At 33.1% G+C, this 288,358-nt stretch overlaps 1 protein-coding gene across 2 annotated transcripts; it reads right to left on the reverse strand.

Annotated features, from left to right (window-relative positions):
- Window positions 1–78,384: 78,384 nt before the first annotated feature.
- Window positions 78,385–234,947, reverse strand: LOC129226010 (zinc finger homeobox protein 3-like). 2 transcript variants are annotated; one of them, XM_054860584.1, is made up of 3 exons: window positions 234,871–234,947; window positions 89,567–93,015; window positions 78,385–87,048 (listed from the first exon to the last, which is right to left on the reverse strand). In XM_054860584.1, exons 2-3 carry the CDS (start codon window positions 92,964–92,966, stop codon window positions 80,342–80,344), a joined length of 10,107 nt encoding a protein of 3,368 aa, XP_054716559.1. In that variant the 5' UTR covers window positions 92,967–93,015; window positions 234,871–234,947; the 3' UTR covers window positions 78,385–80,341. The 2 variants fall into 2 exon arrangements, with proteins under 2 accessions (XP_054716559.1, XP_054716560.1); XM_054860585.1 differs by lacking the exon at window positions 234,871–234,947 and adding an exon at window positions 183,049–183,109.
- Window positions 234,948–288,358: the final 53,411 nt, after the last annotated feature.

The following is a 288,358-nucleotide window of genomic DNA, read 5'->3' on the forward strand; positions in this document are numbered from 1 at the left end:
ATCAAATTTCACTTTAACATTTTTTTTTTTTTTACAAAATCTAGATTAAATGTACAAATTGAAAACCTGTCAAACATATAGATATGTCGAGCTGATTCTTAAAACTTATTCGCTGATTTAGTGAAAGTCATTGGAAATCACATTGGAATCCAAACTCTGTGTTATCGTACTTCATTTCAATAATTAAAAAAATAGAACTTATATTTCTTAAAAATCTAGATTAAATATATGAAATCGATAACTTAGCTGATACAGATATGTCGAAATGAAGCTTTATACTTAGTTGTTGTTGCCGACACTGAAGACGAGAAGTTTTCCTTAAAACTGAATTTATTCACCAACTTAATGCAATAAGACGCGAAAAAGCAATGATTGAAACATTTCAAATTAGATTTTTTCATAAAATTTGTCATATCTCTCTTGAAATAGCCTACGGGAATAAAGTAATAATAGAAAAAGTGGATTCAATGCTAATATAATAAGACAATGGCGAAATTTCATTTAGTTCTTATGTGTTTTGCAAAAAGGATCGCTGAAGCGATACTATCAATGTGAAATGATTATGAGCGAGGCATTATCACTGAAGAGAATGGAGTAATTTATTTTGAAAAACTCTGAAAGTGATATTGTATTTCTTATCATTTGAGCCGTTCTTAAATAAAGCATTAAGAAAAATATTAAAAATTTCTTTAATTTTATTCAGATGTGTATTTTTTTTTTAAACGGATTTGCTAATTTTTCTATAATTTTTTGAACTCGTTCAATGCTTGGAAAAGTTGACTAATTACAATAAAATATTCATACAGTGCGAACACTTTTAGTTTAGAATTACATTTTAAAAATCTGAAAAAAATAATAGAAAAAAAAGGCAGCTTTCAAAAATTATAAGCACACTTTTTTTTCTGATATCACAATTAATTAAATTCATTTTTTTCATTGTATCAGGAAGATTACAATATTTATGCAGAAGAAGGTTTTTCATTTTTAGTTTATCTCGTAATTTTAGACAAAGTTAATAGCAATTTATAGTTCAATAAAGATCTAGAATAGGATTACCAACAAATGGGAGCATTTTTTGTTGTATAAAGCATCTAAAATTACCGATGATTTTATTACGTATATTAGTCTTAAGTGGTATGAATTGCTTTAAAATTAAGCCTAAGCATTTTTGCAATGAAAACAAAACAAACTAGGTGCAAAACACGACGCCTAATTTTCGTATCCAAACTCGGTCTGATAGCGGAAAGAAATTTGCAAAAATCTTGCAAACCAGCTTTTCTTAAATTCCGTTCCTTGGTACTTTAGAGTTCCGTAGAGATTGTTCAAGGTTTCCTCGAGACTTGCGATATTTCGTAAGATTGAAATTACTCACATAAAAAGTTGATGAAAATGAGGTTTGGTTGAAGTTTTAAGTCAGTATTTTTTGAATGAAAAGTAGAAAAACAATCAAAAGGAATTTTGGATTAAATACTCATTTATTGTCAAAGAACGACATTCTGATTTTGTCATTACAAGATACTTTTAACTTTGTGTCAAAAAAAAAAAAAAAATATCGCAATAGTACACTTAATTCTAAACCTGACATGAGAATTTTACTTTCAAGTGTAAAGCCTAATGTAAACTTTTGAAGACTTTGTAAGCATTTAAAGAGTTTTTATTAAAATTGCATCTTAATTACTTTTAAAATGCTACATTTAAACCATACTACCATAGAAATACCAGGGGTTCCAAGAAAAAAGTGGACCCTAAAAAGGGTTCCACTTACTAACGAAATTACGAAACGTTGTTGTAAACAAATCGGCACATCAAAACAAAATAGCTAAGTTCTTCGATGAGTAATGCTTCACCGTGTTATCAAAAAATAACGCACTAGCTGGAATGTCTTCCATTTGTTACCTTAAAGCGGATACTTGATGCCCTTGAGGTGATACATTCCAATGAAAGTAACAACAATAAAAGTTAATTCATTTTCAACAAGCGTGTTTTCTTTTAATAAAGAGCGACCACAAAAGTGGAGGAAGGGGAACGGACAAAGTCCGAAATTCGCCTCCCACTGCTCAGCATAATGGCTTATAAAGCGGTGGAGGCGGCGTCAGCAACAATGCAAGAAAACTTTTTTTTTTCATCCTTATTTTTTATTTTAAAAAAACGAAAACAACAAATCAAGGAGGTGAGTGCGTTGACACCAAAAGCGTCGAATCCAGAGCGATCTCTAAACGAGATAGATCACCTCCAACTCTCGGGGGTTGGTCGCCTAAGTTGGCGAATCCTTCTGATCGGGATCCGGCTTTTACGTGGTGCAAGGAGTTCGTTCCATTAGAATCCTCTTGATAATGATCCCTGTCCATTTGGTGCTTGCTCCGTACGCGAACTTACGTGTTATATGAGTTATTCTTTTTCTCCCTGTGGTTAATGTTTCTCTGATAATTGAAGGGTTCGTTTGAGTCTCGGTTTATTACTGTTGCAATGGAGAGTGGTGTAGTTCCTCAGGTATGGGTTTCAATCTGATCTGCCACGACACGTTTCGGTGTTCGTCCAGCGTTGAAAGACGCCAACAGGGACAATTTATTGTGACCGTCATTTTTACCTCATCAAAGAAAAATATATTAGCGAATTTACGTGTTACATGTGTTATTTTTTTTATTATTTTGCTCCTTGTATTTAATGTTTCTCTGATAATTGAAGGGTTTGTTTGAATCTCGGCTTATTTCCGTTGCAGAGAATGGCGTAGTACCTCAGGTATGGGTTTCAATCTGATCTGCCGCTACAGCTTTCGGTGTTTATTTAGCTGATGCCAGCGCCGAAAGACGCCAATAAGGACAGTTTATTTGTACCCTCATTTTCACTTCATCAAAAAAATATGTAATCTCAAATTTATATGTTATATGCGTTATTCTTTTGTTCCTACTGGTAATATTTCTCTGATAATTGAAGGATTCGTTTGAATCTCGACTCATTACTGCTGCAAAGGAAAGTGAAGTAGCTCCTCAGGTATGGGTTGCAATCGGATCTGCCACGACAGTTGCGGAGTCTGAGTCAGAGTCAGAGAAATTTTTAAATTCCAAAAGTCAGAGTCGGCGTCGGAGTCGATCATTTTCCCTTAGAGTTCTTAACTCTGCTAGGGCAGATGAATAAGAGTCGGTCGGAGTTGGACCGAATTTGGAGTTAAGGAATCGCTATAAAATTTTATGAGTTGAGTCAGAGTCGATCATTTTCCCTTCGAGTCCTTAACTTTGCTAGAGCTGAGAGTAAGAGTCGAAGTTGGACTGATTTTGGGGCAAAGGAGTCGGAGTAAGGGAAAACTTTCAAATTCCAAAAGTCAGAGTTAGAGTCGATCATTTTCCATTCGAGTCTTTGACTCCTTCGGGGCTGCAAAGTAGGAATCGAAGTCGGGGAGTCGAAGTCGATCGAATTTCGGATTAAAGGATTTAAAACATTCTAAACTTCAGGAGTCGGAGTCGGAATCGGGTTCGGATATTTTCCCTACGACTCTGTAGCCCTTCATCCAGCTAAAGCCAACGTGAAATAAAATCAGTGGGGACAATTTATTTGGACCCTCATTTTCATCACATTGGAAAAAAAATAGGGAAAAAAATGTTAAAAAGTATATTTTAATTATTTTTCAGCTTGATCCAAAATCTGGTCTGTCATGAACTGCAATTACATTTGAAAACATTTTTAAATATGCAAAAAAATGAGAATTCAAATATCTAAACATAGTGCTAGATTAACTTCCCTTTCAAAGAAGTGTGACACACACTTGAATTTCAAAGCATTTCACAAGATAACTTGAGTCAAGTTGAATCTAACTAGTGTAAAAAATAATTTAATTACTGAAATGTAATGCAAAAAAAAAATCGTTTTTTATCAGTTATATTGTTTTGGAATTTTTTTTTAAATGCCGTAAAGTTTTCACTTGTGGTGTGAGTTTACACATGGGTTTTGCCTATCAAAATTTACTTAGAAATTTACTGAAAATCAAAAACAGCTAAAATTATAAAAAAAATTCGAAAAAAATGTTTTCCTTCGACAGGAGGATTACTAACAGTTATTGTTGATGAGTATGGATTTTAAGATAAAATCATTTTAAAAATTTGATCCTTTACTGATTTAATCATCAGTAAAGACATTTTAGAACACAACAGGTGATACTCTGTCCCATTTAGATCAATTATTTGAAACTTTTTTGAAAAGTTTTTCAGTCCAATTAAAGTGAGTCTTAAAATGTGTGCACACATCTGGAAAAGTTTTTGTGTTTTGCAAGTGACAGGCGCCATGTTTGCTCATTGCGCAGTTGCTTAAGTTAACTTTGAACCGACAGTTCACGCGTTTCGTTTTTGTAACCAGTGTTATTTACTAGGTAGAAGAAAACAACTGCAGCGGAAAATTTACTTCTTGTTAATGAATAGATATAGATGGAAAGTATTTAAATAATTCATCTTAATTTTAAGTTTTTTAGAAAATTGTACAAATTTTTAAGAGTTCAAGTTCTAATAAAGTGAAACATAAAATGTGTATACACATTTTGCCAAATCTTCTTGTTTTGAAAGTGACTCGCGCCATGTTTGTTCTCTGCGCAGTTGCATCAGTTAACTCTGAACCGACAGTTCACGCGTTTCCTTTTTGTAACCTGTGTTATTTACTAGGTAGAAGAAAACAAGTGCAGCGGAAAATTTACTTTTTATTACCATCATTTTCTTTCTCATCCGGGTATTAATGCGATATCTAGAGTGGTCAGTGCTGCAAAATTGCTTTGGCTAGAAAAACAAGTTCCTTATTGAACTGGTGTCATTAGACATAGAAAGTTACGGAATTGGCTGTTTATTGCGATGATTAAGGTACTTGGTCTCTTAAGCAGGGTGCTTAATGGTGTATGTGTCTTTTAATTTAGAAACTTTTTTTAACTTCAAATAACAATCATGCCATTAGCAATGACTTTTTGTTCTTTTTAGAGAGGATATTGCACATTATTTAAAGGCACATTTATTTCCTTTTTCTCAATTCAAAAAATTACAATCATAGTCTTATTAAAATTTAAAAACGTGCGAAAAAAAATGTTCGAAAATTCTTTTTTTCGATGAAATAATTTTATGAGTTCTCTAGTTTTGCATCTTTACTACGATTTGCAGATCACTATGTTGTGTAGATTTTATTCTTTGCTATTACTACCGTATTTTTAACTCTGGCTTTTATTAACAATGATGTTTATAAGAATATACAGCACAAATGCATAAAAATATAATTTACATTACTATTTGAGCTGAAAATCATTAAACAAAAAATAATAAAAAGGGGGTCGTTGCAAAACGAAAAAACACGATGATCATTGCTGTTTGTCTCCATTACTAGAACTGTATTTTAATACCGTTTGCACTTTTTTTCCTAATGAGGATTGTTAAACAATTTTGCTTATAAAGATCAAATTAAATAAAACCTAAAGCTTGTGTCTTATTTTAATGTTTCGTAGAGAAGAGCACAATTCTCAACAAAGTTTCAAGTGAAAAAATAGTTTTGATCATGAATACTTTCCGAAAATTTAAACTGATTTGCATTGAGCAAAAATTAATGTTCGATAATTCTGGGATGCAATTTCCTTTAAGAATTATAAATAGCTCAAACTTAATTTTTATAGACTGGAAACTAAAGTTTTGAGAGTTCTTCGATGCTTCTCGTTTAGAACTTTTAAATGATCACACAAAATTTTCAAGCAATGAAAAATTAGTTTTTGGGTAATTCTTCGATGCAATCTCATTAAAGAATTTTAAATAGATCACACACAATCATATAAAATGATAACACTTTCCAATTCATTTTCATCGCTTTCGTATTCAGTCTCAAACATAAAACTAATTCAGTTCTTTCCGGCAATAAAAATCAACATCTAAACTCGTTGACAGTTTCCTGACTGAATTTTAATTACTTGTGTACATAGATTTCAAAAAAAATAAATAAATAAATAAAAGGCAAATCACTTAGCGAATTATCTCCATTTAAACGCTCAAATTTTCCTAAACAATACGCGTAGTTGAAAACGAAGAAAACTTTCAAAACTTAAGAAACGGAGCTCCGAATTCATCCACCAACTACTAAACACAAATCCACAGTGACGCGTTTCCCCTTGTAAGTGTCTGACCGTGTTTAAGAATTCCTTTAAAATATCTTCGAACAATCAACTTTGCCGGAGTAAATTTTTTCCCCGATACTTAAAAACCTTATCGACAATGAATTTTTCCTCCGAAAATTCTCCCAATCACTAACACACTTTTATAGCATTACCGTTACCGGCTAAGCTGTAATCCTGTTATACCACTAAAAAGCACGAACTGAAGCCATCCGCCTGTAAAATCAAAAGTTGTCATTTAAAAATGGCGACGAAGTGACACAAGAAAGTACATACAGTTTTTTTTTTTTTTCGTCTCCGCTCTTCTTTTCTTTGTATTTTCATTCGTCGGATACTTCACCTAGAGCATTGCATGGATTTATTTAAAGCTTGTGTGTTGAGAAGGTGAAATATTACGTTTTTGTAACGCGATTTGCATGTCTAAATGCATTGTACGTGTGAGCTTAAATATGCGATCGATGTAAACTGAATTTTCGGGACTCCTGTAGAACCTCTGTAGTTTTATCCTGAATAGAAATAAATCAATTGATGCCAGATTTTTTATTTTTTTTTCTTTATCATTCTTTCGCTTCTTATGCTTTCAGTTCGGGGCTACATTGATTTTTTTTTTTTTTTTTTTTTTTGAATGAAATGTTAGAATGAGCCAGGAGGTAAATTCGGCTTGTCCTTAAAGATGCAAAACATGGATCGCTTAACTGACTTGCTTTATTTAGAAAAAGAATGCGGTTCATAATTTTATCCGATAACACTTTCAAAAAATATTTTAACATTTTAGTTTGAACTTTTTACATTGTAAGTATTTATAGTGATCATTAGGGTATTTAATCAATACTCAGTCAGTTAACACACTAATGAAATATCAATTTATGGAATCGAATTACTTTATAGAATTTAAGAAACAGTAGTTTATTAAACGTTAAATACTTCGGATTTGAAGTTTTTACATTGCAAGTATTTAAAGTGATCGTTAAAGTATTTAATCAGTACTCTGTCAGACACTACACTTATGAGGCATTAATTTATGGAATCGTGTTACTTTACAGAATTTACGAAACAGAAGTTCATTAAACGTTAAATACTTCAGGAAGTATTTACGTTTAGCGGAAGTTAACGCAACGTATTTTATTCAGATCTTTTAGGAAAGTGATCTCAATGTTATCTTTTACTGAAAAATCGTTGATAATATCTAAAGCAGGCCCGTCATTTGAATATTTTCCGGTGGGGGGGGGGGGTGGCAAAGGGTTTATATTCAACTCATTTCTTTGAAAAAAAAAACATCCATATACATGCAAAATGCATACTTACATTAAGTTTGTAAAATCCAGGGCGGTCAATTGACCCCCCTCAACTGATCACCCAAATGACGAGCCTGCTCTAAAGTGTAGTTTACATTACTCAATAAATTCGTAGCGTGAAAATATTCACTCTTATCTGATTTCATATTTGGTAATGTAGTTTTGAATATTTTCATGACGTGTTTCCATGATTTTTTTTTTTTCGTGAGAGAGGGCGAGGGGTCCAAAGAAAATGTCCTCAAAGCAGTTTTACATTATATTCGTCCCCTTTTTAGGCAATATTCGCTGGACATCTTCAGATAGCAATTAATACAGATGTTTAACGTTAACTGTGAGCATTTTTTCATTTGAGTAGCAAATTTATAAAATCAAATTGAAACCAAGATTTCCACGGCAGATAATACAAATGTTGACTTTTAAATAGCTTGAAATGTTTTGTTGACATAACTGTTCTAGAGTTATTGAACAAAACATACTTAAAATGTAAATAAAGCAAGATTAATCATTCTCTCAGTTGCCAAATGAAGTGCCAAGTTTATATATTATGATGCAATACGTTTAGTTTTACAAGAATACTGGGTTTTTAATGTGAACAATTACTGGTTTTACCATTCTTGTTTCATCAAGGTTGTCAAATTTTCGTCCCATAAAAGCGTCAACTCAACCAACAGCTTCAACTGCTGCATCATAAATTATTTTCCTCCAAATGAATTCCTCGAAAAAGGAGTATCTTGGAAAAAGCCATCAACTATTAAAGCTTCCTCTCTTCCTTTATTTACGCACAATGATATAAAATATGGTAAATGATTTATCCGGAGCCAATTAGGCCCCATACACCTCCTACTACTACATCCAGGTGGTCTACCCCAGGAAACATCTTCATCATTTTGATTCCGCCGTAAAATGATAAGTAAATAGCAGTAGCGATATCAAATTATGTTCTTTTGGGTAAGTTCTGCAGTGTCTACGTCCATCCATGAATTCCAAGAAGATCGCCCTTTGTCCCTTGTTCTTTAATGGAAGCAAAGGCGTTCTCAACACGAGATGACACCGCGTTCAGCTTTTTTTCTTCTTCTTTCTCCTTACTGCTACACTGACGGTGCGAAACGCCATAATTCAGTCATTTATTTCTGGTAATTTTCAAGATCTGTTTGTTTATTCTGTGGGGTCCCCATCTTGCCGTTCCCATTGTCCCGCGCTTCGCTAGACAGCCATAAACACCTCAGCCCTAATATGAGAGAGGTTTTAGTAATTTTTTATTTTTTATTTTTTACTCAAATGGAAAAAAGCTTCTAAACCGACTGTCCTAACGGACAAATGTTACGTTAAGGTAAAGATGGTGCATTACAATTCGATAACTGTTTTTGGTTTTATAACAAAATTACGTTATTTCGCTGTGATCATGTGTTGCCACAATAATACTCAATTGAAAAAAGAAAAAAATAACTTTTTGGCACTAAAAAAGTTGTTTATTTTCCTTGGGCAGTCATTTTATACATATTTTCATTTCCATCATCAATAAGTAATTATTAATGGTTATTTAGATTTGCTAGCAATCATGAATTGAATAGTTCCATTTCTGACAAATTCAGAATTTCCAAGAAAGCAGAATTCTCACCAGTTTCAAAGATGGTACCCAACTATAAAATGGAAATCTACTTCATTTTAAAGAAACAACTCTTTTTTTTCTTTAGGGGCGGTAACTTGCTGTTATATATCCAAAGGAGTATTACGGCAATTATTATAATCTTCTGCCTGCATCTAGTAATTCTGATTCTGTATTTTAAAACGATAATTTTATATTACTATTATTATTATTATTATTATTATTTATAAGTTTTTAAAAAATGTTTGAAATTGTACGCGCATTTAAGTTGAAACAGCTTAATGAAACAACAAACAGGTCTACTGATTTGATATAACTTGTCGAAATTATTTTTAAGTTACTTCAGAAATTAAAAATGTTCAACTTCGCGTAAATTGGTACAGTTGAAACAAATGCATATTTGCTATATTTTTGTTACCAATAATGTTATAAAATTAAACATGTTGTGAAGTATTTCTTTGAGCAAATATTGTATCCAAAGTAACCACTTATCTGTAATCGATTGACTGAAATTTTAGTTTCAATATAAACTAGTAAAATTATATGAGAAAAGAGTACACAATGAGAAAAAAAATCCTTAAAAACTCTTATTTGAAACTCAAAAATTAATCCATGCATCTAGACTTAATATTTCCAAGCTACTGTTTGTTTTCCTTAGCCGAGACCTTGCGCCGATTTGCGCATGCGTCAGGTCTGCTCTGATTTTTTCAAAATGGGGTAGGGAACCCCGGAAATAAAAGGTGGAAAAGTAACGTGTTCAGCAGTTCTTCCATAATGTAGCGGAGATAGCAAGTGCGAGCGGAAAGTGCCCATCCTCAACCTATCGCCCCTTTTTGAAATGGAATCGGTCCTCTGTGGTAGTCTTTGCTTACGAGAACGGACAGTAGTTAACTTATATGATCTCTTAAATTCAACAAAATAAAAACAAGCTGAATTTGTTTTAAAATTTCCAAACAAAAAATGATTTTAAACTGAATATCTCTCTTAAGAAAACAGTTAATTAAGAACAAAACCAAAAACTTCTTCTGCCCAACAATATTACTGTTGCAATAACCGCTAAAAATCGCCTTTTAATAAACCGCTATAATTACGCAAATACCCTCCCTTCACCCTTTCCCAACCCTTAATGATTTTTCCAATGGTTTCTCTCGACTTCCATTTGTCATACTTTAAAGAAACATCTAGATACAATGTATCCCAAAAAGTGTAATAATTCCTTAGCTAAGGCACAGCCTTCATCATGGCCGAGATTTCTTCCTGATCACCTCGTTATAAGAGGTAGCTCACTTCTCCCCACCCTTGTTAGGCTCTGCTGATAATACCCTGCGTTTTTTTCCTCTCCCTTTTTATAAGAACAAAGGCAGATGATATAATACTGCTATGGTAATTTTTCTGTCGGTTCTTAGCTGATCGATAAAGAGTCTCCCGTTGGAGTAATTTGGCGGGTATTCGGGTTTCCTAAGGGAAGTTACGTAAGATGAAGCAGTCTTCCGCCGTAATTTCGTGTACTTTTTACTCACAGATTTTCCCCTTTGCAACTGATAAAGAACGAGCTGATGTGTGCATCACATAACTTCCTTTTACTCCAATTTAATTTCATTTCCCCATCATTGGCAATTTTAATGTGATTCAATTGTTTACTCTTTAAATATCACCAACAGTGACCAAATTAAAATCAAATTTAAAATTTAAAAAAATCGCCAAATGTTTCGCCAAGTTGGCTACAAAACTTGGTGACCTAAAGACTGGCGAGATATCGCCAAGTGTCCGACAAATTATAACACCACTTGAGTTTACATCGAAATAAACAATGATTTCCCCCAAAAAAGGGGCAAAAGACCCCCTTAGAAACATCCGAATGCAACCAAAACTAAAGGTGCACAACTAGGTCCCACTTGGAGTCTACGTACCAAATTTCAACTTTCTAGGACATATCGTTTTTGAGTTATGCGAGATACATACACATATACGCATATACGCACATACATACGTACATACGGACGTCGCCAGAAATTTCGTCGTAATTAACTCAGGGGTCGTCAAAATGGATATTTTGTGTGTCTGTAGGTTCCTGGGCATATATCCACGTGTGGTCGGGTCGAAAAAAAAAAAAAAAAACTCAACATTCATCCGGGGGTGAGAAAAATGGAAATTAAGGCCGATTTTTGAGTGAAAATTTTTTCGCGAATACAATTCTTCCTTTTTTGTAAAAGGAAGTAAAAATACTACAAACTATGTGGTCACTTCCTGATTTGGAGACTTTGACTTTGATTAAGTGTTACTTTGTCGTGTAAGATTTTGGCCGGATTCAATACGTTAAATAAAACCTAAAGCTTCTCGTATTTTAGTGTTTCGTCGAGAATCGCTTAATTTTTGGTAAACTTTCAAACAAAAGGTTAGTTTTGATCATGAATAATTTCAGCAAATTTAAACTGATTTGCATGGATTCTCTACTAAATGAACTCTAATAAATAAAGAAAGATTTTACATAAATTCTCTATCAAAAGTATAGGACAGCAATGGAAAAATATATATATCAGCGGCCTGCTTTATAAAACACAGTAGCAGGTGTGCATTTAAGGGTTTTCAATTTTTTCGAAGTTATTTGCAGTTTAACAAGTTTATTTAATTTTCTAACTGCAGTTAGGAACTCTTTTGTAATAAAAACTCTTTTGTAATAAAATAAGATGAAGCAGCCTTTTACCGTAATTTCGTTTACTTTTCACTCATAGATTGCTCCCTTTGTGACTGATAAGGAAAAATTCAACAACAAACTATGTGGTCACTTCCTGATTTGTAGACTTTGACTTTGATTAAATACCCCTTTCTTGAGTAGAATTTTAACGAGATTTGGGCGAAAATACTTTTCTACCAAATATAATAAGATTTTACTCATGATCTATATCAAATGTATAAAAATCGGAGATATCACTTCAAAACTTGAGTCCTACTTGTTTTCGTGCTTTCTAAACACTGTGTAGAGTGGGGGGGGGGAACAAAAGGAATATGTAAAATATTAAATTTTAATGGGTTTTTTCCTACTTCAAAATGTCAGACACTCTAAATGATAAAAATAAAAATAATATTTATCTCGTCTTTCCCTGCAAACCCTATCTATATCTCTGCTTATAAACATAGGACATCAATGGGGAAAAAACAATAGAAAAACACCTTATTCTGAAAAACTAGCGAAAGTGCACGCTAGTGTCTTTAACACAAGTGTAAAAAGTGTCTTATTTACAACTTTTTTTTTTCGCATATCGTATCACAAAATGAAACTGCAAAAACTTAGAAAATGCCGCTTTATATTGATTTTTTTTTTGCTAGTTACATGTTTACAACTATTAATAGTTCCAAATTCGCTTTAAAGCATTTAACACATGCATATAAAATTATACAAGAATGTTCTTATGCAGTAGATTTTTCTCTTGGTAGAACACGATAAAAACAAGATTTTGAAAAAAAAGCTCGAAAAGTGCACAGATACTTGTTATTTCCATGTAAAACGTCTCAAGAATACATTTCCAAGAGAAGATGGAAAATATATAAAATTTTAGAATTATAAAACTCCTTTCCTAATTCCAAAAAATAAAATCCTAGTTAATAATGGCAAGCATAAAAAATAAAAATTCTCATACCTCATATCAGGTAACATTTCAATCAAGTTGATTTTGAACAAATTTTCCAATTATCCACCGCATTAACTATTAAAATTATTTTCCATTTTCTTCAAGATGAACAGCTAATAACATTACCCGAGGAAGTTTATCCAGTAACTCATATCTGAAGGCATCTTCTATCTCCTGAAAATCCAATTACGTGTTGATACATATTGCTCAAGGAATTATGGAGAATAGACATGCAAACGTTACTGTAATAAAGCTAATGGCTTTCTGATGCAGATACTGAAAATTATGTGGGCTAATGTCGAGATCACGTTTCACCCTTTCTTACATAAAGGAGTTTGAATTAAGCCCATACGAATCGGTAAATATTTTATCTCACCTCAAGGCAAACGCAGGGATGCTTTCGAAATTCTTCTGTAATTGAGAATTCACGAAATCTGAATTGGAGTTATAATAAATCGCGTTCCTTGTGAATGTTTTATTGCAGATTACTTTGTTAAGAAACGATGTTTTCGAGTTGAGTTTGTCAAATACACTTTTTCATTCTCTTTTGTGACATTGCGTGGATAAAAAAATTCCTAGTACGCCGATTAAAAATCTATATTTTTAATAAAGACATGGTTGTGGAGATAATTTTGAAGAAAAACTTCTTCTTTGCATAATTTTTGAAATGAATTTGTAGTTTGCTCTTATAAATTGTTAAACACTTTCCTTTACCCATGGTAATCCTCATATAGATGGTAGCCAATACACTGAAACTAGCTTCATAGCATGATAATTTGCTAATATTTTTTAGCAATGATTGACATTCAGGGAAATGCTTTATTTTGACAAGGTTGAACTGGATCGTATGGTAACACTATAATTTTAGGAGAATGAAGAAACAGAAAAGTGGTCAACAATAAACGCTGCCAACTGGAATTTATGGTTAATCCACTGGAGTTAGGGTTAAAATTTCAACTGTTAAAATATCACCAAACAGGCAATTGCTTCATTTAAATGTAGAACCAATTTTCACCCGTCATACCTACTGACAATTTTCTAATTTTAGATAATAGCTGTTTCAAATTTATAGAAGTTTGATGTTTTTGTTGTTGTCTGAAATCTGAAATTGCAGCAACAAAAAATGAATGGAAGATGTAAAAGGAACCAGAAGGCAACCTAAAATAGTCTTAGAGTTAGCAGAACATTTTGAATACTTGCACTCACTAGATTGTAGCAAATCGATGCTGAAAAGACAGTATCTAAGACAGACACAGAGGGAGATTCGTGATAGAAATATCGACAATATTTAGCATTGGCACAATGAATATTTAGATTAACATCGCCAATACTGTCAAACAGACACTGGACTTACATTTCAACAAATAAATGGCAGCAAAAAATATGCGTATACCGTCAGTTATTCGTTAATTTCTGACGTTTATTTAGTTCGCATTGAAGATAACACTAGTTTTCCACCAAAAACGGGTAAAGAATTCTTTGGATCATCCCATTAAGACCAAATAAGAATTCTCACACTGGTACCCTGTACCGTTTACATATCTTATATGCGAATTTTGAACAATCTGCAGCCAATGCTTTTGAGTTATACGATATGCATACGTACGTACATATGCACAGACAGACGCCATGACAAAACTCGTTACCTTGAACTCGGAGACGGTCAGAATGAAAAATTGCCCCAACGCTCCCGTGTACATATGTACGTAAACATGTACATACGAACGTGTCGATAATAAACCAGTCATTTAGCCGTAATTGAAAAGATAATTTAGGTTTAAATTTGAGTAAAAATGTTCAAAGAGTACAATGAAGTAAAAACATTCTATAAAATTAAATAGGAAGTAAAATTAGTTTTTTTTCGCGTTCGGGGCAACGGATCGGTTTCAAATTAAAAAAACAAAATCTACTGTTGAGACAGTGTTGGCGAATCCTTGAAATCTACAAAACAAAACACGTTTTGCTATCAGAACGAAAGACAACGAAAACTACCAAAAACATTTTGTGCAAGATCCCTTCTAGAGTTGAGTAGCCGGTGGATGGAATATGAGGAATTGAAAATGGCAAGTGAGTGGAGTAGTAACTTCCAAACGATCAAGGTGAACAAGGCGGGAAGATATACTTTAATGCACAATTGTTCGCTTTTAAGCGGAATATTTTTGACTGCCTTGGGGATCAATGAAACTTCTAGGATTACATTTTCAGTGTTAGTGTCTGCCATTTTAAGTTATTTCTGGAAGATTGAATTAACTATTTTCCTGAGCTAATTATTCGATTAGCAATTCATTTCGCAATTGCTTTTCTCCTAAAAGTGCGTTAGCAATTTATTGTAAAAGATTTTCAATGCCTTTATTTTATTTGAAAGAGTTTTAATTTGCGAAGACACAAACATATATGTTTTTAAATAGTGCTGGGAATTAGCAAATGTACTCTTTTGATGAGGTGATATTTTATAACAGGCAAAATTATTGCCAAATATATTTAAAATTAATTTGGAACCTTGTTTATGTGTGCTACATCTGCGGCAATTTTCTGTTTATTTAAATACGAAAAATGTGAAGGCCTAATAGAGGATGTGTCTAATTATGCAAAAAGAACAACTTATTGTAAGAGACAATTTTCCATACGTCATGTTTGCTTCAGTTTATTGCTTTGAAATACAAATTTAAAAGAAAAATATAGTCTGATTTTCATCGTCATGCTTAGAAATTGTCTGCGTTATGCGTGCATTTATTTTTTGCAAGTTTTATTTCAAGCAACGGGAACTAAATTCTAGCTGAATGCTCAACAGTTACTAAAACTGATAAAGTTTAAAATGATAGGGTACTATAAGCAAAATGTCTGTATGTTTAAAATTGAAAACTGTAATTGATTAAAGTAAATTTAATTACAATTTAATTAATTGCAGAAAGTTTGATTTTTGTGTTATGAAAGATAAAAATGTAAAGAGGTTTTATGGAAAATTATGACAACATTGCATTTTATTTGTTAATTTGGTTCTATTCAGAAAACTGATTTCTAATTTATTGAAAAACATATGCAAGCAGTGTTTTTCCCCGCTTATAATTTCGTCTAATTCGTTTCTGATAGTGGGAAAAACAGGAAAAATAACAGATAAAATTATGATGCTATTTCAAAGCTTTTTGTTCATCAACCAAGTTTTAAAAGGCTAAATAATTTAGAATGTAGAAATTGTTAACAACATTTTTTGCTGTAAACTTTCTAATTACTATTTTCATGAAAATGATTTCGATTTTGAATCATTAAAATCATTCTTTAATTAAATTTGTTTACCAATCAGTAAAGAGTGCGTTAAAAAATAAATTTATTAAAGTCGTTTCTTTTTTAGTTTTCTTTTAAATGCCAGATAGTACTGTAAGCGGTTTGTTCAACATCAGTTATTCGTTAGAGTACTTCTCAATTTTAAAAAAGAATATAAAAACTGGAGGATAGGCAACAAATTAAAAAAAGTCAATTTTTCAAATAAATCGAAAATAATCCTATACAATATCATCACGCATTTATCCTTTACTCAAAGAATGATAGATCAACTAATATATTGCAACAATAATGTAAAACATCTCTTTTGCAAGAAATTTTGTACTCTATGATAAAAATCTGAAAGTCAATTAGTATATTTTAGGTCGTTTTAATAATCAATTCGTTAAAAAACCAAAAATGTATCAAGACGTTTTAACTCTGCCAGAGTTTTTACTACTTTTCTTTTAAAAGTCATTAACTTAGATGATGTTTTTTATCTCTCCTCCGATAGGTCAAATCTTGAGAAATTGTACGTTAATGCAGGCCGTAATTCCAAGGTTACCCACCATCAAATGGTCATCCCGAAGTTCATTCCGATCGCTGAGGCGTTAAATAAAACCATTTTTCTAGCCAATCATTGGCCGCGATCACCCATGGGTGAATAAATAATTTCATGCAATTGGTGGGCTACACGGATCATTGCAATGAAAAACGGAGAAAATATGGAAACTTAGCACTTCCTCCCGATTAGAATCGAAATTTTTAAGTGACTGACATCTCGAATATTAGGCTTGTTGATTGCTTCGGGCTAATGCTCTTGGAGTCGAGAACACTGATCAAATCTTGGGCTTCCAAAAGTTGAAATTCGCTTATCCGGCCTTCGTTTATCCGGATCATATTTGTAGCGTTTTTTGAAAGCTTTATATTCACATTTGTAATGAATTTAAATCATGATAGCTGAACTATAATTGCACCGAATATGCACTTTTTATTTTAATTAAATGTGCAATAGGGTGGTCCAAAATTTTTTTGCGAGCCAGGCCACCCCCTTTTTTTAGACTTACTAATAGAATTATGCTGTAAAAGTTTTAGCTTTTTACTAAAATTTTAAGAGGGAGCTCAATGACCCCTTAATTTAATAGAAATGGCTACGTGTTTAGAAACATTTAATTTCCGCAGCTGTTTTTTGGTTAAAAATTGTTTTAATGAAATGTACATGCATAATTCTAGTGTATAATGCAATATGTAGCATTGTTTTTTCAGTTCAGTGTATTTTTTTAACCCCCTTCCCCATACGTATGAAGTTTGGGGGAGGGGGTTGAGCACCCTCTTTCAGTTGAAATAGGAAGCTAAAATTCCTCCAGTAAATTACTATCCACAAGTTTAAAAAAATTGAGGGGTGTTCAGTTATCTAGGAGAAACTTTTTTTTTTTACATGCATGTTTGAACCACCCTAATGTGCAACTCCTACAAAGATTGTGCAATAACTTGCAACAATCTAACAAACATGTGGCATACTTGGAGCGTCAGTCCGATACCACAGCAGTTGAACAATAAATGATAAAAAGCATGCGTGAAACCATCTTATGCAGTTTTGTTAAAAATAATTTTTTCTGTTGTAATAAAAGGTACGTCTGCATATTTAAGAATGAGTTTTCCGTACTACCGGATTATCCAGATGTTCTTTTATCCGGATAGCCTCAGGTAGCAGTTAGTCCGGAAAACGCAAGGTGCTACTATACTTCATAATATTTCATTAACTGTTCAACTCGAAGTTCATCAGAATGGGATGTAATTAAGGTTTAATTATATATTATGGCCTCAATGCAACACAGGAAACCAACTTGCAGCATAGATTCTGTAGTATTCGATTTTTGAGAGTTTAATAGGCATTCTGATTTCATATCTGAAGTTATTTTTTCCTATTCCACGTACAGTTTTTTTTTTCTATGCCGTATGTGAATGTAATCACTTTCCGCGTCAAAGCGCGTATCACGGGACGATCTTCTGCTCTCCTATTGATTGACATAAACTTTTCTAAAATAAAATAAAGTGTGTACCATGTGTTTCCAAAATTTTATTTTTATTATTTGTGACAATTTTTAATTTATTTTATTCTTTTGGCGAAAATTAAACGATCAATGAATAATGTTAATTCTGCTCTCATCATTAACACAAAAGGTTTTTTTTTTTCTATCGTGCATTCAAAACGTAATGATTATTTCTTGTCTTATTTTCCTTCTTTCTTTTTGTCCTATTTTTTTTTCCAAAAATGACATTTATTTTGATGACGAATATTTTGTGAATTGGTCGCTTTCATTCCCATATAGCTCAAAAATCTGAAGAGGTACACTAAAATTGAGATCATTTTTACACTCCGAGATAAAGAAAAAAGTCGCAGTTCTAAAAAGTTAGATTTCTTATGGAATTGGTATTTATTGTCTTTACTGTTACTGTATATTTCATTCCTCCAAAATAAATGTATCTCCTCTAAACAATTTCAAGGAGAAATATCACACCTTAAGAAAAATTGATAGCTGTATCTGTGATGGTAGCAGCAAATAACAGAGATTATTGAAACCCAACCAAGGAACTCGCTGCTATCAATGATTCATAAAAAAAATTTCAATTTTACTATTCCACCATATATACAAATTAAATTTAATAAAGATTTATTTTCCTCAAAAATATTTACGATTCATGAGTGGCATAATTTCCTATTAGCTTCGGACATATTCCTTGAAAAAAAAATCTGTAAAAGATAATCGAAAAGTCATTTCGAAATTATTACCATAATGCTTATCACCGAAGTGCCATCGACCAAGTCAAGTCCGCATTAAATTGTGAGCTCTTCTATTGTTCGATCGCTCTTGCATAGCCAATGATCTCGTTTGGTAAGCATTACATTTTAATATTTTGTTATGTTTTTAAATAGAAAATGTTGAACATTCTAAATTTTAAAAAATGTCAAAATAGTATATGTTTTTTTACCCTGCCTTCTTCCATTTCATTCTTTAAAAGTTAGACTTTTTATGAAATTGGTATGATTATGATCTTTACTGTTTTTGTATATTTCATTCCTCCATAATAAATATAACTTCTCTAAAAAATGTCAAGGAGAAATTTCACATCTTGAGAAAATCACTAGCTGTACCTATGATGGTAGCAACAAATAAGAGAGAATATCGAAACCTCAACTATGGAATTCGCTATTTCAATGATTCATAACATTCTTTCAAACTTACCATTTCAACTTGCAAACTATTTTAATTTGATAAAAATTTATTTTTATGATATTTACTATTCTCAAAGCCTCAAATTATTCATAAGTAGCAGAGAAAAAGCGATTAACTCTCTTTTGTGATAACTTTCTATTAGCTTCGGACGTATTCCTTGAAAGAGGAGTCTGTCAAAAGATAATTGAAAAGTCATTTCAAAATTATTACCATAATGCTTATCACCGAAGTGCCATCGACCCAGTCAAATTCGTCTGCATTAAATTGTGGGCTCTTTTATTGTTCGCTCGCTCTTGCATAGCCAATGATCTCGTTTGGTAAATCAAGGTCGCCGACCCTTACAATGAAATTCTAACACCTTTAGCTATACCGGAAATTGTATGACGTACCTGGTTTAGTAGCGGCCGGCACGTTACCTCCATTGTTTGCGACTTCAATAAGTGCTCCGGTGCAATGAATTCTTTTGTCGTGTTTTAGTTCTGAATTTGAGAAAAATGGCGACGCAATTTGGATGAAATTGCTCATTATGGAGATATCAAAGAATAAATTACATCTGTTAGCTCCACCTTTCCGGGGAATGGACTTTGTCGAGGCTTAAATAATTCCGGAAAACAATATAGTTCGTAATTTACACTGACTGAATGTCTACAACTCTTTAACATTTTTACTATTATTATTGTTGTTGTTTTCCTCGTAATTATTACAGGAGCTCAACTGTAACACAACCTTTTCAAGTGCTGTTTAGTTGAGTTGTAATTCTTCGTTTTTCATTCTTAAATTTTTTCGATCAGAAATGTATTACGAGTTTGAGCAATATAAATTTTATTTAACCTTTTTTTTAAATTATATTCCCTGTTTTTAGTTTAAGGGTCTTGAAACATTTAAACAAAAAAAAACTTGCAATTAGTTAAAAAGAGTACTGCTAGAGGGAGATTTTGGTGGTCACAATTATTGGTTTTCGGCTACATTGCCAATCATAGCATTTGGATAAATACAACTGTAATGAAAAAAAACACACATTAAAATCCCTGTTTTTCACAAAATTTCCTCCCCCCTTACCAGGAAAAAATTCCGGGCGCAATAGTGTTGCTTGGTAATTATACAAATGATAAAAAGTTATTCTTACCAATTTAAAACCGTGTTTTTCTGTTCTACAAATATAAACAAATGAATAAATAAAAAGGAAAAAGACAAGCTGAATTGACTGTTTTTTTTTTTTTTTTTTTTGGAACATAAGAAGGGTTGAAAAACAGGAGCTACGTCAAATATTGTGGAAAAGCAAGAAAAGTACAAAAACAAAAGTTTTTTTTTTTCCAAAAATTATTAAAATGACATTACTTGTTAGCAATGTTATTTTACCTTCATTTATCATGTAAAATGTAAAAATACTACTTACTATTTTTTGAAGTGTGGGAAAAGAGTCATGAGTAAGAACAAACGATACAAAGACTATGCTCAAGGTGGTTAATCTGTTACAGAAAGTCACAAAAAAAAAATCTCTACAATCTTGTTTCAGAAAGAATTCCACTATAATAACACAATCATAATTAAAATATATCCCTGTATATCAATACTTTATTATTATAAAATAAAGCAAACATAAATATGCAGCTCTTGAAAGAAAAATCTTATTTTCCATTCCTTGTATGACAAAATTAGAATTGAAGTTTCTTATGAGATATGAAACGAAAAGAAATTTATCGTTAGGTAGTGAAAGTAAAGGTTACAATTTGCTCTCAACATTACATTTGAATTTCGGAATCTGACGATTTAAGAAAAATCCAATTATCTATCTATTTGCTTAAGAGCTATCCTATCCGTTCATGGGAATGTTCTCAAAATTGCTTTATTTTATGTCATTTGAACAAGCTATCTTTTTGAATCTTTAAGAAGCGTGTACACGTAAAACCAACGCGAAGATATTTTCGCTACTATCTTGAATTATGTTTATTCAGGAATATGTGTCGTCAGAAGTTTATTAAAAGTAACTCAATTTCGATAAGGTAAATAAAAAATGAGGAATCTAATTTTCATAAGGGATATGTTTTAGCGATTAGCGATGATCAAAATATGAAATCATGGTAAACGAGGTGTAGTAAAGAAATAATGCTCGTACTTTTCCTTATTTTTTCTTCTTCGGGTAAAAATAAAGAGTTTCGCAAATTTTGTATTTGTTTTTAATATACGTAATTCAATTAAATTATAATTGTTTAATTAAGAAATCCGATGAAATTAATTTAGTCTGACAGAAAAAAAAACGTGATAAATAAAACAAACAAAAAAGAAAGAAAATTATAAAATTGGGCGGGAAAAAAGTGAACAAAAAAAAAGTGTGTGATTGCTCGCACACACGTTTTGAGAATAAAAGGAAATAAAATAATTTTTTTTCCTTTTGTCAATCATTTGCAAATACACTGTAATACTTACGGTGTTTTTATTATTTTTAGAAAACATTAACTACTTGTTTCACAAGGGTTAATTTGTAGCAAGAAGAAATGGATTTTTCTTTTAAAATTAATTTTTAACGAGCAATTGCTCAAATAAACAAATTGCTTATGTTTAACGAATAAATCTTTACTACTAATAAAGCTGAAAGTCTCTCTGTCAGGATCTCTCTCTGTCTGTCAGGATCTCTGTGACGCGCATAGCGCCTAGACCATTCGGCCGATTTTCATAATATTTGGCACAGAATTAGTTCGTAGCATGGGGGTGTGCACCTAGAAGCGATTTTTCGAAAATTCGATTTTATTCTTTTTCTATTCCAATTTTAAGAACATTTCCCCGAGCAAAATTATCATAAGATGGACGAGTAAATTACAAAGTTACCATAACGTGGAACCGTAACATGGGCAAGCCAATTGGCGAGAAATACATCATACATTATTTGTAAATATACAGGCGAACCAAAAGATCTTTTAATTTTCTACTACGAGCAAAGCCGTGCGGGTGCCACCAGTAATACATAAAACTCAAAAACACTTACAGACTCTCAAAAAAAAAAACCTTTGAACCTTTGTTTACAGTTAAAATGAATGCAGTAATATGTAACAATAAAAAATTTAAAACCGTAGAAAGAAGTTCCTTATTGATTTAATTACTTATTTGTTCGAAGATAAAAAAAAATTGGTTTTGTAAACAAAGTTAACATTTGTTCATGCCCAAAATTATGGCAGAGTCTTTGAAAGCGTACTTTCAATTATGAAGTTTAGTAAGTGATAAGCTGTAAGTTTTAAAATAAGATGGTCGGTGTTATGTGGCATGCAACAGTAAACTCGCTTCCCATTGGTTGTTTTCAACAATAATTTCTTTACTTTTTTACAGGTTTTGTTTTTCTGTTTTGAAATCTTTTAGCTGCATCCATTAAAATAATTTGTACTAAACCATTGTCAAGAAAGAAAGCAAAAAATGATTCATTTAGTCTCGAAAATAAGTAAACAAGAGGTGGAAAATATTCGAAGCATGTCGAAAACAAATCAAGTTTCAAGAAAGTTTGTGCATTGCTTTATTTAAAAATACCTCCGTATACTCTTTCTTATTGCGCAAGAAAAAAAGAATTAAGCGTAGAAAGTGAAATCAAGACAATTGGACACGTGGTGAAAAAATTCCTTAAAAACATCCCGTTCCGCATGAGCACACCGGAATCACACAAGCGAGTAAAAGATTTGTATAATAATATAAAAGGTTTAGAAGAAATAACAGAAATAATGTACGGATAAAAATACTTGCAAAAAAGAAACTTGATCGCACAGCACAGGTGATAGAAAGCAAAGCATTCTTTGAATTATCTTTCGACAAATTATTGGTTTTCTGGTAGTGGCAACAAAAAAAAAAAAAAAAAAGAGCAGTTCAGAGAATTGTAATAAGTTTGTCTTTTCTTAGTACTGGACATACTTTTTCTTAGCACGTGCAGTGCTATGCAAAGTGGGAAATCAAAAATATCTGTCGTCTATTCTTTGGTGGAAGCAAATGTATACCTACACTCCTACGAAAGGTGAAAAGGAGCAGAAAATAATAGGATTTAGCGCTCTTCCTTTCTATATAAAAAAGAGAATATCGGTTTTTATTTAGTCGTTTGCATATTTGTTTTTATTTCTCGTTCCTTAGAATCAGCAGTGTCTGTGGTAGTGTTGATTCTTAACATCATAATCCGAAGGATGTTGTTCTTATTTTCAAGAGCTATTCCAAAACTCAAAATGTTGGAATTTGTGCTAGTGTGTCTGGTTAGATTTTCTCTAAGAAACCAGTCATTACAAAATTCCAGCTTTTTACCTCACATGTTACAAGAAAAAAAAAGATTGGAAGAATATTTTGTTGCAAATATATTATTTTAGTCATAAGCACTAGAGTAAATCATTAAATCATTACGAATTATAATATTCAACAGATTAAATGAAGAATCACTTTTGGTGCTGTTGCTGTCAATGTGGAAACATCAATTCCCGTGAGTTATTTCCTTTTCGTTTTATTTATTCGTTTTTTATTTATTTATTTTTACTCATTTATTTAGTTAATTAATTAATTAATTTATTTTATTTATTTTATTTTTATTTTCTTTTTGGATGTGTTTTTATTGAAAAAAAAAGTCACTTTAACGTTTTTCTTGCCCCCTTAAAAATAGAAGATTTGCTATTGTTATAGAAATGTTTGTTTTTGGTTTATGGATTTTTTTTTATTTTTTAACTTCGATGTGTTTTTGCAATTGCTAATTGTAGACATATCCATGCATTGGTTGGGGGGAAAAATAAAAACTGTAAAAAAGTCAGCAAAAAAAAAAAGCTCTTATACGTTTAAATCAATTACATAAGTTAATTTCAGAAAAGAATTAAAAAAAATTCAATCATGCTGTTTTGGTTGCTGGTGTGCTCTAAGTTGTGAGTTAGGAATGAACGAAATACTTTGTAACTTTCGCTTTCTTTTAACATGTCTGATAAAATGATAAACAATAGAAGATATATTTCCCGAAAATGAAGTCTAGGAGTTAAACTAATTCAAGAAGATCTGAGAAAAAAAACGTACTTAACTATTTTCTACATCCCTGCTACCAAAGAATTCTTTCTTGAATAATCTTTTGAATAAGAAATGAATAAATACTTTGTGCAACATAATAATTGGAAAACATCGTTACAAATGTACTTATTTGTAATAAATTGCAGATACGTGTTTCGTATTTTCATTGAACAGTGTAAGTCATCCGACAAAAGCCACACAAGTTATTGCTAATTTTTTATCGGATGACTTTACATTCAGAAGCTCACACTTTTATACATTGAAAAAGGGTTCTTTGAAATCTCGAAACACGTGTCTGCAATTCATTGCAAATTCGTGCATTTATACCGTTGTCCCTAATCTTTCGAATAGGATTTTACCTTGATCTTTTTTAACATCATTTTAAGTAACGCTTGTCCATAGTTATCTAATGCCTTCAATAGCCATGAGCAATACATAATAATCGTTAAACTATATCATTGTTAAAAAAATATGGCAGAGAAGAAACTGTGCCCCAAGTTTTGTCACAAGAGACAGATGACCTAAATTAGCCATCTCTTCCCCCTTCTTCAACGGTGTATCCAATCAACTATCATCAATTTTTCTTCCTTCGTTAGAGCCATGGAGGAGGGAGAATATGCTTATTCTTCATCACTACTTCCCCCACTTTCCCCACTCGTTGCAGGCTGACCAAAGAATGACCAAGAGAAAGAAAGCCTGCTTCTGGGGGGGGGGGGGGAGAGCCCTTAACCAATGAGGCGCAAAGATCTTCCCTTCCCGGCGGTTTCAGCCGACGATATAAAAAATGACGAAAAATCCCATTGCCCAGTGGGAAAAAAAAGATTTTTTTTCTTTTTTTTTACTTTTTATTGGATGCTGTTGTTCTTTTGGTGGGAAGTGCGGGGGTTGCTATCATAATCGAGTTGCCATGACAACGATATGACGGGGTGTTCCATCATTTCCCCCGGATTATGATTCATCACGTGACGCATTATCCTGAGAAGGGGGGATACTGAATGGACATTGTGTTGGAGTCCGATGGAATTCGAATATTCATGTTTACACGAAAAAAAAAGTTCTAAAAGGGGGAATAGAAAAGCAGCAAGACATAAAATGCGCTTTGTCAACAGAACTTGACTGATTCATTACTCGATGTATTAAGGAGTCAAACTTTCTAAATATGTGTTCTGAAAATTTCACTTCTCATTGACTGGGTACAAGTATCCACCAACTTAACTATACAAGAAATCTAAAATACCCATAGAATCTACATAGAAAAGAAAAAAAGTACGGAAATTTTTGCTAAAAATTTAAAATGGCACTTTTTTTCTTTTTTCAATGTAGAGCTAATTGGGAACGTACATAGCGATAAATTTAAAACTTTGGAAAAATTTGTTTAAATCTTTTTTTTTTAATTGTTTTGTTCACGTATATTACGGCAAAGATGTTTTGTTTGTTTATACGTAGTTCCACTTCATTTTACTAAACTTTTAAGAGCAACAGTAGCAATTGATGTGTGTACAATTGCTGGGCGGAATTTGATTATGCTACTTGAATGTATGGAATAATGTATATTTTATTACATTAAAATCACAAACTTTTAAAAGAGCATCGATCGGACAGAGCATGTAAAAACAAAATCTTCACTAGACTCATAATGGCACATATTAAATTTTTGGTACATCTCTGTTATAATTAGTTCACTTGACGTACTTTAATTTTGACGGTTATTTTTCATTTTATTTATTTACGCCATGCTTGGTAAAGTTATACAGAAACTAGTACTTATTTTGTGATGCGGTACATTACTTTGTTTTTAATGAATTTCCAAGCAAAACTCGCCAATAAACCAGATTGAAAATTCGATTAAAATGGATAATAATTTATCAAACATTTAATTTCAGCCATTAGGGAAAGAAAGCCATTAAATAACATGAAAAAAAAATCATTAAAATGATCTGTGAATTAAATAAAACATTTTAAGGTCCAATAAAATGTAAAATGATGGACCATATAAATATATTAAGTTATTAAATAACAACAAACGTTCCATTGAAACGTAAAACTAAAGCACGAGAATGAAACATAGTGGCGACGCAAACGATATTTTTCTTTCTTCACTTAGTTAAAAAGTAAACAAGTCAAAAAGCGCTACGAAAAGGAACGTAGTACTTATAAAGCGAAGAATTTGAAAGAATCATAAATATCGATAAAGTAGTGAAAGTTGTAGTTTCATTTAATCGTATTTTGCAAAAAAATAAATGTTTTTTCATACTGTTCATCGGTCAATAATTAATTCTTGTTAGCACAGCTCATTAAATTTAAACCGTAGTTACATGTTGATTCTGCATTGAAACTGATAAATATCGAATCTACTAATGTGAACTCCAATTTTCCGAACTCTTACTATCCGAATGGCTTTCAGAACTTTTGAAAAAAAAAAAAAAAAAAAACATGAAGCGATTTGCAAAATAATGATTTTGCCTACTCGCTGTTACTTCCGTAAAACTAGTTAAAAAGTTTACTTTTACCGAGCTATTGAGCAAGCAATAACTATCATTAGAAGTGTGGTGCGTACATACTGTAATAATGTACAGCAGTTGTAAGTACGCTTAACAAAAGTAAAAGTATTGCCTTTTAGTTTAAATAATTAAAAGCTCTCTTTTTTTAAAAAATGTTTTTCCCTCCTCCTTTTTTCAACATACATTCAGTTTCAACATAGCTATTTAAAATAGACCCTTTTTCGGGAGAAATCCAATTACTCGAATTTTTTACTATCCGAATGACTTGTTTTACAGAACAGCAGTAGTATTAAAATTACACCCGCGTTTTCATATATCAGTCAACATTGTAGTATTTTACAAGGCTCGTTCGAGCTCAGAAAGAAATACGAGTCGTACCCAGTCGTAGAAGGTAAAAGATATTATTCATTTAGAAGGTAGACACACATGGGGATTTAGACTACATTACACCTCTTTTTCCATTCTCTTTCATGTTGAGTTTGAAAGTATTGTAATAGCCTTTTTGTCTCCGAAGTAAAAAGACCTTTTTATAGCATTTTATGCTCTTTTCCCCCTACTTCTTCCCTTTTAGCAATGGTATGAAAAGTGGTTCTCTTCCCCCTCTTGGATTGTAAAGACGTCGGTGTTTGTTTTTTTTTTTTTTTCATTTTCTACTTTTATTTATTTATTTATTTATTTATTTTTGAATCAGTTACTTATTTGGTTTAAAGACATTTTCCCCACATTTTTCGTAACTGATCCATGGAAAGTGCTGAAAAAATGCTTAGTTTCTAAAAAAACTGTATTTAAAATTAATAATTCCGCTAAAAAAATTACAAATTATATCTGTAGTTTACAGAAGTGATACAAGTCATTTTTGAGCAATCACGATTGCTTATTGTTCTCACTTGACTGTTTTGATGTCCTTTGATATTATTTTCCCACCGCCACTCTCCGCAGCATCACCGTCGACCGGGTCCTCACGATGCTGCTCCTATAGCGAAAGCCGTCTCCAGGTTGCACCCATGTCCTACACACACGCGCATACATACACAACTACCCACACATTCATGCCTGCACACAGACACAAACACATATGCGTACACACAAATACACATACCCCGCCCCCACGTACACAAACACAAACACATACGCGTACACACAAATATACATACCCCGCCCCCACGCACACAAACACATTCATATACACAACTATCCACACACGTATGCCAGCACACAGACACAAACACATATGCCTACACACACACATACCCCCTACACACAAACACACATACCCCCGCACACAAACACACATACCCCCACACACAAACACACACGCCTACATACACACTCGTGATTGCGAAAAACATAATTTGAATTCCAGATGTCAAAATTCAAATTTTTTTTAAAATTGTTGTCATATTTTCTTTTAAATTTATTTCAAAAGTCATTTTTTTCAAAGTCATTTTTTTAAAATTGTTGATACGAATTCTTATGCAAATCATTCTAACCATTCGGCATGATTATCAATGAAAACATTTAAGTCATTGCATATTTTTAGCATTACTTTACAGTTTTTGTGAAATTTAAATTTGGAATTTATTGAAATTTTTCCTAAACTATATATTTTCTTCAAAATTTGTGCTTTATTTACGTTGATTTTTCACTTTAATCATATTGTAGCGCAAAGATTATATGATGATTTTTCATTTATGTAATGTATTTTTTCCTTCAACGCGTAGATTTTCAAAGTGAAAAACTAATATTAGAGTAATGTAATATATCATTTATAATGCAGGAAAAATAAGGTGTTTTTTTCCCAATTTCTCGTTTTGTTTTTCTCATTTATTTTACGTTAGTACCCGACGTTTTGCTGTAAATTGTATCGTTTAAAAAAATCAAAAGAATGAAAAACGTATCGCCACAGACCAATGTTCATGAGCGAATTAAATTAAAAAATATATATATATATTAAGAGTTTATGAGTTTTTAACCGACGTTTTGCTGTAAATTGTATCGTTTAAAAAAATCAAAAGAATGAAAAAAGTGTTCGTATCGCCACAGACCAATGTTCATGAGCGAATTAAATTAAAAAATATATATATATATTAAGAGTTTATGACTAACAGAAGAAATTTCTTTGGAATTTGCGGGAGGGAAAAAAACTTGATCTTTGTTATTGCTAGAAAGAAAATCGTAAGAGTTTTTTTTCCTTTCCTTCCTGCGTTTCAAAGAGATTGTTATTGATTTTGTTATTCGTAATGAAACCTACAAATTTGCTGTAATTTTTTCGCTAAAACTGGAAGTTTTTTTTTTTCATGAAACGTTCCCAATATTGCTTGATTTTCATCAGAAGTTTCAAGACCTAAATTCTATTTAAAAAAAAAAAATTGTTAACATTTAGCAAATTCAATGATGTTATTTGAATCGTGTTTGTTCTAGAAACATTTTTACTTCAACTAGTTAAATTATTGCTTTTAAAATAGCTTAGTGTGTGTATGAGCGATGGCACTTTGTTTTTACTTTGATATGTGATTTCCATGGAATAACTTTGAAAATTTAAATAATTATTAAATTTGGTTCAAAATTTAATAATTTCAAAGAGTTACTCGAATTGTATTCTAAAAACATTTCAGTCGCAACTGGTTAAATTATTGCTTCAAAATATCTTTCTATAAATATGAAAAATTTTGTTTTCGATTTGATATCTGATTTCCATGGGATAACTCTGAAAAACTACAAAAAGTTTAAATTCGTAATCGAATACGTATTCTTCATAGAACCAGTTTGTGCTAGAAATAGAACTGGATCCTTGTTAAAAGGCAATTTACTAGAGCATTGAACGCAATGTTCTATTATGTTAAGTCCCCAACACTGAAAATGGAAGACAATTCACTTTCATTGTCTCTAACCACAATTACCCCAGAAACTAATTATTGTCCTAAGCTCACGTCACACTACATGTTTCCCACATAACCTGAGGCCATGTCCACTTTGGTCCAACAAGAGCCCTCTTCAAAGACAAAAGCATGCAGTGGAGACAAAAGAAATGCGTGATATAACTAAATTATTGTTTGAGCCTACAACATTGCTCGCATTTCTCGTAAATTTTCCGTAGTCATCATTTCCCTCTAAGCCGTCGTTTAAGTATTTTGTAAAATATTGCTATCAGAAATTTAATCTGCTATATAATGCATTTAATTTTATATTTTGATCATTTTTATTTACATTTAACCTTAAGAAAAATGATTTTTCCCTTTACGCATCTATTATGAGTTGATCTCTTCAATGTCTTTGAAATAGAAACATTTATTTGGTCGTGGGCTGGTAAAGGGCAGTATCTGCACAAATGAACTTTTCAGGTACAGTGAAACCTATGTAAGTTTACCACTCGTGGTGCACTACTTTAGTGGTAAACTTAAACAGGTGGTCAACTTACAGAGGTTGATTTATATGATAAGGGCTCATTCCGTGCATGAAAAAAGCGGTCAACTTAGACAGGTGGTCAACTTACAAGGGTGGTGGTCAACTTCACAGGTTTTACTGTAATTTGGAGAAATGCGTTTAGAATTCCATACTAAAAATATAGGGAAATGCTGAAATTTGAAGTTCTTTCTCTTGCTTTATTTTCAGTAGAATCCAAACAAGCAAAATTGTTTGTTTTTTCTTTTTTTTTAAAGTTAAAGTACAATAAATGACAAAAATTCAAAAAAAAAAAAAAACTGAAAAACTTGCTGATACTGCCCTTTACCTTCCCACGGCCTTATTGTTCAATCCGTTTGTTGCAGATTTGACTTACTAAAATATTTTCACTTTATTCCCGGCGTTTAAAACATTGGCTTTTAATTATCATTATATTTGAATCTAAGCAGCCATCATGTATCATAACATTAAGTGCCAACTTTTAAAAAGTTTTTTGTTTGTAGCGGCAGTGACATATTTGCTCATATATTTTCACGCTATTCTCGGTATTAAAACTTTGGCTTTTAATTGTTATTACACTTGAATAAAAGGAACCATTATGTATCATAATATGAAAGATTTTTACCTTTGAAAAATAATGATTTGTACTTGTTGCGGGTGTGATAGATTTACTCATATATTTGCACTTTGTTCCCGGGATTTAAAATTTTGGCTTTCAATTATGATACATTCGAATAAAATAAACCATCATGTATCACAATAAGTAGTATCAACTTTCTAAGAAAGATTTTTATATTTGAAAAATAATGATTTGTACTTCTTGCGGGTGTAACCGTGCTGTCACGCCCGCAACACGAACAAATCATTATTTTCCAAGTACAAGAAAACTTCTTACAAAGTTGATATTTCATATTAGGATACATACTGGTTTCTTTTATTAGCATATATGAGCATTAAAAGCCAATGATTAAAATTCCGGAAATAAGTGCAAATATATGGGTGAAAACGCCTCGTTTTTACTTCCTTTTACAAAAAAGGAAGTATTGTATTCGCGAAAAAAAATTTCACTCAAAAATCGGCCTTAACTTCCATTTTGCTCACCCCCGAATGAATATTGAGTTTATTTTTCAACCCGACCACACGTGGATATATGTCTAGGAACGTAAAGACACCCGAAATATCCATTTTGACGATCCCCGAGTTAATTACAACGAGTTTTCTCGTGACGTCTGTATGTACGTATGCATGTGCCCATGTGTGTATGTGTGTATGTATGTCGCATAACTCAACAACGGAATGTCCTAGAAAGTTGAAATTTGGTACTTAGACTCCTACTGGGGTCTAGTTGTGCATCTTCTGTTTTGGTTGCATTCAGGTGTTTCTAAAGGGGTCTTTTGTCCCTTTTTGGGGGGAAATCATTATTAATTTCGATGTAAACACAAGTGGTGTCATAATTTGGCGGACACTTGGTGATATATCGCCAGTCTTTTGGTCGCCAAGTTTTCTCACCAACTTGGCGACAAATTTAGCGATTTTTTTAAATTTTTTATTTATTTATTTTTTTTTTTAAATCTGGTTTCAATCTGGTCACTGTTGGTGATATTTAGAGAGTAAACTATTGAATTGCATTAAAACTTCCAATAATGAGAAAATGGCATTAAATTGGAGTAAAAGGAAGTCATGTGATGCACACATCAGCTCGTTGTAAATGAATTACGCAATAGCCCTTACAATAGCACGCAATCTTAAGTGGAAAATATCCCGATAATTTACCAGAAAGCGTCCTCTTGGGCAGAACCGTTTATGGATCTTTTTGAAATAACTCTAAGTAATTAACTGTTGTAATCCATCATCTTCGATCAAAAGAACTCAGACAAGAACTTTTAAACCCTATCTAAGCATTCATCACCAGCTCTTTAATTTCCACGTTGTATTTGGAGCTGTCTCAACGTTGATGTTGACTTAGGTATAACAGCAAGAAGAAAAAGGAAGAAATATATAGAGTTCATAGCGTTTGTTCGCACTTCTAATTCCAATTATTCGTACTCTATTGTGAAATAAAGATGTGTTGATCACGAGAGACGTCATTTTGCTACATCCGTTTTAAAAAGATTCTTGTGATATTCGTGTGAGGAAAATTACAAAAGCTGATTGAGTTTGAAAATTTTTTTGAGCCACATCCGTGAGAAAAGGGAAAAGTAGTTGGAAAAAAAATTAGATGAAAAAGAAAAAAAGTTTGAAATGCTCTTGTGAAGTTCCTTGCTGGTAAGATTAGTTTTCATTATTTCGAACAGTCATCTAAGCAAGTCTTAAAGCATGGTTGTGCCATTGTGCCAAACAAGAAACATGTTTTTGAAAAACAAAACTTTTTTTCGCGAATCAGAAATCACGCTGTTCTTTAATCGGTGGGATATTCATTTGGGATGGGAGGTGGGGGGGGGGAGGTCAAATGCATCCCCTCTGGCTTTGATAAACCAATGTATTTACTTGTAAGTGAACGGGGTTTTTGTTGTTTTAGGTAAATTTACATTTTGCACTAAGTACGCACTCTTTGTCCCTCCTCCCCCTCTTTGAAAAGTTTGAAATGACCGACGTGTCTTCTATACAAGCTTGGAGAAATTTATTCAATCGTACCATCACAAATTTCAATTTAAATAGATATTTCAACAAATACAGTTCATTTACAACAAATACAGTTGTTTTGTCAAATGCATCCAACCTGGCTTTGATAAACCAATGAATTTACTTATAGGTGAACGGGTTTTTTGTTGTTTTAGGTAAATTTATATTTTGCATTAAGTACACACTCTTTGTCCCCCCCCCCCCTTTGAAAAGTTCAAAATGACGGACGTGTTTTTTATACAAGCTTAGAGAAATTTATTCAATCCTACCATCACAAATTTTAATTTAATTTATAGAATTAAATTTAAATAAAATATTTCAACAAATACAGTTGATTCACCAAAAAACTTACAAATTTATTTAATAATAAGAAAAGAAATTTTTATTAAAAAAATAATAAAAGCACATATTTGGCCTATCTACAAAACGGAGGAAACACAAGAGTTCATTTGCATTAAATGTCACTTTTATACCGTTATTCATCCTGAATTTCAACTTTAAAAAATACCAAAAACTATTTTCATAGTTGTTTTTATTTTCTGCCATGAATGACAAGTTTAATCGTAATCGATGTTCTAATAAATTAAGGCTAGAAGGGAAAAAAAATGAAAATAGAGTCTTTTGCATAGAATATCTTGAAATGATAGACAGCAAACAAATTTAAATATCGACAAAATTTTGAAAGAAAAATAATCATCAAGCTCTTTCCTCTTGGCAAAGAAAAAATCTTAAAGAAATTATGCTGACATTGTTTCACAGTACTTACGGGAAAAAAAAGCATATACATTATTTTAAGAATGATTGCAAAAATGTATGGGTCGCGGTAAAAAGTGGGAAGAAATTATTTATTTCTTTATTTAAAAAATAAGTTTCCCTTTTTTTCGCTTTCAATTTCTTTTAGAGTTTCAGAAAAACGATCTTACAAACACGGTTCATTAGAAATAAGGTTTTTGATCATCAGATCCAAACTAGATCATTAAATTCTCTAGCAGCAAAAAAAAAGATGCAAAAAATATTCATGGTATAAAAAGGGGAAGACGAAGAAAAGGTAAAAAAAAAAAGAAAGAAAGAACGGTGTGCGATTCCGGTAAAGCTCTTGGAGTGATCGAAGTAAAAGTTGAAGTTTATTAACCAAACTTGTCGGATAATCACTCCAGGTTAAAATAAAAAATTGCAACAAGAAGTAATACTATCGAATTTGAGTGTTCTAAGCGGTGGGATTTTGAGATCTTTTGCACTATCATTTAAGTTTCTGTTTTTCTTTTTTTAATCCTATGCAAGAAAATGGAGTTCACTTTCTTTCCTGTTTCATTTTTTAAAAAAAAATTGCGAAAACTATCTCCTGCCATTTGTTTCAATTTGAGGAAAAGCTATGTTTCATAAGTCCGATCGAAAGTTTTCTTTTCCCATTTGTTTACCTTTTTTATATTTATTATTTTCATCAGTCACTTTTTTCTTTTTTTTTTGAGCACAGGTCGTTTTTCAGAAAACTTATTAGTGCAATTTTTCAGTTTATTGATGTGATTAATTGTACCGGTTTTTACTTAAATTTTACATCTAAACGGAAAAAACCATTCTTTGATATTTAAAATACACCACCAGCTCAGTTATTCCATCCTAGGACTGCAGTTTCGTACTTTTTAGCAATCATCAGCCCGGAATAGGAATCACATGAGCTGGTGGCGAAAATCCTCTTAAGGGAGCCAAGAGATATATACAAATATTCTTTGATATATTTATTGACTTCCCCCACCCCTTTTCTGTCTTCCTTTTTATGTCAATTGCATTATTCTTAATGGTATGAATATATAGTTCGTCAAAAGGGATACATGACTTAAAAATAAATATTTGATTTTATCAATCAAAAATATTTTTGCATAAAAAAAGAAGGAGGGAGCGGAAATCGCTAATTGTATACAAAGAAATGTAAGACTTTTAAAAAGAAAGTCTGTAACTTTTCAACGCTATCTTCCCCCTCCCCCATATAAAGAAAAAAAAATTTCCTAAGAATTTTTATTACCTTGGTTACCAGAACAGAAAAAAATGTTGAATTATAAACAGCAAAACAATAGAACATAATTAAAAAAAAATGTCTATATTCCATTATAATAGGCTAGCGTATAAAATAATCAATACCAAGCAAACAAATGTCAGGTTTCAAAAGATTTTTTTTCTGTTACAGTTAATGGAAAAGCGCGATAATGAAGGGTTAGAAAACATTTGTACAGACAACTTTTTTCAATGATACTTCCTTTTTTCATTCTTAATGCATCGGTTATTATTTACTTTTTTTAGAACAGCTGTGAATGACTGCAGTGTGACAGACTCAAGTGTGGTTATTAGATGTATTTCGGATAGATTTCGGGGACATTTTCTTCGAAAAATTATCTATTCAGTGGGACGATTTCAAAATGACGCATTTGTAGTGAAAATTTCATTTATGGTTCATAAATAAGTTAGTTACTTATTTATTTTCCGTTTTGTTTTATTCTATTTACTTTTACCTAACTTTATTTTACTATCAAAAAAGTATAACTTGTGCGGAAATACACAAACTTATGTAAATGAAATTTCGCTCTATTAAAAAAAAAATAGTATTGATTGGTTCGTAAGGTTAGCTAAAAATGTTTTTCAAAGGGAAATATTCGTTTCGGATGCTGAATTTATCATATTATTGCAGTAGAACTAATAAACAAATTTTTTTAGTCTAAACAAATATATATATATGTATATATAACTAACAAAACATATAAGAAGGGTTTTTTTTTTTTTTTTTTTTTTCAACGCAAATAAATTAGAAATTAGTTTTTTGATTCAAATATTAAAATACATTTTGTTGAAAATACTTAACTTTCTAAACTCGTTTTGGAATTTACGGGTACTTTCTTTTGCATAATTTTAAAAAATAATTTTATTAGTTTCTTACTCTTGTATATCATTTTTAATTAGAACTTAACTTGCGTTAAGTTCTAATTAAAAATGATGAATTATCACCGGAGCTCAACTACTGTGCTTCTTTTTAAGTTTAGGTGAATGTTTACATATTAGGCTAAATTCAGGTTTTTTTAAGCAGTAAAACAAGTTTTTAAGACCATAGGCCTCCCACACTCTTTCTGTTTGAAATTAAAGTTTATAATACGTTTTCATTTCTTTTTCTTCATTCGCATGTTGAATTAATACTTTATTACTCAAGCTCCCATACAGCAAGCAAACATACATCAATACGCAATTTCAATAAACAATGCAAGAAAATTCTTTTTTTTAATCTTTTCTTTCTTTTAAATGTATTAAATGTGTTATTCTTAGAATTTTTTTCAAAAGAAAAGAAAAAGAAAGAAACAAAAACCATACAGAGAAAAAAAAACTATTTTAACTTTCATAAACATAAAACATAATCTCTGAATTGAAACAATGAACCATCGCTTTTTATCTTATTTGTTTCACTTATTTACTTATTATTAATGGAAATTACTTTTTTTCTTCAGCATTATATTGTTGCTTGATCGCATCTTTCTGCGCAGTATTATTTCTTGATCGTATTTCTGAGTTTTGAAGAAAAAAAAAATAAGAATTTAAAAAATATCAAGATTAGTTAACTCAAAGGGAACAAAAAAAAAATATTTTAATTAAAAATAACTATGTTCTAAGACATGGACTTTCAAAATTTTAAAAGAAGTAGATGTATTTATCTACGTAAAAAATACCTTTAAGGAAGAAACACTTGGGTTTTAGGAATTAAAAAGCTATTACGGTTAAAATCCTCTAATTAAAAACGTGACATTTATCTTCCCACTCAAACAAGTTAGTAATTAAAGGCTGCTTTAAAAAATTAAGTCCTCCACCGTGGCAACACAACCTGATCGAAGAAGTGTCCTTGAATCACCAAAAGAAGCAACCCGTGAATTAGGGACTATAGCTGTCTTCGGTGGGTTCATTAATTCATTAGAGCGACAGAAAGAACTCCAAACTTTGCCCAATTTACGAGCTCCGGTGTTAATGAGGTCAATTAAGACGGCGTACTGCTGCAGGCAATTAATGGAGCCAGTTCCTCACCATTTTTATTTACTTTTTCTTTATCCCATCTTCCTGCACTTTGTTTCACACTGTTGTTCTTTCCCTTCTTCTTACAATGAGAATTAATTAATTAAGGCTGTTTATTAGTTCTGTGAATTTGACTTCATAACCTAGCTCGTTAATTCTAATTTAATTTTTGTCTCTTGTCAAGTTATTTTTCATTATAATTATTTTTGTTATCCTTTTCTTCGGCTTTCGCATTCATTTTTCCGTGTTCTCGTTATGAGTTTTTCTTGTGGTATTATATGAAAGTCATAAAGTAACCACCAGTGCGCTATGATTGCTTAAACTAATTATAATTTTAATTTAAAGCATCACATAAAACCCTTTTTCCGAGAGGCTTTGAAAACATGTTTGAATTATTTATACCTTGGATACTATACACATTTTTTTTTCAGGTGTTTTTACTAAATGATTCATGATGTAAATTTGATTTCATAATAATATTAATTGTTACTTGTTATTTATCGTCTGCATTTATTTAATGCTCAAAACGTACTATCAATTACTTTCACTTTTACTTTGTTGTTACTCCTTCCCTTTTCTTCAATGATGTATTAATACGTGAGTTGCTTTGTTATACGTATGTTCCTGATGTAATTGAATAGTGTGTGTTTGTCAAGAATGTGTCACATTATTATCCCAGGAATTGAGACTGTACAAATGTACGAAATTTACAGTCAAGAGGAAAGGTTTTTATACTTTAAAATAAAAAAAAACTCAGTAAAAGAAAGTCATTTCGTCGAGAAATATTTCAGTAATTTAACATAACGTCTTTTTATTTCACGCCATTCATGCACTTAAATTCTTCAAAGTAATTGATTATAGTTGTACATTGAAACCCCGATTTTACGTTTCTCAAGGAACTTGGTAAAAAAACGTAAAATATGGGAAATACTTAACAGCAAAACTGGTGATGGGACCCGATAAAAAAAAAGCGTAAAATGCGAGGAAAACGTAGATTTGGGAGGCGTAAAATCACGTTTCACTGTATTTCATTTTATAACTTATTTAAAAGGATATATGTTTTAAAAGGTATCAGAGAGTCATGCTGAAACGTCTATTACAAGAGTAGCAGTTGAAATCCGTACATACTGAACTCAAAGTAGATGATGAATTTATTAAAATACATTATAAAATACACACATATTTTATATCATTTAATACTTTTCCAAGCAAGAGCTGAGCAGAAGAAAAGCAATTATTCATCAATCTTAACTCAAAACAAAATGGAATATCCTTTATAACAATGATATCATCTTTTCCAGCATTGTTCCACGAGGCATTATTTCCCGTATTTTTTTAGCTCTTTGTTCAGGAAGATATTAAGCAATCTCCAACAACAATAATCCCGACTTTTGAGGTAGAAACGAATCCTCCATTCAGAAACTGGGAAATTTCTTGTGTCACAAGTTGATATCGTGTTTCATCCGACTGGCCATGGAGGTTATGGAAAATGGACCGCAGAGGTTTAAATGACAAGTCTTAGTGTCACAATTACTGGATCGGTTTATAACTTTAGATTCAGGGACAATTTACTGCATGAATTTCTTTTCAAGTGAAGTATTGTGCGTTACGCGAATATAAAAGATGTAGGCTGGATATGAATGGAAGATAATTTATTGTTTCTTTGCTCTTATAAAACGCTGTTCAGAACTGATTCGGAGTTTATTTTTGATATAACTTTTTCGTTATGAGTGCTACAGTCGCTTGATAAATTGTTTACTTCCTAAAGTGGTGAAAACGGAAATCTTTATGTCGCCTCCATGTAATGGAAAATTAAAAGAAAATTTAATTAATTAACTTTTAATTACATAGAGGAATATGTAAAATTATATTTTAAATTTTACGTTTCAATTTTTATTTAAAATTTAAAATTTAAATTAATATTACAATTTTATTTCAAATTAATTTAAGTTAAAATGTTAAATTAAGGCTTTATGCTAAAATGGAACTTTTGTTGCTTTTTAACAATGATGTAGTTATTTGAAGGAATTTTTTAGTTTAATGGAACTTTTAACGTTGTTTCCTTGGTTGGCGGATTGTTTTAAAGGAACTTTTCATATCATTTTATTATATGATTCTTCATTTGGCGGATCATTTTATTTTAGTCGCTCAATTTTAATCGTTGTTTTTCATTTTAATTTAGCTCTTAGCCTTGTTTCGTCTGAGAGTCCATTTGAAAACAAAAATACGAATGAACAAGTAGAGTTCCTCTGTAACTTTGAACTGACATGGCGACAAAAAAAAAAAAAAAGAAAAGAAAAGAAAAGAAAAAGAAAGAAAGAAAAGAAAGAGAGAAAAACGGTTGGCAGCGTTAAAAAATGTGCCAGCTGTAGCAACAAAAAAATAACCATTTTTTAAAATTCCATTTCTAACCAGCGCTTCATATAGAACCATATTAAAACATATAAAACTTAAAAATAATTGGCAATATTAAAAATGTGCCAAGTGTTGCAAAGGAAAATAACCATTTTTTAAAGTTGCACATGTAACCAGTGCTTCATATAGAACAACATTAAAACATAAAAACTTACATCATGCATTATTTTAGATTTCTTAAAATAAATGTTTTTTTTAAAGTAAAGAAACATTTTCACAATACACAAATATTACCTTTGAAAATATCCATTTAAATTATTAAAATAAATAGTTTATTATTTGTCCGGAATTAACTCTAATTCCTGAAAAAAAAAAGATTGAAAAAAATATTCTTAAATATATTTGAAATATATTTTGATTAAGACTAATATTTTCGTTAACATGTGGTAGTTTATGTAAATTAAAAGAAAAAAAAATGTTTTTAAATATATTTCTGTTATCATTAAGCTACAAAGATTCTCCGACGATACAATTCGGCATCATATAAAAATATTCGAGATATTTAAATCGCTAAAATTCAAAATTTATTATTTGTCTAGAACTAACTGTAGTTCCTAAAATACATATTTCTTTCGATAAAAAATTTCAGTAAGATGGATGTTATAGTTAGAATGTGGTAGTTTGTGTGATTTTTATTTATTATTTTTTTTTTTTTTTTGGATTTTTGTGTTATCATTAGCTATGATGATTATCCGACGATGCAATTCGACATCATCTGAAGCTATTGACGCGTTTGTCGTTTTCACGCAGTTCGGATTTTCATCATTATTTTCCACTTTCATTCTTTATTTTTTAACAGCCTAAGCATGGTCTTGCCACTACGAGCCACCGAAGATAATCGGAATTAAACTCATCCACGAAGCGGAAAACTCCATTAGTCAAATGTTTTTCTGCCAAATCCGGCGTATATACGCCAAAATAGAGTAATTTTACCTAGCGATTCAAACGACGGGTGGAGCGAAAAAAATAAATAATAATAAAGTAAGATTCTCAGCAGTGCCAAATCGAACTCCTTCGTTCGGACCTGATGCATAACTTCTCTTTGGATAGGTCCACAAGATTATTGGCCGTGACATTGAGAAAAAACGTGCCAATATGGTTCGATGATTTCCCAATATTCATACTCGAAGTCAGCACGCGCCTTTTAAAATTTCACAAAAATACTTTCAAGTCTCAAAAACATACTAGATTTTATTTATTGTGCCAGAGTTTAGCCTTTAAAATTAATTCATTATCGTCTGCATTACATTTTATTTTATCGTCTGCGATGAGCGTGCGTCTATCGTTATCGTAGCAATAATAGACGCAGACGATAAGTTAAAATGTAGTGCAGACGACAATAAACTAATTTTAAAGGCTAAACTCTGGCACAATAAATAAATTGTCATTAGTATTTGAGACTGACCGATTTATAAACGAATGATGCAACATGTGCTTATTTCAAAGACTGATTCAATAATAATAATAATAATAATAATAATAATAATAATAATAATAATAATAATAATAATAATAATAATAATAATAATAATAATAATAATAATAATAATAATAATAATAATAATAATAATAACATCTTCCGTGTAAATTCTAATTATTGGTTTATCTATATGCACGATCGTACTTAATGAATATTCATTTCATAATAATAATAAATGAATACTAGATAAGTCTTTTCCGAACAGAATACAAACATATAAATATTGCTGAGGTGTATATAAATGAATTTATTACTTAATACGCTTAACGGAAAATGCTTAATCGAATAACGATATTAAAGGACAAATAGGTATTTAGAATATTGAACTTTTTCATCGTTTTCACTCACACCATGCTCACAGTGCGGTGAAAACTTATCTTTTTCATGAACAATTATTTTTTTTTATTTATTTATTTAAATTTATTTATTGATTTATTTTTAATTTAAATTATTTAATTTATTTTATTCTTAATTTTACTCCGTTTGTGTTTTGTTTCATTTATTTATTTAGTTTGTGTGTGTGTGTGTACGTATGTCATTGAAAATCAGAACTTTTCTAATAAAATAATAATAATGATAATAATAATTCAAAATAAATAAATAAATAATAAAATAAATAAATAAATAAATAAAGCTAAAAAATAAAAAAGAAAAAGGGCGGTTGACACTTTTTTGTGTGTGAGGGATGGGGGGAATTTGCGCCATTGAACTTGGAGGGGGGACACTCGTTCCCATGTACATACTTTTTTAAACGATATTGCTACACTGAATCGATTTTTCAAATATTTACGGCAAATGCAAATATCAACAAAACTCATGCTCTAAATAATTCTTATCAAAGCACTGCCAAACAGTCGAACAATGAATCAAGTTTTGGAAACTGATCGCGCATTGTGTTTTCCAATCAACAATTAAGCCGAATTAAGAGCTGCGAAAATCGTCAAAGCGAACGCGCCCGAAAGCGACCGTGCAAATTGTTAAACAGTTTCCAGATAGGAGGAAACAGTTAACACAACCGATTGTGCACAATTGCTCCGACGACGCCCTTGGGAACGGAACAGAAACGATCGGGCAGCATCCTTAAAGGCCAAAAGTGGTTAAGGGAGATTAAGTCGCCGCCAGATGGATTTCGTCCTTTCTGTAAAAGGGTTACGAGAGAAAGTTTCGCGGAGAAAATCTCGGTGACACTTAATTCGGCGGGAAAATAGGCTGCCGGCTTCTAATGGGTTAAATGTACTGTTGGCGACTTGGCGACGGCTTGCTTACGGCACACTGAATGACGGCCGATTAAGACGAATGTCGTCTTAAAACGCTGAAGGAAGGAGAGCTCAATGGAGGAGAGAATTTGGCGTTGATTGGTGGCCGAAATTGGTGAAGGGGTGGATTTTATTGTTCCGATTCATTGGGAAGTATCTTTTTGGGAGTTTTCCCTCGGCCAAATGAATTTTAGCTTTGAATTATTGAAATGAGCCCCGAACTTCGGTTGAAATTTTTATGAAATCTGCTTTTGTAGGGGGAAAAAAGGAGGTATTTGAGAAAAATCAGAGAACTAATAAAAGTTTTTAAGAAAAAAAATTAAGGAGGTTGAAAAAAAGGTTAGAAAGTTTTATTTGAAAAAAACTCAGCTCGAATAATTATAGATTAACTCATTGTGCCATAGATGCAATTTTCCATTTGGCGAAACGATTGACACTCAAAGAGAATAGAAAAAGAAGAAATGACGAACCCGCTTTCTTGAAGGAAAAAAGTAACAGATTTCATTCAGGCAAAATAGATTAATTATTTAACACTACTGGGTCTAAAATCAATTGCTGAAAATCTCACTATCTTAATATTCGTTCTCAAAATAATGCTTTACTGTTCTTGCATGAGTATACGAGGAAAGTTTGAAAATATTACAGTAGAAATTAAAAAAATATTAATTCTCAGCTTAGTTCAGTGGACTGATCTTGTTTCTTATTATCACATTATGAAGGTTCCTCATAACTACAACAGTTCTGTCAATAACAATATAACAACAAATTTCCCCAACGTTGAACGATGTCCGACTTTAAGCAACCAAGAACCCTCAAATTCACCCTCCCCTCCCCGCCCCCACTCCACCCTCTATACACCTTGCTTACAGATGACTATTGCAGTCAAGATTTCACAATTGCACAGTAATTACTGACACCCCTTTAACGGAATTTTAGTCGCAATAACTGTCATGGTCATTCTGTTAACCAAGAAGCTTTAGAGCAGCAATAGTAGCCACCGGTATCCATTCAGTAAAAATGACGACAAATTAAAAGCCTATCAAGACCACTATTTATTTAATTGAAATTTTACAAGCGCACTAACGCAATTGGCGTCTTACATATCAGAAACCAGCAAAGATAGTTTTTACCAACATTCTATCAACCCAAGATTTTCCTTATTTCAATAATTGTCGCATACGCTATGAACCAATAATGTCTAATAATTGTCATCATTATTACTTGTTGAATAGGAATCTCTTTAGCTAGAATATTTCTTACCGATTTTCTACTGTTACAATAATTGTCACCGACAATCTATTTACCAATTCCCACAATCGTTGCCAACAAATGTCGTAAATATATCGTCTGCTCTGCTGTACATTTACCTTCTACCAATTTATTACTATTTGCAATGTTTATATTTCTTTGCTTTATTAGTTAAAACTATCGTCGGCACTATTTATTGTTTTTCTTTTTGGAATGGCAACGCTAAAAGAAAATAGATAAAACAGTTGGCATGTTTGGGAGGAGTGTGAATGTTGTTTTTTAGCACATTGATGGCGGAGAAAGAAATTTAATTTTTTATTTAAATACGTAAATAAGTCTGTTTTCATAAAAATGTCGTATTTGCGTAAATTCATTTTTTTTATTCCACACTCATTTTTTACCTTAAAATTACATTTCAGCAGTCGCCGTTATCTAGAGAAGTTGCAATTACCTCTACGCCGACACGTGATTATGTCTGACCTTGTTTATCCCAAGCCCAACCATCTGCATACCCATTAGTATCAGCTAATACTCGGAGATGGCCAACTAGTAATAAACAAATGCGGAATCTTAAGTACAGAGAGAGTTTCCTAAAGCAGCCACCTTCAGTTCCATTAGCCAAGCCTCCCCGTAATTTGGCTCTTAATGAAGCAGTACAGCCAACACTTTGTTCGGCTCCCAATCACGCGTGAAGTTCCACAGCTTTTGTTTTTGAGCTTCTTCGCTTCTTCACGATCACCCACGATTCTTTTTGTACTCCGTTTTTTCTTTCCTCCTGTTTTTTTGTTCTTTATTCAACTGAGAGGATGTGCGTGATCGGATGATGGTTTTTCTCCTTTTCCTATCTTGTCCATGTTGTAACGTCGATTTTTTTTCTATTCTTTTTTTACGCTCGAGCTTCTTCTTCTTTTTTTTTTTTTTTATTGTTTATTTCCAGTCGCAGGTAAAGTGATAAGGGAGCTCAGATAGTTGATTAGAAGAACTCATTAACCAAACGAGAAAGACTTTCGTTTCAAGAAGTCTCATTGTTGAGGCTCTCATTAAAGGCGCTTAGCATTCTATTGGCGATTGTGACTTGAGCTTTGTGGGCGGATTCTTTATGTATCTCTAAGAAAACTCGTATTTGTTTTGCTTTTTTTTTCTTTTTCTTCTTTTGTCGGTACACAGAAGGTCATTAACGGTTAAAATGCAGTAAATAAAGCTAATTACTTTCAGTATGTTTATTTTATCTTCAACTACTATGAAGCTAACAAAAAAAGATTCTGTTGAAGACTGGTGTTTTTTTTTTCTTCAATATATATTTGAGTTTTACGAGTAGTAAAAAGTATGCAAATTCTGAAAAACTCAGAATACTATTAAAAAAAATCAACTAAATAAATGCACAACCATTGTGTTTCTGCTATTTGTAAATTTATAGTCCGCTGTGTTGTACACTTATTTTATATCAATTATTGTTTTCGGGAATGTTTTATATTTGTTTGCATTATGAATTTTCATTATTGTCTGTGTAAGTATTGCTTTTTGAAAAGGCAACGCTAAACGAAAATAGGTAGAACGCTTGGAATATTTTGGAGGAGTCTGAATGTTGTTTTTGTTTTGCCCTTTGTTGGCGGGAAAAAATATTTTGTCCTTTATGTAAACAAGCAATTAAAAGTCTTGTCTTTAAAAATGGAAGAATTTGATTTTATTCACGTAAGAGAAGAAAGTTTTTTATTTTAAAACTCCAAACACAGTTAAAAAGAAGAACACGTCCATTACATTTTTTATTGATTTTATATGGGTACGAAAAGCGTTTGCTCGAAATACAAAATGACTTGCTAATACACGTTTGAGCATGCAACTTATTTTGAATTGCAACTAGATCAGAATCAATTGATATAACACTACTTACAAATGATAAAAATTTCTGTAATATTTGCATTTTAAGCACTGATACAATGTAATTCATTACGAAAAAAAGCTAAATCTAATATCTGGGCACAAAGAGAGGGTCTAGGACAATTGTCATCAAAATATAAGTCTCTATAAGGCAATTTTAGGCTATATTCGGTCTCTTAATGAAAGCGGGTGAATCTTGGTTCTGAAGACTACCCACTGGATCTATGCTTATATAGAAGAAAACATCTTAAAATTGTTCGATGCTCAGAATATATATTATAGAACGGGCTTAGATACGGTAGAGCCCCTACATATACCAGGCCGAACTGTCCGCCATTTTGGAACAAAAGTCGAAGAAATATTACTAGGCTAGATGTGTTTTCGCTTCCTTTCAGCTTCATTTTATGTTAGCGTAATGCATTCGTTTTTGTCCCGAATCGTTATTAGAACTACAGAGTGACATATTTTGAAAAATAAACAAACCAACAAAACATCAAGAAATCGAAAACATTTCAATTGGTGAAATATTACATATATTATTATTATTCGATTATCTGCATGATTAATTAACTTGCTAATTAATTATGAAACTAGTATTACTTTACATTATTAATGCTGTTAGTAGTATTAGTGTAACTATATATTTTTATGTGCTAATACTATCTACTTGAATTTCCAATAAAGTGAATTAGTCCTATTTTTAGCAGCATTGCATTTTTGGATCTTAGCAATTAATTTATCAACTGATTTAAAAATGTAACAGTTGTATAAAAAATATTAAAAAAAACATATTTCTTCAAACTAAATTACTCCATAGCAATAAAAATAGCACCGAGAATTTACATAACAATGTTTACTGCTTTCGCACTGTCGAGTTATAGCTTCGGATTTCCAGCAAATCGTCAATAAAATTGATTTTTTATCATGGGTTATTAATTTTGAAATTTAAAGAAACAAAATCCCTTCTGTGAGCTATTAGAACAGTACATTGAGGCACATTCATTTATTTTTACGATCTTAACATTCTTTCTTGCGTCTTTTAATAATTCATCCTATGGCAATGGCTCAAGAACAGACGGTCACTTTGATCCAAAATGGCGGATGCGTCGGCTCCCTAGTTATAGGGGCCTTAAGATACGGCTATGACGCTATGAAATATTTTAAAAGAATCGAATGGAGTTCAAAAATTTACGAGTTGAAACATATCGACGAGAGAGGTATCTAATGAAACACGAAACTTCAAAAACTGCAACAGATATTTAATGATTATTTATTCCATTTTTTACACTTAACCACTCGTCTTGCACCGATTTGAGGGGGTGAAGGAGCAACTTCGTGCTAACTTCGGTTCCGCATCCAAAGAATAAAAAAACCGAAAGTGTTCTGACATTTAGTATCGCTTCAGATCATTTATCTTTATTGTGTGTATTTATACCAGGCATACCTCCGACCTTTGCTGTCGTAGATTTTTCCATTGGGGGCCCTGAATCAGGGCCCCAGGGCCACTCGTAAGTGTTGGGGATGCCTCGTGACTTTATCGTGCGTAGAATACTTTTGTTGTTTTGGCAGAAGACAAGGCCTTGCTCGTGAGCAATTAAACTTCAGGTGCTTTTTGATCTGTTTTCGAAAGACATGAAAGCTGTTATTTAAGAGCTACTTCAACGGGGATAATCTTTTGGCGAAGAATATGCTGCGTTGAGTGAAATTTGCTACATTCTTTATCATAAAACTTGCGTGAGTTGAAAAATTCAAGATGGGATCCTTGTACAAGGAAACAGTTTGGATAAACCGATTTCTGAACTTTTCAATGCAGTTAATTGTTTAGAAATATGGTACGCTCACATAATCCTTGAAAACTTACCATCTAATGTGTCTACGTTGCAGAGCAACGTACATTATATTTTGTATCAGCGTATTTGATATTCTTCTGCGCTTTTTTTTTGGCAATTTAATTTATTTATCGTTATTTCAAACTAAAAATTTGGTATTTGGCGACATTCGGCAACTTTATTTTCTAAAATATAGGGTATTTATAGATGTATGCAATCGTTGTTGGATTTTTTTTTTTTTAAATCGCCGTCAAACCAAGTGACGTACAGTTAACGGAAAAGTACCGATTTCTGATGTTAGGATAATGACTAGCAAATGAATGCATGAAAGGATTCTCAAAAACCCTTGCACTGGTTCAACCAGAGCCCTATTCAACGGAAGAGAGAATTTATTTCTAACACAGTATGCATATTAGCATACTAAGATTTTCGATTGTGCTTAAAGCTTATGTGTTCTCCGTAGAGTTTCGCCTTCAAGTTACAGATACCAAAATAAGATTCCGAAAGTAAAATTAGTATATGAAATAACATAAAGGATCTTACTATTATTACTGTCAATCGTATATATATATATATATATATATATATATATATATATATATATATATATATATATATATATATATATATATATATATATATATATATATATATATATATGTTACCGTTAAAGCATGAGATTCGTTAATTTATAGAATACCTAGTTATTTCATTGAATAACTGATCGTGTCCGTTAAAGTATAAAACTCTTCTATTTCATGGTTTAATCAGATATTTCATAGAATAACGATCTGCAGCCCGTTAAAGTATAAAATAATCTATATCATATACCTTGCACGACAAATATATTTACCTTCCATCCCATTTATAAGCTGCATAAATTAGATAAAATGCTTGTTTTTCATTTTAATTGTCTATCATTAGCTTATTTATGGAATACCTAGTTATTTCATAGAATAACTAGGTATTCTATAAAATAACTGCATTATATACTTTCACAGTAACATATATATATATATATATATATATATATATATATATATATATATATATATATATATATATATATATATATATATATATATATATATATATATATATATATATATATATATATATATATAATGTAAGAATTATTGCGGAAATGACTAGTTGGGAAGCGATATATCTATCTCTAATCTTAGCATAGCTCCTCCATCATTTTATTTTAAATTACTCATTATGCAGAGGCGCCAAAACTGAGTACCGTGTAATCATACAACTAAACAACTTAGAGTTCCGAGAAAAATTCTAATCTTCCAAGTGCGCCATGTCTTAAAAAAGTTTGGGAATTATTGTTATATTTTTCAACTATCTGGGATTTAGGCAGCAAAAACATCAAGAAATTTACCGTGTAATTAGTCCATGCTTTTACACAATCTAATCAAAATTGCGTGAACTTTTTTTGACTCCAAAGAGACGCAATGTTCAATGTATATTTTTGAAGATCAAAAACATAAAAATATTTGTTGCTTGAGGAAACGAAACCAAATCGTAGAACTCTGCAATTAAAATTTTTGCAATATTTAATTCTTATTGCTTTTTGATGCACCGTAATTGTCCACATATGTCATAACCTTCCAGCAATCCATCATTTCCCATGCCCCTTACTAAACATCGAAAAGATTAATTGCCACAAAATCATACCTTCATTGGAAAAAAATCCGAATCTGTCAAAGTGGATTTAATAACTGAAGCAGGGAGCAAACCTCATGCAGAAAAAAGTGATAGAAAAGAACAAGGATGAGAGACAGAGAGAGATAGAAGGAAAGAGGAAGAGAGCGTCGCGGGCAAAGTGCAACATCTGTCGAATCGAAAACCGCCTTCTGACCGGGTCGCGCGTGCCGCTGTTGCACTAGCCTCAGGCCAGAGCGCTGCTTTGATACAAACAAAGACAAGGCATTAACTATGTTACGATCTTCCCTTTCGCCCGCAGATTTTCACTTTCAGCCTACTGTTTGGAATTAATTCACGATGGACACTGCAATGATGCAGAAATATTCCGCCATTCTAAAAATCGTTTCTTTTTATTGTATTCATTTCGCTTATAAGGGGGTTTTCAAGGCGTGAAAATACTCCTTCTCATCTTTTAGAGGAGTGAAGTAAATGAAAACTTAAAGACAAAACGATGTCCTTTCACCCCCGGATTTTCACTTTCAACTACTGTTCAAAAGTCATGATGGACATTAGGACATTGCAACGATGCAAAAATTTTCCACCATTCTAAAAACCAAAATTTTGCACTTTCCTTTTATTGTATTCATTTCTCCCATAAGGTTTTTTTTCAAGGCGTGAAAATACTCCTTGTCGTCTTTTAGAGGTGTGAAATAAATATAAACTTAAAGACAAAACCATGTTATGATCTTTCCTTTCGCCCACGGTTTTTTCACTTTCAACTACTATTTAAAAGTCATGATAGACACTGCAACGATGCAAAAAAAAAAAAAAAAAAAAAAAAAACACCACTCCAAGAATTGGAATGCTACACTTTCTTCTTATTTTATTAATTTCTCCTACAGCTAGGTTGTTTTTCAAGGCGTGAAAATACTCCTTGATATTTTTTAAGCAGTGAAATATAAAAAAACTTGATGACAAAATTATTTTATGATCTTTCCTTTCGCCCGCAGATTTTTTTTTAATGTTAGCCTACTGATTGGTATTCAAGGCGGACACTGCAGTGGTGCAGAAATTTTTCGCCGTTCTAAAAATCAAAACGTGGCACTTTCTTTTACTGTATTCATTTCTCTTAAAGCTAGGTTGTTTTTCAAGGCGTGAAAATACTCCTTGACATTTTTTAGAGCAGTGAAATTCATTCTGAAAGAGGAAAATATACGAAAACTTAAAGACAAGTCTGAAACGGTTGTCCCTTTCGCCCGCAGATTTTTACTTTCAGCCTATTGTTTGAAATTCACGATGGACACTGCAGGACGATGCAGAAATTTTTTGGTTTTCTAAAACTCGGAATGTTGCACTTTCTTTTGTTTTATTCAATTTTCTTATAGCTAGGTTATTTTTCAAGGCGTAAAAATACTCCTTGTCAGTTTACAGGAGTGAAATATCCGGAAACTTGAAGACGATGCTATCTTTCCTTTCCCCCGCAGATTTTCACTTTCAACCTACTGTTTGGAAATTCACGATGGACACTGCAACGATGCAAAAATTTTCCGCCATCCTTAAAATCGGAATATTGCTCTTTCTTTTGTTTTTTTTTTATTTTTCTTATAGCTAAGTTATTTTTCAAGGCGTGAAAACACTCCTTAACATTTTAGAGAAGTGAGATATTCGGAAACTTATATCGATGCGAACTTCCTTTTTTGCCAGCAGATTTTCATTCTCAGCCTACTGTTTGAAATTCACGATGGATATCGCAACGATGCAGAAATTTTCAGCCATTTTAAGAAACGGAATGTTGCACCTTTTTTTTTTTTTTTTTTGCATGTTTCTTATAGCTTGGTTATTTTTCAAGGTGTGAAAATACTCCTTCACATTTTACAGGAGTGAAATATTCGGAAACTTAAAGACTATGCGATCTTTCTCTTCGCCCACAGATTTTCCCTCTCGGACTACTGTTTGGAGTTCATGATCGACTTGGACACAGCAACGATGCAGAAATTTTTCGGTATTCTAAAAATCGGAATATTGCACTTCGTTTTGTTTTATTAGATTTTCTTATAGCTGGATTTTTTTCAAGGCGTAAAAATACTCCTTGACAGTTTAGAGGAATAAAATATTCGGAAACTTGAAGACGATGCGATCTTCCCTTTCGCCCGCAGATTCTTATTCTCAGTCTACTGTTTGGAATTCACGATAAACACTGCAACGATGCAGAAATTTTCCGGCATTCTAAAAATCGGAATGTTGCACTTTCTTTCGTTTTATTCATTTTTCTTATAACTAGGTTGTTTTATAAGACGTGAAAATGCTTCTTGACATTTTTAAAAGAATGGAATTTTGTTGAGGGTTGAATTATACAAAAATTTAAAAACAATCCTAATATGTTACGTTCTTCCTTTTCGCCGCACGTTTTCACTCTCAGCATATTGTTTGGAATTTATGATGGGCACTGCAACGATGCAAAAAAATTTCGGCATTCTAAAAACCAGAAGATTGCACTTTCCTGCAACTATCGTTTTATAGATAACTAGTGGTACACACAAGGCTTTGCCCGTAATAGAAAAATTGAAAAGTCTTTTGATTCGCCTGTATATTTACAAATAGGGTATGGTGAATTTTCTCGCCATTTGGCTTGTACCCATGTTACGGTTCCACGTTATGATAATTTCGTATCTCGCCAATTGGCTTGTGCCCATGTTACGGTTCCACGTTATGATAATTTCGTATCTCGCCAATTGGCTTGTGCCCATGTTACGGTTCCACGTTATGATAATTTCGTATCTCGCCAATTGGCTTGGGCCCATGTTGCAATTCCACGTTACGATAATTTCGTAATTTACTCGTCCATCTTATGATAATTTTGTTCTTAAAATTGGAATAGAAAAAGAACCACATCGAATTTTCGAAAAATCGCTTCAAGGTGCACACCCCCATGCTACAAACTAATTCTGTGCTAAGTTTCATGAAAATTTGGCCGAACGGTCTAGGCGCTATGTGAGTCACAGAGATCCTGACAGACAGACAGAGATCCGGACAGAGAGAGATCCTGACAGACAGAGAGACTTTCAGCTTTATTATTAATAAAGAATACTAGCTGCTACCAAGCACAGGAGCTTCTGGTTAATTTAGGCACTTTTAGGTCTCAAATCCGAAGGATGAAAATCTTCCAACGAAGACATTTTTCACGGGATTTGCAATAAACTTAAAACCGATACAATCTGGTAATTATTTCGAGTAGAAAGAACCATTTTACGCCATTTTTGGATTCTAAAATTATAATTGTAGCTGTTGGGTACTTTTTAAGTTCAAAAACCCTCCTACGACCCTTCCCGGATGCTAAAGTACCTACGCACCAAATCTGGCCAAAAAACCCTACTTAAACTATGGATTTATATAAGGAGCATACGCACACATATATTCTGTTTTATTTATACGGATTGCTGCAGACCCGTTAATTTTGTTTGACTGGAATGTTTTTTCCCCCCAAAATATCAAAGAGTACCAATAATTAATTCAAACGTTGTGCTATAAGCTCAATCCAATCCACATAGCAATGTTTCTTAAAATATATTTTTTATTTTGTAGCTCAACAGAATTGAAGAATTGCACAACCCATTTTTCTCATTTCAGCCATATCAGAACCAATCAAATATAAATGAAAAAGGAACACTTGATCTCACGAAAAAAAAAAAGGTCATAAAAGAAGACACGAGCCGCACCCTTAGAGCTCTACTCGTCTGCGCATGCGCATATTTCTGACGGAACGCAACAAAACTGATGATATCCTTTCAATTGTGCCTCGTCCTTTGAAGGCATGTCACAGCAACACTCGTAAATTTTTTAGAACAAAAAACGATGTCTGCATTGTTTTCCTAACTTGACGCTTTTTTATGGAATAAAAACTGAAATAAATGAATGAATAGAGGGGGTGTTGGTCGTTTGATGACCGTTTTAGTGGAAAAGGTATTAAACTTTAAAAATATTCCTCTAAACAGCCTTTAGTGGCATTGTTCGGGTTCTTCCTTAGTCACGCAATTTTTGCTCTTCAATGTCGTTTTCTGCGTATAATTCCGAAATTCGATTCCTTACCTCGAAAGAATATTTCTCTAATTATTTATTGACGTATGATACTAAGACATTTTAAGAGCAGAAAATATCACTACTTTTCCCGGGAGTAATGTAGAATTTTTTACTTGATGCACCGATTCAAAGTAGACAGTTCTCAGAATGATAACTATTTTAACCTTTAAATCCATCGTGTTGCCATTTGGCAACGCTCTCAATTTAGTCTTCTAAAATACCATAAGAACAAAACGTAACTCTAGTAGCCAATAACTAAGAAAATAGTCGCTGAAGATGCTCTTGAATCAATTTTGAACTAGTAGATACATCATTCTGGTGGAAAACTAAAAAAAAAAAAATTTTTCCGGCATTCGCAAACGTAGACCTTTTTTTCCCCTTAGTTTAGTGCGTTTGAAAATACTTACTTTTAATTCTATGACAAATACAGTTTCAGAACTAGTACTTAAATATTGAGGCATTCCTACAATTTTTATCAATGTTTTGGTACATTTGATGGTAAACTGTTTGTTGTTGTTTTTTTTTTTTCAGTTAAAGCCCAATGTTGCCAGAAGTCATTCCTACAATTTTTATCAATGTTTTATTAAATTTGTTGTAAAATTATTTGTTGTTTTTTCAGTTAAAGCCGAATGTTGCCACAAGTGGTTGTTGGCACAAGGCATTCCTACAATTTTTAACAATGTTTTAGTACATTTGTTGGTAAATTATTTGATGTTTTTTTAGTTAATGCCCAATGTTGCCACAAGTGGTTGTTTAACAAGGAACCATATCTAAATTAAACGATGAGGCTTTAAAGTATTTTGCTCATAATTTTAACACAAGTTAAAAGCCAAACAACGTATTTTAAAGTTTCTTAAAAACCATGCATTAAAAGGATAAACGATAGTTTTCTCAGTATGCTTTTCATACAGAAGTCGTAAAATTCACTCCATCAATTATCCAACTTAAAAACGTGACACAACATTCTTCTGAAGCTATTCCAAAAAGCTTTGAATATGATGTTTTTGCAATACCCCGTTCATGATTGTTTTAACTAGATATATAAAAATTAAACCCGTACCGCATTCATAGATGTCCAAAGCCTTGATTGGAAAATGTGATTATATTCAAGTGCTATCAGTGGATTGTGTTTTTTAAGTACAGCAACTTAGCACTTGAAGTCAAAAATTAACATTTAAGAAAAATGTATTTCGTATTATTCCATTTAGAACATACTTTAGCGGGAGACTTGGGAAATTCCTCACTAATATCCGTGTGAGACCCCGAAAGTACTTAATTCTTTTTTCGTAAAAGAAGGAAAATTTTCCAGGCATCGTTAACCGCTTTCTTTTCCCAATAGAAACTCATTACATTCCCAACACAAAGTCCGAGAAATTATAGCTGTGCCCTCATCACGTGGGCACGAAAGCATCGACTGCTGCTGCCAAACCTCGTTAGGCAAGCGGCTCCGATTTAAAAGAGAAATGGTATTAAAAATAAATGTGAAAAGCCACAAACAGAAAAACACAAATTACCACCATGGCCAAAAATCCACGAGTAGATCATAAAGCTTTTCTCTTAATGTAATAAGCGAAGAGCATGTAAAAAAAAAAAGCTCCGATGATACTTGGAAGAGCATGAAAAAGAACTTGCCTTCTCAAAACCAAGGAGGCGGTCTCTATGGCTTATGGGTCCATTTTTACACTTCGTGCCGCTTACATCCGGGACCCTGTGCCTAATAACGGGTCCGGCACACAAGCGTTACTGACCCGCCCTCCCCCGCGATGCCCTATCTACCAATTATTATCGGCTCTCCGATGAGCTATGGGACGGGTTGAGGAATCTCTTATTAGGCATTGGAAGGGTGGATATGGCGCAGGACACGCTCGGTTTCTTTTTCTGGAGTTGTTTGAACTGCTGTAATTTGCCGCTTTGGAGGAACAATGACCAGCTTTTTAGAAGTTGAGAGACTTTAATTAAGCAGGCACGAAACTGGAGAAAAAAAAGGAAGTTTCATGTAGACTGTGTTTTCACTCCCTAGGTGATGACAATGGGTACACTCCCAGTCTGACACCTAGAGCATTGCCAGAATCCGTTTGGCACTTTTTACATCATATTCTTAGAAAGGAAGAAAAAGGATATATTTCGGAAAGTGAATGAATAGCTTGTTGCGGATCATTAATACATCTATTGATACTCAGTTAAAATAAAAATATTAGTAAAAACTCCCATAACAATGAAGAGATGTATTGCAGTTGTTCAAGAATTAAAAAATTAGGAATTCTCAAACATCTTGAAAAACTAATCAGTACTTGCAGAGATACACAACTTATTTTTAATTACAATAATAATAATCTGCTGTATGCCTGTACACATTCATAAACAATGAATAAACTGTAATATTAAAATAAAGTGTAATGATTAAATCTGTTGCTATGAAAGAGATAGAAAAATAATCAGTCGATAAATTGAAGTAAGTTTAATAAGTAAATACGAATTATTTATTAATTTATTTTTAAGCTTTTATTTTTGATCGAGTCGATCTTCAAAACAATTATATATTATTTAAATTTTTAGAGAATTTCTAATACAATATTTAATTTTCTTGAAAAAAGCAAAAATTGGATATTTATACCTAAGTTTTGTAATTCAGAAAAATAAACCTTTTTAGAAATCTAAACTGAGAACTAAATAAATTTGAATAACCCGTGTGTTAGGTACCATGTACATAATGCATGGAATAGTTAGGATAATTATGGCGACCAAAATTGATCTAAGCAATTTTTCTTTAAAAGAATATCTTATTATCGTGAGTGATATTTGTTAAATTTATTTATTTATATTTATTCATTTCTTTATTTTTATTACTTTGTCCCATTTTTATCAGTTTCATTAAGCAAAATATAAATTTTTTAGTTATTTTCGTATCACTCTTGCCTCTTTTTTAATTTTTTTTTCTCTGATGTAACGAATAAGTTATTTAAACTAATAAATTTAGTTAAAAGTATTTTAAAAAGGGTTTAATTATGCTACCTTTATTCCTCATAAATTTGATATCTAAATTCAATAATACTTTTAAAAATAAAAAGGCAGTATGTAAACACAATAAACATACTGTGTTTATTTACAACACTAGGAGCAATAATTTTTCTTTTTCGCTAAACACATTAATGTGGCCCTCTGAAAGCATAAAAATATCTCAAGCACAAATGATTCACTTTAGTATTTTCAATGCAATCAAATTTGCATATTGGGCGATGTTCTCATTTTCATACAAACGTTGTAAGAACTAGTTGTCACCGGTTCTAGCGAAATATTTGTTTCCCGCTCAAAAGATTATAAGTGGCAATTTCATTTTTCGGATGGTAATAAAAATGAAATGCAGCTTTTGACACAAAGAATTTCATAAATTTTTATGAAAATAGTTTTACTTGCTGGTTTAAGTTATGGGCTTGTATTATATTTCATTTGTACTTCTCAATGCTGATTGTGAACCATGTGATATTGCAACTAATAACAATAATGATAGTAAAAGTTATCAGAATATTATGATAAAAATTAATTATGTTAACAATAATAACAACTATAATAACATTCTGAATAATAACAAAAACAATAACAATTTTAACAAAAAATAATAATAATAACAGTAATAATAGATTCATTAATAACAATATGAATAATAATACTATGATAAAAAATAATAATCTTAACAATAATAAAAAGTATAATAATAATCTTATAATAAAAATAACAACAACAATAATAATCTTTGCAATATTAATATTCATAATAATATTAATGATAATAATAGATATCAGAATAATATGATAAAAATTAATTACCTTGACAATAATAACAACTATAATAACATTCTAAATGATAATAAAAAAAACAATAATAATTTTAATAATAATAATAATAGATTCATTAGTAACAATACTATGTTAAAGAAATAATAATCTTAACAATAATAACAAGTATAATAATAATCTTAGTAAAAATAACAACAATAATAATCTTTGCAATAATAACATCCATAATTATTCTAATTCTAATAATAATAATAGTAGTAATACAGTAACAATAATTATTCTTCACTTTGCTAAATTTAACTAACTGCGGTGGATAATTTCTAGGTATTTATTGATATAACATACTACCCGAAGGCCGTAAGTTTTTCATTTATGCTTCTGCAGTTGGTTAAACGCAAATAGTCAGGGTAATGGATACCCGGCTAATTTAAGTAGCCCAAAGAATTACATGAAATTTTTCACTTATATCGTCTCTAGTTTGAGAAATTCATTGGGTTTGTAGGATGAATACCTCTCTGATTTAAGTTACCATAAGGGTTACATGAAGTTTTTCATTTATGCTTCTGTAGTTGGTGAAACGCAAATGGTCAGTAAGATGCATACCCGTCTGATTTAAGTTACCCAAAAGGTTACATGAAATGGATATCCGTCTGGTTTAAGTTTCCCGAAGGATTACATGAAGTTTTTCTTTTATGCCGTTTGTAATTTCTGAAATGCAAATGATCAGTAGGATGAACACCCGTCTGATTTAAGTTACCCGAAGGATTACATGAAGCTTTTCTTCAGTAGTTTGTGGAAGATGGATATTCGTCTGATTTAGTAAACAGGCATTCCCCACAATATGGCATCGCATCTCACATCTCTTAAATATTACCTCCCGTGCTGAAGATTAGAAACTTATCATTAAGCAAACTAGCTTAATGGCGCAACCTGCCAGAAATGACACGCTTAAGAGCAAGGCGCCGCTTCTCTTAGATAAGCATCACCCTACTAAGTTCGTGAGCGCCATTTCTCTCACTCTCACTAAACTCGTGAATTGTGGCACGAACTGCCAGGAGAAAACAACATGGAAATCCTTTTTTTCCACTTGGGGCTTTGATGTATTTCGAAGATTCTAAGCCCCGATGACACAAAAGAGGTCGTGAAATTTAATCATCATTTGCGAACTCTGCTTAGTCTAAGCAAATGGAAAAAAAACGAACTGAGCACGATTCGCAAATGGAGAAGGATGCAAACTGAGCTTGAAAATTAGTTTGGGCAAACAAAGTATGTACCGTATGTCTTTCTGATTATTTATCCAGTCCCGCATTTGCAATCTTCTGTGAAATATTGTTCATTGACTCCCACTTTCTGAAATTATGGAGGGTCAGTATTCACTTTTTCGCGTGATATTGCACGTTATTTACTGAAGCAAGGGTTTACAATATAAGAAATATTGAGAAAAGATGTCTTTCATTTTACTCCTGCTTGTGCTGCCATAACTCACGTCAGATCAGAATCGGCGTTGGGAAAGCTCCATCTCGAAGTGGTTAAGAAAGATTCAATTTGAAAGATTTGGGTGATGGTGTGTTTTTGTAGAAAAATTCAAAAATAATGTTGCTGTATCCTCTTAAACTGATACATATGTACTTGCGGTCGTACCGAAAAAACTACTCAACATTCATTCGAGGGTGATTTAACTGGATATTTAGGATGGAATTTGAGTTTTTTTTTTTTTTTTTTTCCACGAATACATTTTCCCCTGCATTTCGTATAAGGGAGTAAAAATATTGAGTGTGTCTTGTTGAATTGTTTTGTGTCATTAATTCTTTCATGCGTTATTTTCGTTGTTTAAAAAATAAATAAATATTTCTACCAAAGATTTTAGTGTTTGGAAGTCTCGTATTATTCAATTCATCACTGTTTTTTTTCTTACATAATCCATAATTTTTCAAATGAACAGCGCTTAACTCATCACAATATTTACAACTTTATCTGAGATTCTATTAAAAGAAACAACAAATAAGAATTTTTCTTTGTCGTAGTGAGATGCCATATCAAGGATTAGTTTATGTAACGTGCATTATATATGCAATTTATCTCGTGAAAACACGACTCAATTGAATCGTGGAGAAATAATTATAACTTATTATAAGCAAGAGTTAGATTCCAAAAATGAAGAAACTAGCAAAAAATTTATTCTGTCTTCGAAATTGTATTTGTTTTTTGTAATGAAAGTTAACTTTTTTTGCGATTAGGTTAAGGTCATCTTAGGCCTTATGAAATTCATGCAAGCAGCTTTTCAATTGCTCTATCAGCAAACCTACTACGTTTCTTCGAACGTGTAACGGACCCGATATGTTTGAACTGTCTAAGAGTCTGTAACAGGTTCGGACAGGGCTCTTCCATTGCCTCTTCGCTTGAGGTATTCAATGAAGCTCTGAAAATATCCGAAATTAGGGTTTACATTAAAAGTGAGACTGAAAGTTCACGATTGGTTGGCGACAATGTCCTTGAAGATGATCTATCTAGCCGAGTTCAACAACAAAGGACAGGCTCAATGATTTTTCGTTTCTTTTACTTTTGTCTTTCTTTCTTTTCTTAACTCTTTTTACCGAGGCTTTCGGAATGCAGTTAAAAGTTCAAATTTGCCTGACTTCTCGAAGAAACTTATAATCTGACATCGTTTGAGCGTGCAATGGCGCGTTAAGTGCAATAAACCTGACTAGTCTCCGCCAATAGGAATAAAGATCGAGCTGGGTGTGGATATTGTCACCAAAAACGGGAGAAAAAGACGCTGCAGATTTTGATGTCCTTCTTATTGATTGCTGAATGAGTTCTTTTGTCGCGTAATATGATTAGGTTTCGTATGTCATGAAGAAAATTTGAACACAAAAATAAGTCAATAAAGTTAAAGAATCAAATTAGGGGTCAACCACAATTGATTTCACGTTTTCAAAGGGAGGAGGGCTTGTGAAATTGTGGCAGGTAGGAGGGGGGTAAAAAAAAGTGTGGCATCATGATTTTTTTAATAACAATATATTTGTGTAATATAGCGTGACATGTGATTAAGGGACGGAAAAAAATTAAATTTGAAAAATGTGACATCATTCGTTGACAACCCCCAGGGTTCGCCTAAACATATCAGTTGATATATATCAGGATATATATCACGACATATATCCGATATTTATTTTGAAAATATCATGATACTTTGATATTTTCAATATTTGTTTTTTTAACTACGGTATTTTCAATATAAAAATTATATTAATCACAGTAACATTGCCCATAACGTTTTATTTATTATTAAAAATAAATAAAACGTTATGTACTATATTTTTATGATGTATTAATACATCATTAATATAACAAAATAAAATAATAATCCTTCTTAACTTGTATTTTATATTCATAAAATTATTAGTAATGTAACAATTTTAATTCATATCAAAAGTACCTTATTAAATATTTAACATTGGTCAGAAAAAAAAAGAAACTGTTTTATGATTAATGCATATTTTTTATTTCTGAATCATATAAGTATTTAAAAGAAGCTAAGAGAAGAAAAGTAAGTAAAATAGCTAATGCTAAATTAACTCCATTAAAATTGATTAAAATGTAAAATGAAATATTACATGTAAATAATGAAAGAAACATTAATTTTAAGTTTACATATTGTAATAATAATATAAGAAAATAAAGAGTGATTAGAGGATGTATTTACTATTTTGAAAACTTTTATAAAATTTTATTTTATCTTGTAACGTTTACCTTTCAACTTATTGTTTCGAAGTGTCAACTACTACTTGCAGTGTCAAATATTGCAGGGTTTTACCTTATGTTTCAGAGTCATAGCGATATTCTTATCCTTAACCTCAGAATACTTTGCTTGTGAAAATAAATATTAAAAACAGGACATATATCTATATACAATTAGGGTTTCTATTTCCAGTATCTCGATTGCTTCTAAATAGTGATCAAAAACAAGCGCGTCAAAAAAAGAAGCAACTATTCCACGGACAGTCCAAATCGAAGATCGTGGCACGTGTGAGGAGGAGGGAAAGTGCCGGACATCGATTGCCGGACCGTCGAGCGTTTGAAGCATGGAGTGGACAAACACAATTAGACCACTGGCGGCCGCAATCACGTCCTCAGCAGTCGCCTAATCGTTTGTCTTGTCTCTACCCGTTAAAAGGATTGAGCCTCTACCGAAGAAGACATTTAATACCGCCAGCGGAGTCTATGTTTCTTTCGCCTGTTCTATCTTCTTTTTTCAATCGCAGTAATATTTTTAATGTTGAAATGTAACTGGTAAAATAAATCCACGTGTTTGAAAAGTAGCGTACGTAATAATTTCATAGTTTTAAATCGATTGAAATATTTTCTTTGCTGTTGTTACAATGCTTAGGCGAATATTGTAGTTCTCAGCGGTCGCCTAATCGTTTGTCGAGCAAAGGATTGAGCCTCATACTGTCAGCGAAGTCTATGTTTTCTTTTCGTCTGTTCTATTTTCACCACAGTAATATTTTTACTGTTATAATGTAACTGGTGAAATCAAAGTATTTGAAAAGTTACGTATCTAATAGGTACATACTTTTGAATTGACTGATTTTTTTTTTTTTTTTTGCTGTTGTTATGCTTAGAAGAAAGTTGTAAGTTCTCAGCAGTCGCCTAACCGTTTGTCTTCTCTTTACCTGTTAGCCTCTACCGAATAAGACATTTACTACCACCAGCGAAGTCTATGTTTCCTTCGTCTGTTGTATATTATTTTTTTTAAACCACGGTAATATTTTTAAACATAACTGCTGAAATCAAAGGGTGTGGAAATGGGAGATACCTCATAGTTTTAAATCGATTGAAAAACTTTCTTCAGTGTTGTTTGAAAATTTTGGTTTTCAGCAATCGCCTAATCGTTTGTCTTGTCTCTACCCAGAAAAAAACATTGATCCTCTAATCTCTACCGAAGAAGACATTTAATACCGCCAGCAAAGTATGTTTCTTTCGCCTGTTCTATCTTGTTTTCTTTACGACAGTAGCACTTTTACTGTTGTAACGTAACTGGTGAAATCAACGTGTTCGGAAAGTTGCGCACTTAATAGTGTCAAAGTTTTAAATCAATTGAAATTTGTTCTTTGTTGTTCTAAAAAACCTCGGAGGAAGTTGTCAGTTCTTACTTAAAGATCACTCAAAAATAAGCCGTCTCTCATTAAAATATAAAAATCAAACATTCTGAAATAAATTTTAATAGAAATATTTTTTTTTTTTTAAAAAATGAATCAAACACGTAAATCAAAAGTGTCTTTCTGATCACATAATTTGGAATCAGCAAATCTAATAAAATGTGAAAATGGTTGCAGCATATTTGATTTCGTTCCGGATTATTAAAGACATAAATCCAGTTCACTACACAGTTTCCACTGTGCCAAATATTTATTGCGTAAACTTTCCTACAAGTCTAAAAATTTCAGTATCATACATACCGAGATATTTTTAACGCCTTTACAGGGGTATTTCACGCATTCGAAATCAGAAGTATGCCTCAAAAACTTAGCCAAGCATATTTTAACTCCCTCGTATTTAAATAAAAATTAAGCATCATGGAAAAAAGAAGCAATGGGGTCGTTTCCAAAATTTTAGAAGTATTTTTTTCTGAAAGAGCATGCTTAAAAACATAGGATCTGACCATTTTTAAATAATTTATTTAGATTTAATATTTTTAAAAAATTACTTAAATTGTTGCGATTTCATTGTTTACACTTATGTCGAGTACATCACACGTGATGAAATGCCATTCAGTGTTGCCATTTACAGAACAAAATGTTTAATTCGCATCTTTACTCACGTGTATTGGCAACGGTATGGTTGATAGCAAGCGTAAAGCGCAATTTTAATTCGCTGCTTGATTATCATAAAGTGGAAACGTAGTAGAAAGATGCCCCAAATTGCATCATTTGTGATGTCATAACGACCACGCCTGGTTTGAAAAATCGGAAATTTTAAAAAATTAATTTAAAAAAACTGCTGGGAAAATGAAAGTATTTTCTGGGTCCATGTAATTTTTTTTGCTCATTCTATCCATTTCAATGACTAAAAGTAGTACTTTTGACTGAAGGAAACCACCCCATTGTATTTTATAAAATAGTACATCATTTGAATGTAATTTTTAAAATAAATTTCAAACGTTCTAAATGCTAGAGAGATAAATAATACACATCTTTTCTTTCCTCATACTTCATTTCGTAAGTTAAGTTTTGTCATGCGATTGATCAGTATTATTATGATCTTTCTGTTTTCATACTTTAACTGCTCAAAAGTAATTTTCACTCGAGTAAAAATTATCAAGAAATATTTTCTCCACCTTGAAAAAAAAAACCTAGCTAATCCACACACAATTCAAGACAGTTTGAACTTCCAAGAAATCCACATGGTGATTTGAGTAACAATATCTCCAGCATTTCTCTTTGATTAAGGGAATGACAAAGCCCCCTCTCTCCAAGCTCTTCTCCCATTACAATGAAGGGGGGGGGGACCGAATTCTCTCCAAGCTGCGTCCACTGACTAATTTCTAGAGTACGCGATGATCTTGCCATATCCCCATTCTGGAAAGCGCCATTAATATGCATAACAATACCACCCAACACGGCCATTACTAGAGGACTTCGGACAATTCATGTCCTCTGGTGAGTCAGACATCCAGAAATATAAATCCCCCACCCAATCTCTTATCTGAAGGAAAAACCCCAACTCTCCTCATTAAGGCATTCACACGTGTGGAGGACTGTCCGAGTCCGAATCTTCTCTCTTTTTAGCATCCAATATACAAATCACGGAGGATTGAGGAGGGGAGGATAGGGAATATAAGGACTGGCTATTTCCTGAGTCCCTCTATCAGCTTTTTTCCCGCTTATTTTTGCCTTGTCTGGCTGTTCCATCATGCCAGGCTTCATTTGTTGGAGGAAGCGAGACATACCATAAATAACTGATTGAGTCGATTGCCATTAGAGTGGTGCAGGGGTAACTCTGCAGGAATAAGGAAGGATATTTAATGCCCAGTAGGGATTACACTTGATTGAGATGGACATCTTCCCCATTTGGGGTGCTAAAATTTTGTGCTGAATATATCCAAGGGTGCAAGTGTAATATAAGCTTACTTTTGCACCGAATGACGTAATTTAACTCTTAATATTTATGTGATACTGCGATATTGATGAATGTCACATGAAAATTAAAAGTCATTCTTAAAAAAAAAAAAAACTCAGAATTGTACTATGAGAAAAAAAATGGTACTCAATTGTTTACAGAGAACTAAAATCAATTATCTGATTTCAAACAGAACTTGTATTGTTTTACTTAAAAAGGGGTCATATTCAAACAGGATATTGGAAGGGTCACTTCCAAATTTTTCGAATGAACTCCCGATCTCAACATTTTTACCACTCGCAGAAGTTGAAGCACTTCATTTCTGCTTCATGTGCTTCACTGAAGCACATGAGTGAAGTGCATGTTACTTTTGTGCTTCATCTTTACTAATAATAAAGCTCAGTCCCTCTGTCTGGATGTCTGTAGAATGTCTGGATGTCTGTACTATGTCTGGATCTCTAGACCGTTCGGCCGATTTTTATGAAATTTGCCACAAAGTTATTTTGTAACATGGGAGTGTGCACCTCGAAAGGGATTTTTCGAAAATTCGATTTTGTTCTTTTTCTATTTCAATTTTAAGAACATTTTCCGGAGCAAAATTATCATAAGATGGATGAGTAAATTACGAAATTATCATGACGTGGAATGGGAGAGCGAATGAACATAGCCAATTGGCGAGAAATTCGTCATCCATTATTTGTAAATATACAGGCGAACCGAATGACCTTTTAATTTTCAACTACGGGCAAAGCCGTGCGGGTACCATTAGTGTTTAATAAATTAAAAAGTTCAGTTTAACAACTCTCTATATTAGCGCCGCATCAATTCAGCTTGCTTGTTATTTTTAACAGATAAGTTTCCGTAGCTGGAATCACGAATTTCAATATCGTTATGACCTAAGTAAAGTGTGATGACAGTACATTTCTATGATACATGTTCGTTTCATACACATATCAGTTAAAGTATTTTACAGCATTCAAGGAATGTTTCATTAGGATTTAATTTTTTCCCTTAATTTTTTTTTCTATTCCTTATTAATAAATTCTCCCTTATTTAAAAAAAAATCGAAATGCATATCAACGAAGAAACATTCAAAATGGTTAGCAACATTGTTTTGTTGAATTTCAGGATAGATAAAGTTTTGATTTAAGGAATTCCATTTTTTTTTTTAAAGAAAAAGAAACCAAAACTACATCTAAAATACAATTAAAATCCAACGTTTATCTAAATTTAAATTACATAATTTCAGTTTTTAATTAACGCAAATAAAAAATAAAAAAAACTTCCTTGATCATACCGATTTTTAAAGCAAACGTACTCCTTAAAAAATGTCTTCATTAGCTTCCAATTATTCTTTGCGCTCTAAAAAACTTACTTATCATTTTTTTATTAAAAAATTAAATAAATTTGATTAACGATAGATAAAATTGCTCATATCATAATTTTCCTAATTAAATTCCAAATGCATTAAGGAAAATAGTCAAATTCACGAAATTAATATACAAATTAATTAAATGAAGGATAAAAAATACAATATTCATCACACAAAATTTGATATGGTCAACATTGTTTTATCATTTCAAAAAACGCAAAGCTAGTCGAAACTCATATACATTTTTCACCACACTATCAAAATATGACAAAGTATCTAATCGTGTTCAAAACTTAAACATAAACGAAATAACAGGCTGTATACCCATCTTTATCACAACTAAAATATCCCCAAATTATTCGCATTACAGTTTTCAGCTACAAAAACAGGTCCCGCCCAAGCTATTTTGCCAATTTTATGACAAATATCCCTCCTTGAAAGACCTACTTATTTCACGTGGTGATTGTCCTATTAGTTGACGAAAAAGGATATATATACATATAAGCATAAATATAATAACTAGCCTAAAGAATGATGCTATCTTGTTCAACTAAGATTAAAATCATTATTTTTTGGGTGGACTTACACAATGCCACGTATGAAAAAAATATTTAGATATTAAATCGAGATTTCAGGAGTTTTCTCTTTTAGATAGGTATTAGGATTCATTAAATATGAAAAAGTTTTTATACATGTAGGGAGAAAACGCAAGGAGGTATTGAAACAAACATTAAGTAAGTAATGGTCATTGACCACTATCAATCAAAAGTCACTCCCATTCGCTTGGACTTTAAGCACAGGTGATGAAAGAAGGGGAAAAGCAGCCATTTTCTTAACTCAATTTATTTTTCACCTTTAGATGGAGAAAAAATTATGATGGTGGATTACTGGGACATTAGATGTTATTATCCGTGGTGATAGCGATAGGTTTGTTTATAAATTTTAAATGGAAGATGGAGGGTCAGGATTGCTTATGTTTTATGTGTCGTGAGTCTTTTTTTTTTTTTTTAATGACGCCTCGAGGAAGACGAATGTGAATCGGATTCATGGAGATAAAATTGTTCATGTCAGGAGGATTGAAGTTTGCAGCTTTAAATTGGCATTGAAATTATGTATATTTTAATAAAAACTTGTGGGGAGTAAACATGGGTACTTTTAGAACGTGATTGTCAACAGTTTCAAATTTGTACTGAACTTTTGTGTTCAAATTTGTATTGAACTCTTAATAAAAACAAGTTGGTAGTAAACATACGTATTTCAAGAGCTTGATTTCCATCAGCTTCAAATTTGTATTAAACATAAGTACGTCTCTTTCTGAAAATTTGCTGGGAGTAAAGATGCATATTTTTTTAAACTGGATTGTTACCAGCTTCAAATTTATATTAAACTTAGGTACGTCTCTTAAGGGAAATTAGTTGGGAGTGAAGATGCGTATTTTTAGAACTTGATTGTTACCAGCTTTAAATTTGTATTGAACTTATGTACGTCTTTTAATAAAAATTTGTTGCGAGTAAAGATGAGTATTTTTAGAATTTGATTGTTACCAGTTTCAAATTTGTTTTGAACTTATGTACATCCATTAATGGAAATGTGTTGGGAGTAAATAAGCGTACTTTTAGAACACTGTATTGGCTCTAGCTTTAATTGAATATACGCCTTAGAGAATACGCCTTAGAGATTTTTAAAAACATTGAAAAACCTTAGGAGCCAAAAAAAAAATTTCCGCCACGCAAATTATTTATCATAGAAAAATTCTGCGCAACATGATTTCTGAAAGTAATGCTTATGCGAGTTTTTTAACAAAAATATTTTGGTGGAAAACATAAGTATTTTTTGAAGACTTTCTCAGAAGGGTTAATTCTATGTATTTGTCCTTTAGCTATTTCTTAATACCTAAATCTTAGCTATAAGGCACCTTTTTTCGAAAAATGTTCCAACATACTTCCAAGACTAACAGGAATACCGATTGAATTTAAAATCTTTTCAGGTACGATACAATTTGAAATTTAAATCTTGAAAAGCGAACGAAGGCAAAAAATAAATAAATAAGTAAATAAATCACAAAATATTTTGGAAAATCTTTTCGGTGTATTTATTATTAAAACACGCGATATTACACTTTTGCAGCACTTTTTAAAAAATGTAATTTTCAAAAACATGCTAAATCAAAGTGTAATACGTATTTTACATGCATATTTAATTTGATTTTTAAATTACCTTCTAAAATACAATCCAGCAAGAACTCATTAAATAATTCACTTAAAACTTTTGCTTGTAAATGACATTTACTTCTGAAGAATTTTGGAAAAGCATCTCGAAAAAAAAAATTAATATACTTAAAAGCATACTTAAAAATGGATGTAACTATGTTTCTTTAATTTTGTTTTTATTAAAAGCAAATGAAATATTTTGCCTACGTAAAGAATTATTTCTTTTAAATGAATTTTTGAAGATTTCTATTTCTTCAAGAAACTTTTTTTCCTAATTTTTCGCCATTTCTCAGATAAAGGCATACGGATAAGGGAGAAAATTGAAAGTAAAACGAAAGAAAATATTAATAAAGTAGAAGTAAATGGAAACTCTTATAGAATTCTAACCTCTTCTAAAACAGAGAATGAGTTTCTGTCGATTTTCTAATTAACGATTTAAAAACTCATTTCCCTTTTACGAACTTTTTTTGTATTTTTTTTTTTTTTTTTTTGAAATCATTTCACTTCACTTTCAGCTATTTCTCTGATCGGGATTTTTTTAATTAAAAAAGGATAAAAAGTATAATATGAACCTCTTTTAAATGACACAACCAGAAAAGCAATACAATCGAAAAAATCAACTGATGAAGTTTAAAAACGCAAGAAAGAGGAGGAAATATATTTTTTACTCTTCTTTATTTTTACTTTATTCCCTTCCGCTAAGCGCTGTCTTTATTATTTTTTCCCTCCTCTGAAGAAAGTTCTATTTTGTGGGGATGAAAAAAAGGGAAAAAAAATCATCGCATATGCAGCCTGGAGATTAATTATAAAGCGTGACAGTGTAGCGCTTTTCCCTGCAGTAGTCCCCACATTTATAAATGGAAGCTTCCAAGATTAAGGTTTTTAAGGCTTCAAACAAAATATATATCTTGAAATAAAAGATGAATAAAAAAAGAACGTAGGGAAAATTTCTCTTTTCTACTCTTCTTTTTTTCTCCGATGCTTATGATTGTGCGCCCGGTTTTTGATGATTGTCGGGTTTTGTGGGCAAGTTTTGAAGTCCATTATATAGACCATTAGAGGAACTGCTGATGAAGTGTGTAGAATGCAAGAAAGCTGCAGGAGGGCTGCTTCTATCCATCCATTCCGCATCCCTTTTTAAGAAATCCCCCCCCCCTTTTATAGAAAGAAATAGACGTCGATGTTCAATGTGCACCTCCACGCCCCAGTCCAAAAAAAAAAAAAATGGTGTTGAGGTGCACAGCTTCTTCTGTCCTTTCCAAAAGATGAAAAATCTTGTCTTGCAGTTATAGCACTTGTCTGTGTTCTGTTCCGTCTTGGATGTATTACCGGGGAGACGAAAATGAAAAAGCAGTTTTTCCTCATATCCACCAATGCACTTGCTGTGGAATCATTGATTTCGTATTCACGTAGTCGGCGCACCCCCCCCCCCCCTCCAGCTCTTTAAGCGTGAAGCACTGGAAGAAATAACAACAGCGGCTGGTTAAGGTGCGATAACGATTCACACACACTAGTAGTACGCTTTTTGCTCCGAATAAGCCCCTCGTCCAATACCTGATGAATGAATTCCGGGGTATTACGTTTCCGGAAAAATGTTGAGGTGTAAAGAGCCCGCTACGCTTTTCACGACGGCCATTCGCGCCTTGTTGTAAAGATGCTTTGGAGGTTGTTTAAAAAGAATAATAAAGAGCAAAATGTTTCTAATATCTGTGCTTCGCAGGGAATGATCAATACTACTTGTTCTACAAAATTCTGACATGTCCAAAGTAAGGTGACCAGATTTCAGGAGTGCCCATCCCCCCTTTTCCAAGTTCAGTGGCGTTTATTCCCCCCCCCCTCCATTTTTCTCCACCCTCTTTCCTTTTTTTTATATTTTAGCTCTCCTTTTTAAAAATTGATTCATTTTTTTTAAATATTTTTTATCTATTTATTATTTTTTTTAGTATTATCCTTACATTATAAGAAAACTTCTGTGCTCCGCCAACCACATTCAGACACACAGAGAGGCACAAAACCTAAATAAATAAATAAAACATAAATAGAATAAAATAAAATAAGTAACTTAAATTAAAAATCATTCAATAAAAAATGTAAATAAATAAATTTTTAAAAAATTTAAAATTCCCCCCAAAAATTTAGATGGCGCAACTTGTGCCATAATCAGGGGCGTAGCTAAGGGGGGGGTTTTGGGGACAACCCCCCCCCCCCGAAAAGTTAGTCTCAAAAAAAAGAGAAAAAGAAGAGAGAAGAGAAAGAAAAAAAAAAGAAGAAAAGGAAAAAATTCCAAGCGATTATACATATATATATATATATATATATATATATATATATAAAATATATACAATAATATATATATATATATATATAAGAAGTAACCCCCCCCCCCGAAAGTCGGGTCTAGCTACGCCACTGGCCATAATCCCCCCTTGTGGCACCCCTGCAAGATTTCAAAGTTAGAGTCGTAATCTTACCTTTGAAAAAATATATTTTAAACTATCTTCCCAATTATTTTGATCCAGTTACCTTATAATAATCAGTAATGCAACGTTAAGTAGCAGAAGTTTCAGCACAAAGGTATTTATTTGTTAACCAGTTACCTTATGTTTTTTTGAATCATGAATATTTCTAAGAATATCTTTTTTTAAACTTTCTTATAAAATTCCATGCAATTTTCATCAAAATTTATTTTGAAGATTAGCCTACACCTCAAAGTGTCTGTTTTAAGTTGTAACCTATCTCCTCTAAAAATTTGTTAATAATGCTAAACACTCGCTCAATTGCAGTATTAGTATCACTATCCAGTAACACTACTTTTTTGGACAATGCGGGATAAATGCTATGGACTCGGGATAAAAATACGAGTTGGGAAAAATCGGAACAGAAGCTGAAATTTTGGGACAGTCCCTGGAAATTCAGGAAGCATGGACACCTTGCCAAAACTCACATGAAGAAAAAAATGGTATGCAAATAAAAAATTTGAATGAGAACACAAAAATGGGTATGAAGGACTTTGCAGAAGACACAAACCAATTATTGCAAATTATTTACAATTTGTTTTAATATTAATATTGACTAGTTTTTAGTTAGAATTTGATGAATAAATAAACATGCAACAAAAATAATGAATATAAAATGTTGTCTTGTTATTGAAGCATACAAGATTCATTTTAATCCAAAAGTAAAATGAAAATTTAAAAAATAATAACGATTAATACTCTTTGGTCCCACTTTAGAGTTTTAATTATAAGAGAGTCGGTAGATTAACGCTTGACTTTCTAGGGCAATAAAATGTGGATTAAACGTGGAATTTTTAATAATCAAACAATTAGTGTTCCCGGTAGATATGATATTTATTCGGCATTTTGTTAAGTGATACAACACTATAAGAACATTTGTTTCTTCAAGAATGTGTATGCTTGGAAGTAATAGCAAAACTCTAATTCTAAAACTGATGTAGAGCTAAGTATGAGATATTCCTTTTGGAAAGTGATTAATGTGCAATGATTTACCAGAAGCCTTTGTCAAAAAAAAAAAAAAAAAAGAACTCAAAACATTTCTTAGGCTAACGTTTACCTGACCCTAGGTCAAATACCAGACTAGAACACTGAAAAGGTTTTGTATTAAGCATTATCCTTGAGGTGGTGAATGAAAGAAAGAGGTACGTAAACAATTGTCTCTGCTTTTCATTGATGCCTTCAATTTAAACATAAAAAAAACACGATAGGAATATGAGATTTGCCTGAGAAACGTTTGCAAATGTACTGCGTTGAATCCTTAATTCTAAATTCAGAGCGACATAAAAGTATGCCAAATGATAAATTAAAACTTAACTTTACAAGACATAAAACTAACGATCACAAAATATATATATATAATCAAATACTTCTTCAAAATCTCCAGATTCACATAGACGAAGGCAAAGATTACTTGAAGCCAGCATATTGCATTAGGATGGAGCTTCTAAAGCATTATAAGACGAACAATACTTTATCTTAAGCTCGCAAGGAATAGACCTAATACAAATAGAAACTTGATAGTAAAATTTCCATAGGGATAAAAGCAGATTCTCAAGGTTTTGCAAGTTTTAAAAAAGCTGTCTCCTCCTGACAGGCATTTAATACCTTCCCCATTAAATAGTGCATTCAATAATAGCAATGCACGCTCCAGGATCCACGCACGCCACGGAGTGCCTACTAAATAGAGTTAAAAGGCACTTTTAACTCAGGGATAGGCAAATTGATGCACTTAGTGAGAGGAAAACAAGATTACCTTTGAAGTTTTAGAAGAAGGGGGGAAAATAATAATAACTGGCTAGAATATTCGTGGAGAGGAAAAAAAAGAAGTCCGTTTTTCTATCCTTTTTAGAGGGCAAAATTGAAATTATGCGTAGCTTTAAAGGAGCGCGAAAATGAAAGCACTCAAAGCAAGCACTGAGAAAAAATGGAGAAAAAAAGTGAGAAAACTTTCGCGAAATCCGAAACTCAATCTAGAGTAGTGGAACTTTTTCATTGCTGTGGATCGGCGGATGAATTTTAATCGAAAGACAATCCTCCTGCGGCGGATCCAGGGCAGTTTCCTGTTTCTGGGATCACCAAGAGGCGCTGTTTTCCCCATTTTCAGCTGAGCATTAAAGGCTAATCTTTCTAGGCATTGACTGGCAAAAAGCTAAATATTTAATAGAGTTGTCAATGTCGGAGCACGGAACCTACTCGTTGAGGCCGGATGTTTATTTGCCACGATCATGGAAAAACCTTAACGCAACAAAGATAGTAGCCATTGCGTGGATACGATACCTTAGTAAAAAATTACCTACATAAGGACGGGAATTTTTCAAAAGACAGAAAACGAGTTTTGTCACTTGTATGTCTATTGTATGCATTGTACAGTGTAGATTCATTGCGTTGGTACAATACCTAAGTAAAAATTTATCTCACAAGGCTAAAAGTTTTTCAAAAAAAAAAAAAAATGGATAAAGGCTTTTGCATTAGCAGGGGTGGAAAATCAAAATTAATTTTTTGTTTCAGTAAAAATGCCAATTTTGTATCAAAATGAGCAATTTTGTATCAGTTGAACTCACAATTAAAAAATGCACTATTTACTACCAGTGCCATTACTAGAGTCAAGAAGAGACAAGTACTAGGCTTAAATATTTTGAATAAAATATGAGTTTAAATATTTTGCAATTTTTATTTTTCAAAAAAAAAAAAATCTAATAAATTTATTGCCGAAGAATAAGTACAAAAAGACTTCATCAACACCTTTCGTATTTCATTGCTATTGCAATAGTTCAATTGGCTATTTTCCTTATTCGTGAATGCCAACCATAGTGATATTAACGACTTATAAAGTATGGCTTTTTATACTTAAAGTGTCTCAATATGAATTAATTATTCAATGTCAGTTGAGAGCTACCAAAAAGATAAGCGATCAGAAATCTAATTACATGAAATGAAGAAGAAACAGGTGTATGAGGATAAAACAAATGTTAATACACCTATGAAAGGAGAGCTACGTATGTTAATTTAAAAGATAAATGACCAGAAAAGTAATTACATCAAATGAAGAAATAAGTAATAAGAATAAAACAAATGTTGATGTAACAATGTCGCTGCCATGAGTTACGCAGAAATAAGCGAATTTATTACAGTCAGAATGAAAAAGTTAAATAAAATGAGTAAATTTTGTCAAATAGCAAATTTTTATAAATTTTTGGAAAGTTTGCTTTTACACGATTTATCCCATCTCATAATGAACAAACTAAATTTTAAAAATTATTTACGCCTTAAATGGTACCAACTGCAGCCACTTCAAAATTAGAGTTAAGACATAAGTACAAATCAAAGAAAAGTAAGACTTTAAAGAAGTATTTTAATTACGACTTACTCAGTTCAAACATTGAGGACAGATTACAAAATTTAACCAGGAAGCCAAGGAATATTATAAAATAAAACAAGAATGTACACCTTAAATTGTCCCAAACGCAGAAAACGAAGTGCAGACATAAATCAGAGAAAAGTTATGCATTCAACAGAAAATCTTTTAAATACGCCTTTTTCAATACAAACATTGAGCGTAAATTATGAAATTCACCGAAGAGCAAGTTGAAAGTTGAAGATAAAACCAAAAGTATCAATATAAATCCGTTAAAAGTTATACATTAAAGTACAACTCTTTTAATTAACGACCTTCTCAGTTCAAACATTGAGAGTAAATTAAAAAAAAAGCGAAAAGTCAATTGAAAATTTAAGACTTTATTTAAAAAAAAATTTTTTGTTATAAATATAACAAAAGTGTTGTTAGGTGTACAAATATTAGAAAAAAGTTGTCAATTAAACGAAATTTCTTTTCATTTTGACGTTCTAAATTCAATTATTGATGGCAAATTATAAAATCTAACCAAAAAGTCAAGAAATATAATGTCAACAAAGATTTGATTACCCACGTTCATGCGCAAAATTAAACTAATGCAAACAAAATAGAACGAATAGTTTATATATAAATGCCCCCTCTCTCCATGCCCTAATTCAACCTCCTGAAAGTTAAAGTTAAAACAAAAAGTGCAGGAACAAATCCGAGAAAAGTAATACATTAAACGAAAACTCCTTTTAATTACGACTTTCTCAATCCAAACATTGGGGGTAAATTATAAAATTAACCTGTAAACTCAAGAAATATTATCCCTTCAAAGAGTTTATTCCCACAATTCCGCATCCATTCGCAAAATTAAAATTACTTCATCTGAGCAAACAGCGAAAAGCGACGGCGAAAAGAAGAAAAAGAAAACACATTGTTAATACGTGTTCTCTAATCTCCAGAAAACCGCCAGTTTGCCTTTTCATGGATGCAACTGAACAAACAGGGGACGGATTCTTGAAATTTCCCCAGCTTACTAGGCATTTCCGTTAAAAATTATAATTGATTTCTGTCTGGGAAAGGTGGGAAGGAGGGAATTCTAGGGATTTTAATCACTAAGGGAAAAAACTCTATGGACAGTAATGTATCACGATGGATAAATTTAAAGGGTAAGAATGGAATTTAAATTAAATAACATCAACTTGAAAGTGTGATTGCAATTTTTATTGAATTACATTTCCTTTAACAATTCCTCTTAGGTCAGCACGGCAGTCCACAAAATAATTAGCTTACAGCAGACATTCGTAAAATTAAGGTTCGTAGTACACAATCTTAAATTTAAACATACGTGAAACGTATATGATGCAGCTAAACGATTCTTATAGCTTTTATGTTAATGCGTCTATTCTTTTTAACAAAACGCAGTAATCTTTTGCAGCTAATTTTCCTCTCTCTTGATAACACACACATTATGCAGAAACTTTTTCTTCGTAGGTACGCCATCTGGAGCATTTTTAACTTTGGCGATTATTTTTCACTATATTCTATGGAACCATGGTTGGTCAAATTACATAAAAACTAGTATTTGGCGATATCATACGCTATTTTATCTTTTTCATAAACTTTAAGCAAGCCAAAAAAGACTAAGAGTTTCGTTAAAGTTTAAAATAAAATGCAACATAAATTAAATGAAACGATTAAAATGTAAAATAACTATAATCCATCAATTAAAAAAAAAAAAAAAACAAAAAAAAACAAGCCATTAAATAATGTGAAAAGTTCGAACAAAACTCTCCACTAAAAGTTTCATCAAAATGTAAAATTATCAGCAAAAATTTAAATTGAAACATTAAGAAAAATGAAAAATTTTATTAAAATGTAAAATAAAAAAAGAGCAAACAAGGCGGTAACGTAATGTAATTTTTCTATTTTGCCAAGGTAGAAAGTAAACAAGTCGCCAAGTCAAGTGAAGTACCCATATATATATTTCTAACTTCATTTTTCAACCGTTAAATCATTTATACAAAAAAAAAAAAAAAAAAGTGAGCAAACATAACTGTATTCAAAAAAACTTACTCAGCAAATTTGTCAACTAAAATCTACAATATCTTAGATGTATCAATGTCTGCAACAAAATTTTTAAACACCAACAGTCGAAAAAAAAAGCTTTCTTTTAACGAGTCTTTTATCAAAGCTGGGGACAAGAAACAACCCGCAAATGCCTAATTAATTAAGTACAGAGCAAAACCTCGTTTTCTTCAATTAAAACCACCTTGACCAAATCCGAAAATGAGTCACTGACAAACGGATACACAAGAATAGAAATGGCTCTGAATTTCAGATTTATTATTATCTTTTTGAAACAAATTATCCACTATTGGCAACACATTTACCCCAAAGTGAATAAAAAAAAATATTTAAATGAGCCAACACACACAACTAAATATATCAACTAAAACCTACAATATTTTAACTTTCAACAATTTTCGCAACAAAACTCCAATAGCCAAATGTTGCAACAAAAAAAGCTTTCTTTTTACGTATCTGTTATCAAAGCAAGAGACACGAAATACCCCGCAAATGCGTACTTAATTAGGCACAGAGTAATACCTCGTTTCCTTCAATTAAAACCGCCTTAACCAAACCCGAAAATGCGTCATTGACAGACAGATACACGAGATAGGAATAGAAATGGCTCTTACCGAGGCTCTGAATGTCAGATTTTATTGCTGTGGCCCGGCCTAATGATTTTATGCGCGCTTTTAATTTATGCCCTCAGACATGAAAGGTCGGGACTATTCGCCCACATTCAATTCTTCGTAAGACTGCAAACTGCTTCTTAACATCGTTCTTTTTCATTTTTCGAAATATCATGAATGAATTAATTTGGAGGGAAATATTGTACTTGTCTATAACTTTTTGGAGGATAATCATATCGTGGGGGGGGGGGATAAATGCTACGACTAGGTAACCACAATTCGATTTTTTTTTCTTCATGAATTTTTGAGAATGTGAAGATTTGATTGAAATGCCATTCAATATCGTTCATAAATTTTATTCAATTAGAACTTTTTCTTTCCAAACAAAAGTTTTTGACAAAAGTAAAACATTCAATTTTGCCTAATTTGTAGTTACATAGCTGCAGCCAGCCAGAAATGTATTTAAACTTTCCGTAGAATGGGCAGTATTAGTAGGATTTTAGTGGGAGAAATAACTATGGCACTGATGTGCAGGATTTATGTTTCCTCTAATTATGATATCGCTAGAAAAACTTGTGAAAGAGTATTTGAAATTTTTATCGTTCACAAATTTACACCCATTAATTGCTGATAATTTTTTTTTAATTATTAACACATGGTTTGGTTAAAAGATGAAAACTAATACATCTGTTATCTGGAAAACATAATCAGAAAACATGTTACTTTAGAAGTTTGTGTCGTAACTTTTATAAATTAGTTTTAAACAGGGTGTCTGTTCCAAAACAATTCCAGGTTTTTAATTGTTCGGGTTTTTAAGAAACATTAATAAAAATAGTCAAAATATTTATATTGATCTATACTAATATTTTTATATTATTTTAATTGATTATTAAAATATTATTCTATTTATATATTAATGTTACTCTATTTGACTTTCTGATTTTTTTAAGCAAGTTTATAGCATTTAAACACAACACTCACCAAGAAAAGTTGTCATAAAAGTATATGAAAATCACATTGCAAGCAACTTAGAAAAGGAACGATTTTAACGCATTTAACGAACTCAAAAAAAAAAAAAAAAAAATTTGAATTAAAAAAAAAGCAAAAAAAAAAAGCAATGAAAAAATTACATCTTTCCCTAAGGAATTAAAATAAATTCCGGACGTTTTTCAGGAATCAAAATTTTTTCTGACTTTTCCAGGTTATCCAGCTAGGTAGACACCCTGTCTGATAATGTAAATAACAAATTAAAACATAAAATGCAACATATTATGCACCTCTGCATTGCAAAACAATAGATTAATTAACATATACAGACATTCAGTTTGATATAAAACATTCACTGTACTTACCTTCAATAGACGGGCATAATCAGAATGCAAAATGTATACCTATCTTATTCACTACTTTGAAACGAAAATCCAATCACAATATCTTTAAAATGTCATTCAATAAACGAAATTCATATGTTTGACTATGAAATGTCTATCCTCATTTAAAAATTTCAGAAAAATATGAAGAGAATTGGAGAAATGGAAGAAAAACTTGTCTAAAAGGACGCAGGAAATTAATGAAGACAATAATGAGACCAATATATGCGAAATCAAACTTCTGTCAATGCAATACAAGTAGCCGGCTATTTTTCATAATCCATTTGAGCAGCTGCAACACAATATTTAAATATTGTTCGCTGATTCTAAGGGATGAAATTGGAAACCAATATCAAGGTATTATTTCTCAATAATGCTTTTAAAATATCCTATTGCTCTATAAAAACTAAACTAAGTCACTGTAGTTTGAATTTTTAAGCCATTTAGTGTGTTTATTTGAAGGGAAAGCTATGGGAATAAAATAGATTTAGCCTTCAAAGGTTTGAAAAAATTAAAAAATGGTTGATTATGATAGCAAAAATGTTGAAAAAGAAAATTATTATTATTGTTATTTTTAATTGAAATGTGTAGATTAAAAGGCTGAATTCTATTTTGTAAATATGAAATATAAAACACTGTTGTAATATTGTGATTCAACTCACTCCGAAAGTGTCAAAAAACTAGTTGCTCTTACCACAGAAAAGATCCTAAGTATTCATAAAATGGATGAAACGTAATTATATTTGGCGAGTCAGCTTTTAGTCAAATTGTTTTAATATTAACTGTAACAGATGCAAAACTGTTTTAATTGTGTTTAACTGTTTAGTTTTTACTTCTTTTTATTTCAAAATATTTCTCCTCTATGCCTGGTTAACTAAATATAAATTAAAGGATCCTTTATTTATTATATTCATTATATATTTTTTCAAATGATTTTTAATAATATTTTAGTTATATTTCACGGTTTAAAATTTTTCTGAACAAATTCGAGGTTTTACTGAAAGGATTTGGGTACGGTTTTACACCTCATAACCAAAAGGAATACACTTAATTAAAATTTTGAAGTGAATTTTTCCACAGCATTAGCATCGAAATAAATGTTTGTAATTTTAAACCAATACTGAGGAAACAAAAGAAGTTTTGGTTCTCAAATTTGTTTTGATTATGTTCTGCTAACAAAGAAAAATTTACCTTTTTACACTCAAGTTGGTAGATAAAACTACTATATGCAATATTTTTTAAATTATGAGTTGTTTCTATAATGCATTTTGTTTTAGGTAATAAAAGTACACATTTTACAAAATGACAATCACTAAACATGCAAACTAAAACTCCCACTACATAAAACAAGGAAAAAAATAAAGAAATAAAAACACAACTAAAAATATTTTTCATAATGATGGCGGTTTTATTTTACACAGCTCAAGTTTTGAACTATCATTACAAGACTTAGTGCAAACATAAAAAATGCATTTGCGTCATCTTTCACATATGTACAAACAAAATTAATAAAAATGTCTCAATACATAAACAACAGGGCTAAAGATACAAAAGAGTTTACCAGCATATAAACCGTTTATAATTTAAATATCTACAATGTTCAAAAGTGCACTTTTACATAAAATCTATTAAAAAGAAAAAAAGAAACAATAAATTAACAACATGCTCGAAAGACAGAATAATCATGCTGATACAGCAGTCATGCATATAAATTTTAAAAAGCAAAAATAGCTTATTTAGAGCTAAGGCACTAGCTCAGGTAGCATACTCGTTTCACAAAAGTTTTGAAATGGTTGTCGACTTTGTACGACCATTTTAAAACGTTTATGAAACGTTTAAAAATGGTTGTCAACGTTGTGGCGACCATTTTAAACCGATTGCGAAACGTTCAAAAATGGTTGCCAATTTTATGACGATCATTTTAAAACGTTTAACCGTGGAGTGTGCCACCTAGGAGGATTAAAGTACCATAAATTTAAGGGAGAATCACAAGAACATTCAAACATGTACAATAATAAATAACATTTTTTGTATTCAACTTGAAAACATCATTTGATCAATCTGCTATCGGAAAACAAGCTATTCCATATGTGCCGCGTTTTAATTTTAAAACTAAATGCGTTTTAATTGGTTTTCTCTAATCACAAAAATATTAGGCGAAATATTGAAAACAAAACTTCACTGATAAGATTTCACTATAGCATTCAATATACAAAATATTTTGATTGTTTTGTGAGTGTATAACCATTTAAGGACGATCTTTGCTTATGGGAACAAAAACAGATTGCTTCTCGAAGAAACTATATACACAAACAATTCATAAATGCTTGAATTTTGCATTAAAAATGCATCTTTAGAACATTTTATTAAAAATTATTCATACTCGAAATGTATTTTTAATTAGGTTACAACGATAGATGCAACTTAGACTCGTTAGAATAACTTGAACTTAAAATTCATTTGAAACATAAAACATTTTAGGTATATCTCATTTTATTTTACACTTGAGTTGATGATAAAGGCACTTTGTGATGAATTTTATAACGGTACCAATAAATACTTTTATTTTTAATAGTTTTTTAAAAAAAATTATTTACTTTAGATGTATAAAATATTTCTCTTGGGGTTAAATTTTCAAGGAAAAAAAAAAGTTAATTCAGGAAGATTTCAATGTAATTTTTCGTCGATTAAAACACTTTGATCAAGATAAACAGGAAAACAACAGGGCAAATAAGAGTATTTGCACTTAGAAGAAAGAGAGATAAGTGTTTAAAATGGTGGAGTTTAGAGCAGCAAAAAATGCTTTGGATAAGTTTAGAAGTCTGCGAGAGATGCATAAAAGCAATTTTTTTTTTCGTTTGGAAATGCTTTAAAAGAAGAAGTGCATGTAAGTAGAATATGAAGGAAAGAATTGTAAGAAGAATGCCAACAAAGAAATGCAAAAAGAGCAGCAGACGAATTAATTAGATGAACAGCCTAGCAGTGCGTAGACAAATTGCGAAAGTTGGAAGAAAAAATGATAAATAAATCTACTAATATATACTATCACGCTTTTTCTCCCATTCCAGAATGAAAGAAAAAAGTGAAGTGAAAAAAAGCACGTGAATTGCTGTTTGTATTCAACCCTGCATGAAAAAATGGCTAATAAATTACTAACACAATGATGAATTACATGTACATGGTATGGAATTGCATCGTATAAGCACGAAAATAATTGCTAAAATCTGAGTTTCAACCAAACTCAGAAAACGATGAAATGGTAAGAGTTCCACATCCCTAGAAAAGAGCAAATGAGTCCACTTTGCACAACTACAGCTACACAACATCACAGTAAAGGGGCTTAAAGAGGTTGGGGATCTGGTCATAGTTTGTTCCTACCTGGATACATGCCTGGGTGGAAGAATGCACCCGATAGTCCAGCATAGTAGCCCGGAAATCCAGCATACATGTAAGGAAGCAAACCCCCCGCTTCTGTAGTGGGCATTGGGAAGTCTGTCATGTTTCCGACTCGCTGAGATGGTGGAAGGGCGTTAGTCGCACTGTTGCTGGTGGTGCTCCCGTTCATGACATCGGAAACGTCCTTCTTGTCCTCTTTCCGTTGCTGACCTTGACTGGCTGCAAACGTCGCTGGGCTCTGTCGCTGTAGGTCCGAAGAAGTCTTTAGATCGGGGCTCTCCGAAGCACTGTTATTGCATTTGTTGGACAGAGGTGCTGATTTAGCATCGGTCTTGGTTGACTGTGCAGTGATCGAGGACATGGAAGAAGTCGGTGGAGATCCTGCGGCATTGAGGCCAATCATGTTGGTTGGGCCATTGCTCGAATTTGGGAAACCAGGCAAGCCCATGGGCACTGACATTCCCGGCATTTGTTGCAGTCCCATCATGTGTAGCTGTTGCATCAGACTAGGTTGGTTCGTTCCAGGAGACGCATTTAGGTCTGTGTCTTCTGGATGCATACTATGCTGAGAATGGACAAGTTGATTCAGCATGTTGTTGGGTGTGACAGGCGACTGATCCAGCCTGTCGATGTTATCTTGACCTTCTGTCAGCTTTTTTATTTTCGTAATGTGCGCTTTTAAATTTTCGAGATGACGTCTAGAAAACAAGTGATCTTGCATACTTGTATTCGAAAACTTGATGTTGTACTTAATTTTGCAGATGGAGCACTCTTCGGGACCCTTAGGCATATCCATCTCATGACCAAAGGCTTTCATAAAAGCTAACTTCGCTTTTTTCTCCTTTGCTCTAGCATTTTGAAACCATACTTGCACAACTCTCTTTGGTAAGCCTATGTCTCGGCCTAGGGTTTCGCATTCTGCCATTGAGGGAGTTTTGTAATCTGCAAATATCGACTTCATCACCTTCAGCTGTATGGTGGACATCTGTGTCCGAAACCTTTTACTGCCGCCGGAACCCTGATGACCAGAACTCGACGGCGATGTAGGGTTGCTTCCATGTGAAATGTCCATATGATCTTCGAAATCCATATTTTCAGTGGATTCAGAATGCGTTTCAGATCTTGCATCATCGCAGCTCATGTAACTCCTATTCATGGCGTCTTCAGAACTCTTATCACTCAGGTTCGTTGGAGCACCATCACTGCTTTTCTCACCATCAATGGTGACTTTCACAGGTTTACTCAGATCCAAAGGAGTATCTCCTACCTGTCCCGGAGGCTTATCTTCAGATGGTTTCGGCTGCTTCATACTGAGGTCAGCGACTGGACTGGTGTTTCCTTCTTTATTTGCACTGCTTAACTCATCCAAATATTTTTTCAAAGAATCTTCATAATACTTCTTCATGGAACTTTGAACAGATTCCAAATTTTGAGTCGTAAAACTAGCAGTGGAACCTGCAGTAGTAGTACAAGACGAAAAGGATGGATATAAATTATTTTTAACATCTTCTGAAGCATTTGATGCTGAGGGCGTTTCTGGGTTAGAATCGATTTCACCATCTGGCAAAGAATCTATATTGATGTCACCTCTAGTATACTGATCGGCGTGCCTAGTTGCTAAATGAGACTCCAATGCAGATCGAGCTTTGAATAAAGCCCTACAAAATGGACAACGCTTGTGAATTACTTGCTGATGAGCTCTAAACTGTCCCTTTCTTTCCCTGGCTCTAGTATTTTGAAACCACACTTGCACGACCCGTTTTTTCAGGCCAACTTCCCTGGCTATGTTCTCTAGCATTTTTCTGCTGGGATTACTCTCTATTTGATATTTCTGGTATAAATAATCCAATTGCTCAGGTAAAATTGTTGTTCGAAGGCGTTTGTCTTTCGGTTGATCTCCTAAATCTTTCATTTCTTCTTCCTCAGACAACTTTCTTTTCAGTGGTGGCGTAGGTGGTTGTTGGGCCTCATACTGTAGAATTCCAAAAGAGGAGTTAGGAGAATAGTTAGGAAACAGATTGGGGTTCATGATATGCACTATTTGGTGTTCCCTCCACAGATCGAAACGTGGGAACGATAAACTACATTTATCACAACGATACGTTCCATTTTGTCCGAATTTGTCAGGCGTCCTATTAGTGATCGAGGATGTATCAGAAACACTACTACCTTGAGATTTTTCATCCATGATTGCAGTTGCGGCTTTCATTTGAACAGCGATGGGGTTCTCGTCTTTGAAACAAGAACTTTTTTGATGTTTAATAAGCTCGTAGTATCGCTGGAAAACTTGCAAGCATTTTTTGCATTGATAATTGAGACCCGGAGTTCTCTGAAATTTTCCAGCGCTATCATCATCTGTATTGATGGGTGGCTGGTTCTCGTACACTTTACGAGCTTTCTGTCTAGCGTTCTGGAACCACACCACAATCACTCTAGGACTGAGGCTTAATAATTTAGACAAATACTCCAGATCGTCATCTTTTGGATATGCATTAGACTCGAAAAACTCTTGGAGTACTTTAATTTGGTAATCAGTGAATCGTGTTCGGTTCGCTCGTTTACCACTACCAGTGCCACCACCAACTGAACTTGAACCACAGTACGAGGGACTGTTGAAACCCCGCGGAGAATCTGATGTGGGAGGAGATGCGGATGCGTTAGGAATGATAGGGCCCGTCATGGATGTAATTGAACTGAAATTGATGGACGGCTGAGGTGAAGAAGAAGAGGATTCAGAATGCATAATGTGGAGATCTTTAGGACTGTCATCCTTATTTGTATTCATCATGTCGATTGGTGTTGAATGAGTCAATGAATGTGACAATACTGATGATGTAGATACTGGCAACATGGGCAAAGGAACTTCAGCTTTAGGTGTCGAAATTTTTTCTTCGATAACATGAGAATGATAGTCGTTTGGTTCATGCTTATCTTTGTCCTCTTGGGAAGAATCGGTGTCATCTGCTATACTGCGCCCATCTTCACTTTGATTTGTTGAATCAGCATCTATTTTTGATAAGAAATCATTACGATTAATGGGTATAACTTTAGCTTCACCAGTTTTTTCATATTCTTCTAGATTTAGGAAGGTAGAGGGAGGATTGTTAAAGTTGTAAGGAGAATCTTTATTTCTTTGCCTTTCTTTAAACAATGTATTTCTAAACCAGTGTTTAATGACTTTAAGTGGCAAGCCAGATTTTTCTGACATTTCTATAAGCTGCTCTTCTGTTGGTGAGTTATTAATATCGAAATAGGTTCTTAATATTTTTAACTGTTCATCGTTAATTCTTGTTCTAGCTCTTTTCTGTTGTTGTGCCTGTGCTGCTGCTGCAGCAGCTGCAGCTGCAGATTGCTGCTGCTGATGTTGCAACATTTTTTGCTGAGCTGCGAAATAATTTGATTCTACGCCACCAGACATCATAGGATGATTAAATGCAGATGCCATAAGTGGATCCATAGTGGGCGGTAAAAGCACCGGAATCAAAGGTGGGTGAAGATTCATAGCAGCAGCAGCAGCAAAAGGCATATTAAGGTTCATTCCCATAGGAAGTCCCATGCCTAATCCCATGCTCATGATGAATTGGTTTAACTGCAACTGAGCTGCCATTTGGTTAGCTGTTACAGAAGCGGGCACATCGCTGATCTGCGAGGATGCGCTTGAAGCTGGTGGAGTTGTGGAACTTAACTGTGGATTTGTGGAACTAATTGATGAGGGAGTTGGACACAGGGGTGTTTCACAGTTTATGTTTGGCGTTGGTGGATTGGTATCAGTCAAATTATCTTCACACGTCTGTAACTGCAATTGATCTGCATTTCTGTTATCATAATCTTGACGAAAAATATCTGCAAACTTTTCTAAAAATTCAAATGGTACTATTTCTTTGTGAATTTCTTCCCGGTGAGTTTTTAAAACCCAAATGCTGGTGAATTCTTTCGTACAGATGTGACATACTGATCTATTAATTTCTGGTAAGTCAGGTTTCGTATCTTTAATTTCATCTTCTGATTTCGACACAATATCAGTCTTTTCATTCGGTTCTTCACTTTTAACTTCAGGTTTACTTAAATCTAGAGTCTTATTAACATTTTCTTTCAAGCAATTTTCTTCGGATTCTTTCTTTTCGCTTTTCCTGCGCCTTTGGTTATTTTCATTAAATTGCATGACAACATCAAATCCAAAACTCTCTATTAAATGCTTATACACTAATGGCCGTGGTCGAGGAAACGGACATCGTGGTCTAATAGGTAACTGGTTTGCCAGTTGATTGATTTGAGGACTAAGTTGAGGTGGAGTTGTATTGTTCGTAACGTCAGCAAGAGGTTGGAACGAAAGTGCTGCTTTTTGCAGATCATCTTTTTCGTTTGAGCTCGCGAGACGACCCGAAAGTTGCTGATTGTTTGGAAAAGGTGTGGGAGGTGGAGGAGGCTGAGACGTAGCTGAGGATGTCATGGAGCTGGATTTCACAGAATTTGCTTGTGAAGCAGGTGGATTGAAAAAACAACATAGCTGTTGATGTTGGAGTAAGGAATCATGAGTCGTGAAAATCGCGTTGCACCTAGAGCAGTTAACCAGAGCTTGAGTAGACACCTGAGACGGAAGTAGGACGGGGGGCTGAGGAACAGGAGGCGTCAGACCAAGAGTTTGCGCCATTGATGCTGCCGCATCAGTCGACAAGTGGAGCTGAGGAGAGGCACTGGTGATAGTAGCAACCGCAGACGAAGCTGGGAAGCTTAGAGGAACTTGTGTCAGATCTGGGATCTTTGGAGCTTGGACAGAAGAAGGAACACTTGCGGACGTGCCCGACACCTGCGAGGTCTGAGGCAGCATTAAAGAGGAACTTTCAGAAGTCATAGTTGGTTGCTGAATCACTATTTGCGAAAGTTGTTCATTTGATTGCTCCGATCGTTCGATCAAGGGAGCTGTGAGATCAATCTGTCCAGTCATAGCTAACTCATGAAGTTTGGATGCACGAGTTTGATGAAGTACAGATCTTACGTGAATATCCAAGGTGGAGCCTTGACTGTAAGCTACTTTACATATATTGCACTTAAACGGCTTTTTCTCACTGTCGTTAACTACTGAAGAGTTAGAAGAGGAACACACACTAGGGCTGCTACTAGTTGCAGTGAAACCTGCTGTACTAATAGCAGAAGAACTATTAGCTGCTGAGATGGAAGTAGTTGTAACGTTGTTATTCTCTTTCATACTCAGTTTAACTTTATGAAGATGAGAAACAGAATTATAATGAACTAAAAGTATGTTTTTCTGAGTAAAAGATTCCATACATATATCACATTTAAATGGTCTATTAGGATCAAGATACTTCTCCATTGGATAACTCATTTTTTCACCTTTGCGATGCAAAAGAGTTTTGTTATGACTGGTCAGATAACTTTGTCTCGTAAATGCAACTTTGCACCGATGGCATTTGTATTTTCGGTTTGGATCATTGTAGCTGTCTTCTGCCATGCTTTGACTATTGATATAGTCCTCAAGAACATCTTGATTATTACCAGTACCCTCCAACATAATTTGCTCTCCAGCTTCCAAATGGTCACAGTCCGTTTCGTGAGATGGTGAACTTTCCTTATCAGCCCCAACGTCCATTAAGTCGTCCATGATTTCCATATCTTCTCGGATACTTTCTTTCTTCAGCAATTCTGTGGTTTGGGGATCTAAAACACCGCCACCTGCACTAGACAACAGCGGATTATTTGCTAGACTAGCTTTGTACTGCTCTAGTTGGTCTTTAGTCATATCGGTGTGAGTAGTTTCCACATGCTTCTGAAGCGCTATTACTGATCGGAAACTACGACCACATAATACACACTTCGTTGCAGCACGAATCATGTGGTATTGCGAATGTAGTTGTAGCTTCTCCAGAGTTTTGAAAGCTAGACTACATTGATTGCAGCGATATTTGTATACATGCCTGTCTGATACAGCCAGCAGTGGTTTCTTAGAGTGGGTCTCCTTAAAATGCAACTGCACAGCATTGATTGTTTTAAAGTATTGCAAGCATCCTTTCTTCCAGCATTGATACTCTAAGCCAGTTGGTGTGGGTTTCAAGTCCATATGACCGAACTCATTTTGATGGGTAAAGAGATCATCAACATTCAAGAAACTTTTATTACAGAATGAGCAGGTGGTATCATCTACAAGATCTTCGAGACTACGCTCCTTCGAATCAGGAGAAGTCTTACCATCAGGTTCTGGCGTTTCTCGCTTAGAAACAACTGGATCTTCTGACTTAGTTTTAGGTTGTTGACTACCAGTTTTGTTCTCGATGTCAGACATATCAACCATAAGTAAGAGTCTCTGAACACCTTCTTTTGTCACATTATGTATTTCCATTAAATGCGATTCCAATGCACCGATATCTTTACAACCTTCCTGACACAGAGGACAAGGAATAGTATTTGTTTGTGGCAGATGTTGAGAGACAACATGCATTTGAATTCGTACTTCTGTGTTGCTGGTGTAGTTGCAAAATGGACAGCGATGAGTGGGTTCTTGATTCGAAGCACTTTCCGAGGGGCTGTTTGGCTTTGACTGTTCTAATAAAGCTTTTTTCAATCTGGAATCGCTGGATTTGTCTTCAGATTTGGGAGAAATTGGTTTGTCATCAGATTTAGGTGCTTCGTCTTCGCTGAAATCAACCATCGGAGTATCTAAAGGGAAAAAACGAAATCATAAGTATGATGTGCGTATTTTGCACATTCTAGATTATGTAAAACAGAAACAGATTAATGTCACTTTTCATTCCATGCTCTACTTAAAACAATTGTCAGGAAAAAAAAAATAATAATAAGTATTTTTCTCCCTCATAATTCACAGTATATATACTTTTTAAGAAAATACCACTAACATTTTCGCCAACAATTAAACTACTGTTTGAAATTGCGAAGTTGTAACATAATTACATAATAAGACAACAGCAATGGCCCATAGATTACTAAATAAATGCAAAGCAACAGGTGTTCTGTGAATACTAAGTTAATAAAAATAAAATCGACGCATCGTATATTCACTAAATGTAAATAGTATTAGCTTAATTGCTAGAATAAGAAATATAAAAGAAAGAAAAAATGTCTCAATAAAAATTTGACATAAAAATGACAGTGCATTTGATTTACATCAAGTGGTTAAATTCAAAGACCTAATTGCATAATTAAACAAATAAGTTTTTCTAAGTAAATGATTAAGGAAATAACTTAATCTTTTTCAAGTTGTATGCTTTAAAGTTACAAAAATAAAAGTTATTTGAGCACTTATTTGAAAATTGATTTTAAATAGTGTAGGAAAACATTGTGGTCAAGATGTGAAATATTACTGTAAAAAAAAAGTGTGAAGCAGGATTTTTTAGTACAATTTTAGTGTATTTGCATTCTTAGTATTTGTATAGTTATAAGAACTAGAACCAGACGTTTAAAATTAATTTTTTACAATCTGCAATACACTTAGCAAGCGCATTGCTTTCCTTCTTTTTTAATAACAAAGATAGAGATTTAAAGAAAACGCAGGAAAAAGAAACAAGCTCGAACATGCAGTTTAAGCTAGAGCTTATTCATTTTTAATTACCTGTCTTCCTCATAATTGAAGTATGTATACTCATTTTCAGTAAATATTAGCAGACATGGGACTCATTAATAACTGCTTCAACTATTTTAGGAATTATATAAATGTTGGTACAAAGTGGTTCATTGATATTTGTTTCTTTTTTTGAACACATTTATAAAAAGAAAATAGCATCCAAATGTGATGTAACTATTAATTTTCAATATCATCAAAACATTTGTATGCTTTATTGATGCTGAGTACTTCTAGTGTAGTAGTATGATGTTGAGTACTTCTAGATTTCAAAAAATATTTTTTGTATGCTTACTTTACATTGAATGAAAATGAATATATATTTTACACTTATTTGTTTTCAATTACTTATTTTCTGTTTTTAACAGTTGTAACCATTTCTAACAGGCATTGAAATTATGGGGTTCATTAAAATCTGCTTAAATCAAAACAAAAATTTGTATAAAATTTGGTATTTCTATACGATTAGCACGTAAACTAAAATAATTTAGTTTCATTGTTCTCAACTGCTGTAAGTGAGTACTCGGAGCTTTTCCATCATGGCTTAATTTTGCCTAAAGAGCTTAATTTTGAATTTTAAGCAGAATATTTAGAAACAGTCCCCCCCCCCACTCCATTTTCTTCTTTTTTTTCCTGAAAATCATAGAAAGTGTTACAGTAATGACAAGGAATACAACACAGATACTAAAATATAAACCTGAAAGCAAAAAAACGTCTTTAAAATGCCTCGTACTATATGATTTTATAAAACAAGTCAACAATTAACTTAGGTGTTTTACTAATTAATGTCTTACACATTTTAACCAAGTTACTTTCTCTTCAGTTATTTTGTTACGCACTGCTAATTAATGAGATTGAAGAATTCTGTTGGGCCTTTGCACGGAAAAGGGTCATTTTGTCCCGCACGTGACACTTCATATATTTCAATAAATATAATACTTCAAAATATAAAGGAACATTTTTTTTTCTGCTTAACAAATTACTAATTTATGCGTGAATTCTTTCGCAAAAAATGTCGACATTACCCTTTAAAATAATAACTTTTTAATAAAATATATGAACCGTCATGTGCGGGACAAAGGCGACTTTTACGTGGAATGGTCCTATTACAATTTGTCTCTGCTACTTTCAAATAAAAATAACACATAAAGTTCGCTTTAATTCTAAGATTTTTTTTTTTTTTACTTTCTCTTTTTTTCCCAGCAGTATAACTTTTTTTATATTAAAAAGACGAAAAAAATGTTTAACATTAAGTCCTTAGAGTCCTCAAAAAACAGGCCAAAACTGAACTGCACACCGTAGAGCAGAGTAGAAATTTTATTTAAAAACCTTTCTTTAAAAGAAGCAATGCTTTTATTACACTTGGAAAGGACTTCAAGAAAAATTTTTGGCAGGAATGTACAAAACAGATTAAAATTTCTTCAAATTTTGTGTCAATAATTGTTGTAGTTCTTAAAAAACTTTAAAAATAAACAAAGAAAACTTAACATTTTATCGATATGATTTTCAAGAAATAAAAAGTTTAAAAAGAAAAAACAATACTATGCTAAAAATATACAAAACACTCACATAACGACACAAAACAGCAGAGATACTCACCCACATCAGCATCAAAGATGATTTTCTCATTCCCTTTAAGCTCCTTCACGAGCACATAATCTCTCACGTCTTCATCTACATCTCTTCCTTCTGTTCTTAGCTGCATTTGCCTGAAATTCTCATGCCGAAGATGCCTAATGGAATGAACATGCTGAATCAAGTTGAACTTCGCTTTCGTTGAAAAATTGCACAATCTGCAGTGGAAGTAATGAGCTTCAGCTTTCAATGAATTGACTCCTATTTGTAGATGTGCAAATATTCTCCCATTCGCTTCATGACGTGGGTTGGCATTGTGTAGTTGCAATTTGTGAATGCTGTTCGTGTAGTAATCGCAAGCATTGCAACGTACTTGAACTGGATTACTGACATTTGCATACTTTAGCTTCCACTCTGTACTCGCACCACCTTCTTTCACATGATTCACATGCTGTAGTCGTTGCAGATGTTTATCTGTTTTACAATGAAGCTGGAAATTAGCCTTTAGATTTGTTTTATAAGTACACAGTTTGCAGATATATGTTCCGGCTACAACCATCAAAACTTCTTCCTCACGCTGGCGCGTGCGATCTAATTGAGCATGTTGGTTGAGAGCCTCGATGCTATCGGCTGAATACACGTGACACACGCAACACTGGAATAATTTTCCATTCTCATCATAAGGTACATCGGGCCTCAGAGATGGATCGGGATGGTCTATATCTAGGGTAGGAGGAACACTGAGATTAAGAGGTGCCCCTATGGAACTTTTTCCAGTTGCTGCTGCTGCTGCCGCCGCAGCAGCAGCCATAGCTCTTTGTTGCTGCTGCTGTGTAGCCATCATTAGCAAGGCATGGTTGTAAGCCATATCTGCAAGTGCTGCTTCCGGCTGAAGTTGAGAGTCACATGGCAGTAAGAGTCCAGGATGGAAGTTGAACATAGGATCCATAGCCTGAGCTTGAACCTGTGCTTGCGCTTGTGCTTGTTGGAAAGCGGAAATTTGCTGCATGTGTTTCACGTTTTGCTGCAAAACCATCATGTTATGATTGTGTTTTTCACTTGTCATGTGAATTCTCAAATTTCGAGCCACATTTGTCTCATAATTGCATACATCACATCGCCATGTTGCCTTTGGTTTGTTGGTAGTGACAGGTTTTTTAACTGCCACCTCCACAGCTGGAGGTGTAGGCATAGGTGGTGGAGCTGCCAAAGTTTGCTGAGGTATAACATGTTCAGGTTGTAGTGTACCATTCTGTAACTCTTGTACGTTGTTAATATGCTTATCAGATTGCATATGTATACTGAGATTGCCTTTTGTCGTAGTAGAGTAGTTGCAAACCTCACAGCGATAAGGTTTGTAACCGCATGTATACGTTTCCCCACGAGCTAATCTAGGATGAGACTGGTTAGTGAGGCAATAAATGCAACTCATGTCATTTTCCGGATGTTTCTCTTTCATATGTATTTCCAAAGTCTCTTGGTATTTGTAATGCCAGTTACACTTTGGACATTTCAGAGTTTTACAAGAGTTCCTTGAATGCATCATAGTCATGTGACCGCCCAGAGATCGAGACGAACCTAATATAAGGTCGCACTTGGGACATTCCACGCCATTCGTCCGTCCGTCAGGATGTTGTGGACATATGCAAACAGGACTGCTAGTCGTTGGCGATGGAGAAGGAACTGTAGATAGCAAAGGGCTCTGTGCAGGATTGTTCTTAGGAGAAACCCTGGACATTCCAGGAGACATGCTTTCGTGGCTGCCAGCGCTTGTGGGCCTGTCCAAAGAACTCATCGATCCAGCCGATGGTAAAGTAGGATGAGGACTGAAATCGAAAGGATTTAGTCGTAGATCTTGGTCTTCCTGCAGGTCGTTATTTTGACCGTTATAGCAAGGAGTTTTGCGCTCCCTAGGTGACACGGAAGAAACAGAGTCCGCCTCTGCAGCTGCTGTAGCAGCTTTTGCAAGCTTTTCAATCGTCACCAAGTCTTGAAACTCTGGTGCTAAGGCCTCATCGCTTTCAGCGGTCAACAAGGAACTAGTCAGGGATGGCGTCGATCTCATAGCTGCTTTCGAGACACTTGGTTTTATCTCGGAAAGCGCTGCTACAGGACTGGAAACTGCCGAAACCAAAGTCGTGATAGCCGAGGAACCATATCCCCCAGCCACTGCACTGGACACAGCATTCAAGAGATTAGTCATGGGGTCCGTGGACCCGAAGGAACTGGTACATGAGCTCTGCAATGACTGGGCATATATGTTACCACTTTGGCTCCCCATACTGTTCTGAGAAACAGAACTAGGAATAGGTTCTAGGAATGATAAGAGTGGTTCTTTCTCTTTCCCGACACCCTGTATGATTGCCGAAGTGTTCTTTTGAGACATAATATTTTTCTCCTCCTCATTCAAATTTATATTATGTTCACCCATGGCGTGAGCCACAAATGATTTTGCGTAACCAAAAGAAAGTTTGCAGAGAAAACACATTAATATAGGTTTTATCGGTACAGAAGAATAGTCTACCATAGGAAAGTTAGCATTGTTGACGTGGGACGGCCTCTTTTGCGAACCGTCCTCGTCCAGTTTGCTAGATGTAGTAGTAACTGCGGTCTCACAGGCAACGTTGCGCACTGTGAAGACCCTAAAACTGTGCATAACAGGGATATCAGGAACTTTATTTTTTTCTTGAAGGAAACTGTAAGCCTGTCCATACAGGGCGCTGTACAGCGCAGGATTTCTAGCGATATGCAGAGCATTCACCATGTGTGGGATGAGCTGAGAAGATACAGGAACTCGAGCAGCCGCCTCTTCGGCCGCTTTCGCCAACATCACTTCACTGCATCCCTCGTCATCGCTGATCTCGGAGTCGGCCCCCTGCGTTTCCAGGATGAAGGCCGATCCGTCTGGATTGTACACGATCTTTCCCGTGAAGTTCTCCACGTCGCTAGTCGAGCTGTTGGACAACTCGTTGCAGAACAAATTGCTGCTGTTGGAGGTTGTAGCCCCGACTCCCGCGGAAGGGTAGTGCGAGGTAGGAACAGAACAAGGTCTACTGTTGCCGCCACCTTCTAGGGAGGTGGTCGTCGTCGAACAACTCAGTCCCGCGTGCGGCGACGCCCCACACACGTGTTCCAGGTAGTGGTTTGTAGTGTGGAACTCCCGCCCGCAGGAATCGCATTTCTTGGTGAACTTCGGGCAAGGAGTCCTTGAGGAACTTGATGGACGTTCAGGAACCCTCGTTTGCTGCTGGAGGTCGGCAACAACCTCTTGTCCTTCCTCCGGCGTCATTTCGCCTGCACCTACCACCTGAAGACGGTGGTGCTGCTTCTGGAACAGTTGGTCCGCTGAGGAGCCCTGCTGAGTAGACTCCTGCTTGATGTGCTGCTGCTGGCCGGTGTCCACGTTAGGAACATCTGTATCCATGCTGTTTCATCGATATATGCTATGTCATGGTCGTGAGTCCCATCCACCACTGCAAGGAAGAAGAAGAAACGTCAATGAACAATACAAAATACGAATATACATACATAAAGCACAAAGTCATAATGAATAATTTTGATTTTTGAATTTCTTAATTTGAGCAATATTTTCCACATTTGATTCTAAAACAAGAAGAAGATATAATGAATGGTTTTTTAAATGGTTTAGTTTTACTCTTGGTCAAATCAAAACATCATACACGCATCTGTCTTATCCAACTATGAAAGAAGGTACCTACTTATAGAAGACACTCCAGAAGAAGCTAACAGTAATTCCTGATGTTTTGGAACATCAAGTATACTACAGAATATATTGCTACAGAACATATAAAATTATTCTCTAAAAACTGAGATTTTCTCATTTGGAAAAATTCAGCTTTAAAGTGAGCAGACACTAGGAAGTAAAAATATGTTTGAAATTAAAAATAGAAATCTGTTCAAGCTTTTTATTCAAAAGAAACATGTCACATACTATTTTAAAATTCAGTGTAACCACTACTGTCAACAAGTTGCTTTACGAATACCTTAATCACTCATTCTATATCATGAAAACACCTTCCAAAACCTGGATGAAATCTTTTACGAAGAAACATCTCCAAGAAGTTTTAAGATTCACACCGATTTTTTCACTTTTGGCTTGAAGCGAAAAGAAATAAGAGAACATGCGAGAAAAAAAATGACAACAAGCAGGCAACTAGAGGAGGGGAAAAAAAACCTACTGAAAAGAGCGCGGTACGATCTTCGTGGACAAAAGCGCGTAGTTAGTTGTAATTGCATCAAAATGACTTGAGTTATCATCCACCCTCTAATGGTCTACTCGCTAAACCAGTTTACCGGTGCTGATGATATTCAGTCATCCGGTTCGTGGCAAAAAAGAGCCGACCAACGAGATCAGCTTGCTTGCCACCCTCAGTTAGCAATTTTGGAAGTCTAACGAGCAATGCGTGCAATTGTAAGCAAAAACCAATAAACCGCAGCGCCTCATATAAATGACACGTGAAGATCAAACCGCGGCATTTGAGCTTTTTTGTGGGTAGCAACTGTATCAAGCAAATCAACGAATTGGTAGTTTATATCAGTATACATTTAATAACAACTCTATCAAGCAAAATAACGAATTGATGATTTATACCGGTATGCATTTAAAAAAGAGGTATTCCTGAACTAAACATCTTTCTGAAATAACTCAGTGCTGTTAGATAAATACAACGACATATTAAAATTACATCAAAAAAAAAAAAAAAAAAAAAAAAGCGTAACATTTAACAATGAAAACATCTTTATTCTGTTCAATCTGGTTGAGTTTGACGACAACTTAACGTTTAAACACGTGCAAATAGCCGAATATAGGTTATTTAACACAGCCCAAAATATTCCGACTCATAGAATAAAATTTATTTGAATGATTTTATTTCACACATGAACAAACACCATTGTATCAGAAGAAGGTTCAAGGGGAAAAACAGCAAGCAACAAGAAGTTTATCCACAAGTATTCGATCCTACTATCTCGTTTACAAACATTAATTTCGTCGCATTAGCACCATCTCTCTTAACACTCTATAGAACTTTTAGCTTAGAATACTAAAGAAGTTCCCAAAACTTTTTTTTCTTTCTTCATTAAGTTGTGAATACCACCAACAAAAAAGGTTTTTCAGTAAACCAGCAATTGAACTGACGGAGTTTCACAGAACAGACAAAATGACTTAACACATTAGAGATTGCAAAAAGAATTCAAGATGAATTCAAGAGCAATATGCTTTTAGAGCCTCGTTCTTCCAAGAACACCGGATGCCAACCGGAACGTTTGCGTAAATTGTCGCGTCAAATTTTCCTGGGAAAAAAAAAACGAAAAACGCGTAACTTGCGTTAGCCAACAAAATTCATGCAAATTGCAGGAGCCGGAGTTCAGGGCCTTTTTAAGTAGATTCTTAATATTCAACTGACAAGGGTGCTTGCGATAATTTATGGGTCTTCTGCTCGAGAAAAACACGCCAAGCTCATGTAAAAATTCATCATAAAGCCAATTTTGAATTCGGATTGTTCTGAGTGCTTCAATGCCGTAAGTGGAAACAATAAATGACATTCTCAAAAGATAGAACACGTTTTTAAAATTACCATTAATATTCTACGAGTGTTAATATATTGATTTCTGAAACTTCGCCATCGTTTTTATAACTTTCAGGCAAAATGCAATTGTTAATCGACTTTTTCCAAAACCCAGCAAGTTTTTATGAAAACTGTATCTGCGCACGTGAAACCCCGATTTTACGTTTCTCAAGGGACTGTGTTTAAAAAGTGTAAAATATGGGAAAACGCAAAATACGGAAAACACATACAGTATAACTTCGATTCAACGATTTCCTCAATTTAATGATACATTTCACTGGTCAGGTTTGACTGTATTGAGTGCCTGTACTCCTCTATTCAACGGTATCCTTGATTAAACAATATTTTTTTACAGCCCTTTGACAATCGTTAAATCGAGGTTATTCAAAATTGATGATGGGCCCCGATGAAAAAACGGTAAATGCGGGGAAAACGTATTTTTGGGGGACGCAAAATTAGGGTTTCACATTTATTTACTTTTTGCAAATTGGAATACTTAAAAAAAAATTTTTTATCTCCTGTTATTTTTTGTTTCCAAAGTTTATAGTTTTCATGGTAAACAGTTATGAAAGGTATCCCGGTACTTCAAGTACAAGATCATCCGAATAGAAATTGAGAAATTTTGCTTCATAGAAAATGTGAAATCTTATCACATGTCCCAAATACACACACACTAACAAACAAACAAAAACAAAGAAATATACAAATAATTCTCGAATATTCTTCATCGTGCTGCTTTCTCCCGATAGCGGCAGATAAGGCTGTTTAAATGTTTTCGGTTCCATAGCCAAACTGCTAGACCCAGTAACTATTTCGTGAAACCTGCTATAATTCAAATCATTTACAGATTTCTCTACTTATTTATATCTTAGTGGCATTAAAACCATTTACAGGGAGGCGTCAAACATAAAGCCCTCGAAAAGAAACCAGCTCAGGAGAAAAAAACGAAAAGTTCTCTCTCCTTTTGCTTTAAAGAAAAGCATCCCATTCAACGTTGACAAATTTCACTGCAAGCGCGTGTGTAGAGGAAACAACATCCCGAAAACATCCCCATCTTTGAAAAGAGACGACGAAGAAGAGATACTGAGGAGGGAATTTCATGCATGACTTTCGATCCTAATTGTGTCGGCTAATAGGGATGAAAGCATGGCGATGGAGTGGCTCGGATAGAAGATGCGCGCGCGCCATCCATCAACGTGATGAAGCTTCCAGGAGGAGTTTTTATTTCTCTCCTCCGCGCTATCCAGAGACCTTTAATGCAGCTGGAAGGAAGGGCTATTTTATTTCTCCTGACAACTGCGCACACTAATAATTATGTAAGGTAACACAGTTACGCACAAAATGTTCCTAAACATTCTATGTGTATTTTAATTTAATCCATTTAATTATTTACATACTGAATGTTTTTTTCCCAGACTTGCATGGGCGCCCATATATAAAATTTTAAGGGGGGGGGGGGGCTCAGATATTTTCCCCATGGAAATCGATTTTAATACAGATTAGAGTTCGACGAGAAATTTGACCTTTTTAATAATTTGTTCATTAATAGCTAGAAAAGAAATATTTTTACATTTTTGAAAAATATATAAATAAATAAATAATAATAATAAAAACGTGCGAAAAGCAAGATGGATAGAATTTCTAGGGGGGGGGGCTTGAGCCCGCACTTGCCCCCCTATATGCTCGCCCATGCAGACCTTAGCAGAAACTTTTAGCTTTCAAGAGGATTTATTACTTCTCCTCTGCGTTATCCAGAGACCTTTAATGCAGCTGGAAGGAAGGGTATTTTATTTCTCCTGACAAATGCGCACACTAATAATTATGTTTTGTAACGCAGTTACGCACAAAATTTACCAAAACATTCTACACTGTGTATTTTAATTTAACATATTTCATTAATAATTTATTTACTGAATAATTTTTTTCCGGACTAGTGCCTCCAATGAAGTTTCTAGCTTCGCGGATTTTTTATTCCTCCTCTGCGCTATCCAGAGAACTCTAATGCAGCTGGAAGCAGAGTTCGCCGATATATATCAGTCGATATATATCATGATATATATCACGATATATATCCGATATTTATTTTGAAAATTTCATGATATTTTGATATTTCCGATATTTATTTTTTAAACTACGGTATTTTCAATATAAAAATTATATTAATCATAGCAATATTGTTCATTTATTATTAAAAATAACCAAAAAGTTATGCACTGTATTTTTGTGATGTATTAATGCATCACTAATACAACAAAGAAAAATTACATTATTTTTAAATTTTATATTCATTATTATTTTTCGTAATTATTATTAGTAATGCCTAATTAAATTAATATTAAACGTTGGTTAGGAAAAAAAGAAAATGTCTTATGACTGTGCACCAAATAATCCTTTTTTTCTGAATCATATAACTGTGAAAGAAGCTAACAGATGAAAAATGAGTAAAACAGCTAATGCTAAATTAACTTTATCAAAATTGACAAAAATGTAAAATGAAATATTAGTTGTAAATAAGGAGAGAAACCTTGATTTTAAGTCTACATATTGTAGTAATAGTTTAAGAAAATAAAGAGTAATTTGAGGACGCATTTACTATTTTGAAGTGTTTAGTTTGTTAGTTTGTGCTGATTGAAAATATCGGATTATATCAAAATATCCGATACATATCAAAATATCGGATATTTTCAAAAATATCATGATATTTTCAAACCCTGGCTGGAAGGTAGGGGCATTTTACTTCCCCTAACAAATGCACTAAAAATTATGTTTTGTAACACAGTTAATGTACAAAATATACCTAAACATCCTATACCGAGTATTTTAATTTAATCTACTTAATTAATTATTTATATATTCAATAATTTTTTCCTAGACTTGTGCCTTCCAGAGCTTCCAGGAGGATTTTTTATTCCTCCTCTGCGCTACCCAGAAAGCAGCTGGAAGGAAAAAAAGGTGTATTTTATTTCTCCTAATAAATGTGCACACTAATAATAAATTATGTCTTGTAGTAGCTTGCACAAAATTGACTGAAACATTCTGCACCATGTATTTTAATTTAGTTCCATTAAATTATTTATTTAATAAATACTTTTTCCCCAGTCTTGTGCCTTAGAAGAAGCTTCCAGGAGTGTTTTTTTGTTATTATTATTTTCTCCTCTGCGCTATCCAGAGACCTTTGAAGAAGGGGTCTTTTTTATTTCTCCTAATAAATGCGCACACTAATAATAATAATATTCAGTAACATAGCTATGCACATTATTTATAAAAACGTTCTACAACGTGTTTTCAATTTAGTCCATTTGTTTAATTTTTAATTTAGTGAATATTTTTTTTCCAAAGCATTTGCTTCAGATGAAACTTCAAGAAGGATTTTTTATTTCTCCTCTGCGCTATCCAAATGCTTTCAATGCAGCTGGAAGGAAGGGATATTTTATTTCTCCTAATAAATTCAAGCACTAATAAAAATATTCAGTTACATAATTTTTTTCAATAAAAAATTATCAAAGTATAATATGACATATTTTTAACAAAACGAATATTACGTGTGAAGGAGTAGTGCTTTAATGTTTTGAAGAAAAATAAATGTTTTTTTTTTTTTAATGATATTTCAGCTCGTCGGAGCATTTGTTGATGAATTGCGAATTATATTTGGGTTTTCCCACCCGCCCAATACAATTATTGAACCAAGAAACTTTACTGCAAAATTAACTAGTATGATTTAGTGTTTAAAAAATAAATTTCATTCATTCTAATTTTAAACAACTGACAAAAAAAAAAAAAAAAAAAAAAAAAGAAGAAGAAGAAGGTAATCTTTACAGAAGTATTTCCTGGTAAAATATTCATTTTTCAAAATTTCTTGTCAGTTACTTTTACAGCGTCACAACAAATGATTGTAATGAGGTACAGTGAAATCCCGTTACAACGATCCGCAATTTTTTTTCGTTGCAACGAAAACTACGTTGTAATGAAATTCAAGCAATAAAATAGAAAATACATCCAGATTTCAAATTTATTTCGTTGAAACAAATATTTTGCTGAATTGGAATTCGCTGTAACAGGACTACAACGTATTTTAAACTACTTTAAACGTTACGGAATTCAAGGCATTCTTGGACCAAAATGTCGGACAGGTGGGTCTACCCCATTTCGGCTCTACCATGAGTTCGTAAGGATCGAGCAGCATGAAAGGGCTTTTCCGCGTCCACCTTTCTACAACTAGATAGCGTGCAACAAGTGTCTGGTAATCACGATGTGACAGTGGCACACACAGATAACGCTTTGCCGTAGGCAAGGTCACACACCAGCATCGCCGCCGCACAGACACGGGTCACTGACCAAGCAGGGTTGTTGGTTGTAGACGAATACAGACAAAAAGCGAGCAACATCTCAAAACGCTATTGTTCTGTAGAATCCGAAGCAGTTAGCATAGGAATAGTGAAAATTTCCAACTGTATGTCGATGACAGATGAGACAGACTTGAAAATATGCCCCAACAGCGATTCACATCGCAGGAAATGGTTGGTCTTATTCCAAAACTGTTAGGAGCAATAAAGATTTTCAGCAGGATGAGTGAGAGGGTTGAATAAAAGCGAAACGGAGGTTGCTGTTACTGGAAATGAGAAATACATCAATGTTCGGCAAATTTCAAAAAGCAGTCAGGAACAATGAAAAAATTTATGTGAATGACAGAGCGTGAATATGCATCTCAACGAAGGTTCTTATTACTGGAAATGAGAAATATTAACGTTTACCCAGTTTCAAAAACAGCAAGGAACATTTCAAATTTTTACCTGTATGATAGAGCGTTGAATATAAGCGATCACGGAAATTACCATCATTGTAAATGAGAAACAGGCAGTAAACCTGTTTTGTATTGGTAAAACATTGAGGCTTGGCCAATGTAAAACACAGTTTGAAGCAGAAAAACTGGATGATAGAGAGTTGAACATACACTACCAAGGAGGTTGCTATTACTGGAAATGAGAAACATTAATGTTTGGCCAATTTCAAAAACAGGAGCGATGAAGTTGGGCGATAGAGTGTTGAACATGCGAGACCCTGGCGGTTGCTCTCTTTAGAAGAGATATAGTAATGTTTGGCTAACTTCAAAAAATCTTAGTCGAAATAAAAGTTTGCAGCTAGAAGATAGAGAGTTGAATATGTGCGACAATAGAGATTGCTATTATAAGAAGATAGAAATATCACTACTTGGCAGTGGCGTACCCAGGGGGTGGGCTGATAGGGCTACAGCCCCCCCCCCCCGAAATTTTCAAAATTAATTATCAAAATTATAATAAAGAACAAGTTTTTTTTTTATGATGTATTTTTGAAATCTTACATTCGTATTGATATCAGAAAAGCGATACATGAACTTTTCTTAGCTACCAGTTCATAAGTATCCCCCCCCCAGCTCAAAGACTTTCGAGCTAAGCCCCCCCCCCCCCGAACTGATTTGTCTGCGTACGTCGCTGCTACTTGGTTAGTTTCAAAAACTATAAGGAAAAAGAAAATTTTTCGAATGACTAGAAGATACTTGAATATGAACACGAATCGTGATTTCTATCAATGGACGAAGATGCTTAGTCATTTTCAGAAGCAGTTATTAATAATAGAAACTTAGTGATAGCATCTGAGTTAGATTTTAAAACATTTGGTAGCAGAGAATGTTATCACTTGCGAAGGTATCAATGGTTAGAATAAATTACATGAATATCGGATAAAATAGTGCTTAATATAAGGATTCTATTTATTTATTTATTTTTTTTTAAGCTCTGGCATAAGGTTGAAACGAGTAATATAACGACAACATTTTATTAAAAACAAAGGAAGTTTATTATTGGAAACTTTTCTCAATTTAGTTTCTTGAAGAAACTTTGTATCAATATAGGAAACAAGGTTACAACGAGAACGCTTTATCAATTTTTGAATCAAATAGTGTAAATGATTGCTGCAATTAAAACCTTACTGCATTCAAGTAAAATATTAAATATAAAACTTCCGATGCCATACCGAGGTACTTACTGTATGTACCATTATTACGAATGTCAAATAGCTTAAAGTTATTGTGACAGGAGCATAAATTCTTATTTGTAAAACATCCAAAGAAATCAAGGAACAAAGCTTTTTGCAAGACATGGGGGTATCTAAAAACAAGGATTGAGAGGGAGGGGATTCTTAAAAAATAAAACAATACAGTTTGATAAATAGTAAAAATAGTTTGATAAGTCGTAAAAATAGAATTAAAAGTTCACTGGCCATCTTCAAGTCTGCAACGGTCCACAACGTGTCATAAGCTTCAGAAGGGGGAACTGTGAATTTTAAACGGTAGCCAGTATCGCCACTGAATCAAAAGCTGGTCAGGGTAAAAAATATACGCTTGAAGTGTTTGGTCTGGTGGAGAAACAATTAAATGATAATTCCGTGTCGTCCATATTCATCCGGATGAAGGGGGTAAGGATGTCCCGCACGCACTTCCGGCGCTTCAATTCATCAGTGGTTCGTGGCCTTCGTGGATTGTTGTTGGTAATAGCATCAGGACTGTGTCCAAAGCGCGACGCATCAGTGGGAGATGGAAAGGCGATTATACCATGAGATTGGGCTGCTTTGCGCGATTAATGGGAAGATTCCCAAGAAGAACGGATTGAAAAATTAATTGAGATTCCGGACGGTGATGATCATAGACTAACTAGGAATATTAATGTAAAAATGTAAAAACTCAATACGACCATTCCGCCATAGGTGGGAAATAATTTGACGATGTCTTTAAATTTTAAGCGACTTTCAAGACAGTGGCGGTTTACTATGTCCCAATTGCGAGCGGCCCTCCAACCACAGGAGCTTCAAAGGGGATACAAAAACGCGCATGATAAATGTTTTGCACAGTTCTGTGACAGTGTGATAGATAAAGCCCCCCCCCCCCCAAATGCATTGTGACGAACCCCCGAACTTTTAAATTCGCCACTGTCTCAAGAACTTGTTTTTCAATTTTACTGAAGACATTCTCAAGAAGAATGGACTGAACATTTTTTTGAGATTCTGGACGAAGATGGTCACAGATTATCTGGGAATATTAATTAAAAACTCAATGCGCCCATTCCGCCACAAGTAGGAAAAACACTTAACGATTTTTCTTTAAAATTTTACAAACAGATTCACGAGAAGAAATTGTTCCTTAAGTTTCAATAGAGAGAGTCTGAAGAAGATCGGATTGATAATTAATTTTAGCCTTAGACGACTACGATCACAGACTAGCAAGAAATAAAAATGTAAAAACTCAATACGTCCTTTCCACCACACGTAGGAAATAACTTATCGATGTTTTAAATTTGAATGAAGAAATTTTCAGGGATAACTTGAGATTGCCTAGAATTAAGTTTTAGAGACTTAATTTTCAAAAAAAAAAAAAAAAAAAAAAATGCCGGGAGAGAGCTTTGACCCGCTATTTATCTCCAAATATTATACTTACTACTCCCTTCCTCTTCCGGTTTGTGTGCACACATTTCAAATCCGAATCCACAAGCTGGACCCATCAACGCCAAATGAAAAAAAAAAGGTTAATGTGTGCACACCCGCTACCAAGCTCTCTACTGCTGACGTAAGATCAGTCCAAAAAAAAAAAAAAAAATGAAAGGTTTATCTGTGCACAAAAATCAAAAATATCCACCATCAAACTCCTTTTTTACCTCTGACGCAAGATCAATCAAAAAAAAAAAGAAAAAAATGGTTTATTTATGCACAAATATATCCACTTCCAAGTTTCTTGCCGCTGACAAAAGGTCAATTGACGAAAAAAAAGAGAACAAAATTTCACCTGTGCACAAACATGTCCGCCGAAAGCTCCTTGCCATTGACTTAGGACAATTGAAAAAAAATCAATTTTCCATCAGTGGACAAATATATCCACTGCAAAGCTCCTGGCCGTTGATCTAAGGTCAATCGCAAAAAAAAAAAAAAGGAAATAGTCCATCGGTGCACAAACATATTCGCTACGAAGTCTTTCGCCGCTAACAGAAGGTCAATAGAAAAAAAGAAAAAAAAGGTTCATGTGTGCACAAATATGTCCGCCACCACAGCTCTTCAACTTCACCTGAACTGTTTACGGAGCGAGCAGTAGCGAAGGAGAAACACGTTTCATTTCTCGCGCGCGAGCAGCAGAAGGAGTTTCCCACCTTTTATGGTCAAGTAATTATGATAGACAGATAAAGCTCTCTTCCGCTCATTACACGCTTCGGACACCCTCGATCCACGGTATTGTTCCTAGCTGCCCATGCGTCCCTCATCTCACTTTAATTAGTCACATCGGTGACCTTCAAATGACTAAAAACCTGCCTCCCCCCCCCTCGTGTCTTCCTGTCTAGCAGAGGGAGAAACACGAATGGCTCATTCCCTCCATTTTTCCACGGGAATCGCCCTATTAGAGCTCTTTTTTACCGGTAAATAAGTACTCGAAATGATTTTTCCCAAGGAATACAACGGGTTTTAGTCGATTATGCATAATTGTAGGAGATGAGGAAATTCTTATCGCTCGGTGGACGTGATATGAAAGTTGTCTGGCAGCCATTTGGACAACGTAACGGATTTAGCCACTGGTAAGGCTTCTGGGCAGCCTAATTAGAAGATTATTCACACAAATTAACCTTGATGATATTCTGAATCACTTTCTGCAATTTAAATTAACGTCTTTTGCATTACAAACTTTTTGATTTTGAAGATCTGTAGGAATTTCTTTGTAAAATATAATTGTAGGAGACAAGGGAATCTTATCTATGGTGGACGTGATATGAAAGTTGTCTGGCAGCCATTTGGACAACGAAACGGATTGAGTAAGACTTCAGGACACATAATTAGAAGATTATTCACACAAATTGACCTTGATAGGGTTCAGTATCATCTTCTACAATTTTAATTAACGTCTTGTGGATTAGAACCTTTTTGATTTTGAAGAACAGTAGGAATTTATTTTGTAAAACGTAATTGTAGGAGAGAAGGTAAAATATAATTGTAGGAGACAAGGGAAATCTTATCCCTGGTGGACGTGATATGAGAGTTTTCTGGCAGCCATTTGGACAACTTAACTGATTGAGTCACTGGTGAGAATCGAGTAGACTATCATGTTGCCCAATTAGAAGATAATTCACACAAGTTAACAATGATAGGATTCAGTACCACTTTCTACAGTTTCAATTCACGTCTTTTGCAACTGAAACTTTTTAATTTCAAAGATCTGTAAGAATTTATTTTGTAAAAATATAACTACAGGACAGGAGGACAATCTTATCTCCGACGGACGAAGAATCTAACTGCAAGCAGCTATTTGGACAACATAACGGATTGAACGACCGTTAAGACTTTTATGCTGTTCAATTACAAGATTATTAATACAAATTAACATTGATTGGGTTCAGTATCATTTTCTGCGAAGGAAAAATACAAATAAACGTTACTTGTACCAAAAATGTTTTTGATTTTAAATAACTAATAACAAATTTAAATAACGAATTTGATTATAACTAATTTATAAGTGCAATACTGCATTTACAACATCTAAATCCATTCTAAAACATACAACGATTGATTACAAATGGCGTAGAATTTTATGGATACAAGCCGAAAGCTTCAAAAGTTCTTTCAAAATCTGGAATCTTTAAAAAAAGAAAAAGAAAAAGAAGAAGATGAAGAAGAAATTGAAAGAAAGAAAAAGAGACTCTTTCAACGAACCATTAAAATTAAAAGTTTTTGCGAACTTTCTGGGTGAATAATATTATCAAATGTAAGAACATTCATTGAATAAGTTCTATGCAGTAGAAAGTTTATTTTTCTACGTGCAGAAATGTTTTTCTATTGAACTCAATATAGAAAGATTGAACTGTGTTTATCAATTTACCACGCAAATAAACCCACTCAAACAATATGAAAGGATGTTAATGCCTATCTTTCTATAAATAGTTCGCATGATAAAACAGAGCTTGAAACATTAACAAATGGGATTAATTTCATTTTGGCTGAACTATTGGCAAATTAAACGTAATGGCCATTTTAGAAAAATAAAAGCAGTTAAAGTCACAAATGTTATTATACGGAAGTTTGTGAATTGCAATGCGTGTCCCATCAATTACTTTTGACTTGAAGTCACATTCAAATTGAGAAGATTCTGGAAAAGTGAAACAGCTTTGCCTTTGGTCATTTACACATTTGACAGTCTGATCCCAACCTACTGTCATTCATAACAAAATAGTAAGCAAACAATGGAAAAAAAAAACCCTCCCTGCTTTGAAATTTGTAATTACGAATGCAGAATAGCTTAGAATAAAGATGTTGTTTTCGTTTAGCCACTGTTTAGTTTTTGAATAGTTTAACGACCTGCAGGGCGTATGCATTTCAAACTTCCTTTTGTCTGAGACTGCTCAATTGTTTGAAAAATAGTCGAATTCTATTAAAGTGGGAAATTGAAAATGGCAAAGGGTATGTGACATGTGTGCGTAAGCTTTTAAACTAAGCTGAGAGAGAGAAAATAAATAAACGATTTTTTAAATGCAAAGAAAATTCACCATTCCCATTCGCAGCAAAAAATTAGACAATTTAAATGAGAAATCGTAATTAATTTTTCGTTCTTGAAAGGAGTCAAAACAAAATAAGATCGACTTTACTTTATAGTCTTTAAATAAAAATATCATTGTGTGCAAAATAAAGCAGAATCAATTTATCCTCAGAAATTTCCAGCTGGCAGTCGCGACTGTTTTTGAACCATTAAATCACGAAAAGCTCCAAATTAACCACCCTGAATATTAAAATGGCATTCAAAGTTCATTCACTCAGACTATCGTCAAATTGGACAATAAATCTCAAATTTGGAAATTCACAATATTAAGAGTTTGGAGATCAGAGTCTTGAATCTTCAACTAATAATCCAACTTACGGGAGAAATAAAATAAATAAAGATCTGAAGAAAATCCGAACTTTTCTTCAATACTTGATCAATTGAATAGCGAAATTCAAAACTCGCCAACCCTACCCTGCCTTAGCTTACCACCTATTTGTTGAGCTCTTTTAATTCATGTAAAATTCGAAAGTCGGGGCATATTTGAAACGGGCCAGAATTTAATCTAATCACCAACTTATCAGTTGAAGACTTGATTTGAGCCTTGAATTTTCAACTGAAAATCCAATGTAGGTGAAGAGTAATTAATGAAGATATCTTACGGGGTTTCTAAACTTTCCTCCTAAACTTAAACTGAAAAGCCCGCAGCTCAATCAAAGCACAAAAAAATAAAAAATAAAATAAAATAAAAATAAATAAATAAAAGTAAAAAATAAATAAATAAATAAAATAAAATAATAATAAATAAATTCAGTAAATTGATCAGTTGAATACCTAGCTTACGAGTTAAATACCCAGCTGAGCCTTGAATCTTTAACTGATAATACAATCTAGTTGAGAAATAATTAATGAAATGATCTTACGAGAACCTCTAAAACTTTCCTGCTGCACTTGATGAATTGAATAGGCTGACAGTTCAATCAGAACGCAAAAATAAAATCAGTAAATTTATCAATCGAATATCTAACCTACGAGTTGAAGATCCAGCTGAGCCTCGAATCTTCAACTGATAATCCAATGTAGGCGAGGAATAATTAATGAAGAGATCTTAAGAGGATCTCCAAATGTTCTTCCTACATTTGATGAAAGTTGAATAGCCTGACAGTTCAATCAGAACGCGAAAAATTAATTCAGTAAATTATCAGTTGAATATCTAACCTAAGAGTTGAAGATCTAGACACCTGATGAAAACTGAATAGCCTGACAGTTCAATCAGAACATGAAAAAATTAATTCAGTAAATTTATTAGTTGGATATCTAACCTAGGAGTAGAAGATCTAGCTGAGCCTCGAATCTTCAACTGATAATCCAATGTAGGAGAGGAATAATTAATGAAGATATCTTAAATTTTCCTCCTACACTTGATGAAAATTCAATATCCTGAAGCTTCAATCAGAACACGAAAAATAAATCCAGTAAATTACGCACAAAAACTACAAACGAATAAAGAAATATAAATATATAAACAAAAAAAGCGTGACGTTTGTGTAAAAATGAGACATCTATTTCCTTTTAGGGAGGAAATTACCAGCACGAAAATTGCTTCATTTGTACATTCTGGTCGTGTTACCGGGGTCCGAACAAAAAGAAAAGATCTCGCTACATATGCAGAGATGTACACGCAGCAACCAAATTGACGCCTCTTCCCACCCCACCTCGTACAACAATGGTTCTGATGCCTCCACACTAAAGTTTTCTTACCACGTCTTCTCCATTTCCCTTAATATAATCTATAAAACACACACTACTTTACAATGTGCGCTGAAGAGATGGCTCCGGGCCGAGATGGATTTGTTGTCTTTCTTATTTTCGGTGCGCAAAGTAGCTTTAGAACATAACTTTATTTTCCAGGAAAGTGGGGTGGTGGTGTGAATGGAACGTAATGGGCTTGTTCCCAATCTTGCGAAAACCCTTTTTACACGCGAAACAAATAAGGTGCTACCCCCCACTCACACACAACGCATGTTTCCTAAAGATATCAAGTCCTAAAAACAGGGGAAATTTCCGGGGAAAAAAATGTCATTTTGGGAAGACTGGATGCACTGTGGGCTTTCCCGTTATTCGTCGAAATTCGGGAAATCTTTTAAAATGGAAGGTTGTTTACAATTTGTTACCGGTGAAATTTAGTTTCTTTACCATATCATGTAATGAATGCTTTTTGGCCATTTATATTATCAAGCGAGGAAAACTAAAAGAGATTTGAATATTGGAGCTAGAGAAGGGAAGAATAGGAAATAGTAAGTGTATAAAACCTTACACATCAACTTTATTTTAGACTCAAAATACATTATACATTTTCGCTTTTATTGGAATCAATACTTTTATACACAATTCAACGCGAGAAAAAATTTCACTTCAAGAAATTTTATTTGATCAGTTTACTTTTTTTTTTTTTTTTTTTTTTGAGTTATCTCCTGTAAATCGGGGGGCAGGGGAGAAGTGATTTTTGACACTAATAATAAGAATACTTTAATTACCGAAGAAACTAATTATTTTGTCAGTTCTCCTATTACTACAAAGTTATTATTTATTTTAATGTAATAATTCATTTGTTGCAGGGTGTGGGGTGTATACTAAAAGGCAAAATTAGGGAAATTCTTCAGTCGCCAGTAGCCATTAATAACAATTTTAGCAGCCGCCACTTTTTTGAAACAATGAACACTTATTTTTTTATTCAAAGAGTTTTAAACGATACAGTATATTTTTAAATTATTGAAGTCAATAATTTCTAAAACATTAATTGATGCAAGTAATATATGTTTAATAAATTAGGTCATAACGAATACATGCTGAGTATGACAGGATTTTTTTAAACAAATTTCTTAATGCCATTTGTACATTTCGAGGTCATTTTTTTATTTTTTGAGGTGGCAATTGATAATGATTAATGAATCGCCATTTCCCCCCCCCCCATAAATCACCTTGTGGCCATTATCGACCCTAATTTTTCAATTTAGATCCGATTAAAGCTTATAACTCATATCCTTACAAAAACAGTTTATTGATTGTGTTCCATTTTTAGAAGCATTACTTTCGTATGGCTAATTTAAAACCACTAAGCCTGAAACGGACACCTTCAAACTATACTTCAAAAACCGTTACTCAAGTGGTTTACCTCCATGCTTTTTTTTTTCTTCTTCCACACATTCGCGTAAGAATCCATCGTGAACAATTGTAGAAATGAGCCATATTGCACCGGTATCATAACAATGGAAGACCCAATTAAAGCACGGCATCCAACAAGAAAAGGGAATATATAACATTCCAAATACAATAATGCTCCCCTAGACGAAAACAAATCCCAATTACGAACACCGCGTTCGAAAGCTTTATTACGAGATTTAAAGCTTCCAAAACTTCGTTCTTGATTACTAAATACAAAGAATTCGAACGGGAAGAATAAAGGGGGTGGATGTGGAGATAAAAAAAATGAGATCTATCTCTGGCTTAATGAATAGTCGCAGCAACTTTTTCCTTGCTAATGAGGGAGAGGTGGTCTTGCTTTATTCTTTTTCTGCATACTCAGTTATGGGCTTATTTTTCCTGAATAACATCCCTACGGAAGGGATAGGGAAAAGTCACTGTGTTATCCTAATGAGGGTACACGGACGACAGAGGGATTGGTGCAAAAATAATGAATATGAGGGGTGGAAGAGATTTTTTTTGTCTTGTTGTCGGTCTTACTTTTAGCACAATTTTTTCTTTCTGTCTTGTTTGCGGTATAGTACAGTCAGTTCTAGCGAGAGAGAATAAAAATAGTTTTAGTATAGTAAAATTAGTACGATTTGGTACGACATCAAATTAAATATTTATTCAAAAGAAAATATTAAGTAAAATAGTAATTGAAAATTAGTATGGTTTAGTATAATACTAGATTAAATCTTTACTCAAAAGCAAAAAAGAAAAGGAAAAGAAAGAAAGAAGAAGGAGGGGAAAAAATCAAGAACTCAAAACCGTCACGGAAAAAAAAATGTTTCGCATTTATTTGTGCAAAATATAATCGAAATTTCTCATTGACTTTCTTATTCTTTTTCCAACTGCTTTAAAAAATATGTTAGCTACCGATTCGCCATAGACTAGCATTTTTTTAAGCCTTAAAAAATCGAACAGCCAAATTAAAAACAATGCATCAATACTACTATACTGAGCAGTAAGCAGATAAACATTTTTCATGGCTTTTTCTGATCTTCTATACAACACGAACGGAAGCTAAAACTCGCATAGAAGTCATCCTGTATATTATAGAGAGAAGATATCTTAGTGAATCTTGTAAGCTAAGCATTCAATGATAACCACATAGAAGAGAATGGGGGAGCTATAAACACGAAGCTCCCATTAGTAGCACACAATTATTGAACTAAAGGAGGGCCTCAATGCAGATTTGGAATGGCGCCATGACTTGGCCAGGAATCAAATCACAATAACACTCCCAGAAGGGCGGAATTATGTCTGCCAGCTCCAGAAAAGGACAATGGTTAAATATCAAAAATTCCACTCGATTTCTAAATGTTCCATTAAAATGTCGCAACAGTTAAGATTAATTGAATGGACTCTTTTTAGTGCGCCATTTTTTCATAGAGTTCATTTTGTGGCATTCTTTGTCATTACGTCATTAACAAAAGAAGCATCAATTAAAATATAGTGCATGCACAATGATTTTCTTACGCAGAGCTTCATTTGTTTGACTTTGCGATATTCCTCCCACACATTATTAATATTTTCATTACATCGAAATAATAGCCATATGCTAATTAAATAAGTGCATGATATTTGTAACATGTGTCACTATATTCAAGTACTGAAGAAGAAAGGAAAATTGAGAAGAGTTTATGATGTAATCACATCCAGTGGACATTTTCCTGGATGACTCATAAATAATGGTCAATGTCTAACATTTCACAGATAGCTTTTGCAGGCTTGGCACCAAGGTTCCACCGTGTCTTACCTCACAGATGGTTTATGGGTTAGATGGGGCTCTGAAGATAGCCCAGTCTTTTTGATACAAACCAGGAGACATACAATCCATGATCCAGCACCCCCAGAGGTGTTCATTGATTTGCAATGGGAGCTTGGAGGATTTTGAGAAGTTTTTAAAGACTGCTTCATGGTTGGTTTGAAGTGCTCATACTAGGCTCAAAGTACAGTAATTTTTGTTCAGTGATGGATAAGGTAACAAACAAAGCACATAGAAGCAAAGGAGTGTTAGTTCCAAAATCTAAAGATAACTCAATTCATGATCCAGAACCCTCAGAAGTGTTCATTGGTTTGCAATGGGAGCTCGGAGGACTTTGAGTGCTTAAAGTTTAGCTTGAAGTGCTCATACAAGGCTCAAAGCAAAGTAATTTTTGTTCAGCGATGGATAAGGCAATAATCAAAGCACATAGAAGCAAAGGAATGTAAGTTCCAAAATCTAAAGATAACTAAAGATAACTAGTAGAAATTGTAGGAGAAACTTCCAACTGGTTTAGAACCACAGATAATATTAGGTTTTAATAAATGCTGTTATGAAGCATGGTTTGGAAAAAAAATCAATGATAGTCTAACTATGATTTGAAACGCATGCTTTTTACTCAAAAGTCCACTTACATCCTTTGCTTCTCATTGCCTTAAATATTAATGAAAGAATACCCAGTACCCAAAGCAACATACTCATATTGAGGCTGACGCTTAGGCAAGAAAACAAGTGGAAATACTCTAAGTCCATCGTGAGATTCAAAAATTATCTAACAACGGATAATTCAATGCCAATACCATTTGAAAGCAACTGTTCCACTGAAAGACGGTAGTATTTTCCACACACACACAAAACTATCGCATTTAATTCATTTTGTGGAAATCTATTACTCCTTGTGGAGATAATCATTGCATAACTGACTGAAAACGCAAATGCATTTAAAATATGACTGTTTCAAGGTTTTTTCACAAACACTGTTAAGTCCTGCAATAATTACAGCGACAACATTAGTGGTGTAATTACAGACGAAAACAACGTGCTTATCCAAGCGGTGCATGTGCGAAACAAAAAATTATATCATTACATTATACAGGAAAAAGGAAATATTGACTTGGACATAATCATCTAATACGTTCTCATTTACTTTTTTTTCATTAGCTTTCACGACAACAGCAAGTAAGCCATTACGACCGCTTGCCGCGTTTCGCAATTACAATTACGCGATTGGGAGTCAAAACTATTATACTTAAGCCGAAGGCTGATATAAAGAAAAAAAAATAAATAAAGGGGGAAAAAAACCCGTCGTTTCAACATTGTTGTTTTCCTTCATTATTTCACACAACAGGTCATTTTCAGTGTAGAGGGGAAAATGTCATTTATATAGTTAGCCAAATTAAAGGATTCTTCCTCCAAAACTTCTGATTTTAAAGAGTGAGTATGGCTGGCATAATAAGGATTTCGTAACATCTGTCGACGTTTCATCAAGTTTCGCTTTTAATGAGAGGCCCTCTTAACGATAAGTAAATACAAGCTCGAGTTTATCAGCCAGATAGATAGAATTCAAAGTATCTTCAGCTTTAGCGCAAATAAGAGATGTTGTAATGTGCTACATGTGTCCTCATTATGGCCGGCATGCTTTGAAAATATATCAAGAAATCTTAACTCCGAATAACTCTAAAATGCTTTGATTGAAAATACGATTTTGAAAAGGGCACTTTTTTACAGCTGAAACCAAGAGAAACAGGTCTTCTGTGAAGTTTTTAGCCCTTACGCACTTATATATTTAGGCTTTCCAATCAGGGGCGCCCATACCCCCCCCCCCTTTAAGCAAAAAATCCTCTTTCCCTTTTTATTTTTTACTCACTTTTTTATTCTTTTTTAAAAATATTTTTAATTCTTTTATTTCTTTAAATATTATCTAGTTATTTATTTATCTCTAATTATGATTATTTAATTAGATAAGTTCTGTGCTACGCCAATTACATACGCACACACTCACGCACAAACTAAATAAATAAATGAAATGAAATATAAACAGAATAACATAAACAAAATAAATAATTTAAGTTAAACATATATTAATGAATAAATTTAAATTTAAAAAATTAAAAAATCCGCCCTAAAAATTTAGATGGTGCAACTTGCGCTATAATCCACCCCCTCCAATGGGTACTCCTGCTGCCAATGACAATTACCACACACCAGGTTTTGCTAGTTCTATGTCATTAATTTAAATCTAAAAAACGCAATTAAAGTAGTTCATTTGAATTTCTGAAAAATCACAAAACAAGATAAACTTACTATGCACAAATAAAAATGTCACCGCGTGGGGTCGCGTTTGGTATATTTATCAATGTCAGATAACTTTGGAGCGATTCTATATCCACCCACACTCGTTGATTAAAGTTTCAATAAAACACAATAAACTAACAACTTCAAACATCATTGCACCCTCAAGTTTTGAAAGTAAGTTCATATTCAAACACACTTTATTAAACATTTATCTCAACCACTGCAAGTTTTTTTTTTTTTTTTTTTATGTACCATTTCTCAGTTATAACCAGAGCTGCGGATTAGAAGAGAAAAAGACCGACTAATGCTCCGACTTCGGAAATTTTAGAGCCTTAAGCTTCGACTCGACTCCTTCACCCCAAAACCACTCCGACTCTCACAGCACTGGCAGAGTTGCGGACTCCGAGGAAAAATGACAGACTCCGACTCTTGGAATTTTAAAGCCTTCGACTCCAGACTACGACTCTTTCACTCTGAAATCTGTTCGACTTCGACTCCACAATCCCGGTTATAACTTGGAGTACAGTATAACTCCGATTTAACGATTTTCGCGGAACTGGAAAAAAGTTATCGTTAAGTCAAGGATATCGTTAAATCGAGAAGCACATACATGCAGTTAAATCAGGACCAGTGAAATATATCATTAAATTCAGGAATTCGTTCAATCGGTTATCGTTAAATCGAAGTTATACTGTATTTCAAAGGGAGTTACGAACTAGGTTGTTTTAAAAAACAATAATTTCACATTGATTTTTTACGTGAATGTCGAAATATTTATGATGAAATCACGAATAATCTTGTGGTAGCTAATATATCATTCTTATTTCTTTAGAAAATCACCGTGCAATAAATATACTTTTACATTATCGTTATCCGCAACCAAACATTCGATTCAAAGCCTTCTGGCAATTAATTTGAGATGAATCATTATGATGCATTGAGTAATTAACCATCATTTTTTTTATGTAAGCTGGTAGCACTGTATACCCAAATGACGGGAGAGAAAACGAAAGAGCGAGGAAAATTGGCAGCACTTCAAACAACAGTGGCAATGGCAGATCGTGAAAGCTTAATGATTACCACAAGCCTCCATCAGCCAAAACAAAGAAGGGTAATAATAATGAGACCCAGTTTACGCCAACCCCCCTAAAAAAAACAAAGCTATTTAGTGGAAGAGGAAATTATCGGTTTAAGTTCGCGGCTACCGTTCAGAAAGCCCGCCAGAACAAGAGTGGAAGTAGAAGTAATAATAGAAATAAAAAAAAACACCACCGTTGATGGTTTTTTGATGGGTTTCAAGGTCTTCCTGTGGTGTCACAGGTAAGTCGGTGTTCCCTGCGAATTTTCCATTAGGTCCTGCGCTGATGCTGCGGTGATTACTGCTATTAACCAATTACGGTTCAAGCGAAATGTTGTCGCGACCAACAAGTTAGTTGACGGTTTGCCGGTGTGGCAAAGCAAAGTCGTTACATTGCACTACATTGTTCTCGTTTGTCTATTGCATGGATTTCTGCCCAAGGCAATATTGGAGCTGATTCATAGCAGGGAAAAATTATGTTGGTGTAAAAACATTTATATTATATTCTTAGCGCAGTTGTGTTTAGGAAACACATTTGCACTACTAAAAGGCAGTAAAAGCATACTCCTACAACATTACATGTTAAAAGCGTCACCATTGTTGTAAATATCATTTTTTTTTCTGTGCATATGTTTTCATGACCATTATTATTACTATTTGTTTTGCAAAAAAAATGATATTTACAGCAATATTCTTTTTCTTTTAAATTTATCTTTTGTATACGTAAAAATATACATGCATTGTAGAAACGGGTCTCCTATGCCATTACTTTTTTTTCACACCCTATCTATCAGTGTTGTGCCTAAATATTCCCTTATTCCTTTCATTAACAAAAAGCTCTTATCTACTAAATTAAAACCCCTAGCTAGTGGCTACTAACTAAAAGTTTTAATTTTATAATATCGTAAACCAATATTATGCCATTAATTTTCTCCGTGTCCCATCTTTCAGCGTAATGCTTTATGATTCCCTTATTATTTTCATCAACAAAGGGAAAAAAAGAAAGAAGAAAAGAGAAAGAAAAAAAAGTGGCTACTAATTTTTGAAAAAAAAAAGGGGGGCCACTAGACTAAAAGAGTCTCCTACAGGCCACTAGTTACTACCTAAAAATTTTAATTCTACAGATCTAAACAAATTGAAATCACCTAACAAAGGCTTGTGTTGTTCATAATAACATGAAATAACATCACTTGTAATCTTAAATTACACCTGCAGTACCAGAACTAAGCTTTAGAGAGGCAATCAACTAAAATTTCCACGTTCAGGTGATAATTTTCCCCAAAGTAGGGGAAGAAATCTCGGAATGAGAAACAAAACATTAATAAGCTGGAAAAGTGGGGTAAACAGTGTGCATACGTGATAGCAGGCGCCAAAAAAATGATTACACAGATGCTTAACTACATTCTTTACCCTAGTGGCTATTTGGCTCCAGACACAACACTATCTAATCTAGTAGCGGATGCTACTTATTCGCATAAAGCTGGAATATGAGGAGAGGGGGAGAGCCAAGAAAAGAGCCAATCAGGAAAAGGCATTTATTATTGATGTGAATAAGAGACGAAGTTCCACGTTATGGTGTGGGGAGGACGCCGTAATGGATCTTCTATCACTTCAAATCATCGTTTTCATTCATAAATGGCGGGCGGAATAGGAATCACGATGGTATTGGAAAGACGCACATATTAAGTCTTGTCCGTAAGAGACTTGAGGTCGGATTTAGAAGCAGTATTGGTAGCTGAGTGTCGGTGTAGGCGAAAAATCACGAAAGATGGTGGGAATGGGGTCAAATCGGAAAATGAAGATGCATTCTTGACGATTAAATTCTCTATTTCTTCCAATCCATTCCTTCCGTTTTTTGTTTGGTTAAACTTCTTTTGTTGTCCTGATTTTGCTATTCGTGAGGTGAGCATTTTTTTTTTAGAGGAAGACAATGAAAGAAAAGTCAACTTATTGCTGCTAATTCTGAAAAATGAATGATCAGTTCTTTTGTCCAGAGAAATCAAAATAAACATTGAGAGAAAAAAAAAATCAACATTCGAAATATCTTTTTTAAATGTTCATCAGTTTTTACTTAAGGTTTCAAAACAAAATTTCGTTTTCTTCTTATTGATTAAAATACATTAACACAATAATTGTACATAAACATTTTGCATCTTCGTGCAAGTGTTATCAAACCCAAGTGCTTCCTAAATCTATTTCCAACTGTTTTAACACGACGATACTCTTTGTAGTCAATTCGCTGCATGCAGGCTTTCATTATTGCAATTTTATTCTATAACGTCGATTTTTTTTTCATTTACCTACTCCTTACTTATAATTTTATGGAGTTTCTTGATCGGGGCACACTTTAATTGAAAGTGAATGATTAACGAGAAATATTAATTAGAGCAAAAAGCGAATAATTTATAGACTCATAGACCCGGCTTCATTTAACAATGATCTAGAAAAAATGAAATAATCTGTCGATGTGATTAGAAAAATTGTTTGATTTTGAATTTCATGGGTTTCTTTAAATCTGGGAGATAAACAAAACGTATCGAGAAAATGTTAACGTGTGGCTGAGATTTCATAAAAGTACAGGAGTTGAAGAAAACATAGCAATAAAATGTATCGAGAACTCGTTAATCTGTGGCTAAGATTTCATTAAAATCTAGCTGTATTAAACAAATAAAAAAAAAAGTATCGAAAAAATAGTAATTTGCAACCAAGTTTTTGTTGAAATCTAAGAAATATAATAAATATAGAGATAAAACGTATCGAAAAAAATGTTAATCTGAGTCCGAAATTTCATTAAAGCTTCATGTAACAGTGATTGAGACGAACTCCAATATTTTTTCGATGTGATTAGAAAAATTGCTTGATTTTGAATTTCATGGATTTCTTAAAGTCTAGGAGATAAAGAAAACATGGCAATAAAACGTATAGAGAAAATGTTAACCTGTGACTAAAATTTTCTTTAAATCTAGGAGATGAAGAAAACATAGTAATAAAATGTATCGCGAAAATGCTAATCGGTGATGAATATTTCTTTAAAATCTAAGAGATGAAGAAAACAAAGCGCCTTGAGAAAGTGTTAATGTGTCTAAGGCGAATAAATTACTGCTAAATGGGGTCGTTTCCAATATTTTAAAAGTATTTTTTTTCTGAGAGAACATGCTTAAAAACATAGGATCTAACCATTTTTTAAATAATTTGTTTAAGTTTAAAATTTTTAAAAAAATACTTAAATCGGGATCTTCCATTGTTTACATTTCTTGCCGATGACATCACAAATGATGAAATGCCATTCTGTGTTGCCATTTTCGCAGTGCAAAACACTTAATTCGCATCTTTACTCACGTGTATTGGCAACGATATGGTTGATAGCAAGCGTAGAGCGCAATTTCAATTAGCTTCTTGATTATCATAACGTGGAAACGCGGTACAAAGATGAGCCAAAAAGCATCATTTGTGACGTCATCTAGACCACGCCTTGTTTGAAAAATCGGACATTAAAAAAAAAATAATTAAAAATAACTGTTGGGAAAATGAAAATATTTTCTGGGTCCATGATATTACTATTATTATTTTTTTTTTTTTTTTTTTTTTTGCTTATTCTATCAATTTCAGAGACTAAAAGTACTACTTTTGACTGAAGGAAACAACCCCATTATATCACAAAACTAAGCCCATCAGTAGTTTCTCAGAAGTTAATATATAAATAAAGAGAAAACACTTAAGAAAGATAAAAAAAAATCAAATGATGAACATGAGGCAAGAAATAAAGCACTCCAAGCAAAAGCTAGCGACAGAAAATCGACATATCCACCTCCTCATTTCCTACAATATTTCGCAGGGGGGTGGGTGACGGAGAAAAGAGCTCCACCTGTAATTCACGGCGTAATCAGGGCCAGGACTCTTCCCAGGATAAATAAAGACAAATAACGAACTGCCAAGTCTGGGTTTCACACTGGTAAATGTCGCAAGAGGCTCGGGCATTATTGTGATTAAAAGCCGTAATGGGCGGGGTCTGTGATGACCCCTGCGACCACGATAAATAAGCGCCTCTGCTACTACATCACGAACCCCTGGTGAAGCTACAGGAGATTACAGGCCGTCTATTATTCATAAATAAAATCCGCACTGTATCACATCCCTCACAAGGTTTCGACACAGACAGGATCTACATCAAATTATGCATTAGCGGCTCTCGTCCGAAGAATGAGACTGACTTCTTGGAGAAAATAGTGAAGCTTTGATTGAGGTATTTTATTTAAACTATTAGGAGACTTCTTGAGATGATTGTGTAATGACAGCTAGGTGTGATATGGAAAAATTAAAACTTTAATTTAAAAATCTCACTGCTAAAAATAGGGGCCATGAAATGCGCTATGATGTTCTAATGGTGACGATTACTCTGCTATTTTCAGCAAAAAAAAAAAGAATACATCAACTATTTAACTTTTGGCAACAAGTTTAAATATGTCTTTCCCATCCTGTTAATAATTAAGTACATTTAGTCTTAGGTTTTTTATTAATTGTTCTTATTTAGCAAAATTACATTCATAGCTACATCGAAAATGTAGTCAATGATCCATTGATGGGAAAGTACATACAGACACACAAAAACAACTGAACTTGTACCAAATATATTCTAAATTTCAATGAAGACATTTCGTTATTTTTCTATTGGAAATTTCAGAAATGTATTGAGACACTTTTAAACGCCAAAAAAAAAAAAAAAAAAAATTGGTGAAGAATTAAAGGAGTTCCAATAAATTAGATATAATTCAATCACAGAAAGCAAAAAAATCCTTCAGAGTTTTAAAAGTACAAACCAATTTAAAGATTCGGATGTCAATACAATTTACAAATTCCAAGGTTTTTAAAATTAAATTCACGCAAATCATAACACATACCTTGACAAAAAGCCTTTGAAACGATATTCCTCTCGACTAGAAAAATGTTAATCACAGAAAAGAATTCCTCGAACGCTTTATCAGACGAAAAATGGAATTGGAAAAGCGGCAGCGAAGATGCAGCGTGTTTATCAGATGTAAAAGTGTAATAGACGCTTTATGCGACCACTTCTTGCCATTGCCCGTACAATTTGTACAGCAGGCAAGAAATCGATTAATTAGATCGGCCGAATCGGATCGTGATTTATTTCACCATGAACGTACATATAACGTTTTCAATTTGAGAAAGAGAAAGTTTGGTTACGCGCCTTGTGCTCCGTTATTTCTTTTTTAACTGGAATTCATCTGCGGCGACACAATTAGAATTATAGCCCGAGTCCAATTACCGGCAGTGTTTGCAAGCCAGCAGATGTATGGGTTTAGATTTTTCAACCAAGATTTTTATTGCTAAGGATGTTTTTGTTTTACATTAAAGATCAAATAGTTTCAGAGTATAGTTTGTTACTCGTTAATAATTTCACGTTTGAAGGTGTTTCTTCCTATTTCATTTCAGTGGAATTTTGCAATAAATGCAATTCTAGAAGAAGTAAATAAAAACAAATTCTTCTTTTATGTTTGAAAAAAATAACCTTTCAATTACATATCTACGCAAACTGTAAAATAATATTCTCCGCCAATAACGAGCGAGAAAAACAACGTTCACCATTCCCTCAAAACATTTAAAATATTCTCTCTAATTTCCTTTATCGTTGCCATTACAAAAAACAAAAGATAGCGCAGACGATAATCAAGTTAATTAAAACAAAGAAATATAAACATTGCAGACGATAATAAATTGATAAATATTAAATACAAAACACAGTCATACGATAAATTTATAACAAGCATTATCAAAAAGATGTACACCTATTCTGCTCTTGTTAAGTAAACAATTTAATATTTGGCAACAGGTTTAAATATATGTCACCCTAACCCTGTAAATAATTACGCATTTTTGGTCTTAGCAATTGTTAGTTTTACTAACAGTTCTTATTTAGCTAAATTACGTTTATAGTTACATCGAAAATTTAGTCGATGATCCATAGATGGAAAAGTAATTCTTTGAGATAAAGTTAACATCTAAAGCAAATATTCATAATTTTTTTTAATGAAATAAAGTGAAATAAGGTAATACTAATTTTTTTTTTTTTTTTTTTTGAAAACGGTTAGTTTATCTAAAAATTCAATCATTTTCAAAATATGATTTTTTTTTAAAAAATTAACAGCAATAAACACAAATTTTATAAATTTTCTTCACAATGTGTCGTTTAAAATTTAAATAATTATTTTTTTGACTGCTTCGAGGACAGTTTACGCTTAACTAAAAAAAAGCTAGAGTATCAATGCACATAAATGTTACCAATTCTATTTCCAATAGTTAAAACTGTGCAATAATAAATCTTTTTCTCCGATTTGATGGTCAATAGTTAGAAGGTACGAAATACGCAGTTGTCAATAAAACAATTTAAGAAGCTATATAAACAACAAAAATAAATGCATAAATGAAAAAAAAAACTTTTTGTCGCAATTGAGTAGATAAGATTTCTTTATATCACAGGACATTATTTTATATTACATTTAATATTTGAGGAAAGTACTACCGTAGTAATAGTTACCCGTAGCTTAAAAGAAATGTCCCTTTCATTGATATAGTCAGAATACTGACCGTTAAATGAAAATTGTGGTTTTAACCTCTGCATTCAGCGGAGCGTGATGTAGAAAAATCATTCAACAAATACAGTAAACCCTCATTAATACGAACCCCATTAAACCGGACTCCGCTTAATCCAGATAACTATTTAGATGTACATACTGTGTAAACAAAAGGCGTCTTAGAGCAATATTGTATTTTTGTAGGCCATATTTTGTATTTTTGTAATTTTCTCTGATGTTGTTTTCTATATCAATCTTTTGAACTCAAAATACAATTTTTACTCTGTACAATATTTCGTTTGTTTATATTGTCTCAATTTGTAATTCTTTTGCTTAATCTGTACTTTTATCAATTCGGACAACCTGGATACTGTATTAGTCCTGATTAATAAGGTTTTATACTATAATATTGGCTGAAGTACGTTCCAACAAGACTTAAATATTTCTAAGAAATAAATGTACTGAGACAAAGATGTTTCAACGTTATTGGTGACTAAAAAGGAATTCGATTGCGAAAAGGAACGTCAGACGCTTGCTACAGGTGAAAGATTAATTTGTTTAATTTACTTCGACACTCGCATTCACACCTGGTACGAAAACCAAGAAATTTTAAAAGTGACATGAACCAAATTAGAATCGTAAGTTGCACAAGCAATTAATATGAATTCAAATGGCAGATGTTTCAAGCAGCCCCGAGGAATTTTATAATCATAATATTCGTCACATATTATGATTATAAAATTCTTTACAGATTAAAAAAAAAGTACGCCTTCGAAAGAAAAGGTTAAATACTGCGATAGCTTTAATAAACGAGCACCCACAAGAAGCTAAAGGTTAATTAATACAGCCATAAAAGCCACAGTGCCAATGCTTAACCCTACGAAATCTAAAATTCGCTAAAATCATTTCTTGCAATTTCTAATCAATTCGGCTGCCAACAGACGAATATTTCAATCACAACTCATTATCTTCGAAGCCCGTATCGCAGTTGTTGAGGGTAGGAGGAAGAGGAGGAAGAAAGGGAATGAATATGAATTCTTCAAATGGAACAGTCACTCAAACGACAGGCACCGAAGGTCACTAGCAATTAAGACTCATAGCAATCGAGTCATTAGGTCTTGAATCATTGCCCAGAAACAGCAGAAGGTAAGGAGGTGAGCATTTGGGGGCGGGGCCTCTTTCAGCTGTCAATCGACCGACCCCCCAGGTGATGATCCGGGATGGGCACCACAGGGGGGCGCACGTGCAAAAATCGAAAAGGACACACCCACCTTTATCCGCGCACCTTCCTTCAAGGCCAGTACCTGGAAATGACCATACATAACACTCTGTGCCTATCCTCCTCATTAACAGTTCTACGATAAAGACTTGTTTTTTAACGATGAGGGAATGTCATCCAGTTTAATTCACACATGCTTGTAGGTCGTTTCTCAAAGATTTTTTCACGTTTTTGGCAGCGAATTATTTAATCTTTAATCAATCCAGGTGTTTTTTGCTATGAAGAAATTGATCATCTTCAACCTCAGCTAGGTGATGATTTTTGTAGAATGGCTAAAACTCCAAAGGCAAAAGCACTTACATTACAATATTGTCAACCATTAACGTAATCACAATTTAACTTTCAGGAGTGGGGGCTAAAGGGAGTCAAAGTAAAACAGTAAAACCTGTAAAGTTGAACACCCTTGTAAGTTAAAACCACCTGTCTAGGTTGACGACAATGATGCTTGACAATATTGCAAATGTTGATTACAATATTGTCAAGCATTAACGCAGTCAGAATTTATCTTCCACTTCTAGGAGTGGAGTTAGGGGGAGTCAAAGTAATATAGTAAAACCTGTAAAGTTGAACACCCTTGTAAGTTGACCACCAGTCTAGGTTGATCGTTTTTGTCAGGAACTGAATGAGTCCTATATCATGCATATAAACCTATATAAGTTGACCACATTAGTACTGAAACAAATGGTTAACTTACACCGGTTTCACTGTGCAGGTCTCTTACAAAATACCAAGGATTGGCAATATGGTTTAAAACCAAGTGATATATGTTGACCTCTCCCTCCTCCCTCGCTACTCCCGGACGTAAATAAAAACACAAAACAGCCTGATATTTCGTTTACAACTAAGTTAAATGTCCCTAGATCTGACACAGACAAACGAGAATAGATAAAGAATAATAAACTTGCACGGAAAATGTTTAAATTTCAAGTCTAGCGAAGTACTGAACTTAATACTCTATATTGTGTAGATTAGAAAAGATCATGTGAAATACATACTTAAGTAAATTTAATTGCTAAAAAATATTGAATATATTTTTTAACTTCATCAATCAGAATGAACGGACAACGCATTTAAGTGTATCTTCACAAGCAATTAATAATAATAAGAGAACGAGTTTTTTTTTTTTTTTTTTTTTTGATGTATGGTGCAGCAATGCCAAACAACGTTCCCTTCCTTTCCTCGGAATCCTCCTGGAATGTTTTTTGTCTCTCACCATTTTTACATCGTCTGCTTTTTTGAGAGGAATTTACAATCATATTTCATTCCTCACCCCCCACTCGAAAGTATGTCATCCTGTGTGTTATCCTCATTTAGATAAATATTCCTCCTCCGGCGAGTCACTGTGACCGTGACACTTTTATGTCGCGGGAGGGTTCTTAAAAATTAAAAACCGAGTGTTTTTTTCACAGATGCAAATGCGGAATCATTTTTCACCGGTATTATGCAGGCACAGTTCTACTGTCACGCGCATCCCAAGAAGAATTCATTAAGCACAGGCAGAAGGCGGTATGTAGTCCCATGACAGAAATAACGTAATAAACCTTGGCTGGGTACGGGAATTGTGCGATTGATCCTAGCGTGATAGCATCACGACAGGACAAGAAAACAACTTTAGTGATTGAGCGGTGTGCTGAACCGCAGATTAAGGTGTTCTTCTGCAACCATGTTATACAAAGTAAAGTTTTATTAAAAAGTAGCACTAAACTATCTTTGAAAAAAAAAAAAGAGTAAAAGAGTTCAAGAAAGTAAAAATGGTAACTATGTTACTTTCTGTTTTGATTTGAGAAAGATATATAACAATTACTTTTTATTAAAGAACACAGATACACATATATAAAATTAAAATAAATTTAGAATTCCTGAAAATAAATTATATTTAAAAAATTTCATACGTTTTATTTCTTCTATTTTACAACGCATGTATTTATAAATGAAGAAGAAAATTTCACTTATTTTTTAAAAGCAATGCACTATTTATTATCTTCATAAATTCACTCGTAAATTTAAATATTAAAAGTCCTGCATTTATGTTATATGTTATCTCATTTGAATTTATGCGTTATGTTGTTGTTTTTTTTTTTCAATTCTGAAATATTATTTCAAATATTAATACAAAGCAGTCAACATTAAAAAGCTGAAAATTAGGGGCACTTATGCGTGAAATTGGGGAGACTTCGCACGAATCAATTTAATGTCAAAAATTTTGGAGTAAAAAGGATTTTAAAAATATAAGTAGAGGTTCATTAACTTAAGTCTGTATAGGAAACGAAATTCGGCGCTTAGGAATCCGACAGCACACGAAATTCGGATAGTGATATTACCATTATTACTTTTTTGAAGCTGAGAAACGTTTAAAGCTTTTTTTTTTTAAGTAAAATTTAGTTTGTTTTCTCTTATAATTGATAATAAACATTAATCGCCGTTTTACCGGATTTTTTTAGGAAATAAAAATTCGACAGAGTTGACAGCTATGAGTAATGTCATTGCACGTAATTTCTAACAAAAAGAGAAAAGGGTGCGAGCGTGATGGGGGGGGGGGGGGAGGAGATTGCAATAAAAACTCAAAAATAAAAAAAGTTATTGCTAAGCCCAAAAACAAATTCTCGGCATTTTCATTGCACTTTTATAACGTCAATGAAAAAAAACTATCTTTACTAAAAAATATGCACTGCAACCCTTATTCATATTTTAATATTTAATTTAGAGTTTAATAATTCATTTAATGAATAATTTAAACTTAATGCTGCCTAAACTGTTCCCTTTTTATCATTTTTTGATGAAATATGCACTTATCCAGTGTTAAATAGTGATACTGATATAGTAAACTCTCCCCCCACACGCCCGTCCAAAAAAAAAAACTAACCCCCAACAAAATGTTCGACAGACCATTTTGACTTGCAGGCGCATATAAATAAAAGACTCATTTCCTTCCACAGACAAAAAAATAAATAAACAAACGTAAAAGATCTATTAAAATATAAATATCTAAATATCTGACAAAATCAACAAAGAGAATCCTCGAAAAAAAAAACTTGTTCCTTGGTTGGCGAAAAATTTCCGACGTAGCATCTTTTGATGGATCACCACTGGAGGAGGAATTAAAGTGTTTATCATAAATCTTCCATCACCAATATCTGTTTACAGATCTCTTTCATCACTGTATTAATTACTACATTGTTTTCCCCACGTGTTCAGCGCGCAGGTGATTGGATAGCGTAATCACGTGCCAATAGAAAACTCAGATACGGCGGCGGAATTTCTGCTTGTTTAAATCAACAGGGGAAGAATTTACCAGGGATGAATTTTGAGGGAATTTTTTACAATACTGATTTTTAAACTGGTTGCTTTTTTTTTTTTTTTTTTTTTTTTGTGTCTGGTAGATAGTTCGAAGGGGAATTGCAAACACGCTAACCTTTCAACTTAGAAACATTTATAACTTAGCACCGGAAGATTTCATTTACTACAGCCATTTTGTGGACATGCCAAAGCATTTCGTTCGCAAGTATAAAAGTAGCATGTATGAACGTGATTAAACCATGTGTTATAAGTTGAACATAATTTTGATTTTAAACAAATTTCAATATCTATTTCATTTCATTTGTTATCCAAGGCTGATTTGACTATAAAAGAAGGAATTCAAAAGGATATCACTGAGTCGACGAACACTGATAAATTTATACACATAACATTCAAACATTTCTTATAATACCCAAACAAGTGTTTTAATATAATTAATAGGGATAAAAATATTATAATTTATAAAAATATATCTACTACTAAGAATAATAACAATAATATGTGTACAGATTAGATGTGTGTGCGTGTGTACGTATGCGTGTGTGAATTTATGAGAGCTCAAAATTTATGCACCAAAGACGAAATCAAGATAGACTGAAAACATCTGTACAGGTGTACAGTATGAGCTATAACACATTGCTTGGTTTCATTACAAATAATTTTAGTTTTATTTTTGGTTATAAGTCAAATTTTATTAATATTTATCAAGATGACTTAATGGAAGTATTATTACTTAGCTTTATGGAAGTTCAGCATAAAATTAATAAAATACGAAGAATTCAAAACAACACTAAAAACTGATTCTTGTTTTTATTGAGAAGCATCCTTATCTATACATCTGTTATTTCACTTTAATTCATTACTTTAGTCTCAATGTATCTTTCGACAATGTATAATTGCGTTCTCGAACAACGACGCAAAACAAAATTAATTCTTTCTCTCCCTACTTATAAAAAGTGTCAAGTATTCTCATTAAAAATCCACTTCAAATTAGAGCTCGAAGAAGCTACATCTTAACCTACAAAAACATGTCTACCTAGCGAATGCATAAAAACAAAACCCAGCTCTCTTTCGACTTAGCCCTCCCCCCCCCCCTTTCCAACGCACCTGGTAAAAATATCCGCAGGATGCGTCACTCTCATTATATAGCGCCCATAATGAGACTGATTCTCCGTTCCTAATTTCCACAGTTAACGAACTAGGATTCCAATAAAAAATCCCCACACCCTGGTCGAGCCCTTAATGAAGGCGAGAGAGAGAGGGCATGCCCGCGAAAGAAAAAAAAAAAACAGAAAAAGAAGCCTCGTTATTTGTTTCTTGGTCATTTGCATAAGTTAATTGCTCTTGCGCGCTTCCGTAGCGAAAAAAGGTGTGTTTTTCAGCGAGCCCATTCGTCTCGGGTTCTGTCTTTATCGCTATGTGCACAGTTGCCGCATCCATATGGATAAGACGTTTTATTTCGCCTCAGCACTCGAAGACTTTATTAATATTTTCATTTTAAATATTATAAAAGAATGAAAGGCTGGTCGGAATGACTGTTTTATTGGTTCCTTATGATCGTTTTCGCATGGCAGAGGGATTTTTATTTTTTTATACTTTTTCACCGTATCGCCACAAGAAGATTATCGTAAGCTGATTATATTCCAGGTTCAAATTTAGGCGTAAAAGACATGTGCGCAAACTCGGAGTTTGATTTAGATGACCGGGACCCCCTCAACAGTATTATCGAAAACGAAAATATTTATAGAGCCCGGGTAATATGCACGATAAAATCATGAAAATATGCACTAAAAATTCCTAAAATATGATATATATATATATATATACAATGTATGTTTAAAAATATACATTAAAAATTTTTATTTACACAAATAAAAGTTTTCACATCTGAATAAAAGCACAAAAGGTCCTTTTATTCTTGATTTTTTTAAAATAATTTTGGCGATTTATTTTTGATGACCCAAACTTAATTTTTGCAATCTTCTAATGAGAAAAAAATCTATAAATGAATGAAAGTCGCAGTTATAAACAATTATTTTTAAAATTTGCAGCTTTTATGCAATTATATGTATTAACATCAAAAAAATAAATAAATAAATAAATAAATAAATAAATAAACATTTGCATACGCACATATGCATTTAGGAGCCTAGAATAGAAAGGCCATTCGTGTTTTGCTTAGCTGTCAAAACTTTTATTTGATTGAATAAAAATATTTTCGAGCATATTTTTCCCATTTTAGCGCACATTTTAGAATTTTTCAGAGCATATTTGCAGGCTTTTTTTTAAAAATGATTTTACAGTGCATATGATCCAGGCTCCAGTGATTAGGAAGAAATACTCTGTATTTTTAAACTAAATTTAAGAGCAGCTGTTCAAAATCACGATTGTCAATCTATTGGATTTCGTACGCTTCCAATCATACCGAGGATGATGTTGGGAGCTTTAAAGCAATCTTCATTTTTCTCGGTCGACATCAGAACCACTGATTAAACATAACTTCTTAGCAGGTGTGCTTGATTTGGCTAATTTCACACAAAAATAACTTAAGAGCACAAAATGAGCAAATTCGGTATAAATCACTTGAAGGGGGGAAAAAAATCTGCAGTCGAGGCAAAGTTAATTTAAAACAACTATATCATAGTTGATCAGTTAGCTGATAGTCATGATCGGTTAACATTTGACGCACTTTTTGAAACGGAAAGCTTTGTAACACTTTGTGACGTAATGCAGTTTTTTTTTAATTTTACACCTTGTTTAAAAATGAATCCCAGAAGAAATTGCAAGATCACTTGTGCAATATATGAACTCATTTCGGAACAACAAAACGATGCAAAATATTTTTTTTTATACAACGCACCAACAATCATCAAAAAAAAATCTTAATTTTGTAGGGTAGACCGGGGCACGTTTACGCGGATTTTTTCCAATGAATTTTCGAATTTTTATGTTTTAACTTATTAAATTTTAGACATTGCGGTTTTATGAAGCAGTTAATGGAGTCCAAATTGGTATATTCAATTGTTGCTCAGCTTGTGTGTTTAACCGTTTAAAAAATATTTTTGAGTCCAAGTCGGTAGCGTAAACTTGCCCCGGACACGGGGCACGTTTACGCATATTTATTTTGACACCTAACGTCGTTCTGTTAGTGTTTTGAACATAATATCTTACCATCTCTAATAAAGCAAATTTATTACAGACTGAATAGTGTATAAAGTTGAAGCTGAAGGAGCTGAAGACAGCACTATATGATTGTAAGCTATAAGATACGAATGTGTAATTTAATTAAAAATTAAATGGTAATTTTTAAAACTAAGTAGCCGGAAAATACTAAAAATGTTTGAGACAGTTTGCAGCAAAAAAAGGGTCAGGGGCACGTTTAAGTAAGACACAGTAAGAATGATCGTAAAGGTGCTCCGACGTTCAACGCGTAAACTTGCCCCGTCGCCAAGTTTGGATTTATTTTTAACGTGAAAAAAAAAATAATAACATTTCAATTCATAAATACAATTCTGAAAAATAAATAAATAAATAAATAAAGTTCTGCTATTTTTTATATATTTGTTTTCTCTTAACTAAGTATTATTTATTCACAAAAATCTTCAAAACAATCAACACAAAATTTACTCAGCTTGGTAGAAAACAGATTATTTTTTCTGCATGCTGGACCGAAGCTCGACTAGTGCTCAAAAACTTCTGTGAATATTTGCTACGGAGTACCATCAAACTTTTCTCCGCACACACCCCACCTCTTAGCCGTAGGCCTTAGGTTCCACCGCCCGGGGGGTCCGCGTAGCGGGGCCCCCGCACGGCTGGGTGCGGAGGTCGATAGTCGTATCATGCTACGGACGCGCTTGGTGCTTATTGCGCCGGGGAAGGTCCCCGTGCTGAGCGTCAGCCCAGTACCATCAAACTGTTATGACCGTTGGCTCTCCATTTATAATTCGTTTTGAAAAAAGGGCACTGCATAAAGGTGTCCCATGCGTAACTTTTTTTTGTTTGTTTGAGTTATTTTAAAACAAACACACCAAACAATAATATTATTTTTGTGTAAGTGTCCCAAATGATGAAAACCTCCTATTTAAATACAAACACAAAAGTTAATGATAATGCTATGATTTAATTACATAATCTGACTCGACTGGTCGTCTATTTTGATATTTGTTTAATAAATAAATACACAAATAATAATATGATGATGATAACTATAACTAACGATGATAATCAATTTTGATGATGATATTAATGAACAATCATTGAAAATAATAATGATACACAACACTACTGTTAAAAAAAATAATAATAATAATAATGACAGTCCTTAATATTGAGTATGTTAAATGTATTAATCCATTTCATCCTGTACGCGTAGTAAAAAGCAAACGAACAAGAGAAGGAATGGTAGAACTGGCGAATTGTGATGAAACAAGATCGTCTGACCATCGTCCATCATAGATGGAGGGTGGTGTCCGAGAGCTCTTAACGGCAGGCGATATAATCATAACTATCCATTTCACTCTCTACAACGTATCGTCGATCGATTGGATTTGTTCGTTACATGTTCTGTACATGTCTTAATGAAACAACGTTTGGGAGGAAGATGGAAATGGCAGTGTACAGTCCAAATCAAACAAAAAGAAATGAAAAAAAAAAACTAACAACTATCAACTATCCTCCAATATTGGCAGCAAATTTATGGTAACGTGGTCGTGGCGAATTTACAAAAATTTTGGAGTTATATCCATTCTTAAAATACACCAGATAATTAAATAGGCCATTAGAACTGTTAAAAGTTCCATAAAATTTTTAAATAACACGCCAAATAAAAAAAAAAGTAACCGAAACTCGGTAAAATGCATGCAGTCCAAATTCCAAGACCAAAAGACGAAAACTTTCAAAAATAAATAGATAAACAATAACAACAAAAAAGAAGACATATTTTTCCTTTAGATTGCATACTAGGCTATTTAAAAACAAACACAAAAGTTGATGATAGTATAAAGTTTTAATTAAGTAATCTGATTCGACTATCTGCATCGTTCCAATTAATAATATTTTGAAGTAATTATTAAAATAATAAATAAATAATTGAATAAAAGTGAAATAAAATAAATTCACCAAAATGAAATGAAATACAATCAGAGAATATCAATAGCTAGCTAAGTACTAATCCAGGCTTAGTATGTAAAAAGTATGCAAATTAAGATAACATAACGTATTAATTCTTTTAAAAATATTTTCTTTTTGCAAGCACACGATTTTTTAATTTATTTACTTTTCAAATTTTATCACCCTCGTCCAAGTTTACTGAATCAAATAATATTTTCGTTTGGGCGCTAGTTAATAGCGTCTACTGCCGCTTGATAAACACTGATATAACCACTGATTAAAAATTACAATAATAAACTGAGCAAAAAACAGATAACGCAAATGTCGACTTTTATCTGTCTAGTCAAGTAGCTGAATAAATACAGACGCTATTGATTTCAATATTAACTTCTAAAATATGCAGCGATCAAAACCTTTCACCAGTTTTATTAAAATTGTTATTGCATTCAAAGAACAATGAATTGAATAAAAACAGGCGAAGCAGGTAAATGACAAATTTTCATCAGTCAAGCCCAGGTGCTGTTTCCGAACGAGCGCAAAAATAAAGATAATATTCTTAGAAAAATAGATAATCATCATAATTGCTCTTCATGATAACAGAAATTTCACAAAATAACCAGATGGAAAAATATTTGCAAGTAGTTTTTTCTTTTCTTAAAACTAGAATCGCGAACACTGAACCACATGCATTTAGCACTTTTTTCCGGCACTAAATTACAATAACCAAGCAGTAAGTACTTTTAAATTATAATGAGGTATTTTGACGCAAAAAAAAAAAAAAAAATGTCACAATCAACAAATAAATCTATTCGACAATGAAAGAAATAACTTATAGGAAGAAATGAGTCTGGGGAAAAAAAATCAGGTCTCTTGCCTTAATAGACAGTGATTACAGTGAAGTTTAAACAAAGCCTGGAAGTCAAGAATGGTGTGCAAAAAGAAAAAAAGGAAAATCACCATTCTGAATAATTAGCATTTTTATTTCCGGCTACAATAGCAAGACATAAATTGTGTTTTGAATTAAAAAAATACTAATAACATTCTATATATTTTCATTTATAATCTCAAATACATTAAATGCTACAACTTCTTTAAGAAATATCGGATTAGTCTGAACGTTTTCTTTTTCTAATAAGCAACTTCACAAGAAAATAACTTTTTTTTTTCTTTTTCAGAATTATTTTAGATTAATTATATTTTCCCTACAAGTTGATTTATTATGGTGGCAATTATGATCTGCAGGATAACAATGGAAATGATACTAATTTCGCATAAGCTTGGGAATTAAAAAACTCTTCGTAAAATTGTTTCGTAAGTCTAGCATCAACAAATAAAATAAATTATAAAAAACAGCGAGCGAATACAAGCATGAGTTATTAGATAACATATATTTAGATTAATATGAAAAAGAATACGCCAATACTTTTTAGAACAATTAACGGGGTTCCTCGTGAACCCGAAACACGCTTCGCAGCATTTGTTGTTGTAATTATTATTATATAATATTCATGGTAAATTCATTTTTAAGCGTTTTTTTTTAAATAAAACTTTAATGTTTTAACATTCTCAATTTTAACTTTTTAATCATAAAGTAATAATATACGTGACGCTTTTGATTACGTTACTATTAAAAAAATATATATAAGTTTGCTCATAAAATGTCGTGAACTGAGAAAATACGGTGTAAATTTTATAAGTTGTAAGAGGGTAAAAGTTTATCTTAATTGTGGTATTCATAGTTAAGTTAATTTATACTTTGTTGGTTTACTTCTAACTTATTCATTGATTTAAATAATTGTTAATACAAGAATACTTTACTTTCAGCTTCAACCGCTTCGAATATAATATTATTTTAAAAACTAGAATTTTTTACATTGCCTCAAAAATGAACTAATTGCCGGCTTACAAAAAAAAAAAAAAAGGCACCTTAGGCGATAGAAATGCACATATAGTTCGGTGTCTGCAGCAAGATTGGCTGCTTTAGGTGATCTCCAAGTGATTTTGTTATTGTATTAAAAAATGTAAATGCAAGGAAACGGTTTAGCGAGTTTCCGGTTAAAAGAATTCCGGATAATTAAGGATGCCACTGTAATCCCACTGTAAATTTATAAGAGAGATTGTGAAAAGGAAAATTAATTATAGTTCAAGTAAACCGACATCGGGTTTAGCAAGGTTCTGGAAAAAGAGTTCCGAATAATTGAAGTTTCACTATAATTGTTTAAAAATAGATGGTGAAGAAGAAAATCAATTATAATTCAAGGAAACCGAAGTAAGATTAGCGAGGTTCCGGTTAAAAGAGCTCCGGATAATCAAGGTTCCACTTAATAGTTATAAATGAGTAATGAACACGAACATATGTAAAATTTTGGAGCGCCTGGAGCAGAGCAATGATGGTGAAGAGGAAAATCAATTATACTTCAAGGAAACCAATGTCGGTTTAACGAGGTTTTGATTAAAAGAGCTCCGGATAATCGAGGTTCCACTGTTATGTTATGTTTGAGAAAGCGTTGAGGATGGTGAAGAGGAAAATCAATAACGCTTCAAGGAAACCGATGTCCGTATAGTCGGGGTTCCACTGTAATCGTTTATAAAAGAGTTGAGATGGTGAAGAGGAAAGTCAATTATACTTCAAGGAAACCGATGACGGCTAAACGACATTCCGGTTAAAAGAGTTCCGAATAATCGAGGTTCCACTGTGATCGTTTATGAAAGTGTTGAGAAGGTGAAGAGGAAAATCAATTATACACCGATGTCGGTTTAATGAGGCTCCGTTTAAAAGAGCTCCGTATAATCGAGGTTCCACTGTAATCGTTTATGAAAGTGTTGAGATGGTGAAGAGAAAAATCAATTATACTTCTCTCAAGGAATCCGATGTCGGTTTAACGAGGTTCCGGTTAAAAGAGCTCTGGATAACCGACATTCCACTGTAATCGTTTATGAAAGAGTTGAGATAGTGAACAGGAAAATCAATTATACACCGATGTCGGTTTAATGAGGTATCGCTTAAAAGAGCTCCGGATTATCGAGGTTCCACTACAATCGTTTATGAAAGAGTTGAGATGATGAAGAGGAAAATCCTAATCTCAATCGGATGAAATCCGTGGCGTAGCGCGATCGGAAGTTAGAAAAAAAAGGAACGAAACCCTAGCTTCAATCGGTCTGTGATTGAGCGAACGAATGGAGTACAGCTCGGTGACAAACCAAACAGATCAGCAGCCAGCAACAGGGGGATTTTCTCTCTTTCACTCTTAAACCGCTAACCACATTCAGCCGCGATCGAAGCAATCGCCAAAAGCCAAACGCTATCACCGAAAGAAAAAAAAAGGAAAAAAAAAAAAGACGAAAGAACACACATACGAACACAAAAAAGATATATCGAGAAAGAAAGGAGAGAAAGCGGCCACATGTGGATCAATGATCAAAGGATGCAGTAGTGGTCAAGAAGTAGTGGTGGTCACTCGTGTCGCCATTCCCTGCCCATTGCTGACCACAATGGACGCATTAAACTAAACGACGATTTTTTTTTTCGCTCTCTTTGTCCTTTTTTTTTCTTACCTTAGCCATTTAGAGTCATTGCGGACAAAGGACTTAATTTAATCGATCGAACATTCAAAGGTTTTTCGGGCACTGATTGGCTGTTAGATTGCTGGAGGTTGAAACAATCTTTGGGAGAACATGCGAAAAATTAAAGGAATAACTTCTTCAACTTGACTACAGACTCATTCCAAGATATCTATCTTTATTGATAGAATACATTTACGAATACTTTGCTTTGGAACACGTGTATGGGTTTTAAAAACATAACTTTATTTTTAAACCTGTTTGAAAAGCTATAGATCATATTTTTAAGACAATAAGAAGTACGCTAATACTTTTTAACATTAACGAATTTTTAATATAATTAATGTAACGTCAAATAAATTTTACGTTAATATTTATCAACCTTGTTTCAAAATGTTGCTAAAAACGTCTAAATCAGGAAAGAAAGTTTCAGACGTATGTTTTGATTACTGGGGGGAAATTTTTTTTACTAACGCCCTACTTTAGAGTAAAAATAAAAAGTTTCCGTTTATATTAAATTAGAGTTGCGTCAAATGTTTTATTTGCTTGTTCTTCCAAAAATTGTGATAAGTAGAACAAGTAATTGTACAATTTATCCAAATTCTTTAATGCAGTTTATAACTCTAAATGATTTCACAACAAAATTAATTCGTATTATAAATATAAACATTATTTATAATAAGGGTATTATATAGATTGTTAAACAAAATTAAATTTTTTTTCTACCGATCAACTCCTCTACTCATATTTTTGAATAAAATAATTCTTATATCAATGTGCCATGCAACCCCGAATCTTAAACACGTTAACCAACAAAACATTTTCATTAACGCACATAATAATGTAAAAATGCTCAATGTTGACATATTACTTTGGTAAGCAATCATCTGAGCTGGTGCAGGAGGCTCGCTACACTATTATACTTTTTAACATGCAGTATTTCACACAGCACTACACTGTGTTTACACACAGCACTATTTCGTAGCTACAACAGTAACATTATAGGTTTTTAAATTTACGGAGTGTAGCAATGTAAAGAGATCGCTTATGCTAGCAGCTAGACGGCGCGACGGGAGTTCTGATCGGAATTAGAGTTTCATCGTTTGGCAACAATTAAAAAAATATATTGTTTTTCCGATGTTCTAAAAATTTTGTGAGAGAACGAAGTGGCTAAAATGATGTTTCAACGAAGATAGCCGTCATGTAAATAATTTTAAAACTAATGTAAATATAAATGTTTCCCGTGAATTAATAATGTTGAATTGAATGTGAGTTTTTTGTATTGGCCTCTTAGTTTACAAGTAATTGCAATAGAAAGTCTTTACAGAGACAGCGTTGGAACAAAACCAGAAGGTGAGTTCAGTTAGCTAACGACTATTAGAATTTGAAAAATTTATAAACCAGATGCAAGAACACAGATCCGACAGTTTTTCCTCCTTTTATAAAGCAGCTATGCTCGCTATAGGTGCGGTTTCGGCAGTTATAAATTCTTTCAGTGCAAAATCGATTTCAAAAATCCAATAAGACAAATATTTAGAGTTTTTTCCTTATATTATTCTCTGAGAGAGAGATTATACATAATTAGTACATAAGCCTGTAAGGAATAGCAGTTAACACTCCAGAAAATTTTCTCATTGGGGTTCAGTGGAAACTTAGAACATTTTCACCGGATTTTCTACTTCTGGGGTTACTTTAAAATAAAATAGCTACAAAATTCGTTGTCTTTCGTCAAGGAAATTTTTTCGGAAGAAAAGTATAAAATACTACTTCAGGTAAAGAAATAAAGGAGAAAAATAAAAATAATGCATTACGATATAATATGTAATCATAAAAGTGCAAAAATGCTTTCTAAAACGACGGAGTCAAGCAATGTAGATTTTTTTTCTAGCATGGCAATAAACAGTAACGTTTTTTATTGTCTACTTAAATGTGTAGAAACAGCAAAGTTTTGGGGTGTTTCGCCCAAGGTATCAAAATAATACGGCGCGGGCAAGGCACAGAACACGAATAAATAAATAAATAAATAATCCTAAAAAGAGAGTGAAACGTAATTAGAGGGGGCGAAGCAGTGAGCGGTTCTCGCGAAAATCTTTCATTAGTAGCAAGCAGAGCCATTTGCTAAAACTGCGTATATCAGAGAAGTAGAAGCTTGATTTGGCAATCTCGTGCAAGCGGTCCGTTGCTATGGGAACGGTCGTCCTTGTTGCCAGATGCATCGGTTGATTATCTTCAGCAAACACGAAATGTTCCCGTTTATTACTACCAGGCGAAACTTCTTTTATCTCATCTGGCAATTATATTTGCTCCGCCATCTTTGATTATGCGCGATGGAATCTTGAGCCTTTTTTTATTTTACTGTTTACTTTTTCCAAAAAAATAAAAACGTTTGTTTCAATTTGCCCGTCTCTAAAAACCTCAAAAAAAAAATCTCTACTCACTTGCCTTTCTGTTAATTACAACACTGTATCGAGTTTCTTCGTTTCTTAAGATGTAAGGAAAGAAGGAGGAAGGAAAAAATTTAAAAAACAAACCAACGTTGAAAAATATTTTCCACCGCGGAACAAAATTTATAAACTTGATAAGATCTTTTTTTAATCCATTTTTTTATTACTCCATTCCTTTTTACCTCTTTACCATCCACCGCAATGACAAGAGAGGCGGAATTGCTTGCGCCTCTATATTTTGATAACAAAGTTTAATGATTGCAAAAACTCATTATTTTTCCGACATTGAATTCCTTCTATTTTCGTTTGATCATCCCTCTGCAGTCTTACATTAACAGACCGGGAGGGAGGGGGGGGGGCACGTGGAGGCATTCGGCAAAACTTCATTAACGTCCAATTTCATTCCAATGTACGAATTCCAATTTAATGTAATCATGTTGCACTGAGATAAAAAGTAAGGATCGGAGATTTGAAAAACAAGAGCAAATTTTGCTTCAAAGCAGAGGCAATATTTTAAATTATTCAAAAGAACAATTTCATTGGATGGAAAATGCTTCGCTCACAATAAACACATCATTACGTTTAGGCGACGAATACTCTTTTGTATTTGTAACTAACCTTAAATAAAGTGACAGCAAATGTGGAAGAGGGAAAAAAGGACCTCATTTGAAGGTTAAACAATTTTCTCTCTCGCAATTTCTCACACACACGGGGTAAGCAAATATAAAATGAACTTCAGATTATAAATATTTTCTCAGTTAAGAGTTACTCTGCTGCACTAGCGCAGCCAGAAATACCCCTGGAGGTTTTTTTTTAATAAAAAATACCTTCTGGAGGGGGTTTTGTGATTAAAAATACTTTCTGGGGGGGGGGGGATCAAAAACACCTTCTGGAGGAGTTTTTTTTTGAGCAAAAACACCTTTTGTAGGGGTTTTTAAATCAAAACAGTCCTTTCGTATACATAAACTACTGCATTAGAATTTGTATTTACGTTAAAACCAATGACTCTGGGGGGGGGGTGTTTTTATCCCCAAACCTTTCCCCTTTCGCTGCCTGCTGTTATCGTTTTAAGTGGCCAAAACTCAAATTTGGGTGAGATGTATTAAAATATGTAATGAGTTGCTAACATTAATCTATGACAATTGAAAAAACATATATGCACACATATAGGCATATTTGCGAGTTAAAATACTCCTTGACGTTTTTTAAAGGAGTGAAATACACACACTATATATATATATATATATATATATATATATATATATATATATATATATATATATATATATATATATATATATATATATATATATATATATATATATATATATATATATATATATATATATATATTCACACAAACAGTCAAAATACAAATGAAAAAAGCAAATGAAAAAAGCGAGAACATCAAAATGGAAAATGAAAAAGGTGAACCCAGGACCAACACTTTATCAAGGGGGGGATTGGTCCTAAAGTTCACCTTTTTCATTTCCATTTTGATGTTCTCGCTTTTTTCATTTGTATTTTGACTGTTTGTGTGAATATGTTTGTATTGTTTTTGTTTCTAGCAGCTATGCGCTGGCATTACGGTACACTTTTGTGTTTATTCTTTCAGTTTTTTTAATGTCGTTGATTTTTCAATTTCTTTGAATTTCTATTTTAAATTTGTCTTAAATTGTATCTCTTGTTTTATATATATATATATATATATATATATATATATATATATATATATATATATATATATATATATATATATATATATACATATATATATATATATATATGAATACCATAACAGTGATCAATTCAAAAAAAAAATCTAGGCAGATGGTCGGGAAGGAAGATATATGTGGTATATTTTGATTTTTAGCTTTTGCAATGTTTAACTTTTCTTGAGAAAAACAAAAACAACAATTACAATTGCAATTTATTTTCTATTTTCTACAATTCTGGTATCTGATTTAAAATTCAACTTTGCAAATTTATTCATTACCCAGCAAATGTGAAAATAAAAAATAATTTTCAAAAAATAAGAAAATTATCATTCGAAATTAACGACACGTAGGTACAAAATAGATGGAAGAACACAGTTGAAAATGGTACACACATAAAAGAGAACAGTTGCAAATGGTAAAACAGTTGTAATCATTTGTCTCTAAGCATACTGAGATCAAAAACGGCAACAACTAAATCGCGTTCGCAGGCAATTTTTAAACGCTAAAACTTAAAAAATAAATAAATAAATAAATAAATAAAAAAAAAACGCATAAGATTGGATTATTTTTTTCCTGTTGCTTAAACAATCGATCTGTAATGGTTAAGAGTTTTCAGACGCGTCATGATACTTTATTTAACATTTTAGGAATAATTTGACGCGTCTCCCACACAGCCACTTAATGTCTCCAATAAATATTAACACGACAGGAGGTTTAAAATAATCGCTGACAAAATATCCTTATCTTCAAGGAACAACAAACAAACGGAATCCCAAACCCCGCCTTCCACATCCCACCCGAAATTCCAGGAATGCCACCATTATTTCCACGTATCTTCCAAACTTCGAATTAACGATAAAAACTGTCTCCCTGCAAACGATAAAACTGCCACTTAAAAATACTTAATCAAGGACGAGCATTTATTCTTTTTTATTATTCTTGCCATTATTGTTATTATTATTAAGGGTCACAAACAGTACCTTTTAGAATGAATGTCGTTACGGTATTCCGTGGAATGGGCCTGACGAATTCTGGTGTCGGTAGGGGGTCCACGTCGGAGTTTGCCACAACCTTCCCTCCCTCAAGATAAATTATAATGGCCAAGCATTGTCTTTTGAAAGAAAATCAGAAAAGAATCTTCAGGGAAGGCGGTAAAAATTAAAACCAGTCTAGGAGGCTGTGGAGGAAAATCGATTAATTATTTTCTCTATCGATTCTAGCTAGATGAAATCGAATTACAGTTCTTTGATTAGAACAACTAAACACAATAATAACTACTTAGAATAAAATGGCTACCACGTTGCTGTTCCTTGCAGGGCCGGAGAATGGATGCTGTCTTTTAAAAAGGGAAGAAGATTACTTTAACATTACTACTGCTTTTTACATTTCTAACAATTTCTACAGAATTCTCGACATTTGGCACCTCTATCTTTTTCCATTTTTTTCAACAGTACACCCGAGATGACCAATCAATTCAAAATTCTAAAAATTAATAAAATGTCCCCAAAATAATTTGAAATCATTTTGTGCCTTTCTTTCCATCGACAAGATAATTTTAAATCAATTAATACCTATTTTTCATCGATATGATAATGATAATTATAGGTAAGGAATTTAGAAAGACTGAACTGAATGAGAAGGTACTGAATTTAATTTAAAATAGTAGCACTTATTAATTCATTTATGGTGATTATACAAAACAAAACGATTGACGATAGTAATTTTTTTTCTTTTTTTTTTTGAATTCTGTTTATGTTTTTTAGTTTAAAGACAGGCAGTCAAGATTCATGATACAAGAATTATGTAAAAGAATGAGGTATGGTAATACATTAATTAAATAATTGTAATTAGAACTGCAATTATAGTTCCTTTGCTGGAATACGTAAAAAAGTAAGGCATGATGCAACGTTAGTTGTAATCTTTTACTTAGTTGTTAAGTCTTCGATTTTGGCTTTTATCGTTTTAAGATAATTAAAACTTAATTTTGATCAGGTAGTTCAGTTCACAAATAAGATGGTGAAATGGCAGAAAATACAATTGCTTAACATTTAATTTTATTTATATAAGTTCCGAGCAGAAATTAAGTAAATGAACTTGGGAATAAAAGGGGGAAAAAAAGAATTGCAACTTCCTTACACGAAAAAAAAAAGCTAGATTTCTTGATGATACTTTAATATTAACAAAATGTATAAAGAAAAATAAAATGAAAAAAAAAAAAAGTTGCATGCATGAAGATGATTTGATGCACACGTTACTGTAAATTAAAAGCACAAACCATTTTCTAACAAATTTCTAACTCTTCTAACGAAAAATAAAAGAAATAAGGGCATTAGTCAAGCTTGTGAAGCTTCCAGACTTGTGGCAGGTAACAGTAAATGAATAAATTACAGTACATATTACGCAAACTCATGACTTCATGAAATAACTGGTTTTAAATAAAAGAATAGCTAACTTCATTAGCTGTCTACGTGCAATGTCTTCCCACAGCCACAGAACTTCAAATACAAATTTTATGAAAATGTCTTTTGTCGGATACAATGACACGGTTAAAAGTGGGATGCATTAACATAAAACAATCAGCAGAAACAATAGATTCCACCGGACTGCCCAGTGGGCAGCGCCGTGAATTCTGATAGCTTCTGAAAGTGCCCATTTGATTCCGGTTTTCTGCTTTGATTGGTTATCAGAAATGGAACACATCTTCATGAACTTCGCAAGCTGCCAAGCAACTGCTGTTGTTTAAGTCACCTGTAAGCATCGAATGTATAGAACAAATAAGACTGTATCATGCAAAGATCATTGAAGACCGGAATAGATCTCTTCGATATTGATGAAATTAACGAAACAAATAGGTGTAAAATGGATTTAAGAAACGCTTTTAAACTGATGACTGGAATCAAGGAAAAACTAAAAAAAAAAAAACTAAAAAAAAATTTCAAAACCCTAAAATGCACAAATCTAAGCTTGCTTAAGTTCGGCCTTGAATTTAATTTGATAACTTTATTAACAATTGACTTTATAATAACTATTTTTCATTTTTGTTTTGGAAACGATCAAAAGACTTCTCCCTATCTCACTCACCTATGACACAGCAAGTGGTAAGTACAATAAAATCTAATAGATATAGAAAAAAAATTGGACTTCTGGGTGTGTGTGTGTAAGAGAGAAAGAGAGGGAGAACTTCAGAATTGTTGGATTATACAATGAGCTGTGTATAGTGTTGCCAATTTAATTTGCAAAATAAAAAGTAGAAAACTGATATTATAGCTTCGCCAACAGGGTGCAGCATTGGGTTTTCTGCAGTTTCCTTTGAGTTCGAATATACTGAAAATTATGAAGTGGTGCAAAGTTAATCTACATGATACAAAGTTACCCTAAAACAATAGTTCTAATAGCTCTCAACCTTTTCACTACTCTAGCGGCGCAGCGAAGGGGGGGGGTGAAAACACCACTCAGAGCCATTGGTTTTAACATAAAAGCAAATTCTAGTAAAGTAGTTTATGCAGATGAAAGGGCAGTTTTGATCAAAAAAAAAAAAGGTATTTTTGATCAAAAAAAGCCCTCCAGAAGGAATTTCTGGCTGCGCAAGTGTGAGGTTCATTTGGTACCCTTTTGAATCCCAAGTGAACTACACACGATAGAAGTAATATTTTCCCAACTATTATATGAGATGAATTCAAAAGTGCATGTGCATTAATTTTCACCCTCGATCCAAGATATATTTTTACTAGCTGTTCATAGACTACATGGAAATTGCTGGCGGATCACTAGTGGTCCTGGGGCCACAGGTTCAGAATCAATGCCCTAAACGTTTTGGAAATTTCAGAGCAAAATCACCCCTGACCTCAAATGATCTTCAAATTAATTTTCGTAAACTTGCATAGCAGCCCTCAAGAAACCGCGGTTCCTCACGATCCAACTGGCATTTATGTGTCATTGTCAACCTGTTTTGCTCAACCAAGAGGACAGGCCATCGCAGCAGGAGGGCACAAGCCTGCCAGTGCCACAATACGGCATCGTTACAGAAAGGGCAACACAGGGGTCACTTCGCGCAAGGAATCGGGAAAATCCAAACCATATTCGTCTTCTTCCCCCTCCCCCATTTTTAACAATATATATTTTTTTCTTTTCTTTTCTTCGTCTGCCTGCCCCTACTTACTTAACGCGCAAAAACTCAGGGCGTTAACTGGTCGTTTATCTCCCCAGAGGAATGAATGTGAGGGTGGTGATAATTGGGGCGGGAAGGGAAGAGAATTTTGTTCGAAGAATCTGGTTCATCCCCTTCAGCCCCCCCTCACTTTTTTTTCTTTCTTTTCCTACTGAAGCCGTTCCTCCTCAAGACAGGTAATTTCAGTTTGTAGATAAGGCGCAAATGGGAAAAGGAGTTCAACTATGGACAAGATATTCCAAGACCTCAGCACTTCTTAAACTTTTACGAATGATGCTGATGGGAAATTATGGCAGTTCTTCTGTTCGTATTCTATTCCACTTTGAGTATTTCAAGTGAGAAAGAGCATATTTAAAAGCAGAAATAGCTCCTTCTACTAAGAGAAATACGACTGAATTTTTTTGAGTGAAGTATAAGACTTTTTTTTCTTTCAGAAAACGAGCTAATCCCTGAAAGCAACAAGAAGTTATTGAGCAAATAAAAGAAAAAATCCAAGTGTTTGAAGATTTTTTTATTATTATTTATTTACTTTCCGCACGACGTAAGTTAACAGTTGTTAACTCACGACGCCAAAACAAAACGATACTTAAAAATACGAATTCATACTTAGAAGCGTCACACTTTTTAATGCTGCATAAAATATACAATCTATAAAAATAAAAATGGCTGTATGGGTGGTTGTGTGTTACAAATTTAGTTTAAGCCGGATCGTTGCCGAATTTAGCACAGAAGTATTTTGATGCTCAGGAATTCACACAGGGAGGTTTTCATCAGAAAAACTGTGATACGCAATACAATATTTACGCCTATTAATACAATGACTAAAAAAATTCAAAGAGGTAAAAATTTGAATTTTGAGTCATAAAATTGTTCTTTTCTACATATTGACGAAAAGTTTTACACCCCCCCCCCCCAGCTGCATTTAAGCCTGAGTGATGAACAAAGTCAAGTTCGTCACTTGATACAGCTTTTATTTTCCAGGTAAACCTAGCAACGCAGTTGTTTTTTAATTACTCCGTATCACGGTGTAGAAGGTTGTTTTTTATTTTATTTATTTTTTATTTTACTTATTTATTTATTTATTTATTTTATTTTATTTTATTTTTTTTTTGCAAAAAAATATACATATGCATGTATTTGTTTCATTTATTTTCAAGTTTTTGTTATTTTAGGCTAATACTCATTCCACAACTAAAAAAAACTACTTTTATTTCGTTTGTGGCATGTCAAATGAACATAAAAATTTAGGAAACATAGAGATGAGCTTCTGAAACAAAATTCGTTTTGTAAAAGGTAAAATGATAACTAAGGAACATATAAAATGCAGAAACTTGCACACACGTGTTTTGGGGTTACTAGGAATCCCTTTTTCAATGCGAAAGAAGTGAACCTGTGGATGAAGAGACATTCGAAAAAGCCTTGATCACTTTTTATTTGATTTCTAAGAGCTCTTTTCACATACCACGTGAATCAAATCCAGAAATTAATGAAATAATAAATGCATAAATATCTGTAGAATGTATATAGCAGAAGAATTTTATCTCACAGTTTCCTATTAGTTTCCTCGAAATGACTAACAATCAAAGGCATTTATTTGGCACTTAGGAGTAAACAAAGAAATATGCAAATTCAGATTCTTTTCACTGAAATCCCTGTGACGTTTAAAAATACATAATGGGGAAAACATTTGTAATAATTTATGTTCATGTGTTCCCCTAACTTTATTGATCGGAAACAATCGCTGCTTGAAAATACCTTTCTCAACCTGTCTGGAGATTTCGTCCTTGCAAAATCTTGAAGTATGAGACCGTATTAAAATAATTGCCTCAATTTATGAGCTCTTTGTGTAGAAAATTTCAAAACAACTAATTGTTTGCACAGAAACGAGAATCTTGACTATTTTGCGCTAATGATCAGCGCAACCAATAAAATGTTGGTATTCCGATTTCTCTAATGCGTCGCAATTTATTTCGCGCAGCTATTGATACTTTCTTTTAAACAGTAGTTTATAAAATGTTAACAATGAAACACTTCTAATAAAAAAGCAATAATAATAACTCCATAATAAAAACAATCATTTTCAATTTCTGCGCTAATGTACAGACAAAGGCGCTTGATAAATCGTCTTCAAACCTTTTAAAGACCAATCGACTGTACAAATTATTTTCGAAAAACAAAAGCTTGACTAAATATTAGAGCAGATATATTTTGTTAGTGAATCATAATATAAATCGCTGAGTGGTTTGTATTATGATTTACTAACAAAAATAATTTAGTGCAAATATAAGTAATTGTTGTACTTATTATAGCTGGGGCAAACCTAACAAGGAAGCGTTGTAATGCTGCGATTAGGATTCGCGTAGTTTTCACAACCTGCCAGGTTAGGTTTGCCCTAAACTATTTACGTAACGAGATTGCAAAGAGTCTCCACACACTGGAAAAATAAATAAGGTATCTTCTTACTTTGTTATTACTTCAACTTCACCATATAAACCTGATTTGATAAATTTTAAAACCCCAAAATCCACGCAATCTACGTTTGCTCCAATTCAGCCTTGTACTACATAATTTGTTAATACTACAAACAACTAACTTCATAATTACTATTATTCTTTTTTTGTTTTTGAGCAACGATTAAAAAGCTTGTCCCACCCAAAACAGAATAAGTTTTCACAAAAGCTTAAACAATGATATGGTGATAAAAGTTCCTAAAAACGTATTTAAACTGATGACTTGAATCAGGGAAAACCTAGAAAAACTCTAATATTTGAAAAGTTTCGAAAGCTCAAAATCCACAAATCTATGCTTGCTTAAGTTCAGATCTAAAACTAATTTGTAAACATTATTAACAATCACGTTTAGGGTTATTAGTATTCATTTTTGATTTCAGCTAAGATTAAAAAGCTTGCCCCCTTCGACCCACCAACGATAGAGTAATTACAATAAAAGTCTCAAAAACCTATATTATTTGAAAAGTTTCAAAACCCCAACATCTATACTTGCTTTAGTTCAATCTTGAATTATATTTTTTAACGTTCTTTATAGTTACAATTATTCATTTTTGTTTTTCTTAATGATTAAAATGCGTGTCTCACCCCAGACACAGCAAGTATTATAAAAGCTTACCAAAAAACAAAACCGTCTTAAAATTAAAAGCACAAAACTAGTGACAAAACTCCATATATTCCAAAACAAAAAGCAACTTGAAAACTCAACTGCACACAGAAGAATTGATCGTGTAAAACAGCAATGCATTAAACAAAATAATAATAATAATAATAAAATCTTAAGGCACATAAAAGAGCCGGTGACAACCAATAAAATTTCCTCCCCCGCACGAACGGGATAATATTTAATCCTAAAAGGTGGTATCTTCACCGGAAGTGAGCCCAGGTGATCCCATAATAGGACCATATAAGCCCACCTACAACCAAAAAAATCAATTTGGTTGTCGAATAGAAATTGTGACATTCAAAGCGATAAATCCACCGAGCATTGTTTTAATAGCTTGTCTGATGTCTTTATGCACCGGATGTCATTAAAAGACTACTGAAAACATGGACACCTACAAAACAAATCCCCAGGCAGAAGATTCCACAGTGATCACGATTCCAGAGCGATATGAATGTCGAGTCCTTTCGCGAACGTCGACCGTTCTTGAAGATAAACTCTTCAAGTTCAATTACTGCTCATTTTCAGGGAAACACACAAAGCGTGTACAATATCGTTGGTGAATGGAAGACGTAATATCTCTACATAGTATAAAATGAAGTCCCCAAAAAGCGTCTGTGTGTTTGAACTCGCAAAACTCGAGAACTACCCGGCCGATTACGCTGAAATTTTCAGTTTGTTCCTTTAAGCTCTGAGAAGGTTTGCAGGCCAGTTCGAAAAAAATTCGATGAATAGTTCTTTTTTTATTCCAATTTAGACCCAATTTTTACATAAATTCTCAAATATGGGGGGTGAAAAATTACTTGCACATATTAATATTACATAACGTGGGAAAGGGTAGAATTTTCTGCGTTCTACGCAATTTGTTTCAATGCTCTAACTTACTTACGGCGGAAGTTATTTTCATTTTTACTTCGAATTTGTTTAGGCTTAGCTGAAATTTAGGCACTACTTTTTTCATTAAATTTATCAATAAAAAGTGAAGGGATTGTCTCACAGTTTTCTTTTTTACAAAACTGAAAAGAGCGGCTTTTTTTACTCCAGATCTAACTCGACCTTTGGTCGAAAGTTTAACCTTCTATCTCCATTAGAAAAAAAGTTACAAGCGAATTAAATAAAGTTCAAAAATCTGTTCTCTTTGCAAGTTTTTAACCATTTTATTTTCCGTTTCCACGGTAACGCTTTTTGAATCCATTGTTTATTTCCATCTTTCTCATTTTTAATTCTTAAACTTAATTTAGTTTGTGTTTCCATGGTTATGCCTTTCAAATCCATCTTTCTCATATTATTTTAATTTCTTAAAAATATTTTAGTATCTGTCGTCATTGTTTGGCGGGGAAATTTTTTTTTTTTTTTTTTTCTTTCAGTTAATCCTGGTTATTGAATATACTTCACTTGACACAATGGTTTTTTTTCAAGGTAGACCGGGCAAAGCAGGGCAACGCAGCTAGTAAAAATTAAAATGACGGCTACAACTTGGTGATTTAAGTTTGGCCATGTTTCAATTTAAATGTATTTTACTCAATATCTGAAGCGCATTCGATGACTTAAATTTAACAGAAACAAGGTTTACGAAATGAAATCTATTTCTCTAATTTTTAAAAATGAAAGGGTTGGACTGATCACTAAATGAATTTCATTTTCAAAAATTTGGAATATCATTAAAAACAGTGGTTAACATTAGAACTAAAAAATTTGTCATTATTTTCCAAAAAAGATAACGTCATTTGAAGCCCTTTAAGCGAAAAAAAAAATGAAATTAAAATTTTCGTATTATGGCACTCTTGGGGGGGGGGGGGTGAAATGAAAAAAGCGCACTAATTCAGTGAATGAACTGAATACCCAAACTAGTGAACAAGCACAGTATTTTCTAATCAATTTCCTTTTGGAAATGTAGAGAAAGATATTATTTCTACTAATAAATCTAAGATTTTTTAAATCTTATTAAAAATAAATAAATAAATAAAAGAGCAGTTTATTCGCTGGTGTGGTCGGTCTAACTTAGTAATGAGATGAGCGAAAAGTGAATGCAATAAAAAAAGTAAACAGTTAACATTTTCTGAATGTTTACAAACATTCCGTTCGTTTTCCTTCTTTCTTTCTCTTCTTGTTGACAAACTAGGATTATGAAAGAAAGGAAGTTCAAAGATCTAACAGAGGTTATAGATTTTTTTTTTTCAGATTTCTATTATTTCTCTACCAAAACTTTTAATTGAAGTTGACATGCCAAAAATAAACCGACGTTTCCGGAAGAGATTTCAAATTAAAACTTCAGAAAAAATTCTGAGCATTCTCGATCTGGTTTTTTCATTAAACCCGCAAGGATAGATATTCATTTTTCTTTTTCTTTTTTTCCTTTAGAAAAATCCTTTTGACTTGTTATCTTTGAGAAAAGAAAGAGGAAAGGAAACCACAGGCCCTCGAATGCTTCTGATAAGATGCGATTACTTGCTCGAAAATTTCGTCACCTAAGGAAATCTATGATTCAACGCACACAATATTAATGAATTAAATTTGAAAGAATGAGGAACAGTAATGGGAAAGCGCCGCCTGTTGATATTAAAGGGTAAATTAATATGCTCCTAATATTTATTGAAATTACTTTTTTTCACCATTATACGATACAGTAATTTGAATGCAGTTCATTGAATCACTATTACAATCTTTTCATGGGTTTTTTGATAAAGCAGAACTTGCTTTTTCTTAAACCCGTCATGAGAAAGTACAGTTTATACAAAGAGGGGGGAAAAAAAGATTGATGATAAAATACGGAAAGAAAAAAAAGAAACTGTGTAAGACAAAAGAAAAATGCATTCATCTAGCATTAAATTAAAGGAATAAAACTTGCTTTATGTGAAGAGAAAGGAGATTGATGGAATTGTAAATTAACATAATTGCATTAACGCGAGAAAACAAAACTTGGGTCATATCCGACCAACAAAATAGTTATTAACAAAAGAAAAAATTATATTAAGAGAAGATTTCGATTTAATGAAAAAAACTGCAAATAGAAAGAAAAAATATTGTTGCTGATAAAGAATTAAAACCCTTCAGCTTCATAGCTATTTGGGCGGAGAAAGCGTTTCGAAAACTTAAAACAATTACTTGTTTTCATACAAAAAAAAAGAAAAAAAATGATTTGTACGTTACCCATATTGATTTTGCGATCCTCTCGTCCTCAAAAACAAGAGCGAAAAAAAAAAAAGACTATCATAAAATATTTAATGAAGCAAAGAATTTCATAGTAATTAGCATGACAAATCTTATGTGATGTTTATTAACACCACTCTCACTAGTGCAGCCAGAAATACCTTCTGGAAGGGGTTTTTGAATCAAAAATACCTCCTGAAGTTGATTTTTTGATTAAAAAATACCTTCTGAAGTGTAAGCATGAGTATAAGCTGAAGTAGCTACGGATGAAAATAGGTTCTGAATACTAAGAGGGTTCGACCACTTTTCTTAGAAATTAAACCCTACTATAAACTACCATGAAACAATAAAGTCAGTGCATTCTGATTATTTAATGGATGCTTATTAAATCAATAGAATCTAGGAAAATACTGTATTCACAGCGGATATCAATCACATGGTAGCACCAAGGTCTCAAATTTTAGAAAATACAAATTATTCATAAATCGCGTGGGAAAATGAAAATTATGCTTTTTTCACGACGCTGGCAAATATTATTGACTATTTATAGGATATCTTCCCAACGAAAAAAAAAAAAATCTGGAATAGTCCTGTCCATATGAAAATTCTACAAAAGCGACTGAATTTACACCTCGCTCATAAATCAGAAGAAACTCAAAATTGATTTCTTTTGGCGCATCCAATAAACAATCAAAAGATACGACTATCAGTGACAAATGAAATGGACGCTTACCAGTGTCATCTGGTCTTAGTCCTGGCATTAATCCTTTCCGTCCATGGGCAAAATTCTACTTGACCAGATATCACGACAGAAGAAATTTCACCTTTTCTTATTTTGAAAGCCTTTTGATTCGTCATCACACGTACATCAATTAACAAGTGATCCCGATGAGCTTTTGTCGAATAGGAAAGCTTATTCTTATCAACATTCTCCTTAACAAAAGTAGATGCACGGAAAAATAATATTAATAAAAGAATGAAAAAAAAGGAGCGCCGTTGTTGGGCAAGGTTTCTTTTGCGATAACTGATAATACGGTTGTAGCACCATACACACCTGCACTTCATTAATGAGGAAATTGAGAGGACAAAGTTCCAGTCTCTCAATGCGTTATCATTTTTAATTTTTTCTTCTGGGAAAAAAACTTCGGCTTTGTTTGTATATGATTTCTTAATGTGCTAATTCTAGAATCGCTATGTTTTTAAGCTGACTCATTAGAAAGCTCATATCTCGTATTTGTCTCGGATAACACGCCATCAACTATCAACAATGGTGCTGATCAAAACACTGGCGCAAGCCAGAATTTACCTTCGTGGGGGGGGGGGGGGGCATTTTTTATGCAACGATTTATACTTAGAGGTTTTAACATTTACCATAAACGATACAAAATGCTTTGGTTCTTGCGTGGATAAATAACGGTACCGGTGGTGTTGACCCAATAACTAAACAATGGTAACTTAGTAACCATTTTTATACGCATGGATAATTAATAGTAACTGTGGTGTTGACTCAGTAACTAAATAATAGAACTGTGGTATTGACTCAATGACTAAATAATTGAAACTGTGGTGTTGACTCAATGACTAAATAATTGAAACTGTGGTGCTGACTTAGTAACCATTATTTATAAGAATGGAAAAATAATTAACTGTGCTGTTGATTCAGTAACTAAGTAATGGTAACTGACGTTGACTTAGTAGCAATTATTTATCCGCATAAAGACCTTATGTATCCATTTTTAGCCAAAAGAATAGAAGGTGTTAAAAATATTTAAGGACGCAAAGCTAACTCATATGGTTCAAAGTACAGTAAAACCTGTGAAGTTGACCACATTTGAAAGTTGATCACCTGTCTAAGTTGCAGCTTTTGTCAGGTACAGAATTAGTTCTATACAGTGAAATCTGTGTAAGTTGACCACTTACGGCGCAGTACTTCAGGGGTCAACTTATTGAGGTTGATATAAGATATTAGACTAATTCTGTACCTGATAAAAGCGGTTAACTTAGAGAGGTAGTCAACTCACAAAGGTGGTAAACGTTACAGGTTTTACTGTATTATATATATCAACCTCAATACGTTGGACACCTCTCTAAGTTGACCGCTAAAGTGCCGTACCACAAGTAGTCAACTTAAGAGACAACACACGATAATGAATGTATGTGTAAACGGCTGCAATCATTGAGAATAATGACTTAGTTTAGAGCTAAAGTACCGTACCAAAAGTGATCGTCCTTACACGGGTTCATAGAAACACAAAATGACTCAAAATAAGAGACAACAAAACAATAATAAATGTATGTGTAAACGGCTGCAGTTATTGAGAATAATGACTTAGTTTAGAGCTAAAGTACCGTACCAAAAGTGGCCAACTTACACAGGTTTCACTGTAACGAAAAATGACTCAAAATAAGATATAACACACAATAGTAATTTTCTGTGTAAACAGCTATACTTATTGAGACTAATGACTTGGTCTTGGGACAATTTAATTAGCAATCAAGAATTAATTATTCCATCATAAAAGCTATTTAATAAAAACATTTCAACAATAGCGAATATTGTGAAAGAAAATTTTCCTTTAATTATGACTTAGTTTATTTCCAGTTTAATTCTTATAACAATAAAAGAACTTTCGTTTCTGATATTTGATTATCTACAGAAGTTTTGCGATGCATTTAATTAAAAGTCACAAATGAAAGAACTTATTAACTTCGGTTTTAGAAAAACTCAAGAAATTTAATTACTGGATACGGGTTTTGATTAAGCTTAATTCTTTAAAATCTTTTCTTTAACTTTTTTTAGAAATTAGATGCGTATTGATTAAGCTCATAACATAGATCATTAATTACATTTATTTTAGAAGCAAAAATTAACATGTGAATAAAAGTTTCAGGGAAATAATACGATTGTTTCGGTTCTTTTTATCGGAGGGCAACATTTTTGCAATTTTTTGTTAATTGTATTGGTTAAAAGAGCTTTCAATGTCTATATGTAAAGCAAACAATGTTTGCCATTTGTTTTCTCCCCAAAAGGTCCCATAGCACGTACAGAATTGTAATTTGAAGCAAAAACTTCTGACTCTTGTGCACCTCAAAGCGATTTTTAAAACTTGTCGATCTTTTTTTTTTCCCATTTAATTCCAACTTTAAACCAAGGTATCACATAAACTTTTTAAAGGGGTGGGGAAAAAAACCTTCACATCTTATTTGCAGTCGTTGTTCTACTGAGGATTTTAGAGAAGTTTTGAAAAATAATTTAATCGCCAAAATTGAATATAATCTGTTTTTCTGTTTAAATAAATTTTATAAAGTGGCTAAGTTTAAAAAATGGGTAAAAATCACTTTAACCTCCTGGACGGACAGCAGAGTTTCATACTCTAAATTGGTACATTCGGTACATTCCAAATCTCGAGTATAAATCAAGTACAGTTGCTATAAGGCGAGAATTTGAAAAAAGGCTATGATTTTGCTACGAAAAATAGTTTTCTTTTTCGTGGAAAGGAAAAAAAGTAAAGAAGCCAATGTTTTAATATCAATTAATTTAAGTTCAACTAAAATTAACTAAATTAATTTAAATTAAGTGGAAAAGAAAACCAAAAAGACAAGAATTTGACAAAAGGTCAAAATGTATTATTTAAACTTCAAATGTAAATTGTGCTCTTTTTAACTGAGAAAAGAAAACAAAATGTCCAAAACGCGAAAATAGAACATAATCTGTTTTTCGGTTTAAAAAAATCTTATACAGCGGGTGGAGTTAATACTACACTGAATAAAAATCGCTTAACCTGTTTGCTAGACAACGCAGTTCTATGCTCCGTAATGGTACCTTCCAAACCGAGGAAAATCAAGTAAGATTGCTTAAAATGCGATAATTCAAAAATCAAAATATGTTGCTAGAAAAACCGAGAGAGAAAAAAGGTAATTGTTTTCTTTTGAGTTGATTTAAGTTAAACTAAAATTAGGTTGATTGAAATTAAACTAAAACTCATTTGCTTTAAATTAAACTAAAAGTAAGTTAGTTTTAAATTAAACTAAAATAAGAGAAATTTAAGTTTATTTAGTTTTACTAAAAATAAGGTAAAATGCAATTTAAAAAAGTATTGAATAAAAACTTAGTTGCGAAAAGTTAATTTCTTTCAGTTAATTTAGGTCAAATTGAGAGTTAACTTAATTTAACTGGATAAGAAAACCAAAAAAAGCGAGAATTTACAAATGGTCAAGATACATAAGTATTAAAACTTGTGTTCTTCTTAAGTGGAAAACAAAACAAAAATGACGGAAACGCGAAAATAGAATATAATCTGTTTTTTGGATTAAATAAATCTTATAGAGTGGGCTGAGTTAATAAACTGGATACAAATCATGTAACCTCCTTGCTGGACAAAGCAGTTCCACGCTTTAAATTGGCACCTTTCAAATCTCGAGTATTAATCAGGTTCGATAGCTAAAATGCGAGAATTCGATAAAAGGTCAAAATATTTTACTTTTAAAAAATTGTGCTCTTCTTAAGAGGAAAAGAAAACAATAAAGAAATTAATTTGTTTTCATTTGAGTGAATTTAACTTGAACGAAAATTAAGTTAATAAATTATTTTTTTAAATAGGTTGAAATTTAATAAAATCTGAACTTAATTTTATTAAGTTAATTTAAGTTAACGTAGTATTACTTAAATTAAATTAATTTAATTAAAGTAGAAAGGAAAACAAAAAAGGCAAGAATTTGACATAAGGTCAAAATACATTATCGGAAAACAAAACAAAATGGCGGAAACGTGAAAATAGAATATAATCTAAGATAAATAAATACCTTTGTGCTGAACAGTGAAGTAAAAAAAACATCATTTAAAATAAAAAAAAAACACACACACAAATTTGCCAATTACAGCAGACACGTGTTTCGGCGTTACAGGGAACGCCTTTTTCAATGCAAAAGTAATGAGCTTATGGATGAAAAGACATTTGTGTTTTTTTTTAACGTTGTTTTTCTTACTTCAGAATATAATATGTTTTTTGGACTAAATAAATCTTATAGAGTGAGCTGAGTTAATAAACTGGATACAAATCATGTAACCTCCTTGCTGGACAACGCAGTTCCACGCTTGAAATTGGCACCTTTCAAATCTCGAGCATTAACCAAGTTCGATAGCTAAAATGCGAGAATTCGATAAAAGGTCAAAATATTTTGCTTTAAAAAAATTGTGCTCTTCTTAAGAGGAAACGAAAAACAATAAATAAATTAATTTGTTTTCATTTGAGTGAATTTAACTTGAACGAAAATTAAGTTAAATAACTGATTTTTTTAAATTATGTTGAAATTTAATAAAATCTGAATTTAATTTCATTAAGTTATTTTAGGGTAACTTAATATTACTTAAATTAAATTAATATAATTTAAGTAGAAAGGAAAACAAAAAGGGCAGGAATTTGACATAATGCAAAATACATTATCGGAAAACAAAACAAAATGGCGGAAACGCGAAAATAGAATATAATCTGTTTTTCCGTTTAAATAAATCTTATGGAGTGGGCTGAGTTAATAAACTGGATAAAAATCACTTAACCTCTTTGCTGGACAACGCAGTTCCATGCTCCGGATTGGTACCTTCCAAATCTCGAGTATTAATCAAGTACGATTGCTAAAAGGCGAGAATTCAACTCTGAACTTTTGCTCCAAATCGTGTCGTTTCTTAGGAGAACCATAATAGCAATAATAATGGTGTTATTACCCAACGTGATTGATAGAAACAGTAATTTACCAGCAGACAACATCTGGTTCCAGGGGGGGATGTTGCTAAAAATTATCGCATTTAGCACGGTTGTGTGTTTTGATGTTAAAAGTAATTGCTGCTTATCAAAAGCCAAGCTTTAATTTCAAGTTTACTCCCGTTGTTTCTTCGGCTCAGGCAATGATACGTTTCGAATGTGTTTATTTTTAGACTGGCCTGAAAAATATAATACACGAAGTCACAGAGCCTGGTAGAGTAGTTTGAACAGTAAACGAATACTTAAGCACAGTTTCGTTTCCTGAAATTAATAATACTGCGCTCAAATTTAGTACCTGAGAGGAAAAACTGAAACATGATACAGTAAAGACAGTAGCTTCAAAGTTAATCACTCTTGTAAGTTTACCACCTGTCTAAGTTCTCCGTTTTGTCAGGTGCAGTATTTTCCTGCATCATATTAAATCAACCTCTATAAGTTGACCATCCTCTTTAAGTTGAGCTCCAAAATACTGCACCGCAAATTATCAAATTACACAGGTTTCACTGTACTAGATTCATCAACAAGCGATACGTAACGTGTAAAATATCTTAAACCATCGTCGCCTCAGAACAACAGTAGGATATCTTGCTGTTGCTTCTGGGATAAGATGTCTTACGGTTGCTCTGAGTCGACGATATTTGAGTATAAAATTTGGGGTAAAATAAATCGCAAACTGGCTTTTTTGATATAGATAAGCATCACTGAACTGAATTAGTGGCTCTTTGATCAGATTCCATATTTAAGTACCTAAAATTTTGCATTAAACATTTCAAACCGTAAATAATTGCTCACACTATACTATTTAAAATTTGAATCGTTGGGAAGTACATTTTGAAATGAAAATGAAGATCCTTAATGCTAATTTTGATTTTACTCTTTGGTACAATCATTACTTAAACTAAATACATTCATCTGGGTATCAAATTAAAAATTAAAAAAAAAAATCTAGTAATAATTTCAAAAAAAAAAAAAAAAAGAACAATAATAACAAAGACGAATGATTAAATTAAAATCTTCAATTACTTTGAAAAATCTTTCACAAATTAGTTGATAAATTAGCATAACCAAGAAAGGTTCTAATAATAAATCATATTTTGTTTGCAAAAACTCGTTACAATTTAAGTGCACCGAAGAATGAACCAAATAAGCAACCGATACAAAGTTAAGTACTACAGTGTCATAGCGTTGGATGGTGAAGAATAACCAACAATTTTCTGCAACAGTGTCAAGGATATAGTTCAAGACAACTCATCTAGCACCGTTTTTTTCCTGAAACGAAATCGACTTCCAAAAAACTAACAAAATTTCTGAAAAAAAAGTTTACAAAAAATAGTTTTATGTCAACTCGAGCAGGGGAAAAAATGGGGGGAGTAGTACGCGTGTAAATCCACTAGAGGCACAGCTAGCATAACAGATCATTACGAGAAATTCCCTCCGGTCTTCATTAGGGAATACTGCCAGGATGAGAGCTGCTGCTGTGAAAAAAAAAATCCCTCACTTTATGAGCAAAGACAATGAAAATCTATGCGCATACATAAGTGATAGCTTTTGCTTTGATTCGATTCTGGAGTGAGATGAATAAAAAGACAGCGCAAAAGGACCAGTGAAGAGATATATAGACAAGAAAAAGCTCATTAATCCTTACCCGTGTGTTATCGAAAGGGACTCATCAAAAGGTAAAAAGAGTTTCACCCAAAGGAAAATGGCGAAATAAAAATTAACTACAAAAAGCAAAATCTCAAATCAAAAGAAATCTATCTACATTTGCCTTGTCTTTGCAAAACTAAAAATTTCTTTCTAACTTTTCATCTAGACGTCACTTGAATTCAGAAAGCTTAAGAAAAGATATCAGATTGTTATTAGAACAAGGCTCTCATGGTATTGTCGGAAAGTTGAGAAATTCGTGAGGAAATTAATGACGGAAAAGACGGCGAATTAACCAGAAACTACCAAGAGAGATTTTTTCATCGTTTTGGTTCTTGGAGAAATTGCATTGCAGTAAACAGTCAATAAGGAGATAAAATATAAGACATAAGTATGGCAATACATAAAAATTTTCGGAAGAACTGGTACTTGACTTAGACTATAAGCCAGGACGTCTGAATCTCAAGTGACTGAACATAGGGACAAGTACAGTCAGAACGACAGTAAAGTAACAGAAATTTTCCTACACTTAGGTATTTTACTGTAAGCACACTACTTTTTCAAATGGAATACTTTCGCCACGTTAAATATATATTTTTAAGTTCATATTTACAATGGTACATAAAATATAACAACATTGCTCACTTTCTTATTTAGAACAAAGTAGAAAGCTGAAAGTTGAAAGAAAAAAATGGCGGCAAACTAAATTCAAATATTAACAAAACTAACTCCTCAGATGAATGCGCTAGTCCCACTAAATTCTAAACAGTAAAATGAAATGCTTTGCGATGAAGTAGAAATCAATGTATTTAAAACCTCTTATAATATTCTCATTGCATAAGTCACAGCGGTTACTATTATTCCTTGTATTTATGTCTGAAGTATTTACCAATTCCGATCCGATAATAAAACTTGCAAAAACATTTTATAAAGAATAATGGTTTTAAAACTAAACTACAATATCTCCTACAATTATTCGCAAACAGTTTTATCATCTTTACACCTTGGTCTTGAACAAAGAAATATAAGATGTGGTATTATTTTATACTAGTGGTACCCGCACGGCTATGGCCGTAATAGAAAAAAATAAAAGGTTTTTTGGTTCGCCTGTATATGTACAAATAATGTATGGTGAATTTTCTCGCCAATTGGCCTGTACCCATGTTACGGTTCCACGTTATGATAATTTCGTATCTCGCCAATTGACTTGTGCCCATATTACGGTTCCACGTTATGATAATTTCGTAATTTACTCGTCCATCTTATGATAATTTTGTTCTTAAAATTGGAATAGAAAAAGAACCACATTGAATTTTCGAAAAATCGCTTCGAGGTGCACACCCCCCATGCTACAAACTAACTTTGTGCCAAATTTCATGAAAATCGGCCGAGCGGTGTAGGCGCTATGCGCATCACAGAGATCCAGATATCCTACAGACATCTAGACATCCTCCGGATATCCAGAGAGACTTTCAGTTTTATTATTAGTAAAGATGCAATAGTTAATATTAAATTTATGTATTTAACTGAATTAGTTTTTATTGAAGACAATAAACTACACAGTTTAAATATATATATATATATATATATATATATATATATATATATATATATATATATATATATATATATATATATATATATATATATATATATATATATATATATATATATATATTAATGTACTATTCCTTTTGCCTTTACAACAGCTGCGGAATTCAGTTTCGGAAATGTTAAACGTACATGAACGACGAACTTCAATTCGAGTGTTGCAGCAGGATCTATCAGTTAATATCGCCAACTCACATAGAAGACAAGCCCTCCAGATACCAATCGTTCCAAGAAACACAAACAAAAGGAGAGTATGGAGAGATGGGAGGATAACAGAAAAAGTAAAGGAAAAAAAAACGAAAGCAAAAGAAAGCAGTTATGAGTCAATCGATTAAACCATTGGCTGTGGCCACGAAGATGGTAAAAGTGAAGCAAGGAAATCGGTTAAAAGCTATTACCGTTCGCCCATAACTGAGGTACGTGCTTCCAAAACCCAGTTCTTCTTCACATTAACGCACCAAATAATTTGGAGGAATTTTTAAGCGAGATTTTGGCAACAGCATCGATGGCCCCGTGTAACTGACTCGCTAGTTACGGTTTCGGCTAAGAAAGAGAGAAAGCAGAATTCTTCGAACAATGTCCGACACGTGTCTTAATGGTGATTGGAGGGAAAGGAAAAATGTTCGAGCTCGTATTTTTCATAGCCTCAAGAATACTTCGAAGTAAAATGTAATTAAAAAAGTTCAAATTTCAAAATAAATTCAAAGTTGTTTGAAACATATATATATATATATTTCAATTCCACCCATACTTAAATTTTCTTAATGTTCCAATATTCAAAAATTCCTATATCCTTAAATTATTTATATTGAAAATTGAAAAATATGAAATTATGTTTCAAGTTCGATAGACTAATTTACACTAATTACTTACATTAATTACTTATAACGAAATAACAAAGATTAGAAACCCTACACTATTGAAGATTGAAATTTCTTTTTAGCTACAGATGTATATGTATCTCAGTATCAGTACACTTTAACTTACTTCTACATAAACATTGAAAGGTAAAAGCCCACAGAAAATCAAATACCTTGATTTCAAATAATTGTTAATGCAAGTAAAAAAAACTTTTTTCCGGAATTAATTTTGAAACGTGGTGAAAATTATGAACCTTATTCAACACTAAATTGGAGAGAAAATTATTTACATTAAATAAATACAAAATAAAAATAAAAGAATGACCAAGGTATCAGATCTGTGAAGTGGTTCTTTTCTACTATATTTAAACTAAATGATTCCATTAAAATATGCTTGCGAGAAAGGAATTTAATAAAGCATAAATCTTTCAAATCTGGTGAATAGTAGGAAAAAAAGAACTTTCTTACAAAATATAGGAATTGAAATTCTTCGAGATAATTATATTCGTTCTCGCAAACCTGAAAATATAAATTGAATAAAAATAAGTTTTTGTTGCTGCACATTTTTGGGGTAAACATATTAGCTCGGCTTTCAAAAAAAAAAATCATTTTCGGAAGTATTATTTGGGCAATCTATTCTGCATTCTTTCATTAAGAGGACCATAGCAATGTAATTGAGGTCCTACCCTCCTGTCGCGCACATTTGATGAAGTAAAATTTTGAGGTGCGAAAAATCTGAAAATTTATCAGGCTATGGAACCACAATAAATATGAAATCATAATCACTCAAAGCTTCGAAAGACTTTTTTTTTTCCTTTTTGCCCCAGAGAAAAAACTTCAGGGGTTCTTTCGGTTCAAAAGAAAGTGAGAGGGAGGCGGTAGAGAGAAAGAAAAAGAACTATAGAAATTCGCGCTTCTATTGCAACCTCAGGTATAGAATTCAAACTCGCAATCTCAATTACAGCGTTTCTGCTAGTTTTCCACTTGAAAACGCTTTCAGTCCGTTCGTCCACATGGCTAAAAAAAATAAAATAATTTGACAGAAAAGAGAGAGTTAAAAAAGAAATGAGACAAAAGAAAAAAGAAAAATTTGCGGTTAGAAAAAGGGATTGGTGAGGAAACCAAAAGGAAAACGAAGCAGCGTTGATGAAACTCGATCTTGGAAAATGAATCCCCGCTTTTTTTCAATTTGACAATTCCACAATGGGAGGACACTAGCATTGGCTGTCACATTCAGAATTTGACGGAAATGCCACGAGCAAGGCACACGCGCATTTTATTACCACATCCTCCCTCCCCCATTCTCATTTCTCGCCTAATTTCTCCGCTAGAAAAACTCTCTCTCTGAGATGTTCGAACACCGATTACGAAAATTCTCGCCACACACAATAGACGCTAACACCTCAAGCGCTTCCTCAAATTTCTCCCACACTTGAAATCCTCCCGCTGTGGATATATGCATATGGAAGAAGCAAATAAACTTCTCCGGGACGATTCTATTTACGTGGTCGCCGCAACCAAATGATTTAATCATTCCCTTTTGTGTGGCGAAATAATGCAACACCAGCGCAGATTGCAAAACCAATTCATTTTTGAGAGAGCTTTACATCCATGCCATTGCGCAAATATCACCTGATGCTGAATATTAAATGCTTAATAAATATAAGTTACGCTTAAATATTTTCTACACCTAAATCACAAAGCATCTGATTTCAGATTTGCTTAAAAGTGTTAGACATGACTTTTTTAATTCATTATTTCTTCAGCAGATAAGGTAGACAAACTAACGAATGAAAATTAGCGCAATTTCATTTTTAAGACTCGTTAAAAATTGAAGTATTGGGCACATGTCAGCAAAAACATGTTTACTGTTATGGTCATTAATGTATTAAAAATTGGAAAACTTGAAACGGTTTTGTGTCAGGTTTTTGGGGGTTGAAATGAAAAAAAAAAAGTCCCAATCCAGAGAATGAACCACCATGGATGTGCTGCGGGGTGTGTACCATTTTCTGATCGTGTTTTTTTTTTTTTTTTTTTTTTTTTTTTAAATCAGGAAATGTAGAAAAGGAAATAATTACTACTAATGTATCTAAAAAAAATCGAAATCTTTTCTTTCTTTCTTTTTTTTTTTTTTTTTTTAAATTTAAGAGCTGTTCACCTGAGGTATGAGCGTTCATACACTGTTCGGATCGAGTTAATAAATTATTTGATCGAATTATTATTTTTTATCAGTACCTAACATAACAGTCGCCTGCTTTTTTTTCTCCCCCCCCCCCCGAATCAGACGAGATAGGAGTTTTTTTTTTTTTTTTTTTTTTTTTGTTCGGTATGGCAATTAATACTGTAGGTTAGTCTAAAAAATGGCCAGTTTTTTTTAATGAAAAATGTAATCTTTCCATAATGCCTCAATGACAAAAACAAGTATTAATTCGGTCTACTCAAAGATTGAAAATATTTTACTAATAATCATAATCTAAATTTTATATCGAAGATCCTTTTATGGTATTTTAATTTAAGAAACTACACAAACATAACATTGATTAGGCAAAAATTCTACTTCACCGAAACAGCACTTCATTATTTTTCTGTAAACAGGAAAGAATTCCCAGAAACATTTAATTCCAGTCTAAAAATCATTAACAAATCTAACACGAAAGCTAAGTAATCGGAGTTATCTCATGGCTCGCAGCGTTTATTTCCCACTTCTCAGTGCTGGTACACTTTTTTCCACTACGTATTCCTCCAACCAATTATCATGCAGAGCGGATAATTACGTAGATTAATTTCCAGCATTCATCAACGAATGAGAGAGCAAGACAAGAGGGGAGAAGTAGACACTGAAAGGCCTTCGCGTCCCGTCCTTGGATGACCACTTGATTGATTGTGCAATTTATTTTCGTTGACATTGCCATTCGTGGTGATAAATTTAATGGGATTGCATTTCGTGTCGGCTGATCTCAACTGCTTTTAAACGCTGGAGGGGTTGGGGGATTAGATCCGTCCTAATTTTACGGTTTATTGAAGTACACTAACACGAATGGATCCCTGCCTTTGTGCTTTTTAGCTACATTTAATCCAACAGAGGAAACAACGAGGAAATCAGGTGACTCATATATTTCCAACAATTTATTAAATCGATTTTTTCTGATGTAGTCACAAAAAATTAATGCATACGAAATGCAATTTTTTTACACAACATATACAATGCAGGTATGATAAAATGTAAACTACATCCTCATATACACAACAGCCAAAGCACTGATCGAGTAACGCTCTGACATCACCAACAACGAAACTCGCGCCATAGCATGTGACGTCATTATTTCATTGTAGAAGCACCAAAATATCAGTAAGTTATTTATAATTTGTTAATATTTTTTGGCGATGAGTGACATGCAGGGAAATGCTTTATTTTTGCGAAGGCTGAACTGGATCCGGTAATTTAATTGTTTTACTGGTAAGACTCATTTTAGAAGAATAAAGAAACGAAAAAGTGGTCAACAATGTACGCTACCTACTGGAGTTTAGGATTAATCCGCTGTAGTTAGGGTTAAAATTTCAACTATCAAAATACCACCAAACAGGCTCTATTCAAATGTAGAAGCAATTTTCACCCGTCATTACTTTGACGTTCGATTTTCTACTTTTTTTTTGAACACAAAAGTAAAACAATTATAATAATTCATAAATTAGGCATCGTCGAATAATTATTACTTGTAAAAGCAATCGCAATCATGATTCGCTAAGCTTTTTATAGCGTAATTACCACATTTTCTCTCATCATACTTTTAAAGACACTGCAATGGGGTCGTTTCCAAAATTTGAAAAGTATTTTTTTCTGAAAGAGCATGCTTAAAAACATAGAATCTGACCATTTTTTAAATAATTTATTTAAGTTTAATATTTTTAAAAAAATACTTAAATCGGTGTGCTTTCATTGTTTACACTTCCGTCGTGTGACATCACAAATGATGAAATGCCATTCAATGTTGCCATTCACAAAACAAAATATTTAATTCGCATCTTTACTCAAGTGTATTGGCAACGATATGGTTGATAGCAAGCGTAGAGCGCAATTTTAATTCGCTCCTTGATTATCATAACGTGGAAACGTAGTAGAAAGCTGCGCCAAATTGCATCATTTGTGACGTCATAAAGACCACGCCTTGTTTGAAAAATCGGACAATTAAAAAAATTAATTAAAAAAACTGTTGGGAAAATGGAAGTATTTTCTAAGTCCATGTAATTTTTTTTTGCTCATTCTATCCATTTCAATGACTAAAAGTAGTACTTTTGACTGAAGGAAACCACCCCATTGTCACAAAAAATTACTTAAATATCCGTATATAAAATATTGAGCTATGTTGCAAGTATTAAAAAAACAAAATAATATGTGGCTAGTATTGAAAAAACAAAATAAATAAAAATATCTTAAGGTGCGTAAGAAAATGTTACTAAAACAACCCTTATATCTAAATATGTAAAGCATAGTACGGCTTAGTAACCAAGTGTATCTTATGCATCTAAGTAGGTCTATAATTGGGTTCTCTTTGAAGATATATACAAATGTATCAGTAACTTCCAACATAAATAAACATTTCTGATTATCAGCAGATATGATTGAAAACCATTTTTAGTTTTTTTAGCAACACGCGGTGTTTCTTTTAGTTCTTTTCGTTCAGTTTCTTTTTCCCCTTCCCTCCATTAAAATAAAATGGAAATTTCAAAAAACTGAAGCCCTAAATTCAAGCATTTTAAAAATGCGGCATAAAATATAATAGACAAAACAAAATTGAAATTAAACCTTTTTTTATTTTCTAAATTTATATCAGAAAACGCTGCACCTGTAAAAGATTGCAATTTACTCTTCAAAAGAAATTTTGGGAAGAAGCTTTTTACACTACAACACTTAAACTATACACCGCAGGGAGAGGGGAGGGGTGACGCGAAGTGTCCCTAGTTTCAATATATTCATAAATAATAGAGATATGCTAGGGTATTTGTTTGTCAGCGTTAGAAATCGTAAGAAAGGCTCTGACGACATTAGGCAAGCAGGTTAACTGGTCCACAAACAGAATGACTGGTCCACTTGAAATGTAGTTTAACATGAAATATGGTTTTACAAAAGTTTAATACAATTTTACCTACAACTTATTTCACTTCACAAAATCTTCATAATGTTGGTAATTCGCATTAATATAAAATTCACATCAAAATAATTTACCTAAATTTAAGTAAACAAAATTTCTGTAAATGTAAAAGTAAAATTTTAAAAATGTAAATAATATGAAATTTCTTAATTGATGGTGGTTGAACACTGGTCATACCGACTACTGAAGAAGTGGTTCTCGCTAGTCTTGGACCAGTGGATCACCAATGATTTCAAACGCTGTTCGTTTAGCCACGAAGAACCTACATAAAATGCTGATTTGTGAGCGATAAAAGAATCTAATAACAACTTTATAACTCATAAAACAGGTAATTTAAATCTTTTTATCTGTTAGCTCACATTTTTTGAATTGAAAGAAGTGTTCTTTGCAATCCCGAAACACGTGTCTGCATGTTTGCGTTATAAAACAGCTGTTATATTTATAGAGAATATTCAGCACACCTCAAATTTAATCTGATACATTATGCACTTTTGTACTACTAAACCCATCCTGTATTATTCAATCTAAAATTTCTTAACTGCAAACGAAGTAATGACATGTAAAGTGTAAAACTCTGTATGCGCCTATCATAGCTATTACATTATTCATTTGATTTTCAGAGCAAAATAATGTTCGCATTAAGCCCCAAATGATCCAATCTTTCTAATCATAAATCACAGCAGGAGGTACTTTAACCCAAATTCCGCATCACCAATAGAAATAAAATTCTTCAGATCTTTCCCCCTCTCTCTCATAGAAAGTGATTTGCGAACGGTCAAAGACCCCCGACCAACTGACCGGCATGGAACAAAAACAAAGATATAAAAGCCGAGAGCTGAAATGTAAGATGACTTTCTATTTTCGATTCCTTTTCTTTTACAAATTATAATTAGATTCTCTAAGAATAAATAAAACTAACTTTGTAATATTTATATTGCGTGATCTATATCGAAAATCAAAGTTCGAAATCAAAACCAAAAAAAAAGTGTAAAACTTCCCGTCGAAGAGAAGAAAAAGCAATTTTATGACTCAAAATTCAAATTTAGTGCCTCTTTGGATTTTTTTTAAACTCCAAAATTCAGTAATTGTTATTAATAGGCGTAATAGGTGGATTTTCTGGGGAATCCCAGCGTAAATTCCTGAGCATCAAAGGACCTCTGTGCCAAATTGGCAAAGATCCGAGGTAAATTGGGAATTTGTATAAGGTACAAACACACACACACACACAGCCATTTATACTATATATACAATAAGTTAAGTAATTGCTCCTAATTAACATTTAAACTAACCTTCATAAAAGGAAACTTGAGCACTGTTTAGTCTTGTCTTCTCCGTTTCCCTTGATACTTATTTTTTTTTAAGTTACAGTAAAACCCCTTTAATGCGGACACTAACGGGACACATTTTTTTGTCCGCAATAGAGAGGTTTCCGCAAGATAGGTGTTTAAAAATGTTATTTGCCATGGAATCGGGGAATTAAAAATTGTCCGCATAAGAAGGGTGTCCGCATTTGAGGGGTGTCCGTTAGGAGGGGTTTTACTGTAACTCCAAACACATGAATATCAGTAATACATGTACATTGTTTTTTTTTTTTTTTTTTGATAGAAGTATATTTTTTGTACAAAAAAGAACATACATAAAATAAAATTATTCATTCGGAAGTGAAGCGGAAACCGTTATTTCTGGTCGAACAAAAACCAGATTTAAACTGATTATTATTTTTTGGTTGAATCGGAACGAAAACCAGAACGAAAAAAAAAATTAACAGTTCGAAACCCAGGGTATGTCCCGAGGAACGAGCACGACTTAAAAAACGAAGATACGAAGACACAAGAGAAAGGCGCTGAGTCCGAACTATAAAAACACCCCCAAATGCAGAGAAGAGCCGAGATGTTCCAAATTCCTCATCCATCCTTCAGCTGAAAACTCAACAATTCGCAGGCTTGTCTGTCTCTAGATCAGCGGGGAGGGGGAGGGGAAACGCGTCAGACACGTGCAGCCCCCGTTCTCGCTTTGAGTTTCCGAGAGGGCGAGGGGGCAAAAGAGGGGTGCCTTTACTTTCTCTTCCCAAAAATCCGAGACAGTTGACGATAGACAAAACAAATGTGGCCTTGTTTTTCTTTTCCATCGTTTTGCTTCTGTTTAAACTTGCCTGTACGGGAAACTGTTCACTGAATGTGTGCGAAATGTCGCTCTTCACACATAATTTTATATTGTTTACTGCACTCGAACCTTCACTAGTAATTAAATGGTCAAGAATCCACGCTCGTAGATTGCTCGTAGATGAGACAAAATTTTAGTTTCAGACTGAAACTGAAAATCAAAGTATAAATCCTTACACGAACAACAATCATTAGAATTGATTTTTTTTTTCATTTTTTTTAAAAATCATAATTGATTTAACCTCATTAATTGCATCCAGATTTCACGAACTAGTGAAGTGTTGTGAATTAATTTTTGCGATAGGGTGTAATGTTTCACTAATACGTGGCAATGTTACTTCTCAATTCAATGTCTTTCGCTGCGCTTTTGAAAAGCGGGACGAAAAATGTGTGTGAAATATCAATTCCATACCACGTCAAGAAGTTACAATGTTACTTCTCTTTCATTTGCAAAAGCTGCGTAACTTAAGTGTAACTTTAACATCTCATCTTAATCATCACGCTAGTGTGGAATTTGAAAGAAACGGACCATGCTCTACTTTTTTTTTTTTAATCAAATGTACATTTTTGTGAAAGACTGAAAGCTGGTGAATGTTGACATTCGCCAGTGAATGCCAATAATCAAAGAGCAAATATAATGGCGAAAGATCGAATATTTAGTTATATTTTCAAGTATTAACTAGTGAACGTAGTCATACACCAATTTTGGTCATTTAAAGTAACATATGCATTGCAATGTCATTTCATACAGTAAAATCCACGAATTTCTGATGCGCTGGTTCACCTTTTAATAAATTTTTTTTAATGAAATACAGAAATAAAGCATATTTAGAGAAAAAAAATATTGCGGACCCCTGCTACTTCCTTTTACGTCCATAAGGTTTTAGGTACATATGCACATGCGGATGTGCCGGAAAAAAAAAAGACAAATAAATAAACTTAGTATGCATTCGGAGCTGGAAATTTAGGCCAAAATTTGAGGGATTTTTTTTTTTTTCGGGATTACAATATTACAATACTTCCTGTGTAAAAGGAAGTAAATATAGGAGGCAAAATCTCATGAGATAAGAGAAAACGCAAAGGTTGATATCGCCACATGATCGACTCCATTAAAGGAAGTCAATGAGCAATCAAACAGAAAATATTTCGTTTTATAAATTCTATATCGCAAATTAAAAAAAATTTAAAACATAAAATGCTTTCCAGGGCATGATTTACCTCATTTCTAGTTCCGAAAAAATTGCACACACGAAAACAAAAGCAATTCTATAATTCGAAGCATGTGTTACATTTCTCTGTGTCTGCCTATAATGTGATGCATTTCAAAATAATGCAGATGTAGAAACAAGCGTCATTCAAAATACAAATACAGCCGGAGATTTCATTAAAACGAAGTTACGTATAAAAGAATCATTATTTCACGATTAGCAAATTAAATTTTATCTAAAAAAAAAGTCCCTGACTTAAACGTCCCGATTTCCATATGCTATTACTGTCCTACTCCTGACGACATTCTAAAAAGTGGTTTATTAAATTAGAAGAACCCGGGAAATGTTTTATGAATTCTTTTCTCGCATGGCAAAGAAGAGACTAGGCGTACCCCCACTATCCGACGTTCTAATTCTTCCTGTGTGACTAAGAATTTAACGGGGGAAAATCGAAGAAAGGGAAGAAAAAAAGTAGTCACTCAACGATTAAAAACATCCTCTTCCATTAATTAAAAGACAGAAACGACGTCACTCGTTTTAAGTCCATTTCGTTTCGTCTCTGGGAGGGAGGGTTCGAAAATCTATTTTAGGAACATTCCATCCCCCCTCAAGGAGGGAGCACTTCGTTCTAAGGCTGTTAATGAATAAGAAAAAGGATTGAGGGAAAGAAGGGGAGACGCATTAAGAAAAATCCATTAGGCGACGACAGAACGAAAGGAACGAAGATGGTATATATATATATATATATATATATATATATATATATATATATATATATATATATATATATATATATATATATATATATATATATATATATATATTGTGCGATAGATGCGTCACTCTCACAAACACTGAAGGCGATATCTACGTCACTAACGCAAGTATGAAAACCACTCTCCTGAATATTGAAATCGTTTCAACCGTGCAGCGTTGTCCAATTTTTCAAGAAATGATGTCCAAACAGGGATTTTCCGTAACAGCACAATAAAATTAAGATTATTTAATAAATCATGAAATTCTGAATTACACGAAGTGTATTTTTACACGCAATTCTCAGAAATTAAATAGAGTAAGCATTCATTAAACCTGAAAGCAATTCAGATGTATATAGCAATTCAGATGTATATATTGCGTAAATAAAAGGCGAGTTAGTGCTATACGTGATTTTTGAGGCCGTATTTTATACTTTTCTAATGTATTTTTGAAATTTTCTCTTATGCAGTTTCACATTTCATTCTCTTAAATTCAAAATACAAATTTGAGCTGCATACAGCAGTTCACTTACGCTATAATAGAATTCAATCATTGTAATCGGGATTGAACACCTTTTTCGTGGAAACGGATACATCGTTGTTTTGACATACGCTGTAACGAGACTTTACTGTGTATAAATAACAGAAGCTGTGACTGCATAGAACACTAATAAGAAGTCCACAGAACGCATCGGGGCAGAAAATTTTATTCCTGGCCTGCAATCAGAAGACTTGTTGTGAGCAAGGACAGGGCAGTATCGGAATGAAATTAAGCAGTTCCGAGCAGTATGTTGATTAAGAGGAGGCTCTTTTGTCCAGAGCAGCGTTAATAACCCCATCAGAAGAGCGGGAGATTTCATTAACGACGGACCTTTCATTTGGACGATACTATTATGAGGATTCCACCCCACACTGACTCCTCCTTTTCTTGTCTGGGTTGATATCCGAGGGGGAGGATTGGAACTAAATGTTGCCCGAAAATCCCGACGAGCGGAAAGGTATAAAGTCCTACACCTCAAAGGAAGTCCAGTTATGAAAGGGGTTTGCAACGTGGAAGCTGAAAGTTTGGTTGTTAAACCGAAACTTTTTAATTTTAAGTGAATCCATCAAAATCAGGTAACTGAATTGCACATTTTGTGCCACTAGAAGGAATAAAAATGATTTGAATTGGTCAAGATTTGGAATTTTCTTCTGATAGTTTTCAACTCGCGAAATTACTGATACCGTCATTTTAGCGAAAATATCAACTCTCGAAAATAAGTGCTTTTGCAGTAATCTAAGCTAGATTTTGTCGGAGATTTAGAACTAATAAGTTTGTCCACAAAAACGAAATAAAAAATAAAGACAGCAATTTGAACCGACAGCATTGTTAAAAGTGATTTTCTATTTTAAATTGCGTTTCAAAAGATTCAGGCATCAAAAGACAATCTTAGCTATCTTATCCAAAAGGGAAGTAGGAAAAAGAAAACTAGTTTGATGAAAAAAGCTAAGTTAATTGGTTCGTACAAAGAAGGTTTGAAAATTTTGTCCAGCTGAAAAAGGATGAGAAAAGAAACATGTTTATTTGAAATGATAAGTGAAAAAATTGCAATAATCGTTTCATCCATTAAATGAATATACAAAAAACAGACAATTATTGTGCAATGAACACTCATTAAAAAACAACTCACGATCTTAAAAAACAGGGAGTCCAAAAACAGTTCCCTTGTAACGTAGGTGGATTTCTGACATTAAGAAAAATATTTTATGTCTACAGGGCGCATATTGTTAGGAGAGAAACAATTTTATCTCTACATTATTTTAAATCTCAGTTTTAACGGTCAAACACAATATCTTGCTTCCAAACATGCATAAATTGAATTTTTATACACAAATATCCATAATGTGGTAGATGCCATAACACATTTGAAGAGTTCATCAAGGGTGGCCTGCAAAATTATCTAGAATATCTCATAAGAAATTTTTACGACATATAAACAGGACCGTTATAGATAGTTGAATAACGACTGAAAAGCTTAACTGAAACTGCACGATAAAATTATTCCGAAACGGTAGAAATTTTACATTAAAATTTCATTTACTTTTAGTTTTCAGTTGATACATATTAGTGATATGGTTTTAACTTGAATTAAAATTTTGGAAAAGGAGAATTCTTTATCGCATTTTTTAACTTAATAGCATGCAGCAAATTATGCTTCATTAATTTAATAATTTGCAGCAAAAAGCTTTTTTTTTTTTTTTTAGGAAGAAGAAAAACGAAGAATTAGACAGCCCCCCAGTCAACCATTTTTAACTATTTCTCCGATACTCCAAACAGGCAATTTTCATAACATCTGGCGCAACTCAATCTTAAAAAATTGAAACAAATCACTCCGACTGCAGAATGTAATATCTTAAGAAACATTTGTGGAAATCTATTCGGAGTAAAATAACATTACCATCGGAGACAAAACTCCCCGAAGACAACGACGGGCCAGAGCTGCTTAGCATCGCTGTGTTAATGATGGTTAATCCAATAATGTGGTCGGTCCTTTCACATGGCTAATCGAGTTACGACATTTGGCTGGTCGTCTGGCTGTCGTCCCCCTACCAGTAATTCTCTATCCTTCTTTTCAAGACTCTGATTTGGTTGTCCCGCTTCATCAATTCTTCCCTTCGTTGTCACTTATTTTCTCTTGCTTTAGTTTTGCGAGTGACACACTGTGCCAAGATGGTTCTTAGTTCTGAATATAGTGTCCGTGTGGGTGTGGGTGTCGTTTTGTGTGTCTTTCTTTTATCTTTAATATAAAAATGTTTTTGCTAACAAAGTCGTTTGAGAAATAAAACAGCGCTCATTGTTTCGAGGGTTAAAAAAAAAAAGAATATTTTTCTCCACGTTTCCTAACACTGTTTTGATTTAGATGCGTTTGCTTTGCAATGGGGTTGTTTCCTTCAGTCAAAAGTAGTACTTTTTGTCACTGAAATTGATAGAATAAGCAAAAAAATAACATGGACCCAGAAAATACTTTCATTTCCCCAACAGTTAATATTTATTTATTTATTTTTTTTAATGTCCGATTTTTCAAACAAGGCGTGGTCTTGATGACGTCACAAATTATGCTCTTTGGTGCAAATTTCTACCATGTTTCCACGTTATGATAATCAAGAAGCGAATTAAAATTGCACTCTACGCTTGCTATCAACTACATCGTTGCCAATACACGTTAGTAAAGATGCGAATTAAATATTTTGCTATGTGAATGGCAACACTGAATGGTATTTCATCATTTGTGATGTCATCGGACAGAAGCGTAAACATTGAAAACGCACCGATTTAAGTAATTTTTTTAAAAATATTAAGTTTAAACAAATTCTTTAAAAAATGGTCAGATCCTATGTTTTTAAGCATGCTCTTTCAGAAAATAATACTTTTAAAATATTGGAAACGACCCCATTTAGCAGTAATTTATTCGCTTTAGACACACATTAACAATTTCTCAAGACGACCCCATTCGGTACTAGACTGAAGTGGGTAGTAGGTAAACGGCAGTAATAACTTTTTTTTTTTTTTTTTTAAATTTTCACTTGTTTGCATTTTTATTACTCATTATATTTAGCTTTACTGTACAAACTTGCTTATTTGGTTTCCGCTGAAAAAAAAAGCTCGGAAACAACATCAAATTTCGACACTTCTCTAACTGTTAGTATTGTAGCCAAAACGCATGTCTTCAAATATCTCGAAAACTCCTTTCTGCATATACTGCCGCTCTAACCTTATCTTAAACCATCAGATTAAAAGCAATTAAAATTTACTTTAGAACTAAGTTTCACGGCTATTTCAAAGAAGAAAGCTTAATTAGTAACAATCCTAATTTATTAGGGTATCTAATTATTTAAAAAGCTAATTTTTCAAATGCGACAAAATCACCAAAATTTCCGAAACTACACACTACACTCAAATAAGAGTTAGTTGTGGCTTTCACACATGAGATATAACTGTGTACAAATTCACATGAATGGTTTTAGCAATAAAGAGTAACGGTTTTACGTTACATTACACTTAAGAAAGCTTCACTGATTTTTTTTTTATAATAAACTTACAAGGCGTGAATCAGTCCCCCCCCCCCCCTCCCTTCAACTACGAGAAAAACAGAGAGATATCCATTACTTATAGCTACCTACTACGAACTATAGAACTGATTACAGGACTTGGGAAGAAAAGAGTTTAAAAAATAACTTTACAATCAATTAATCGTCTACTAAAAATTAAAGACGACGCTAAGTTACAAATAAATAAATAAATAAATAAATAAAAATATTTAAAAAATGAATAAAACCACTTCGAACGAGCACACAGAGTTGAAAAGTTCAATTTCTCAGTTAAAAGTCAATAAAACAAGAAAACTAACCATCATAACCAAATAATCGTCTGCTTAAAATGAGAAATTTAAATGAAGGCATAAAAAGAAGTAAAAAAGGAAGAAAAAAAGAGAGCACACTCAAAATTTCGAGCTTCTACGCTCCAAAAGGGAAGTGGTCAAAGACAGCGGTTCAGTGAATGCAGTAATAAGTACAATTATTGGGTATATTTTTCTCCCCGCTGGGGCTAGAAAAATCTCCATCTGCATAAGCTTTTCTGCCACCAAGACCCATAAAAGCAACCATAAATCCACTCTAAATGAGAAAGGACATTCGTTTCGAGTCAAACGAGTGTTTGGCTCCCGCAATATAAAAATAAAATATGAAAAACAAGCTGTGATAGGGACACGGATCCTTGGTTGTTGGGCAGAAATTATCAAGACGAAAAAAAGGGAGAAGAAAAAAAAAAGGAAAAAAAAAAAAAGAATACGACTCTACATCATTTGATCAAAATGAAATGTGTTCAGTGAAGTTGTTTAAAAGTATTTGGCGGAGGCGCATTCTCTTGAAACGAAAATATTCTCGCATTGCAACTTTCAACGAAATTTTTGAAAGAAAAAAAAAGGTTAAATGCAAAATAGTGTTCAAGTCTGTTTAGTACGCAAGGCAAAAACTTGAATTTTAAAAGTTTGATTAATTTTATTAGTTAATTAAAATATGAAATTTATATGTAAGAAACAAATATTGTGCATTAAATATAAATGGTCAAAGTATTTTAGGTCTCTCTTCGCATCTACTTTTATTTGTATTAAGAAGGTGTTAATTAATTTTTTTTTTAAACCGAAAAAAAAAAGAAAAAAAAAAGCTTTTTTATTCCATTTTTGCCTTTTTTCTCACGTACCTTACTTTAGAACTATGCTATAAAATTCAAAAAAGTGGTAAAATTTTCCTCGTAATATTGTCGTAAATATTTTCTCATATTAAGCGAGTTTAAATCTTTATATTCAATGTTAAATTACTATGACTGTCCAATTAGCAGTTCACTTTAGGACTGATTAAAAACAAACTATTTTTAATATATTCTAAATCATTTTTCTAAACTTAAAGTGAAGGAGCACCTAAAAAAAAGTAACACTTCTCTCTCTCGCTCTCTCTCTCTCTTTTTACCATATTCAGTAAAAACAGAAATAAAAAATAATATTCTCTAAAGGGAATTTTCAACATCTTTCTTTACCATACACAAACAAAAACATCCGGGAACAAAATCTTCTACTTTAATCTAAGTAGCGTATAATTGTTTATAATTGTATAATCTATTTTAAATATGCTTTAAAACAGTAGATTTCTTCGCATGGACAATCAATTGCACGAAATACTAAAATAATTGGGATCCTCGAATTCGATTATAAATGCTTAAAGTCCTTTATTTGCTCTGAAGAACAACAAATAAGCATTCTAAAATTTCAAACGTTTGATATTTTTTTACGTTTACTTTCGATAGCCTGATAAAGCGAACGAAGAAGAGCAATTTGATTAAATTCAGACACAGACCGTTTCATTCTATTTCTTTTATTCCTTAAAAGATTTGTTTTGATCTAAGAAAAAACGCTCGGGGCAAAAATTCGGAGCAACGCTAGAGACATAAATAAATAAATAAATGAAATCGCTAAGAAACGTTTTCATAGTCAAGTCAAAGCAGCGTTACAGTTACAGTTGAAAAATAAAATTTCTCTCGGGACAACAAAAGGCAAAAAATAGAAGACAGATACAAACAGGGCAAAATTAAATACTCCACCTTTTTGTTTTCAAATCAAATTCAGTTCTGGTTATAAAAATTTATCTGAGTATTACCATCACAAAAATATACACTTACAGAATGAAACGGAAGTAGAACTTTAAGTTATTAATATAATTATGAAAATATTCCGCTATTACTATTCAGAACTACACTATCACAGAGTCAATCTTCTCCAGGCAGACTTCTAAAACACTGTTTCAAAAAATTATATGTCACTAGAAACTTGATTTTAACACTGTATTGTCACCATGAAGAAAATCAGAAAAACGTATTTTGTACTTCATTTTTAATGCACAAATTCAAACAGTTATGAACTAAGAAGATGAATAGATTTTTAACGCTTTGTAAAAAAATATTAAGAGCTACGCCATTCAGAAAAACTTTCTTTGAGCTAAACGTAGAATATAATGCAACTGGTGAATAAGTGCAGATGTTACACTCTAAAATAACAATAATATAAAACTTTTTTAAGCGTAGTTTTTAACTGAATTTAATGTAAAATTTAGCTTGTGTTTGCAAAAGACATTTTGACTGACATAAAACAAAGAAAACATTTCTTTCAGTCATTGTGAACTTCTTGTACACTTCATCATTGATACAAAAAATTAAGAAATTGATAAATATTTAAATTTGTGGAATAATTATGGAATGAACTTAATATGACTATATCATAATAATACACACAGGCTAATTAGAAGGCACATAACAATACGTTAGGCTAAATCGCTAAACATTTTAGGATTTAAACTCTCGCAAAATCGAATCAACACACTACAACTTTTATAGAAAATTAAACTCCTTTTTCATTTTATTTTCAACATTATTTCCATAACTTTCGGTCATTAAATAAGTCATTATTGCTATCGTTATCGATTTTGCAGTTTAAATGCTTTATGTTGCGTTTAATTGGGCACCTTGGAGATAAAAAACTCCCAAAAATTAACCAGCGCATTTGGAAGTATACCTAATTTATTTATATGGTTGTTCTTCATATATTATTAAGCTAAAATGTAACAAACGCCGAAGTCGATTTCTCTTATTATTAAGTCGATGATGTCCTTTGTAATGAGAATATCCTTTGGCTTTGGAAATCGTTTCGTAAATTTCATGAAAAATCGCACGCCAATCCCATTGTACACGTAGCGTGCAATTAGAATGAAAGAACTGCTTCCTAATTTTTCATATTATGGTTAAGCTAATGAGGAAATTACATCTACACGCAAAATGAATCTGATTAAAATAAGCTAGCTCCCTCACACTGCGACTCGATTCCAAACAGTTTTCACGTGATCAGTTTCGCTACCTGATGCCACACACATACAAAAAAAAAAAAAAAAAAAAACTATTTTTCATTTCTACTTAGAAAACAAACTTAGCGAAGCGATAAATAAAAGACCACCATCGATTCAGACAATATCGATTTCTTTTTTTTTTCTTTCACTGACGGAGCGAAAAGTCTTTTCTTTTTTAATGACTGTTAATAGAGTAGACGATTAACAGAGTGGTTAGAAAATTGAGCCTCACTTTTTAGCATTCGGTAGGTGGCGCAGCGGAAGGTGCAGAATAATTTATACAGCCAATTAATGTACACAAATTTTCTCAGACCTTGCGTTATTAACCAGCTAAAGGCGCAATTACTAGGATACGGGAAAAGCTGTGGTAAGGGAAAACAAAACAAAAAAATATATTTGTTTTAATTGCTGTCATAGGGGAGAAAGCTTAATAATGTCTACTTCCATTATGGAGCTGTCGCACGAGATAAAGCTGGCCCTGCTGAATATTTATTAAGTAAATAAATTAAGGCGCCATGTTTATCGCCGCTAATAACCAAGAAAAGATTAACTCATCGATTTTATACAGTTACTAAGGAAATGGGCAAGGTGTTGCCACAGCACAGCTTAAAATTGTATTAGTGACTAAGGATAATTTTTTCAGAGGATGTTGATTTAGTTGCTTAAAGTTTTCTCGCTCTTTCGAGGCATGTACAGAGAAAAGCTTTTAAATTAAGGAATTGCGAAGCAAATCGTATTAGCTTTAGAGTTTAATGACATTGACATAGCAATAATTATAGCCTTTAGTGCTGCGAGGAGATTTAAGTTGTAGGACTGAAATCGTAGTTTGTTTATAATTCGAGGGGAAGTGAATAATGCGACTTTTTGACGGGAGAGGGCGGGAACACAGAAAACAGAAAACCATACGCCTGTGCAGATGGAAACTATATCAAATAAGCAGTAAGTGACAGCCTTGAAGCCGGAGCTAAGATTGCATTTAATATTTCAAAAGTAAACTTAAATTCTGTTCACAGTTTTTCACATTGAAATGTGTATTAGTCTTTAAATTAAACTCAGTTAAAAGATAAATAGATAAATGCAATTAATGGTTTGTAATTACATTTATGGTTTATAATGAGAAAGCCTTTTAAAAGTTGATTTTAGTTGTAATAATCTCACGAATTTTAAATCGACGGACTAACTTACAGAATACTTACAATTTCGCCTTTTTTTGCCTCTAACTCCAGACTTTAAATAATTGGAACTCAGTGCAATAACATTAAATTTTACCTTCTGCATTTACAAAAAAAAAGAGCTCTCAAGATCTTTAATTCTTATGTAACTTACATAAAGATGCAAGTTATTTTCTTACAGTAACTACACTGTTAAAATTTTTCCGGAAAATTCACGGTAATTGTTACTGGCATCCATGTTGCCAGTAACTATTACCGTAAAAATCAAATGTTACGGTAAAAATTTGCGGTTTCCTCGGTAGGCCACAGAAACCAGTTGGAGCTGGTATCGCTTATTTTTCCAGTATAAATTACCGTAAAAATCAGCGATGTGTCAAGTTCGCCATTTTACAGTAACAATTACCAGAAAATCTTCCTATATTTTTAACAGTGTACTAGGGTTAAATTTCTAAGGGTTAAATTTCTAATGAAAGAAGTGTAGGAGCCCTATTGTCTAACAAATTCATTTTGATACCTTAAATGTCTGAATTTTGTTTCATTTGAAAAAATTAACATAAAATTTAAAAAGAAGTGCAAGAGCTGAGCTTCCAAGAGCTCCCATTCAAATTAAGTCTAGGTAACAACAATAATTAAGGGACTGGAAATAAAAGAAAAAAAAACGTAAAAAAACGCTGCAAAAGAGCGATAGCCTCGGTCAAGAATAAGCTGTAATTTACATTTTAAGTCTCACAATTCAAACTAAGTGACTTGCAATACAACCGTTTCTTATTTCTTTTCTTTTTTTTTTTTTTTTTTCGTTTTTTCTCTTTTTTTTTCATTTATTTTGAATTTTTAACACGCTGTTGTCTCTTTATCCAGCCCTAATGGTAAATGCACCAGTAGCACATACCAAACTATTTTCTTACGTGGCTAATATTTATATATAGTCGTCGCGTGCAGTTTTTTAATTAGTCGCGTGTTTGGCTTTAATACCCTTGCCCAGACAATAGCCGGCCACTGGATGTATGTGTGTGTGTGTCAAAGCGAAATGGACCGATTCGCTTTTGGAATGAGAAGGGCTTCTGATACGCGAGCTTTAATGAGACGTGTTCAACGAAAAAATAAGGGACGCGTGCGAAAAATCAGGGGGATGGGGGGGGGAGAATAAAAGAGGAGGGTCTGACTCGAATATGACGTGCCGTGTTTCAGCAGAACCATGTATATGACCCGCCGTTAAGCCTAACGAAGAACATTACGCGTAGCGCCAGATTATTAGAAGCAATTGAGTCACGGGTTTAGCTATCTTAATGTGAAAGTTGAAGAGATTTTTTTTTTCTCTCTGAGAGTTCGGAGAAAATGTAGAATTGCGTGGCTGCGATTAGGTGAAATTGTCGGGTGTAGCCTTCAGACTGAAATCGGTTTTAATTAATCAACAGTCATATTCCATGCCTAATTCTGTTCTTTTGCGCGTGTGTTGTTAAGAGAGACAATCGTGCATTGGAACGAATTTATTGCTTGGTTGTTTTATCTTCCGTTGGCAAGGACAAACGAAGCTCTGACATTGTTTGCTTAGTGCACCAAGTTGAAATTAAACCTGAAGTAAATATCAAACGTAATTTTGATATTAAAAAAAAAATGTTGAGGTTTTTTCAAGAAAAGTTATGACTGTTTGTTTGACTTGAGTTTAAAATTTATCAATTTTCCGTTGTAAACAATTTTTAACGACAAAGGGACGTCATTTGGCTTTATGTGCCAAATTAAATCAACAATCACGACACCGCGCCGAATGATGACACTAAACATGAACACTGATTTATTACTTTTTAATCCATACTTTTCGCACAAGTGCACACTAAAAAAGGCACTTTTCTTGCCTTTCGCAAGCAATTGCAGATTTAATTTATCATGAAAATTGTTGTTAGACGAATTCAGCTATTTTACTAAAGAATTATTTGTTTATAACGCCTTTTAATCTCTATTTTGAAGCTGTGATCGGCGTGAAATAGTTGTCAGGTGTATGGTCTGATGTGAAAAAAGGTTGACTGAAGGTGGTTTATGTCGTTTGCTTGATTATGACATAACTAACGACATTGAACGATGAAAATTTGGTAGACTTGTGTACAAAGTAAAGGGATTTTACTTAAATAAGTTTAGCGAGGAAGGTGAGTGCGTAAAAGGGATTTTTTAAAATAGAATAAGAATTTCTTAAACTGCTGCTGCACTGTAAAAAGATTCAGAAACGTTCCTGGAAAGTAACGGACAGCTGATGTGCCTAATTTCTGCCAGTAAAATACCTTACGAAAACCAGGAATGTTTTACGATAAAATTCAGTAACATTCCTGAAATTAACCCGGAAGCCCCCTGAAAAGTTCAGAAATCTTCCCGATTGAAGACAGTCGTGTTTCTGGAACTTCAGAAAAAACTTAAGTAGGTATAATATAATTGCTAGGCACCTTTCCTGATATATTAAGAAAGTTCCATAAGCAGTATTGCAAACATGGCCAAAGGCAAGTCAGAATTGCAAGCAAGTATCGGGAATTGTACTCGCTCGTAATTCTTGCAAAGCAACGTCGTCCATACCTATTTGCTCCCTTTGGTAGCTTAATCAGCATTGGCAGACCGCAGTCGAACTGAAGTCGATACACTTCATAAACACACTCAGTTAATTTTTAAACTAGGAACTAAAAATATTTTTCACAACAGTGAGAATTCTGCATTCGTGCCACTTGTAGCAATTAAGGAAACCTTTTGACAATGATACTTGATTTTTCCAGGAAGTGCATAAAAACCATTGAAATCCTGAAACGTTAGACGGAAATACTCAGTAACGTTTCGGAATTTTTTACAGTGTGTACCGAAATTCTGCATTCGACAATCCGGCGATTTTTACTAATTTGAAATTAAAAAAAAAAAAAAAATACTATAACGTGCAGGCTTTAAAATAAGTTTTAAAACGGGAATAGGTTTCTTTTCTCATATAAGGAATAATAAACATTCCTTGTAGCAGGTGTAAAAAAGGAAGTCCAGAGAAAAATCGGGAACGTTTTACCTCATTTTTAGAGAAATAAAAGTGTCGAAAACAAGACAAATGAATTTAACATGTTTCAAAAATGAACAAGTAGATACAATTTTCATACCCGGGAATGAAAAGGTTTTGGCTTTTCCATTGCGATTGTTTTATCGTTCAGATTTTTTCCGAAATATTAAGCACTGAAAAATTTCCTTTTCTGGGGAATTTCAGTGTTTTGACGAAAACTAAGGAGATATTTTCTTCATTAGGGAGTTCGAGAGAAGGCATAAATATTTGGAAGTCTCCCGAAGAAATCGGGAGCGTTGGCAGCAATGTTGTAAGTAGGGCTGTGGAGTCGGAGGAAAAATGAAAACTCCCGCTCCGACCCTGCTGGGCATTTTAGAGCCTTCGACTAATACTCAGATTCCTTTACCCCAAAATCAATCCGACACCGACTTCGCAAGCACTGGCAGAGGGAAAATGATCGACTTCGACTCTTGGAATTTTTAACCTACGACCAGGCTACTAGAGGCCATGTCAGCCTAGTCGAAAACTTAGGGCCCGGGCCTTGGGGGTGGGGGGGGCACTGACACAAAAAAAAAGAAAGGGAAGAGAACAAGAAAAAAAGAAAAGAAAGAAAGAAAGGAAAAGGGGGAGGGGGATTCTAATACGAAAAGATTAAGGAAAATTTTATCTTTTGGTATTTACTGTTGTGGCACTTAAAATAGAGTTAATTGTTTTCTAGTAAGCAGTTTTGATTTTTTCTCCCCCCCCCCGTTTTCCCACTTCTTTTCTCCTTTTTCTTTTCTTCTTTTTTGGGGGGGACGGGAGGGAACAGGTGATATATCTGACAAGGGGCCCGCCTTGGCTCTCTGCGGCCCTGCCGACGACTCCCAACTGCGACTCCTTTTCCCCAGAATCAGCCCGATTCCGACTCCTTGGCTTCGACTCTGTAGCACTCACTGGTTATCAGTATCGCTCTCTGAACTTCTTTACTAATAATAAAGCTGAAAGTCTCTCTGTCCGGAGGATGTCTGGATGTCTGTAGGATATCTGTAGGATGTCTGTAGGATGTCTGTGAAGCGCATAGCGCCTAGACCGTTCGGCCGATTTTCATGAAATTTGGCACAAAGTTAGTATGTAGCATGGGGGTGTGCACCTCGAAGCGGTTTTTCGAAAATTCGATTTTGTTCTTTTTCTATTCCAATTTTAAGAACAAAACTATCATAAGATGGACGAATAAATTACGAAATTATCATAACGTGGAACCGTAACATGGGCACAAGCCAATTGGCGAGATACGAAATTATCATAACGTGGAACCGTAACGTGGGCACAAGCCAATTGGCGAGAAAATTCACTACACATCATTTGTAAATATACAGGCGAACCAAAAGACCTTTTAATTTGCTATTACGGGCGAAGCCGTGCGGGTACCACTAGTTGCATATAAACCGAGAAGAACCGGGATTAGTAGCTAGTATTTACATAATAATAATAATCAACCTATTAATAAGCGTTCAGCAATTAGGAAACGCGCCCTAATTTAGGCGATCTATCGGATGCGCAGGGGGTACTGTCATCCCTCGCAAGCGCTGTTAATTAGAATAGAGCAGGTGCTTCTGCAATAAATAAAACACTGTTTCATGTTACCAAGAGCGAACACTTCTTATTAATCATGTTTAACTAAGCTGAAACCTTGGAGGGGAGTTGGATTTTAACTACCTTCATTTCCTGTAAATAAATGCTATGAATAATTTTATTTGTAATTAAACAGAAGAGAGTGGGAAGTTAGGAAAACGAAAGAATGTAATGAGGAATTTGCAAGCATGGAACTAAAAAAAAAAAGAAAAGTCGCACAAGAAAATGAAATCTCAAAGCAGTAATTAGTTTTTTAATTTCTTCGTTTAAATTAAATTTCGAAATAAAGTCAAAATGACATGTTGAAATTTCATTTGATGTTTAACATAAAAAAAAAGGTGACGCAAGTTTACAAAATTATTCTTAACTTATGCACAGTAATAAATATTTGCAGTATTTAAGCACAAAACATTAAAAACATTAGAAATTAAAAGAGCGAGACAGTCAATTTAAGAGGAGAGCGGGAAAAGCAGCGCAACAGAGATACAAGTATTTTTTTCACATGTTTAGCAGTTTTCTCCTATTTTTAAGGCTTAATTAACATTTAAAAAAAATTCTAAATACGTAACACAGACTTTATAAATGCCTAATTTCATTAGTTTTTAAAACATTTAACTTCGACTATGTGCACGATGAAATCATTTAGTATTGTTATTAATAGTTAGGGGGGAGGGACCACAAGTTTAAAAATAATGCTGCATAAAAATATGCATTTGCATTTCGTTAAACAATTAAGGAATTTATTAACATGTTTGATATTTTTCTTCTTGGTGTAAATACAGTAAAAGAAAGGTTATCAGCGGAAATACAGACAAATATCAGACCAATTTTTCATCAAACTAGCTTCCTCTTAAAAAAAAATAAAAAAAAAACGAATACTAAGAATTGTTGACGGTGATACTGGAAGTAGCTCCCTCTAGCAGCAGGTAAGTTAGAAGTTGATCGAGGGATTTCAACTTGACAAGTTCCTACTCCACAATAGAATTTAAATATATAAAGACATAAAAATTGCTCGTACTAAAATTTGACATTAAAATAATAGGTACGCTTGAGGAAAATATTTGTTGAGCTTTAAAAGTTTAAAAATCTTTTTCGAGAATCATACAAAAAGAACCATTTTAAGGTAAAAACATTTATAACAGAAATATCGTACCACTGTATTTGTCGCAATGTTTGTACGCCATTCAAATACAATACAGTTCTCAATGTTAAACATTGTTTAGCTTTGCGCTGAAGAAACAAAAAATACATAGAGGACACAGAGCATTTTGAAAAAAAAAAAAAAAAAAAAAAATCGTTACGTTTCCAGACGAAAAGAAGAAAATACATAAGTCATGCACACAATAAGAGAGTTTCGTCATCAGCAATGCCTTACGCGATAACTTTTCCAGCCATTTAATTAAGAGAGAGGGGAGAGAGAAGAGCAAAAATTTACAGAAATTTTCAGAGGATAGTCGTCCACAATTAAATGTAACCTTGAATGAAGTAATTCAATAACAACCCCGCCCCCCCCCCCCCTCTTCCCCAGTAAAGAACCCCTGCTGCCAAGAAAGTATTTACTTAAAAAAAATTACACACAAAAAAAGAAAGAAAGAAAGAAAAAAAATTCAGTTTTCAAAACAAAGTATAGTACTCGTATGTTAACGACAATTTTATATTTGTATTCAATACAAAGGCAGGTTTGTAGTGGTCTTAAATCTTGTGATTAGTTAGTTCCCCACCGTGAGTTACTAAATAATCTAAAGAACACGGCAACAAAGTATACCATAGTGCGGACAAACGGTACACCATACATAATCAAGGGGACAGTCAGGATGAATGGGACAGCTGCATTTATGCCGAAATATGATGTGGAAAATATTTATGGCTTGCTCAGTAGATCTTGCAGCAAGAGAAACAAGCATGAATCTAACGCTACTACATCTTCTGACTAAGCTAATAACAATGCTTCACATTTTGTTTCAGTATAAACGCAGCTGTCCCATTCGTCCCAACTCTTTTCTAGATGTACACACACACACACAACTACTGCTACAAGTACTACTGCTGCTAATGATATAAGAATTGAACGGGGGAGGATGGAGGGAGAGCAGAGGAGGAGAGAGATGAGCAGTTACATAAATTCACAAACCTGTTTTGGTATGCCGACTCCAGCAAAACAAAGTCACCGGCATGGCTCTGTCAACAAGCACTACAAAAAATAATTGTTGTTTAGGAACGATTTCACTTTGTTGCGAAGAGAAGATTTTCAGGAACTCCAAGATATATATATATAGATATAGATATATTTAATTAATTCTTTTGCGGCGCACACAACAACACGGCTTTAAAAAAGATGCTAACAATCAATAGGATTTCTTTTCGCAAAAATAAAGAGTTTGAAGAGTTTGCTAAGCCTAAAGTACGGCACAGTTTAAAAACACACGCACACGAGAGTAGTCCCGCCGCGGAGCGCTTGACAGCCCCAGCGGCGAAGATGATAGGAACCTTCCGTACAGGCGGCGAGCGAACAGCCGACTGAGCTTTCACCCCTCTTGCTTCAATCGCCGACGGGGGCGCTGCGATGCTCGCTTTGCATGCACGCGCATCAGGAATATATATGTATATATAAGTATAAATATATCTATATGCGCCAGAGGAGAGGACTTTTTTTTTTCTTCTTCAAGGGGGTGAGGGGCGACGCTTTCGCTCTTCGGGGATCGTCGGAGCGCCTATTCGGGGCATGTCGGCTCAGATCGGCAGAGAGTCGTCGACTGTTCTGCATGCGGCAATTAATTTCTCTCTCTCTCTTTCGCAGGGGGGTGGTGGATTTCCGAGATTGCGTCGTTGCGCGAGTTTATTTTATTTTTTATTTTTTCTTGTGTGGCGCTTTTTTGCATCTGCGCAAAGCGGACACCGCGTTTTATTGGTTCTCAATTATTCGGAGAGGGGAGAGTGTGGAAAGGGGGGAGGTGATGAAGTTAAGAAAAAAGTAAAACGGGGGAGGAGAGGGGAGTATAAAAGTGAGAGGAAAGAGGAAGAGAAACTTCAGTTCGTAACGAGGGGCGAGAGAGAGCCGTGGTATGCAAAATTGCTGGGATCTTAAGAAATTTTTGCGAAAGTCATTACACTTTTAAATTCTCTGCAAAAATAATTTACTTTAGCGGTCATTTCCTGAGACACAAAAAATAACTTGTTCAGAATTTTCATCAATAGAAAATTTCGTGTAACAATAAAGAAATTTATCACTGGAGACCAAATAGAGGTAATTAAAAGGTAAGGAGGGGTAGGAGGAGGGAGAGGCACACAAACGGAAACATATCAAAAATTGCGATGAATCATATAATTTGATGAGAGGGATATGGAGACCTCCTTAGAATAGAAGTTACGGTTAGGGTGCTGCAACAAGCAACAGGTTAAAAAATCACATATTCTACGATCTTTCTAATTTCATCTAATATCAATACAAATAGCAAACAACATCGCTTCGACTTCAACGAAATTTTAACATTAAAAATAACGAAATTAAAATGTAAACTCATATATAACATTTTAGACAGCCAAAAAAATTTTTTTGACCAACGGATAATGCTTCTTTTTATTTCAACAGCTAAATAACTTAATAGTTTTTCTACAGAACAAAATACTTGACCAAGTTCTACTTTCCTCCTCCCCTAATCATTTTTCATATCACCGGAAAAACAAAAAAGAATTCAAACAAAACATAGTCCAAAAGCATAACTTTTCAATTTGGATTTAAAAAGTAGTTAGTTTGCAAAGGGTTGTGTCACACCAGTAAATGAAAACTTGAGCAGAATTTAATTTTCAGGATTTCATAATATTGTTAAAAACTTAACCATTTTCTACATGATTCCATTTAACAGCCAGAGGTTTATTGGGAGGTTTAAAAAAGAAGTTGAGGGACGACCCAGTTAAGTCAGAGAATACGTCTAACCAGTGAAGAATCAAGAAAAATTTCTTGCAGTTTCCTCCTTTGAAATTAGAAGAAAGATACTGTTGCCAAATTTTTAAAATAAATTCGGAATGTTATTATTATTATTATTATTATTGTTTTAATATAAACTGCTCATCCACTAGAGAGAAAACTATAAAAAAAAAAAAAAAAAAAAAAAAAAATCCGTAAACCTTGTTGTAAAAGTAAAGTACAAGCTGGGTTTAAAGTATTTTTAATCGGTACCAGTTAAACGTCTAAAAGCGTAAAATTTCGTTTAAACCCGCGCTTTTATGGTTTTATGCCGTAAATTTGAGTTTTAGACTAATCCTTACGGGAAAGTTTCATACTTTTAGTTTAAAAACAGTTTTTTTTTTGGGGGGGGGGGGATATAGATTTTTAATTTGTATTCACAATATAATTATTTTAAGAAACTACACAAAATTTTAGATCATTCCAAAATCAAGACTCTGTACCCAAATCTGGTGCAATGACTGAACTAAACAATGGAAAAAAAAAAAAAAAAAGACGACAAAGCGATATTTTGTTTAAACGAAAGAAACAATTTGGTCAATACATTGTCATCAGGACTTTACATGTTAAAACTCAATCAAAACAAATACATAGTCCTGGGTCAAACCGTACGTGTTTGAGTAAAAAATGATATAACTTTCGCATAAGATATTTAACTTTTTTATGCTTTTCTTCAAAAAGAAAATAAATATCAACAGAAACACAAAAAATGTATAGAACTTAAAACTAGCTTCGAAAAATCCCTCACATTTCATAATGAGACCCGTGCATTGTAGTTGAATCGTGTAAATCGGCTTAACAAAAAGAAAAAAGTCTCTACCATTTATACAGTAAAACGTCAAAAATCAGAGACGTCAAAATTCGAACGCGCTCTCATGAAGTTTAAAAAAACTTCCATGTTCACCAAGCCGAAAAATCGGTGATTTTTAAAATGATGTTATGTCAGTTCTTCTTTATAAAAGTTAATTCAACTTCTTTGCGAATTTGGTGTATCTTTTACAAGTAAATTCAGTTTTCTTTGTTTAATTACAATACAAAATACATACAGTACTGTACACATTTTCCATTTTTCCTTCATGTTCAGTGAAAAGTGAGAGTTTGTTATTTTTGCTTAAATATTTAATCACGAACTACAGTGTTTTGTACTGTATTGTATGCCATGTATATACATATTATACAACCACTTTATTTAATTAAATGGTATTCTATCTTTCTAAATGGTATTTTCGAAAATCCGAACAATTTGAAAATCCAAACTACCTATTGTCCCAATTACTTCGGACTTTCGACGTCCTAATGTATAGGTTATTTATAGGTCAGTTCGATCGGTACAAATTACACCAGGGATTCACAACCGCTGATCCGGCGAATCGGTCTACGGAATAATTTGACCGGTCCTCGAAGAGGTTTTATTTGCCTGCTTTAAAAAAGAAAAAAATATTGTTCAAAAGATGTTAGCGGTCGCATTTTAAACGACATTTTTTACTTTATTTTTTTTGTTAACTAATGACATTTTATTATGACTTGCATATTTATTTTCCATATTTAATAATTATAATACATAATAATAAAATATTACAGTTAAAAAAATAATTCAATCATATTTAACTTATGTAACAGCTCGCTAACACCTAATAAAGTTTTAATTAAAGTATTTATTTCTTACTATTATAATAAGGTTTTTGTAATAAATCAATGCATAAATAATTTTTTAATGAAAAAGTCAATGGTCTGCGGAAACTTGCTAAAAAAGTTTATCAGTCCGCAGTTCTGTAATAAAAACGCTGTATTACGGAAAAGTTAACTTTCTGTAGACTATTTTTCCACAAAAGACTACATTGAAAAGAGACATAGGTTTTAAAAGCATAAAACTAAAAATATAGCATAAATTAAACCGGGAAACTTCAAAAGCAAACACTTTTTTTTTTTTTCCATTTTAGTTTTTCAGTACAAATGTATACCGAAAGAAAACCAAGAGCAAAAAAAATTTAAGCGCACACGAAGTTTAATTACAGTTCTTTTGTTCTGCTAAAAAATCTCAGCAGAACACGGTTAAAAAACAAAAAGGTGGAAGCTTCGGATAATTCTTTCTTCTATTTTCGAACGTATTGCGGAGCTTATGTGAAATGTTTTCAATATGTCTGGCAATAATACTTCTTACTCTCTTTTATGTAAGTTTCAAACGAAATCTAAAGCATTTCGGTTTCAAATTCAATCAAAAATAGTAGAGATCAGCGGTCCTCAACTGGTGGTCCGGCGGATCGGTTCTACGAAAAACATTGACCGATCCTCAGATATTTTTTACCTGTCCATGTTGAAAAGGTTTCCTTACTCAAAAGGAAAAAGAAAAAAAAATATTAATAAGGAAAAAGAAACGAAGTTATAACAACAACATCCTTTATTTTATGACAGTTTTTAAAAAATTTCTAAGCTTCTTTATTAATATTTATTACTTATGTATAATGATTACAATATCTACAGATAATTATTTTTCTTAACGCCTCTCTAATACAAGTAAAGTTTGATTCAAATGAATATTTCTTTATTCATTCATTTATTATTATTATTATTTTTAAAAAAGGGGGAAAAAATCAGCTTTCAGCATTTTTTTACACGTTTTAACGGACTATGTGTCGAAAGTTATTTTCCGTTTCTACAAAAAAAAAAAAAGAAAAGAAAGAAAGAAAGAAAAGGGAATTAAAACCTCACCGGTTCGGGGAAAAAATCGCATTTTTAAAATGTCTTCAAGTTGAAGGTTTTTATTACTATCCTTTCTTTTAATTTAAAAAAAAGAGGAAAAACCTCACCGGTCCGCGAATTTTTTTCAATATTTTCTGCCGTCCCGCGGGTCAAAAAAAGTTGAGAAACGCTCGTATAGATAATTATGAGGATACTTTGAAAAAAAGATATAGTTAGAAACTTTGAAAACCATACCAAAGCACTTGAAAGCAAAGAATTTTTTTCTCAAAGACATGCGTTAGCTGCGACGCAATAAATATTTTAAACCTACGCAAACATATTTTACATTTCTGCAAGATTTCTGTGAGAAAAATCAACATTTTGTAAAATTTATTAGTGCTCGGACTAACAAGCAACCATTACTTTCAATGTTCCAATGTTTAAAACGTTTAAACGTTGTAACACTTTCTTTAATAGAAGCGATAGTGGTTTTAAAAGGGGTTCAAGTTTTAGTAATAGGACATGCTCCAAAACTGCAAAGTTAAAAACGGATTCGGACTATTTTTTCATAACAATCCATTATTATAGTTTTCATATTTATGTGTAGTAGTGTATGAGATCACTTCTCGCGTCAACTCGCATAATTTCAATAGGAACATGCTTCAAATCGTTACGTTATATTTCAACTTGATAAGTCTTCCAAAATATTTAATGAACGAATTAAAAAAATAATAATAATAATAATATTCTAAGGCTAAAAGAGAAAAGGGGGACAAAATTTCTGTCAAAGCTTTCAATCTTAAAAATCATTCCACGTTTTTATTGCTTTCAAATCTTGACTGTAACTGAGCTGCGGAGTGCGAGTCGTCGAGTCGGAACCGCCCCCCCCCCCGTTTTCCCTTAGAGTTGGATATTCTGTCAAGAGCTGAGGGCTCAGAGTCGTAGAGTCCGAGTCAGATTAATTTTGCGGTAAAAGAGTCAGAGTCGGGTGCTTAAAAATTCCAAGTGTCCGAGTCGGTCATTTTTTTCAATGACTCCGCAGCCTCAGTCAGACGGAGACAAAGTTCCAATTTACGCGTGAAATAAGGAATAAAAAGGAAAACAAACTTTATTAAAACCATTTAAAAATCTTGTAAGTGATTACATTCGAGGTTATTATAAGGTGATAAAAAAAAACCGCATTAAGGCTCGCACAACTTCATAAGTTGTTTAAAATATAAAAAAATCACTGCAAATAACTCATAATTGTTGTTCTGCTTTGAATTTATAAGGAAGTGGGGCCTTACCGAGTAGTTAACAAAAATAAAGATTCAATTCTACGTACCTTGAAACATTTACGAAGTTTCATTTTCATTTACCATTATATCTGGCTTTTAAGAATGAAAAATAAAACCTAATTAACTAAGTTGTAACTAGTTAGTGCTCTACACCACATCTGAGATGAAACTCAGCAGGAAATAAAATGAATTAATATGCAAAATGGCGCGCAACAATTGTGTTAGAATGTAAAGGTAGAATTATGTTTAAAAACAATGCGAAATAATATTGCACAGTCTAATAAAAAAAATTAAATCATAGCTTATTTCTTCAACTCAAGGTTGTAAATCTATTAGTTCTTCAAAATTTTGCAATCCAAAATTGATGAACATCGAACATTCTCAAGACAAGTTTTGAAACAGATTTAACTTAAACATTGCAAAAAAAAATGACTCACCGATTTTGATGTACAATACAGAAAACCCCATTGTTCCGATTTAATTGATAATACTGAAATCTGATTGGCCGATAGAATGGTTGCCACGTGAAAAATGAATAAAAACGATTTTTTAAAAAAGATATGCATAATATAGAGAATCGAATTTTATTGGACGAAGCGAAATCGTTTAAAACACATTTTAAGAAATTCCCACACGAGCGAAACAATATGATTTTAGCAGAATAACGGCTTTTTAATTGCGAAATGGAAGTTTATATTTCACACACATAATTCTCACAGGAAACGTTGTTCAAACAATGAGTTTCAAATATGTTTTCAATATAGATTTTAGTGAATGATAAATGAAAAATAAAACATTCTTTAAACATTGTCAATAAAGAATTAATTTACACTGATTTGTAATATTCTTAAAGTTTTTTTTCATAATTTCATCAAAATGCAAATGTCGTTTTCAGAGACAAAACAGTACGCACAACAAAATAACAAAATTATAATTCAAAACAGTACTTTTCCAATTTAGCAGTCCAAAATGAAAACAGTCAGAGAAATGCGTAATTGAAATTATATTTATTTTCGAGTGAGAGTACAGGAAAATACAGTGAAACCTGTGTAAGTTGACCACTTGCGGTGAACTACTTTAGTGGTCAACTTACAAGGGTGGTCAACTTCACAGGTTTTACTGTAGTATATATTAGCCCTTTTCGTTATACATTTCAAACATACCGAAACTATTTTCGTATTAGCTTCGTATTTTGCTAATTATTCGCCACATAAAGCACATAATCACGTAGAAAGCGCCGAAAACAAATTTCAAAAGAGTAATGACAGTTGACACTTGTGACATTTTTAAAGAAAAACTATTGAAGATTTTCCGATGTCAAAGGTGTTTTTTATTTAACAGAAAACAGTAGTATTTCATTATTTATAAATAGTAAGAGTGAAATACGCAATAAACTAATACATTATAATAAAAAAAAAAATTATAAGTATTTTTGCCAGAAAACGATTTTATGACACCAAAATGTATAAGCTCTTTGGAAACTTTTCACCGATACTTTCAATGATCAATCCGCAGAGATTTTAGTATTTTAGTCTTTAGACGTTATATACATAATAAAAATTCATAAATTTAAAAATTTCAATTGTTGTGTTTTAAAAGTAATATTTAAACATTACAATGCGCAAGGATTTCGTTACGTAACAGCGGTATCATTGGTTCATCATTGGTTGTTTTCATTTGGTAAAATCAAGTTTCAATCTTCTATAAAGTTTTCATGTAACTGATTTAGCTTTTCTATACTTTCCTACACGAATGAAAAACGTTTGGCTTAAAAAGAACTTGTTTCTTCTATACGAAATAAAAACAAGCAAAACCTATGTGCCTCAAAAATGGAGATGGTTAGCAGAAACAAATGTGTTTTGGGACTAAAATCAAACTTTGACCAATTAAAAAAAATTTTTTTTTTTTTAACTTGTACTTTAGTATAAACTAAAGTAACAACAAAAATGTATACAAAAATTGATTACAACGTCAAGCGGAAAAGCCGCCAAACATTTGCAATCATAAACAAAGTAATTAATTTTTAAAAAAATGTTCTAACGACGAAATGGAAATTTGATTTTTGAGCAGGAAATGCATTTTAAAGTGCCAGAACATTTAAAAAATTTTCTGAGGAGAAAAATCTAAAAATGCTGGATTAATTCGCCGGAAATAGAATTTCACGTTTCCCGGAAAAGTTCTAAGAAAATGCAGTTACAAAACCCGGTGCTAGGGGGCGCTCGACACCAGGAAATTTTCGCAATCACTGACGTTTTGAATTTCAGAAAGTGAAGTTGAAGAAAAAGTGCTAACAATCTCTAAAAAAATAAAAGAGAGAGAGAGAAACGATTAATGAAGATGAACTAATTTAATAAAGAGGAAAACTTCGAATAATACATTATTTTCTTAATCGTTTAATATTACGCACAACAGTTTAAAAAAAATATGTACCTATATAAAGACTCCGAAATCGAATCACGTTTGTGTAAAATAGTTTAAGAAAATTGTTTCCTGTTTGAAACCACGAAAATAGATAAAATTCTAACTAGTTCCGCGAACAATAACCGGTATGGTTACAGTAAAATCATTTAACACTAAAAACTGCTCATCTAAGCAGAGTGTACACATTCTACACTTAAATAAAACATAGCAATGAATTGCAAAAGAGTTCATAACTTTAAATGAAAATAGCTGAAAGCGTGCACATATCAAGCATATTTGAAATGTAATTACACCCCGCAATTCGTGGAATTTAATATTGTTCCACTCATTTAAAAAGTAGTTAATAAGCAATCAAACTTAAAAGCTTTAAGAGGATTCTTTGAAACAACAATTACATTTTTGAGCATCAAATATTAATTCATCTCCACAGTTTCAATTATGAAAGTAAATAGTAAAATGAGAAATGTCGTTCGAAATTGGCTTAGATTAAAGTGTTCCACATTTTTTTTTTCGAAATGATGGCAACGTTTATCCATCATCTATTAAGCGGAAGAAAAAAAAAACTAAAAATATATTGAAAAAGATATTTTAAGAAAAGTACTAAAAAAAACCTCCCTAAATTATACACACATGGAAGGCGGATCAAATAGTCTAATTTGATTCGGTTAATTTTAGTAAAAAATTTCTTTATTGGAGATTTTTTCAGTAAAACTGGTGCTGTAACAAAACGAACAGGAACATTTTCATTTTGAATTAGATAAACCATAAAAATAAAAATTATTAATCAAGCTGCGTAATGAAATTTCAAAATGACAGGCACACAGACGAAAAAATATCGTTTTTTTTGTCACATACAAGTTTCGCATTCTCTAAAATACGATTATTGCTAACGTTCTATCACTAACTAATTTTCCATTAAGCAAATACTTTCAATAAGAACACAGTACAATTATTCTTTCTTATTTTCGAAAGGATTGTTTTTTTCCGAAAGTGTAAAATACACAAATAAATCGAAAGCTTGATTGATGAAAGAACTGCACGATCTATTGCTAGCGGTTGTGACATAGATTTACGCGACTCAATTAAACATGTGCCCTTTTTATTGCTAATAAAGAAGAATGGATCAAAATTAATAATATAAAGTTAAAGAAGTAGGTAGGAGGACATAACTTCCTTCATTTCGAAGGAGAAGAAAAAAAAAATTTGGTTGTGGGAGGTAATGTGAAGTAACTTTTAATTCTACATGATTTGATTCAGATTCCTCCACAAAACTATAATTAATGAATTTAATATCTTCGAGGTACAGTAAACTCTCGATTATTCGCGGGTTAGAGTGGCACGGTAACCGCAGATAAGCGGAAACCGCGGATAATCCGAATAACAGGTAAAAAACGACTTAGGGCATATAAAAGCTAAAAAAATAAGTAATAACATTCGCACCTACATTTAAATTTTAACTAAAAACATTGCAACTTTGTATCACTGACATTGAATATAAAAAATATGTGTAAAATCTAAAAGCGAGCAATAACACAACAATAGGTCAAAAAAAAAAAAAAAAAAAAATGTGAAAAGACCTACGGATGAACCGACCTTCGGATAATCCGACCGCCGATAATCGGGAGTTATATTTAAAAATATATATGTTACTCTGAACGATCGAAGTTGAAGAAAATCAACATCCATCAGTGGAAAGTCACCCGAAATATTCGGGCTCTCGCCGATTACTTTTCACCACGAATATTAACATTCACCGGCGTATGTCAAACATTTAATAGGTGTCCGTGTTCTGTCCGTTACAGTAACATATATATTTCAACTGAAAGTTGAAAATTTATGCTGATTACTTCCTTTGTGTCTTTTGGCGATTGCTTTACAAGTACTAATTTGCGCCTATTGGCGATTACTTTACAAATTTTCTTTTGCTTCTTTTGGCGATTGCTTTAAGAGTTTTGTTTGTATCTTTCGGCGATTGCTTTATAAGTCTTCCTTTGCATCATATGGCGATTTATATACGAGTATTCTTTTGTATCTTTTGGCGATTACATTGCAAGAATTCTTTTTCATCAAGCTAACTGTTTACGAAAGAGGAAAGTTACAAAGGAAGATTCAGAGCGTGTAACTGCAACAATACTAAATTTATATGAAGGTGCAAAAGATGTAAATACGCCTGAGCAAGCAATTATTTTAGTAGATGCGGCTAGATCTTAAATATATTTATGGACTCTCCGGAGTCCTTAAATAAACATAATTATTCCTGGTTTCAGTTTTTATCTAAGCACCGAAGATATCTTTGAAATAAAGAAGTATTTTTTTTTAAAAAAGGCAAATTTTAGTTTCTAAATTTTACATTTGAATGTTCAGTTACTTTTTTAATTCTAAAACATCAAACAGGCAAACTGTTTAAAATCAAAATAGTTCGCATCTCTCCTTTCCCTAACATCTTCCATTCCATCTTTAGAAAGTCAGCTTTTTTACAGAATTGATCATTATTACGGCCTTTGTTGTTTCCGTACATTTCACTTCTCTAAAATAAATCTCACTCCTATAAAAATCTCAAGTAGTATTTTGACTCCTTCAAAAACTTCCAAAAAACGTCACCCTCCTCGGTTGCATTATGACAATTTGAGCTTATAAAGTTTGATTCCTGTACCAATTATTATGAACATTTGCCTTTCCTGGCATATTCTTTTATGGGTACGAAAAACAGCACGTTTCCCCTCATATATTTCAGTTAGCTAACATGACGTTTTTATATTCGGACACGCGGTTTTTTTTCTTTTATCTATAGGAAACAGGAATTGACGATTGAAAATTCTAATTTGATTAAGATTTTCGAAATTTACCAACATCTTAACGATAAGTAAAAATGATTCGTTTAAAAATTCGATTCAACATTTTAAAAGTTCGAAATTTACCATCACACTCAAACCTTTGCTTAAAAACTTCAAATATTTATAACACACATTCTATTATTCATTCGAATGCACATTTCGTTCTTTAAAAGCTATCTCTTTAATCATGATAGTTTTTCAAACAGCAATTGTTTTTGTTCGAAGCTCGATGAACAACGGCGGATCAAGATACAAATCTTTATTTGCGAATTTATCTGAGTAATTCGAAGTAAAATCGCTCGTTAAAGTTTTCCTGAAGCAGTACAACTTTGAGATATTTGTTGATATTAATATCGTGAGGAAGGAGTAAGTTGCTCGCAACTTTCTAAAAAAGAGCCGATACCCATATCAAAATTCGACTACAATCTTTCTGAGTTCGGCGAACAAGAGTGAAACAAGGTTTATGTATTTATCTCAGTAACTTGAAGCAAAATCAGTTGCTAATGTTTTCCGAAAACAGTAAAACTGAACTATTTGTTGATAACAACATAAAAATGTAACTTGCTTGCAATTTTCTAAAAAGGAGCCGATATCCTTACCAAAATCTGACAATTGTTTTTGTCTGGAGATCAGGTTCGTATTTTCATTTGAAGATTTATCTCAAAAACTTGAAGCAAAATCCTATGTTAATGGTTTACTAAAGTATGAAATTTTTGAACTATTTGTTGATGTAAACATCGCTAAGAAAGACTAAGTGGTTCGCAATAAAAAAAAAAAAAAAAGCCGGTACGCATATCAAAATTTCCCCATGCTGAATTTTAAAGAACGGTTAACGAAGGCAAGGACAAATTAAAAAATTCAAAACTATAAGTAATAGTAAAGAATACTTCGTGTTTATGAAGTCGCCATCCTGATAGCGCAGAAGGAAAAAATATTTAACGTTCATAAGAAAATGAAAAATGAAATTTTTCACATTCAACAATTTTGCGGAATCAATTCAGAAAAATAGAAGTATGCTTAGTTTCTTTTAGAAATAGAAATAGTTTAATAAATTATTCTGTTTTTATATTAAGCTAGACAATACTATATGTCTGCAAATTACAATAGTAAAAGGTATTTTGAAAATTGATAATCGAATAGTTTTAAAAAGTTCGCACACAAATCTTCCGGTGGAAAACGAAAAAAAAAAAGCGCCGAAACGATAACCAACGAGAAACCGTAATTTTATTAGAATGACATAGAAATAAATGCGGCTAGTTTCACACCAAACAGTATTACTATTAATTTATAATACACATAGACAGTTGCATGTATCGTTCACCAAACTGCAAACAGCGCACTACTAGCAAATTTTCCCGTATCCCAACGTTTATTTTATATGAAAAAAAACTATATACAAACAAGTATAGGATCTATATCTGTAGCGACCGCCTACGTGACAATATTATGAAAAATTTATTTCAATACGTAAACAAACACGCTAATTTCGCTCAGAGAGCTTATCTGAGAGGTAATCAAAAACCAGCAAAATTTTGCAGCAAAAAACGAAAATTTAAGCCCGATTTTTACGAAAAATTGTTATTAAAAGTTATCTGCATTTGTGCTTCCTTCGGCGCTCGTATACTTGTTCTTTATTGATGCTAAGTTGTTGTGCATGAATTATAAAACATTTCTACTGCACTGCACATAGTTTTAGTTAGTTCGAAGTTTTATGAAACAATACTGCCAAGTTTTTGCGCACTTTTTGCGGGTTATTCGAAAAATGAAAATCACCCAATGCCGGGGACAATCGGGCATTTACTCTAGTAATCTCTTACTTAATGTTTTTTTCTCTGCTATACATCGAATCCCAAAAATAAAGGCCCATAGTGCAAGGGGGGAAAACTTTACCAGCACATCGTTCCAAGAGGAGTGGACTGAAGGGAACACTTTTAGTTTGTGAGGACGAAATACGGTTTAGCGCCTTTTCCGATTTTTTCGAGGAGTTCTTTGCGACATAACTACGAACAGGAAATAAGTCCTCTAAACATGTTTTAACAAGCCTAGTCAGAATTCTGAGAAATATTCTTTAATTCGTTCGAAGCATTACTGTCTACAAGGAGATGAGCTTTAGTCTCTAAACATTTTGAGTCTGTAGAATTTGAAGAAAGTTAAAATTCTAATCCGTTGCACTTTGCTGATTCGAAGATAATACTTAGTTGCGCGAGTAAAAAAAAAAAAAAAAGAAAAAAAAAGCTTTTACTTTCATTTTATGAAATTGAGTTGCCGCTTGGCGGTAAAATAATTAAGGCTATATAAGAAAAAAACTACCACTTAAATAGCCGGTTAATAGAAAATTCGAATCGCACCCTCATAGTTTATAACTAAAACGAAATGCGGTTATAACATAACAAATTAGTAAGGAGATTCAAAATTATTTGAGTGGAAATGTAAGCAATGTAATGCAAGATTCTGACAATCGAAGTATTGAAATTACTGATTATTCATGGGAGTGGCTGAAGTTATTTATACGACAAATGAATAACGATTGCTAAGTATTGACAAAGACAAAAACAACTAGTGATTTTGTATTATTTTATGACTGTAAAGAAGGTTACTTAATTCTTTTCTTAATATTCAAAGTTTGACTCAGAGATAGTTAAAACATGTCGTTGTCGTTTCTGGTTTTTCCATGTTTAGTGTTTTTGAAAAGAAAAAAAAAACTTAAAAACTATCTCACAGTATTTATGCCGTTTTCACTGGTCTTTTGTGTTGATGCGTCATCTTACAAAAAACGCTTCAACTTTCTGAACTTAAAACATTGACGTCAAAGGTGCTAAGGCAACGAATTTAAAATCAGCAATTTTTCACCAAACAATTCACTAAGACGGACTCTTTAAAGAAGAAACGGTCAAGAATAATTTACAACAAACGATCTTTTTAAATATATAAAAGCAAAAAATCCTTAGAACTATAGATAACCTAATATGAAGTTTTAAATTAAACGGATTTTTAACGACAGACTTTCAGTTTTTTTCATCGAGCAACACGCCTTTGAAGTTAACCTGGCTATTTCAAAACGGATTGCAAAAAAAAAAAAAAAAAAAAAATGTGGGAAAACTCTAAAAGTAAAGTTACTTAGCATCATTTCCGCTCGATGAAGTGAAAAGAATTTTAGGTTCGGCATAAGTTTTTTGAAGAAAACAAGAAGTGGTACCTCTTTCTCTAAATTATTTAATTGCAATGAAGAACTTCGGCCTTCATGATGTTCTAAAGAAAGTTTTTTTTTATCAGTGTGAGAGAAAAAAAGCAAAGGAAAATGCAATAATCAACTTAAATATTGCATATCTTCCTGAAAGTTGGTAGACTTTAAATGAATATAGCACGACAAAGGACTAAACCAAAGATTTTAAAATATAGATTGTTAGTTATACGAAAAAAAATATCGAATTATAGCGACAATATCGATGAAACCACAAACAAGATATGAATATCGAGTTATAGCGGGCGTCTTTCGCGTAGAACGACTATGATCAAATATTTATGCTCCATATCAGTGATTCTCAACCACTGAGTCGCGCGGCAATTTAGTGTGCCGTTGTTTTCGAAGTGTGTCGTCCAAGCTGTGAACCAAATTTTTTAAAGTTTCTTTCAGTTACGTAGTCCGCCCAAGCGAAAGTATAAGTAAATTTTAAAGATTAAATTTACTTTTTAAACGACAAAGAAAAAGAGTTTTATTTATTTATTATTATTTTTACGTTGAACGTAACGAATTCGTTTTTCAATAAAACTACAAAAATACACAAGCAGGGGGGCTCCCCGATGGTAGGTTACTAGGACCTCCCAAAAACTTTTTTGGTCGGAAAATTTCGTTTGGCGGTTTGGAAAATTTGGGAATCAAACTGCAATTTTTAATGCCCGAATGTCCTTTTTCATTAGATGTACTTATGTGTGCATTATCGTATTTTATCACACGGCAAAAGTTGGAGTTTCAAATTATTGAGAACTTCTACTCTCCCAAAAATTTCGGGGCGCTTCTATACTCAAGAAACGAAAACTATGGCATGGACGCGACAAATAGATGTTTTCCCCTTTAGGCACAAATGCGAATAACAACTACTATCAGAAAGAATGTTACGTTTTAGAAACAAATTTTTGGAATTATCATTTTGCAGGTAAAAAAAAAAAAAAATAATGAATTAGCTTTATATACGAGTGCAATGCATGCTTTTTTTCCCGCCCCCCTTCCCATGGCATACTTTCTAAATTGAAATTAAAGCAGTAAAAAAGTTTCTCCATTTACAGTCCTGATAAAAATCCTTTGCTTTTGTCTCTCATCAAAATTTATTATTAATTAGTTTTCAAGTAGACAACCTTTTTACGCCACATCCTAATACGGGTAATAATGTCATAGTTATGCGCACTTAATGTTGATGAAAGGAACATTTTTCAGTTTTCAAGGAATAATTATGTATCTCAAATACAAAAAACTAAAAAATTAGTGTTATATGTTTTTTAAATATTAATTACAAAAAGAGAGTTAATTTACAAAAGTTAAAGTAAGCGATTTTTCTTTTGATAAATTTAAATGCATAACATAATTTAAAATTTTGAAGCCGTCATAGGTTTTCTCAACTTAAAGAACTGAAGCGAACGGAACAGTAAAAAAACTCAAAACGAGCTGTTTTCCTTCTCAACTATTATCACCGATTGTTTGAGAAGCCAAATTTACATTTTCCACTGATGGCTATAAACACTAGTTTAATCGAAGTTCAATAATAAATTGCAGACGGAATCATGATTACATCCCTTTTCTTTTAACTTTTCTCGCTTTGCAAACCGCAAATATTTTAAAATTGAGATGAAAAAAAAGAACACGAAGCCGATAGTTTCAAAAGTCAGAGCAGAAATTTCCTAACACTCATCACTTTTAACCACACCAACCTATTAATTTATTACGCTTAAAATGATAAAAACGTACGCTCCATAAGTGTTAAGAAAAATTGCTTACCATTTGGCGAGTAGTCAAAACACGTCTCGTGCACAGCATTCTCAAAGCTCAGTAACCGAAAACAAGTAGCATCAACAATTCAGCAACGAAAACAACTTTTTAAAGGCATCATTCTTCAATTTGAAATAAAAAATAAACAGCTTCAATAATCCATGCTAGGGTAAGCAATCAAAACAAACCACTGACCGGCGCTGGAATAAATAGTACAACTTTTTCGTGCTTGTTTGTTTTTCTTCCCCCTCTTAATTGGAAGGGTTCGTGGGCGCCAAACAATCCATCTCTCATTGCCAGGTTTTCCAAAATATAAATAAATTAAAAAGTGGGGCGGTTAATTAAAGCGTTGGCTCGCCGTCTCAGAGAAATAAATCCGTTCCTTTTATTGTTGATGGGAGCGGCGCGCGCCTGCTAGTTTCCCCTTGTTACGGCGCGCCCGATACACAAGGTGCACTTCCTTTGCCTGTGCCGAGCAGTTATGACAATCTCGCACCTATATGGATCTGCGAGACTAGGGCCGCCATCTGTTGTCTAGTGCCGGAATCTGTCCGCGCATGTCCGATGAGGCAGCGGCGGGGGTGTTATGGCGCTGCTCTCCAGTCCGAGCGATATGAGGAGAATCCGCGGGCACTTGGAATCGCTTTTAGAAAGAGTCGCTTGGATGGGAGTCTTGCTTGTTCTCACTCCTCCACCCGCTGCTCGAGACACAAATCGCGACAAGCAGCGCGACGCTCTGCGCATGCATGACAAAGGAATAACTTTTTTCCCCCCTCTCTGTCTAGTTAAATTCAAATTTCTTGAAAAACATTCTGCGTGCAAGGTAGAGAAAAGAATATTAACGTACCGGAATTCGGTTTCTATTCACTGGGTGCAAACTCATCTTGTTAATGATGATTAATTTTTCTTTCTTCCATTTTCTTACTAGTTTAAATTCAAATTTAACTTTTAAAACACTGTACTTGCAAGCTTGGAAAAGAATATTAACTAACAGGAATTTGTTTATTCACGAAGCAGAACAGTTTTCAACTTATTTATGCTCATCTTATCGGTGATGATTAATTTTTTCTTTGTTCCACATTCCATTTACAAGCCTGGAGAAGAATTAACAAACAGTAATTTGCGTTCATTCATGAGCACGAAGTTATCTCGATGATGATTAATTTTTCATTATCCCACTTTTTTAATACAAATTTCATTTTAAAACATTCGGTTTGCGAGCCCTGAAAAGCATACTAACAGGAATTCGTATCTATTCACTAAGCGCGAACAGTTGTAACTTATTTATTTGTACTCATCTTACTGATATTTCTTCTGTTTACTGATTACTTTAACTCAAATTTTATTTTGAGACATTCTGTTTGCAAGCTTGGAAAAGAATATTAACTAACAAGAATTTGTATTTATTCAGTGGACGTACACAATTACAACTTATTGATACTCGTCTTATTTATTAATTTATCTTTCTTCCATCAACTAACTATGTTAAATTCTAATATCGTTGAAAAACATTCTATTTGCAAGCTTGGAAAAGAATATTAACTAACAGAAATTCGTTTTTGTTCACTGGGCGTGTACAGTTACAACTTATTGATACATAACTTATTTATTAATCTTTCTTTCTACTATCTACTAACTATGAGTTAAGTTCTAATTTCATTGTAAAACATTCTATTTGCATGCTTGGAAAAGAATATTAACTAACAGGAATTCGAATTTATTCACTTGGCGCAGATAGATACATCTTACTGACTAGGGATGTGTCGTTCATGAACGAACGGGTCAAAAAGAACGAATCCGTAAAATGAACGGATCCGTTCGTTTACTTATAAAATGAACGGCCGTTCTTTTGAACGGTGAGCAGTTTGGAGCATTGTATTGATGTACTTGTGATAAAATCGCTTTTTTTTTTTTTATTACATTCATCTTCGAATTTTTAACACTCAATCAATCTCAAGTTTCATTTTTCTCAATGCAGTGCAATATATTCATTCGAACTTTTTTACTTTATGCATTATTCATTATTTTTTTAATCGTTGCAGTTCATTTGCAATTTTCCAATGTATCCATTAGTAATGTTTTGGGTTATTTGTTGGGGCTACTAACAAAATATTTGGACAATTCACTTCTTGTCCCAAGCACCTGATAAAATCCCTCTCACGCTTTCTGTCGCCAAAATTATTTCTAAAAATACCTTCTACCACTTTTCTAGCGATCCTTTTGTCTTCTATAACATCCCTATCAACTACCATCTATATTGAATTGGATTTATTTTTTAACTTGCTTCGAAACTTCCAAGGCGCTTATTTTACATTCAACATTAGGATTATTACTGCCTGATTTTTTCCCCATCTAAAAAAGTGTTGTGTTTTTATTATTATTATTATTATTATTATTATTATTTCTGTTCTCATCGATACTATGGATTAATTTTCAAGATCTCTAATATTTAAGGTGAGTCTTTTTTTTTCTTTAAATGAAATTATCCGATACTCCGGCTGAGCCGGTTATACATGGTCTATTGGTAATACTATATGTTATGTATATATATACAAGTGCTGTAGCTAGAAAAATTTAATAACTTAGATTTTTGATATGCTTAAATGGAACCTGCGAGTTTTGGAATGGAAAACAAATCTTACCATTCGGCACTGAGAAATTTCTTTGAAAATGAACTATAATTGCTTCATACATCTAAACCTGAATAAAGTTTTTTGATTCATTTTTCATAGGCATATTTTCTTACTTTTAGATCATTTTAGATGTTTTCTGTAAAACGTTTCCCGAACGACTTCCATTTGCCTTTTCTCTGGGTCGCCACTTTAATATGGGCCTGTCACGTGTCCATATTTTAACAGTTTTCGAGCTATTCTTTACCAACATAATGCAATGTACAGGCAACCCGGTTATCACATTCAGAGACTGCAGTTTCGTCCTTTTTGTGGACTCATCAGTCTGCAATAGTGAATAACCGAGTTGCATGCAGATGTAATCTCATTGAAGCTGAGAGTGAAAACACAAAAGTAAATTTTCTGAAGAGCGAGTGTCCGCAGTCATGGTGCGGTTCTACCCGTAAATTGAAGGCAAAACTTGGGCATTAAGCAGTAAGTTAACGCCCTTAAGCCACGGCTAAGCAGACCTACATGCAATATACCGACGGGTTATTCACTATTCCAGACTGATGAGTCCACAACAAGGACGAAACCGGATGGATGTGATAACCGGGTTGTAGGTAGTTTGCATGTAGTTTTGCCTTAGCTCAGGCTTAAGGGCTGTAACATACTGCTTAATATTCTTTACCTCTTTCTTTTTCTGGCGTTTTAAACGTACTTTTTCAGTCTAACACTAATTTTTCCATCCAAACATTTTTAATATGAGGCTTATTACAGGTGTCGTTCTGCTTACTTATTTCTCCTGTTGCTAATTTAAAAATAATGTTCCGTTATTTCACAAAAGCAACGCGAGATATAACGCTATTACTTATAGAGATGAAAACAGATATGGTCCGCAATGGTGACTAGCTAATCGTAAAAATGCAAATTGAATCCCAGAACGCATTACTTAGAGAGAACGAACAATTTAAATGCCTACAAACACGCAGTAATTCACCCACAGAATTAATCTTGGAAAACAGTATCGTTCCCTGTCTAACAACACCAGGAAATATTTGGGAGCATAGCAGCAAAAGGCCAACCGAAATAAAAGTAAAAAATAAATAACTAAAGGGGGAAAAGACCCCACAAAGAGGATATAAATGGAGGGTTACAGGTTGACGGTGGCAGGAAACGATACGATCAAAGGGGAGGAATCGGTAAAAGCAAATCGTGAACTTTTATCAGTTGGAAGCCAGTTTCACTTGTCTTGGCAACGTGGTTCGTGAACAGGTGTGAAAAAATACAAAGGCTGTCTTTCACAAGACTTTCGCGCCCTCCCCCTGAGCTCCATCCTCTCCACGTACACCAGAGACACCCGGGGAATCAACTCGGGGTTTTTTTTCGAACATAAAGTAGATATATAGAGAAGTATAAAAAAAATACGTAAGGTTACGTTAGATGATACAGTAACAGAGAAGATTTGTACCTTTTTGTTTGGCAACGTGGTGTTTTAGGAAGAGTTTGAACTTAAATGAATTAGTTTGAATTAGCAAGGCGAAGAATAAAAAATGAACTACTGGAATTTTAAAAATATTTCATTTGAATACTTTGTTATTCTTTCAACACAACAAATTAAACTTTCTAAAAGTTAAAAAGCAAAACAGTACACGTCCATTCTTTCCCCGCCATTTTTTATTGTTTCCTCAATTAATTATTATTATTATTATTATTATTACTTTTATGGCATTAATTTTTTTTTTTTTTTTGGTTCTTCACTGTTGTTGTAATGTTCACTCTTTCAAAACGAATTTCACTCCTCTAAAAAATATCAAGGAGAAATTTCACTCCTCTACAAATGTCAAGGAGAAATTTCACGCACTGAAAAAGAACCTTAGCTATAACTATGCTTGTAAGTGAAATCCTATACATTCAAATAGTTCAATATTTTTGACTACAAATACTACCTTGGTCATAGGCGGATTTAGGCCGAAATATTTGGGGGTGCAACAATAACAGGGATCTGAGGAGGGGGGGGGGATATTCCCGGAATAACAAGGCAGTGGCGAAATCAGAAAATAATTTTAGGGCGGGACACACTTTGAAGTCTAAAAAACGCGATGTAAACCATATTTTGTAAGATTAGGGGATGGGCAATTCTTAACATTTCAAACTGCAGAAAAAGTCTTAAACGAAAGTCGATATTAGAAGCTATGGGTGAATCTAGCTACTGGTTTGAAATGGGATTCACGCCCCAGAAAAAAAATTTGAAATAGTAGTTTTGAAAACGCAGTTTTACAGTTCTTGGTGATATTTTAGAGGCAAGAAAGATACGTGTGGCTCCAAGGCTATGTTTAGAAATTTTAGTCTTATAAATGTGATTATAGTTCATATTTATAGTTTGGGTTATGAATGAGACTCATAGACTGTCTCCAATCGTTTGTTGAAAAGCAGATAGAAATACGTAATCCCTTCCCCTCCCCCATGCTACCTCTTTAACTTTTCATAATTGAAGTTCCAAAAATACTACGGAGGACAATTTTTGATGCTGTTACCGGACGGGGTGTTCTGGAGCTCTCCCTTGGAAAATTTTCGAAATTGAAGTCCTAAAAATGAAGTTCTTCTACAATAATCCATGGTATTAAAAAAAAGGATTATCCCACTTAAATATTTCGAAATAGTAGTTTTCAAAACCAAAATATTAACAATCTTTGATGATAAAAGAGAAAGGGGGGTCATAGGCCTTTGTTCGAATATTTTCCAAAATTAAAGTCATGGTGTAAGTTACATGGTGTAAGTAACACATGAGTATAAGACCATATTTGGTAACGTTAGGGACACTGCAGTTTTTCAAAACTGAAGCTCTAAAAACGCCATTTTAAACGATTTTCGATGTATGGTGATTAGAAGATCTTCCTTGGAAATTTTGCGAAAGTGAAGCCCAAGAAACGAAATTTGAGGTACTCTGTAATAACTTTAACTGGAGAAAGGGTTTTGGAGAAAAAACATTTTGAGGACTAATAGAAAAAATGAAAACGAAATAGAAAAAAAAAAAACGGGGGGAGGGGGAGACATGAAAAAAAGAAGATTGTGCGAGAAGGCACATAATTCGCCGCCAATAATCTGAAGCTGTTGAAAAATTTATATGTCAATATTTCTTTTTGAAAGAGAAATTGAGATTTTTCCCCAACATTCTTTTTCTTTTTCGTAAAATAACTGCGTTTTCCCAAAATAAGATCTTTTCTTCTCTTCAATAATAAAGAATATTTTTTTTTAAACATCTACTCAGCATTTTGTGGGGAGGGTCACCAGTCTTGTGCCCCTTCCCCCCTGGATGCACAACTGCAGCAAAATGTCCGGAAGTCCTCCTTCAAAAAGTTTTGATTATTTACCTTAAAATTGTTGGTTTTCGGTTGATTTCGGTGTAGATTTTATTGATCAAGTTTCTTGCAATAGCCATGTTTTTTTTTTTTTTTTTTTTTTGGACTTAATTAGCCATTGTTGTTTTAAAATAGAAGAATTTGTATTGATATACGAATAAACACCCAATTACAGAACATGCAATTATTCTATACAATAACACAGCACAGAAGAATAAATTGTTTGAGAAGTTTCTTTATTTGCATGAAATTATTTATTAGGTTTTTTTTTTTTCCAAATGGATAAAATTACTTTCACTAGCGACGTGTGGTGATACACTGGATTCAAGTAAATTTACTAGTATAGCAGCTATGTATTTTTCCCCCCTGCGTTTCTGAGTGAAATATATTAAACTAATTTTTTTTCAAAACCCAACCAAAAATTTTGGGGGTGCGGCGCACCCCCTGGCACCCCCGTAAATCCGCCTATGACCTTGGTGAAAGTATCGCACACTGGAGTATTAAAAAAAATCAAGGGAGAGAAAAAGAAAGAATAAAAAAATCACAAAATCAGTAAAAACGTTTTATACATTTTGAACTAAAGAAAACAGATTATGTAATTGTTGTTTAAAAACTGATGCTAAATTGCTAAAAGTACGGATATTCTCAAAGGAATTTTCAGCTACTGATTTACTTTCATAGTAAAAATACAACTACAAATACAAAAGTGACGACCAGTAACAAGCTCTGGGCCCATCTAGACTGGTCCTAGTCAATTTACAATCTCCAGTGAAAATCAATGGCCCTCTTAAAACTATCTACTCCCTTGCTCATTATCACCTCTTCCGGTAAGCTGTTCCAAGGTTCCACTACCCTGCTTAAATAATAATTTTTCCTAATATCCATGTTAGCCTGAGACTTAAATAACTAAAAACAATGACCCCTAGTCCTGCTTCCAGTGCTAAACTTTAGCCCAGTAACATCTTTCATTTTAATAAATTTAAACAACTGAACATGTCCCCTCGGTTTCTTCTTTGCTCAAGACTGTACATTTTCAGCATTCTAAGCCTGGAATCGTAGTTTAAATGAGAAAGTCCATTTATTAGCCTTGTAGTCCGCCTTTGAACCCTTTCCAATACATTAATATCTTTCTTAAGATAAGGAGACCAAAACTGAACAGCATACTCCAAATGAGGTCTTACCTAACTTCTATATAAGGGCAAAAGAACTTCTTTAGATTTGTTTGAAATAGATCTACAAAACCCAAGCATCTTATTGGTTTTGTTATTAGCTATGCTAAATGCCATTGTTTTGCGTCAAAGTAGAGTTTTTCAGTAGGAATATCCAGGACTCACAATCTTCAAGGTATATTCATAACTCTTCCCCACTAATGGAATAAGCTATACACACCAAGGCTCTATTTATGAATTAACCCTATTTCCCAAAAAGCACAAAGGCCCACAGGACGGTTCCCCCCTCTCATAATTTCATCTCGAACTCTCCAAGGTGCTTATTGGTAGACCAAAGGGGAAGACGAAAATAGTCGCCATAGAAACACATCTCCCCTTCATCCACCAGGTGTTTGGAGGAGGGTGAGCGAGAGAAAAAAAAAAGATAACAAGGAACTGAGTACTTGGACAGGAACAAATCTCATTCATTTTTGCAACAGCAGCAGGTCAAAAACTTGAAGAATCAAAGAATGGTAAAAGCATCTTTCTCACCAAGACAAGGTCATGGTCACTCTGACCTTTCTGATTATGTTCAGTTGGGTCCAGGGTCCCAGTGTTTACCCTTTTCCCGGGATTTTCATTTCGAATCATTTACAGGTATGGCATTGTGGGAAAGATGAAAGCTAGTTGGGGATGGTGAGGAATGTTTAACATCTTTTCATTCCCCAAAGAAAATAGCGCGTTTTATTCTTCTGGAGGCCGGCGTCGTTCTCCAAGATTCAATGTAAGAAATACGTTTGCGTTTCTTTCACTGCCGTTCAAACACATTTGCTTTCTTAAAGGCTCAAAGATTTAGATTTCTTTTATTTGCCTAAACGATTCGAGTTATCCGTGCGAAACGTTAATCACATTGTGTGTTTTTTTTTTTTTTTTTTGCACAAAAAATTACATGCGACCACTAATTAACTACATTTTTAAATGTTTACCAGGAAAACATTACAAGATTTGAATTGAACATTATCTAGTTTTCTGACTTTCTGATGAATTTATGAGTACAGGCGTCGCTCGTATAACACAGTTAATTCGTTCCGTGTAGTATCGAAACCGTGTTACAGGAAACTTTCTTAAAAATAACTTTTAACTTATTTTTTACACTAATTAATCATGTACATAGTAAAAATCATGTCAAAATGTATCGTGTTATATCGAAATCGTGTTTCGTATTATATCGAAACCGTGTTTCGTATTATATCGAAACCGTGTTATATGAGACTTAGAAATAGTGTGAGTCAAAGGATGTGTACCGCGTCACATTGAAACCAAGTTTCACAAAACAAAGTAAAAACTTTTTGGAGAAATTATCAAACATTAACAGAATGTATAAAACAAAAATCAAATTCCATCTTTTTTAACATAACTTTGGTGTTATATTAAAATCTTGAAGTATTAAAAGTTTCCTACCGTGTAGTATCGAAACCAAGTTATAATAATCGCTAATTTGGTACCGTGTTGTACGAGAGACGCCTGTATACGTAAAACTAAAATTTGCTTGATTTGTACAGTTTAATATTTAAAGTCATTATCAAAGCTCCAAAAAATTTGTTAATCTATAAAAAAGGAAAAAGAAGGAAGGAGTTATTATTGCACGCAAATGATAATTTTTACTACCAAGGATAGAATTTAACCCAAAAGAAAACCTAATTAGAGAGAAGAAATAATTTTACTCCAATTATTAATAAAATCACAAGAACTGTTTATAGTATTATGTCTCGCAGGTACAGTTTTTTCTTTTTTTTTCCTCAATGCGTGAAAATACTTGCTGGCTCATTTTTAGAGAAGTGAAATTAATTTTGGAGACATGTCAAAAAAAAAAAAAAAAAAAAAAAAGAAAAGAAAAAAAAAGGAACCATAACAGTGATTGATTTCATAGAAGCAAAGTTTCTAAGGATGAAATGGAAAATGTCACGTAAAGGTAAAACGTTATTATTCTTAATTTCAGCATTGAAAGTGATTGACATTTTTTATTACAAGTAAATAAATACAGTAAACTCCCGATTATCGGCGGTCGGTTTATCCGCGGCTCGGATTATCCGCGGGTCTTTTCACTATTTTTTTTTAACGGTCATTAAGTGTTTTTTAAACTTATGATTGTGCTATTGCTCGTTTATAGCTTTTACATATGTATATTTTTTACATTCAATGTTAGTAGATGGAATGTAGCAATGTTTTTAACAAAAATTTAAATGTATGTGTGAGTGTTATTCATATTTTTTAGCTATTGTATACAGTAGTATCATTTTATTAACTATTATTCGGATTATCCGCGGTTTTCGCTTATCCACGGTTACCATGCCACCCTATTCCGTGGATAATCGGGAGTTTACAGTACAACAAATTGTGCTATAATGTTTCCTTTTAAAAATCCCCACCCCAACCCCACTCAACTTACACGATGCTAAATTTTCATTTAAAATACAAATCGTGAAAACACGCTTAACCAAATTTTGAGCTGCACTTCCGAATTTCATACTTCAAAAATAAGAACGCACTCTTAATAACTGTAGAATACTTCCTCACACAGTACACACAATACTGTAAATATTCTTTTCTTTTCGTCTTTATGTTCGATCAACAATGAAAGCTGATTTTTGTTACAAAATGTAATTAAATTTCATTGTAGCATTATGTACTACTAGTGGTACCCGCACGGCTTTGCCCGTAATAGAAAAATTAAAAGGTCTTTTGGGTCGCCTGTATATTTACAAATAATGTATGGTGAATTTTCTTCCCAATTAGCTTGTACCCATGTTACGGTTCCACGTTATGATAATTTCGTAATTTACTCGTCCATCTTATGATAATTTTGTTCTTAAAATTGGAATAGAAAAAGAACCGCATCGAATTTTCGAAAAATCGCTTCGAGGTGCACACCCCCATGCTACAAACTAACTTTGCGCCAAATTTCATGAAAATCGGCCCAAACGGTCCAAGAGCTATGCGCGTCAGAGAGATCCTGACAGAAATTCGGACAGAGGGAGATCCGACAGAGAGAGAGACTTTCAGCTTTATTATTAGTATAGATTCACACTTTATTTGATTAAATTGCATACTTTTACTAAACGGCATTTTCTTGATTATTTTCCGAAAATCCGAACAATTTAAAATACCAAACTACCTATGATCCCAACTAGTTCAGATTTTCGACGTTCTATTGTACACTTCTACAGGCGTTAAATGTATGATGTCTTTTGACTAAACTTGAATACTTATTTCATACCACACAGCACGGAGATCCATACAACTTCTTTACTACCACCAACACGTTCTCCGCGGCGAAAAATAAGCAGTACAAAGAACTAAACAGTCACGTGGGTTTCGCAAACGTAAGGGCATTCGATGGTTGGGGCTTGACCGCTGTCCAGTCAATATCGACTTCACTTTTCTGTCTCTCCGAGTTCTACTACAGCCCTAGTAACCTTGACCTAGACAGCGAACTATTTTCTTTCCACACTGAGGATTCCATTCACAAGGTTAGAGAGAACGAAAACGAAACTTTTTTTTTTCCTCCTATTGCCTATTTCTACTGGAAGAATTTCTTGCTTCGTTACCACTCTTCCGCAACAGTTTACCATCAAAATTTTCCTCCCGCTTCATTGTTGCGGTTTTGCCATGTAACGTAAAAATAATTTTGGTTTGCGTTCAGTACAATCACTTTGATTGTACAATTTACAACGCTTTTTCTCTTTCTGAGAGAAATTGATGTAACAGGATAGCGCCAACTTTTTCTCTTAGTACCCATTTCTACTGAAAGGATTCCTTACTTCGTTACCATTCTTCCGTAAAAAATGTGCATCATTTTTTGAGCAGTCCATATCCTGCACACACGCGCATACACATACACACACAAACACATACACACATACACCTACACAAACAAATACACACAGCACACACGCATACATACAGACAACTACACATACACACACATCAACACATACACACACGCATACATACAGACACCTACACATACACAAACATACAACTATCTACATATTCATGCATGCACACAGACACAAACACAAATACCTACACACACATACACATACCCCGCCCCCACGCACACAAGCACTCATACACACAACTACCCACACAGTCATACCTGCACACAGACATAAACACACATGCCTACACACATACACATACCCCCTACACACAAACACACATCCCCCCACATACAAGCACACACGCCTACATACACACACTAATGATTGCGAAAAACATAATTTGAATTCCAGATGTCAAAATTCAAATTATTTTTTTTTTTTATCATTTCATTGCTGCATTTTATCCAGATATCATACAAATAATTTGCTCATGTCTTCGCTTCTACTTAAATCAGTTTAATTGCATAATTTTAAACTCTTTTAAAACAAAGTAACTTTTACAAGATAGCAGCTTTTTCTTTTATTGCCTATCTACGGGTAGAATATCTTGCTTCATTACTGTTCTTCCGCAAGAGCTTACATCAAAATTTTCTTCCCACTTCATTGCTGCGGTTTAGTGTGGTACGTACAAATGATATTATTATGTGTTCGTTTTTACAACAAACAGTTTCATTCTATAATTTACAACGCTTTTTCTCTTTCTGACAGAAATTAATTTAACAGGATAACGCCAACTTTTTCTTATTGCCCATTTCTACTGAAAGAATTTCTAACTTCGTTAACATTCTTCCGTAAAAGTTTGTATCATTTTTTTTATCATTTCATTTCTACAGTTTATCCAGATAACGTACGAATGATTTTCACATGTCTTCGCTTTGATTACAATCAGTTAATTTTTTAATTGCATAATTTACAACGCTTTTTCTTTTTTAAACCAAAGTAAATTTTACAGGATAGCAGCTTTTTCTTTTACTGCCTATTTCTACTGGCAAAATATCTTGCTCCACTACTATTCTTCTCCAAGAGTTTACATCAAATTTTTCATCCCATTTCATCGTTGCCGTTCAGCTATATAACGTACAATTGATTTTCATACGCATCCGCATTCCTTACCATTTCATTGTAACGGTTTATACACATAACGGACAAATGACTTTCATACGCAGCCGCTCTTTACTGCATATGATTCAATAGTATAATTTACAATGTTTTTTCTCTGTTTGACCGAAATTGATTTAACTAACATCAATTTGCTTCAGGTTATTGGTTCTAATTTCTATACTTTAAAACTAGTATAAAATCGAGAAATACCTGACGAAAAAGAAAAAAACAATACTTCCGCAATTTTTTTTATCAACAAGATAAAACTTAGAATCAAGTGTGTTAATTTTTCTACAAGCACTTAAATTTCAATAACCAAAGTTTTCCAGTAAATGCAGAGCCCGACTAACTAAAAGTGAAGCCCAAGCCCCACAATAATTTTGAGGCCCCCTGAAGGCCATTATTTTAAAAATGTGTGTATTTTTTGTATAGTTGTAATGCTATGCATAATTCTTTAAGTAATTTGGGGCCCCTTAGGAAGAGGGGGCCCCAGGCCCAGGCCTAGTAGGCCTGTGCGGTAATCAGGCCCTGAGTAAATGAATGGTTTTCGTTTACTTAACTGTGGAGAAGTGTAATAAATTTTGGCGATGAAACAAGCTAAGTCAATGTAGGAGAAATCTCGTTTCTTCTTCAATTTTTTTCGAGGCTTATTTTTTTTAAAACTAGGACTATAGATATATAAATCATGGCTTTCATTTTTTAACTTAGTCGCCGAGAAGTTCAAGTATTTTTGACTGGCAATTAGACAAGCCAAGACAATATAGGAACAACCTTGATTATTCAGCAAGCCAAGCCAATTTCATAGTAATCTCGTTTCTTCTTTCTGTCTAATTTTTTTTCTTTTGCTTATTTTTTTAATTAGAATTATATTTACAATGAAAAACAGTTTCAAAAATTTAAAACATTTTGCGCAGCCAAAGGTCACACTTCAATGAGTTTGACGTACTCAAAAAATTTGACACTTTGCACTAGTTGCAGCACAGTTAATTTTCATGTGATTACTAAAACATTAATGACAAGAAAAGCTAAAATTATTAATCTAACTAAAAACTATCACACTTTAAATAAATTTAGTGATTCGTAATTTTTTATACCGCCAGATGCCGCTAGGCCCTTTCGGAAAACGAGGGATCGATATTATGAGTGATGATTTTTTCCAGGAATTGCTACGTATGCTTACTGCGCATGCACGAAAAGATTCCGATTATTTAAAAACGTTTGAAAGAAGCGCGTGTTTCAAGTGGGACAGCGGTTCGACTCCAGCTATCCGAGTTTCACTGCCGTGCTAGAAAATGCTGCCAAGCGTCACGATTTACAGGCGCGTTTTGGGGATGGTTTTTTGGACTTTGTGTGATTCCATCGCAGAGCTGACAACATTGAAAGCTGAAAATTAGGGATCCAGATCCTTATGCACAAAATTAGTGACAATGAAAAACTGAAAATTAGGGAGACATGCATAAAATTGGGGACACTTAAAGCTGAAAATTCGGGATAACTCATGCACAAAATTAGAGACACTTGAAAGCTGAAAATTAGGGATACTTATGGACAAAATTAGGGAGACTTGAAAGATGAAAATTAGGGAGACTTATGCATAAAATAGGGACACCTTACATGAATAAAAATAACGATGAAAATACAAGTGTAAAATGGATTTTTAAAATATAACAATTGATTTCTTAATTTAAGCTTTTAGAGAAGTCAAAATTCGGATATTGAGAACACTATTACAGTGAAACCTGTGCTCAACGATACTGTTTATAACAATAAACATGTCTACAACGATATTTTCTTGGTCAAAGAAAAATGTCAGCATGAATAATCAAACTGTCTATAACGATAACCCGTCTATAACAGTATTTTTTTAGGTCCCAACAGTGTCGTTGTAGACAGGTTTTACTGTATTACTTTTTTAAAATTAAAAAACACAAACTTTCGGTTTCAAAAAGATTGTTTTAAAGTAGGCATAAAATTGTTTCCTCTTTTAAGTGATAAAAAAATTTCTTTGCAGCGGATAAATATTATTAGGAAGTTCAGAGAAAAATCAAACATTTTTCGGCATTTTTTGAGCAGTAGAAATTTTAAAAAGGAGGACACTGAAATAATTTTTAAAAAAAATGGATGGACATATTTTCATACTTGTATGTGAAAAGGTTTCGTTTTTACGATCGTGATTGTTTTACTGCAAGGATTTTTTTCCCGAAATTTAACTCACTGAAAAATCTCTTTTTAGGCAATCTCGTTGTTGTGAGGAAAATTCCGGATATATTTATTTCATTAGGGAAGTTCGAGAGAAAGTATCGAAATTCAGGAGGTGTCACCACCTGGTGGTAAATTGGGCGTCGAAATCCTTGTGGTAATGGCAGTCCGCCGAGAAAGGAGCCACGTAAATGAATAAATGCCAGCCCTTGGAGTACTCTAGGTCTGAAAATGTTGATAAACCAATATATCGCAGCCTCAATACATATATTTAAAAATAAATAAATAGTTCAAACATGCACAACAGCAATTCATATGAATCAGTCCATCGAAATTTTCAGAAAGCTAATAATTAAAATTTCCATCTATTTTAAGATATTTTCAGCTACCAAGTAATTCGAACTACCACACTATATCAGCACAGGTCTTTTTCGGCTGACATTTGAAACGTGTTGAAAACTCAACACCAATTACGAGAGAGGATGAAACGATCGATTCATTAAGGACAATAAAACAAGCAGGCATGCAAATCTGTCACGAAAGAACTGTGGTTACGAATGAGCACGGTCTGTGACAACCACAAATAGCAAGGTTGTCTGGCGTGATTAAATCGGTCGCCAAGCGAATTGCGCCAAGAGGCAATGAGAGAATTCTCGTGAGAAAATGCGGGGATGATGAAAATTAATGCCGTGAAGAAGGTGGGAAAGTGGGAGACACACAAAGCTGTAAAATAGAAACTATAAATAAGGTTCTTATTTTTATTAAAATATTTATCTCTTTTAAAGGAATTCGAATTCTCACTCAGATAGGCTCGTGTTAACTGCTGATGATCACGATAGAAAAGAAGGGATAAAAATCAGGAATAGAAGAGCTGATAATTTGAGTAAATACTTATAATAATTAGAAATCAAGATTTGTAACTGGAGCTATGTGTCACAAATCTGGATACATTGCATTGTACTGCTCTTTAAGAATTGCTACTTAGCAGCTGTGGATCTTGAGCAACCCCCCGCCCCCCTCAAAAAAAAAACTACATTTGTGGGGGCACTGATGACTACCACCATAAGTTAGCAGAGGAAAATACGGAAAGAAATTAAAGGGAGAAATAGAAATTTTTTGAAGAATAAAAAAAATGTTTCATTGTGTCACAGAGTGGAACATAAAGTTTTGATTTCATAGATAATAACACCGGTGGCGTCACTACGAGGGGGGGGGGATGCGGTTCGCCCCAGTTGTCACCCGTCTGGGGGTGACACTCAAAGTGGCATTGCAAGTTTTTGAAAAATATGAAGCTAAAATGCATTTTTATGACTACAAAATTGAAAATTTTCCGGGGGTTAATCTCCCGGAACCCCACTTTTATTTGTTTTTTGTACATTAGCTCACTTAGAATTTCGTTATAACACAAATGTAGTTGTTTCTGAAAATTGCATGAATTTCATGTTTTCAAATAATTTTTTCCCCCCTTTTGCGTTTGTAGAGTGCGGGTGGGTTAAATCACAAATTACTGCCCCGGGTGTCACTCATGCTAGGTACGTCACTAATAACACCTAACACACAGCCTAGTACCAGAGGCAGTGTTACTGATGGCGTGATCAATATGGCAGACGCCTTTTTCATGACTGCAAGCGGAACTATGGGAGTGGAACTACGGTTTATATTCACTACTAATGGTACTCGCACGGCTTTGCCCGTAGTAGAAAATTAAAAGGTCATTTGGTTCGCCTGTATTTTTACAAATAATGGATGATGAATTTCTCGCCAATTGACTATGTTCATTCGCTCTCCCATCATGTCTCCCGTCATGATAATTTCGTAATTTACTCGTCCATCTTATGATAATTTTGCTCCGGAAAATGTTCTTAAAATTTGAATAGAAAAAGAACAAAATCGAATTTTCGAAAAATCGCTTCGAGGTGCACACCCCCATGCTACATACTAACTTTGTGCTAAATTTCATGAAAATCGGCCGAACGGTCTAGGCGCTATGCGCGGTCACAGACATCCAGACATCCTGACTGAGAGACTTTATTATTAGTACAGATTTGTCCCATTCTTTAATCCAAAAAGCAATGCAAAACGCTAAAAGACTATCTCTCAAACTAAAATAAATTATTAGTTTCAACCATAAATAATCCACTTGTATGATAATATTTCAAAACCTCAGCTGTGAGATAAGTTTTTAAAACCTCGACTGAAGGAGTCGATGTTATAACCATCGACAAAATTTTACGCAATATCAGTCATATCACTGGAATAAAGTAAACAGTTAACCAGGACTCTTGCAAAAAACCAATTCAGTTTTAAATTTTCCAAGTATTATAAAATTCATTCTTCAAAAAGAAAAATCAGACTTAACTCAAATTTAAATTTAAAATAACATCGTAAGCGGATTTTTCAGATTACCATGACGGCGAGAATAAGTCTAGCTTGTTGTTTTTAATATTTATTTAGCGAGATTAATTTTCATCGTCATGGTTACAGATCGTCTTCGTTCATTAAAGGCTTAAATCAAATAGATTTTACATTTAGAAAAAAAATGGAAGGTTTTTTCTTTCTTTTTTTTGTAAAACCACGTTTTTCGGGAAAAACACCTATACAGATGAACTCAGTAGCAAAACTTCATCAAAATACAAAATTTCCTTATTACTAATTCCCACAATTGAAGACTGATAAGAAATAAAAATACCATAACGGTATACGCTGGAAATATATTTTTTATAAGTGTACGGGTGCAAATTGGCCATAATAACCATGACATTTTTATTGCCACATTCTATCAACCATTTCTTTTTGAATGGGTATACCTAGTATTTTAACCTAATCTAGAAAACTGCCAGTCATGATATGACGGGTGCGAATTTCTTCTCCATTTCCATTCCATTCCATTTGAAGAAATAATAAACACAACGAGTAGGGTTTTGTTGCAATTCGTGATTGAGAAAATAATAGTTTGAATTCAAGATGTCAAAACTCAATTTTTATTTTTTTTTTACTTTTTTAATTTCCAGTCCCTGTAGCGGTTTAAACGGAGAGAAAGTATGTTCGATAATAGCAGCTTTGCTCAACCTACGCATGCTGCATGCGGCAAGGCAAGTTACTTTATTCTTCTTTTTTTGTTTTATTCTGCCGAAAAAAAAAAAAGAAACATTCACTTAGAACTGCCCATAAGTACTTGCATCTGCTGCAACAACCATTATTCATATTTGAGCCATAATTTAGATGCAAAAGATTTTCACTAAAACCCAAACTCAAAATTACAAAACCTAAGGATTTGTTACCTAAGACACTACCATGCGGCAATATGAATTTGTTCAAAATGGCAGCCAAAAGGGCTACCACTTCAAAAATGGAAACCCCGAGCCAGCGATTAAGTAAGCGTCAAACGCGTGCCGTTTGGTCGACGCCTGCGAAAATCGTGCAAACGCTGGGTTTAGGCCCTAAGGGTATCAAAGAGAAGAAAAAGATCGAGAGAATACGAGCGAGAAGCACTTGGCCGTGACACTGAAAATAAAAATTAAAAACTAAAGAATCAGAACAACGAAAAATCAAAGGAACAAGTAAAAAGCAACTTAAATTTCTCTAGCGTAACGCACGGTATTGTGACTGCGTTTTCACTCTGTTCGTTTTGCCATGATTTTTTGAGTTTTGGGAAATAAATTATGCTTTAGTTTAGTTGTTTACTTTTTAAAAAAAATTATTTTAATTTACATGAATGAGAGAAGGAAACGAAAGATTAAAATTGCGTTTTTTGGAGAAGGGGGGGGGGAATTAAAAAGTTCGTCGAAATTTAGATTTAACCGCAAACCAACATTTATATTCGAAAACAGATTAATCTCTCTCAATCGACGACGAAATAATTGAAGAAAAAAAAGAGAAGAAAATGAAAAGGAAAGATAGAAAGAGAGAGAGGAGGGAGTGGGAATAGAAAGACAAAAAGAGAGACAGAAGAAGGGGGAAAAAAGGATTTTAATTAAAAACTTTTTCGCTTTCACTAATACTATGCGGCTAATAGCGTACATAGACTTCGGCGCCTCCCGCCCCCTTAAGCATTTCTTTCTTAACATAATGTTATTTTTGAAGCGTATCTCATACCTACTGCGCTCCCCCGCATCGCGGGGGTGTCAAGTACGCCACTGTGAGCAGCATAAAAAAATATTTAGGCTATCTTATAAGCATACTTAATTTCACACATATTTAATCTTAACTATATTTGTGAACTTACTTGCATAATTATAAATATATAATATGGGAAGTCTTGACTGAAGATCTACTTTGCGACTCGTGCGCAACATACGATGCTTCCAAGGGTTTTTACTTGTTTTCCATATATATATATATATTTCTTTTTTTTTTTAACGTGAAAACTGTTTCGGACATGGAGATCATAGAAACAATGCCGATTTTTTTTTTCTTTTTTTACACCAAGAAATAAGTGAATCGTTTGTAAAAAAAAAATAAATAAACAGATAAAATAAAGAAATAAATCAGACTTTATTTATTTATTCTTTAAATATTTATTTATTTATTTTTTAAATATTTCAGCCATGAGCCTCTTTCCTTCCTACAAATGTTCATTTTGAACTTTTCACCTCTCGGACCCCTAAGAAGAATGTTAAGGGTTAATATACTACTTCCTTCCGCTCATAAAAATAAATAATGGCTATAAAGGGGGGGGGGAGATGCTGCTATCTCCATAAAGAGATGGGTGATGGGGGGAAACGGCAGTTATATTTGGTTTTAGGTGGTCATTTTACATAAGAATCAGCAAGAGTGTTGTCAACAGCATCTTGAGGGCGTTTTAAAATTTTTATTTGTCGCATAGTGCTGTTAAGTCGCATACCGTAACAAACCAAACATATTTCACATAAAAAAAGCCAAGAAAATAAAACAGGCAGAAAAAGAGAACAAACAGGTAGGTTAATGTCATGTGGTGTAAAAAGTCGCAATCCATCAGCAAATTGATACAGCATTTATGCTGAAAAAAACATTATGACTTCTTTTCTCTCTTTCACACTTACTCTCTTTCTCCTTTAAGATCTTCTGTACATAAGAATGAATTAATATTTCAATAAAAAAAATATTTGTCTAAATAAATTTAACATCAAGAACAGAAAAGTTATCAATGTTAATTTATGATACTTTCAAAAATCAAATTAGAGCTTTTTTTTTTACTTTTACAACTAAATGTATGAAAGATGTTAAAAGATTTAGAAATTGTGAAAGGTAATGATTTTTTGTGAAGTATACATATGTGAATTTGTATGGTACATTTACAAAAAAAAAAAAAAAAAAAGATTTTTTTTTTTTTTCATGGGTATGCAAACGTGTGACAATTTGCCGTAGATTTGTCGAACTGTATGCACATATTCGACAACGACTGCTTATTTCTAACGCTGATTCAAAAATAACGTATCAAATTGTTAATTTTTTCATCTTATGCGCCATAACAGATTACCAAACCATATGTTAATTTTTGAAGATTCGGAAACACTAATTCGTAGGTTTTATAGACTTGGGAAATTTCCGGCATGCTATACGTTATGCTTCCTGCGAAGAAACTTTTTTAAATTCCACACACAGATTTTCGGTCATTGAATTACTAATATGTGTTTCTGTAATATAATTATTCTTTTGCTTTGACTAGCTTGTATATTTAAAAATTCATAAATATAATTATTTAACATGATTTTAAATCAAAAACATATGAACTCTACTTCCTAATTCAGGAGGAGTTTGTTTTAGTAACAATTGGTCTTCTGGCAAAAATAGTAAATTTGCAAGAATAATGAGGATTAGAATAAGAAAAATTAAAATTTAGTTTATAAAGAAACTAAGTTTCTAGACGCACAGAAACAATAATAACACTCAATTATATGATTTGTGTAGGATTTTCTTCACGCCAAAAATTTAGTTATCTAAAAATGCAAATTGCACAAACAATGCGCCGGATTCTATTCCTGATTCTTATTTGAAGAAGCGGATATGTAAATTCGTTTGAACATTCTTTAAGCGAAAGTTTCAATTACTTCATTTGTATCTGAAAAGAAACGAAGCTGTAATCAACAAGTAAAATCAGTCTTTTTGTTTCACATTTCCTCTATTATTAAATTGAAGATAGTGATTAAGTAGCTGTTTTAGATTCAATAATATAATCAATATTAACTCATATACTCAATTTTACTGACATTAAAATTATTTTAATGTTTGCGTATGATACACTAAGTAAATTGCTAACAAGGTAAAGAATTTGAATAATGTATTATTTCTTTGTTAGATCTCTGTGTAGTTGTTATAAACTACAGTAAAACCTGTCTACAACGGTACTGTTAGTACCTAAAAAAATATCGTAATAGACAGGTTATCGTTATAGACAGTTTGAATATTCATGCCGACATTTCGCTGGGGACAAAAAAAAAATATTGTTATAGACATGTTATCGTTATAGACAGTATCATTATGCACAGGTTTCACTGTATTATGTTTTTCTCTGATGAAAATGATAGTTTAATATTATGTACGTCCAGGCCCGGCACTTGGGGTAGGCAACCTAGGAGGCCGCCTAGGGCGCAAAGGCGGCCATATAGGGGAGTAAGGGAAAAAAAATTAATTAAGGGATAAAAACTCACTTTAATTTTAAGCACTTTACAATTATTTTTATTATTAGAAATTAGAACTTACTTGCTTTCAGTACTTTTTTCTCTGCAAAAATGCAAAAACATTCCTTTTCCAGCCACTAATGAATAATTTATTAAAAATGTCAAACTTTAACTGTACTGAAATCGGTTTCTTTGGGGAAAATATATGAGCCCCCCCTCCTTAAAATTTTGCATATGGGCACCCATGCTAGGGCGGCAGATTTCAGGGGCGGAAAATTTTGAAACTGAAACTTTTTTAAAGTATGAATATCTGTTTCAGGGTCATAAAATTCACTGCTACAATATTTTAAAAAAAATAGCACTTTAGTGTGTCTACCAGTGCTTGGATATGCAAAACATAATTTGGAATTTAACAAGAAATTCAATTTAATTTTAGAGGCGCCAAATTGCGTGATTAAAAAGTCTTTTGAAAATATTAATATATTTCAGTGCCTTAAGTTAAACTACTTTAATGTTAAAAAGATAATTTGAAGAGTGTACCAGTGTCGTATATGCAAAACCCAGTTTAGAATTTAACTAGAAATTCACTTTAATTTTAAGCACTTTACAATTATTTTTATTTTACCAAGTTATAATTTTATATTAATAATATTATTATTATTATTCAAAAGGGGGAGGGGCGGCACTTGTCAGTACCGCCTAGGGCGGCAGAAGAGTCAACCCTCTATACGTCTGATTTTATTTACGAACAGAATAGAGCACGATTCATAATGTTCTAAGGAAACCAAACTGCAAACCTCTTAGGAGTATTTATTCTTTAATGCATTTTTAAGGGAGAAAAAACTACTGGTGTATTTTAGTCTACAGTTTAAAACCTTTGAAAGAGAAGAAAATAATTGCATTCGCAATTCGTTGAAATTTTACGAATATAAGTTACAGAAATTTCAACTAAAGAATTCCATTAAGTGATTAAGCAACATTATAGGCAAAACATTGGTACGTTGCACAGTGGGGCATTTGAGCTAAAAAGCTGGCTATAAATCAAATTTTCCAAATATAATGATTATTCTGCTAGTTTTTCACTAAAAAATGGTTGCTAATAATAAACTCGGGCAAGTTATATGTACTCTTAATTTTGCTTGCTCAAACGCAACCCATAAAAGTTATACCGATTATTAACTGGCTTAGATATGTAAAAGGAAACCAAACAATTTAACAATGTTGAAGTACATATTTACTAACTGTTAAACAGACATTCGACACAGTGAAATGTACAAAAAATTAAAGCAGAGCAAATTAATTATAGTTTTGCTGTTTTACACGTACATGGGATGATGGTGATGAAAGTCTACAAACTTTTGTCACATCAGTATCACTATCTTCAAAACAAAACGATTTTAAAAATTTTATGGCTTCCTTCGATATCGTTTGCCTTTTTCTCTTCATGTTAGATGATCTAACGCTACTCAAATAGGGATCAGAAGTTAACAAGAGTCTATTTAAAACGTCTTCGTTACAATCCTTTCTGGAAATTTTTCTGGTGAATTTTTCTCTGTACTGCCGAAAATGCTTGTTTCTGGCTTCTGCGGCCTCTTCCGACAACTGACCGATTGGTAACAAGGCATGCGATATAGTACTCGGAGCATGAACTAGTATCTTGTGGACTATTGGTGACATAGGTTGCCAGGCATACAAATTTACATAATACTTCGCAGTATCCATGGTATACATGCCAAATTGCTCCACATTTATGTCGAAACCCCAAGATATCACCTCCAATATTATTTTAAATCGGAGAATTAGTTCTAAATCTATCCTTGTAATGGCAGCTGCTTCATTCACGTCACCAAAAAATCTACGAGACGTGTTTCCATCATTCGTGTTTCCATAGCCTACTTTAGGTACGTCAACCAGCAATCCCATTTTATTCTTGAATTCTTTTCGAATTATCACTTTGGCTGCCTTAATTTGATCTTTTTCATTTTTCTTTGTAATATGACCTTTGAATACTCCTGCTTTTATCTTATATGATAAATGTAATAAAAATTCGAAAAACCGAATCCTAGCGTGCAGAATAGATAGCTCGAATTTAAAAGTCTCTGGATCTTCTGTCCTTTTCGCTGATAAGTCATTAAAGGTTTTTGACGTGCTACCGCATATTTAGCAGCGCATAGTAGATGCAGTGTCAGTGACCGCATTACACACTTTGCCGTCCACCATTGTAGGCAGTAACAAATGTTTTATTTTAATTGTTTCACTAACATTTGTTGGAACTAAGTTTTTTGCTTGATTTTCTATATACCAAATCTCTTCGTTTTTGATGTCTTTGTTCTCTTTAATAAACCTTATTCTAATAGGTCTGCAAAATCTAGGTGACGATGGACAAGGATTCTGCCAGATAACATTATTGCCAGACATTAATCTAAGAGGCACAAGAGAACTGAGGAAAATGTGAGCATCAGTGCCATCCTCATTTTCAAATTTTTGTTTGTACTGGCTTTGCTTTAATCCGTCACAACCCCACTTAAAAATCAACACAAAATCTGCAGCTTCTTCATGACTGTATGCTTGGAACACTGGCTCTAAATACATGCACAATCTAATGACTGTGTGATCTACTAAATCTTGCAACTGTATTTGAGCACAAGTTTCATCGACAAACGTTTTCGGATAACATTTTCGCTTTGCTTTTTGTACATATTTATAACAAGGATAAACATCTTTGTTAGCCTGCTGTATGACTTCATACTGACTCCTAGACAAATTAGCTTCAACAAATATTGCTAAAACCTCTTCCGGCGAGTGGTTTTTGATAGTAATGCAACCAGCAGTGACTGCTTTTCGAAACTTTGTTGCTCTGGTTGGAGACTTATTTATGTCTTATATAACTTTTGCCACGTCTATGTTGCCTATGGCACGATGACTCATTTGAGCAGCATACGATAATTCATCAACAGCAACATTTTTTCTTAGTTCCGATGTTTTTCGGCGCTTCGTTCTTTCACTCGATTCTCCGAAATCCTTACTGGGTCTTCCTAATGGTAAAAGACCCGGAACTGAGTAGGTAGGTAACATAACCCCTTCTTTTAATTAATTTTGGTTGTTTTCTAGAAATCGGCTTTCTATTCTATTACATGTCATCCATTTTCGCATGTAAACAATTTTAAAACTGTTAATGGTGTTTTTAACTTCCGACAATTTTTCGCAAGGGCAGTTAGTAATTTTAGCTAGATTTTTAATTAGTTCTTTAAACTTTCCATCAAAGGACCTTTCTGTACTGCCAATTAACATCTTATGCAGTTGTATTCGACTCATAGATGTAACAGAAGCCTGTGAACCTAAAAACAACCGAAAAAAGAGAAATAAATAAAAATCGCATTTGCTCTATTGATCGCGTTATTATTTTTTCGGGCAAATTCGGGCAAACTTTTAGTTTAGATTATCAAAATAGAGATTCCGAAGTATCACGGGGTATAATTTTCAATGAGTACAAATGAGTACAACATGTTTAAAAACCTTCACTTTTTTAGGAATTGCAAAAAAAACAGATATAATTTTTGTGAAGTTTGACGAACCGTACTAATGTAACTATAGTAGTTTAAAATAAATAAAAACTGATGAATAATAGTGCACAAACCTTGCTCAACCCCGTCCATAGTAAATTACTTCACTAGAGTTACTTTTGACGTGAAAATAGTACAATGAAGTAACTTCGAGAAACAGTAATGACTCAAACGAAGACAGCCGTATTTCGAAAGCTCTAAGTTCTGACTGCTGGTAAATTCGACTGGTTAGTCTCAGTGCAGAGGGAACACTTCCACGTGATGCCAAATTTATCTACCTTTTCTGAAATTTAAGGTCAAAGCTACTCATTGAAGTTTGCATTTTCGACTTTTGGCCAGCTTTTTGGCTCAAATGCCCCTCTGTGCGTTGATTAGTAGAAAGAAAATTAATATCTTTTTGATATTTCCTACAAATAATTAACCCTAAGAAAGAAAGAAAGAAAGAAAAAACAGAAAACCCTGTTGGTTAATTAAAAGTTCAGAATTCCATCTCATGAGTTCATCCAAGTTTCTAATGTCAGCTAGAAATTTATTGGGGAGGGAGGGTGGCATGGCTGATAAGATTTTAAGCAAAAAATTGAACGACAAAAAGAAAAAGAAATTCATTTGCAAGAGGAAACGCAAGTTGAAAGGGCACATTTTAATCAATAAAATTCATAATAGGAAAAATTGAGTTTATCGCTGCAATTATAGTACCAAATTTATAAGTTAAAGTTCAGTACGTTAGTTTGAGAAAACTCTAACAATTTTTTATGTTTCATATAAAAAATTCAGCTATTTTAAAACAGAAAATACCTGTCGATTAATGAAACTCAGAACTTTAATTGACGAATTCCTCCAAATTGTACACTTTTTAATTGGGGTGATGACCGAGAAAGAAAACATTTGGAAAAAAAAAAGCGCTTTTCATTTGTGAGAAAAAACCCTAGTTGAAAAGATGAATAATAAATAAATAATCAAATAAATTATTACAGTAAATATACAAATTTATAAGCATAAGTTTGGAAAGTTGATTTGTGATATAAATAACAATTTTCGATATTTCACACAAATAATTGAGCTTTTTTAAAACAGAAAACACCTGACGATTAATTAAGCTCAGAATTCTATCTTACGAAATCCTCCATGTTTGCACACCTTTCAAAAATAAATAAAATGAAAGCCGACAATTTAATGGGGGGTGTAGCCAAAAAAAAAAAATTAAAAAAAAAAACTGAAATTGAAAGGACGCATACTAACAACAGAAATACATAACTTGCAAATAAAACAATTAACGCTGCAGTTATGTGACAAATTTGTAAGCAAAAGATCGATAAGTTGATTTGTGACATAAGTAACAATTTTTGATACTTTGCGCTTTTTAAAGCAGAAAACACCTGTCGACTAATTAATCTCAGAACTCTATCACACGAATTCATCCATGTTTGAACACCTTTCAAAAATAAAATGAAAGTTGACAATTTAATGGGGTGTATAGCAAAGAAGATTTTACGTATAAACGAGCTGATATGTGCATCACATGACTTCCTTTTACTCCAATTTCGTTTCATTTCCCCATTATTGGCAATTTTAATGTGATCCAATTGTTTACTCTCTAAATATCACCAACAATGGATAAATTAAAACCAAATTTTAAAAAAAATTTAAAAATCGCCAAATTTGTCACCAAGTTGGCGACCAAAAGACTGGCGATATATCGCCAAGTGTCCGACAAATTATAATACTTGAGTTTACATCGAAAAGACCTCCTGAGGAACATCCGAATGCAACCAAAAGGGAAGGTGTACAAATAGATCCCACTTGGGGTCTACGTACCAAATTTCAACTTTCTAGGACATACCGTTTTTGTGTTATGCGAGATACATACAGACATACGCACATACATACGTACATACGGACGTCAGAGAAAATTCGTTGTAATTAACTCGGAGGTCGTCAAAATGGATATTTCGGGTGTCTGTACGTTCCTAGGCATATATCCACGTGCAATCGGGTCGAAAAAAAAACTCAACATTCATTCGGGAGTGAGAAAAATGGAAATTAAGGCCGATTTTTGAGTGAAAATTTTTTCGCGAATACAATACTTCCTTTTTTGTAAAAGGAAGAAAAATTAAAGAGTTTGAAGGAAAAAGAAATTCATCTTCAAAAGAAGAACATTCTACCAACAAAAATACCTAATTTTCAAATAAAATTTGCAAATTAGGTATTTTTGTTGGTAGAATTGCAACTATGTGGCAAATTTGTTGCCACATAATTGCGTTGCAATTATGTGGCAAATTTGTAAGCAAAAGATCGGTAAGTTGATTAGTGACAAAAGTAACAATTTTCGATACTTTGAGCTTTTTTAAAGCAGAAAACACCTGTCGCTTAATTAATCTCAGAACTCTAACGAATTCATCCATGTTTGTACACCTTTCAAAAATAAAATAAAAGCTGGGAATTTAATGGGGGGATGGCCGAGAAGTGAATCCGGAGACGCGTTTAGAACTTCTGCAATAAATCAATCCCAGGTATAATAAAGAGCGAGTTAAGCGGTGAAAAAAATAAATAAAAAAACTCATCCAGTCGCGAAGGCAGCTTTGAAAAAAGTTCGAAAGAGCGGAGTTAGGCGGGAAAGCTTGACGTCTTCATTTGATGGCGACGCGATTCCAAGTATTTAGCAAAGGTGAGAACGACTCGAAGGAAGGTAATTTATAGCGGAAACCATTTTGAAAAGTGGAGATCCAGATCATTAAGCCTAAACCTGTACACACAAATGACCGTTGTTTTAATGACGCTCATAGGGATTGAGATGTTGAGAAGACTGAAAATACGATTGATAGGCGTAGAACGCTGAAGTGGATTCAAAAGAAAGACTTATCTTTTACTCTAATGATTCCTACTTTATTAATGCCATGGAGAATTATAAATCGATGTCGCAATTTCGAACACATATAAAGTCGTTGATTTTATTTTTGATTACATGTATGTTTGCTGTTACAGTCTTTACAAGCCTTTTAAGCTTTAATAGTTTGGAGAAGCGCCGATTGTGTGTCTCGCATTTCAATAGATTTATAATTTGTTGCACTAAACACTCCACAAAGAGACCAAATCTTGCATTGTGTGAACTTCATGGCGGATATACGAGGCTCTCTTGTGTTTCATCTTTTATACTTTTTCACTGCTACATTTGCGTAATAAACTATAATGTTTTATTTCATCTTAAAATTAAAAAAAAAAAGCACGTGTGTTTTATTTTGTATTTTCATATTGAATTGTAATAATATTTGAATGCAAACATACTTGTCTTGTGCCAGCTAGGCTGACAATTTGGGGTGCGCTATGTTTGATGCTAGTTTGATGCTAGTTTTCCAACTGTACTGTAATTTGGTGTGAAGTCCGACTTCCACAGTACACACATGCCATAAGGACCCGTTTATAGGGTAGGCAATCATTCATACCACATTCACACAAAGAAAGGAAAAGGACAGGAGAGAGAAAGTACATTAATGTCCGAAACGGAATTCGAACCCGGGACCTCCTCATCGCAGTCAGACTTCTCGGACCACTATAGACAAGACAGACGACTACATAATGATTAAAATAAATTAATGAATTTAAATTAATTGATTTACTTTTGTATTGGAATGGTTTCTTTCAGTCAAAAGTACTACTTTTAGTCATTGAAATGGATAGAATAAGCAAAATAAAATAACAAGGACCCAGAAAATACTTTCATTTTCCCAACAGTTTTTTTTTTTTTATAATTTTTTAAAAGTCCGATTTTTCAAACAAGGCGTGGTCTTGATGACGTCACAAATGATGCACTTTGCCGCATATTTCTACCGCGATTCCACGTTATGATAATCAAGAAGTGAATTAAATATTGTGCTCTACGCTTGCTATCAACCATATCGTTGCCAACACGTGAGTAAAGATGCGATTTAAATTTTTGCACTGTGAATGGCAAAACTGAATGGCAATTCATGATTTGTGATGTCATCGGCAGAAGCCGTAAACAATGAAAGCGCTCCAATTTAAGTATATATATATTTTTTTTAATATTAAACGTAAACAAATTATTTAAAAAATGGTAAGATCCTACGTTTTTAAGCATGCTCTTTCAGAAAAAAAAATACTTTTAAAATTTTGGAAACGACCCCATTCACAGCTGCTAAAAATAAAGACTAAATTGAAAATTATAAAAAAAAGTAGAATCTTCATTCGAAGAAAGTTTTTTTTTTTTGTTTTCTTCTTTCAAACTACCTCACACTGAGAGTGATATAAAAATTTTGAAGAAATTATTATTACAAGAATTCATTCGATCGTATTTTCGGTTTACTGAGAAGGATCTTTCCATTACAAGGTTTTAAAAAAATATTAACAAACACATCGATGAAGTTCAATGGTAAATTTACTTATTGAAAGCACAGTGCGTGATCTAGTTCTGTATAAAGTGGAAAATGAATGTGAGTGATATAGTTATAGAAATATTTTTAAAGTTTTTTTTTAACTAAAGACTTTTTCAACTAGTTTGGTTCGCACCAAAAAGTATGAAATAAAATAAGTACATTATGCCTTGATTACAAAACTCAAAAGTTTGCAGTTAATCTTGATATCTTAATATTTAGGTTAATTCTAATGCAGCCAATAAAATTTAAAATGAAAATTCTGAAAGAAGAAATATTGGCGAAACAGTAAAAGCTATTTGTTTAAAGCTGTATATCACCAATTTCGTCTTTCAAATTTTTAATTTAACTTTATTAGCTAATTTAGAAGCTAACCTACATATAAAGACATAGAGATTAATTTTTATTTTTGAGTGTTCCTGTTGTAATTAAGACATCATATACATATTTTATTTCATTATGCTGAGTGCGAATCAAGCTTATAGAAATAGTGTTTAAATTGATAAAAACTTTTTTTATTTTTTAAAGACATTTTTATATTAAAAAAACCCAGCAACCAAGAAGTTAAATGAATGGAAATTTGTATGCGTCAGAATTATTTAAATGAATTCATACAATACCTACCGATGGGCATGTATTTTCCACCATCAAACAGTTAATAGATCTGATACAAAAAATCAACTACAGCTGATTTTAATTTTTAGAAGAAAAATAATACTGGAAATTCAGTTTCCAGTGCAAGAGTAAAAAGGACTTGAAAAATTACCTTTCTATAAATTAATAGATCACAAAGGTTTTATAGTTTAAATTTGGCTACGAAGACAAAAAAATAAATGGATGTATAAAAAAAAGGGAAAAGAAAAGAAAAGGAAAAGGGAAAAAAAATAAAAGGAAAAAAAAGGTAATGACACAGTTTTTTTTTTTTTTTTTTTTTGAGAGAGAGAACAGCTCATGACTAAACAGAACATAACTTTTTTCCATCAATAAATCAAACCAAATAGAAACAGTGTTTTAAATGAGTCCATATTAAGGTTCATTGAAAATCATAATTTATATAAAGATGCTTAAACAAGTAGCATAAGAAAAGACGACAAAAAGAAAAGTCAAAGAAAAAAAAGAGCAAAACTCATTATTCCGCATGTACTCATAATCTTCTCAAACTTTTCATACAGAGTGACACAGCGAAATAAGAGGGCAAAGAAAATTTCATGTCTAATCTCTGTAAGTCACGATAGCATTGAATGATTATCTTCAATCAGCCAAGGGTGAAAAAATTCCCACACAAAAACATTTTTTTTTCCAAAACGAAAAACGGAAAACCTTAAAAATGAGTCTAGGATATGAACACGTTCTGAGACAACGCTTCATCGAATAGAGAATTGTTTCTAATCCTTGCATCAATTTTAAGAAAAAAAAAGTTAGGGCAAAAAATATCTAAACCACGCCCAGTAAGTGAAACGTCAGAAGCTCAGAGGTGACGCAATCAAAAAAATTTGACCAATCCTTCGTCTGAGAATTAATAAGTAATAAAATGAATTCACGGATGATTTTCTAAGAATTAGACAGTGTTTGGGTATGTTTTCACAAAAAATGAAAAAAAATGACTTTGTTTAAATAAAAAGAAAAGTAAACTAAAAGTGAAAATAAAATTAATTAATATATAATAATCTGAGGATTAATAGCTATCTGGATACGTTCTGATTAGAACAGAAAAGTATGACTTTCTATGACTTAAAAAAAAAAAAAAAACTAAAATGAAAATAATAATGAAATAAGTTAATATATGATAATCTAAGGATTAATCACTCTTTGGTCATATTTTGTCTAAATATAATAAGTATGACTTAGTTTGATTTTAAAAAAAGTAAAATGAAAATAATAATAAATAATTTTGGACTTAGGTGGTATTTTTCAGAAATACCCTTTTTTACTTTACTTTTCTAAACAAAAATATTTAGAACTACTGTCTAACCACGGATTGTATGGAAAGGCAAACATCCGGTTTGCATGTGGAAATGGAAGCATCTATTAGTTTTCAGGGATGTCACAGATTTTGCGGATTGCCTCTAAATTAAGTAGAGTCTCATTCAAATGAGAGGGACACGCGCATCAAATTTTTATTTTCCCCCTCATTCAGATGGAGTCGCCTTAACTGGATGTTTGCCAATTCCATACAATCTGTGGTCAAACAGTACTAAAGTGACTTTTTATTACAATTTCTCTCTCTTTTTCTCCGTTTTAATTTTCCCTCCATTTGAAACCGAATTTTGGCAGCCCATGTATTTTCCTTCACTTCGATATGATTTACATTTGCTGTTATTTACACCAGAAAAATTTAAATATAAATAAGTCGGTGGCACCAATGAAGCTTTAAAACTAAAGCTTGACACCGGTTTCTATAATATAAGGAATACTTTCATTTTTTTGTTAAAAATATTGTTTGAAATTGACATTTCGGCGGCCGTTAGTTAGATAATCTTAATGATACAGATTCATACGAAATAATGTGAGACATTTGTTTCCTATTTAAAGTTGTTAAGTAACCATAAAAGTGATCAATTGCATTAAAAAATTAAATTCCTAATGATGAAATGGATTATGGCAGGGAAAGAAGAGATGCGTACCATTTTGATTTTTAACGTTTAGAATGTTTAGCCTTTTCCATTAAGACAAATAAACAAATGAATGAATAAATAATAGAATAAAAAGTAAAAAAGATAAAAACGTAATATTAAAAAAAAAAAAATAATTTCTTCCCTACCCCACATTTTCCACGATTTAAACTTTTATTTAAAATACAAAGTGCGAAAACTGGCTTGATTAAATTTTTTGGGCGTGATTCCGATTTTCAATGCTTTAAAGATCCTTGAATAAAAATATCTCTCGGACAATAAAAATATATCTGTATGCACATACATTGCTAAGCAACTGACATCCCAATTAAAAATAAAAAAAAAAAAATATATATATATATATATATATATATATATATATATATATATATATATATATATATATATATGTCGTAAAGACATGCGATAGAAGTGAAACTTTTATTTTTTCTCTTTTCTTACACTCTCAACTGTCACTTCACCCGCACGTTTTCTCTCGCACCACGCTCTTGTTCTTTCTACGCCTGACTTTGGCACATTCACAACAAAATTGTTCATTTCAACGAAGAAAATAGATCATAAACAACAAGAAAACTAAACCACACTCGAAGTACGCTTTTTAGTTGTTGTCAAAAACAATGAAAAATAACAGTAATTATAAAGTTAATTTTAATAATAAAAGTTAAAAACTAATTTCAAGGCTGAACTTAAGCAAAGTGGGTTACGCTTTCAAACTGATGAATTCATTTGAATCAAAGAAATCTTTGAAAACCTGCATCGTTTAAAAAGTTTAAAATACCCAAAAATCCCCAAACATATGATTGCTTAAAATTAGCCTGGAACTTAATTTGTGAAATTTATTAACAATATTAACTTTATAATTGATATTGTTTTTCATCGTTTTTGGCAACAGGAAGAATTTTAACTGATAATTACTATTATTTTTCACTGTTTTTGTCAACAATGTTAAAAAACAACTGCGTCACTTCCGCCAAACAAAATTTAGCTGATCAGAATGTCAAAGCCCTCGGATAAAAAGTTTCACTTCAAAAATACATTAGGGGTCTAAGTACCCTTAACCTTCAAAATTTTCGACTTTCTGGAAAAAATATATGTTATGCATAATTTGATTCTAAACAATTTGATACCTTATTTTTTACCATACGCCAAAAACTTTTCAAGTTATCGTAAAAATGCGTAAACTTTCCCCCTAGAGATTTATGTTAACAGCAGCTGTTTAAGCCTCTTTTTCTCAGGTACCGGTTTCTTCGGTTTTCTCGTTTTGCGCGCATGATATCTCAGAAAGTTTCTTATGTATTTCCGTAAAACTTTTTATACATGTGTGTCTGGTATATATTTATGATCTGAACCTAAATTTTAACTAAAAATGAAAGGTAATATTAAAAATATATATATATTTGTGCCCAAAATTTTGGAAATTTTTGATTATGACTTGGAAAATTTCAAAAAATAAATAAATAAGTTTAAAAAAATTAAACAAATTTAGGTTCAGGTCATAAATATTAACCAGACAAACAAGTATGAAAAGTTTTACGGAAATATATAAGAAACTTTCTGAGATATCATGCGCGCAAAACGAGAAAACCGAAGAAACCGGCACCTGAGAAAAAGAGGCAACAGCTGCTGTTAACATAAATCTCTATGGGGAAAGTTTACGCATTTGTACAATAATTTGATAAGTTTTTGGCATATGGTAATAAATAAGGTATCAAATTGTTCAGAATTAAAATATGCATAACATATATTTTTTCCAGAAAGTCGGAAATTTTGAAGGTTAAGGGTCCTTAGACCCCTTAAAGCTAATCATAAAAGGTTAAATTTTAAGCCTACATCTAAGGACACACACTCTTCTAAATTCTAGCGGAACAAGGCGAAACCAACTCAATGGCCGAGAAACACGAGACTGTCTCGTCAGTCTTGTTCTCGGCAGTTATCTTCCCTCGACATCTCGGCCTGGAAGGATACAAAAAAAGACCTCGATGAAGTCTTTCGATACATTTAGCTTATTTGGCCGGTATCGCGTTTCTGTGAGCGTTGCTGGTTACGTTGGTGGGACGCCTAATTAATCATCACCGTAACTAGACAGTTGCGACGGAGAAACTGACACCGCTTCTAATGTCCAGCTGCTTTTTCCTTTTTTTCGCGCCAAAATAGTACGCTATTCCACAGTTAGCACAATTACGAGTTTCTTTTTGGTTATATCTTTCAGCTCTGTTGCCGTAATTTTTTTGTTTCTTTTTTATTTTCTACCAGTACTCGTAAACATTATTTCATTCACATTATTGATGTTGTTTGAATACTCCAGCCATGGGAAAACCGAACTTAGGACAGGAATTCTCAATTTGCCGAATAGACTTTCAAATTTTGCCGAATGATAAAAGACAGATATGCACACATAAGCAGATCTAATGAAAATGAACGTTCGAACATTTAGAAATTGCAATATTGCAATTTTGTTTCGAAATTTTCGGGATCGTCTGACAAAATTTGCCGAATAAGGAACTTTTTGAGAGGTCACAGCGACTTCCTATCCCTTGCCCCTGACTCTAGCTCAGTGCTTCTCAACCTTTTCACTCGAGGGCTGCCCCTCAGATTCCTTTTCATATCGTTCTCGGAGGCAGAATATGTCTGAAATTTAAAAATATTTAAATGTTTTCTAGGTGACTAAGAAACTTTTGGAAAATGCAAGGAAATAACAAACCAAAAATTGCCGCCATCATTACCTGATGCATATAATGCAAAGTGGGTACATGTTTTCTGGAAACAAATTTCTGAATATTTTGCTACAAATTCGTAACAAAGTTAATTAATACAGGGGCTCCTAAGCTTGTGCACATAGCGACCCAATTTTCAGAAATCTAAACTTCGTGTATGGCGCACTGATTCTTTTCCTTTTTTTTTTCTTTTCAAATGCTCGACTAGAAAAATACATCACAAAATCCTTTTCTTTTTTCTTTCTTTTTCTTTTTTTAACAATCAAGATTGCTTTCTTCCTGAAATTTGCCGTTTTTAAAATTTTCTGTACAATATTGGGTATGAATTAAAAATCGTAAACGAAAGACTGAAATGCATTCAAAATTGCAACATTTAGAAACAAGTCAACTACAAGGTTCAGAAATTTCAGGGGGAAAAACTGTACAAACATTTTAATTTGAAATAATCAAAGTAAATATTCTTTCTTTACGGAATGCTAGAAATTTCTTTTCCCTGAAAAGAAGAGAAAAATAGCAAAGACGTATTTATGTTTCCATTTTTTGCAAAATTAAAGAGCAAACGTATCGAAATATAAGGATCTGTGTACAACACATATTAAATCGGCTGTAATTAATTTAAATAAAAAAAACTATTTTTAATAAAAAAGATGAATTAAGATTAATTAGAAATAATATTTTAAACTATATTTCGGGATTTTTACTACATTTATACAGTAGAACTATAGCTATCCGAATCAATTGGGACCAGACACCGGACCCCATTCGTATAATCAAAAATTCGGATAATTGAATTTTTCAAACTCCAAAAAAAAAAAAAAAAGTTATTCTATTTAATTACTGCATGCATGTTTAAAATGTGAGAAAATAAGAACAACTATTTTGGAAGAAAAAAGCATCTGATTAATTATGTGAACGGCAACACTTTAACATTTTGACTGCACTCACAAGTGGTACACATAAGAAACCCTGGCAAATCGCAATAAGTTTAATTCTCTTTTTTTTTTCTGAATTTCTGAACGCAATTCGGATAATCAGCCTTTCGGATAGTCGGCGTACGGATAATCAAAGTTTCGCTGCATAAGAGTAAAAATAAAATATGTACATGTATAATTTCTTTTTCCCAGCAGTTTTAACGCATATTTTATTGATTGAAGCGTACACGTCGATTAGGCTCATTACTCAAAAATTATTCCCCACACAAAGTACCTTTTTTAACGAGAGTGTCATGATCCATTTTAGATAATCAGCATTTTAGAATGCGAACGGCGCTTTCAATCAGAGCGGCGCACACTTCCAATCTCATTGGCTTTCAGTGGCCGCACAATTAAATTGAGAATAGGTTTTTAGCATTATTACCTTTCAATATTTACATAAAACCAGTCGTTAACTTTTTCCTTTTTTTTAAACATTTCCCTCTTCTTTTATTCCCAGCGCATCGAAGTCATTAAAAGCTCCAATTCTAGACAAAAGTGCAGTTCCAAATATGATGAAAGAACAACAATAATGAAAAGTAAAAATTTTCTAACTATATCTTTACCGGCCAGGACTGAAGAATCATGACTGGTGTTTCGTGAGCTCTTTTTCCGTCTCCATGGCAACAGCTATTACTAAAAGTTCCAATCACGAGTAGCCCGCAAATGTGTCCTTCCAAACATAATGACCTGAAAAATAATTTTAACTCGTTAGGAGTGAAAGAAACAGAGTTAATACTCTTAATAAATAGAATCAGTTTTAAAAGCTTTTTATTATTATTTTTTTATTATTTATTTTATCGCCGTGCATTGACCACCTCAAATCGGTCCTAAAATTTTCGTAACTAGATAAACTACGAGATAAACTACGTGTTAACTTCAATTTATTTTTTAATTTTTATTTCATCAAAAATGCGTGCATGGCAAAGGGCAAGAGGCCACCGCCAGCCACATGGCTGCTAAGAAACAAATGACGATTTAAATCATCTGTCAGACTACCATAGATATTTTTCAATCGCCATTTTTTTTTTTTTTCAAATCAATGTCAAGAAATCAATAACAACAATAAAATAATAATAATAATAATAATAATAATAATGACCTCAGAGTGTACAAAAGACTCTGTACAAGTTGGAAAATTTTCTCCACCAAAATCAAGATGCAGCCTTTATGAATTAATTCAGTTGTGCTCAACCACCGGTCCGCGAAGCTGACCAAATCCAAAATCCCAATCAGTTGAAATGTCAAAAATTTGGAGCTAAATATTTAGAAACTAGTTTCCGGGAACACGGGCAAGAATTAAAATAAATATCAAGATAACAATTCTTGGTTAATAATTTTCTTTGTTATTTCATGTTTTTCCCTGCTATTTGGAAAAATTTTGAGTATTTTAAAGTTTTATTTGTAATCTGGGGAGCAAGAATCATTGGAGAAAAAGTAAAAATAAATATGATTAACTGACGAGTTATTATTAAATTTGGCGGATTATTGATTTTGGCGGAAAACATTTTATCAATTTTTTTTAGGTATTTCTACACTCTGACGTCATCATTGTTATTTATTATTATTGTTATTGTTTTCTTGACATGGTTCGATTTTTTTTTAAAAAAAGGTAATGATAACAACAATTCTTGATCAATAATTTTGTTTGTTATTTCATGTTTTTCCATGTTATTTAGAAAATATTTAAGTATTTAAAAAATTTACTTGTGTTCTGGTGAGCAAGAATCATTGGAGAAGAAAAAATAAATATGATTAATTGTCGAGGTTAATAGTTAAAGTTGATTTTTAAAAAAATCATAACCATAATCATCACTAAGCATAAAAAATCATACTGGGTTCGCCGATATATATCAGTCGATATATATATCATGATATATATCACGATATATATCCGATATTGATTTTGAAAATATCATGATATTTTGATATTTTCGACATTTATTTTTTCAACTATGGTATTTTCAGTATAAAAAGTACATCAATCATAGTAATAATGTTCATTTATTATTAAACATAACCAAAAAGTTATGTACTATACTTTTATGACGCATTGATATATCATTAATATAACAAAGTAGTATAGTATTCCTCTTCACTTGTATTTTATATTAATAAAGTTATTAGTAAAGTAACAATTTTAATTCATATTAAAAATACCTAATTAAATATTAAATATCGTTCAGAAAAATGAAAATGTCTTATGACTGTGCACTGACAAATGTATATTATTTATTTCTGAGTCATATAACTGTAAAAGTAGCTAACAGAAGAAAAATGAGTAAAACAGCTAATGCTATATTAACTCCATTAAAATTGATGCAAGTGTAAAATGAAATATTAGATATAAAATAATGAAAGAAACCTTAACTTTAAGTCTACATATCGTCAATTCAGAGCAACAGTAAGATATCTAATCTCAGAAATAACACTACGATATCTTACTGTTGTTCTGAGCAGGGCTGTGGAGTCGGAGTCGGAGTCGAAGAGTCGGAGTCGGACTGATTTTGGAATAAAGGAGTCGGAGTCGTTAGAAAACATGTCGACTCCGACTCCGACTCCGGGCTTCTTTTTTTCTTTCCTTTTCACTGACTCTCCTTGCATTTTTTAAAAATTGATTACCAATTGGTTCGATTACATGTATAAAAAGATACTAATGAGAAAATAACTGCCATTATGGCAATCAGCTAGCTTGAATGCTTACCGAACTTTCTGTAGCCGTCCCCTAGTTTGCTTGCTTTTTAACTTAAGTAATAGCAACTGTCAGCAAACGGATTTGTTGAATAACATTTTCAAGTAATCACTTTCAAATAAAAATAGACATATAGTGTTTTCAGTAAATTACCGCCCAATAGCCAGGGCTAAAGCAAAATTACATGAAATACACCGCCAGCTCAGTCATTTCCAGCCGAGGACTGCAGTTTCGTGCTTATTAGCACTCATCAGCCCGGCATAGGAAAGTGACTGAGCTGGAGATGGAAAACCTCTTAAGGAAGCCAAGAGTGCACAACAAACTGGTAGCTAATATAGAATTAGCGGTAAGCTTGGTTCTCACTAAAAGTATGGAACAAAATAAGTGTTAATGATTTCTTGATTACAAGACTCAAGAATTGCAGTTAAAATCTTCATATTTAGGTTAATTCTAAAACAGCCAATAAAATGTAAATTAAAAATTTAGAGAAGAAGAAATATAGGTATAGTAAAAGCTATTCGTACAAATTTGTATACCGCCGCGTTTTGTGTAAAATTAGCTCCTGACGTATATGTGCCCTATTTTTGTTGAAATTTTATTGGTGAAATGTAATTTAAAATATATTCGCGAAAATTTTCAGATTTAAAGTATTTATATTTTTTATAAACTCTGAAATTAACTTTGGGGGTCATCTACCAGATGGATGTCACCCGGGGCAAACCACTCCCTCTCAAGAACTTGAATTTAGAAAAAAAGGTTTTTTTTCTCTCAAGTTACGGCTTTCAAAAATTGAAAGCACACGATTTGATCAATATATATTTGTTAAACATTAAAGGGGGGCAAATTACAGATAATCATTTTCAAAATTTTTAAAAGGGATTTTTAAGTCATCTCACTTTTTAACTCGTAACTATTGGAAAGTTTGATTTTTAAATTGAATTTCTAACGTTGTATGACGTCTTGGTTTACAATAAAAAACAAAATGCGAAATTTTCATAAAAAGAAATTAATATTTCAATCTCTGTTAAGAGGTTTTCCCCCTTCCCTTGAATGGAGAGAGGGAGTTGAAAAAATACAATTAAAAAAAATTTTAAAAATCCGGAGTCGGAGTCGGAGTTGGAGTCGGAGTCGGGCGTTTCAAAATCCAGGAGTCGGAGTCGGGGTCGGAGTCGGCCATTTTCCTTCCGACTCCGCAGCCCTGGTTCTGAGGCGACAATATTGTAATTATAATATAACAAAATAAAGAGTCATTTGAGGATGCATTTACTATTTTGAAGATTTTAGTTTGTGCTAATTGAAAATGTCGGATAAATATCAAACTATCCGATATATATATCAAAATATCGGATATTTTCGATATTTTCGAAAATATCCGATATATAATCATGATATTTTCGATATTTTCGAAAATATCATGATATTTTGGAACCCTATTCTGATATGATTTCCACTATTTTCGCGAAAATGACCCATACATAAATGCTGCAGCTGCTTCAGTATTCCTTGTGTTCCTGAACAAAATCTTGCAGGCGGCGCTGATAGAGAAGAAAACATCTCAATTCTTCATAGCAAAAACACAAGCGCAAAAGTGAGAAAGGAGTGCGTTAGCGTCAGCGTAGAAAATATGACTTAATTCCTGCTTACCTCTCTCCCCATCTATTCAAACAAACACATTTCGCGCTACATATACACTCCAAAGGAAGAGGCGAGGAGATAAAATAAATAAATAAAATTTCAAGGTGCATGGAACGCTGCAGTGGGGGGTGTGGGCAAAAATAGAACGCACTGTGGCCGTTCAGTTAATGAAGCAGTTAAGGAGGCACTGCCGTTTTTAGACGCGAAAGCGTCGTAAAAACCGCTACACGCTTTATAACTTACACTTGTTGGGCGTAGAGTCTATCCCCCCCCCTCCCCGTAAACAGACACGTGATCTAGTAGGGCATTAATATGGCACTGCTTATGGGGAATTTCGAATTATCCGTTTGCAGATGCAAAAGTACCTGGGAAGGACAATCTTACACTTTCACAATTGATTTTGTTCACTAAATTACTCAATACCGTTCTTCGACATACTGCTTCTATGCTTGAAAAGAAAAAGAAATGTCCCGAAAGAAGAAAAAATAAACAAACTCAAGTATTTTCCTCCTAAGCAAGTTTACAGTTCAATTTAATGATAGATTTAGATAAGAGAGAATACAAAAGTTCTGTGAAGTTCTTTTTTTTTCATTCGGAAAGAAGCTAGTCAATAAAATATATTGATAAAAACTTTCTAACAAACTCCTGATGCAAAGTTATTTTTTTTTATAAAAAGGAGAAAACGCAATAAAGAACGCAAGAAACGAAAAAAAAGGGGGGGGGAGAGAAGAAAAGAGAATAGTTGTCACAACTTCAGTTTACATTTTATATATATATATATATATATATATATATATATATATATATATATATATATATATATATATATATATATATATATATATATATATATACAAATATGTAAAAGTGAGAAATGTAATGAAGAACGTAAAAAACAAAAACAAAAATAAAATTAGGATAAAAAAATGAAAAATAATAGTTGTAACTTCAGTCACAATAAAAACAAAAACAAAAAAAAACATACACAAATATAAAAGTGAAAAATGTAATAAAAGAACGTAAAAAATAAAAGAGAAAATAAAATTAATTCAAACAAAAAGAAGAAAAAAGATTAGTTGTCACAACTTCAGTCACAATGGGGAAAAAAACCATATACAAATATGCAAAAGTGAAAAATGTAATAAAGAACGTAAAAAAAACAAAAGAGGAAATAAAATTAGGGCAAAAAAAATAAAAAAAGATTAGTTGTCACAACTACAGTCACAATGAGAACAAAGAAAAAAAAATCACACATACACACACAAATATAAGAATGTGGATCCCGTTATAAAATAATAACGCTTAAACAACAATTTAAAAGGTAAAGACTGGAAAAAGTTTTTGAAATTCATTTCAAATTTTGTACGTTCTAAATTTTAGTCACGTATTACAAAATTTAAGCAAAACTTTTCAAAGAATTTGATCTGCTATGTATAATTCAAGATAGTTAATTCAGCACAACAATCAAAGGAAACAAGAAATATCTCGAATATAGTATTAAAAAAACACCAGCGAAAATTGAATACAACTCCATTAATAATAAATTTGCAGAAAATTATCTCGGGGAACAAAAAGCTTCGAGCGTGACACGATATTCATATTCAAAACAAAACAACGAAAGAAAATGAATTTATATTTGTGATGATTTCTTATTACAGTCAAAATTTCTGTTCGTAATTATATTAATCTATTAAAATTATAGGAAAGAGACAGAAATTATTTCAATTATAGAATGTTATGAACGTATCATACGATACATTTGAAACTCACAAAAGTATAATCGTTAACAAAAACTTGTTTAGTTTTTGTCCAGAACCACATTAAGTAATAAATTATTAATTCAAACATAAAAGAATTTTAAATTAAAAGCCATTTTCGAGATTCGTTTTGCCCTGTTAAGGTACGGCGAGTAATTTTTTTAATAATACTTAAAATAAACATAATAAGGCAACGGTATAATCGAAATTGCAAACTCATATAACATCGCGTGATGCATTTAGATATAATATTATCAATCATAAATTCCATTAAAACACTCATCAAACATATTCCATTCAAAACTTCTGTTAATGTTAGAAGAATCGTTTTTGATAATATTTGTTTCAAATAAATTGAAGTGAATTCATTATTTGTTAGTTAATGCAGCAATGGCTTCGTGCGGCTCGGAGATGAACTTAATAATCACCAAGCGGTCATTGAAAAATAAGTAATATGTACAAATAATATTCTAAAGATCCAATTTCAATTGTAATGCGTCTATAATATCAATTTAAAACTATGCTTTTGGAAAGAATCAGGTACATTTATCTTCATAATGCTGTTGTTGAGATCGCAACGAAAATCAAACATTGTCAAAAAAGGGGACAAAAGTGATGCACTCTCTTCACAATAACAACACAGTTCAAGCTAAAAAGTGTAATGGTAGAATCCATGTCAATTTAACAAGGGCTGTAACATGATAGTCTCGGATTTTTTTGAATTTAACATGCATTAAAATTCATAAAAAAATAAGATTTTTTTTTTTTTTTTTTTTTTTTGCCCAAAAATATTCTTGGGCCGAGAAACAGGCCACCAAAGTTGGCGGTCCTGTCATGATTTCTCACTTGGGATTTTCGTCAAAATCTTTAAAGTACATTGTCAAAATATAGGATCTGACCATTTTTTGAATAATTTGTTCAACTTTAATATTTTTAAAAAATTACTTAAATCGGTGCGCTTTTATTGTTTACACTTTGTCGTGTGACATTACAAATGATGAAATGCCATTCAATGTTGCCATTCACAGAACAAAATATTTAATTCGCATCTTTACTCACGTATATTGGCAACGATATGGTTGATAGCAAGCGTAAGAGAAATTTTAATTCGCTGCTTGATTATCATAACGTGGAACGCGTAGTAGAAAGATGCGCCAAATTACATCATTTGTGAAGTCATAAAGACCACGCCTTGTTTTCAAAATAGGACATTTTAAAAAATTAATTAAAAAATAACTGTTGGGAAAATGAAAGTATTTTTTGAGTCCATGCTATTTTTTTTTTTACTCATTCCATCAATTTCAGTGACTAAAAGTAGTAATTTTGACTGAAGAAAACAACCCCATTCTGATTCAAAACACAAGAAAGGGAAACAGTTCAACATAGACTATGATAGAACTTCGAGATCGATCGGTTTTGTTTTATTTCAAATGAAAATTTTAGGCTCTACCATTTCTAAATATCAACTATTGTGCCAAATAAAAAAGTTGGCTACTCCCCATACGATGGTACTGACACATCAAAAGAGTAATTCTCTTCCAAATCCTCACGGATTAAGAGGCTGAAGTAAAACACTCATTCTTTCTCCGTCTTCTTTTTGTTATTTCTTCAAATAAAAACCAATCGCTAAACAATAGCGTAAAATACTGGAATGCTGTTACAAAGAAAGAATCGCAATTAAATTGTCGGGCTACTGCCAGATTAATTCTTTGGAATCATCGGGGGATTATCGTGATGTTCACATTTTCTATTTCAGAAACTTCTAAAGAAACAGAACTATTCCTTTATTTTTTCTTTTTTTTTTTATTAAAACTGATATTACGAAATGCAGTTTTGAGCTCCGTAATTTTGTTTTAAGCAGGGCTGCAGAACTGGAGGAAAAATGACCAACTCTGGGAATTTTAGAGCATTTGACTCCGACAGCACTGGCAGAGTTGCGGACTTAGAGGAAAAATGACCAACTGCGATTCTTGGAATTTTAAATCTTCTACTCCCGACTCCGACGCCCTAGTTTTGAGTAAATTAAAAACATCCCATACAGTGAAACCTGTGTAAGTTGACCACTTGGGGTGCACTACTTTAGTGGTCAACTTAAACAGGTGGTTACCGTTACGCGCGTTATGTCACAAATCGGTTTACCCTCCCATAAGAAGTTTTCACTTAAAAAAAAAAAATATATATATATATATATATATAGTGATGAAATGGAAGACCGCACGGCATTGGGAAAAAAACATATGTCGTTTAATTTTCAAAATTAAAAATATCGTCTCCTCAAGCAACAGTAAGATATCTAATCCCAGAAATAGCACTAAGATATCTTACTGTTGCTCTGAGGCGACGATATTTGACATCTTGTATTTAAAAAAATAACAACATGTTAAAATTTTTAAAAATAATTAATTTTATCCTAACTTTTGAGATATATTTCCGCTTTTCAATCTGCGAAATACGCTTGAAGAAGCGTTGATAATAATCAATGCCAGGAATAATTTTTCACAAACGCAATTCAATTTTCCAGAATGATATTCTACGTTGGTAGTTTGACCTTCATTTCTTTTTTACTCGCCATTATCTACGCTGATACTGAAATATAAAATATTTTTAAAGCTTATTATTAAGATTATGACTCCACCCTTGAACCAATCAGTACTTCTCAAAACACACATTTTAATCACAGCAGTAAATTTTTTCCGCTCTCAGGTCCCATTGCCCTTTGATATTCACTTAACCAAGTCTTTCAGTCCAGTCCTTCAACGAAGCAATTAATCACGAAGCTGATGAAAAGCAAAAATATCTCTCGGGGATACAAAATAGATCATGAGTGGAAATTAAGAAATAAAATAAGCAAAAAACTGATTTTTAGAGCATGCTGTTAGAAAAAACTTAAGTGAGATGAAAATACTGATGTGTGAATTCCGAAGGCAATTGCCCGGTCAAAGTACCAACATGTACTAGATCAAAGTACATTTAATTATACATGTGACATTTCCAATGGGGTCATTTCCAAAATTTTAAAAGTATTTTTTTCTGAAAGAGCATGCTTAAAACCATAGGATCTGACATTTTTAAAATAATTTGACTAAGTTTAATATTTTAAAAAAATTGTTTAAATCGGTGCGCTTTCATCGCTTACGCTTCTGTCCGATGATGTCACAAATGATGAAATGCCATTTAGTGTTGCCATTCACAGAGTTATTTAATTCGCATCTTTACTCACGTGTGTTGGCAACGATAGAGTTGATAGCAAGCGTAGCGCACAATTTCAATTCGCATCTTGATTATCATAACGTGGAAACGCGGAAGAAAGCGCCAAAGCATCATTTGTGACGTCATCAAGACCACGCCTTGTTTGAAAAATCGGACATTGAAAAAAAAAAATAAATAAATAAAAAAAACTGTTGAGAAAATGAAAGTATTTTCTGGGTCCATGTTATTTTTATTTTTATTTATTTATTTATTTTTTTATTTTTTTGCTCTTTCTATCAATTTCAGTGACTAAAAGTACTACTTTTGACTGAAGGAAACAGCCCCATTCTTCTTATGAAAAAGAAGATGTAAATAAGTCTTCAGATACGCACACTTGAAAATTGTTTTTACCCCTTTTGATGGAATTATAGTTTATGTACATTAAATGACTTACTAAGTCCTTTCACACGCTTCTTCACGTATTTGTGGCAAGACTTAAATGCAAATTCCACAATCTTGTTTGAATCTATAAAACTAGTCTTACCATGTACAAGCGAATTGCTTGCCACCAGCTATTTTTGTTCCCTTAAGCAATTTGTTTAAATTTTGTTTTCACCATACTGTAACATTGTAAAAACAAAACGGGGGTTCTCACCAAAAGGAAAAGTGGTTTGGGACATATTTACAGTTCATTTGCATTGTTTTTACAAAAAAAAAAAAAAAACATTTGTGGTACACGAACACTTTGATCGCAAAATTAATGAGAACATTTGAAATGGCTACAAATTAGGTACCTTATGAAGAACAAAAATATTGAGAATACATTAAATGATTTTTACAAACAGCAATTTACGGTTATTCAATATTTGACAGATTTTTTCGAAAGCATTGCATGATATTTTGGTTTTCCTACAAATTTCTTTCTTTCTTAGACCTTCTTTATTAACTTGCATTCTTCATCTTTAAAGTTCAATCTCCCTTAACAAAACTTTAAAAAAAAAACATTAAAGTGAAAACGTGGTCTTAAAACGGTTTCTCAAGGATTAATACCGTACCTCAAAACCAGACTAGCGTCAGCCAGATTACCACTACTTTATAGTAGAGCGTGAAAACATTTGTCTGATACATACAAAAGAGAAGACTCGCGCTCTTTTAGCACTAGTTAATAATTTTAAGACTTTTTCTTTTTTTCAGAAATTTGTTCTTATGGCTCAATGCGGAATAGGATTCGACAAACAATGCAGTAATTCTTAAAATACACCGCCAGCTCAGTTATTCCATCAGAGGACTGCAGTTTCGTGCTTTTTAGCACTCATCAGCCCGAAATAGGAATCACATGAGCTGGAGGCGAAAAATCTCTTAAGGGAGACGCCTTTAGAGAGATGGAACTCCCTTAAGAGATTTTTCGCCTCCAGCTCATGTGATTCCTATTTCGGGCTGATGAGTGCTAAAAAGCACGAAACTGTAGTCCTCGGATGGAATAACTGAGCTGGCGGTGTATTATAAGTATTTCTGCCTTAGCCCTGGCTTTAGGACGGTAACTTACTACAAAAATGCAGTAATTACTTAAAAATCGCTTTTTTTGAACTTACCTTATTTTGATCCAGAGGAACAGAACAGACAAAATTATTTCTATTAAGAAATGGAAAAATTGAATAACAAACATTCAGATAGGAATGTTTACAGCAGTGTTTCCGGACATTTTTTGAGCCACGTTCCCTATCTAAAATTGCGATTTCCCCAAATGGCAACACACAATTCATGTTACTCCATGGCCCCACTGAATGCGCTGGCGCTTACCAGGCCTTGACAATTTTTGACTTTCTTGTGTTAAACCGGGGCAACTATTCCTGCACTTGAACATGGCCACACTAGATGGAAAAACTTCAAAACTTCATATTTGCCCATTCTGACCGCAAGGAGGCGCCACAAGCCACGGTTGCATCCACCAATCAACGACAAGTTTCAAAGCTTGTTTATTTTAATTAATAAATGGAACATGTAACAAACATCAATATTTCGCAAGATGCTCAGAAATATACCGTAAAAACCAATTCGAATCGAATTAGTAAAGTTATTTAGCTGATTATTTAATGCGTAAATGGTGGATCTAAAGTTGATTAGGCAATTTCTTTTAATTTAATTTTACATGTTCATTTATAGCTTGTGTATCATTTGATGGATTATTTTACGCTTAATGGAGAAACATAATTATTCAGAGGATTATTTTTTATTTTAATTTACTTTTAGATCTTGTTTCTAGGGCTTATTGCTTCGCTTACAAGTCTTTGAAAAAGACAAAATAGTTTATAGTATCGCCAAATAAATACTTCATATGTAACTTGAAATAGTCCCCGACAATAAATAAAATTGAAACTAATCGCCAGATTAAAAAATGCTCCGCTACGTACCTATCACGGAAAATTACCCCCCCCCCACACACTTTTTTTTATTTTAAGAAATGTTAGATATTTAGAGCTGCTCCTAATGCTGTACCATTAGAACAAGATTACAAAAATTTGTAAGCAGATCTTAGATTCCTGCGGATACTTGACGGTCTACTGTGTGTGTGTATTTTATTTTTCCAACAGAAAATTCATATCCTAATTTTCGCCAAACTTGGCGATCAAATTTCCTGCAAAGTTTCTAGTTCAAAGCTCCTTTCTCATTCATGTTTAAAGTGTAGAAAATAGTTTTTTATGACGAATTCAATGTTTACAGGATTTTACATCGCTAAATATTTTTATTTTTTTAAAAGTACAGTAAATTTGCGATACTTCGAAGTCCGATAAATCGAATATTACTATAGCTCGAAATTTTTATCAAGTCTTGACAACTTAGTCTTTAATTCCATTCTAATTATTCTGAATAACTCGAAGTTAACTTCTTTCAACTCGAAGTTTTTTCCAAGATTACTCGAAATTATTTCGAAAGAACGAAAAAAAGAAAAAGAAAAAAAAAGAAGTGACTATGGGAGAATAATTATTTCACCTTCACTTGCAATCCGAATTTGAAACGAATGAAGATGTGCACATTTCCTGAAGTAGAATCAGCTCTATTCAAGCGGTTCCAGCATGCTTTTGATGTTTTCTATCAATACATTTGATTAAACTGTGCATATTGTGCTAAAAAACTTAAGTTCTGTAATTTTGTCTGTTATATGTACATATTAATTAAAGTATTCGATGGTTTTTAATATTAAAATATCAAAAACCAAAACTATCGTTAAGTCAAACTTTCGATAAGTCGAAGTTTTCCGTCGGTCTTTTTACATTCGAGCTATCGCAAATCGAATGTATGTTTAAAGATATCATAGAAATGGCAAGTAAAAAAAAATCATTTGCTTTTGCAACGACAAAATAAATTTTGTACGGAACTCTCCACTGCTAGGATTTTACAAAATATCAACAGTGTTGATATTTTGTAAAATAATCTGTTCCCCATTTTTTTTAAATTATTAGTTTCACAAATTCATGTGTAGATATTTGAGGAGTTTCTTTCCCTATTGCATGTATTTGTTAAATGTTAAAAATAAATTTTAAAAAATAATAATAATTTGAATTTTGGCTGCTTGATGAGTTCGAATTAAGTTATTCACGATCATGAATTGCGATAGGATCCTACTCGTTGGGTTTCTTGTTTCTACAAATGGAATGAAATGGAAATGACCAAGAAATTTGCACCCGTCATAATATGACTGTTGATTTTTTAGAATAGGTAATACGAGGCCGTAAGAAAGATAAATATTTTATGGCCGAATCTGACCTTTATCATAAAAATTATTTACTACGTGAACACTTTATAACAATTGAAAAATATATTGAAGTAATAGCACCTGGGATGCTATAGGCAAGGTGGGAGCCTGGGGGTGGGGATAGAACCTGAGCTAAAGTGAACGCTCTCCGGTCTGTGCGCCTTCCGATGTGTGTGTGTACACCCAAACCTGTTTTTGTGCGGACTTTTTTTTTGTGTAGTTTATAAAAATTATTTATAAAACGAGCGAAAATTATTTATTAAACGAGTGCTTGGTAGTATCATCAAGGGTTGACAGGGGCATCAGATGGGAAGTCACTGTGACTTTCCAAATATTTCTTAATTCGGGAAATTTTTCGGGAGTCGGCAAAATTATCATCGCTTGGTTTATTTTGATTTCGTTTAAATATAATATTTTGGGTATTTTCTACGTGAGACTTTTTTTATGCAGTCCCTATCCACCGCATAAAAAAATATTTTTTAACTCAGTTGCGAAAACTTTTTAAAGCTACTGGTGAAGTTTCAAGCATTTTTTTTACACGATTTTTTTATGCGGTCCCTATTCACCGCATAAAAAGAGGATTGGGTGTATATATATACATTTATTTTAATGCTCAAAGCATTAAAAAATGTATATATATAATGTATATATGTATAAATTAAAAAAAGCGTGTGAAGCAACAGGGTCGTTTCCGAAATTTTAAGGGTTTATTTATTTATTTATTTATTTATTTATTTTTTTGAAAAAACATTTTTTAAATCATAGGATCTGATCATTTTTTAAAATAACTTGACTAAGTTTAATATTTAAAAAAAAATGCATTAATCGGTGCGCTTTCATTGTTTACGCTTCTGCCGATGACATCACAAATGATGAAACGCCATTCACTGATGCCACTCACAGAGCACAATATTCAATTAATTTCTTTACTCACAAGTGTTGGCAACTATATGATTGATAGTAAGCGTAGAGTGCAATATGTAATTCGCTTCTTGATCATCATAACGTAGAAACGGGGTAGACAGATGCGCCAAAATACATCATTTGTGACGTCATAAAGACCACGCCTTATTTTCAAAATCGGACATTTAAAAAAATTAATTAAAAACTAAGCTTCGGGAAAATGAAAGCTTTTTCTAGCTCCATGTTATTTTTATTTATTTTTTGATTATGCTATGAATTTCCTTTTGTAAGAAAAAAAATCTGCACTTTTTCGAAATAGCTCTTGTGCACTAAGCGTTTGTGCATCTCTATGCGTATTGTGCACTAATATACTACTAAAATCTACACTAAAGTTATTATAACACGAGATGTGCTAAAAATGGAAGGGGAAATAGATAAATGACATTATTTTGGTGTCCGTACAATATTGGTGCGAGAACCACGGACCCGTCGTAGAACCATGTATTAGTCACACTCTGATTTTAAATGCTTTTAAAATTATGTTAATGGTTCATTTTCTTAAATTGCCATCATATTTTTAACTTTTCTATTGTTCTTCTTCATTTGAAAAATAATATTCCTAACCAGGCCTGTCAAGTGGGGATATCACGGTGGGGAGGAGGCAATTATGACACCCCTAAATTTTACAAACATACTAAAATTAGGCATTTTGCTCGTATTTTGTTGTTTTTTCCCCTACACAAAACCTTTGCCCCCCCCCCCGCGAATTTTTAAATGTCGGGCCTGTTCGTACGTTTTTAATTAGATTCTATTCGTTGTAAAATATACACTACATTACGAGCGAAAAGAATGGCAATTGTTAACGTAAATTCCTATATCCCCCCCCCCTCTAATCCCCATCAGGGTCAAAAGGGGCAATGAATGACCCTCTCAAGTTTTGAAAAATGAATGTATTTACAGATTGCGGAGCGTGGTTTTTTTTTCCCCCTATGTAATTTATTGAGCAGAAAAAATTCGCATGTAAATGAGCATGTAAAATTAGAAATGAGGGCTGCCTGCCATATATCATCAATCTTAGAACTGTTGTATCCAAAAAGGAAACCCCAGGGGATTTTCAATAAAAATTTGAAAATTATTTGCAAAGCTTTCAAAAAAAAAAAAAAAAAGAAAAAGTTTGAAAAAATATATTAAGAATTACGCATTAATATTTAAAAAAAATCATATGTTTTCTGTGTTTAGTTAAAATTTTTTATTACACGTAATTTTTGATATGATATTAAAATAACAATAAGAAATGCTCCTCACCTTTGTAATACAATATTTATTCAGCACTTTTTCTCTTCATTCCTTCTTTTGAAATTAAAATTTTCGTGAAATGACGTACGCCCGATAATAAGTCGAGAAATCACGTATTCACAGATGCCAAAGCGCCAACGCTCACAATCACGCCAAGTGGAAACAAAAACAGGGGTAGCCAGTGGCGCCCTCTTTGTTGCCATGAGTTTCAGCGATTGCCACGGCCGTTAAGTATTCAGTGGGGCCATGGTTACTCACAACACGAATACTATTGCACGGGACATGAGCCTTAAAAGTCAATTGGCTTGATAAACAAGGTTTCAAACAGCATTTAAGAATTAAAAGAAAAATACAAAAAAGAAATGGCAAAAAGTCAAAACAATTAATGACTCATTCCAAGAGAGCCACCCGCAAAACTGAATGCGCCCTCTGGTGGTGCGGGCGTCTCACATAGGGAAACACTGTTTTTTATAGCAAGTGCTTAAATCTTATTATTTCTCATTAAGTGATTTATTAAAATTTAATTAGTTTTTAAGAAGTTCAAACAAGCTTTCAATCAACATTTAAGAATTAAAAGTAAAGTAACATACAAAAGAAAAGCTGAAAGTCAAAACAATTAACAACTCATACCAAAATGGGGTCGTTTCCAAAATTTTAAAAGTATTTTTTTTCCGAAAGAGCATGCTTAAAAACATAGGATCTGACCATTTTTTAAATAATTTATTTAAGTTTAATATTTTTAAAACATTACTTAAATCGTTGCGCTTTCATTGTTTACACTTCTGTCGTGTGACATCAGAAATGATGAAATGCCATTCAATGTTGCCATTCACAGAACAAAATATTTAATTCGCATCTTTACTCACGTGTATTGGCAACGATATGGTTGACAGCAAGCGTAGAGCGCAATTTTAATTCGCTGCTTGATTATCATGAGGTGGAAACGTAGTAGAAAGATGAGCCAGATTGCATCATTTGTGACGTCATAAAGATCACGCCTTGTTTGAAAAATCGGACATTTTAAAAAAATAATTTAAAAAAAAACTGTTGGGAAAATGGAAGTATGTTCTGGGTCCATGTAATTTTTTTTGCTCATTTTATCCATTTCAATAACTAAAAGTAGTACTTTTGAGTGAAGGAAACCACCCCATTGCCCTCGGTAAAAATCAAAACACCCCCTGGCGGTACTTGTGCCCCACGTAGGGAAACACTCGTTCAGAGTAAGCGTTCAGAAATTACTTACAAAGTCATTCAGTATTGAACTTCTCATTAAGTTTTAAAAAATGAACGAGTTAAAAAGAAACTTAGAACTTACCGAAAAAGTTTTCAAAACTTATAAATTTAAAAAGATTTCATTTCGATTTTTCTTCATTGATTTTACTCCCAGAAAACCAGAAATTGCATCAATTTTCTGTAAATGACGTAACTCTAAGAACGTAATCTCGCAAAATAATCTAAACAGTCATTAAAAATTATCATTATTTAATCTTGAGACGTTCGCAATGTAGACATTTTTCCTCATAATTTCATTCTTTATCACTTGAGTAGATGTAAACATTCAAGTCGAATTTCTCATTAACTGGATTACATCCAAGGCGTTATAATAAAAGATCAATTTTTTAGGAATAAATATATCATTATAATATTTGCGGTAACAAAGTTTGCCATTAATCGTTCATTTTTTCAATCAGTATTCGATTAAATTGATGATAGCTTAAAAGTTTTAAATTAACCGAAAAAAAAATACATTTTAAGGTGGTTTTTTTCGTTGCTTTATGCGTATTTTACAATTAGTAGCCTTTTTTTTTTCTGCAATTTCACCTTCAACCTCACCTTCATCAACTGTTGCATAGATAAATAAATATAAACAATCAAGAGAGAAGCTGCGCGAGCTTCTTGCACTCGTTTCATTTGTTTCGTACTATTTAACAAGGCTTTTTACAGGGGCATTTACGCAAAGAGCGGGGGGGGGGGGCGTCATAGCGAAGACTGTACCATTGAAATCCGTAGGAAGATGCTTAAAGTTTCGATCCCATTTTTTGAGAGGTAGTTCTCTATTGCTCTTGGTGGTGGGGGAGGGGGGGGGCAATCGGCTTTATATTCTAAGGTCTTCGTTTTCAACTCGCAAACAAAAAAACGCTCTTAATTTACTATTTGCTTTTCATTAAATACCTTCAAAGTGCATGTTGCCATTGCGTTTTCAAGAAATTTTAAGAAACCTAGAAAAATATAACTTTCATTGGTTAATAAACAGAACAATTTCAAAGCTTTTTTTTTTTTTCTTTGCGCTTTGTGGTTACGAATATCACTTTATAATGACCTTTAAAAATGTACATAGATCGCTCCGAAAGTATATCTTTACCAGTTAGCCAAGACTTGAGTTTGATAAAAATGACTTTAGAATGCAGTAAAGAGAGAGAAAAAAAAAAATATATATATATATATATATATATATAATATCTCCGAAGTATCCTCTTCGTGAATGCCCCAATCCCCCTCCCCTCCCACAAAGCTTTATTGCTTAATTATCTGCTTTAAAATGGCAACCACAGACTTACTTTTATGCGTGTAACAATACTTGTTCAGATTGCTTTGATTAGCGAAAATTGCTTTTATAAGCAAATTTGACCGGAATTTCTTTGAGCTCAATCTCAAACAAATAGTTAAAAGAAAATCATCAACGCTCGGTTTTTGTCGTAGGAAGACATTTGGGCGAGAATACACCCTGGCGTAAATGCATTAACCTAAATTACGGAGCGGATGCCTTGAATTGAAAAACTGAATAAATGCAATAAAAGAAAAGAAGAGGGAGGAGTAAAAAAGAAAAACTGACCGACAGACGGTTTCTTAGCCACTCTTTCTTCGATTTTCTTTTCAGGTTGAAAGGATGGTTTTTAATTACATTATTAGAGGAGAAGTTGCTCACTGGTTTGTCTTCCCACCGCACATAGTTCGGATTAACTTTAAAACCCGTTGTAAAAACTATAAACGAGTTTATTGACATGAGAATTGAAATCTTTGGGTTTTTTATTCAAATTGAGAGAAGTAATTAATTGGATTTTTTTAGAGGAGATTACATTTACTAGATAGTGCTTCTCAACCGGTGTGCCTCGGCACACTAGTGTGCCATGACAAGGTCCTTAGTGTGCCGAGATATTTTCCGAGAAGTAGAAAAAGGAACACCTCTTTTAACTGTGCAAGAAATCAGATATATAATGTTTCTAGTCGCATCAATTGTTGCTAGTTTCATCCAATTAATAATAACGGTGTCAACATTTATTTTACCAACATGTAAAGAAATCGGACGGGGAACGATAAGTTTGGATGCAATAGCGAAGTGCTCACATGTCAATTCCAGACAATGTTATCAGGCGACTAATTAATGATATGATGAGGGATATTAAAACAATGGTTGATAAATTACAAGTAGTTGATTTTCTTTTTAAATTTCAAGTTGATGAATCAACAAATACAAAACTCACTATTCTTGCTGATGAGGACGGCATTCAAGATCATTTTATTTTCTGCAAAGAACATTCTCAATGGGCAACGGGTAATGAAATATTCTGCGTTGCAGTTAAATTAATAAAAAGCAACGGGATCCAGTTTTACAACTGCATATGCGTATGTTTTGATGGAGCAGTTGCCAAGAGGGGAAATATCGAAGGGTTCTTGTTGAATGCGAAAAATCAAAATCCAGGTGCTCAAATCAGTTTCCTCTCCTGGCAAACAATATGACATATGAGCAGAAGTTAGCCATGGTTGAGGCAGTAAAAACAGTCAACTTCATACAATTAAGATCTTGTTAATTCTCATATTTTCATTGTACTTTCGGATGATATGGGGGCAGATCATCACTCCCTGCTTCTTCACACGTTGGTTTGCTGTATTTTGAAAAGCAAGGTCCAGCAAAGAATTTTTGAGTTGAGGGACGAGGTACAATTTTCTGATGATTCACGACGAAACGAAACATACCAGTTTATTACAAGACAAATGTTCTCAGGGAAAACAAGTGAACTCGGCTGATATTTTTTAGAATTTTAACGAACTGAAGAATTCATGGACGCGGTGAGTATCCTTTTCATATGTATGCACAACGGGTTTAAACCTAAAATTCAGCAGTGGGTAGAGGAATTCTATCGTGGCCCAGTGGACATGTTTAAGCAGACTAAATATAGTTGGGGTAAACCTATCCTGGCAGTATCATGAAGGCGACGGAGATTCAAATTACAACATTACGATGCTGCCAGGTTAGGTTTGTCCCAACTATATATATACAACTTGAGAGAAAAGCTTAAAATGGGGGTAGAACATTTGGCCATGATACGAATAAAGTTTAAACACTACTTCAAGTTGACTGGCACAGAACAATATGACAGGGCCCGTGATCCGTTGACGCATCAGCAAAGAACTTTGTGATCATGCCAGTCACAAATTTTCTACACGAATAAAGAATGAAACCTCAAAATGAAATGGATACAAAACTAAAATAAAGATACAAAGTAGAACTCAATTATTTAAATTACATCCAGCTACAACATCGTTGTGTTTTCTATGAACAACAGAGCTACAAAGTAAAAATCCAAAGTAAACAATTGCATAATCGCTGACTTACGAGGAACATAAAAATGAAAGTAACAACGAGTGGGTAGGTCAAATATATGAAGATGACAATAGCGAGGGTTAAATGCTTCAAAGCATTAATTTCATCATGCAATCAAACATTCTACATGAATATAAAAAAAGGCCTCCAAAATAAATTGATACACGATGAGAATAAAGATAAAAAGTTGAACTTCACTGTTTTTTTTTTTTTTTTAATTGCATTCTGCTGCAACATTGTGACGTTTTCTACAAACAGCGGAGCTACAATGTAACAATCCAGCGTAAACAACTGCACAATAACAACGAGTTGGTAGATAAAATCTATGAAAATGGTAATAACGAGGGCTAAATATTCTAAAACGTAAACGTAATCAACAGTCAAATATGCTAAATGTATAAAGAATAAAGCCTCAAAAATAAATTGATACATATATCAAAAATAAAGATACAAAGTTAAACTTCACAGTTTATTTAAATTGCATTCTGCTGCAACAATGTCGCGTTTTCTACAAACAACGGAGCTACAATGTAACAATCCAGCGTAAACCACTGCACAGTAACAACGAGTTGGTAGATAAAATCTATGAAAATGGTAATAACAAGGGCTAAATATTCTAAAACGTAAACGTAATCAACAGTCAAATATGCTAAATGTATAAAGAATAAAGCCTCAAAAAGAAATTGATACGTATAGCAAAAATAAAGATACAAAGTTAAACTTCACAGTTTTTTTCAATTACATTCTGATGCAACAATGTCGCGTTTTCTACAAACAACGGAGCTACAATGTAACAATCCATCGTAAACAACTCCACAGTAACAACGAGTTGGTAGATAAAATATATGAAAATGGTAATAACGAGGGCTAAATATTCTAAAACGTAAACGTAATCAACAGTCAAATATGCTAAATGTATAAAGAATAAAGCCTCAAAAATAAATTGATACATGTATCAAAAATAAAGATACTAAGTTAAACTTCACAGTTTATTTAAATTGCATTCTGCTGCAACAATGTCGCGTTTTCTACAAACAACGGAGCTACAATGTAACAATCCAGCGTAAACAGCAGCATAATCGCTATCTTATAAGAAATATAAAAATGAAAGTAACAATGAGTGGGTAGATCAAGAATATGAAGATGGCAGTAAGGGAAGAAAAAAAAATCAAGGTCGCATTATCAGTAACTCAGCAAGTAACGAGGAATCGATGTTTAAAAGTGGAATAAAAAAAATGGGGAAAGGGTCATTCTTTATTTGCCTTTGATTACAAAACATTAACGCATTGGAGCTTTACGATAAGAGGGATTGAGCAAGAATTAATACGCCTCACACGCCAAATTGGCTGGTGAGTATCTTGACCCGACAGGGAGTAATCAGTTATATCAAAAAATATCAAGGGTAATAAGAAGGCAGCCGTGGGAAACGTTCGGCTTTTTTTTTTTTTTTTTTGACTATTTAGTATAAATTAACTTGTGAGAAAATAATCCTTGAATACTTGAGGTCATGATTCGGTAGAAAAGAAAGAAAACATTAGAATACGAAGTATGGCAACTGCTTTAAAAAAAAAAAAAAAAAAAAGAAATTAGAATGGTTCGGTATCTAGCCAATAAAATTGTATCTGCAACGAAGACACGCCTTTCGGTTGTGCAAGAATAAATGACTTCATTTTGAAATTGGAAGCTCTTTCTGAAAGGCTGTTTGAAATACAGTAAAACCCCTCTAATGCGGATACTAACGGGACAAATTTTTTTTGTCCACAATAGAGGGGTGTCCGCACGACAGGGGTTTAACTATGTTATTTGCATTGGAATCGGGGAATTAAAAAATGTCCGTATAAGAGGGGTGTCCGTTAGGAGGGGTTTCCGTGTAGTTTGTTTAATTTTATCATCAAGATGTCATATAAGTAAAACATTGGACCATTTCACGGAAAACGGTCGTTTTGTCCCGCACGTCACGCCTCATATATTTCATTAAAAATAACACTTTAAAATATTAATGATTTTTTTTCTGCTTAACAACTTATAAACTTATGTGTAATTTCTTAAGCAAAAATTTCGTTATTACCCTCTAAAATTATTACTCTTTAATGAAATATTTAAACCGTCACGTGCGGGACAAAAGTTTGACTTTTTCGTGGAATGGCCTAAGTCAGTGTCTGTAAACAAGAAAAAGTACAGAGTAAAAAAGAGGAAAGAGGGAGAGAGAGAGAAAGGGCTTCCAGGCTTCGGAATGGAAAATGATAAGATGAAGAATAAGAATTTGTAACTTTATCAGTCGTGCTCTTTATTAGCTTCTATCTGCTGAGTTCAAATCAGATCTAAATGGGGTCGTTTCCAAAATTTTAAAAGTATTTTCTTCTGAAAGAGCATGCTTAAAAACAAAGAATCTGAAAATATTTTAAATAATTTCTTTAAGTTTAATATTTAAAAAAAAAACTTAAATCGGTGCTCTTTCAGCGTTTAACGCTTCTGCCGATGACATCACAAATGATGAAATGCCATTCAGTGTTGCCATTCACGGTCCAAAATATTTAATTCGCATCTTTACTCACGTGCATTGGCAACGATATGGTTGATAGCAAGCGTAGAGCGCAATTATAATTCGCTGCTTGATTATCATAACGTTGAAACGCGATAGAAAGATGCGCCAAATTGAATCATTTGTGGCGTCATCTAGACCACGCCTTGTTTTCAAAATCGGACGTTTTAAAAAAATAATAAAACAATAACTGCTGGGAAAAGTAAAGTATTTTCTGGGTCCATGTTATTATTTTTATTTTTTTTACTCATTCTATCAATTCAGTGACTAAAAGTAATACTTTTGACTAAAGGAAACAACCCCATTATAACGTACTAGCTACATAATAAGAAGGTTCTCATTTGAAGTCTCGGAGTTACTTTGGAAAAACAGAAGATAATGTGGGAATGTTGTAAGATGTGACGTAAATCATCGAATTTTTAGTGTAAATGGTCAGTTATAACTATCTATTAACAAACTATTATTAAAATTACATGTGAACTGCTTGTATGATAAGGGTTCTGTGGTTTTATGATGCAATCCTCCACCCCTTTCCATAATTGTCTTGAGTAAACTAATTGCTCACCCAAAATTTAAAATTATTCATTTACCAGAAGAGACAGACATTTTAAATTTCTAGTTAAAATAATGGAGGAACGCAGGGATAGATTTTCAGAAGAGGAGTTGTTTTCAATTTATTTTTTTACAATTCCAAAAAAAATTTCAAATTATCTTTTTATTCAGTTGATTTGACCTTACCATTATAAATTTCAATTTCTCAGAGATGCAACCACGCCGGTTGCATTGCTTTTGGAAAGGCTACTTAAACTCATTATCAGAAACAAAATGTAAACTGCTCAGTGATAGGTGCTTATTAAACTCTTTAAAAATAAATTTCTGTACTCCGCATCTAATTTTAAGTTCCTCACTTTAAAAGAAGAAAATTACATCGGTTATTATAATTTATATTGTTAGTATAATTTACCCACAAAATTCAGCATCTGATAAGAAGCAAAAAAACATTACTTATTTTCCACAAACAGAAAATAATGATTCATGCTTAAATTTACTAATGGCAATAAAAAAAATCCATTTCCTCAATTTTTATTTTTATTTGCGCAACTAACATTGATTTTTTTTACTTACTATCCAAAACATCACATATTTAATTTCCGACGCTCACGTACTTAAAATGGTGGGAAATAGACATCAATTTGTAAGAATGAAAAAATCTTGGGTATGTATCCGCGATATCTACCACACACGTGTGCTCTTCTTGACTTTGGTTATAAGAACGACCAAGCAATTAGAGAAACCAGAGGCACTCGTAGGATATTTGAAGGGGGAAGTGTTGTTCACTACGAGCAGGTGCTGAGCGTAAAAATGATTAAATCTTGCACCTGCTTTGAGTAATTAATGGTTTCAAATTCGTATCCGAATGAGTTTCTTCGAGAAAAGTTATTATGTGACTGCAAAGAGCGATTATTTCACTTAAAAAAACTATTCATTGTTTTTTCAGATAACAGTTTGATACATTTTCCCTAACTTATTTTTTCAGAGCAGTTCTAGGAAAGTAATCACAAATTAATACTAATCAGAGAAAAGGGGGCACCAGCGGATTGCGGTATTTATGGGCCGGTTTCATGAGGAAGTATTCAATGCAAAAAATGACACTGAAGTCAAACTCATTCAGGAGCGGACCACAAATGATCTCACACTTCTTCAAACTTTTTTGACAGCCCCCCCCCCAACTCCCATCGTTACATGTCACACTATTTTTACTTCCTTTTTACAAAAAAAGGAAGTATTGTATTCACGAAATTTTTTTTTACCCAAAATCTACTTTAATTTCCATTTTACACCCCCCCGAACGAATGATGAGTTTTTTTCTTCTTTTGACTCGACCACACGTGGATAAGCCTAAGAATGTATAGACACGCGAAATATCCATTTTGACGATTCCCGAGTTAATTACAACGAGTTTTCTCGTGACGTCTGTATGTACGTATGTGCGTATGTATGTCGCATAACTCAAGAACGATAAGTCCTAAAAAGTTGAAATTTGGTACGTAGACTCCTAGTGGGGTCTAGTTGTGCACCTTCCCTTTTGGTTGCATTCGGGTGTTTCTAAAAGGCTTTTGCCCCTTTTTGGGGGGAAATCATGTTAATTTCGATGTAAACTCAAGTGGTGCTATTATTTGGCGGGCACTTGGCGATATATCGCCAGTCTTTTGATCGCCATGTTTTGTCGCCAACTTGGCGACAAATTTGGCGATTTTTTAATAATCTGTTTTAATTAGGACACTGTTGGTGATATATAGAGAGTAAACTATTGAATCAAATTAAAATTGTCAGTAATGGGGAAATGACATTAAATTGGAATAAAAGGAAGTCATGTGATGCACACATCAGCTCGTTTAAATATTAACTCGCAGAAACCTAAACTGGAAAAAGTTCAGTTTTGAGGGAAAGGCAATTCTGCAAATGGTATCACAAAACAACAAAATCCACACAAACGTGGAAGTAATTGCATAAATTTCTAGAAGCCAGAAGAGAAGTCAACAACCCTTCTGGTTATCCCTCCCCCCTCGTACTTATTTCCCCCAGATAATTAAAAAGAATAAACACTTTTTTTTCGATACTTGAAAACAGCTACAAATGCAATTAAAGGAAAATGTGTATGATAAAACGAAAATTTTCACAATTTGTTAATCGAAGTTTTTTTTTGGAACATATTCTACTTCACTTTGTTTTGTTTTCGTCAGTACAATGCATTAAAACGTTTGATTACATCAGACAAACATTCCCTTCAGACTCCCCTACGTTTGCTTTATTCACGATTAAGAAAATTATTAAAAGGATTATTTATTTATAGCTGCTTCAAAATTAATGAATTCTTGAAAAAAGGACCAGTAATATTCATCAACATCAAGCAGTTTTTAAAATCGCGTAGCTCAAGTTTAATTGGAAAATCAAACAATGCAACAGCATATTTTCATTTCATAAGTCCAAAAGAAAAATACATTTAATTTGAAGTACGATTTATTTTTTTTAACAGCAAATAAATACGAAGCATGAAAAAAAAAAGTATTTTTTGCGCAGATATATTTCAGTCTGATTTAACAGAAGATTTATGAGGAGTAGCGCTTTTATCAAGTAAACAATCGTGGGAGATACCTTAAGAAAAACTATCAAATCAAAGACTATAAAAGGCTTCTATTTTGCCAGCCGAGCAAGAACAAATTATTTTCCCCGTGATTACTTTTAATTAATCACGACTTGGAAGTTTTTTGTATTTTTTCGCTTTTTTCTTTTTCTTTACGTCCTTTTTTTAATTCCTCTATTGAATCCATTCATCATTCGCATTGGGTATGTAGACAAGAACTGCAACTTCCCACGTTACAGTTACAGACATTTCTAATGATAAATTCTAGAGAGAGAGAGATATATTTAGTATAATTAGAAATACGTTTTCTAAGACCTCGTTATGCATTTTATTTTAAGACGTCATAGAAATTCTTTTAAAAGAAAATTTGTCAAAAGAGCGTCTGATGATGGGCAGTATGAGATTAACAAGCGGTGGTTAGAGGATATGTGCAGTTCCGTAAAATTTAGGAATATAATAAAATAAGATGTTTGTGTGTAGGGTATGTTTGTTTGTGGTGTGCGTTCCGGGAAAGCGGTAAAGCCTATTAGAAACATGAAACTAAGCATACAAATGTAGTTTTTACCAAAGATATGCGCCTTTTAGCCCGATTTTTGATAAATTAATTAGAAACAAAAGCTGTTTAATGTTTTACACAGTTCTGAGCACTTTGTAACACATATAAAAGGGCCTGAACACATTTTTGTTTTAGTACATTCTTGTTAATGGCAAAACTCAATTTTTCTGCCTCCCAAAAAAAAAAAAATAAAATAATAATAATAATTTGAAAAATAAGCAAATAAAGAAACAATAATAGCCGTCCTGCGCACTGAAGAAAAGTAAGGCGTTGATCAACATCAATAAGTCTTCCTCTAAATTATTGCAATAAAACTTTGATGAGGAGCCATGTCCATATTAAAATGAATAGGTACAAACTTAGTTTTCAACCGAATGCCATATTTTTGAAAACAAAAATTAGCTCAAATAATCAAAGTACTAAATTTGATTGCATTTTGACATTTAGAGTAGAATATAATCACAAGGGACCATTATTGCCTTTAACATGCTAGTTTATAGGTTCATGAAGTATTGTAAGCAAACTTCAATCTGTTTTAAGAAATAGCGTTCTTAAAACAGATCTTAACGGTCTGTTCAGATTTCTTACTTCAATACAAAAGGTAAAATGTTTCAGTTCATCAATAACATACAGCTTCTAAAACGGCACCAAGATGTATTTTTGAGCTAAGAAAAAAATACATAACTTTACAATTTGCAACTGAAATTTTGGATATGTTTACATAAAAAATCTTCCAGATGAATTTTTCATCGAAATGCGTTTCATATTATTTCAGATAAAATTACTTTCAAACACTAATTTCATAAATGATAGCGAAAATTAAATAAAATATTTTCAATCACATAACATATTTTTTACTCTTGGGTTGGTTCATACTTTTATGTTATTAAAAAAATTAAAATGAAAGAAAAAAAAAAAGCCACAAGAAGATATACCCAAAAATATCATTTTTTTTTTTCAATACGAGATGCATTTCCCCAATTTAATTATAAAACAGGGGCGGAAACAAATGTGTTTGGTAAAATTTTAGTGCTAATAATAATTTTGAAAAAAAAAAAACTTTATCTTTGAAAATTTAAAAGTTACGCCAATTTTAATACGAAAACGATCTCTTTACAAAAACTTTACAATTGCCATCGTGTACTGTGACACAATTTATGTCCCTAACGTAAGGCATCGCCGTGAATGGATAGCTAGTTATTAATAAAACCCATGAAATTAAGGTAAATAAGCAAATATGAACTCATTTGAACATGTGTACTGAAACGCTTTTGTGAAATTCAGCTGTGGCTGCCATGTCACAGATTTCAATGAAAATTTTTATTTAGGTAAACCATGCATATCCATGAGGAAATGCAAAGTATGGAAGTTTATAAACTGTTTGTTGCTTTGTTATTGACATTAGAAGTTGATGCTTACGCTAAGCCTAAATTTTCGGAGTTCATTGCTGCCAGTTTGTGACTCAATAACTCCATAAGTAATTCGCAACTCCAACGAACTATAGGGGGCACTGAAGTCACTGTCTAATGGCGGAATTGAAAACTAAAACAAACGCACATGGTAACGAAGAAAATGCTAAAAGTGTTGTGATTTTTGTTCGTACGTATGATTTTTTCGCTTTATTCTTTTTAAATTAATTTTCAAAGTCTTGTGGATATTCTGGCCCACGTAGAAAGAAATGAGAACTCAAGAAGCATTACTAAACGTCAAACATTAATGCAATGTACGTAGTTCATAGTTCTAAGCAGCCATTTTCACGATGTTGAATTCGATATTTATCAATTCTTGATAAAACTAAATAATAATTGTGGCCTGACAAGAATAACAATTAATGCTAGAAAATTTAATATGACATTACAAATTATTACCAAAAGAAGATGATACTTCTTTGCTTTGCTTTGGCTAGCACTTGTTTTCCATTTGTAGCTGAGTTATTTCTCTTGAATTCCCGAATCGGTTAATTTAAAAAATTTCTGTTTCGATTTTTCTAATTTCTGAGTTACGATTTAATTGTGTCATGTTATGCAAATCATCAACAAAATTCTCACGGATATATGGTGGTAGTTTTCTTTTCAGTTGATTGACCATTATTTCTTTTCACTTATCGAATTCTGTAATCTCACTACCATTTTATTCCACTCATGATAAAAATTAAAAATGGTTTAACTAAAAACGCGAAATCTCGCCAAGGCTACTTTCCTCGCACTATACTAAGACTATAAACCTAAACAAATTTGGCGAAACCTTTCAGCTGAGAATAAAAGGAATAAAGCAAATTCTTTCTCGGTTATTCATTTTGTTCTACGATAATATATTCAAGAAAATATTTTGCATACTGTCCATTCCAACTAAATGCTGCTGTAAAATATGGTAAGTTTAATTAATTTAAGATTTAAAAAAAACCCATATTCTTACAAATTCATACAAAACAATAAAATTTTTTACCTTGTATAACGTTATCCAAGTTTGTTAATCCAGAATTTTCGCTTTCACCAATTATTAAGGAAATAATGAAAACTGACATTATTTTGAGAAGCTCGAGAATACTACTAAGTGACGAATTAATTTCTGTAGCTGAAAGCAAACTAAGACACATCGATTGCGTTAATAAATGCTCAGAACAAACTGCCTGTGTTTACGTCAACAGACACACGTGGAACGCTTCATTTGCAGTTTTGTAAATCACCGCAAGGTAGCGTATTCGAGCGCTGGAGTTCCGAATAAACGTACACTTAAAAAATAAATATTTCCGCATTCTATAAACAAATCTCTATTGGGAAAAAGCAAAGTAAAATTTATTCGGATCTTTTTTGAAATCTGAGATATTAACAAATATTGAAATTTTGCCAATTTACTTCAGATTTCAAATCACTCTTCTAGCTCTTTTAATGAAAATATAAGAGTAAAAATGATTCAGATTGAAAAACTTTCTATAACTAACTATCTGCTCTAATTTAGTTATTGTTTATGAATTTCTTGATGACGAAATCGTACTTTAAAAAATCGAAAATTTCATTTTTTCCTCTATTTCAGATGTTTTTTTGAAGATGAGGGAATGCTCTAAATTTACTCAAGTCTTTTTATGTAATATATTGAAGTGTCTTTTAGATGCTATTAAATTTTAATCATTGGTATCAGCGTATTTTTGTTACTAGAGTAATTTGAACTTAGGCAAAATTTCATTAGTTAGTTCTTTTTATTGTAAGTTTAGCAAAACTAACCATTTCTTTCGTGTTTCATTTTCTCAAAAGCATGTTTATGAAATATTTGCTAAAATGTACATTTTTTTAAAAATCAAAATAAATGTTAGATATACTTGCTTTTGCATCATCGAGTCGTTTATCTAGTGTTTTAAATTCTCGTAATTTCACATAAGAGTCAATCCATACAGGTTCCATACAGTATAAACTATTCATTCATGTTCAAATAGTTCTAAGTTATAAAATTAAAATAAGTATTTTGAAAATTACAATATACATAATTTAAGAAGGTGCAATGAAGTTTTCACACTTTTTATTTGTTTTAGTGTGTGAATTGACTAGCAAAATTGCTTAATTTCAAAGACCTGTATCTTTTTTACAAACCAAATACAAAAAACAATATGTATAATATGCATAGTACTTGAATGGAATATTCAATTGGCCACAAAATTTTATTTTTAATTCCATTCCCTTTTGGTTTACAGGGGTCTAAAAATGTCATTTTTGTCATTTTTCCGATTTTTGAGGGGCTGTAATCTATAAAGGGTGCACAAACACACAGCAACAGTTACATATTCTTTTTAGCATGGTTCCAGTGATTAGTTTTTGCCGTATTTCATTTTGTGTTTCCGTCCCCTACGCGAGTTATCTCCCTTTGAAATGAGTAAAATTTTTACATTAGACCCTGAACTTTAACCTGTTGCCATTATTTTAATTATTAACTAACAGCTACGTAACTCAGCATGTAAGACTATCAATTTATGCACTTTAACATAAAAGCGTTAAAGTAATTGTCATAAATGTAATTCAAATAGATTTTGGCCAAAATGCAAAGATCTGAAAGTACCATTTTTGACTACGACAAATCACTTTTGATGACCTCTAAAAAATCAAAGGTCCAGTTGAGAGAAAAAATAAAAGTGGTTTTAAACATTTTTCACATCCAGCTTTTAGGGATATAAATTTCAAAAAAATGAAAAATGGTTGAGCGCACAAATCCATCGAACCTGTATGGATTGACCCATAAAACACAAACAAAATGCTATTTTTCTGAATTTTATTTTACGTTTGGAAATCAAAAACCAATTTCGAGTTTCTTCAAGCAAATAGTAGAAACACAGCTCTATATTCTGGTAAAATTTTGAAGTTGTCTGAATTTTCCCTCATTTAAATTTTTGTGTGTATGTGAAGGGGAAAATCATGATTTTACAAAACGGGACTAAGTTTAAAACTGATTTTGAAGACAAAGGAGTTAAAATACAACTTCAAAAGTAAGGTATTTCTTTTATGATACTTTAGCACATTATTGGGTATTAATTTCATCAAAGCTAATGCATTCCTTAAAGATTGAGATTAAAAAAGTAAAATGCTTAATTATGAGAAAATTGAAATATCTTCAGTTTTTGAAACTCGGTTAAAAGTTAACTATAATAACTTCGAAAATTTTACTGACATCAGATTAATTGCCCTACTCTATAGATTGCAACAACATATAACTTTTATGTTTTCATTAAATAGTTAATAAGATACAAGCCTTCAAAAATGCAACATTTAGCATTTATGAGAATGCTGTTCAATTTGACCAATTTTCAATCGGATGTAACTATTCAAATAAAAAATTTTAAGCAAAAATATTTTAGATATTTTTATATAGGCATAAAAGGAACCTGTATACCAAATTTCATAAAAATCTGTTACCATGCGGCCACCACTTTTTTGCGAATTTTGCTCATTTCGTATGGAATGACCCACAAGCAATTTTCATTTCTTTCCTATTATCATGCTGTAATACCTTATGTCTATTTCAGATGATTGATTACTTGTCAAGAAAATGTGTTAAAATTTCTCATCACTTTGTATAAAGAACAAAACAAGCAACTTCTTCCTTAAGCATGAAATATTAATTTATAAAAGAAATAGAAAGAAAACACTCGAATGCCTTGGCCTACATAAAGTCGCCTTTTCCCGCTTTTTTTAATATTTTTTTAGCACCACTGGGCCCGAAGTAGAAGGTGTTACAGGGGCGGGCCAGGTATTTTAACCTGTGCCCGGGTGGTGTTCAGCCGACTGACCCTACGTGTGGTTAACACAGACACCCCCTTTTTTTTTCTTGTTCCACCCCTCCCTTCTACTTATACAAAAACTTCATCCTCTTCTTCTTTCCTATGGGCGGGTGATGACTTGCGAAGAAAAATAATAAGCAAAAAAAGAACAAAAAAGAATATTAGAACAGTGACGGAATGAAAAAAAAAGAAAAAATATTGCCTCGTACGTGATTAATTAGCAGTCACGTGAGGACGTATTAATTTGGTCACGTTCTCGTCATAGAGGCTTGAAGAAAAGTTTTATAGTCTACGTTGTTTTTCTTTTCCCCCCTCTATCACGGTACTCGCACAAGAGCAGTAATCAGTGATCAAGGCTAGCCAAGAGAATGTAAACATCTGCACTGAATATTTAATTTCTTGGATATGTTTTTATTTTTGATTTTTCTCCCTCGTTCGTAATGCCTTTCAACAGAATGTTTTCTGATTGCAGGATTGTTCGAAAACATGTATGCACGAATATTTTGCATCATACAGTACTTTTAACGCAAGTTCACTGTAGACAACACAACTACCAATCTCCCCCCTCCCCACCGAGTCCAACTCACTATTGTTACACTCGGAACGAAAATTAATTCTGTATCACAGGGCCAAAAAAACGCAAGTTCAAAACTAGCGATTTTCAGGTTATTACTGCATTGTATCTAGAATTCTATTCTGAATGATCTATGACAACGTAATTATATTTATTTTTAAAACCTCACTACGTTTTGCATTGAAAAAGGTGTTCCCTGAAACGCCGAAACACATGTCTGCTGTTTTCTGCGAATTTGTGCTTTTTAGACGTTGTTACTTTACGTTACTTTCCTTTACAATCATTTACTAGTGATATAAGAGCGCGAGTCCCTTCCTTTCTACAGGTATGTATGCACCAGGCAAATGTTTTTACGCTCTCCTGCAATGCAAAGGTAATGTGTCTTATGTACGTCTGGCTTTGAGGTTCAGAATTACTTAACATAGAAGGCGGTTTCAAAATTGGAAACAAACAAGAATGTTTCACAAGGAAACAATTCTTGATTTTGGTAACCCTAAATTTTCTACTTTTTAATCGGCTTTGCAATAGATTGGCCCAATGACACTTGCCAACGTTCATGCGGTGAACTATACCAAATCCTATGTTTACCAGAGCTCAGAGATTTATAAAGAACTTCGAAAACACATTCAAATACAAATAACTTCACCAGTCTCTCTTATCTAAAGAAGCATAATGATAGCCAACATTTATAGGGCAGCAGAATGGCTATCACCCTAGGATATCATTCCAAAACCGTAGAAGTCTATTTGTTGTAACTTATGAGTGATTATCTTAACACCAATTTTATAACTTAATAAACGAAAGGAGACAAAACTTTCCAAGATGAATTGCACACACCATTTCCGGAATCAGGCAGAACCCCTCTTTCAGGAGAGATGTAAGACATGCGAATAGTAACAGGGGAAACCTGCGGATCAAGATTTATAAAAAAAAATCCACAATACCAATAGAGCTGTATCTTCTTTTTCTCTTAAATCGTTCACATGTACAATTAACCTTCAGCAATACTACCATGGGCAGACGAAGAGTAGTAACTACATTTCATTATTTAATTATTTGCATTTTTGTCATCTATTACACGTTAGTTTTATTGTTGTAGACTAGCGGTATTCACGCGGCTTTGCCCGTAGTAGAAAATGAAAAGGTCATTTGGTTCGCCTGTATATTTACAAATAATGGATGATGAATTTGCTCGCTTATAATATGGTAGTTTGCTCGTCCACCTTATGGTAATTTGCTCGGTAAAATGTTCTTAAAATTGGAATAGAAGAAGAACAAAATCGAATTTTCGAAAAATCGCTTCGAGGTACACACCCCATGACACAAACTAATTTTGTGCCGAATTTCATGAAAATCGGCCGAACGGTCAAAGCGCTATGATTGTCAGAGATCTAGACATCCAGACTTTCAGCTTTATTATTAGAAAAGAAGCTTGCTTATTTGGTTTCCACGAAAAAAAAAAAAAATTAATTTGAATTTTGAAATCTTGAATTCAAATTATGTTTTTCGCAATCACGAGTGTGTGTGTGTATGTAGACGTGTGTGCTTGTGTGTGGGGGTATGTGTGTTTGTGTGGGGGTATGTGTGTTTGTGTGTGTGTATGTGTAGGTGTCTGTATGTCTGCGTGTATGTATGTGTTTGTGTATGCGTGTAGGTGTAAGTGTGCGTACGTGTTTGTGTATGTGTGAAGGTATAAGTGTGTGTGTGTGCGCGTGTGTGTAGGATATGGACGCTACCTGGAGACGGTTTTCGCTATAGGAGCAGCATCGTGAGGAGCAGGTCGACGGTGGTGCTGGCGGGAAAATAAAATAATAGCACGCCAAAACAGTCAAATGAGAACAATAAGCAATCGTGATTGCTCAAAAAAATTTGAAAAAAATAAAAGAAAAAAAAGAAAGAAAAAAAAACCGCCGAATTCCTAGATTTCCCTATTGTTAGTATTGAATCCAAAACGCGTTTCTTCAAAAATCTCGAAATCTCATTTCTGCGGATGTTTACCTGCCCACAGCAGAATATACTTTACTTTAGCAAGAAAATGCATTTCTGTTTACCATGGGCAAGAGGGGAATAGTGCCCGTGATTAAGAGTTAGTAACGGAAAACTTTTTTTTCCCCTCAGAGGCTTTCTTAGCAATTAATCTAGCTAGCTACATCACTCTTAAAATTATATTTTCACTGACGAAGACGATAAGTAACAATGAATACTCCATACATAAATCGAAAAGTTTAACAAGTCAGCCACACATATTTTTTCCCTCCAAAGTAAATGGAGAGAAAACTATTCAATAAAGGTTTGAACCACACAAAATTTCTTATAATTATTTGACTTTTTTTATAGCTGCGAAAAGTGGCTTCGTAATTCTTAAGCATTCACTGGATTCCCCTATAACAATACAGAGTATGAACTTTCCTCTGATACAAAGCAGGGGTACCTAACTATGCCCCAATTCTCAGCTGTAAAATCGTCTGTCACCTCCCCTATCATCCTTGAACTTGGCCCGACTATCCCCTCCCACAAGTTCCCCCATCTCGGAGAATGAATCACGATCGGCGGTGAATGCGTTTCCGGTGTCGTGCCTCCTTGGGTAAACACGGGACCACAGCAGCAAAGCAGCGTGTACGACTTGTATTTTTCAAGCTGTGCCCTTTGAAATTGAAAGTAAAAATAAATGGTCATGTACATGCCTTAATAATCAGTATTTATGAAAATAATTAGTAATTAAAAGCATTGTGTAAATTATATCATAATACAGTAAAACCCCTCCTGACGGACCCCCCTCAAACGCGGACACCCCTCTTATGCGATCAATTTTTGATTCCCCAGTTCCAATGCAAATAACATTATTAAACCCCTGTCCTGCGGACACCTCTCTATTGCGGACAAAAAAAAATTGTCCCGTTAGTGTCCGCATTAAAGAGATTTTACTGTATATATATATATGACTAACGGTTGCGAAAATAAAGATCTTGGAGGTTAAAACGGAACACCCTGTGTGTGTATATATATATATATATATATATATATATATATATATATATATATATATATATATATATATATATATATATATATATATATATATATATATATATATATATACACACACACAAAATCAAATGTAGAGTTCAGATACTGAAAGTTTGAAGTAAAAATAAAAATGAGTCGAAACTTCTTAGACGAGCCTTAGCTCCCCTAACTAATATTTAGAGAAATAATCTACATTGAAAACTATTACTAACACAAAAAACTTGACATTTGTGCGACCAAAACTCAAGGAGGTATTACAGTTTAAAATTTAAGGGACCATACAGAAGATGAGATTGGAACTTATCGCTCTTTCAGAAGAATAACAGATCGTCAAAGTAAGAAAAACAAGTTATTTATATTTTTCATTGCTATTCAAAAATGAATGCAAATGGTTTATCGTGATACGCAAAAACACACTACAAAACCTCGAATAATTTGAAAAAAATCACACTCTTCGCACACATGTAATTTTAAACACTTGTTAACCGCTATATTTCCCCCAAAAAGGTGTTATTGACGGCGAGAGAAAAGTGGTGTAAGTCACAAAACGCTGCGTTTCATATCTCGGTGAATATTGGTCGTACTAATTTAAAAACTTTTTGTATTGAAATTATTCTTCAATGGAGATTATTTCAACAAATACAAATTAGGGGACCTGGGGCTCGTATAAAAAGTCAAATTTTGTATTTTTTGACTCCTTTTTATTTTTACTTCAAACTTTCAATATCTTAACCCTGCATCTGATTTTGGACATTTTTACAATTGGAAGTATACATCTTAGGTCTAACGGTTGCGGAAATAAAGGTCAGTATTTTCACTTCCTCTCTGAAATCAGAAACTTTCTCAGAAAATAAAAATAAATGCTCTCTCGCATACCGTAATGGGGAAAGGACAAATTTTAATTTCTTAACAATTAATAAACATCCGATTTATCTTCAAAGAATTCATTTCTTTAAAGATAAAGGCCATTTACCGTCATTCGACACTAAGAAACAGGATTGACTGAAACTTTCACCAGCCATGTCCAAAAATGAACAGCAAAAGCAAATCGGGGAAGGGCCAATTTTCATTTCTTAACAAAAAACATTCGATTTCTTTGAAGACGAAGTCCATTTACCACCCTTCGACACTAAGAAATAGGATTTGACTGAAACTTCTACGAGCCACGTCCACAAATGGACAGCAAAGGGAGGGATGGAGGGGGCAGCGAGTCCCTAATAGAAGAACTCTAATGAATCATAAAAGTCAGGGAACGGGAATTAAAGTTGGGACGCATATTAATTCCGGGCATATCCATCGAAAGTTCCGTTTATGACGACTGTGAGGTTCCATTACTGAAAAGCCAGCGGTCAAGCCATAGAAGAGGGTGCTTAATGATCCATTCTCCCGGTCCGTCAATGGCAGCTTCCACAGCGCAAGTAATTACTGCAACTGCCCACGAGGAATAGCTCCAAATATTTCCCATTTTTTCCCTCTCTCCCTTATCAAATGAGCCGCTATTCACAGTCGGCCAGACAGACAGACGGACGGACAAAGTGTGTTTGCCTAACAAAAAGTCGGAGGCATCCCTACTGTCCATTCATTTTCCCTACGTGGACAGAAGGAAGAGGGAAGAAAGGAGAGAGAGAGAGAAAGTCCAACTGGTCATCAAGCGCACGCAGATACGAGAACTTCCATATTTCATTTATTTTCGCCTGCTTTCCATATTTTCCCCCTTCCGGTGTTCTATCCCACCCAACACCCCTCCCCCATCTCTGTGTGTTCCTTTGGCTGCAGCCATCAGCACATTTTTCGTTTTTGTTCCGATGCAAGTGGTTCGAGGGGTGCTGCGCTCAGTGTGAAACGCTGATAAAACAGAACTACTGGTCAAGAAAATCGAATATTTCTCCAGCCTTTTTAGTTGGCTGCGGAGTCGGAGTAGTGGAATCCGACTGATTTTGAGGCAAAGGAGTCGGAGTCGGACATTTTCCCTCACAAATGTTCAGTTCTTCTGCCCTTATAAGGAAGTTTGGTAAGATCTCATTTGGAGTATGCTGTTCAGTTTTGGTCTCTTTATCTTAAGACATTAATGTATTGGAAAGGGTTCAAAGGTAGGCGACAAGGCTAATAAATGGACTTTCTCACTTAGACTATGATTCCAGGCTTAGAAGGCTAAAAATGTACAGTCTTGAGCAAAGAAGAGACCGAGGGGGACATGATTCAGTTGTTTAAATTTATTAAAATGAAAGATGTTACGGGGCTGAAGTTTAGCACTGAAAACAGGACAAGGGGTCATTGTTTTAAGCTATTTAAATCTCAGGATAACATGGATGTTAGGAAAAATTATTATTTTAGTAGGGTAGTGAAACCTTGGAACAGCTTACCGGAAGAGGTGGTAATGAGCAAGGGAGTAGATAGTTTTAAGAGGGCCATTGATTTTCACTGGGGATTGTAAATTGACAAGGACAGGTCTAGCTGGGTCCAGAGCCTGTTACTGGTCGTCACTTTTGTATTTGTATTTGTAAATCTGCCAGAGCTTGAAGAGTCGGGCTACTTTTGGGATCAAGTCGCAGTCGGAGGCTCAAAAATTCCTGGAGTCGGAGCCTGGGTCGGTCATTTTCCCTCCGACTCAGCAGTCTTGCTCTTTAGATATTCACATTAAGAGGAGTGTTAATCATTTTTCTCACCACTAACATTCAGTTAAATACTTTTTATCATTAAAAAATTATTTTAAAAAGTGAAACCCTACACATCGCAATAGAAACGTAACAAATAACTGGTAGATATCTTTCGAACCAAGATGATTTCGCTCGAATCTAAGTGTTGTTTCAAAAACTCTCGTCTCTTCTCTAATTTCCAACATTTACCGAACTACTGAAATTATTTCTGAGTTTCATTATTATTACTAGTATTATTTTGAATACAGAATTCATTTTTCATTTGCTCTGTAAATATGGCGCGTTCAAAAAATCTTTCTTTGGATCAGCATTTTTACTTCCTTTTACGAAAAAGGAAGTATTGTATTCGCGGAAAAATTTTCATTCAAAAATCGGCCTTAATTTCCATTTTGCTCACCCCCGAATGAATGTTGAGGGCTTTTTTTTTCGACTTGACCACACGTGGATAAGTGCCTAAGAACGTATAGACACGCGAAATATGCATTTTGACGATTCCCGAGTAAATTACAACGAGTTTTCTCGTGACGTCTGTATGTACGTATGTATATATGTGCGAAGGTATGTCACATAACTCAAGAATAGTAAGTCCTAGAAAGTTGAAATTTGGTACGTAGACTCCTTGTGGGATCTAGTTGTGCACCTCCCTTTTTGGCTGCATTCGGATACTTCAAAGGGCGTCTTTTACACCTTTTTGGGGGGAAATCATTGTTAATTTCAATGCAAACTCAACTAGTGTTATAATTTGGCAAAACACTTAGAGATATATCGCCAAGCTTTTGGTCTCCAAGTTTTGTCGACAGAAAAAATTAACGAAAACTGAATCATTTATTTCTATTCTTTACTTCTCAAGCTTGGCAATCGTTTTTGTGATTTATAATAGTCTATTCATGTTCTTCATACAAACGCCACTCTAAAAACACTTCTGTCGATTTTCGGGCGAAAGGTTTAGACTCGTGTATTTAATTACTGAGTGAGAATGAAATCAAACCTGAGATTGACAGTTCATGCACTATGAACTTTCCCCACCAGAAAAGGCAAGCAAAGGCTAGAAGAATAAACGTTAGATGGACGACTGAGGAGTGGGGAGGGTTATTCAGAATCCTTGTAAATTTAAAAATAATTTTGATACCTGATTCGATTTTCAACACGCTGCTAACCACCAGGCGTTCGAGTGACATAAATATCAATCGATAGATAGACAGATAGATAGATGTGGTGGCATTTTATTTTTAAGATACTCCTAAGATACTATAATTTGCATCATCAGGTAATGAATAGTAGTTTTTTCTTTAATTTGATTATATAATACGACTTCTTCTAACGGACTTGATTGCTACTTATATTTCACTCCTGCAAAATGAATTTCCCTCTTCTAAATGGATGTAAATGAATATTTTTTACGCCCGGAAAAAATCCTAACTATATCTCTCTGGTACAAATTATTTGCGATCATCTGATTCAGGAAAATCATTAACAGATATCTTTATTTATAAACCGAAGCCTAATGACACATTTAGTCCCTGAAAAACAAAACTCTTTCATTTAATTACCACCTGAAAATGAAATCAAACCTGAAATTATAGCTCATGCACTATTACTTTCCCCCCTTAGCTTCTCCAGCAGAGGCAAGCAAATGTTCGAAGTATAAATGATAGATGGAGAGGACGAAAGAAGAGTGGAGAGTAGAATTAAAGTGATAATTAATTCAAAATCAGCTTGTCGGAACTTTAAGGAATTGCTTTTTCCAAAAGATCTTATTTCGTACCTTATTTTCAATGAGATTTATCACTTCCGTGAAACAAAGAAAGTTTGACTTGCCAAATTCTGTTTACCCAAAAATACAAAAAACTCATAATATTTTGCATTTAACCAAAAATTTAGTCTGAGGATGGATCATTTTCGAAGACCTGATTCAGAAAACTCATTCGCAGATATCTTTATTTATAAAGCAAAACGTAAGGACAAGTAGTCGCCCAAACGTGCTCATCTACCACGTGAGAATGAAATCAAACCTGAAATTAATCGCTAGCTCTTGAATTATCACCCCCCCCCCGGGCCAGAAGAGGCAAGCAGAGGCTCGAAGAAGAAATGGTAAATGGACGAAATGGGAGTCGAGAGGAGATGCCCTCGCAAAATTTCTAACTTTTTGACATATTGTCGGACCTTCAACTCACTGCCGTTCTCGAGGAATTAAAGTGACATCGATAGCTACGGGCAGATCCTTATATAAAAGATAATTTGATTTTTATCATTGGGTACTGAATAGTAGTTTTCTCTTTAATATGATCATGTAATACGATTTTTAAAAAAGAAGGAATTGATCGCTGTTATGGACTTTACTGTTTTCTTATATTTCACTCCTTCAAAATGAACTTCACTCCTCTAAAAAGTTGACAATGAGACAAGGAGCATTTTTACGTCGTGAAAAAAATTCCAGCTATATTATTGGCATAAATAATTTGCGAACATCTTATTCAGAAAAATCATTAACAGATTTAGTAGATACTTTTATTTAAAAATCAAAGCCTAGTGACAAGCAGTCACCGAAAAGCATTCAATTACCACGTGAGAATGAAATCAAACCTGAAATTAACAGCTCATGCACTATCACCTTCCCCCCACACCAGAAGAGGCAAGCAAAGGCTCGAAGAATAAATGGTTGATGGACGAAAGGGGAGAGGAGAGGAGAGGCCCTCGCATATCTCATCTGGACATTGGGCAAGTGGCCTTGGGCAGCGTCGGTTCGATAGGGACGAGATCATTAATTCTGTGCATTACATCGGAATGGACAATGAAGATATCGGGACAGCGCGCAAGCTCTGATGAAGGGGGGGGGGGGAGCAGGCGATGTCCCCCAATCTTAGTCGGCTGGGTTGCTTCATCCATTAAGAAGATAGAGGGCTAATGGTTGCTCGGCCTTGGCTCAAGATATGGTGAATTCCAATCAGGCGACGCTGACCGCACTTCATGACAAGTAGTGGACCCTTCCCCACTTCTGGCATTTCTTGAAGATACATATTTCATTTGCAGCTCTTGGAGGAGAGGAATGATGGTCTTTCGGAGGCTGTAGATGTGACGATTTAAGGATACCATTGTCTCCATTTTTGCGTAGCAGTCTTAAGATTGGAAGGTAGTGGTCAAGATGTCTTTGGGGCTATCCATTAATGATTTTACACTTTTTCCCCCTCATTTTGCTGATAGCTTTCCCCCTTTTGTCATCAAGTGTCACACTTCACCTTCCCGTGTCACATTTCACGCTATATTACATGAACATAGTGCTATTGAAAATGCTGTTATTTCAACCAAAAATGCGCGATGTCGCACTTCATGTCACCTTCTTCCACCCTCTTGTCACAAAGTGTCACACTTCAACTCACCACGTCACCTCTCCTTGTCATAAGTCACGTTGTATTGCATAAACATGTTGCTATTAAAAATGTTGTTATTTCAATCAAAATGCATGATGTCACACTTCATGTTACCCCCCCCCCCCCCTCCCGACTAGGGCTACTACTACTATTTCTTTCCCCAAAGCAAGGGAGAGGTTCTCCCATCATTTGTACTGATTATCTCTAAATTTTTAATTTTGTCACTTACATCCCTTTGCTTCTCACTGCCTCATATGTAATAACGATTATGATCCCATCCCCTTACAGACGATATATTGTAATTGAGTTAGTGGTCAGAAATAAATATTAATTTCATAACAAAACTTCAAAAAACTATTTTTGTTACTTAGAGACAAAAGCAAAGGAGAAAAGGTTCGAGAGAAAGTGTAGAGCTTCTGATGTAGTGTAATTTCATTTGAACCCTATGAAAACCAAAGGTTGCCAGACAAGTTCTAGTGAAAACTTAACGTCATTAGTATACGCGTTTAGGGTAGCCAAGCAAGCATGGCAAAGAAGAAAAAAAAATACATTTCAGGTAAATGCCCAATCGATTAATTCTCTTGCATACATTCTTTGTGTCATCAACCCGCGAAAAAAAAGCAGCAATCAAAGTCTGAGCTTTATAATCTGTTTGGACTTAATGAAAACGCGCACTGGCTGAAAACTCGCAGTTTTCGAACTGTCTGGTTCATTTACGGATATAATTTGACTATCAGCCCCCGTAATTGCGATGTTTTGGGAGTCCTAACACGCACGTGCGCAATTGTTTTCATTTCTTCCTTTTTTGTTTTGACTCAAACTTCGCCATTTTCGCGATGCGATTCACTGAATGCGATTATAGCACTCAGTGTTATTTTTATAGAGAAATTTCCAGTATGGTAGACCAGAGGTTGGAGGGAGGGCGGGGGAGACTCTTAGGATTTAAAAAATAGTAACAATATTTTCAAAGATAATTATTATAATTCTTTATTATTATTATTATGTTTTTTTTTTCTTTTGAATATTTATTGCTAATTTTCAGTTTTTGTTTGAACTGTTTCCATTTGCCATGTTCCTTCTGAATTATTTATTTATTTATTATATTATTTTGAAGTTTATTCGGACTTTTTTCACTATTAGTCACCAAAGGTCTTCATTCGAAGTGCGTTTTTTTTAAATTTTGACTTTCAAAGAATTCCAGAGGAGAGTTTTCGAACCCCATCCTTCCCCTTAATTTCACCAAAGAAGCCCCTACACTAGCATATTTATAGGATTTTCAATTTCGAAAAACTTCAGCAGAGTGCAGCCATCTTAACCCCATCATTAAAGAAGTTTCGGTTTCAGGACTTCAAATTTCAAAATAATTTTGAAGGTCCCAACTTCCCCTCACCTTATTATCAAAGATGGTATAAATGTTTTTTTTTTTTCAGGGCCTCAATTTTGGAAAAATTTTGGTTTAGAGCCTCCGAGTGATATCATCGATTATATTTCGTTTCAGGAATTTCGATGAGGAAGAATTATCGAGAGTGCCTCAGAACCTCTCTTTAAAACAAATACCAAAGATCGTTCAAGACAGAATTTTTAAAGTTGCAACTTCTAAAATTCTCCGGCGCAACATCACCGATCCCTCTCCCCAATATCATTGAAAATCGTCTTAAATTTTGTCTTTTGGTTTTCAATTTCAAAATATTTCCGGGAGTAGAATCTTATTCCGCATTAAGCCATAACAACGTAAATCTTTTCGAAAAAATTCTTCATATTTATTTTTCAGTGTTTTAAGAGCGAGAGTCTCCAACTTTGTGTCCAGATAATGCGACTTACGTTGGAGTACATATATAATGACTTAATCTTAAACTGGCATTATTGCTGAAATCTTTACCATTACTACCTACGCCATCACTTGTATCTGTCAATTTCAACCATTTCTTCCGAAGAAGACAAAAATTTATTAGTGCTTATCTCGATCCAATCCATTAAAATCATACAACCGAATATACATCAAGTATTCTAATTCCAACTTATTAATGTCTCTCTAACCGATATTACACATGATTATTAATCATTAGTGCAGTTAATATCAAATTACAAGTTCACTGATGAAGCAAATAATAAAATTCACAAAAGTTAATTTTTCTCATTTCGCTTTCCACTGCCAATGGGGGAAAAAAATCATAAATATGCATGATGATCATAAATAATTTCCTTAATAAAGCGAAGCTCGTGATACAGTGACAAGAGACTCAATGAAAGATCCCATAATCATGGTGATTAAAATATTTCTGTATGCGTTCGTTACGCTTCAAGCATGACTTGCTAATTTAATTCTGGAGCAATGAGCCGCGCTTGTCCTTGAATTAGAGCCATCATTTCATTTCTGTGAGTATCTATTTAATTAAACTTCTATCTTGCCGGATAAACGCCAACTTTAGAAAAATACTCTAAGCATTGTTCTTATTCAAAAAATAAATAAATAAATAAATAATTAAAAAAAAGCTTAAAAAATAACAATTAAAAATAAAATAAACATCCATTCAGCTCCCTAGCATTCATTTGAAATTTGATTCAAAGTATGTTTTTAGCAATCACGAAAAACAACAGGACCCCCACCCTACTGCAGTGTGTTTACTGAATAGGCCGACTGGGCCGTGGCCTAGGGCCCCTCTATTTAGGGACCCCCAAACGAAAAAAAAAACATTTTAGTCTATGGCTAAAATTGCAAAACTTGAATGCAGAGGGCCCCCAAAAAATATTTGGCCTTTGGCCCCCTGATATCTTAATCGGGCCCAGGGCAGTAGGGTCCTATCGCAAGGGTAAAGGGCAGTATCTGCAGAAATGAGTTTTCTAGATCTTTCAGGAAACGTGTTTTGGATTCAATGCTAACAATGGAGGAATGTTGGAATAGGACGTTTTTATTTAGCGGAAACCAAATGAACAAGATTGTGCAATAAAGCTAACGTACAATAATAGACGACGAAAATGCAATAAAAGAAAAGAAAAAAAAACAACAGAAAAATGTGCAATTACTGTCCTTTACTTGCCCACGGTAGCCTACTCGTTGGGTTTCTTGTTTCTACAAATATCCCCTATCGCAGTCATTGTTGCGAAAAACATAATTTGAATTCAAGACGTCAAAATTCAAATGAATTGGACAATTTTATCAAGCGGAAACCAAATAAGCAAGATTGAAAGGTAAGTAATAAAGCTAACGTACAATAATAGACGACAAAAATGCAATAAAAGAAAAGAAAAAAAAAAGACCTGTGACCCACTTTCACCAATTAACTCTAATTCGAATTCTGAAACTTCGAATTCAAATTATGTTTTTCGCAATCACGAGTTGCGACAAGACTCTACTCATTAGAGTTATTGTTTCTAGTAGAGACGTACCGAGTAGCACTTTGGCCGAGTAGCCGAGTACCGAGTACTCGGCCTTTTACTACTCGGCCGAGTACCGAGTTACCGAGTAACTCGGCCTTTCACTACTCGGCCGAGTTTCCCAGTACCAATTATGTTGAAAGAAGGACCACCGACACACATCGATGAATTTTGAACTTATTGAAATAGTAGTATAGACCTCCTCGTCCATATAATAGTTTTTAAACTAAATTCCTGCTGAAATTTAACTACAAAATTTTGCAAAAATACTATTTTTTAAATTAAAAATGAATAAATAAAAGGTATGACTTATCAAGTTGGAATTAAAACAAATTACACAAATTTATTCATTATAGGTCTAGTTCGATAAACAAATAATATTTAAAAGCAAAAAAACAAATGTGCAGGAACACTGCAGACACGTTTTTCTGTGTTACAAGGATCGTCTTTTCAGTGCATAACATGTGAACTAAAGAATGTAAAGGCATACGACAAAAAATTCGACTTTTGCCGGATGCCTTTAAATCAACGAGCTCACATTTTGTGCATTGAAAATAAAATTCCTCGTAACGCCAAAACACGTGTCTGCAGTGATCCTGCACTGTGCTTCTAACGTTGTTTTATTTCCTTTTATTTTTAAAGCTAAGGTATTTTTATATATCTTATAACTAATTTTATTTTGTGTAGCAAAAATTCCATATTTGCACAATTTTTAACAAAAAAGTTTTATTAACTTTCGAGACAGTCAAACCAAGATTTATTCCATTGAAGTATTTCAAACTTCATTATTCTCAAAATTTAAATTTGAATTGTAAATGGTTGCAGAAAATTATATATGCTTGAGCTTTTTTGTAAATTTAATTATATATTCAATTTTTTGCAACTACTCGGTATTGGCCGAGTATCTGATCAAAATTTGGTCGAGTACCGAGTACTCGGCATATTGGCCGAGTAGGCCGAGTACCGAGTAGTTACCGAGTACTCGGTACGTCTCTAGTTTCTAGAAACGGCTCTCCCTCCTCCCCCCAAGCATGTCCCTCCTCCTGGGTGGTTACGTGTGTATAGTTGTGTGTGTGTGTGTGTAGGTTTACGTGTGCGCACGTAGGCGTGTGCATGTGTGTAAAGCCGCGCGCGCGTAGGCAAGTGTGTATGAACATGCGTGTGTAGGACATGGACGCCACCACCCAGCAGAAGTGGATTCCGGAGGACAGTGCTCAGGACCAGAGGAGCCGCGCCGGTGGGCGATGGTGCTGCAAAGGCCCCAGGTCCAAGCTGGAAAAGGAACCGGACATCAAAGACGGTCAAGTGAGAACAATAAGCAATCGTGATTGCTCAAAAAAACAGAAAAATGTGCAATTACTGTCCTTCACTTGTCCACGGCAGCCTACTCGTTGGGTTCCTTATTTCTACAAATATCTCCTATCGCAGCCATAATTGCGAAAAACATAATTTGAATTCAAGACGTCAAAATTAAATGAATGCCATGGGTTTGGATGCTAGATGTTGTGTGCTAGATGCCGTTTCTGTCTAAAGAAGATTGTGACGTCGAGAGGGTCGGTTATAAATAATCAAGGGTTATAAATAATACTTGTATTCCGAGGGGGGGGGGGTGAACCTACATTTTTGGGAGAGGAAAATTTTTAATTTACCGACTGAAACATGGATTTAAATAAATACGCAGTGCTTATAAAGTATTTTACAGTTTTGTTAAAATGAGTTTTGAGATGAAAGGTAACATATCTACACGCAAGTATACAGTGCTGCCCAAATTATTAGACTAAAGAGTTTTTTTTCTTTTTTGTTCACTATTTGTACTAAAATACTATTTATTTTACTGTTAAAGTACAGTACATACTGTACACTAATTATTACGTTATTTTAGCATAATTTAATGTTTGCAGGTGGCAGCACTGTCTGCTTTGTTTATGTTCTTTGTTTATCTACCTACCAGGAACATAACCTTAATTAGCTTAAACAGTTCACCAGTTCTTTTTATTAATGTGTTCTGTTGTATTTAAAGTTAGTTTTAGGTAATCAGCGAGTATGTGTATGTGAGTATATATAATAGTGAGTATAAACAATTTTTTACCTCCTTTTTTAAAAATTTAAGAAATGGTGTAAACCTTGTGAAAAGTATGCCAAAAAGACTTAAAATGCTCATCAAGAACAAGGGAATGCATACTAAATATTAGATAATTATTTCACTGTTTGTTAATGTGTCTATAGTTATGTAATCGATAAGGAATTTGCTTTTAAAACAGTCTTAGTCTAATAATTTGGCCAGCACTGTAATATAAAACAAAATATCAAATTAGTACAATTAAAGAATTGGGAGCAAGAATGTGATATGCCACATAATGTGAATATTTCAGTAGGCAAGCTTCCAACTCATAAAAAATATTTGTAGAATTTTTTAATGATATTATACATTCTATATTCTGCAATAACAGGCGTTCCCACCCTCCTAAGAGCAAGGGCGTACCCCCCTAAATGTCGCAAAGCCGATCCCCCCCCAAAAAATGAGCCCCCTTTCCAAAGTGAAAATCCCCCCCCCCCCCCCAGGTGGGCACCCCCGACAATAACAAAACCTGATATGTTTTTCTCCAAATGACATTCACCATTGTCACGTTTATTTCGATTTTAGTTGTGAGAAACAAAAATTTGGATCGAAAAGTCACCCCTTGTGGCTTGACCCATTTCTGCCCCAAGCCCTTCAATTCAATTTGGCCGCCCCGAAAGTCTAGGCACAATAGCCACCGTAAAACTATATCCAAACGCTCACAACTTAGAATTGAAAAAGGGGTTCCTGGAAACCGAAACACGTGTATTCAGTAATCTGTTTAGTTGTGCTAAACAACATGAGATATTTCATGTTACTCCTGTCATCTTCTGTTAAGTTGTTTGCTTAATTTGACCTACCACCATCATTATTTGCTGCTTTAATTGTTCAATGCTCCCAATCTTTACTTGAAACTCTTTGAATTTGACACAACCCTAAATTCTTCGGGTATACAGCTGTACATGCATAATATCTATCATCAAATCTGCATTTAAATGTTTTGCAATAAGACTAAGTTCACTATTAGACATGAGTCCTTCCATAAAGTTTAGCTATATTTCTTTTAAAGCAACATATATAAAGGAGTGTTCTTCGGGTATACATACATAATATCCATCATCAAATCCACATTTAAATATTTTGCAATAAGACTGGGTTCACTATTAGACACGAATTTTTCCATAAAATCCACTATTATATTTCTTTTTAAAGCAACATATATGAAGCAGTGTTCTTCAGGCCTACATGCATAATATCCACCATTAAATCTGCCTTTGAATCTTTTGCAATCAGACTTTGTTGAATATTAGACATGATTCTTTCCGCACAGTTTACTATTATATTTCTTTTTAAAATAACATGTGTCAAAGCAGTGATAGATTTTTCAGGAATACACGCATAACATCCATCATTAAATCAGCATTTGAATCTCTTGCAAAAGACTGTTGACTGCTTGGCATGAGCCAGTTTACTATTATATTTTTTTCAAAAACATCTGCAAAGCAGTGATACATTTTTCAAAAATACATGCATAATATTCATCATTAAATCAGCATTTGAATCTCTTGCAACAAGACTGTTGACTGCTATACATGAGTCTTTCCAAACAGTTTACTATTATGCTTCTTTTTAAAGCAACAAATAAAAAGCAGTGAGTGATAGATTCCTCAATGCCTAATATCTTTCATTAAATCTGCATTTATATCTTTTGCAATAAGACTTTGTTGACTGTTAGACATGTCTCTTTCCACACAGTTTACTATTATGTTTCTTTTTAAAACAACATCTACAAAGCAGTGATAGACTTTTCAGGAATACATGCATAATTTCCATCATTAAATCAGCATTTGAATCTCTTGCAACAAGACTGTTGACTGCAAGACATGAGCCCTTTTTCCACGCAGTTTATTATTATATTTCTTTTAAAACATCTACAAAGCAGTGATACATTTTTCAAAAATACATGCATAATATTCATCATTAAATCAGCATTTGAATCTCTTGCAACAAGACTGTTGACTGCTATACATGCGTCTTTCCAAACAGTTTACTATTATGCTTCTTTTTAAAGCAACAAATAAAAAGCAATGAGTGATAGATTCCTCAATGCCTAATATCTTTCATTAAATCTGCATTTATAACTTTTGCAATAAGACTTTGTTGACTGTTAGACATGTCTCTTTCCACACAGTTTACTATTATGTTTCTTTTTAAAACAACATCTACAAAGCAGTGATAGACTTTTCAGGAATACATGCATAATTTCCATCATTAAATCAGCATTTGAATCTCTTGTAACAAGACTGTTGACTGCTAGACATGAGTCTTTCCACACAGTTTACTAATATGTTTCTTTTTAAAACATATGCAAAACAGTGATTTTTTTTAAAAGAAATACATGCATAATATCTATCATTAAATCAGCATTTGAATACCTTGCAACAAGACTTGACTGCTAGACATGAGTCTTTCCAAACAGTTTACTAATATATTTCTTTTTAAAACATCTGCAAAACAGTGATTTTTTTTTTCAGAAATACATGCATAATATCTATCATTAAATCAGCATTTGAATATCTTGCAACAAGACTGTTGACTGCTAGATATGAGTCTTTCTACATAGTTTACTACTATGTTTCTTTTAAAAACAACATGTACGAAGCAGTGATAGATTCTTTAGGCATACTATACATGCATAATACCAATCATTATATCTGCATTTGTATCTTTTGCATACCAGTCGTCAAATAATTAGTGAAACGACATTCTTTACATTCGAGTAGTGCTCTCTTCAGCGGCTGCGAGATGTTATCTTGGTTTGAAATCTGTTGGCAGTTGTGGCAAGGAATTGTGCGTCTGCCCAGAATGAATGAAGAATTGTTGCTTTCCCCCTTGTCTCTTAAGTCTCTTAAGAGACTTTGAAAAGATAAATAAGGGGAAGTTAAGAGAAATTTGTAATTGGAATTGTAAAGATAACCTTTCCTTTTATTGTACGTTGGTAAAATGAATGCCATTATGTTTATAATTGTAATGAAAACTACATGCTTTTTTTTTTTGCAGTTGGAAGGACCATCCTTTATTTATACTGTAAAAATAAATTAAGAAATTTGACAAGAATTTTAGATAAATTATCCGTTTAGAAAAATTGGCGACGTAAAACGGCAAATGGAGTTCTGGGGTTATTTCACTTTTCCTCGATTGTTACAATAAGAGAAATAATAATTACCATAATGATAATAATATTAAAAACTTACGAAGTACGAAGGGGAGAAATGTAAGTAAAATGAACTGGTTTGAGTCGTACTACTGATCATAAAGATTTATGTTGCTACTTTAATCCCCCATCCTTGTTTCATTTCTATGCATTAAAAAGGGTTCTTTGTAACTCTGAAACACTTGTATGAAATTAACATCGCAAAACTTTCACCACAATCGTTTTTATGAAAATTTTAAGATATTTGTCAGACACCATTTCGCCGAGGGTGCCCATCCCCCCAAGTTCAATGGCGCAAATCCCCCCTCCCCCCGAATTTTCCTCAACCCTGTTTTCCATTTTTTACTTTTTAGTTCCTTTTTTTATTTCTTTTATTTATTTATTTTTTCAAATATTTTACTTTATTTTTTTTAAATATTTGAATTAATGAATTTATTTTTTAATATTTTGATTTATTTATTTTTAAATATCATTTATCCATTTTGGTCATAATTTTTTGTTATTATTATTATTATTACTTAAATAGAAAAGTTGTTTGCGACGCCAATGACACACACACTCACACAAACCTTTCTAAATAAATAAATGAAATAAAATTTGAACAGAATGTAATGAAATAAAGTAAAATAAATAATGAAAATTGAAAATAAAAATCAAGAAATAAATTTAAATAAACAAATTTTAAAAAACTTCAAAATCCCCCCCCCCCCTGCATTTCATTGTGAGATGTCACAGTTGTCACTTTGTGACTGACCATTGCGACTCGCCAGTGATGTCCTTTGCAGTGACATATGCTATTGGCCTGATGGGAGGTCACTGCGACCTCCAAAATTTATTCGTATTCGGAAAATTTTCACTGATGACTAGGAAAACTTGGAGACAGTGGGACAGTTTTGCAGTAGGGTTCGTGATTTTTTTAATTTTTTTAAAAATATCAAAAAAGTCAGATTTTTTTGTTATAAAGCGGATTTTTTTTTATTTAAATCATTTTTTTTATTTTTTTTAAATTTTCGAGAATTTGTAGATACTAACTATTTTTACATTTATCAACATATTATATTTCATACAATTGATGAAAAAGCAACTTTTTAGTTATTTTGATTTCATGGTAGTAGCTATTTTTTCAAAAAAGGTATAAGTAGAACAGCTTTAATACAAATGCATGATTCAAATTAAGTTTAACATTTACCCCCCCCCCCCCCCCCTCAGCTACAATCACAATGCCTTCAACTATAATTACAAGTGGTACTACAATTTTCTGGAATTATAACTTTCATACTTTTTAGAAGAAAAATTTCTTAAAATTTGGCAGTTTTCTATGTTTATCAGCATAAAGTCAACAAAAGCTCTAAAACGGATTCAAGTGTTCAATTGGGGTGAAAAAGGTAAAAAAAAAAAAAAAAAAATGAAAATAAAGCAACTGAACTAATGAATCCATTTAGTTTACTCTTAAAACTAGGATGAGTTCTTTAAATAGTCAATAAATATTTAAGATTTACACATATGCTAGAATGCTTACGTAAGATGTGATTTTGTTTTATGCTTTGCTTAAAGATAAGGTTTAAATCACTATGTATGCTTTTAGTGTTAAAATACTATGTTAAACAATTACTACTTTTCTTAACTTCATTATTAGTCATGGTGTATAAGAAAAACTGCAAACTTTTATTTGTTCTGAACTTATTTTGGAATAAAAGCAATATTGCAAGAGTCTGAAAATCTGATACACACAAAATTCATTTATAAGAGTTATATCAAAGGATTTTAATCAATAATTTTGTTAAAAAAATCACTTAATTCAAATCAATATATTCAAATCAATATACTTAAATCAATAATTTAAAAAAAAAATCACTTTATTTAAATCAAGCTTATCTAAATCAACGAACACTGTTTTACAACATTGTAATCATTTTTATTTATTTATTTATTTATTTATGATACCTAATGTCTCTTCTAATTTGATGTAAGTATGCGTGCATGGAGGTATTTTATTTTATTTACATATTTTTTAATCATTCGGTACAACTCAGAGTATTATTCGGTGATATTCAGTAAATTACCGCCCATTAGCCCCCCCCCCCCAGGGCTAAAGCAGAAATACATGAACATCACCGCCAGCTCAGTCATTTCCAGCCGAGGACTGCAGTTTCGTGCTTATTAGCACTCAACAGTCAGGCATAGGAAAGTGACTGAGCTGGAGATGAAACTGCAGTCCTCGGCTGGAAATGACTGAGCTGGCGGTGTGTTCATGTAGTTCATATATTATTCGGTGAGTTGAGAATTTTGTTCTTCCCAAAAAATTTAGTTTCGCGGAGCCTCTGATCAAGGGTGTAGCAATTTCCTCCTTTATCATATCACAACTATTTAATGATAAAGATTTATTTTATTACCTCCTTAAGAAATAATTCTATTTTTTAATAAATAATACCACGATAATAGCTTTGATGCATAATAAATTACATTAAGATATCATAAAACACAATACGAGCGAAAAAAAATTTACGAAGTATTTTATTAGAATGTACCTAGAGCGGAGACAAATTCATATGCCAGAGTCACTGCAGAGAATTCCACGCACCATAAAATAGGCCAAAATTATAGCACAACACAATAGGAATTATTATTATTACTATTATTATTATTCTTTCGTCTGTTTTCTCTCGTTTCGTTTTCGTTCTATATTAATATTTCCGAGAGGCAATATAATTTTTGACTTCCTTCGTTGCTCATGTTTTGTCTCCCCCCCCCCCCCTCAATCTCCTCAAAGAGCAAAGTTACAGCTAAGGAAACTCGTGGACTAGAACTAATGGCTAAGCTGCAGTAGGAACGTTATCAGTCCAGTCGTTTGGTATCTTTTAAAATGGCAGAACTTACAAAACGAGCATTGTTTTTGGGAAATGCTATGGAAGTTCGATAAAAAGAGAAAATGTGCATTTGCATGCAAAACGTTTTCCACAATTTTGGAAGCATAAAAAGTATAATTTTTAGAAATGGTTTTGAAGTTTGATGAAATCATGAACCATAGGTATTGTATACTAGTCTGCTTCATTCTGAAGTTCGTCAGCAGTATCCAACTAATGGTAGATAAAACAAAAAGTTTCATTTCCAGATATAAACATAATGGTAATAAAATAAACGTCAAAAGTATAGTTTTTAAACAATGAAATTTTCATTAGGATTAGATAGATATATTTTACCTAAATACAAATTTCAATTTAAAAAATTAAACATAAATTTTTAGTTCTTGTTCCGATTCTTTTCAACTCGTATTTTCGCCCATAGTTTTTAGCATATGTCCCGCAAAAACGTATTATGTAATTCAGAAATGAGTACAACTTCATTCTGATTGATTCTTTATTTATTAAAAAAATATTATGTATATAAGCTAAAAATTAAACCAATACTATATATCTTGATTTATGTGCAAAAAGTATTTATCTATACTTATCTGTTATATTTATCTATACTATTAGCTACAACCGACAATAAAAAGCTTAATTTGTAAAAATAATGTTAGAAAAATAATACTAATATATAGCGCCCTGAATTTCGAAATCTGATCACCTCAACATAAACTGAGAATACTGCATAGCAATTATCAATGTGAACGTTGCTTTTCAGAGTTTGTGCAAGAAAAAAACAGAAGTATACAAATAAGCTGTAAAAAAAACTGCTTAAGATTAACACGTTTGCTTCCGATCTCGCGACAGTGCGTGACGCACATCCATGCGCTTAACAGCTCATCCGCAATTTCGAAATCTGATCACCTTAACATAAACTGAGAATACTGCATAGCAATCATTAATGTGAACGTTGCTTTTCAGAGTTTATACAAGTAAAAAACAGAAGTATACAAATAAGCTGTAAAAAAAACTGCTTAAGATTAACACGTTTGCTTCCGATCTCGCGACAGTGCGTGACGTACATCCATGCGCTTAACAGCTCCTCCGCATCAATCGGTATTGTATATCAGGCGCATCTGCTGGTATTGGCGTGGAACATGTTAAGCTAAGCACTACTGAACGTAAAATACAAACTCTATGAAAGAAAAGAAATTGACAACAGCAAATTTCTGATCAAGCAATTTGAAGTAAAAAATTTGCTAGAAATTGTATTTGCAAGCTACATGGTAGAATTTGAAACCTACTTAATAAAAATATTTTTGTTTGGAATTTCATTTGCCAGTTACTCTAAAAAGTTTAGTTTGAAGTTGTATTTGCCAGATACTTAGTAAAAATATTTAGTTTGAAATTGTATTTGCCAGCCACTTAATTAAAACATTTTATTTGGAATTTTATTTTGCCAGTTACAGGAATAACGATATAACATATAAATGGCGTTTACTAATTTTGTGGAGTTTTTTGTTCAGCCTTATCAATATAAAGCATTTCTGTGCATGTCAAACATTAACAAAAATATTATCAAATTATCATGCCGTGGCG

Source organism: Uloborus diversus, chromosome 7 (genome assembly GCF_026930045.1).
Source record: "Uloborus diversus isolate 005 chromosome 7, Udiv.v.3.1, whole genome shotgun sequence".
NCBI classification, from domain to species: domain Eukaryota; kingdom Metazoa; phylum Arthropoda; class Arachnida; order Araneae; family Uloboridae; genus Uloborus; species Uloborus diversus.

Excerpts from the sequence above, each read along its gene's own strand:
- LOC129226010 (XM_054860584.1), bottom strand. The coding sequence starts at position 92,966 with ATGGATACAGATGTTCCTAACGTGGACACCGGCCAGCAGCAGCACATC. Across the intron at positions 87,049-89,566 it reads CATCTTTGATGCTGATGTGG|ATACTCCGATGGTTGATTTC; the intron begins GTGAGTATCTCT and ends TTTTCCCTTTAG.